Source organism: Papilio polytes, unplaced genomic scaffold (genome assembly GCF_000836215.1).
Source record: "Papilio polytes unplaced genomic scaffold, Ppol_1.0 DF823991.1, whole genome shotgun sequence".
In the NCBI taxonomy this organism is placed as follows: Eukaryota; Metazoa; Arthropoda; class Insecta; order Lepidoptera; family Papilionidae; genus Papilio; species Papilio polytes.
The window spans coordinates 2,449,556-2,653,845 of NW_013525213.1; the positions used below are offsets into that span (position 1 = coordinate 2,449,556).

Sequence of the window (204,290 nt, forward strand, 5' to 3'; positions counted from 1 at the left end):
TTTTTATCTTCATATTGCGTGGACAAACTCGCCGGCAACGGCTAGTTGGAAGCCAGTCGGTTACATTTTGATATTAGGTATACTTAGGCTTAACTTACTAACTTATTTGATTTACTTGGTACATAGATACATAGTCGATATAGGTTGAGAATTTCCTTGTACCTCCATGCCTAAGTTACATCTAAGTGCGCTGTGTAAATTTCAACCTTAAATAATTCGCATCCCAAATTGGACTGATTGCCATTCACCAAACTGTCACTAAAAGCTAATTATAACTTAAAATTGTATTTTATTAACGAGTTCATAAACAATAGGAATAAAAGAATAAGAATTATCTTTATTACACACTAGGTTAATAAATATAACTCCTCTATCTTTAAATTAAATCAAGTCTTCAATTGAAAATGGTAAAAAACAAACATTCATCCATCCAATTCTATTGTACTTATTTATCAGTACAAGATCCGATATTTAACTAAGAAATATTTCCCATTATTATACAAAGTCAAAAACGTATTTACAAGGATTGTATTACTATTAAAAGATACTATCAGAGTCACTTCTACTATACTACTCCTATTTAAATATAAAGCCCGCTACATACGATCAGTTTTACCATTAAAAACGTATGTATCGGACCTAACCTATACACATACTAAGAAAAGAGAACACGCAATATAAAGTCATGGACTATGCATACAATACTCAAGCACTTCCTTAGCTATACCTTTCAATATAATATTTATAATTGAACTAGTTTTGATATCCTTTTAAATTACCCATTGTTAATCTAAATTCTGATCGGATATGTGAACATCCTGTTGGCAAAGCACCAAATTTCTTTACTTTGTACCATACTTTATTCAATTTTTATCATGGTGTGTTTACTTCGTTATAGTGCATATCATCGAAAAAAAGCAACGTTTATTTTTAATAATATAAGGCAATAACTAACATTCGTTTAAAATACACAAAACTGTAAACCGAAGCACAATATAAGCGGAATTAAGACATTGAAATTTGAAATTTAACACTAAGCAATTAGAGTTCATAATTAAGTAACTCGTAAGCTTCCCGAAAACGTCCAACTCTTCGTAATTAGCCGGAACAGGGACATTGTGGTCTTAACTCTGATTCATTGGCCGACGCAGTCGCTTTGTCTTTGTTTCTGCGAATGCTCCATTCTACAAACATCGTATATTTTCATTCCACTAAGAAATACCCATTTTAATTCTATAATTAAACACATTTAAATTTGGTTCCGTTTTCTTTACTAGATTACAATAGTTTCTGGAACTAGAATGAAATTTCAATAATCGTTAGCTCCCACACTCAGAGTAATGAAAGTAGCTACTAAGTAAAACTTTAACTGTACATCATACCAATTATACTAATATTATAAATGCGAAAGTTTAGATGGATGGATGTTTGTTAGAGTTTTTAGCCTAAACGGATGAACTGATTTCGACGAAATTTGGTATAGATGTAGAGGATAGTCTGGAAGCACACATAGGCTACTCACTGTAGTTTTTTTTAAATCCACGCGGACGCAGTCGCGGGTGAAAACTAGTTTAATAATAAATTAACCATTAATTTAAAATTATTAAAAAAAAAACAAAAGCGAGTAGCCTATGTGTTCTTCCAGACTATCCTCTACATCTATGCCAAATATCATCAAGATCCGTTTAGCCGTTTTGGCTAACTCTAACATTAATCCATCCATCCATCTAAACATTCGCATTTATGATATTAATAAGATATCAGTAAATTGCTCTTTATTAAATCAAACTCTACCAAACTAGATATCTATTTTATTAACCTTTCGGATATAATCCACTTACATTGAAATAAATCCTTGAAACATCCCGCGGGGGATTACAGCTAGAGCAGACGGTCTATTCTCAAGTTATAAAGACGCAGGTGCGGGTATGCAGAGAAAGGAAGCGGTAATTGCAACGTTGCATAAATATTATTTACGACTATACCTTGTTCGCATTAGACTAGTCATTTGAGTACTGAATATTTTATTACCTAAAATACTTGTCTATATGATTTGCTAATCTCCACTTTTGTTGCTCAGAAACTTTTGGTTACTAAATTACTTACTAATTCACTAAATTACCATCTTAGTGTAAACTGTTCAGAGCAAGCTATGCATAGTTAAGTCCTTTAATATGTCTAATATTAAAACCAGTTTTAAAAACAACTGTATAGCCTACATAATTTTTAATGTCAAAAAAGGTGAAGAAAGTCAGATTAAATAAAAAATCATTGTAACTTAAAGCTACAATATAGTGCATTTTAAAATATCCATAAAGAAAATTCTTTAAGAATACTTCTGTTTAAGAAAAATCTTGTTTTAAAGTCAAACGAGAGTACGCACACAAGCATAGCTAGGCACAAAGAAGTACAATAAGCGAGGCCGGACATTTTGCATCTCCAGACTGGAATGTATATTTTATACTTGTTAGCCGCATTGTCGGTAACAAGCCATTCACGAGCATATCGAGTATTCGAGAAGTTTTTAAGAAATATGAAAGAAAATTCTTGTATAACCAGACAACGCATTTTGCTTTAACTGCATCAAGAAACCGAGAAAACTAAAGCATTTAATTATACACATACATTCGCAAGTAATAAAGTTCAAAGTCGTATTACGTTAATATTATTGCAACAGTAAAGTTGTAGAATTCACATGTGGCGATACATTATTTTAAATCTTTACTCAGTGCATTGTGTCTGGCAAATAAACTAAAATTTTGATAAAAGATTTCTTACAAAGTCTAAAATAAGATACTAAATTAAAAACTAAAACACTCTATTAAAAAAAAAACATACAGACGAATTGAGTACCTCCTTCTTTTGGGAAGTCGGTCAAAAAAAGGGTTCGCATTCGATTCGACCATTCGACTATCGTCATGAACCATGTTCTAGCACAAGCCTTGAGCTTAGTTGGAATGGTTAAAATTAGTAAATTAACAAAATCTACTCATATTTTAAAAAATGTAGAGACGGCCGTCCACATATTCAGTTAGTTAGATGTGTATTTTTGAGTACTAATCGTTAACCTTGTAGGGGAATTGCTCGTATGTTCCGTGCATCGCGTGTCCCGACCTGTCGCCGGGTTTTTACGTGCTATCGCTTTATCGCCTGTAATTAACACATTCCACGTCCCATTAATATTTCCAGTGTACAATTATAAATCAAATTGTTCGACATTTCGAAACAAAAAAAACATATCGAACTTAATAAAGGAATGGAGATTACGTGTGGACATTAGAAAGAGCGTTTGTTAGGCCAAACGGCAATTTGGTGAATCAAAGAAATTATTATAAAAAATTTAATTTAAGAGAAAGTATAAAACATTAAACGAAATCTCCATTTTATCCATAACATAAAATAATGAACCAAGTAAAAAAGGTTCCATTGAAACTTATTGAGCAAAATAGAAACAAGTGACACTTTCTATTGAAATTTAATTTTACAAATGTGTCAAGTGTAAATGTAGGCTGTGGACCCGAGTTGATACTCGAAAGCATTGAAAGCGAGTTAGTTCTCAGCTTTCAATGGAATCTGTTACAGCGCACCCAATTTACTAAAGTGCTGAGACTTTTTAAGCATCCGCCATCACACTTACGTCGAATATAAAAGGATTATATTTTCCAGACTGATTATTTTAAGGAGATTCAATTACTTAGTATTTTAGTGTGTCCTAGGGTTTATTTTAGTCTAACATTTTTATGTAGCTGACTAATTATCCTTTACCAGAATACGGCAAAATGTAGTCTATATCTCTCCGAGCAATTTCCAAAAATTCGAATGTAACAATATTCCAACCAAGAGGTCATCACTATTTACACTACACGGTAAGCCTACCTCACTAACCAACAATGCAAACTGTATTCGTAAATCAAACGAGAAGCCAACATAAAACCAACATCCGGTCGCCCGACAGACACCGCGACACATAAATCAGGATAAATATGAATGTAAGGATGTGACGGCAAGCGATAGTTAATATGCCTACATTCCTTACCTTGAAAACTTAACTGTGGTATCTTGGCTTAATTACTCTGACATAATCTAGAACTGGTTTTATAACAGAACAAAACACATTAAATATCCAATTTAAAAGAGGACTAAAGTTTGTGTAAAGTAAAATAACTTGAACGTTGGGAATCAAAGTAAAAATGACGATACTTTTTGTTCTGACATTAAATTGTATAAGCAACCATAAGTATGCTTTTAAAATCTTTAGCTTTTCATTTAAGCTTAATTAAAGTAACGTATACAAGTCAACAATAGAGGAACCGGTAGCGCTGAATCACGCTGAGGTAATGCATCTAATGGCGGGAATCCATTAACTACCTTTTCATACATTTACGTAAACAAGGTAATGTAAAATATTAATTAACTTTGTTATTATAATGGAAGAGTAAAGAGAACAAATTCATCTAAGTGACCAATACAAATCATAACAAAGAAATACATCAAAGGAAAAGATTATCGGTTGCAAATAGATTATGAAATAGCTAGTTGTCGCTCGCAACTTAGCCCGCGAAAATATAATAAATAAAAAGCCTTTAGCCTTACTCACAGATAAATTACCTTTCTGATGGTGAAAGGATTTTTAAAATAAGCCCAGTAGTTTTTGAGTTATTCCAATACATATAAAAATACCAATCTTTAAGCGTTATAATATTAGTATAAATAACAATAATGAACAGGATTACATTAATACTTGATTAATTGCGTAGGTAAAGGCTTTTTATTTTCGATTTCGCGAAATCTTCTAAAGCTATTTTATAACGACCAGACTCCAGTTAGAGCTGTCGATATCGCTAGTACGTTTCTTATCGGATGTCCATTACTCACTTTGATTGCATAATAAATGTCACCGACTTGCACTTCAGTGTATTTATTGAATCGGATCGAATTTTACTTAAAGTTTATTTAAAACCTTTTTATATTGCGTCTGTATAATTTTGAATATAGAGTAATAACTATAAAAGATGTAGGTATTTCTGTAGTTTTCATCTATACTAATATTATAAACAGAAAAAAATTGTATTTTCGGATTTTCGTATGTATTCGATTTACATAAAAACTACTGGGCCGATTTAAAAAACTCTTTCACTATTAGAAAGGTAATTTGTCTATAACTAACATAGGCTATGTTTTTTATTATATTTTAATATCACGCAGACGAAGTCTCGAGCAACAGCTAGTATAACATAAGACACGTAGCCACAAATACACTTCAATCACAAACGATTCTTCCTGTGGCAGATGAGATGGCAATATCTAATTTCAATACGTTCGAAAAGGAGACAAGACGTCACAATGGCAACCTTACTGATACCCTGCAACGATGGAAGACACGATTCACGGGTTTTACATCCCGTTTTTTCTATAAATTCTCATTGACATCGGCGGATGTTTTAGATCAGATAACTTAGTCAAATTACATAGATGTAACACGAGAGATAGATTTTTTCCTTATCCCTTTCGAATACTAGCGTATTAACGTTAAAGAAGTTTATTCTTATTTCTGTTTCCTAATTAATAATCACAGTTGCTCACCAAATTATAGCTTCAAAAGGTATTTAAATACTAAAACTGGTATTTATTCTAGTCAGTGGAGAACATAAAAAGTTAAGTAAAACTTAACACTACCTTGAACTCGCTTAGCATTGTACGAACAAAAGGGTCGTAAGTTAAATAAGAAATCTAGAAATATAAAGCTTGCGCGTGAAAAAACCTTGCATCTTGGAAGATGGAGGCAGTCTTTGTGCTACACTGGACACAATACATTGTATTCTCAATGATGTTTATTTACTTTACGATACTATATATACAATATTATATCGATTTAGCATTTTTTTAACAAAGCTTATGTTAAACACGTACCGTAATTGTTGAACAAATATGGATTTTAAGCTGTATATTTATTAACAATCATTGCAATTTAAAATCTTATATTTAAGACACTTGTTAACGTAAATTACTTTAATTAGCGTTGTATTTCAATACAAAGGTATAATTAACATTTGTACTAACAAAAGTAAATTCTACGAAGACTTTAATGGAAAAAAAGGATGTCATGTCTCGAGGGCACCTGAGCAGAAATCCAGTCAGCACTTCATTTAGCGTAAAAACATGCCGATGCTTGTAATTACCGAGAGCGCTCAGTACTTGCAATAATAATCACGCCAACCTCGCAGACCGCGCCCGACTGGCCCACATCGACGCCGACGCCATCTTTCAATCATGGCGGCGAAGTTTGCGCGGGAACTTTCTGTTGGCTGTTATTTTTCCATCTTTAGAAAGCATTGTAGTGGCCAGTAAGGGAGAATTTTAATAGCTAAGCATAATGGGCTCCTCTGCTTTGTTTTAAACAGAAAAAGGTACGCTCCCATTCCTAACATTCATAACTGTTTTTTTCAACAAATAGACTATTTGTTTGAAGGAAATAATCTTACTGTTGGATAGTGCATAAGTTGCGGAAATAAAATAAAGTTAGCTTGAGTATCTTCCTTTGATAACCTAAAGAGGTTTACTTATCAAGAAAGACATCGTGGCGCCGCAGATGCCGGTAACCTATGTTGATCTTAACACGGCAAGTCGATTATAAACTTTTTTCCATTATTATTTAGTTACTTAAAAATGTATGAAATGTTTTTGTACATTTGTAAATTACTTTCTGGCAGATGTGCTTACGGAAGTAAGAGAGTAGTAATAATTTGTTTCCTACATAAACATGACACAAAATGTAACGTAATTAAAAAACACATTACCAACAATGGCGATACAGACAAAGCTTGTTTCGCAGCTAATTACCCTAATGGAGAGTAATCCGTCGGACAATGTCGAGTTACTGTGCCGTACATAATACCTATCTATATGTATGTATGCATAATGCCTTGTATACATACCTTGTAAACACACACTTCTTTATTATGTAGAATGTTAGCGATCAAAGAATATTTTTGAATTTTTTTATATAAAACCTTACACAAACAACATTTTAAGGCTACATATTTTCTTGCTATTATGATTAGGGGAACTATAAAAATGCTTTACGAGAAAGGGACTAATAGTACCAAAGAAGCAAGGTTTCTAGGCCAAATTCTCAACCGATGGGAAGGACTTTTATTGTCTTTTGATTTACGACATTTGGAATTGAAAGTTTTACAGAATATATATAAAAAATTAAAAAAAGCTTTTAAAATGTCTGCAAACAATCTACGCTCTATTAGGGCTACTTATAAATGACTAAAATTTCAGTATAGGTTTAGGAATCTTAAAGGACGTGACTGGAGCATTACCTGGATCTTCGCAACGTATTTATCATTAAAAATATAACTGACATCGTACTACGTATAAATTACAGTAGACACAAAAAAATCTAATATATTATAATGGTCTTAAATCGATCCATACATACTAGTAATATGTTAGTTATTGAGGGTAGAATTGAATGCGTGGCTTAGTCCGGTCAAGTCGTGTGTACGTGCGACGAGGATTAGCGGATACGTGTTAGAGGCAAGTGAAAATGTGCAGCGGCATTTTTTATATGGGCATTAACATTACAAAAAAGTCATTGCTGTATCAAAAGGAAGTCGGAAATCACGTCTTTTTTTGCACAAGCCATATCGACCTTTTTTTCGACAAATTTCTTATACACATCATTACATACCTCATACTAATATTATAAATGTGAAAGTTTGGATGGATGGATGGATGTTTGTTAGAGTTTGTAGCCTAAATGGCTGAACGGATCTGGATGAAATTTGGCATAGATGTAGAGGATAGTCTGGAAGAACACATACATAGGCTACTTTTGTTTTTATTAACACCACGCGGACGGAGTCGCGGGCGGTAGCTAGTTAGAAATAATTACAAACAGTTTGAATAGTTCAAAAGAACTAAGAACCCCAAAACACTGAGAAAACATACTTTTCACAAATTGATTAACTACTCGAAAATAGTGGACACTTTACACAAACATTTTACTTTGATGAAAGTTCAGACGATATTAAAACATCTCGACAAATAAAAGGGGTCGTAAAAAAATACAAAAGCTTATAAAAACATGTCAAAGATGTATAATTAGGGACTATATTACATGTAAGTCAGAGTACGTACGCACTATTCCAACAACAATTCGCCTCGGGCTGAGTTGAGGGTGCAACTCGTTTGAAGATACTCAATTAAATTGGTAGCGAGGAACGCCGGGATCAATAGCTAGTTTGGATTTAGGGAGAAGAGCCTACTGTGTAGCATAAAAATTCTAGTTTTTACATAAAAATGTATGTAACATTCGTGGACCATTTTAGTTACATTATAGTATACCATAATCAATCTCTATCAGTATTTTAAAAAGAGAAAAGATTTGTACTTTTGTATGTATTGAAATAACTCAAAAACTACTGGGCCGATTTTTGGTCATTTATTTATGAGTAATATAAGCCACATTTTTTTCACTATTTTAAAGTTCCCGCGGGCGAAGTAGTACCTTACAATTCACAATGATATTACGTAGTCACACGAAGATTATCAAATCTCGCAGAGTACACCAAAAAGTAAACACTGCTATCTAGGTTCTAACATTTTACTTTCCTAACCTTCTATCGCAAAATAAACAATATAAATATGTATGAACCTTATTATACCGAAAATAGGAACACAAGGGTCGAAAAACGCTTTCCCTAAAAGCATATCTGAAATATAACCAACACAAACGATAACGTAAAATAACAAATTTATTCAGAACGTCCAATGAACTAGTAAACAGATTTGAAGAAAGGTCAAATATTTTGCTATTTTCCAATATGACACGCAATGTAGATCAGATTCCTGAATTTTACTCTATATTTACCTATTTTACTAATATTTTAAAGTCTTCGTTTTCAAATCTTCGAGATAAATCAAATTGCCATCTTCTCCCGCGGCTTATAAAATAGATTTCGTAATATTAGCGTTATAAAGTAATATATAATTATTACCAATCTGATCAAGTCGTTTAAGTTGTCCCTTAGCGTTGATTTATCGTACTAAAACTGAGGTGCATCCTTTTGTGACTACTTAACCACTCTCTTAAGTGAACTCATAATAAATTTAGATTTATCAGAATATAATCGAAAGGAATCCAGTATCGGTAAAAAAAACCATAGGTAAACAATATAAAAACTACCCACCGACTAATGAGGGTAGTTGCGAGTGCAGCTTTTAATTATTTACTACTCTCCTGTACACGCTGCGGACTGAGCTGTTTTGATATTAATTTTACATCGCAACCGATATTAAAATCTACAACCGGTACCAAGTATGCGTTTGTGCGATGCAAATAATTCAATAAAAATAAAATTCATAAATATATTCTCACTAATTGACACATTATGGACGTAGTTGATTCAACCAAACTCCATCGTACCTGCAACAAAGGAAATCATATTCAGTACAAAAAGATATTTGTTGTTATAAATAACAATGTAAAATACGACAATTATAATTATGCCAGTTTGTCTCAAACAAGAATAAAACCATAGACACTAAATATTGGCACAATCCGCTAAGGGAATGCCATACACAAGAAACAGAACTGAACTGAAATACTATAATTATGTCAAAAGAACATGAACTATTATCTTTATTAGTAGCTCTAAACACATTAATTTCTATACAACATAACTCTATGTATCCAAAAGCGTTTTCCAATTTCATTAATCTGTACGTTACGATCGGATCGCACGCGACACGTCGCTCATGATTTATGACGTCATTGTGAACTCGAGCACAGATAATATACGATTTACGATGCCTTTTTGCAATCGCTTATGAGTTAGAAAGGTGGAGAAGAATTTAATCCCAAATAACGCTAATGTATTACCATTATAGAACACATCATCAACTAGCCTTATCCCTTATGGAGGGTCGGCACAGTATGTGCTGCTCCATACATCTCTATCAGCCGTCATATCTGAATCCATTCCTTTTTTTAGCATATCCTCTTTCACACAATCCATCCATACTTTCTTCGGTCTTCCTCTTCCTTTGTAGCCATACACATTCATTCTTAACACTTTCTGTTTTATCTATGTGATAGAACCCGTAATATTAAAATTAAGTAAACTCAACCTGAAGAAGGACGGGTCTAAAACTAGTCGATAAGGGACTGGATTTACGGGAACCATTTTCTAATAAGTTTTTACTTGGAATGTCTTATACCCGACTGAAATAATTAAAAAGATTCACAATTAACGACAAGAAATTTAAATTGTCCAATAAAATGTAAAAACCTCAATAAACATAAATCATATTTACAACCAGTATGAGCTCATCGTCGGCGGAACAAACATGCATATTTGCGATAAAGTGTCCTAATAAATGTGGGCGTACAGCGTTGGAAAGTGCCAGCCTTATTTGATTTTTCAATTTGGTCAAAAGCGTATAGAAATGAATTTATGACAAAAAAAAATCTACTTTATTTAACGATATTTAAAATTATAGTCTATACTATTATAATAAAGCGTAAACACACACTTCTTTGTTGCCTAAGATGTCAGCAATTACGGCATATTTTTGAATAATTCTTTTTTAAATAAAAATCCCTACACTTACGTCACGCTTTAGGCTATATATGTATTTTCAAGCCATTAAACATAGGGGGAAAATATTTTGGATAAAAACCTTAATGTGGGAAAGAAACCATAAGTTGCTGCCAACATCAAGGAAGCAAGATTGCCAAGGTTTGTAATTTCATGTCATTTTGACATTTGCTATTGATTATTTGACAAATGTAAACAATAAAATAAAATTTTCATAATTTCGTGCGGATGAAACCGCACGGAAACAGCTAGTTATTTATACGTTAATAAATTTCTTTATTTAAAAGTTAATTAACCCTCGAATTTTAATTATCAAAACTCTTTCAAATGTACATTAAATTCTAAAAATATGTGTATTTAATATGATTATTAATTCAACTTGCAGATAATTTGCATTTCCTTTAGCACATAACATATTTACTTTATTACCGGTCGCTTTAAATATTCGCCATATTTTAACATTACTGTTGCATATAATATTTGATATTTGACATTAACATGTGAGACAGGGCCCCTAAAGTGGATCCAAACGTAAAAGGACACAATAAAATTTCAAAACGGTACTTTACCGTCAATATTTGAACAATTTTGCGGTTTCCATTTGGTGTTATCCAATCTGTCGTTTCTTTACTAAATACATTAGCTGTGTGTTGTCGATTACTTTATTTTATTCACTTTATTGCATATAAATATTCATACCTTTTCAGACAAATATAGTAGACAGATATGGACATCGATAGTCAAATTTAAGTTTGTTTTTTTAATAATGTGATAGTGGTATTATTTAGAGTATAAATTATTTCGATAGTACAACTTAAGTAGAAAGACTCTTTTCCTAGCTAGTAACCAGGAGGTGAAACCATGGTTCTGCATTAGTCGCCTCTACTTTTGTACTACTGATCTGTCTTGATCTGTCTTAAATGTATTATTGTGTAATAAAAAAGTAAAGAAGATAGGATAACAAAATTCAATTTAAATATAACCTAATTTTTGATTCTCTCTACCTATATATAAGCATTGTAATATGATTTATTTTTCTATATCGGTGACACCCTCGCCGGGTGTCGGTTATCCCAAAGTTTCCGCGCGACGTTTCCACTTCTAAGCACAAATTTACCTTAAAAAGGTTATAAATCAAAGATCAAAGTTATTTCGCATCACTTCAGATTGGCCAGTCGTTTATAGAAGAATGAATATAGAACCTACGTAGGTATATATTTGCACTTCTACTTTGTAGTCTCTTGGTCATACATAACAGAAATATTATTTCAAATTTAAATAAACATGAATGTATTTAATTTTAATTTAATTTAATAAATTGTATGAATATCACAGGACTTTTTTTATTTCAAAAAATGTAACAATATGAATGGTTCTTTTGTCTGATATATACAATAAAAACTTGAAACCGCATTGTAAAATCAGAAATCGAAACACAGAGGTATTGTGGCGACACGTAGCATCTATTATTTCTACGATTCTCGTAGCATACCGCGTAGCTCTCGTAGCACTTTACGTGACTATCACGTAAAGCTAACGTCACATCGTAGATATAACTGTCTACGTCTCGTCACTCAAGCTTTTTGGATTTATTTTATTTTCGTTCATTTTTACGTGTTATACGGATATGTTTAATTTCATACTAACATATGTAACCTCAAATACAAATGTATTTAAAAATTAAGTTAAAACTTTGAATAACGGTACTGGTAGCAGAAAATTACTTATTCACATATTTTCTAATATTGTAGTTATTTTACAAACCCATCACCTACATCTATGTACATCTTACTAATATTATAAATGCAAAAGTGAGGATTATTAGATGGATTGATGGATGTTTGTTACCTAAGCTAAACGGATCTCGATAAAATTTGTCTATCTAAAAGATAGTCTGGAAATCACATAGGATCACATAGGAATCTGGAATCATCACTATTTTAATTCAATGTGGAGGAAGTCGCAGGCTAAATCTAGTACTTACGTAAAACATTTATACATATAACACAATCTTAATATTCCAAATGTAACGACGTGGCGTGCGCGGCGCGAGCCTTCAGTCGGTTTGCTTTATGGCGACATATCCAGGACAATAACTTCATCGAGACCCCGCATTTCATACGTGGAAATAAAAATTGTAATAAAGGGTTCTCCGCGGATTTTTTATTCCGGTTTGTCTGGTCTGATTTTATTATATTTCTAGAACATGTAAGCTACATACAGTCTTCGCTTCGTTGTTTATTTTGGTTACACCCGTGACTGAGATATAAAGTTTAAAATCCATTATTTAGGCTATACTAGCTTTCGCCCGCGACTCCGCCCGCTTGTATTTTAAAAAATCTAAAGTAAGTAGCCTATGTGTTCTTCCAGACTATCCTGTACAACTAAAGCAAGTTTCATCGAGATCCGTTCAGCCGTTTAGGCTACAAACTCTAACAAACATCCATCCATCCATCTAAACTTTTGCATTAATAATATTAGTATGAAGTATGACTATCAGCACAAATATTGTGGTACCAAAAAATGGTAATTTTATTACTAAATGCACATCAAAATACTGCAATTATTAACTAAATATATTCCACAGAGAACCCTAAGTTAACAGCATTGCTACATTATAAGTTAAAGTTATAGTCGAACAGCGAGCACGCGACTGTCACAAGATTGCTTCCAAACAATATTTATGTTTTACTTTGAAATTACTTTTAACATGCTTAATATTACACTGTTAAAACACAAACGGAAGAATACTGAAACTACATTTAAAGAACTATCCATTAAAATTTTTACCTCTCTCTGTGTGAGCTTACGAAGTAGTGTTTAAAATTCGTTTCAATAATCGACCGTAATACAAACGGAATATATTTTATGACCATACTAGTAATGCTCAATTTCCCACAGAACCCAGTTAAGAAGTTTGCTCTGTAACTATAACAAGTCCTCAATCATTACTCATCGCAAAAATTACTTGGCCGATTTTGAATTTTTTTCACCATTTGTAAGGTATTTTATCTGTGAGTAACATACACAATCAATTACACGTGGGCGAAGTCGCGAGCAACAATTAGTCATACATAATGATGTACCATTAGAAAATCAGTATCACAATTTATTAGAAGGGAAGTTTACTTACTACTAGACTACACATTTGTAATGTAAAACATACAATAAAAATGAAAAGAACAAATTAAACGCTGGCCTATCTAACTAGAAATCAATTATAACGGGAACTATAACTCTAATCTCACGTCACATCTGTATAATTACACAGTAAAACCATATCGTGGGTAACTAGGGCTGTCAACATTCAATAAACGTGAACAACAGTAATGAAACTTCTCGAAACAATATCTTTTTTTTTTATATAACATAAGGTGGCAAACGAGCAAGCGGCCACCTGAAATCGCCAAAATGGCGAAGCGATCGCTGCCCATAGACATCCGCAATTGCAGATGCGTTACCTACCCTTATACGACGGAGGAGGAGACGCACATAAAGAGGATATTTCCCCTTCCTATGCATCTCCTCCACTGTCAAATCCACTTCCTCTTCCAAACCTCTCCTTATAAGAAAAGGGTGATAAAGAGAAAGGGACTTTAATTAGGCCTCCGGCACCACACTCATCAGACGAAACAAGGAATTGCTTCCATTTCACGCCTGTCTTCTGTGCGGTCGTGGTATTACACCGGGCGTGCCGGCCTATTCGTGCTAAGATGTTAAAGCGGGCACTACCACTGCTACTTTACGCTACCTGAAGAAATAATTAAACTTATAAAATTTTGATGAATATCAAAAAGTTTACAAGCCTACACTAGTGACCAATTCCATGTCGAAAAACATTGGTCCTAAACGATCAAGAGTTGAAGGAATAAAAATTCAAATCGAGGTGTCAACCCTAGTCTGACTTTCTGCAGATCACATCTGCGATTAACAAGCTAATGTAAACTATAACCAATTAACATAAAACTTAAAATAGAGCGGATGTAAAACAAGAACCCGAAACCTGAGATAGGGCTGTCTTTATGACGTTTGTGTAACATTTCACATGGACATTACATGCTTAATTAAAGTTAATGATAAATAAAATGTTACATCAACGATAAAGTTCTCAGAAGATGTACCAATGGTCTTGTAAACTGTCGTATAAAATTACCTGTAAATGCAATAAAAAATAGTATGAGAAAAAACAACGAGACACGTAACCGACAGGATAAAAACAGACAAGTTTACCGTGAAATGCCGAACCACTAAATTTTAACCGCGACTTTATCCACATAGAATTTAAAAAAAAAACAAAACTAGTGTTCATTGCAGAACAAAGGAATAAAAATATTTTTTGGTATTATAAAAAACTTGTAATTTTAGTATAGAAAAAATATGGCACAATTGTAAATTTCACACATTTGGTTGCGCGTCGTTCCGAGCTATAAAAGGTCAGCGAAAGCGTCACCATAAATTACAATATATCTGTCAGAGAGTAAAAATGCTGGAGTAGCACAGATAAATGTCTCTGTTCCAACACTATCCTATATATTCTTCTAGACTATGTCTAAGACAAATTTGGGCAAGATTGGTTGAACCGTTCCGGAGACATCTTCTAACAAATATCCACCATTCAACTAAACTTTGGCATTTGTGATAGAAGAATGTTGACTCTACTTTTTAAAGAAGAATAAGAGGATAAACAATACACTTGTACTCTAGTATTTCGAAATAGGAAACCCATAAAGTAAACTATGTCAATTCCTCTGAATATTAAAGCTTGCTTTTCTGGACTGCTATAGTAATCTTTTTGGTTTATTACTATTTCAAGCTATTTTACGGCACAATTTTACTAGCGCAACCAACCACCTTTAGAAAGGCTATTTCGGTAGTCAAATATAAAGCTTCGATCGTAAACAATTACGTGGGACCACTAATTGAACAGACGGTTTTAGAACGCGTCACACTATCCGTTAATTGCTCGACTTCCATTTAACTAAAAATAAATTACAGCCCGAATAGCTTCATCAGTGAACCAACAAACGACATGTCTGCATAGATAAAACTTAATTTAATTAACTCATTTATTTTAAACTAACTGTTGCCCGCGACTTCGTCCGCGTGGTACTAGAAAACACACGAACTATATAGATAACAAAAACCTACGTATCCCTCGGGAACCGCACATTTCTCGGAGATGAACCTTATTTCATGTGTACTTCAGACTTTGTTTTATATCTGTGCTAAATTTCAATAAGATATGTTGAACTGTTTCAGAATGATAGAGTAAACATTAAAAAACTAAATTAATGAATACCGCGGGAACCGTAACTATTCCCGGGATAAAAAGTAGCGTATGTGTTCTTCTAGACTATGCTCTAAACCTGTGACAAATGTCATGGAGATCCATTCAGCCGTTTAGGCTACAAACGCTAACAAACATCCATCGATACATCGTAACTTTCGCATTTATAATATTAATATAATATAATATATGATTTAGGATTACAAAACTTTAAATAAAACAACAATCACTTTTGCTAAAGTATAAAACTTTAGTTTTTCTAAATATTTACTTTACTAGACGTAACTTAGAATCAAAAGGTCTACGTTTTTAATAACATTGAAAATTTAATTGGTATTTGTATACCTTTTTGCCCTATGCATTGCAACCCTACCTTACGTCGTGCATTCCCCTAAATCGTCTACAGTACTTACATCCCCAAAATTCCATAGTTCACAAAGGTTTTCTCGAACGAATACCTCGAGTTTCCCTCTCTAATTAGAAGGAAGTGAACAATTTAAAATATTTATAGAATTAGGTACTCTAAATGGTTGACGACTATAATTTTACTAATATTATAAACTAGCTGTTCCCATGCGACTTTATATGCATAAAATTATAAAAAAAATTATTTTAAAGTTTACATGTGTCAAATAATCAATTCCAAATGTCAAAATACCAATTACCTTACTATGGCAATTTTGCTTTCTTGATGTTGGCAGCAACTTATGGTCTCTTTCCCACATTAGGGTTTTTATCAAAAATATTTACCCCCTAAGTTTAATGGCGTGAAAACATATAGCATATAGCATAACCTAAAGCGTGACTTAAGTAGGGCTTTTTATTAAAAAAGAAGTATTATTCAAAAATATGCTGTAATTGCTGATATCTTAGGCAACAAAGAAGTGTGTTTACGCTTTATTATAATAGTATAGATAAGAAGATTGATAACAAAATAATGATATTTAACACCAAATGCCTATAACTCTGCATCCAAGGTTTTCTAATATAACCAAAACATAACAAAAAAACATTAATGACGTGGAATGGAGAATAGTAATCTTCTTCCACACAACTTGGTGTTCAATTTTTCCCTTTCACCATCTTTTCTTTCCCACTTTCTTGAGAGGAAAGAATGGGAAAGACAAGTGCATTTAAAGTGTACATGTCCTCTTTATGTGCGTCTACTCCTCCTCCGATTAAGGGTAGGCAACGCATTTGCAATTAAGGATAGCGATGGGTAGCGGTCACTTCGCTATTTCAGCGCATTCTGGTGGTCACTTTCTTGTTTGCCACCTTATCAGATAAAAAGAAATGGCGATGTGACAAGGGATGCCACCAGAGTGGAGACTTCCTAACGGGGTAGAGTACGTCACAAAGCTAAGGCCGTTACAAATTCATGAGCAATTAGCGTGGATGTTGCGTCGGCGGGCGCACCTGAAATACGAGAGAAATATTGTTAGCATACCTGAAACAGCTTTAATTTGAACCTAAATAGAAACATTAGTAAAATAGTAAACGAGAAGGTTGATTTGTAGGATAAATATTGAAATACTCTCTTCTGCACGACAATATACACTATAGAGGTGAAACTAGATAGATTATCTCTTCTTTCCTTTCATAAGATTACTAGCTGTTCCCATGCGACTTCATCCGCTTAAAATTATGAAAATTTTATTTTATTGTTTACATGTTAGATGTCAAAATGACAGGACACGACAAACCTTGACAATCTTGATTCCTTGATGTTGGCAGCTTATGGTCTCTTTCCCACATTAGGATTTTATCCAAAATATTTACCCACAACGTGAAAATATATAGCCTAAAGCGTGACGTAAGTATAGGGCTTTTAATTAAAGAAAGCATTATTCAAAAATCTGCTGTAATTGCTGACATCTTAGGCAACAAAGAAGTGTGTGTTTACGCTTTATTATAATAGTATAGATATAGTATAGATCTGTAGGGTACATAAACAGTTTAGAGATACATTTTATTTATTTACAATTAAATTCATGCCTCGTAAACTACCCAACAGTTTCACACGATAATTACAATTTAAATACAACATAATATCATTTAAAAAGGGTACAAAAAGCGGTGCATACAATTTTATAGCGATATAACGAGATGCAGCCCATAAAGATCTTCCTCGAACACCGGACTCTTCAAATGCTACATAAATAAACTACTGCACATAATTAAGATCACCCGGGGCCGTTTACTCCATTAGCAAGCGTGACCGGCTTATTCCGGCTCAATCCGGTTCAATCCGGATAACGTCAACATTTATGACGCTAATTAAAAACCAGTATTAGTGCAGTGAGACGGGATATATCGGGTTGGGTATTCGTTTTGAATAAATTTAATTATTATAATGTGACATACCGGTAGATAGTATTTTTTATTGGAAGGGAAAAAGCAACTGGTATGTCTGATGTTAACTAGCCTGTGGTGAATTGAAGAAATGTTTTACTAACAAGATTTTTTCTTAATAGGGAATATTTTACTAATCTTATGATACTAATATTATAAATGTGACAGTTTAGATGGATGGAGGGATGGATTGATGGATGTTTCTTAGAGCTTGTATTATCAACAGCTGAACGGATCTCGCTAAAATTTGGGCATAGATGTAGAGAATAGTTTGGAAGAACACATAGACTACTTACTTTTGTTTTCTTTTAAATTCCACGCGGACGGAGTCGCGGGTGAAAACTAGTATGATGAACAGTTGTATTCTACATTAACTTTCTGTTATTTCCTTGTTAAATTTTGAAAAATGCAATAAAATTTTACATGCTTGAACAAAATTTCATATTTCAAGTTACGTAACGAAATGACAATACCCTAGCATAGGGGACCTTGGTAAAATAATAAAAACAACAAAAGCTGCATCTTTGTCATATGTAGCGAGTGGAATGTGTCCACATTGAGTTGTATTGTTATTAGAAATGCCATAACATTTCATACTACCCGCAGTACGTGTGCAGAAAGACAAGAGGCCCGGAGGGACTGAATAACGTTATTTTATCGAGCCATATCTTTCTACCGATATACTATATTAGCTTTTATCCGCAACTTCCTCCGTGAAGAATTAAAAAAATACTATGTGTTCTCTCATACCATGCTCTACATCGATGCCAAATTTCGATCCGTTTAGCAGTTTAGGCTTCAAATTCTAACATCCATCCATCCATCTATCTACACTTTTGCATTTATAACATTAGTAAGATTTCATGCGGTATTATTATAAGATGGTTTTGTTCGTTTTGAATTGTTAAAAAAAATTAACTCAGATAACTGACAGTTTCAAGTTTTACTTTCGAATACTACATTATCCCCGAGTAAATATACTACATTTCATAATGTTCTTAAACGTGTTAAAAATATTTCACAAGCCCGTAGAACTACAGACACTGAAAAAAGTTTACTTATCAGTAAAATAAAAGTTGAACAAAACACTATTGCCATAGGCGGAAGAATATCTCAACTAATGAGCAGTACGAATCTGCAAGACCAAACTTAGTTACAAATCTCGTAACCACATTGAATAATAACATCCCTACAAGATATAAAAACAAGCTGGAACGAGCAAAAAAAGGCATCCACACGCCTAGGAACTTGTATCCAACGCTTATTGTGATAGCCGTGAGAGCCTGCCTCGTTATCTCGTGCCTCTAAAAGAATTTCATTACCATTAAATGAGCTAATTAACTTAAGCCTTTGGTATTTTTTTCTATCTACCCTTATAGCTTTGGGTATGTTTTGCAGAACATTCGCTTCGCGTAAAAGGATACTAAACAGTGGAGAATCGAATGCAAAACGTATAGAATTTCACAAAACATGCTTTGCAATTGTTTAATTAAAATATCTTACCTTTTAAAGCGATTATAATAAGAACTTTATACAGCAGTGTCTGTCTGTTTTGATTAATAGCATCTCTCTTATTCCGCTCATCAAAATAAGATAATTTTATTTTATATAGACATTACGATTTACGAAACTATCATCTTCCTTAGTCAGTCTGGTAAATAACTAACAAAGAAGACCGTTATTGATATTAAACTCTTATCCATACTAATATTATAAAAAAAAAGATTTGTATTTTTAGATTTTTGTATGTATTGAAATAACTCAAAAACTACTGGGCCCATTTTAAAAAAATCTCTCACCGTTGGAAAGGTAATTTATCTGTGAGTAACATATCATAGGCGAGCAACAACGAGTGTGTTTAGATATTTCGTTTTACAAAACACCATTATTTTCCCCTGTCAGTCTGGTAAATAACTAACAAAGAGGACTGTTATTGACATTAAATTTTTATCATAAGATAAACATTGCTGTGATAACAGTAAATAGGTCAATATAAAAGTCCCTACTACCAAAAACAATTACAATATCAGAGCAGTCAATATATTTTGGTCCACTGATCTTTCTAAATATATATATATTTTTATAATATAAGGTGGCAAACGAGCAAGCGGCCTGAATCCACCGAAATGGAGAGCGACCGTTGCCCATAAACATCCGCAATTGCAGATGCGTTGCCTACCATTAATCGACGGAGGAGACGCACATAAAGAATTCCCCTTCCTATGCGTCTCCTCCACCGTCAAATCCACTTTTCCTTCCCATCCTCTACAAGAAAAGGATGGAAAGGGAAAGGGACTATAGGTCATTGCTTGGAAATGACTGGTATCTGACCCGGCGTGCATTAGTAAAACCAGCGGCTGTTTGCTTTTATCACCTTACGATATAAAAATACGATAGATTGATCTAGAAGACAGAAAACTAGGTTTAAAACCCAAAAAATGGGATCTTCTTAACTTACTTCAGCTTTGAATCTAAAACAAAATCTAACTATGTGTTCTTATCTAGCAAATATTATAGTTAGTAGGCAAACAACTCTGTCGGTGAGGGGCCGTAGCGTGGGGGAACAATAACGGACTCAAGCACTAACAGCCATTGCCGACACTTGCATCTATAATTTTGCATCATAAACTCTAAAGTGGGGAGGCATTAAAAATAATAAAGTTGTAAAGTTAACTGTAACCGTCGAATATTTCTACACCATAATCACCGAGATACCAAAACCCAATAAGAGGGGTGGCGAGGAACCAAGCTCCATGGGATTGTAAGACCTAAAAAAAAATCAATTGTATTACTTCAAATTATATCTACTTTAAAACCAACTATAATTATATAGAATAACCTAAACTATTTGTGCTGGGTTGCTAAAGTTTCCATTTAATTAATAATTACCTAATGATTCGTTATCGTTAGATTCACATTTCAACGGGGTAAAACTCAAGTTACGTAATTCGGAAACGCATTTCATGAGTTTATTGAACCAAAAGCACAACTGAAAAGTTAAAAGTAGCTGGGAAACCAGCCCATAAGGAGTTAACACGTTAAATGCCCCGGAATTCACATTCGTAAACTCAACATTCAACGTGTTAACGTCTCTACAAACTCTAGCTAGCCTAAGCAACGGACCTTGTCGAAAGCATTGGAATGAAGTCCTGGTATTAGAGAACATTTGACGCCCACAGCCGTGTGGGAGACCTCATCAAGTTTAAAACCTGCGTTTACCTGCAATCTGGTTTCACGATTTATACGAATAAAGTTATTATCATCGACTTTTATACATTTTGTGCTTGAAATCGTTATCAGAAGGACGACACATGTTACAAAACTTAATATTCATAGTTAGAGAAAACTTAAGAACACTAATTACAGTGTTAAAATGTAACATATTTTCGGCGAAAGACATCATTTTATCTAAATTGTTTTTTATCAAAAGGGATAGAAATTCCTGTATGATTTTCAATAAGATTTACTGACCGATTTCTGCAACGAAGCATAAGATCTGATAGACGTCAAAAAATTAATGGAATTTCGGCCTTCGGAATGGAACACGTGGCCTTATTAAGACGAGACATATTTAAATTTAGTTTTAATATTTGCCATTACGAGCTTCTCCCACCACTAGCTGATATAGGCTCAGATAGCTTAAAAGTGACGTCACTGTCAGATAGACTGTAAACTCCGATATTTCCATCAAATATTTTATACGTTAGATTTTTAAGTGACAATTTACAAGAATTGTGGGTCAGACTCTTAATCAGCCAAATGTACAAGAGGATCACCAAGTATTGGACCAAACAAATCCATTATAAACATATACAGAACATAGCTATTAATTAAACCTGACTGATCTTAATCTGGAAACTAATCCACTATGCCAGTAACAAATAATAAACGCCATAACAAATACAGCATAAAATCGACAACATTGTAACAAAGCACGAAGCCACAAACTTGTTTGCATGTACATTTCTATGTTAGGTTTCGCAACAGCGCAGCTGCAATACGCTAATGTGATGAAATGAACAACCATTACTGCGGGATAAATACTACGATACCAATATTTCAATGAAAACAAAACTTAGTATATAAATTCAGCGCACAGTACGTTTATCTACGTAAAAATATAAACAGATAAAACTAATTCAAAACATCCAAACAAAGGCCGAGGAAACAGATAAAAGCCGCGGAATAACATTAAAAAATAAACTACATTTTAAAAATAATCGATTTCGTCAGTCGATACAATGGGCGCACCTAATTTATTTGTTTACTGCGCGCGCGCATCACTAATGCACTCTATCTCTTCTCTCTGTTCTTCCTACCTACACCGTCTTCTGTCTCCCTCGCACTTGAACGCCGACGCATCGAATATGTACGTGATTCATCGATAATTGCGAACGGAAAAATATAAACAACTAAAATCAAATACTGTTTCAACAAAAAGCGGGAAAAGATGCCACGAAGATGAAAAGACTATGAGAATGTATGTAGAAAAGAAAACAGAGAAATGCAGTACTATTCAAATCTTCTTAGAAGAACTTGAATTATAAAAATGTAAAATGAAAAGAAATTAATTAAAACATTTTGTAAACACGTTCCACATTAATTGTCACGATTTATTTTGGTAAATAGCTAAAAATGGAGTCAAACAGTAGACAAGATAAATTTTGAAGAATTCGGAATAAAAAGATAATTTTTAAACAACAAATTAAAACATTATTCATGTGCATTTTATTGTCTATGGTTATAAGTTTTACATTTAAAAAATAATAAGGAATGTAACACAATAAACAGGTCAAAAGGACCGTTAAAATTTTATTATGAATCGGTGCCAAAACTCAACTTGCCACAAAGGAAAAATTTTAATGAATTTCTCACACAAGTGTTTGCATGATTAAAACGTACATACGAAACTAATTAGCAAACGTAAGCTTTCACACGGAAGTAACTCCAAACTGACACAATTAAAAAATACCTTTTAAAAAAAACCTTACACACATATACTTCTTTATTTAAATTTAGGTATCCCACTCAAAGTCTTTATGTAATCACTAAGAACGTCTTTCAATCTGTGCTAAGCGATTTTTAGTAATCACTAGCTGTTACCGTGCGGCTTTATCCGCATGAAATTATGAAAAAAATATTTTATTATTTACATGTGTCAAATTATCAATAGCAAATGTAAAAATGACATGACATGACAAACCTTGGCAATCTTACTTGATGTCGACAGGAACTTATGGTCTCTTTCCCACATTAGGGTTTTTATCCAAAATATTTACCCCCTTAGTTTAATGGCGTAAAAATCTATAGTCTAAAGCGTGACGTAAGTGTAGGGTTTTTAATTAAAAAAAGAATTATTCAAAAATATACTGTAATTGCTGACATCTTAGGCAACATAAAGTGTGTGTTTACGCTTTATTATAATAGTATAGATTAAGATTCTGAGTGGGGTAGTAAAATTCCTTGAACCTACAATCTTTTAACAAGGACCATATTTTATAGTAAAGTTGAAAAAATCAAAGACTCATATATTAATTGTTAAAAGCGGGAGTTGTACAAGAATGCGCTCCCACTAACACCCCCGAGGAGGGAGGGGGTGTACGCTGCGGTATATTCAGTTAATTAACGAGCCTCTTTCGATTAATTAATGGCGCTAATTACTAGGACTTCATCAGGACGCCGCTTGTTACTAGGCGTTACATAAATCTTTTCATATATAAATTTTATATCAAAGCTTATAAAACCTTCATCGCACAATTTTGTTTGACGTCTATTTAAAAAACAACAGTTTCACAAACGATCTTACAATATTAAGTTACTTATCATCAACAAGCTCGAAGCTTACACTTAGGGGTGACTAGGCCATAGTCAACTACTTGCCCACTGCGGATAGAATTCACACATTTTGAATTTCTTCGCACATCTGTAATTGCATCACGATGTTTACCTTCACCGTAATAACAGAGAGTACGTAGAAAATCGAAAAATCAAAAAAACAAATACAGGAAACAATACAACCAAGGTATTGTAGATTAAAGTAGCACCTGAATCAGTGAATCTCGTCAGCAAACGTCATATAAATTTAATCTTCGTTTAAAAATACATACGAATAACTGGATACGTGTAGAAAAGTAACAAAAAAACACGCACCGCAGTAATCAGCGTTACATTAAGGTGAATAAAAATGCAAATCAACGCTCCACGGAATCGAACTCGGGACTGATTTACGACGGGTACGTGACCCGGTGAATGCACCGCCCAGCCTATAGGCCCACGGGTAATAGTGGATCGGGAATAAATCCAAGGGGGAGGGGGTGTCGTAAAAAGCCCGTCGACAGAAATGGCGGAAAGACGGCAGTAAAGTATTTTTAAGAGCATTATAAAATGGCAAATCGATGTTCGAGAAATAACATTTCTGATGAAGACATACGAAGTCTCGATTTTGATTTGATTTTAATACAAAATTTAATACATTTCATACTTTCATCTAGAACTTTTTTAATTAGTAGAATCGTAAAGAAAATTATTTAGAAATTCACATACATAAATATCTACAGATATTAAATTGATTGTGTCAAAAATTACAAAAAAAAAGTTAATCACGGCAGAAAATCTAATTTTCTTTTCGTAACAATCTCTTTATTCATTAATTCTAAAACGTACGTATGTCAACGTTATAAGATCTGACCATACATAATTATTATAACAAAACACAATTATCTATCTACTTGATATAAAAAAACAAACTACCCCTTGAAACATTAACATTACACCGTTAGTAAAATACATTTAAAACATTGTACAGTATAATTAAAACATTGCTTTAAAAAAAACAATTAAAATAAAAAGAATTTAATCCTTGTTCCATTGTTTAAAGTGATTATACAGAAACACACACATCGAATCACCGCGCATGTGTTGCCGACACACCAACACGCAGCTTAATCCGACAAGCTTTCTAAAGCCATGGATTCTTTAAGCTCGCAGTACAAAGCTGTGCAGCGTGCTTTGGCTTCACCGACACACTAATGTTGGGTTATTTCCAGCTTAGCATTACGAAAGCTTTTAATTCGAAGCTAAGATGCTGTGCTTGTCTTTGCAGTGTTGTATACACATAATATAATTGGAGTGTCTATTTGTTTCAAAAGAAAAATTCCAGATTTCGGGAAGAGGATGTGTTTGCGTTGCTGATAACGAAAATCGCATTTAAAAAAAATTGTCATGGTAATTTCCGAAACGGCTGGGCCGTTTACGACCGGACTTTCACTGAAGGGTAGCTGACATAGACGGGCATATTAGAGGCTACTTTTTTAACCTTAATGCATGGACGAAGTCGCGGGCGACAGCTAGTATTAATCCGCTTACACGAAGAAAATTCTCCACGTAACTTTGTGCTTAATGTGCAAAGATTATGAAATTCCACTATCGTATACTTATCTCGCTTTCAATATATTTAACAGTTATAAATTGTTTACTTTACTATCTAATAAGTCCAATTTATTTATACATTTACACTATTCTTTACATTAGCGACGTTTCAAAACGTTGAGTCAGCTTTGGAGTCCAATTATGAGGCTAAGACAAGTACTTTGCAACTTTTGTCAGGCCTCAAGTAAAATAAACTAGAATTTTAGATAAATAAATAAAAAAAGCCTTTTATTCCATGCCCTTTAAAGTTTACAAAAAAATAGAAGATTACATAGATATAGAATTTTAGATAGAAACATTATAAAACTTAGAATAAATACATTCGAAACAATAACATAGGTACATTGTAACTTAGTTCTATAGTATACTTGTGAAGCATGTAATAAGCTTAGATTAAGTTGTATTTGATTCGTTAGCATCGTAGCGTAATAATAGACAACTGGAGCCTTTATAACATCCCTTTTTAAAACGAGATTATATCCAGATTTTGTACTTCAATAAATAACCAATTAAACTACTAATTTACCTATTTTTCTACCAACAAAGTTATAATTGTCAACAATTTCCTTCGTATTTGTCTTTCAAACAATAAATTTCCGCATAATGTTACGATTTAATGTTACAACTATGTTTTCGATTTACTTATGACTAAATTAAAGCTGACAACAAATTATTTGACAACCGTGACATTTCCTCTCGTTTTGTTAAAGTAGTAATATTTAAAAAAATTGATATGACGGCTTATTAATCCCGTATAAAACTGCTCGTTTATCAGCTACCTCACACTCCAAGGCTATAAACAGTTACAAAGTAACGACGTTAAACATTTATTTATAAACCCACCGAAGGAATAAAACTTTTAATCACTCCCAAAGCGCTCAATAACCATGAATTAAACTCAACGGAGCGTCATTACAGCGTCTTACTGCCGGCCGCGGAGCCGTCGGAGGAGCCCTAAAGCACAATAAATACGCACCCAGGCCGTGCCCGTCCATCATTTGGACATTAACACCCGCTCGTAATCAACTACACCTATAAACCATTACTCTAACTTAAATAAACTACTGGTGCAACCGCGACAACAAAAACATATTTTAACTCTGCATTTAATAATAATTAAAGCTTTTAAATAGTAATTGTAGAATAAAATTATTTTAATTAAATAGAACCGTTTAACACGCGGACACGATTGCCGATCGATAATAAACGGCAATATTTAGAAGAAAGGGACTTACCTTTGGCACATGTAAACAAATGGATGCAGGCCAACAAGAAAATCCAGTTACCGACTCCAAAGCGATACATCCCTGTCCGACACATGATTCAGTACACTACAACAACACTACACTATAATTTTTAATTCATAGTTATCACATTTTCACTTAAAATTCCACAAATATTGTATAATTCGTTGATCGAAACAACGCAGATATCAAACCGAATAATCCGCCATGTTCAGGCAGGCACTGCTCACTGCTGCGTTCGAAAACCCGGCTCAAACTCAATATCGAAAGGTCAACGTTCGTGAGGGATTGAAGTGAAGTTGTCCCTTCTGCAACGCAAGTTAGGGATGCTGAGGACAAAAAAAAATATCTATGGATGTTACTAAATATAGACACCTTTAAAATCTGTGTCACCAATTTCAATGAAATATCGTGAATGTTTTTTGTTGTTTTTTTATCATTTTCTTACATTTTGAACTTCCGTTAAGAATTTTATTTAAATTTACCCTAATAAATGTTTTGTTATCACTACAATATAGGAATAATAAAAAAATTCATTGTTAATTAAAAATCTTTTTTATAATTAAAATCCAAATTAAACATTTTCGCTTGTTTTTGTTTTCTCAAGGAAATTAAGAATGCATTCTTGTTTTCTTGACAATGACAGTGACCTGACATGACACTGACATTTATGTGACACCGATGTAAAGCTCGTAACCACAACTAGTGTTGCCAATGCTATGGGAATTGCCGTGTTTTTCGGCTTTCCGGCCATCAAATTACAAATCTACGGAGTACGGCCCACCGTAGCTGATACTGTGGCTTTTCGAAAATTTACAATGATTCATTGATTTTCTTTAATTAGCTCATTTTTAAATAGCTTTTAAATTAAAAATAAAAAGGTATCGATCATTAACAATGATTTGTACCAGAGAAAATGAAATTTAAACAAGTTGTTTTCGATTCCATAAAACAAACAAAGGATCATTTTAACACAGTTTATTGATATTAACGACTTTAAAGTAGCTAATGCTGAATAGTTTTCCTTTTTTACTGGTGTACAAATGCGACTTTTTTATACGATGTACATGGCTGGGTAAAAAATATTCATTGGCAACATTTTACAGCAAATGTTAAAATGTTTATAAAATCATTAAATATTGAATTAAACTAAATTCGAGTTTCATTTTTATTTAAAATGGAACTCATATATTCGATGAGTCGGCCGCCTTTAAGATACGAACCGCCACATTACGAGAAGTATGTTAGATTACAAAACAAGTAATATATTGTAGGCAGTGAATTAAAGTGTAGTATTTTCCAGTCATGCAGATCCAGACACAGTGAAGCCGATTTGCACGATATCATCGTGTAATATTATTGCTTTTTCATCAGCAACAGAGGTACTAGACGTGTGTGGTAGCACGTGGAGTGGTCACGTCTATGTTTGTGACATAGACACACCATGGGAAAGTTATAAAGTGGCCAACACTACTCATCCTGTAAGCATTTCAAACAGTTACTTGTGTGTGATCATCCAAATGATATATATATAAATAATGCCCGAGTGTGAGAATATTATTTTATTATGGATTTCCAGGTGACCGCTCTGGAATGGGACGCAGAAGGGAAGCTGTTGCTTGTAGGGACAGTAGTTGGTGATGTGTCTGTTTTTGCTCAGTATGATTATTTGCTTAATCATTGGACTCCTCTCTATTCTGCCAGCTTTCCAGGTGTTTATTCTTAACTAACTTCTGTTGGTCCAAATTAAAAAAAATAGCTATTGGCTGTATTACTGTATTGATGTAGCATTTCAATGCTGAAAGAATTGTAACTGTCCCATAGTTTTTGAGTTTATTCATTACTATCTTTTGCCCAAGTGACTCCATCTGTGTAGAATTAAAAAAAATACTACGAAACATGGCCTATGTTACTCACTGACAACATAGCTTTTTAATAGAGAAAGAATTGTTAAAAACGGCCCAGTTTTTGAGTTGTTTCATTACAAACAAACAAATATTTCTACTTTATTATATTAGTATGAATAATTTATACTATTTGATACATTTCTAACTAAATTAATTTTTTTATTTGAATCTATAACCTGCAGTTTATAAGTAATGTGCTTAACCACTGGGCCAAGTGTATAAACCTAGTAAGAGGCTTTCATTCTGTTATTGAATTCTCAGGTGAAAACATAATAAAAGCTGTATTTTTCCACAATGGTAGAAAAGTTATTGCACTTGAGAAGAAACCTGATACACCAATCAGTGATAGAATACAAATGATACGATCGGTACCAACTCTGAAAGGCTTCGGGTGAGTCAAAATCACTAGAAATTACTAGAAATTTATGCGGAGAAACACAATGGCCTATGTTAATGACACTGTTTTAATATAAATATCTTGATGCCTTCACATATTGGTAAAGATATTCAAAGCTATGTGTGAAGTCAACAAACCAGCACTTGGCCAGTTTGGTTGTCTATGGCCTAGCCACCCCTTATAAGGATAGGCTCCGAGTCCCTCAGTGGAGATAGATATCTCACATAGATATGTGCAGTGGTCTCTTCCATGGCCTATTCTGATGACCATTTGTTTGTAACCTTACATTATTATAAAGAAATTTATTTACACCAGTGGTATAGCATGCGAAGGAGCTTGTATAATAACGGCTACGGGGTTAGTGGGTGCGTTGACCCCCGCCCCGGATTCCAACATGGCCCTCGTCGCTTCAGACTGCCTCCGCTCACCCAGGGATCACATCGCTACTGCCTCATTTGCACATAAGAGTAAGTGTTACTCAAACTGTCGCCGGTGACTGTCCGCGATGTTAACAATTAAATAGGAAATACCCTTAGTCTTATAAAAGTTAATTATAATATTTAGGGCCACAATTCTTGTAAATTGTCAGATAACAATCCAATGTAGAAAATATCGGATTTTGGTACTCTCTGACAGTGACGTCACTTTTAAGCAATCTGAGCCTCTATCAGTCAGTGGTGGGACAGGCATTTAGAGTGTATATGATCTTGTGTTAGACGGCAGTATCCTGATAGCGGCGGCGTGGCGCGGCAACGGGAAGCGCGGGGTGCGGTGCGCGGCGTGCGCTGTATTCCGCCCCCCCGGCGCACGCGCAGTCCCCGTACAAATCACCTTACAACCCCTACCTACGGTATATCTACTCGACAGTGATTCTGGTTTGTATACATTTTCATACAGTGTTAACTAAATGTGCTTGTAAATTGTTTTTTTTTGTACTGTACTATCTACGTCTGTTTGGTAGGGAAGGGGAATGACGACGAGCTGTCCTCCCCTAGCTTAGATCATTGACTGACGATGCCATGACCTCTTCATTCTATAATACAGAAAAAGCTAGCAATGAAAAATGTATTAACAAAAGTATTTAAAAATTGAGTAATCGAAAAGTGGTTTCAGTTAGAGCGCCAATAGCCTAATGGTTTGTGGTATGGACTACTATCTTGCGGTCGAGTGTTCAAATTCCGCCATTCGACTGTTGTAAACTATATCCTAGCACAAGCCTAGAGCTTAGTTGGAATGGTTAAAGGAAATATTAGTAAATTAACACAAATCTACTAATAATTAAAAAAAAGGTTTAATTATTTTATTAAATTGATTTATTTGAGTCTTTTACAATGTTGGTATTATTTCAGTGTCCATAACATGGTGTCTCCGGGAGGATACAGATTCGTTACTGATCGCTGGCTCAACTCTCACCTTGTGGAAGTTGACAGAGCGCTCCTATCCTGTACATAAATTGCTCTGTAAAGGTAACTAGCTTTTATCCGCGACGCCGTCCGCGTGGAAAGCAAAAGTGAGTAGCCCATGTGTTCTTCCAGACTGTCCTCTACATGTATGCCAAATTTCATAAATTTCCGTTCAGCAGTTTAGGCTACAAACAAACATCCATCTAAACTTACGTATTTATAATATTAGTAAGAGAAGGTAGACCCTGACTAGGAATATAGAAAATCTGTACAGGTGTACATCTTCATACGTGAATTAAAACTAAATCTAGGACTTTAGATTGTATTTTAAATGCTAAATTTTTTCTTCATTGCTTTTTAGGTCCTGTCCAAGGTAACACTACACCCGGCGGAGGTCCTAAAGCACCAACAGACTGTTTTAACACTGTGGTAAGAATTATTCTTATTTTTTCGACAAAAAAAGACCAATTTTTAAGAAATTTGTCTGTTATTTCTACTTTAATGTCTACTAAAACTACTAAGCCTAAAGGATAGGAAGAAGTAAATTTGAGGGAAGGGGAAAACCTGGGTCTGGGCGTCCCTCCGTCTATTAAAAAAGAATTATCTGCTTTTCTGTCAGCTGTTGCTTTACTATTCATGTATTCAAGCGATTATTTTGCCACTTTATATGAAAAATAATAACTGTTGGCAGGTGTGGCAGCAGACGGCGGTGTGGGGGGCGGAGGGCGGGGCGAGGCACGTGGCCAGCGCGCGGCTGCCGCTGGCCACGCCCCACGTGCTGCTGGCCACGCCCACCTCGCTGCACCTCCTCAACAGGGACAACCAGCACTACGTCAGTCACCTAACAATATACTACCTGTTTGTAACCTAAGAAACATAAAATAATCAAATATAGCCTATGTTACTTGCAGATATATTACCTTTCTAATGGTGAAAGAATTTTTAAAATCGGTCCAGTGGTTTTTACGTGAATCAAATACATACAAAAATGCAAAAATACAAATCTTTCCTCTTTATAATATTAGTATAGATAGGCCTAATTTTAGTCCCTTTCCCTTTCCACTCTTTTCTTAAAAGGAAAGGATGTAAAAGAAAAGTGTACTTGACGGTGGAGGAGACGCATATGAAGGGGAAATGTCCTCTTTATGTGCGTCTCCTCCGTCAATGAAGGGTAGGCAGCGCTGCAATTGCGGATGTTTATGGGCAGCGGTCGCTTGCCATTTCGGTGGATTCAGGCCACTTGTTCATTTAACACCTTATATTATTAAAAAAACTATATTTTACTAAGTAGCTGTTCTCATGCGGCTTTATCCGCAAAACATAAAAACTTTAATTTATTTAAATTTGCCAAATTCTCTCTAATGTTGGCAGCCCTTTCCCACTTGAAGGTTTCTTTGCAATGTATTTACCCCCTAATTTTAATAGCATCAATATATGTTCGGTACAGATCGTATGCGGTCATACGAACATAATTTTGTATTTCGCGCTCCGGGTTTAGTGCGGGTAAGCGCGCTTATTTTATTTTTCTCGCACGGGCGGGTAGAAGAATAAACCCTCTCCACTACGGACGGGCGCGGGGCCTGCGGAGAGGGGTGCGAGAAAAAGGTCGGAATCGAGCAGCCAAGCGGAACGGTCGCGAACACTTGTGCGGATTAGAGTTGCTCTTCTGATAACGCGGAGACACAACAGGTGTGTCGATTTCGGTAGCGAACGGGGTCGCTAAATTCGGTTTCGCGTTCGAAATTGCTGATACATCTTCAGGCAGCATCGCTGGGCCTATAGACTTGACTGAACCAGACTGACTCGATTGACATTGACTGAGACAAGGCACCTGCAGGAGGTGACGCAAATTCATCGAGCTGGTGAGTACCATTTCCCCATTACGTTTACAATATTATGCCCTCCGGTGCAATCGTAGTTCAAGGGTAGGTTGTGCCGCGGGACCCGAACCCGTTTGTACGGCACAATATATATAGGCTATAAAGCGTGTCCGAAGTGTAGGGCTTTTTATAAAAAAAATATTCAAAATATGCTGTGATTGTTGACATCCTACATAACAGAATTGTGTTTACGTTTTATAATATTAAAATCGGTTTTAATAAGGGAAATAAAAAAAATCATTAAAAAAACGACTATTACGTAGATTATAATGTTTTTTTTTTTCAGATGTGTACTCGTGTTGTCGACACCGGTCTCGATTCGGACAGCTCAACACCGGCTAAGAAAACTAAATACGGAGAATTTGTGGTAAGTTTAAAACAACTATTCTGGTCCTTTTCAAGCATGATAATAAAATCAATATGAATACGTAGCTTGTGTGTACTAGGATTTTTTTGCACCATTTTTCAATGAATCCAGAAACAGAACACGGAGTTTTACAGACTAGAGAAATAAAAAATCATGTACTTAATATTATACTCGGTCACAACTAAAAAACTTAATCTAGATCTAAAACTAGGATGAAATATAAAAAAAAACACAAATATCATTAGTTAGCCATCTGATTCCAGCTAGCAGGACTACTGCTTAATGCATGTCTTCTATGTGGTCTTGGTATTGACGGCGAGCCCCACAGTACGAGTATGTTAAAGCGGGCTCTACCATTGTTAAATTGACTTTTTCAGAATCTTTTTTTAAGTGTTCTCATACATTTACTTTGTCATTATTCCTCTGTACATCATCATCATCATCACCAGCTCACTATATGTCCCCAGAGGGGCTCGAAGCTTTTTTTTTCTCACTAGGAAATGCTTTTACGCATCCCCCCCCCCCCGTTGCCAGGGGGTATGTTAGACTCGTCGGCCAAGAAAGAAGACGTGGCTGGAATACCCACTAAAAACCCAGCGATGTTCCTCCTGTCTGCCGATGGCTGGGTCACGGTAACACTCTTCCACGACCCAGCCTGCGCCGTCCGCAATAGCGGATCCACTTTAAGGGGGGAATGGGCCCCCATCCTTCTTGCAAGGGGCTCGAAGCCTTCCAACCACGCTGGCGAAGTGCGGGTTCCTCTATGCGAGGTGTTTTTTTTGTCCAGTCGTGGGAGGGCTCTGTGCGCGCGAGCCTGTCGTGCGTGGACGTGTCGCAGCTGGGCGCGGTGTGCGCCGCAATCGACACGCACTCGCAGCTCTACCTATTCAAACTGTCGCCCGCCGCTGATATACGTATGTACCATTTTTTTATATTATAAACGAACAAAAGGCCTAATTTACAGCAAATTTACAGCATTAGTTGATCTTTCAACTTGCAATGTACCTGCAACTTCTTTGTTAGGTTTTTTGTTATAATATAAAGTGGCAAACGAGCAAGCGGCCTGAATCCACCGAAATGGAAAGCGACCACTGCCCATAAACATCCGAAATTGCTGATGCGTTCCCTACCCTGCATTGACGGAATACGCACATAAAAAGGACATTTCCCCTTCCTATGCGTCTCTACCGTCAAATCCACTTTTCCTTCCCATCCTTTTCTCTTAAGAAAAGGGTGGATAGAGAAAGGGACTAAAATTAGGCCTCCGGCACCACATTCATCAGACTGTACGCGGAATTGCTCCCACTTCACTCCTGTCTTCTCTGTGGTCGCGGTATCGGTGGGGGCGAGTCGACCCATGTGCGAATATGTTAAAGCAGGCTCTACCACTGTCAATATATACGCTTATATTTATACTAGTAATTCCCGTACGGCATCATCCGTATAATAAAAAATGTGTTCTCGTCTACAATTGTGATATTTCCAATTGCTGTCAAAATTCAAATGAACAATTGGCAAGGAAAGGCATCCTTTAATGCTGTTAGCTTGAAGTTTTTTCCAAATTATTTACACCCTAAGTTTAATAAGAGAATTATAAAGAGGTGTGTGTTTACGCTTTATTATATTAGTAGCTAAAAGCTATTTCACCTCCAGCCACTACCCTGTCGGTGCAGCACACTACCCTGCTGCTGGAATACGCGATGGTGTCAGGGTACGATTGCAGCGACGTGCTGATGACTTTGAAAAGCAACATAGTGGAAGCTGTATATGACAGGTAAATTACAAAATTACTACATATCAAAATGTCTACATTTTAAGCTACACTAATATTGAGAATAACGAAATATGTACAAATATAAATCAAGACAAACCTTGGACTATAAGAATCTAAATTAACATAGAACAAGTAATAATGTTATTTGTAGATAATGTAAATATATTTGTGTTACAGACTGACGGAGAACTTCCAGCGCCAGCCGCAGACATTCCAGCAGTATTACTACCACAGCTGGCTCAAGCTGAGAATAGCGCTCTGCGGGTCGGTATCGTCATCATATGTTGCCACCGCCACAATTATAAAGTGTTCACCACAATACAGTTATAAAGTGTTCACCATAAAACCATTATAAATGTTCACCACAACACAGTTATAAAGTGCTCCCACAATAGAATTATAAAGTGTTCACCACAATACAGTTATAAAGTGATCACCACAACATAGTTGTAAAGTAATAACCACAACACAGTTATAAAGTAGTCACCACAACACAATTATAAAGTAGTAACCACAAGACATTTAAAAAGTAATCACCACAAGACATTTATAAAGTAATAACCACAATACATTTACAAAGTAGTCACCACAATAAAATTATAAAGTGTTCACCACAACACAGTTATAAAGTGCTCACCACAATGCAATTATAAAGTAATCACCACGATATATAAAGTATTTATAAAGTAGTAAGCACAATACAGTTGTAAATTAGTCATCAGAACAATTTTTATCTACTCAAGTAGTGATATAATGTGTGTGTGAGTGCGTGAGTGCAGGCTGGTGAGCGGGCTGTGCGGCAGCGGCGCGGCGCTGTGCTCGCAGCAGCTGGCGCTGGCGGGCTGGGCGGCGGTGTGCGCGGCGCTGCGCCCCGACGACAAGACGGAGCCCGCGCTCGCCTCGCTCGCCGTGCACACCGCGCTCGCCTACATGCCTGACGAACATGACGAAAAGGTACACATCTATACAAATGATCACTTTTATGAATACACCGATTGTTTGGATAATAGGCAATATGCATATGTCGCCAAATTGGATTTTTTTTAAGTAAAGAAGTTTAAGTAAAGATTTTTTTTTAAGTAATTCCGCGTTTCATCTATGAGTTTGAAGCCAGAGGCCCAACGTTAATCCCTTTTCCGTCCGCACGTATCCGTTAATGCGAATGTCTATGGGCAGAGGTCGCTTCGCCATTTCGGTGCCGCTTGCTCGTTTGCCACCTTATAATAAAACTAGCTGTTCCCTTGCGGCTTCATCCGCATGAAATTGTGAAAATTTTATTTTAATGTTTACATTTGCCAAATAGCAAATGTCAAAATGACATGACATGACAAACCTTAGAAATCTTGCTTCCTTGATGTTGGCAGCAACTTATGGTCTCTTTCCCACATTAGGGTTTTTATCCAAAATATTTACCCCCTAAGTTTAATGGCGTAAAAATATATAGCCTAAAGCATGACGTAAGTGTAGGGCTTTTTATTAAAAAAAAGAATTATTCAAAAATATGGTGTAATTGCTGACATCTTAGGCAACAAAGAAGTGTGTGTTTATGCTTTATCATTAGTATAGGTAAGTACATTAAGATTTATTGATAATTTCAGAACCTGGTAGCCCTGGAGGCGAAGGCGGAGTCGCTGTGGGAGGGCGTGGTGGGCGCGGCGGGGCCCAACAGCACGTGGAGCATGCTGTGCGGCGTGCAGCCGCTGGGCCGCCCCATGCTGCGCGCGCAGCACGCCGGGCTCACCGCGCTCGCCGCGTTCGCCGCGCTGCCCGCGCCGCACCACCTGCACCACGCCTACAGGTCAACTATACATATTCGATTTTTTTGCTTTAACTACCCGTTATCCCTTTTTTATAACTCACACGAGAAGTAAAAAAAAATTGGAACATTTTAGCTGTAACAATTTTTACACCAACATTTTCCTACATGTTTTTTCAAAAACTGTAGAATAAAAAAAACTTTTCACCTTTCATTTGTTTTTCATGTAAAAAGAACGATTCGAAATAGTCGAGGTCGACGATCTCTAGTAACTTTCATACATAATATACGAATTAAGCGACCGTTACGTGGTACGTTTACTTGTAACTGGAATGAGAAACACAAAAAAGATAATATTTCCCATATGTACCCTTATTTTCGTTAAATCCACACACACACACACATACACACTAAAATGCGACATGTTAATATATTTAGTTCGGATGTATGGTGTGAGGCGGCGGGCGTGGCGGTGCTGCGCAAGTTACTAGTGATATCGCGCGCGTGCGGCCGCGGCGGGGACGCCGTCAGCCGCCTGCTGGCGCGCCTCGCCGCGCTCGGGGGAGCGGCCCCCAAGCCCGACTTCATCGGTGAGAGACACTTCCACTTCACATCGACTTAAAACACTATTCTTGTCAATAAAGTTGCACCCATCGCTATAATGAATCATTGCAACACTGATATTTAATCTACTTTTAAAATTTAATGATTGTAACAATTACTCGAGCGTTTAAGCAGGTTTAAACAGTTGATTTGTCTGACAGTTCGTGGGTTCGAATCCCGCGATATCAATATTCTATTTTTCGATTTTATGTACATAGTTTATTCGACCTTCTTACGGTGAAACATCGTAATGCCTGCACATATCGAAAAAATTAAAAAATATGTGTGAAGTCAACCCGCAGTAGACCATCGTTCCGTTCAGTGGAGATGTATAGTGAACTGGTGATGAACAATTACTATGGAAGCTCACTTCTGACCCTTAAAAGACTGATTTTTCCATAAAATTACAAAATGTGTAAGAGCACCCTTTCCTGTTTTTTATTAAAGGGAAAAATCGTCAAAAAAAAATCAATAAGATGTTTATATTTTTGTGATATGCTCCTTTTTGTTTTCTGACTAGAATCAGCCCAGAATAACATGTAAACAGCCATATTGAAATAAAATCGATAGTTGGTTCCCAAGCGGTTTAAAACCCTGGTATCAAATTTGAAACTTTAGTTATTTAAGTGTTAATATTGTCAAAACTATGTGCCTTAAATAAAGACACTATAGCATCATATTTTGGGTTACCAAATGCTGAATATTGTGTTCGAATGTGTACATTGTATAGAGGAGTGCGCGACGCTGACGGCGCTGCAGCCGGCACGCGTGTGGGACTCACTGCCGCGCTGCGCAGTCAGCGCACCACACGGACAGCCCTGGCCGCTACTAGTCAGTATAACTCCATATCAAAACTATCAACAGCTCGTGACTTATTCTAATATAATAAAGCGTAAACAAACAGTTCTTTGTTATGTAATATATCAGCAATCACAGTATATTACTGAATTACACTTTTTCAACAAAAATCCCTACAATATATGTACAGTATCCAGATAATGTTTGTGCAGTTGGAGTACAGCACAGTGCCGGAGACGCTGCGCTACGTTCCGGAGCCGCCGGCGTATGCGCAGTGCGACGGCACGCCTTCGCTCGCTATGGACTCTATAAGGTGAAAACACTTACCAGTTATCTATTTATCTAAAATAACTCCCATCTTCCTTTAAGGTTCCTTTCATTATGGTTACACTGCATGCATCTCAATCCATTTACACAGTCACACTTAAATTGAATTCTGCGATTTTTGAATAATTGTATTTAATCTCCATTCTCTTATAAATAAATCGTTTTTCCGTTAAAAATTACTCATTTTGATATTTGACAATTGTTAAATGTCAAACTGAATTAATTAGGGATGCGAGTAATTGAATCGGAGTAAATTATCCGATTAAAAAAATCGATTTAAATATTTTGCAACGATGTTAGCGATTTAATGTAATAAATATAATACGTGATATTTTAAAATAAAGCTTCTTTTTTTGCTAGTGATAAGATGTAAATTTAGGACAGTAATGTGGTATTTGAACGTGTGATGTTTGGAAGGTATATGTACCTGGGCGGGGGACGGCACGCGGCGCGCTGGCGGCACTGCGGGCGCTGCGGCGCGCGATCTTTGCCCGCTATGCTGCCCGCGCCGCTGCCCGCAAGGAATTCCCAGCAACGTGCCTACGACGGACGATATCTTGCCGCTTGCCGGTCAGAAAAATAAAAACAATATTTGAAATTGTAAAACTTCAGAAAATTAAACTCCAAAACAGTTTCCTCTAGACTTCGCTAATATCCCAGAATTCGAAATCGTTTAAATATTTTGAATTTTCGTTGTGTGAAAATGTTCCTGAAATAAATTTTTTTTTTTTTCAGATGTGGTGGGAAGTGGACGCTGTACTCGAATACTTGACGTTTCTTTTTTTTCGTTAATACATCTATATCTTCTCTACCATAATGTTGCGGAAATGCACCATACTTAGTTGTATAGGATGTCAACAATCACATGTTTTTGAATAATTCCCTTTTTAATAAAAAGCCCTAAACTTATGACTCGCTTTACGCTATATCTTTTCACGCTATCAAACTTAGGATTTTCTAAAATTGGAAAAACGATCATGCTGGAAAGGGACAGAAAAACGCCAATAGCAGCAGAGAAGCAAGGCAGCCATGGTTACTCAGGACAAAATTGTAGTCAATGTCAAGGACCTTCGCTGTCATTCACGCATTTGAATTTATACATTTGCAAGTGAAATTTTTACGAAATGTAAACAATAAAATACAGTTTTTAAAATGTAATGCGGATGAAGCCGCAAGAACACAGTTAGTTGTATATATATTTAAATATGTTAGTCATAAGTACTTAGCCTTTATTCAGTGTTGCCAAATAAATCGATTCAGTGAATATGTTTGCTAAGAAAATGAATGTGGAGTCTTGTTATTAAATGTTTTGAATTCAGTTTTGTGTTTTTATTTAAAATAACCCGTAACAGCCGTAGCAGAGGTCTGAAATCTAAATGTTAACAATACTAATTTTAAAAATGCTATCAATAATAGGAAACAACACAAGACCATGAAACCATCAGTTACAGCCACTATACATACAACTAAATAAGTGATAGAAATAAGAAAACTACTAGAATAAAATTTGCATTTAAGAATGTAAATTCTGTAAAAGCGGTTTTTACTTTGACCTATTTCTGATATATGAGTTGTTACAGCTGTACGATTTAATCAACTTGAATTATTCAATCTTATTTAATTTCTCACTTTTATAATGTTTTATATAAAAAACATTTTATAATGTTTTGTCGTTTCATTTTTCGACATTCCAAAAATGCATTTACATTTTTTAATATCTGTGCATCGGTTCCACAGGTATCGATTAAATCAACTTTTGCCCTGCGCAGCACAACCGTTTTCTCAACTCGACGTTGCATCACTAGTGTCGTTGCGAGAACATCGAAGAAGCGTTTGGTTGCGACTGCGTTGTTATATTTTATTGAATTTTTAAATATCATCTCGCAACGATCCTTTAGTTGTGTTATACAATTTAATAAATACTTTATTGTTATTAAAATGGCAGACAAGAAAGGTATTTATGAATTTTGATTACATTTTCTCTTTGTTCTTGCTATTACTTCGAAGGTTGACATATGTAACGTCATGGGGCCTTGAAATGCAAGTTTTTTTTACAACAATAAGTTGTTTTGTTGCCCGTAAAATATCAACATTATGTATAAAACCGGGGAATTGATTGTAGGATTGTTGCACATTTTATTTCAAGTTCATTTTACTTCAGTGATGAGATCAATAGTTGTAAATCCAAGATGGATGACATTCTTTTGGTCTTACAAGGGGGGTTTAGAGGAATGTTCTATATTTAGGGTCTTTCTTCATCTTAAAGATGCTTAAGACGTTATATTTAATACTTTAACAATATTAATAATCAATTGAAAGTTCTTAAAACTCAGTTAACCTCCTATGATACAATTTATCTTAAAATTGTAATTTTTGATCACAGATGGTCATCTTTGAAAATATTCACAAAGTATCTCGAGTAAAATAACTAATAACTATTCTGCATATTTGATTTTATATGCAGTACACTAGTTTGCAAAAGTATTATATATTTTTAACTAATAAAGTAAGTAGTACTAAGTAACAAAAACTAGAAAGTACATTCATAATCATTAATTGTCTTAGTAATGTGTTAAAATTCGATATTTTTATCGTAAAAGCTTTAATATGCAATCAATAAGTATCAAAAAAGAATTATATTGTTGTTAAATGAAGGTATTTCAACAATTTCTAAGTATTTAAACTGAAATCCAGGAACTGCTAATCATAATTGTATTTAAAAAATCTAGGCCTTTTTCATTGTATCACTTTAAGATGTTAAAGCAATTTGTGCTTGTGGCAGTCAACATTTTCAAAAAGACAACAGTTTGATTAGAATTTGCTGTACATTTTCTGTATTCCACATTAATAGACAGAAAAAATTGGACTTTTTTTATGAATCTGTTGTCCCTACAGAGTCATCAAGTATTAAATGATTTTCTATACATATCTGATTTTTTTATGATGTTTAAATCAGCGCTGGACCATGATCCCACCTGTAAAGTGTTGATAAGGTCAAAGGGTGATAAGTGCAAATTAAATACCAACCATTCACCCTTCTCTTGACGGCACCCACATTATAATTGGATGAAAACACTGACGCCAGCAGCTCAATATTCACTACCTTAATTATATCCTCTTAAAACAAACTCTTCTAGATTTATATTAAATATAACAATGTGGCCTTTATAATGTTACATGTGTCAAATTCTTTTAAATTTATCATAAGCTTGTTAGTTAATGAGAAACAGCCTTGTCTTGCTTGGAAAAATCCAACCATAGACATCGGTCAAAATGGTACTAGAGGACAGTATATTTTTTTACAAGGGATACTAAGGACATGCTGTCCAGGAATATTATTTAGACTTAATGATAATATGATTCCTGCTCCCCTCCACCCTTGGCCCCTACCCTTCCCCACCAGAGCCCCTTCAACAGGAGGCGCTAGAGGTGCGCCGGCAACGACGCGCGGCCGTCGACTAATCGCTACCATGTAATGACACCATATAGACTTTTTCTTTCTTTTTTCTTTTTTTTTGGAAATAGTTAAAGAGAGACCAATATATGATATGTGCGTATCGGCGTGTGGACGATCGTATGTTTAAATTTAATGTAACCCTAATGATAGCTTGATTGTTTAATTCCTTACATTTAATTAAAAAAAAATAATATGAAATATTAAATTACAAGTTTTGTATATCTTTTTAAAGTATAAAAGATAAAGTATAAAGTAACAATCAAGTTGTTATTGAAAAATTGGCAATTGAACATGTTTGAAACCAAAAAAAATATTAGTTTTTTGTTTTTTAAGTAATATTGTATGTAACTTTTCTGGTAGGACTTGGTGTATTTGACTTGAAGCTAAATGGTTGGCTGTATAGTAGATGTTTTTGGCTTGGAATTTTTTGTATAGTATGAAAGTCCTTTCGGATAAGTGAACAAGATTTATCAAACATGTGCTTTTGTCTGTTTTATTAGTTAAAACTAACCGTAAAGGAATAAGTTGTGTAAGTTATAATGTGAATTGTAGTTTTGGTATTGTAAAAAAAATATTTTTTAGAGCATAATAGTTCAGACTTTTGTGTAGCAAAGTTATAGCAAATTTAAATTTAGAGAAAAAGCTACAAGTCACATGTTTAAATAATTTTTTTAATTGTTTTTATGTGTTTTGCTCTTTATGTTCATTATTTTCTATAAATATTTAGTTCACAGCTTATTTTTTTACAATTTCTTTTACACTAATTTTTATTAGTAATATTGACCTTCAAAGACAGTTTTTTTTAAATTATGGTCGGTCAATATTATATTTAAGCTTTTTTGTGCACCAACATTGCAGTAAATATTTTTTTAATTATAATAAAGTTACTGCTATGTTTTCAAGGATACCTATTTCTTTTTTTTTTTTGTTGTAATAGGATCTTTGTTTTTGTTTTGTTCCAGTTATTTAAGATATAATTAAGTGATAAGTAAAAATATGTGGACAAACTTAATTTAGTAGTTTTAAAAAAAAGATAGAGTTACATTTTTTACCATAGGTATAGAAGTTGAGTTGTCCACAACTTTTACTAAAAAATCTAACAATCACGTTTTTGGTTCCATAAATTAGCACAAAATAAATAAATATATGCTGTTATAATCATTATTTATCTATTTTTTACTATGGAATCAATCAGAATTTACAATATTAATATTAAGATCGAGTGTTCTACTAACTAAGAGAATAAAGCAAATGTAGATAAATACTACACCTGGTTTGTTCTGGAAAACCACAACAATCTTTAATTAAAAAAAAAAAAAACTTGTTCCAATTTTTTTTTTTACAAATTGTTTTTGTTTCACAAGTAGATTTTTGTGGTGCATTTTGTGTAATTTAATTTGAGGTGATGGTCAAACAGGTATAGTTTTTATTTTCAAAAACATTGCAAATGAAAACTTTACCGTTTAGTTGTATTTTTAACACAAGTAAGTTACAATTAACATAACAGATTACACAACATGAATGTTTTGTGGTCTGATGCTGACCATTTTACCCTTTCTCTTCATTATTGGATCATTTACTAGCTTTTACTCCCGACTTTCGTGCGGAATTAACTACAAAAATATTTTAATCCTATCTTTAATTACATCAAGGATAGTGTAGCTTCACAATATTGGGTTTTTCAAATGATTTCAGTAGTTTTATGGAATATTCAATAGAAATAAATCCTATATCTTTACAACATAAAGGGTCCATTGGTCATTACTGAGTGTTGCGGGAATGTCATATTTGTTAGTGTGATAGCATAAGGAAGCAATGGTTATTACTTGCATATACAAGTAATCTCCACTGTTATTATCTATTGCTAAACAGAGGCAAGAGATAATTGCATGCATAAGCTTATTTCAAGGACAGGGAAGTATGCAAGTTTATGAGTGACATCAACACAAATAATTCCATCAAACACTTAGTTTTAGGATCACTGAGTTCGAAAAAAATGTTTTTTTTAATAATGCTCGATCAAAAGATTTCTTTTACAGGGATCCTGATTAATTCTAACTTTGTTTAGTTAATATGAAAGTTTGATGTTGTATTAAATTAAAGGAAATATGACAACAAACTGGCCGGTTGCAATATGATAGTTTTTTTTCTATGTGTTTGAATAGAAAAGGATTCCATATTTAAATGGGATACTTTTTTTAAAGTTTAGTTCTTAATGTTTAATGGTGACGGAAGCTACCAGGATTTTTGTGTTCTGTTTGCAACTTCTGAAATGCTGTAATCCATTGTAAGCTATTTTAATTTTGCTGTTAGTGTTTTGTTTTGTCTTTGTCTCTCATACTTGTTTTTAGAGTAATATTTGTTTATGACTAAGGTATGCGAACTGCTGTAGTATATGTTTTGTTTTGTTTGTTTGCACGTTTCTGCGTCCTTCACGCACCCATCATAGATATTTTTCTTTGACTCGCTTTTTGCATAAACGCTTTTCACTTTTACCGCAAAATGTGGATACATCAGGCATATGTGAATATTGATTTTACGAAAAATAAAAACCATAAAATCTTGGTACGAAGTTATTCTTGCTAGCTATTTTAATATAGATACAAATAATGTTTATTTTATTTTTCGATCGATGTTATCAACGTGTAAGACACGATAAGCGACCATTTTTGTGACGGGTCTTTTGAAACTAGCCGGGGCAACATCAAAATAACAAAAAAAAAAAAATTTGTAAAACTTTATTTGAAAAAAATTGTTGCGCCCGTCTAGTGACTCATATGCAGGTTCTATGTGAGATTTTTGTATATTATTGCATGACGTTCCGCTTATGGTTTTCATGCCAAATCAGTAGATTATAATTTATTTAAATGTTACAGTGAACCTGCTTGTGAGAATGAGCTCGAGTTCCATTTATAGTGAGGGGCCTGTCGTTTAATTAATCCGTTCCTCTCCTGACGTGACACGCCCTAACTACGACTGGAACACGATCGCTGACTATAATAGTCTAGATATAACTAATGTCTTTTTTTAAGGTTCCTTTTCGTGTGATGATTGTTTTGTTACCTATGATGTTCAATGAGAAATGATCACACACGACCCGCACCGCACATCGCTTCACTAATCCCGTCTTGTTTTCTCTGTTAGAGAGGCGCGGCCGGGCTGTGTGGTCATTAGTGTAAGGAATGCATTGTAAATAACATTTGGTAGGCGATCAGCACTCGCACACCGTGTTGACTTCGAACCTAACCTACCAAATTAACGTTGCAAGCTGTCGGACCAGTTTAGCACTTTTTAAATCTGTGCCGATGGTAGTGGTCACTGCAGAGGGTTTTTTCAATGTTTTTGGTATATTTAAAGATTTTTTTTTTTTGGAAAAACTCGAGCGGTTCTGTAACGCGTTGTATGGGCATCGCTTGTCGTTAACACCGGCGTTGGCGAAATGTGTAGGACGCGAACTGTCTATGATATTTAACATCAAACGCCTACACTGTGGTAGCGATTTAAAAATGGCGGGTATTTTAAAATTGTTTACAGCTGTCAATGTGTAGTCTATGGTTCCGCCATTTTTGTTCTCTGCCACACCGCTACGTCTAGCGTGAATGAACGGGCTTGGGTTGAGGCGCGCCGCGGCGCTCGCATCGTCAGACAGTCCAGCGCAACCATATCTCGTTATTTCATAAATAAAGAAATAATCAGTACTGTCTAATATTTGATATATGTCTTTTACGAGGGCAACTAAATTACTAAGTAATAAATATTACGTTTAAATATCAAAATCGTTAAATAAATGTGTAAAATAAGCATATAAACATTTGGATGTAATGATAATATTGATAATTATTACTTAGATCATATCTAGCACTGTTAGGAAAACACAGCGGCCCCATTTTACAAACTGCCACTTAGATTCTATTCACTAAACTGTACAATGGCGTAATTGTCGTGTAGTGTTTGCTGTGACTTATTGCTACGAAGCCGGTGCAAGCATTTAAGAATTAAACTTGCACATGTTTCATGGTGATAAATGTTGCCCTCGTAAGAGTGAGATGTGGTTGCGGGGCGTGTCAGGCGGGGTTGGGGGTTGTTCCGGCGTGACTCGGCAAATTGTTGCAGTGACCCCGCCTCTGGGAGCCTACCCGCAGCCTCAGCCACCGCAGGGACCGTTCCTGCCGGCGCCCCCGCATCAGGCCGCACCGCAGTACGGTGGTAAGATAACATTTTAATACCCCATTTAAGATCACTGCAGACTGCGATTTCTGTGATGTAATTTTTATCGTGTAACTATAGCCTGTAAAATTACGTAATCATTACGAAACTATTGTCTCAATCAGGAAGTAGGAAAAAATTATAAATTCTGTCCACTCTAAACTAGATTAGCTTTGAATATCTACTAGTTATACAGTAGAACCTCGATAACTCAAACCTCAGTAACTTAAAAACCTCTATAACTTCAAAAAGTAATATGTTCCCTTCCCATCAGAGCTCAAAACCTCTACAACATAGACCCTTGATAACTTAAAATTTTTCGTGTTTCCCTTAGACTTTAACTTATCGAGGTTCGACTGTAATATAAATGCACTTACTGGCATAGAAACCCGATGTAAGTTTTTTATAATCTCATTTGTAAGAAAACCTTAAGACTGGCTATTCTTGAAGCATAAATCACATTATGCTGTGTCACGGAGTTTCAAGCCGCTCTCAATTGTGATAACCTTACCTTTGTTCTTATAAACCCAATAGTTTAAGACTATTATGTAATTTAAAAATGTTTGCCAACGTTGCCTAGGAAATCCAGTTAGTTGACAAATATATTATACATGCGAAAGTTTAGATGGATGGATGGATGGATGAATGTTTGTTAGAGTTTGTAGCCTTATCGGCTGAACGGATCTGGATGAAATTTGGCATAGATGTAGTGCAGAGTATGGAAGAACACATAGGCTACTCACTTTTTTTTTTTTTAATACCACGCGGACGGAGTCGCGGGCGAAAGCTAGTATATAAGAAAAAATCTTTTCTTACATTCATCCCGAACAAAAGATAAGCGATTGATAATGTTTTACTCTCATAAGGCAATCATAGGTAAATTATTGCTAAAATGGGATATAGATATTAGAAAAGTTCAGAAAAATACAAAAGGCAATCCTCATAGTTATATTTTCATTTAGTACTAATTTCGAAATTTACGTCAAAGGACGTTTGTAGACTAACCTGGTTTACAGTAATCGATTGCTGCGACCTGTTCCGTTTGACCTACATTACTACCATGTAGGTACGCGAGCAACTTTGACCTCTATTTGACATCCAGTCTCGTACCGGTTTGCGTATATTGTTTCCTGGAAGCAGTTTGTCTAGGTTTCCCCGTCTTTAATTTTTATCCTTATCTAAGCCGTGAACACTTAATAATTGCATCTCTTTTCATTCAGTTGTCCTTCTCTGATATTCGTCTTTTGTTTAATTCAACAGGGCGTTTATTCTACTGTTTGAAAGTAATCTTATATTTCATGCTAATATTATAAATGCGAAAGTTTAGATGGATGGATGTTTGTTAGAGTTTGTAGCCTAAACGGATGATCGGATTTTAATGAAATTTTGGATAGATGTAGATGATAGTTTGGACGAACTCATAGGCTACTCGGCTTTTTTTTTAATTCCACGCGAACGGAGTCGCGGGCGAAGGCTAGTTTTTAATAATTACGGCATATTTTTGCGGTCTTATTGATTTAATTATTGGGCTCAGAGATTCTCTCTGCATTGTATTTGACATGTGTGGAATAAGAATAAGAATACTCTTCTCTCCAACGTGCCAACTTAAAACAGCACCGGTTGTAGAACCGCCTTGAGATTTCTACGTCCCCTTTTTACCAGCTTTTTAGTGGAGGCCTAGCACGCTTATCTGGGACTAGTGATCTTTCTGTCTAGCGCTCTTGGTTGCCTAATGCCAGCATACGGGGTAACATGTTTATTATTTTATTCCAGTGGCAGGCGGTGCTCCGTACAGCGTAGCGTTCGGTGGCGCGGGCGCAGGCGCAGGGGGAGTGTACGCGCCGCCCCCATATGACCAGCTCCAGCATCATCAGGCGATACCTGCCCTCAGCCAGCAGTTACCCGTGAGTATTGAATCAAATGACAGATGTGTCACTTCTTCCGTCTCCTCAGTCTTACACCGAACTCAATCGATCTGAGGATCGCTGTCCCTTAAATACATGGTATTTAGATTGTTTAAATTTTATTATTAACTTAACTATTAGTTTTGTATCTTCCCTGGCGTTAGGGTTATCTATATTATAAAGGGGAAAGTGTATTTTTGTATCGAAATAACTCAAAAACTACTGGGCCAATTAAAAAAAACTCACCATTATAAAGCTATGTACTGAGCAACATAGACTATAATTTTTTTTAATTTCACGTTGGCGTAGTTGCGAGTAATACTCTACTAGCTGTTTCTGGATATTTTATCTCCGTGAAATAAATAAAAAAACAGCCTATGTTATTAACTGATAATGTAGCGTTTTAATAGTGAAGGAAATCGGTCCAGTAGTTTTTGAGTTATTTCAATACATACAAAAATACAAATTTTTCCTCTTTATAATATCAGTATAACTAACATCAACTGAAACAATGAGATGCGTTACAAATGCACTGTATTCCATGTTATAACATTATTTGCAAAACAATATAATTTATACTTGCTTTGTTATGCTAATTGTAAGTTTTTTTACGTGACGTCAACTGACTGTATAACCTCCAATCTTGTATAAGTAAATTAAACCGCGTGTTCCAATAATTAACACGACAATAATGTAAGATGCAATTATTTCCATCAATCGAATCGGGATTTTTTTGCCACCGAATTACGCGTGTAGCGGTGTACTTTTGAATCTCTCGAAAGTTTTGTTTTTATAGAAAAATCGCAGTAAACAGAAAACTACTGTTCCACCACAAATCTACTAAATACGTACTTTACGTGACTCCAGTGGCAGATTGCAAAAAACGTAAAAATTCGTTGCCAGCATGCCGAGTGTTAAATAGTATGCAGTTCTTAAAGCAACATTATTGTCTGATAAATTTACGATTTTATTTGAAATATCGTTTCTGAATAAAGTCAAAGCATAAAGGCCAAAGATCAAAACCGTTGAAGGTTAAGATTAAATTTGCAATTTAATAAATACAAAATGACTCGAATAAAAATTTAGGTTTAATTTGTTTGACAAATGCACATTGTAATGTGTATCTTCTATAAAGAAGTAAGAAATAATCTCTTAAAAATCGGTAAATGCATCATGAACCTTTAGAATTTAGGTTTTTCTGATATTTTTAAGCGTCGGTGGCTCAGTGGTTTAAGCACTTGACTTGCAATCCAATGGTCTTGGGTTCGAATCCCGTTGTACCAATGTGATTTTAGATTTTTCATATGTACATAATTTACCCGACGTTCTTACGGTGAAGGAAAACATCGTGATGCAACCTGCACATATCAGCGAAGAAATTCAAAGATATGTGTGAAGTCAACCCGCAGTGGGCCAGCGTGGTTGACTATGGTCTAGTCACCCCTAACTTAGGGTAGGCTCCGAGCCCCTCGGTGGGGACATAGTGAGCTGGTGATGATGATGATATTTTTAGTCATTCATTCAAATTGTTTTAGTATTGTAAAATAGCTTTAATGTTTCTCTCAGATGTACAGTCCAGCGGCGGCGATGTACGCGGCGGCGGCCGGCTACCCCGGGTACATCGGCTACCCCGTGCAGTACTACCCCTACTACCCCGCCGCCATGCAGCCCTCCATACAACCCCTCAGGCCCACCATCATGATACCGGTTAGTCAATATATCTTTAATAGTAAAAAAAAATATATAGAAACAATCTATAATTTATAAACGTTAATAACAATAGAGATATTAGGCATCGAACGTTGTAACACGAAAGTTATTGTTTATTTCTGCTTCTAGAGTCTTTTGTAACAATATTGTAGGTTAGGATTATTTTTGAAGACAAAAATGGCCACCAACTATAAATTACTTTAGGTTTGCAATATTTGAGCACCCATCTAGGAGGAAATCTTGTTAACATTATAAATGCGAATTTTGGTTTTCTAGGTATCTCAAGGATTGTTCTTAAATTTGATGAAAGGTGGAACATAGTCTGGAAGAACACATAGGCTTCTTTTACAAAATAGTGTGTAGTTTAAAAGTTATATGTGAGTTGTGGTCCGCAGAATGGGTTCGAGGCGAGCGGCAGGTTCGAGGGTCTGGCGCAGACGCTGCTGCCGCCCGCGCCGCCCGGCGTGCCGCCCTCGCCCGCGCACCTCGCCGCCCTGCAGCCGCACCAAGTGCTGTCAGTACACGCCTTTATAGCCCCCCCCCCCCACACTTACATACACCTAGCATACAGACTCCAATCACTTAAATAGGCTCCGCCCAAAGCCCCAAACTCTTACCCATACATACCCCTTACATCATTACTAAGTGGTTTTAGTACCTGTAACCCCACGAAGTGCTGTTGCACACGCCCCCACCCGTCCCGCTTATAAAGCCCCGCCCCTTAACATCGGCTCCGCCTCTTTTGTAAAACCAGGTCCAAGTCACCACATCCCGTAGCATAGATTTAAAAGTTGTAGATGCGTTGCCTACCTTTAATTGACAGGGAAGGTCTACAGAATTAAGGAATACATAATAGGGAAAATACTTCTTTTTCCCCATCTTGTTTTTTAAAAAATGGTGGGAATTGAAGCCACGCCCCCTTAAAATACGCTAGTTAAACATGTCACTTGTAAATAAGCTGTGTTTGCTATTCTATTAATTTGTCATGTTTTTTTTATAGGTGGCGTTAAAGTAGTCCCTCAACGAGCAGCGCCGACGGCAGCAGACAAGCGAACAAGCAAACAGCCAGACAACTTGGCTCTAAAGTTATTTATTATATCAAAATGTTTACGGTATGCTTTAAAATTGTATTTAATGATCTAAAAAAAAACTTTTCGATATTTTGACGAATTTAGTCACAAAATAAGTATTAACGTCACAAATTAAATGTATTTCTTAGTGAATAAGTTTTCCAATGCTTCTCTTTAATAGAAAAGCGATTTGTTTTGGATAAAACCTTTAAAGTATTGTAAAGAATTTTATAATGAAAACGGTTACATCGTAGATGTCACAGATGTAACTGTTTTCGTAGTTATTTTAAATGTCTGTTTGTTCGTCGGCGTTAGCCTGATAAATTTAACTGTGATGTCTTGTTAGGGTCCGTTTTCGCAGATTTGAGAGCAGTTTATTAGCTAATTAAATGACCTTATATTGGAAGGTTTAATTTTACTACACAATTATATTGCTTTATTGTGCAAAGTAAAAATAAACCTCATATCAATGGAATAGAGTTAATTTTGTGAAAACTGCACTTAGTCTGTGAGAAGTGACTCTTACTGGTTTTTGTGTTTGCCACTTTGACTGTTTAATATTTAATCTATCGCTCTCTATTTTAGATTTCTCAAAATAATTATATGTCTAATTTGAAATTTAGCATTTTGTTAGCTGAATTTTTTTCATTATTGTTAGTTGTAGTGTGAATTTAAAATAATAAACCGCAGTAATTATAACTACCACACTTAAGCAGTCGCTTAGTGTAGATTAAAACCCAATCAGCACTAAGGACTAGCAGTACATGCATGTTGATGGAAATCCAATACCTGGTTATTAGTCAAATGGTATTTTTGATACTTATATAAATAATTTGCATATCAATGTAAAATTCATCTTTAAAAGAAACTAAATATTAGTAGATTCCACATTTTTTATTAATAAAATAACTCATAGTAAAATAACCTGGTAAATACGATCACAATACGAATTCCCGAAAAATAGGCATTTTTACATTTGTCATATTAACTGTTCTATTTAGATTTTTTACTGTTTTGTACTAAGTTACGTATTGAACATTTTTATAGAATTTTTTTCAAGTTTCAATTTAAATTTATTTATAATTTTGTCATTAATTAAAAGTAATTTTTTTAACTAAGCTATAATACATTCAATCATATAAGTATTGCCTTTTCTGTTATTTAAATGTAGCAAATTATATTAATAGGTGGGCAGAGGTTACAAAAATGTGGCAAACATGAAAACTTTAAATGTATATCGTCAGAATGGTCGATAACTATAGTATTATGCGGCGTGTCCGCTCTACGTTTAGACTACGTTACTCTGTGCTGTCCGGACTGTCTGAAATATAATCTCTGGTCCATAGAACGAGGTCCATATATCTTTATATTACAATTTTAGTAGTTTATTTTCGTTTAAACATTTCAGAGTAGTTTTTTAATATTTAGCTATGATATTGTCTATAATAAAAATCTTGCAATTCAAAGTTTTAAATCTGAATTATTTTTACAAATCTTTTTAATAAAAAGCATAGTTAGTCAGGTCAGTACAGAATAACAAATTTAGTTATGTAATTGAAAATTTAAACAATGAGGTTGTGCGTGACGTGCGAGTGAGAATGTCCGTGCGAGTGAGAGGGAATGTTGGTATTAGATTTTTTTCCAATGATTAGACACGAAAATAGATTACGTCTTTATTTTAAAATGTTGAAATCATAAAGGGAATAGTGAAATTACGATATATGTTTTTTTATCATATATTATTAAAATGAGACGTAATTTTTTTCGTGTTTTCGAACAAAGATATATTTTGTTTGGGAGGTTGGTTGTATATTAGATCTGATAATCTAGACAGATGGGTATCAAAGAATCTCAAATGTGCTTTATATATTTAGTTAATTGCCTAATATCATGTTATATACTCTGTAGACAATCACTTTATGTCAATGTGTAATTAAAAACAAAACTCGTAGCATTTTGTGATATATTTTTAAAGAGGAATAAAAGCATAATCAACTTAATGGACTGATTTAATATACATATTTATAAAAGCTATTTTTTTTATTAAAAAAAATGTGTCGTAAAAAAATATAAGCAACGGAAGAAAAATTAGAAAAATCTAAAATTATTTTCCAAAAAAAAAAATTAGTCAAATCAGGAATCTGGTAGTTTTTAGTAGTTTTCTCTAAAGATACTTTGGTAGACATTTTAATGGTTATTGTTTGTTTGTATTGTTATATATACATTTGTTTGTGATGTGTGTCAGAATATATGACATGTAGTTAGGCCGGACATATGTGTGTGTATGACTGATCTATGTACATGATTGTTCTAACTTAATACAATAGTCAAAATAACCATTTACCGTTCAATTTCAAATAATTTCACAAATTATAATATTCATTTCTTTAATATGGCAGCTGGTTTGCATTTATGATCGTAAACAATTTGAGGTTACGTTGTGTCAAAAATCCCGCCATTTTACTGACAGATAATTGCATTTTCGAATCTTAGTTCTTTGTATTAGAATGAACTGGCATGTTTTTTCTAACTGGTGCGAACCTAGTCACAGTAGATTAGGTAAAACGCGTTGTTGCCGCCTGTGACGTACGGTCTGAGTTGCCATGTACACGATACTAGATTATATATACGATTTTTTTTTAATTTATCGCATTTTTGTTTGTTCAATTCAATCATGTTAAGACTGGAAATGAGAGTTCTGTGGATTATTCTTTGTAACACTCTGGTGTTGCGGTAAGCTGACATTGTTGACGAAAAATTGAAAAAAAAGCTCGATAACCAATTTAGATTTTTTTGTATAGTAAAAAGCAACTTTTAAGGAGAAATACGCACAATAATGAACTAATGAATGTTCCAGGAAGTTGCAAGTTGCATTTTATTGTTCAACTAACAAAGGCCGGTGTTGCCATATTTAATGTTATGTGTCAGTTTACCCACACACGAGTTTAGGGACTGTAGTGTAAGTGAATTTCCGTTGTGTTCAAAACCCCAGCCGCTACAATGTCGCCTTATTTATTTAAAATCAAAATAAATAACATTTTTTATCTGTAGAAGTGTTTTGACAGAAGTTTGACATTTGGAAATTTATAGAATCTCATCTTTAAAGCAGCAAACTTCTGTTTTGACTCTACTACGATGTAAAAATAACTCAAGTATAATGAGATTGTTTATTTGAGTCCGAGATCTAGTTTGTATAATTGTGCAAGATTTCTTAGTCAACAGTATACATTTCTTGTTTTTATATCCAATCAATTTATCACTCGGATGTTGTGACATTTCGATGCACAAGAGGCGTATAGCAGTACGATAGTTTCACACGAGGGTAGCATGACGCAGAGCAGCAGAAATTGCAGTATTGATATCACTATCAAAACAGTACTGTTCAGACAATAGTAATGTACTCTCAACTGCTCTGTCTCTGCTGTATCTTCACGGCAGCGCTGAGTGAGGTGGGCAGGCGTGCTGCTTTCAGTTACAGCATATTGTAAGTGTAAGTGGGTTTTGCTCAAACGCGTGTGAATCTGGCGACTTCGAGTCACGTGCAATATATAGCATAATTATTATTTTGTTTCCAATAAAATCATATAAAATTCCATTGTTTTCTTTTTATTTCACTTTATAATAGTCTAAAGTCCGATCAAACCCTTAAATGTATTCATACATCAGTATTTTCTTCCTTACACAATATACTATTTTGAAAATAACTTTTTTTACATTTTTCTCTTGACTACAGCTATGTTCAATTTACTACCCGTTTCAATTAATGGCATTTAAAAAAATGGAGTTGTAGGTCTAGGAAAAGAATTATCACGAATATTAGTGTTTGGGTGCGATCTCAGGCAAAAATAATCAAGTATTAAATATTTTGAAGTATAATTGAAAGAGACAAGATCTGCCAAAAAAATTCCGCATTCTGTTCGATTTAGTGACACGTTTACGAGAAAGTATTCGTATCGACTCCTATTTGTATATGTCCCCGTACATTTCAGGGCGACGCACAATTCTTGAAACCAGTACCTCTGTACTAGTCTGAAATAAGTTATTTCGTAAAATTATAAGGCGACATCTACGTAGTGAAATAGTTTTAGACGACTATGGCGCCCTCTATACACATGAATTGATATCCCCGTAAGTATTGCAGAAGCAAAATGTTTCTGAATGTGTTGATAAGAGGAACATTCTTGCACTGTTTATTGATTTATGCGCTAGGGTTTTTTAATAAAACGTACACGAAGCTAACAACAATACCATTTATTTGGTTATACAGGTTTTTACATGTAGCAACAATTACGATTATAGGATTATATTGGCTAAATTCACATATGTAAGTGATCGAAAATGTTTCACGTTAATACATCTAAGACTAAAATTTCCCGAACGCTCTAATATTCAATAAATTTTAATAACATTCAGTGAACACAAATTCAACTACAACACGAGTTATACATGGAAGACATTGAAAGACGTTTTACATCAATAATTTAAATTTTAAAACGACATTGATAATGCAAGTGTATTTTTTTATTCTCTCTATATAAATTTAATTTAATAAAATGCATAAAGCACAATAGTAATAAAAATGTAGCAACACTTAATTCGTTGTGCACGACGCCATCTATTATTGCAACTATGACAACAATAAATGGCAACGTTGACGCATTTTTACAAGCTTTTTAAAGCTTTAATTGTATACTCAAATATTTAAAATCACAATAAATCTGTGCAAACTACAAAACTAAATAATATCTAAATTAAATAAACTACATATTTACAGTTTAACGTTTATAATTTGACAGATAGTTTCATTCGAATTTTGAAATTATTATAGTTAGCTACTTCGATATTCAATAGTTACTTAAATATACCAAATTCTACATAAATTAGTTAAAGTTAGTTAAATTATAAATTACAATATGCAACTTACTGCCAACAATATATCTCAAGCTGTAAACAGTACCCACACGCACATTCTTAAATCTACATTTTCTATCATCATTTTCACATTTTGTATTAAATATACAGAAAACTTAACAAATACCTTAATTTACATTTAAATAATAAAAAATTAAATCGCCTAAAAATACTATGAACAAGAAAAATAGATACTAACATGTGAAGATCACATCAAAGCACAACATTGCAAAAAAACAATTCTAGCGTTAACATACCTTTATATTTGGATATTTTAACATTTTATAAATATTTTTATATTACGAGTCAGGAATACTTTTTCACCTTCTAACATTTCTATATATTTCCACTGTTTATGCAATTATTAACAAATAGATTCTACAATAAATTAATTCCATTCTACCATTCATACGTCTTATGCTTCCTAAAAGTGACAGATGAAAAAAAATCAAACTCTATTCGTACTTAAATTAGATAATTTCAAATACTCCAATCTATTAAGATACAGAACTTTATTTATTTGTGTATTTTATTACATAATAATCATAGATCGTCTATACTTAAATTATTAACGACACTAACTAACATTTAAACACGATTAGAACGTTCATATTGTACGTTTAACAAAGTTCAGTTGTTCTGAACTTTGAAAAATGTACTTCGAAAATACACTTTCATAATCAATGTAGACTACGATAATAAATATAACATCAACTTTATAAAAGACGGCTGCTCTCTTGCGGACAACTGACTACGTCAATATTAGACATCTAGAAATAAATTATAATTAAATGTAACAAAAATAATACAATAGTCAACACAAATGTAATATTTAACAAGGAAGTAATAGCAGTGATCGTAAATGTTTAATATTCTAGCAATTAGAATCTAACTATATGAGTGAATAAATGGGATACATTATAAATCTAAATAAAGCCTAGTATGAAAATACCGCGTTGAGTTTCGAAAATATTGCTTCATATGATCTCGCTAAACAGTGTAAATTTTCTAATTAAATATGGTCTAAAGTTATTATAAAATGGGTAAATAATATCGACTTTTCGTACAGGAAGAATACGATTGAGCATCTCAAACGATTTAACAGGTTCTAAATTTAAAAAAAAAATCCTTGACATAAACTATAGTTGTTTATTATACAGACACGACTTTCATTAGAGAGTTAATCCAAGAAATAATAAAAGGAAGCATAGACTAGATTTATCTTTTACGGCCTTTTTCGTTTATAAATAATGAAGGGATCACGATAGACAAAAGTCACAGATTAAAAATAAAGAATAAAAAACCGGTAACGATATAGATAATAAATATAGTGATGTGTCTAATCGACAACGATGTCCTGTCCGAGGCGATCCATCTCAGAGAGCAGGAAGTCGACATCGCGCTCAGTGACGGCGGCGGAGGAGATGATGTTGCGGAAGAAGTTGGGACGTCTGTCGTCAGGTTGGTAGCCCACCATCAGCGTGCCGGACTGCATCATGCGGCCCTTCAGCTTTGCGCACACCTGGAAAAAAAAATATTGCTTGAAATATTTACTAACCTGAGATTAAAATATAGACTATAATTAAAATATACCACTATAGAAATCGAAAATAATGTAATTCTGTCAGTCAGGGAACATTTTATTTAACAAAAGAATATAAAACATTCAAAGCGAAAACTGCATTCATCAGATTCCGTAAAGCATAGTTCTTCGTATCTCACCTTGCCTAGCTTGATCTCCTTGTCGCGGTTGTGGGGGAGACCACGGAGCTGCTTGGGCAGGTACCAGAAGGAGACGTTAACCATCTCCGGCTCCAGGATGAGGTGGAACTTGTCCGGCTGCTCGCGGATGCGACGCACCATGTACTCCGACAGTTCCATGAGACGGTCCATCAGGCGCTCAAAACCGGACGTACCCTGGACATATAGAACTTTTGTAAATTGTGCTTATTTATTCATAACTACGGTGACTTGAATTTCTATTCGAACAACACTATAGAAGACAGTTATAAGCCACAAGTATTCGTATAGGTCGCACTATTTTGTGTCTATTGTCTATGATGTATTTTTGGACAGAACTATAAATATGATAGTACATCACTATACACCTTTCTATTTCTATCAATACCTTGCCCCTCCACTGCAGCCAAAGCTTGAAGATGTCATTATGCCTGCCGCACTGGATGACCTTGTCCCCGGTGTCATAGCGAGGGTCATAGATCTTGTCCGTCATAAACAAGTATTCCGCCGCCATCTCGTTGCAGCTCAGCAAAATGCCCTACAAACATGGAGATAAGAAAATCTTCTTAATTTCTTTCAAATGAAATCGTTTCGATATACTATACTAATATTTTAAACAGGAAATATTTTTGTTTTTGTATTTTATATCCTATGTATTGAAATAACTCCAAAATTTCTCGTAATGGGCTATTTTTTTTAAATATCGCGTGAACGAAGTCGCATAACTAGTGCATAAAGCTTAAATTCAATGTAAATATTTTGTTGCAGAACAAACATCTGCCGGAGACGATAGCGACACCCTTTACTAAAAATATGAATTGCAAATTGTATGTTTGTTTGAAAAGATTGATATTAAATTAATATGATCATAGACAAAATTTATGAAGTTTGATACACGTCGAATAATTTTGTAAACTATTGTCTATAGTATTATTAGTTGTAATTTTTTTTGTCAAATATTTCAGTTTGCTTTTACGATTACATTTTTATTTTGTTTGCATGTGAGGCATCTTTTAGACTATAACTATATTTGTTTTAAATCATTTATGTTTCGTTTTAAATCATTCAGGAAGTCATCCAGTTTGTTGTATACTGAAATGTAACTTATAAGCCACTGTTAAGTCAAAATTGCGTTACACAGAAGTGGCTTATCCTAACAGCTAAACAATTGTAGAATTTATTCTGCTTGTAATAAGGTAAATATTTACTCGGTTTCGTATAAGTTATTCTGACAACATTATGCCTTGTAAATGTCAGTTCAATATGCGGAGCAATAAATTTGCAGACCCCGCCTTCTCGGTTGAATTTGGCCGTAGTGTTGTACTTTGATTTATCGATAACTATAACAATTCATTTTATTTTATTGTATGTTTACTCTGTTGAGTTTAAATAACTTTTAGAAGGGGGTTTACCAATTATCTTTTTAAATTTAGGGCATCAAATAAGAATAGCTTATTAAACAACAAAGATTTTGGGTTGCCTTAAAAAATATACTGAAGCATATTTGGTTTTATAGGAGATTTTTTAACTGCTATATTATAACTACAATGTTCATTCTTTTTTCTTTAATTTTAAACAATATTTCTTACGTAAAAGATAAGTAAAATGCAAGTATTACTATAAGAATAAATCAATGATTTTTAACTCTAAAGTGTAATTTTGAACATTTTTCGTAAATATCGATATGTTATGTGACATCACTAAAGCCAACTGACATCGGCACGCGGCACTTTTAATTAAATTCCTCCCGACACTTACAAACATATGTTGCCAATTTCAGCCCCAACCTTCTTTCAATATAGAATACAAAAACGACTCTATCTTTAGTTAGTAAGGTTTAAAATACCTTTTGCTATCAGAGGTTCTGTAAATAATATTTCGTATCGTTAAACGCAGGGTTTGCTTTTGTAGCTTGCGGGAGCTTTCGCTTCCAACAATTAGCTTTTAATAAAAAGCAACTCAAAACATTAAAGACAGGATTCACAGTACTGTGCTAATATGTTTTTTATTGTTTAAGGTGACAAACGAACGCGGCCACTGGAATTCGCCAAAATAGCGAAGCATTTTCGATTTTGTCTACCTTTAATCACTAGATGATCCTATGCTAAATTCTCTTCCTTTTACGCACGTAAAGGGGTGAAAAGGAAAAGGAAGCTAAAATTAGGCCTTCTACAAACTTACTTTAGGTTTTTTTCATTCCACGCGGACTAAGTTGCGGGCAAAAGCTTTTTCACTTCCTTTAGGCATAGATGCTTGTCATGTTAATCGCTGATAGGTTTAGGACGAAATACCGATGCCTCGACCATACTACGAGAAGGACTAGGATAAGATAGTGAAGAGATGAACTTGTCTCACTAACCTCATGGCGGAAGTGCACGGTAGAGCACTGCAGCAGCGTGCCCATCAGCTTGTGTGGGTTCCAAGTCACCGAGTTCGCTCTGTATAAAAAAATCTAATTAAGTAAGCAAATTAATTAACGGCTTTCAACTAAGTAATAACATCATATCTAGTCATAAGTTAGTGATTTACCATGTATTTAATTATAATATTTAAATTAAGCTAAATCGATAGTTTTTTTTTTATTTAAGAACTCTTTTCTTATGTAACTTCTAGTTATCGTATCTAAATAAACAATTAAAGACGAGACTCCGAATAAAGGAGAAAATAATTGTAATTTTGTCACTCGGTTTCAAAATAGACCCTCATCTTTCACAAATGTCTACAATTTGTGAGTTGCGAGTGAATTTAAGTAAAACAGTGTTTTATCTTCTATTGACACAGTTGCTCCGTTCTGCATACGTTTTAGGATAATCTCCACTTTTCAATGTTTAAGGGTCGGTGTGTGAATGCCGCCTATCACACCGTAGTGTAACACAAATCGTGTTTAGGTATTTTTTGTACATTCAGTAAATTAATAGGAATATCTAACACTTTGAAAAATATTCATTTATCTTATTATAAATGTTTGTGCTTATTATCGTTTGATTAAAATAATTAAAAATTAATAAATAGTCAACATTTCAAAATCTGTTATTAAACGTCGAAACCGAACGTATTCGTTTTAATCTCAAGGGCTTTGTATCTTAAAATGTTTTAGGAAACTACTAAAATAATATTAATAATTACGTTACGGTGTGACAGTCAGCCTGTTTAAAACACACCCGGATGATAAACGAGCGCAGCCGAGAGCGCAGCTATGTCGCTCGGTCTTTTTTGTTTTTTTGCTAAGAGGGTGCGAGTTTTAATTGATTGTTGGAGTTTATGGCTGATAAGGGTGGCTTAGATTGACGGATATACTGTGTGGGGCTCGCATCTGAGGATATAGTAAGAAGTAATTCTTTTATTTTTAATTAAAAAGTCAAAAATAATAGTAAATTATCAAAATTCGCTTTCACTTTTGTTTACTAATGATTAATATTTAACGGTTTCACGCATCTTTAATCTTAATGTTAATAAAACCATTTTAATATCAAATGAATTCAATAAAAATATTCATGGTACAAATATAACAAATACAAAAGGATAAATAAAACATTTGTTAATATGAGGAAAATAAAGCTAAGAGAGTGCTACATTCGTAGCGTCGTCTACGTCTTGTAGCCATGACATGGAGTGACGTGCGAACTTTCAGGCTGCGCAGCACTGCGCCAGATGAGAGCTTTTTAATCCCTTGTATAGGGCTGCCACAAAATTACATGTTTTTTTCTGTTCTCAAATCTTGCTTTAAGAACTTTTATGTTAGTTACTACGAATTTTGTTGATTCTTTTCGAGTGTTATATAATAAGTTTTAGTTACTTTATTAATAGCTTAACATTCGTAGAACATTTTCTAAAAATAAATCTTTTTACATAAATAATATCATTGCCACTTAAGAAGCAGAGAAGCAGTAGTGTAGAGATAAGATAGATTAATTATTCAGCAATCGCATGGTAAAGATTTTTTGTAATAAGAGATGCCAGCCCTATCGTACATGTGATACGGTCGGCGCGCAAGGCTGTGCGAACGGATTTCCCTCCCCCTTACCTCCCGCCGCGCGCAGAGCATCGGCATTTAGCAGCCATGATTGATGGCGGCTAATGGCGGGAATGGAGGATTAATTTGCTGAGCGGATTTAGATGTACTTCAGTCTCTATGGCATATAGCTCGAATAGGGCAATTATTATTTTCTATATTCAAGCCTAAGAATAGCTACAAAGGAAGAGGAAGACCGAAGAAAGTATTGATGGATTAAGAAAGGAGTGGATTCAGATATGACGGCTGATAGAGATGTATGGAAGAGCAGCACATACTGTACCGACCCTCCATAAGGGATAAGAGCAAGTTAATAATGATTCAAGCCTAAGACTGAATGAAATGAAAAAAATGCTTCTGAATACTTACCGCTCGATACCAGTAAGACGAGGGTGACGGTACTTCTTAGAGAACAGGAGACCTCCTCCCCAAGCGGCCTGTGAAGAAACTTCTTGTTATATACGTCTTATAAAACAAATACTCTACAACTATTGAGTTAACTTACATCAACGTGCATCCACATGTCATATTTCTGGCAGATATCTGCGATCTCGACGAGGGGGTCAAAAGCTCCCAGCACGGTTGTGCCCGAGGTCGCATTGACGAAGAATGGCACCTGTATTGGCAACACCATTAGCCATCTCAAAGAGTTTTGAACTCCCGAATATCCGACTCCAAGGACCATGATAAATGGAATTGGAAAAAGAACGCCGATATTATAATTACCGTACCGCTCTTTTCATTGACTTCGCTATATCATCAAGAGCAGGCACACAACTTTGCCTAAACTATTTTTAGGTTTGTGGACGCTCATACAGAGACTACGTTCAAATACCACACGAATATTGACATCATCAGTCGTGATAATCAATTATTTTGACCCTAAATACTTACGTTGCCGCGATCCTTGTGGTAGCGTACCAGGCGCTCCAGTTCCGTCGGCAGCATGCGACCGCGCTCATCGGACGGCACGCACACGCAGTAGTCGGTGCCCAGACCGCATACCGAGGCGCACGACTTCACAGAATAGTGGCACTGCATAAGAGAACATTTTCGTTAGTTGAACAAGAATTTGATCTTAGGAGAACTTATCGGTTGTAATTTCACAGTAGAATATGTGACCTGATCGGAAGTAAACATGACGAGGTGTCCAGGAATGCTGGAGAGTCCCTTCTCCTTGTACTGCGGGAACTTGTGGTGCCGCGCCGCTAAGAACGCGTACAGGTTCGACACCGAACCCCCTACATTAGATAAAGTTGCATTATTTTCTTTTCTCTTTCTCCATTTATACCTTATGATGGGCATTGGCACAGGGACAGTTGCTTCATCCTCTAAATGTGATGTGAATCGAAAAAATGTGGAAAATATATAAAATACTTCAAATACCAATATAGGGTATATTGGTAGCTGTCCCTTCCCCTAGATTAAGTCTACATCATCTTCTGATGATGCCCTTGCACCATATTTTATCTATCAATTCCAGTTTCTCACCCGGTGCCAGGATAGAGTCACCGCACTTCCAGCCGATCATGGAGCGCATCTTCTCGAGCACGACATTCTCCATGAGGATGAAGACGGGCGCGATCTCGTAGGTGAACATATTGGTGTTCGCGGCAGCGGTCAGCCACTCGCCCGCCAAAGAGATGATGTCCAGCCCGCACGACAGCTGGTTGAAAAAGTGCGGGTGACCTGACACAAACGTCAACATTACTTTCAGGATTTTTCTTAATAAATCGATACTAAGATACTAACTTAGTGTCCATTGCATAACAAGCAGGCCACAATCTTTTAGTATTTGCAGCGATGTAATTTGACTTTCCATCATACTTATTTTTTTTTTGAGTTTGTTGTCTGCATAACTGAACGGCTCTGGATGAAATTTGGAAAAGATGTTATACAGTCTGGAAGAACACATAGGCCACTTGTTTCTGTTTTTTTTTTTTAAACCACGCGGTCTGAGACACGGATAAAAGCTAGTCGTTTATAAAAAGCATAGACATTTATAATGTCCTCAATAAGGTGGGTTTATGTTCGACCACAATTTTAGTGGTTAATACAATAAATAGAAGGATTTGATTTGTTCAAAAATCTCTCTTATAGTTTGATCTGGCTATAAACAGTTTGTTGTTTGTATTAAATGTCCACCGCGCCGTAACCGGAAGTAATAACGCGCGTCGTTGCTCTGCACGATTGTGGAACATCCGGCGGGAAATGATTTCACCGCTAACATTACATGTTGAAAGCAACATTTTTTCACTTTACCCGTTTTGTTACAAGTATAAAGTTTTGAAGCAAAATGCTCTTAATATTTCTTTTATTTAATCGATATCTTCAATTTTCGTAATCATTTAATTATTACGTGTTTAGTTATCCACAAAAAGACCCTTCTCTTTTTAAATGTCCCCGGAGGACACGTCTCTATATTATTTATGTGTCAATCTTCCCGCCTTTTCCGGCACAGATAATATTTTGTAATATTTCGTTTTCAGATAACAGCAAGGGTGATGGAGTATAAAATTGGGGCTTGTTTATGTATTTTTTACTTAATACGGATCTTCATGTTTATATATTTAATAAATATATCTTTTGAAAAGATTTTAGTAATATTAGTTAATTATTTACCAAATCATTAAACCTAAAATTAAATCACACTTTTGTTAATTTATTTTCTTAATAAAAAGAACAATGCGCACTTAAATTGATAATTTCTATAACTAAAGATGGCAAAGTTATTAATAAAATCGCTTAAGGCATAATATAATAAGTTATCTTTGACAGATACAAAGTAAAAAAAACTACAAAATGTCTAAATGCAAAGGAATCGTTTGACTATGTGGTTAGTAATCCCTGTTTACCCTTCTAAACGACGGGACGATAGTATTTGTTTTTTTATAATGTAATAATGAAGTGCTAACACAGAGGCGGTTGCGACGGTCCCCAGGGGCGAACTATCACGCTGCGCAGCCCGGGGTGGGTAAACAGAATTAAATCAAAACTGACGGGAATTTAAATAATCTGCATTATCCTCTAAAATGTTATCAATAAAGGAAATTTGTTACAAAAGTTAAAACGTATTTATCAAAACAAAAGGTCAATATCTCTTTTAACAATAAGTAATAAAATAGTACTGGAATAAAGACAATGAAAGAACTAATAAATAAAAAAGATATTTTCCGTTCTCATAACATTCTTGAATTAAAAACTATTCGAGTAAACAAACATCCGAAACAAATTCTATAGACTACGGATGAAATATAATGTTTGAATTATAAACTCTATATAAATCAGAGTAAAGTTTAAATTCATTTCATTCAGTTATAGATGGGGCTGCCACAACAAAAATAATATTAATTCGTCAAGAGGAATTTAATATAATCCCCTCGGTGCGCGGCCAGATGGGGCCGCAATTAATTCGGGTTCGCCAAGTCAGGTGTTGCTATAATTCCCATTTAATCTGCATTTTAGAGGGCAGCACTGGTGTAGGGAGATTTTTAGTGTAATGTGTGTTTGTACTAAAATTGGTTGTTTAATTTTTATTTACATATGATTAGTTTTAGTTAAATTTAACTTAATGTAGTTATTAAAAAATGTCTGATATTTAGTCATGATTTTGTTTGTAGAAAATATGGTTTTTATGTTTTGTCTTTGAGTATTGATACCAAAATTATAGTAAAGGATAGCGTTATATTATCTCGCCAGCGTGCTATTTAACTTCTTAGTTTCAATGCGAAAGTTTGGATGGATGGATGTATTACCATGTAACACCGTAACCACTGCATGGATCTAGAAGAAAGGTATAGATGTAGAACTTAGTCTGGAAGAAGTCATATAAGCCACGACAACGACGCCGGGGACGACAGCTAGTCTTACTAACGTAATCTTTATTGAAAAAAACATAGTCTTAGTATAAACCTTTTATGACATATCTTAACGGCACGTCATAAACAGAAAATATATCGGAACAGATAGCCCTTGACACAAGCACTCTTCGAGTCAATACAACAACTTTTCAAGCCCACTTATCTCGCACCGCAACCATCCCACGGGAACGTCCCCTCTGTGCCAGATACATTTCCTTCCTATCCACAGATAAACAAAAATAACGAATCATTTCAAACTCTATTTGAAAAGCCATAAGAGTTAATAATCACAATGATGTTTAACACGTGGCGCGCTGTCAAACTGACAGCAATCAGTCGCCATTGTGGCTGCGTTCCGTTTATGCAGAATTTAAATTGAATTATAAAAAACGCAAGAAGTAAAGGCAAGAATTGCAATACCAGTTGCATACAAATTATAGTGTGTCTAAATAATTTAGATTAGTTTGACAATTCACTTCAAATTGTTCGCTGCGTATTTTTGTTGTCACTACGATACCTGTCTATTAAGTACGGCTTTGTCTTCATACAAATTGAATTCCATACTTCATATGCGTCATTTATCAAACTTATATCGACTTTTTAAATTTACCTTTTGAATATTTTCTCACAGCCTTTAAATTTCTTTTAAACTCTAGACTTATAAATTTATAATTTTGCTAATATATTACGTTTATAAATATCAAACTATAGTTGAACATCTCCTCCATTGTAAACTTCATCCCACAAAGCCAGGGACTCCATAAAAATCAATCCATAACTCCAAATCCTAATCTATATTCAACAATGGACGGACGGACAAGGGGATGATCTATCAAACTATGTTAATACGGGTTTCAATAGGACGGGAGATTGGCTAGGAGGCGTGCGGGTAGGGTGACCATGTGAAAGAGAAAAAAATAATAAGAATCCTCGTTTTAATTAAAAATCTTGCCCATATTTCATTACTGTACCGGAACCGATGTTTGCTTTTTAGCTTTTATCTGCAAATATTAATGAGAGCAGGCGCACACCTTTGACTATACGTCGTTGTTCGATTGTCGATTGTTTCGCAGCCAATTCAACTGTTTAGTTGAACAACTAAAAATCGAGTAGTGTGCCCACCTCCATATAAGGTCATGGGAATCAAAACGAGACTAAACATTTGTGCTATAGTTTAGTTTAAAATGTGCGCGCTCTCTGAATGTCAATAAATTACAGTTTAGCACTAATTTTAAAGAGCCAAAAACACAGAGCGTAAAGTTGTGGTTTGATTTTTTTCAAAAATGATCGTATCAATGATACAGCTACTGATACTGATCTGATGATACTACTAAAAATGTGGTCACCCTACAGCGGTGGCTTAATCCAATGATTTGCGTGGCATTAGGGCCGCAGAGCCTCTTGTAAATCAAGGCGGGTGCTGTATCGGCGCGTTATGGCGCACTTATTGTTTTTACTGCTTAGGGTCTCTGCATATAAATGGCTAGATAGATTTTATACACACGAACGTAATAAAAAAGTAAAGCTACGATTTTTTATTGATCCTCGTAGCAAAGCCTACGAAGAGCACAATTCGTAGATTGTTTACGAAAATTGCTACGTTGCTAATATTCTTATTTGACATTTAATTCCGCAACTAAACAAAATAATGTCTAAACTTCAGCATTATTCTTGAACTTTCTAAGTTTAAAATATACACAAAAAATATACAACTTTGGAGTTGTTTTTATCTTGTAATGATTTATGAAGTCAAAGCCAAAATGAGACACAAATAAAAGTCTAGATATAAATATTAAAAAAGCATCGCGTTTTTTGCTTTCCTTTGTATTTCGAATCATCATTTCGCTCTCAGCATCCGGAGATTGTCTCTGAATGGGAAGATCGATGCCCCACCGGCGTCGCCCGCAGCCGGCAGCGATTACATACGCGCGGCCGAGCGTGTGATGCGACCCGCGGCCCGCGCCACTCTACACGCACCCTAATCTCGCACATCACAGATCTTTGACGGACGGATCATTCGGAATGCTTTTGTTTTAATAGATCTTTGATATAATAGCTGTGCGCTTTGTCGATGACTCTACCTCCCATTAGCACCGACCACTTCCCGCGCTTGTCTTCTCTGCAGTTAGTTAACATGACGTCATAATGCCATCGGCAAAGTTTCTGTGCATTAGTATAAAAAATGTTCGACTTTTAATTAAGGTTGACGTATAGGTATAACTGTGCTGGATTATATTTATAACCCAAAAAACGTTTTAATGTTTCTTTACGTAATTATGTATTCACAAATAACTCTTCTCTTGTTGTTGGTAATTAGATCGTTGGTGTTATAATTTAAGAAAACAAGAAAGGTCCGCTAGAAAATGGTAACAAGTTGGATCAATTTTAACTGGCTATATGCCTTAAGATACTTACATACATATAACAAAAATATAATTAGAACAATTATATAAATTGGATGTTATTCATGTTACTAAATGTAACAAAACATGAAATTAGTATCCTAACTTAAGTTTCTGAGCACGTAGCCAACAATATTTGCAACTAGTGCTCGCAGGAGCCGAGGGATGCGGGGGTAGGGCAATCAGGGTGTATTGTATCCGAGCCCCGGAACCGGCATCAAACAATTCAATTATGTCCACAAATGGTCCGCGATGATCGCGCGCCGTTACTTACACTTGCCCGAGCAGAATACAACCTGTTTGAGGGTTACTGCATCCCGCTACTGTTTTACTACTAAGTTTTGTTGCTATTTGAAATGGAATCTCTCCACTAATACGAAGTATTTTGTCTGAAACTCCTCAAGTCTAAAATTAGCTGGTATTTTGTTTGATATTTTTATGCAGCAAAATGTTAACGAAGTTGTTCACAAAATCATAGTCTGTAGACCGTGGGTAGGCTCGAGTCAGCTTTCCAGTGAGGAAATAAAACTGACATGAAATGTGGTAAGGAAGAAATGTTAACGCCAACTCACCAGTCTTCACCTGATTCTTGAGCGTGATCTTACAGTCCTCTAGCAGTTGCTTGAGCGGCAGCGGGTGCTCCGGCAGCTGCAAGTCCAACATCTTCTCCATCTCCTGTGGCATCTTGAACTCCAAGATCTAAGACAACAAGAAGGATATTCAATAATTAAAGAGAAGAATAAAGTTAAGTGTCAATACTTGTACTGGTAACAAAAAAATTTTTTTAACCATACCAATATTGTTCTCCTTTCAGATAGTAATGAAAACTAATAAGTCCCACCTTCTCGTTCCTATCGTTGACCTGCTGCACATAGTCCAGAAGGACATCGACGACGCGCGCCAGGAACTCCCGCGTTTGCGCGTTCGCGTCTTCGCGGTACGGTAGGATGGCTACGAAAAAGGTTTACAATAAGAAATTTGAACTTCAAAGAATATACCGCATCTTCGCTAGGTTCAGATTTCAATAATTGAAAACTTTATAGCAACACGTAGAACATAATGCTACGGAGAGCTAAGCGTTTAAAATAAAGATAAAAAATTGATTTTAAACTGCTTTTTCGGTGTCCCGAGTTTTTTTTTTCGTGATCTAAAGATGTATAAATAAATGTTTAAATGCTCAAACAAAATGTCTTATTGTAAAAATCTTTTTAGAGATTCGTAGACATCGCTACGTGCTTTCAAAAGTTTGAATTCATTGTCGAAGCTCATCCAGGCTTGTTCCGTAAGCTTTGTCAGTGCTTATTCCTTTTGTTGGGGAAGCAAGGTCTAATGTCAGTGTTAACCCCTCGCCCGCTGCTCCGAAAGGCCTTGATTAAAAAGTCGCTGCTTTCAATAACAACCCCTACTATGTTCAACAATTTGAAATGCTAGGGTGACTATGTAATAAAAACGTAAGTATTATAAAAAGATATCAATATGTATTTTAAATTACTTTGGAATTTTATTGCTTAGGGTAACTCGTAGCTGTAGTATGAAGGCGTATATTGTTAGTAATTAAAAATTAATATGAAAAAAAAATGGTGTAGTCTTTACATGACATGATTAAACAATACAAACTTTAGGACGATTTTTTTTTCATACCAAAATTATGGCCACCGAAGTTTAGACACAGTTTTCATCTACGTCATATTGTAATAACAGTCAGTCCACAGATGTCTTTGATTTGTTATTCGGACACACGAAGGGGATATCGTAATCAATTCTAGTATTTGTACAAATATAATCTAGATAAATATGATATTAAATTCTATAAAAATAGCTTTCATAAGTATTAAAGTACCAAGGATAAAACAAGCATTTTATATTTCTTTTTGTTACAAAATTTACCAGCGACCTTTGACTAAACTATCGCACATCTGTTTCATCACGCTTTCATTTCTATGACCTTATATGTACACTATTCGATTTTTAGTTGTGCAACTAAACAGTTGGATTGGCTGCAAAACAATCGACGATCGCACAACAGTTGTTAGTGAAAATTATGCGCCCGTTCTAAGACTTATTTTAGTATTGTAATTCGTACTTAATGTGGAAAACAACAAAATCACTTTACATAATCCGACTTACTAAGTGCTTTGCCCTAAATCTGTAACCCTTGCGCCGCCGACGTATGGCGTCATAAGCCCAGCTAACATTACCTCCACTGTCAGATGCAATAACCCCTCATGAATCTGTCTATATCTATACTAATATAAAAAGGAAAGATTTGTATTTTTGTATGTATTGAAATAACTCATAAACGACTGGGCTGATTTTTAAAATTCCTTCAACGTTAAAAAGGTAATTTATCTGTTAGTAACATAGGCTATATTTTTGTTATGTTATTACGAAAATCCTGAGATCGAGTGCAGATTTATTTTTAATGTTTTTACAAGAATATGCAAAAACATAAGCACTAAGCCTTTTTAAGAAAACATTTCATAGTGATATTTGAAAAAAAGGCGCAATTCTAACAGCTTTTCTCTGAACAAATATTGAGTGCCCCATTCGAAGGGTATTTAATTGTGAAGCATTACATCACATTCCAGATGTTGCTCTCAACTCCCGACATTTTAAATACATACAAGCGACATTGAATCTTATTAGGATTTATTAAGGTTAATTTTTTGTTGTTTTAGTGAAAAGTAAAATGTAGGGAGAAAGATTTGTGTGAACTTGTGTTTCTGACATCGTAAGCCGATTGTCATCTCGATGTGCTTTTTGAGAATATACCCTAAAAGAAAAATATTCTTATAATACCATGTTTTGGAATATAAACATCTCATAACGAGGTATGTTAGAATTACTATATACTTTATCTATTGCAAAATGTCCAAGTAAACTGAAATTTTGTTAACAAATTACTACAGTTTTCCATAGTTAAGGCTACTAACTAGTTAGTCTTTTTGGAATACAAAACATTACCTTTTCGGTAAATTTCACGTTTTTTTTGTTATCGTCAACTTTTGAGATTATTTTTTTAATTAAAACAAAGCACCTTCTACTATCCTTGCAAAAATTAAATATCCATATATTAAATCCCTTATTTAGCATTTTAACCATTCGTACATTCCTTTACAGGCATCGCTACATTTGAGGAATGCGTGGAATTTCACTTAAAGCATCCCGGGGGCATTACCGCGCACTACAATGCAAAAAGCAATAACACAGCTGCGCGAGGGTTGATGGCATTCTGTAACGATTGATTAAAAATTGAAGAAGAATATTTTAGTTATTTTAACGGATAAATACACCGTGATGTTAATTTTACACATAATAAAAAAAAATACACTTAGGAGAAACGATTGATAGAGCAGATCTTGTGGGCTTAAAGCGGACACACATATTTGACTAAACAATCACACGAGAGTTGTGCGATTGTCGATTGTTTCGCAGCCAATTCAACTGTTTAGTTGCACAACTAAAAATCGAGTAGTGTGCGCATCTTCATATAAGCTTATAGGAATCAAAGCGAGTCTAAACTGTTGTTCGATACCAGTTGAAGGTGTGCCCGCTCTTAAGCTAGCGTTGGATAACGCTTAGCATAACTGTTACTGTAATAACAGCTACTAGATAATAATCAGATAGGAAGTATAAACTTTAATATTTACATTTAACTACTTGTCTATTAAAGAAAGAAAGAGAGAAATCCGTTAATTAAAAAAAAAGAAAAGAGATTCATTCGGCTTGTGCTGCGGTGTACACCGAAGCGCCGGTTTTTAATGAATCCTAAAACACAAAACGCAGTTTTACAGAATAGTAAAAGAAATATATATTTACTAAAATGAATTAATTTGTTTAGCAAGGGCAGTACCAAAACAGTGCTAACGTCCTTGTTATCTTCTAATAAAAATAAGATGTCTATACTCCGCTGTACCATTGAGATCCTTTTAAATAAGGGATTTGGAGTAAAACCGGGCTCATTACCGCGGAAGAGGACGGATCAAGTTGTCCCGAGTGCGGGCTATTTATGACCCCAGCGGCGGTCGGAGGGTTGGCGCTAAACTTGACTAATTATTTTATAGTAACTTTACTACGTATATATGTTTTACGTAATATTTTAATAGTTTAATCATAATAATATTATAAATTCGAAAGTTTAGACAGATGTTTGTTAGAGTTTGTAGCCTGAACGCCTGAACGGATTTTGATGAAATTTGGTATAAATATAGAAGATAGTCTGGAGTCTGGAAGAACACGTAGGCTATTCACTTTTCTCTTTTAATTCCACGCGGTCGGAGTCGCGGGTAAAAGCTAGTTATAAATAAAATAAAACGCTTTATGCTATGAAATGATTAAAAATAGTTAACCTTGACTGTGATATTTAATAATTATTAGAGTATTTAACAATAGAACTGAATTCGTTAAATGATGTTTATATTTTAACTAGTTTTCGCCCGCGACATCGTCCGCGCGTGATTAAAAAAAAACAAAAACAAGTAATCTCTGTGTTCTTCCAGACTACTCTCTACAACCATGCCAAATTCCATCGAGATCCGTTCAGAGGTTTAGGCTACAAACTCTAACAAACATCCATCTATCCATCCATCTAAACTTTCGCATTTATAATATTAGTATGATAAGAAGTAAGATTTTTTCTTTAATACGTGAAAATCGATTTAAATTTGCTTAAACTTATCAATTAACAAAAAACATGGAAGATCACTTCCCCGACACTAATCCTCACACCCTTCTGTTAAGGGTGAGTTTTACCCCCGCGTGTGGCGCAGTATACTAAGTTATTTTCGAACTTTCAATGCGGGTATGTTTAAACATGACATACCAAACTTAGAATGATATTTAAACACTGTTAAACATATTTTTTTATAAAAGCTAGGAAATAACTATAAAATCCGATACAAGTTACGATATATGATTGGTTACTTTAAGAGCGCACGCACATATTTAACTATCGCATATTATTTAGTCTTGCTTTGATTCCTAACCTTAAGTGGAGGTGCACACTGTAATTGATTTTTAGTTATGCAACTAAACAGTTGAATTGGCTGCGAAACAATCGACAATCGCACAACAGTTGTGCGATAGTTTACTCAAAGTGTACGCACGCTCTTATAAATTATTCTCGTTGTATCATTCAAAGTAAATAATCATAAAACGTAAATCCACCCCTAAAGCCAGAGACAAATAACCGCAATCTCTTTAGTCTATAGTCGTAAATAAAAGAAAACAATCAGTGTCTATGGGCTATGAGGCGGGCGACTCCCAGTGGCAGCGGTAAGCCCCGGAAATAAATTATGCCGCGCGGTTCAAAGCAAAACAAGATAAACTGCAAATGTTAGCACTTTTATATTATAGTTTAAATACGTAGTACATTTTAGTTAAATTTTAAATACTATAGACAATACATTATAACTAAAATATGCCGTCGAGAAGTCAAAAATAATGCAGCGATCGATTTTTCATCTAGCGTTCCTAGCTTCTACTCCTGGTTATGTACACAAACACAGCTTAGTTCATACTGCAAACAGTTTCTACATAACTGTTATTTAATAAACTTTCAATATTGAATCCGGTTCTTTTAAAATATTAAAATTTTAGTGCATCCATCTGCCACAAAACATCACATTACGGGTCAAAAAAGTACAGTGATTAATCACTGTTCATTCCGCTGTAGCACTTAAAACTGTCACCAAGTCGCAATTAATTATTCTGGTTATACAAGCGACAGAAATCAAAGCGAATTTGCCACAATATAACATTTTGATTCAATTAATAATGTTGAAGGCAATAACTTTAGCTCAATAAAAAAACTCACGAAACTTATTATAAATTTATTTCCGATATAACTACTAGGTTTTATAGAGTGATGCTACAAGATTTCATGTAAATTTCCTTCAAAATAAAAGATTTCGACAGCACAGAATTACAAAATACAAAAATATTTTCTATAGGACTACATCTATACCAAATTTCATCGAAATCCATTTAGCCGTTTAGGCTACAAACTCTAACAAACATCGATCCAACTAAACTTTCGCATTTATAATATAATTATGAAGTAAGAAATAAAATTGATAAATACATTCGTGCAGTAAAGTGTCATATTACACAATAATCCTTATCTCTCTTCCTCTAGATGGCGTTACGTCCGCGTGTGGTCAGGAAATGACGCGCGCGAGCGTATAATGTCGCAATCATGGGGCGGATTGAAATCCGATACGCATATATGTTACTTCAGATGTAATCGTTTTAATAGAAAAGAAACAGAAGATTTATGTTTAATAATTATTATGTGTGAAAGGGATTTAATTACATTTGTATTTTATGTCCTTGTAACTTGCTGTAATTAATTTATTGTTAATTATATATTTAATGTTATCATACCAATATTATAAATTCGAAAGTTTAGACAGATGGATGTTTGTTAGAGTTTGTAGCCTAAACGGCTGAACGGATTGCGATGATATTTAGAATAGATGTAGAGGATAGTCTAGAAGAACACATAGGCTACTTACTTTTGTTTTTTTTTTATTCCATGCAGGCGGAATCGCGCGCCAAAGCTAGTGTATGTAATAAAATATAGACGAATAATACAATAAGATTTTTATTTTTAATTTATTATTGTTATTTATACTTACAATCGTAGTACAAGTTGCCGACGGCCGATGTCAGCTTAGGAGTGCTCTGACCGGAAAGGGACGCCATCCTTTCTCCCTGCACACAATAATACATTATATTAGTTTTATGCATTAAAATATTAAATTGCATCTCTTTACAATAATTTGAAAAGCGATCAGTGTGAGAGTGGGCGCACCTTTGAGTATCGACCAATTCAACTGTTTAGTTGCACAACTAAAAATCTAGTTAAGGACCTAAATATAATTTTATAGGAATTAAAGCGAAACTAAACAGTTTTGCGATAGTTTTGTCAAAGATGGGCGCGCGCTCTTACTAGTTATATTGCATTATATTCGGCGTGTTGATGAAGCAACTTTTTTTTTTAATTCATTTGAAAGTAGTCGATATTAGTTTATTAATTTTATTTTTGAATAGATTATTAAAATACAGATATTGCTTCTTTTTATAAATGTAATCGGTAGAGTTTATTTATATTTTTATGGTGATAATTGTCTGAATTAAAAACCTAGTTAATAATAGTTAAAGCCAAATGATTTATTTCGCGTCACATTAAGTACCATAATAGGTGTGGAATTGTTGTTAATTTAAAGTTAGCAAACTAATACATAAGCAATGGTTAATAAATAAAATCTCTATTCTACAGCATTGAATATTAAGCAAATTAACCGATCGTGCTGAACAAAGAAGTATGAAGCGAAAAATCAAAATGGCAGCCAAGATGGCGACTGAAAATGGCGACTATAATGGATTTGTGAACGAACCAACTGGATATGTTCAGCTATTTGCTTGCAGTACGAAAAAAAGCCGTCCAAAGTTAGCTTTGACATTTCGCTAACTTCTAGTTTTGATATTTCTAGTCTGTAAACAGAAAAAAAAATATCGTTAATTGAAAATTTACTTTGATTCCGAACGGCTTAATAAAATCGATTTTATATCTTTAATGTATTTTAAAATATAAAAAATTATAATGACTTTCGTGCGCGGATGTACTGCGCATGTGCTAAAAAATCCATATTGTTACGTCAAACATACAGATAAAAACATTAAATATATGCAATCTAAATATTTCAAAGTATTATAAAATGAATATAAACGTGAATAGCGTATTCTAAATCTAATAAACTCTACATATACTACAAAATACATAAAATACATATATACAAACCTTAGTGGAACTGTTGCTAAACGATGTACTTTTAATATATATATTGTAAGTTTTTTTAGTTATATAACCACTACTTGTAGGATATATTTTTAGTTGAGAAACAGATTACTATATGAGAGAAAGGGTCGTTGAATAAACAATTTAAGAACGAACTGGGTTCGCGAGATTTATACTTTTCGTATATGTTTAACATATATATAAGGATTTTTAAGGAATTATTATATGTTGAACAGCTGCTGCCTCTTCTGGGGCAGGTTTGGAGCTAGACTGAAAATCCAGCGAAGGCTTTCAGGGGCTGTGCTCGGCGCACGCGCGCTGAAAAGGTCGTAAGGTGAGCGGGTTGTGTGGAGGCCGGTGGGGGGCTGGTCAATAACGGGAAACAGGTCACCCCCATCCCCAAACCCCGGGCTTAATGCATTTATGGTTCAGTACATAGATATCCATGTAGCGCAAGTTCTATCTCATCGCTAATAATTAATTTAACTTTGTAGCGCATAGACATTTCAATAGAACGTCTCGTTGTTAATGCTGTTTTATTAAAAAAAACTTAAGGTATTGATTAGAATATTTATTTAATTCTTTCATCTTAATAAATAGTTTAAAAGCACACATTTATTTATTAAATGGGAATAAAACCATAAGCTAAACTAGATTTGTATAAATTACTAGCTGTTCCCATGCGATTTTAGCCGCATAAAATTATGAAAATTTTAATTTTATTGTTTCTTGTATTTCAAATTAATTATCCCCCAAGATTAATAGCGTAAAACGTGTCGTAGGAGTAGGGCTTTTTATTAAAGAAAGAATTATTCAAAAATATGGTGTGGTTGCTGAGATCCTACGCCACAAAGTAGTGTAGGTTTACGCTTTATTATTATATTATTTATTTATAGACATATATATTTATATTATTATAGATTAATAAATTTTCGTATGAAAAAAATATAAATAAACTAACACATATCTTTGAACACTATTGTTAGCCATCAAGAGTCGACAGAATTGAAAATGACAGAACATAACTATGCAATTTTATTTAATGCCTACGTCAGGAACAAAGGCAGTGGTCCTCGCCCACGCAACACCCGCCCGCCCACGCAACCTTCGCCCACGTAAGCGAGGACTGCAAATAATACTACTACCTTAAATTACGACATTAGTTTTACATAAGTAAGAAATTGTAAAAATAAAGGTACACACGATATAAAAATGTTAATAACGAATATTTATTCTGATTTTTTTTTTAATGTGGAAGAAAAACAGGAAATTTCCTAACTTACTACAGCCACTTTATTGTGAATTGGCAAAAATTTACTGTGAATTGAACTATTTAGTTAAATTATTACCCAGTTTTAACAGTTTGGCCTTCAGTGAAATATGTCTGTTAGAACTGAGAGTATGTAGCTGGTTTTACGTGTTGTAACTGACATTCGCTACAGTTTTAACTGACGTCAGAAGAGAGCGTCTATCGCGAGCTATACTGCTATGAATTTAATCCTAAGTCTTCTTTTACTGACTAAATTCGATCGACATAGATATATAAGTTTAAAAAGCTATATTATTAAAACCACTAACAGAAATTCTCACAATTCAAGAAGCTTGATTCAATTATGATATGAGCAAATTGCAAAATTCTTAAGCCGCCACACTGCAAATAACTTAAAACTTATCATATTTCCAGAATATTATCAGCGGCAGCGGCATTTGCTTTCAACAATGTCACCCCCTACTCATACCCTGGGGGTTCCCCCCATTCCGCCCAACGTCGTCCATTTTGGTAGGGCGTATGACGTCCGTGGGCGTCGGCACGCCCCTGCCGATCGATACAGCCAGGCTTACGGTTGCTCGTAATTATATCGTTAATGTCATATTACAAATTTACGATTTATATTACATATTATATATTATTATATATTCATAGGGACATTACATTTGTTTTATTCTTAGTTTTTTAACGACACAGTTTCTTTAAATCTAAGAAGTTTCCATCTTTAAAACTAAAAATAAAATGCTTTAGTTATACGTATTTTGTAGCAATGTTTGTCTGTTATTAACATTTTGCGATTAATTGCCGTTGTGTAACAAAATGAAATAAAACAGTAGTTAACTATAATAATGATAATATTCATTTGATTTCAAATATCAAAGATTCAATATAGTACAGTAGTAGTATATACTCGTATTAGTAGTAATTATTTTTACATGGCTGGCCGGGAAAAATTTTAAATTAAAAATACTTAGAGTGGACGCATAGCTTTGATTAAAGTATCGCACCACTGTTGTGCGATTGTCGATTGTTTCGTAGTCAATTCAACTGTTTAGTTGCACAACTAACAATCTAATAGAGTGCCCCACCATATAAGCTAATAGGAATCAAAGCGCAACTAAATAGTTGTTCGATAGTTTAGTCACAGATGTGCTAAGACAATATTAATTACTTGAGAATATTCTGGTTACTTCAACTCAAGTTACATACGCATTTACTTTTATCTCCTTTGTCGTAATATTGAAAAAATAATCAACACCAAAGGTAATCTTCCGGTGGCTAGAAAATCAGCACCAGGTGTCATTTGATAAACGTTATCAGGTAAAAGCTTGTGGAAAGCTCGTGTTGTGCGCTATCTCGAGTGCACGATTTACTTGCACAGAGTAAGAAAAACATTAAATGAATTCTATTAATAAATTTTTGAAGCTACTTTTAAAGTGTGGTAGAACAGACGGCAGAGAATTTAATGCCACAAAGTTCTTGTAAACACACACTATTTCGTGGCGAAGGATGTCAGAAATCACACCATATTTTTGAATGATTCTTTTCTTAATAAAAAGCCCTACTTACGACACGTAGCACTTTCTAGTATTTTTTCCACTCTTTGTTATAACCATAAGGGATAGGAAGAGGAAAAAAATTCGATGGAGATGGAGAAAAGGAACAGTGCATTTTTTTGTTTTTCTGAAATCTGTTCATTACAAATTCATTTTTAAGACATAACTTGAATCGCGAATTATGTTGTTGCAAGTTTTACTTATCATAGTATATTTTAGTATCTTTACTCTATAAAAATAAACTCTCTGGTATACAATACTCTATATGTAATGGTGTTTTATCAATGTATAGTTTATTGCCAGTGAGGTGAGTGCGCGGCCGAAGCGCAGTCTATAGACGTAAGTACTGGATTAAATAATCTTTTTACTAATATTATAAACACGAAATTTGATGTATAGATGTTTGTAAGTTGCCCTAATGATCGACATAGTTCGAAAGAAAATGGTATTTAAAGATGGATGTTCCTTACTAAATAACTCCAGAACGTCTCTACGCATATAGAACATAGTCTGAAAACAGTGGCTACTAATTATTTTTTATTATAGTTAAAATACAGTAATGGAGGAGCATAATACATTGATATATGAAGACACTAGTTAAGACGCTCTGGTAATGAATTGCGTAACTTTGAAACCTTGGAACAGGACTTCTAAAAAGATTAGATTCGTGATATTTTAGTATGTGTAACTTCAGTCCTTTAACTTTTAAATCGAAGTATAGACTCTCTTAGGTTAACTTTAGAGTACATTTTAGTGTCACAAATAATAACACGTTTGAATTCTACTGAAGAAAACCTTACATTAAAACATAATTGTATCTGAATTGCAAATAGATTGTGAATGAAATGAGAGCATGTTTCAATACAAGTATTTTGACAATGGAAATAGATATCAAATGCTCACAGAAGTAAACAGTTAAAAAGGAACCTGGCGAATCATTTCTAAGACAACGCATCTTCAGTTCTTATGTCAGGGGTAGCGAACCTTTGAGCATAAAGTGCCATTTTGAAGAAATATTTTATGTGGTCTTAGACGTGCTATCAAATAAGTTTAACTGATTATTTCAATTCCATAATCACACTCACATCACTCACTTCCTACTTTTAATTTTTTTATGATCATCGATGGGCTAATATTGTCGTGTGCCATTTAGACGTGACAGTGGTTCGCCATCCCTGTCTTATGGTATTGCTGACGTCGATGATGACGTCAGAATTCCTATAGCTCGTTTGTTTCTTCTCTTAAGAAAAACAATTGATGCGAATTTTTTTCACTTTTACAACCTATATATGTACCTATAACGTTTAGTTTATTTATTTTACCAGAATTCTAGATCCAATTTTGGATTACTTAACTGATATTTAAGCGTGGAATTTAAAAAAAAACAAAAGTAGTCTATGTGTTACGACTATCCTCTATATCTGTGCTAAATTTTATCGAGATCCGTTCAGCAGTTTAGACTACAAGCTCTAACAAACATCCATCTAAACTTTCGTATTTATAATATAACTTTCGCTCGCGACTCCATCCATTTGGAATAAAAAAGCAGAAGTACCCTATGTGTTCTTCCTGACTATGCTCTACATTTACGCCAAATTTAATCGAGATCCTTAGGCTACAAACTCTAATAAACGTCCGTCTAAACTTTTGCATTTACAATAGTAAGATATACTAGAGATCTAGACTAAGAGAGGCTTTACATATTTCAAATCAAATCAGAACAAATTCAATCATCCCCAAATACATAACGCTCGCAGGATCTGTGGAGGCACATACAAGTTTGTACATAACAAGAGTATATAAACGCGACCGATCAATACTCGGGATGTCCCTTTCCTTTTCTTTCATATAGCGACGTCTCTTTCAAACCAATAGAGCCTTCTCTCAACATGGAAAAGCTATAGCAACTCCTGTAAATGTGAACTTTGTTTTTGAGTACGATATCGATATGATGTAGTAATCAAATTGCTTATTTCTTACTTATGACTAGCTATTGCTCGCGACTTCGTCCGCGTGACATTAGAAATAGTAAAAATTTATATCCTACGAGCTGTTGCCTGCGACTTTGTACGCGTGGTATTAGAAAACATACAAACTATATAAATAACAAAAAGCTAAGTATCCCTCGGGAACCGGACATTTCTCGGGGATAAAGATTATCCCATGTGTACTCCAGACTTTGTTTTATATCTGTGACAAATTTCAATAAGATATGTTGAACCGTTGCAGGATGATTGAGTAAACATTAAAAAACTAAATTAATGAATCCCACGGGAACCGTAACTATTCCAGGGATAAAAAGTTGCCTATGTGTTCTTCCAGACTATGCTCTAAACCTGTGCCAAATTTCATGGAGATCCGTTCAGCCGGCTACAAACGCTTACAAACATCCATCCATCCATCCATCCATCCATCCATCTAAACTTTCGCATTTATAATATTAGTAAGTGTAAGATGTTACTCACAGATAAATTACCTTTCTAACAATGAAAGAATTTTATAAATCGGCCCAGTAGTTTTTGAGTTACTTCAATACATACAAAAACAAAAAAATCTGTCCTCTTTATAATATTAGTATAGATTTATGATTATTCTTATAATCAAATCTTATTATAATATAATGTTTAGTATTATGTAAGATCCCCGTTTTAGCTCTTTACAGTATAGTATAACGAAAGTAAGGATACTAATTTAAAATAGTTTAAAATCATTATTTTGATTAAGAAGAAAACAGGTCTATACGTATTAGTAATATTATAAATGCGAAAATATGGATGGATGTATAGATATACGGCTTAAAGGATCTTAATGAAACATAGGTTACTTTACTATGTTTTGTTTTTAATTCAGAGTGAAGTCGCCAGTAATAGCTACTCATAGTATGTTTTTTTTTAATAGTCACAATTCAAAGAACGTCTATTCTTTTTTCTGTTTCCAAATTAATATAATGTAAATGTAAAAGAAGACAATCTTGTCAAAACATGACATCAAATTAAGGTTACTACTATTTTTATTATTTTTATATTGTACTCCAACAACACTCCTTATGTGCGGAATCAAAAAAAAACAAAAGCGAATAGCCTATGTGTTCTTCCTGACCATCCTCTACATCTATACCAAATTTAATCAAAATCTGTTAAGCCGTTTAAGCTATAAACTCTAACAAACATCCATCCATCTAAACTTTCGCATTTATAATATTAGTATGATTAAATTAAATGTAATAACTATAGAAGGCAAACTTTGACGTAAGCGTAAAGTTTTGAATCTAGGGCGAATCGTGACGCACAACGCCCAACTCGAGTACAATCAGTAACACAAATAATTTTTAATCTGTGATAAAAAAATCACAAATATAAATTATCTTAATATCTGCAAAAAGAGGCATGTTTAAACTAATAAAATATTTAAATATGCTGTTTGTATTATGTGTTTCCACTAATGCCATAAACTCGTATTCAAATAATAAAAATATTAAAGTTTGTGTTAGCGATTGTACATACTCGTTTCTTTCCAAGCCCGGGGCTACAATAGCTCTGTTTGCTCCAGTTTGCACTTTGTCTTGGAAATGCGGAGTTCTACAAGAAACGGAAATAACTAAAACGAACTGGAAATATTCCAGTCGTCATTGCATTTATTCCGTCACGTAGAAATACATTATAAAAATAACTTATTATTTTTCTATATATACTGTAGCTAAATGAGAAATGAATAGTTATCGATAAACGATGTCTATTTAGTAAGGTTTTTAGGTTATATTTATATCAAATTGAAAAAAAAAAATAAAAAATCACTATAATACAGACTAAAGTAATTGGTATGATATTGGTAAAAATTACTACTTAACTTGACTAATTTGTAATACGTATTTTTTAAGATTAGTTATATCAATAAATCGTTAAGTAAAATTATATTAATAAATCGATTTTCATCGTTTTGCATTTTTGACCGACTTCCCAAAAGAAGGAGGTACTCAATTCGTCTGTATGTTTTTTTTTAGTTTTTTTTATGTGTGTTACGGCATAACTCCGCCGCTAGTGGACCGATTTTGTTAATTCCTTTTTTTCCCCCATTTGGGTCCCATTTTTTTGATTGATTTTTTTATATTCAGGAATCAGTATACAGGAGATTTTCAGACGAGAGTCAAAACTTTTCATGACTGACTGTCTTTTAGCGTCAAATTACATATCTGATTTTAAAATAGGAATAATCACGTATTTCTAGTTAATAGAGTAAAAAAAAAAGAAAAGTGAAACTACAAAAGCTTTCTGCTTCCCGTTAACAAAGCTCAATCTTTCCTTTGTGCAACATAGAACGGAAAAACAATAAAATCTAACTAAACAAAGACTTTTATTTTTAATCTAAGCTTTTGTTTCATAGATGAAGGCAAAAACGATTCTCACCCTTGTGGGCGTGTGTTGTTTTACGTTCGCCCTCTGCAGCCCCGAGGGCGGGGTGTCCGATGGGGTGGCAGAGGAACCAATGGCGCTGGAGGCTGCCGGGGAGGGAAAGAGAGAGGTTCAGAGGCCGGAAGTGGTCCTTCAGCTGAAATATGACGGTGGGGCGTTGAATAGAATATACCTCGCGCAGTTCAGACAGGGCCAGAGGGTGCCCTCAGTGCCGGCCCGGACCGATCTCTGTGCGGACCTTTGTCACGCAGGTTTTAGTTTTTTTTTTATTTCTTTTTTGTTTGTCTTATGTTGCGTGTTTAGCCAGCTCTTGTTCATTTGGCGCTAACATCTGTAGATCGGTAAGTTATATTTTAGTCTTTTTTCGTATGATCTATAAAAATTAAATAAGGACATTTTCTAGTTTTTTTTCTAGTGTTTTTATAACTGTAACTTTGCTTTTGATTTTTTTTTGGCGTTTAAAGCATTATCCTAAAACGAGAACTTACAATCTGGCAGAAAAAGCTTTTTATTATTAATTTGTTAAATTAAAACAAAAGAAAAATAAATAATTATCGTTAAGCTATAACTTTTTAGTTTTTAACTACATATTTTTATTTAAAAGACAAAATATTTCATTTATTTCTTCCAAGTAAGTTGAGATGCCGGCGGCGGGCCGTAAAAAAACCAGAAAGTAAAGCTTATAAAACGTAAGCGGTGAACAGGAATCTTAATATTAATAATTTTCTATTTCATTGCAAATTTGTAGTACTCTCTGCTTAACAGACTTTGAAAAAGACCATTCGATTATTATTTTTCCACGGAACATCACAGAGCTATAGTATGTTTTATTATATTTATTACTATTAGTTAAAAAACACTTGAACAAAAACAGTAAACCATTATTTTTTTAATACAAAATGTTTTTAGCATTTTTAAACGAGCGGTGGAAACACCTTTTTTTATCTTGTAGCTGAACTTTTTATGCTTTGTCCAGGTCTGGGCGGCACCGCATGCGGCTCCAGCTGCCCCCAGCTGATGCCAGTGGGGCTACAGAACGCGCTGTCAGACGGTAACAGCACCGATGTCGTATACGGCGAGCCCAGGGTCTACGTTTGTCCCACTCTTTGTGAGAACCATCTCGGTAAGCTACTTGTTAATTTATGAATATGTCTCTCTAAATACATTTAGCCTATTTCATAATATTAGGTCCTACGAAATTGCCGTTCTGCAGTACTGGTCACTTCAAAACAAAACAATTTTTATTTGGCTAAAGGTTCTAATTTTAAATTTATTTCATTTTAAAAACAGATTTCTTTTTCCAAAAGTAGTTAGTCATTTTTTTCGTCTTATCTCCATTCAAAATATACGTTTAGAAATATTTTATTAAAATTGACATTATGAATTTTATTAAATACAATTGTTAATTCCTAAAAAAAATGAAGATCATACGGTTTTACATGATTTTTAATTGGCACCAAAGTTTAAACAAGGATATTGTGAATGCTTTTGGTGTTAATTAATTTAGATTTAATAAAATGAGTCGTATGTAGGCGAGCCGCTGTGCAGCTGCGGTAGTAGAGGCGAGCGAGTAGCGCGGAAGGAGGTCGACTGGAATGGAATATGCGACACTTTCTGTATCAAAGATAGATACGTACTGGCGGGTAAGTGTTCACTATTTCCTTACAGAATACCATCATACTAGCAACATACATTTGACAGCCGTATACAGGCGTGCTGCAATACAAGGCGGTAAAAAGTAACCGCGTATGGCTTCCTTTCATCGTAGGTAGTTATCCTATTCCCGTAGAGTCAGCGCACCAGGTTTTCGTCCTCCAAATAACTCTATCATCCGTCACCTCAGTTACTCCCTTCTTGATTATACTTTCACGTAATCCATCCATCTTTCTAAGTCTACCTCTACCGGTGTACCACACTCATAACTATCGTCATTCTTATTGCATTTATCCCTACTCATAACCTTTTACTTCTTAATTTTTCGTAAAATAAATCAATCTGTAACGCTAGGTCATTTTTGTATTAAATTTAGTGGTGACAAATGAATCCTTATGCATATTATACTAGTGTTAACTTCATCAGGTTGTCCAGCATGTCGGGAGAACTATCAGTCTTCATTAACACCGGAAAACGTCGTGGTAAGTCGACTGAACACCGCCGAAAGCTGGTCTTCCTGGTGCAACGTGCAATGCCGCCAGGGGCAGGGTGGAGCCGCGTGCAACTGCGACCGCGCCCCGTTCCAATAGCCCACATCACACCAATAGGTCATGTAACACCAATTGGGATATCACACCAATAGGCCACGGAACGCCAGAATAACAACGATCACTTTTATACACGGGTAAATGCATTATTGGTTTAAAAGTATATTTTTTATATTTTAAATAGCTTCTTAGATTGTTTTTTTTTTCTTATTTTTTTAAATATATTCGACATATCAAAGTCTTAAATCATACTGTATATAAATAATAACTAATGTTGTTTAATATAATAAAGCGGACAGCTTGCTTATTTAATAATTAATAATACGAATTGTTAATAATTGCATTCCCTTTAAAACTGTTTAAATAATATGTATTTTTAAAATTGTAAATTCCAACTTTTTTATAGAGTGACAGTACTTTTTGTTTGTATTTCTTTTCTTTAGTATTTTATTAAACATTATTTTCATTATTTTTTTTTTTATTTTTTTCCTTTCATACCTACCAGTCAATTATAATCATCGGCTGATTTATTGAGATTTTGTAGCGCAAGGAAACATTGCAAAAGGAAATCGCGATAATTAAAATTGGCCGTTGATATAAAAATTTGTTTCGACTCCCTAAATTTTTCAATTCAAAAAATCGTATTACAGTAGTTAGTGTTGGTAGCCAGTATTATGGTTAAAAAAATACTATTATTTTTTTTTGTTTGATTGTAAATAAATTGTAAAATAGAGACCACTCTTTGAGGTTGACATAATTAGATCAATTAAGTCTATAAATTTAAGTCTTAAATTTCATCTAATTAAATAAAAAACAAAAGCTTTTGTTAATTTTGCACAGATATTATTCATTTTTATTTTATAAAAAGTAAAATTAAAAAGTTGCTTACCTAAAACAATCCATAAAATTAACAACACAAACTTTGGACTTGCATCTTTTAAAAAACCAACCATAGACTACATACGGTTTCCCGCCTTTAAGGAGACTTAATTAATCAGAACCTATGATATCACAAGTCCTTGATAAAATAATTTTCGTGTTAATTGACTACACAGAGTTAATAAACTAAAGACATCTCTTTTATTTTATTTTTTATTATTATTTATCTTTAACAGTTTAATTTTCAATAATTTTACAAAAGTTGTATTTTTTGTTTATTCTCATTATGTAAAATAATTATGTTTTTTCTCGTAGATTATAAATAATACTAACTTAAGTATATTTAAGAAGTGTAATCGTATTAATAATGGAATGAAAGAGAGAGAATGAAACTGTTTTTTATTTGTTTTATTTACGTGTGTGTGTAAGTGTAAGTGAAAATGATAAAACAATTATGGATGAACAGAGAATGATATTATGAGAGTGTCAAAATGAGATAGTTGTTTGTGTTTAGTGAGTTTGTGTGTAAGATAGTTTTGACTTAACTTTTTTTAAAACCTGTCATCTGTTATTTTTCACGTATTAGTTATTCGTTGAGTGAATTAAACCTTATACTAATATTGCTTTTATTGCTGACAAATAAAATTATTAAAATAATGTCCCTTCTATGCATTTTATATGGTTTAACCTGATACAATCAAAGTCATGACCTTGACTTTAATAGTTTATGTCGCAAATATTAATTCAGATTCAACGATTCTATTCTCAAATATATATTTAAAAAAATGTAATAGTTAAAAACCTTCTTTATTTCAATTTTCTATTCGTTGTATTTTTATTTGAATGTATGTGTGTGCGCGAATGAATAAGCAAAGGTTACTGTAACAAAATATGATAGTATGTCATGTTTAAACCGATGGGGAGATTTATTTAGTCGTTTAACAATTACATTAGCAGTCCCTGTGTGTAGTATTTTTATACTTTTCGACTGTCAGCATGTAGCAACTTGACATTAACAGGAAGTTTGGGTAAATATAAATAAAAATCTTGCCTTTGTTTTTCTTTTTTTAATTTTGCGCAAAGTTTCGGGTGGCTCGTGAGAGACTAAAGCCGGTTACAATCATATTTTGTTACAATAACCTCTTTAGTGTTAGAAATCAACCAAGAATTATCATAACAAACAATATCACAAAAGTCTTCCAATAAATATAAGTATAATATATTTATTAGTGTTAATATTATCTACAACTATTTAATATAAAAATAATACAGAGTAAGTATAAATTGACATAGATTAAAAAACGTAACATATTATTAATTGTTAAAAATATGTATCAAATTCTTAGATTTAATTGAAATAACAATTTTAATGACTTTTCTAATGCTATTTAGACAAAAATTTAACCCAATGTTTGAATAAAATTATAGTAAAATAGTTTTCATATCGCGCGCTTTATCTACGTATTTGAAATTTAAACGCACAAACATTTAGATTAGTATGTTTTGTCTCCCTTTTTAAATATACATTTTTCATCGAATATCAGATATATAAGCATTTATTAAATTAATAATAATGTATATTGAGGCTTTCTTTTCTTTAATGGTAATTCTTATAAAAAAGTAATAAAATAAAATATTAGCACATCATATTGTTAGTGAAATAAAAGAATAAGAAATTAGATAATAATATTTTAACCGTATTTTAATGTTTCTCATGTAAAAAACAAATTTGAATATAGTAATTTTAAGTATTGTTTATGTATAATAGATAATATATACGACATAGTTTCATATTCTTATCATTAAATATTGAATAATTATTCTTAGGTAAGGAAAAATCTGTTGTGCAGACAATAATATTGATAGATTACTTAAAATAATAAGTTAAAAATAATACGTATTTAAGGCTATTTTAAACTACAATAAAGTATGTCTATATAAGTAATTGTTCTTATACATTTAAGAGGAAAACAAATATTTCGAGAGAATGAAAAACCTAGTCATAAAAGTGAAAATGTCGGAAATCTTTTGCTTTTACTAAATATTAACTAACCACAAAGGCAGTCATAGAGTATTGTACGTTTTTCTTGATAATATTTCCCAAGGTCCATTTCTACACCTTTTTCTACCATTGATTTATATAAATAGATAGGTAATTGTTTAGAAATAACATCTTTTGTTTCGTTACGACGCGCCTTTTGATGTTAATGACGATTAGTGAATTCTCTTCACCGCGACCAACCGCAACTATCAGCACCAAAATGGCGAAAGTTAGTCACAAAACACCGCTGTTTATTGCCTATCCATATATAAAATTAGTTTACTACCTTTTTCGAATAAAGAAATTGTATACGTTCATCGTGTTCTTTGTCTTCCAAAGTTATAATTAGTATATTGTGGTTGTCTATGGATCCATACCAAAATACCGCTTCTATAATAGAAAAATATCTTGATAAGTTCGTAACCATGTTGAAAATGTTATTCGTAGTTATTGAAAAAAAAATTTGTTTCATAACATTACTTCTACGGTTTTCCCTTATTGTTAAATGTACAAAAATATTAACATCGTAATATCGATCGAGAGGCAAAAGAGACGTTACATCACTAGCTGTTATTAACTAATTCTTTTATTAAAAAAATAACTAACAGTTAAAACTTCACTTTGTGCGTAGTATAGTTCAGTTTGTATAAGACTTCATAGTTTTCAATGTAACTAAAAATTGTTCTACGTGTTTTAGCAATGTCTTTGTAAATATGTTGTAATTGTAAACTGCGTTGTAATTGTGTTTTAAATGTTATGTCCGCATTTATGTATGTATAGCTTATCTTCGAAATGGTTATTAAATGTCTTTTAATGCCTGTGATAAACTCTTCAATGTAGCTTAATTCCAAGAGTGTTACGCATTGCTTCGATCATTCAAATTAATAAAATTCTTTTACTGTATATATTCTTTTTAAATGTTTACACGTACCCAGAACAAAACTGCGACGATGGTACATCATCACCATCGCCAGCTCACTGCACGTCCCCACCTAGGGGCTCGGAGCCTACACTAATAGGGGGTGACTAGGCCATAGTCAAACACACTGGCCCAGTGCGGGTTAGTTGACTTCACACATATCTTTGAATTTCTTCGCCGATATGTGCAGGTTGCATCACGATGTTTTCCTTCGCCATAAGAACGTCGGCTTAATTATGTAATAATCGAAAATTACATTGGTACATGGCGGTTTCGAACCCAAGACGTGAAGATTACAAATTACAAAAGTGTTTAAACCACTGCGCCACTGACGCTCTAATCGATCGACATCTCTTATCGACGATGGTACATCTAACCTAAATCGTGATTCCTTTGAATATCGCCAAAAAACAAAAGCTGCTACTTGTAGCTGACAGTCAAGGGTAAGTACAATATAAGAGAATACTGTTAGAAGGAGTATTTAATAAATAGATTAAGGAGACAGTTGAACTAAGAATCTAAAATTTATGTTAGAAAGCTAATCTTAACAATGAATTAAAAAGAAATTGATCTTAATAAGTATGACCGAGAGACCATTTAGGCCTGATATTATAAAAAAAATATTTTATCGATTAGGAATAAAATTAGAATCAGGACAAGTACTACTTAATCGTAATATTAAATTACCATCTAAGTTGTACGTTATTATAAAATCTTATAAAGACGAAAGAATAGGGTACAGTTTTAACCGCAGTCGCACGCGGCATGGTGCTGTTAACTGTTGCTTCCGTTTTCGTAGAACAAAGGCAGAATAAAACGCGGTTCACACTTGGCTAGTATAGTTGGTCCGTAGCTCTGAGTGACTGGATTATCAATTAACTGACACCAGTAAATATATACAATTTATGACCTGACTGTCTATCTGTACTGGCCAAGTGTGAACCGGGCATTACGTGTAGTTGTAAAATATTTACAGATGATGGGGTCAAACGCAAAATATCCCGAATAAAAAAATCGGACTGAAAAAATACAACATAACTTGCTGAGGTATCATCAGGTAACCTTTTCATTTAAGCATTACTGTATCAGAAAATCTCACTGGGGTTGGCTTCTGTAATATCACTGCGTAAAATGGAATGGAACATAACTCTATAAAAAAGAAAAGCTTATGGTTTGTTGTGTTTGACAATTTGACAAGTTAATTAATCTTGACTTTACTGAAACTGTGGTATTTTATCATTAGTAAAACAAAATAATAATGTATTTGTAAATGTATAATGGCAGATATAGATCAAACTCATTGTAGATTCTGTGCCGAAACAAAAGCATCCAACAAACTGATAAATCTCATTAAAGATAGAGAAAAGTACGAAGAAATATTGCATAAATTGACCGCCTTGAATGCAGTTTATGTCGATTTTTCCAATAACAACAACTTATTACCCAAGAGTATTTGCTTCGTGTGTTACGATTCATTAAATAAAGCAATTGATTTTCTGGAAAAGGTGAAACGATCGCAGGAAGTATTGTTAAATTTATACATAACCAATGACTGTACAAAGACAGATTTGTCCGACGATGATAGAATGGGTTTCGACGATTACGGCTTACCAGAATCAGTTGAGGAAAATTCACCATTAATTAAGGAGGAGGCCAGTTATCCAGAGAATGCTAAAGTAGTTTTAAATTTGGACAATATTACTTATACTGTGGAAGTGAAAGAAGAATTGAAAGTGGAAGAATCAGATAAGGCTCCTGAGAGTAGTGTAAGTCCGTCCAATATAGAATTTGACAATACTCTGAATGTTCAAGATCTGCTTGGGGCGACCATATGCAATGTGCCATATGAATCTAATGTTACAATATATGCTAAAGAGGTGACAGATACAAGAAAAAGGATAGTACCTTTATGGAAAGATTATCCGTGGATTTGTGCACACTGTAACATGGAGTTCCTTGATTTACCAACATTAAGATCTCACTCCAAATTAACTCATGGGAAATGTAATGCTTTTGTATGTTTTGATTGTAAAAGTTATGTAAAAAGTGATTTTGAATCATTTTTAAAGCATGTTCGCAGGCATCGTAGAAGATTAAGGTAATGTTTATTTATGATTTTTCTATATTCATAAATAATAAACATTGATTAAATTGGTTTATCTTGTAAGATGTAAATAAGAACATTGAATAGTCTACATCTCAATTTTTTATCAGATTAACATCAACCTGCACTTGTTCCTACGTAAGGTTCGCAGAACATGTTCTTCCCAAATTTTTTATGATTTAAAACATAAGTAAATACATGTATTTCTTGAGATTTGATAAGTCAAGGGTATATTTCTTTGATCAAAGGTTAAATGACTTATGCAACATTATTCCAAAAGTACTAATTTATTCAACTAGCTTTTGTTCATAACTCCTTCTGTCCGAAATTTAAAATAAAGATGAAAAAATTTGCCTATGTGTTCTTCCAAACTATATTTCATCTGTGATAAATTTCATTGAGATCTGTTATGCTGTTCTTGAGATTGTAACAAACATCCATCCATCTAAACATTTATATAGACATTATAATTTAATTAATATTGTGATTTATTTTTATTCCAGAAAAAGATGCCACTATTGTGATGCATATATTTCTGAAGACTTACTAAGTACACATGTAGCGCAGCATCTTGTTAAGTTACAGGTCCCTTGTGACCTTTGTGGAGAGATATTAAAAAACGAAGAGGCACTACAAAAGCATTTAGGTGATTACAATTCTATAAAACCGAAACGAAAACCACGCAGGAAACGAGGTACACCAATCACAGTGGCCGAACTTACTTGCGAGTTGTGTAAAAAAGTGTACAAAAATCCAAACAGTCTAAGGGACCATATGAAACTACATACGAACAACCGCACAAGGAATTATACTTGTGACAGATGTGGTAAAATGTTCTATAACAAAGGCACCCTTACTTCCCATATCATGTCTCACGATCAAATTCGCCCCCACATCTGTAAAATCTGCAACAAATCGTTCTTATTTCCAAACATGTTGCGTAGACATGTTGACATGCATTCGGGAATAAAACCCTTCTCATGTGAAGAATGTGGACGCGGTTTTAGACTTCTATATCAGCTGAATGCACATAAAATAATTCACACGGACGCAATGCCGTATGTTTGCGAATATTGTAATAAAGCTTTCCGTTTTAGACAGATACTTAAAAACCATGAGCGACAGCATACAGGAGCTAAACCGTATGCGTGTCAGATTTGCGGTATGGAGTTCACTAATTGGTCAAACTACAATAAACATATGAAACGACGACACAACACTGATACATCTAAGAAAAAAATCACACCTGAAGGTGTGTTCCCGATTAACCCGCAGACTGGGCAAATTGTACAATTCACGGACCCTGATACTGAAGAATGGAAAAACAAAATAATGAAGCCAGGGAAGAGAGGGAAGAAAAAAATAATAAAGGAAGAGAGTGGAAGTTAATCAAGACATAGTGTAGAGGCTTATACCATTTAAAAAATTGTAGTTTATGATTTAGAGATGGCCCATTTTAAATTTACTTTAGAATATAACAAATTCTGATTGATTGCAAAACATCAAACAATCACCATTAAGAATGTGGACCCATTTCCAAGTACAAATTCCAAAAATGGTCAACTGGAAGAATTAAAATGGTTTATACAAATGATAGGAAAATGCTTTAAAATTGTATATTGCTAGGGAATTTTATATACAGTGCTAGAAACAGAAAACAATGCACTTAAACCAACAATTCTTGAATAAAAAAAAAACAATATGTGCATGTATATGAGCAGTGGTCACTCAGGTATTTTGTCGATATCCAGTGGCAGCTTGCTCAATTATCGCCTTATACTAAAAAAAAAACATCAAGAATCTATGAATCAATTCTATCTATGTTCAATTATTATAAATATTGTTTGTTTTATATTTTTATTTACTCTTCGATTATTTGTTAAGATTCAATAAACTACATTAATTTTTTGTAATGTTATTTGGGTACTTTAAGTATATGCAGACCACTTTCTTCACACCTGACTGTTACAGTTAGTAGCCCAGGCCTGGCTGATACTGTATTGGCGATGATGCTTACACTATGCCAGTCCACTGTAAGCTTTACAGTCGCAGTGTTGCCTGTGCTACGGCAATTGCTGCATCATAAGCAAACACATTTAAATAATTAGATAAGTCATAATGAACAAAAAATCTTCAGCGGTACTTTCTCTGAAAGGTAGTAGTAATACATCAGTTGTCAAATTAAATACGCCACCTAGTGTTCTTGTGATTACATGTAATAAAACATTTTACAAATTTATAATAACCTCCGCATTTTGTTACAAAACTAATTAAACATATCAAAATTGAATGTAAACATCATTAAATTCCTCTACATAATTGAATGTCTTTGGTACAAAGGCTTGCAGGCCAAAAAATTACAAAATATACTGCTTAAGGCCATTACTAATAATTCGATTTTGTGTTTAAACCGAATATCGATAGTTTACAGATGATCGATAGACGCTCATGTGCGTCACTATGATACCCGTCTATTAAGTACGACATTTATTTATACAAAATGCGATACTTCTTATGTGTCATTGATCAAATCAAGTGTCTTAAAAATAAATAAACAAATTATGTTTTGTTGTGGTAAGAATAAATGTAATCTATTCTATCTTTATTTTATTATTTGGAGTTGTTGAATATAGTTGAAGTTATCATCGTAAGAAATAAATACCTAATAATTAATTTTCCAATTACACACTACAGTAAAGTTTTGAATGTGATGCGAATATAATAATGAAAATGGACAAGAAGAGTGAATCTTACTACCATTGTATATTATGCGCCCAGCTAGAATGTACCAGTAAATTAATCCCATTGCAAGCAGACGAAGAGGTGTTTCACAAAGCTATTGTAAAATTGTCCCGTTTGAATATTTTGTACGATTACGACGAAACACTTCCAAAGAACGTTTGCGAATCGTGTAACTATAATCTTGAGAAAGCATTTGCATTCGTAGCAAAAGTTGAGAAAGCCCATAATATTCTATCTGATCTTTATAAAAACAAAAGTAACTTAAAAGAGCAAGAATCTGATATTTCGGATGATGATGATTTTTTAAATAACAAACATTATAGTATTTTTAAAGACCAACAGAGCTGTGTTTTGGAAAACATAAAGGTTGAATTTTCTGATGATCGCCAGAATCATGATTTGGAACAGAATGATAATATGCAACATAAACAGAGTGACATTTCAGAACATCTGGATTCTTCAAGATATAAATCTGAATGCAATGCTAGCTTAGACTTCGAAATTTACTCTCAATCTTCTAACAACTGCTCTGATATCTCAGAAGTAAACACAAGTGACCATATTCACAACAACAAAACTAAGAGTAGTGGGAGCACAGACTTGACATTAACCTGGAACAATTACCTCTGGACTTGTTCCGTCTGTGAAACTCAGTTTTCTAACAATGAAGAACTAAAACTACATTCAATGCAATACCACCAAATATGTAATGCATTAAAATGTTATGAATGTAAAAAAAAGAAATTGCATTTGAATGCATTCATTGTACATGTTCAAAGGCATAACACTCATCTCAAATTTATGTGCTACAAATGTAATTGTAAATTTACATGTACCCGTGCATTAAATAGTCACACAAGATCAGCTCACGGGCCTAAAACAAAATATGTATGTCCCGGTTGCAATGTTGATTTTGAAAGTTCAGAAGAATTAAAAGTGCATATGGATACATTCTATAGAGGAAAAAGGTCCATACATGTACCAGTTGAGTTGGTCTCTAATCAGAATAGCTTGTCTTGTGATATTTGTAAAAAGTCTTTTAAAAAAAAGCAATTGCTTCACAATCATTTACTCATACATACTGATAGAAAGAAGGAGCATATCTGTGATAAATGTGGTAAAGGTTTTGTTAATAATAATCAATTAAAATCCCATTTAATATCACATAAAGACAAGCGATCCCATGAGTGCAAAATATGCAAAAGTAGTTTTAAATCATTACGACATTTAAAAAATCATATAGCCACTCACAGTGGTGAGAAGCCTCATAAATGTGATCTATGTGGCAAAGGGTTCCGTTTGAAGAAATATCTCAACTCTCATATAATTATACACACCAACTCTCTGCCATATGATTGTTCATATTGCGATAAAAAGTTTAGGTTTAAAACTATTCGGGACCAACATACTAGACAGCACACTGGATTCAAACCATATTCATGTGAAATCTGTTCTAGAGATTTTACAAATTGGCCTAATTATAACAAACATATGAAAAGGCGTCATGATTTGAATATGGCTAAGAGAAAAACAACACCAGAAGGTGTGTATCCAATTAACCCATCTACTGGTAAAATAATAAAATATGATGTTCATGAAACTCTGGATTCAAAGAATCAGAATATCAATGGAAAAGTCAAGAGGATATCATCAACCCATAAAAAACTACAAATTAATGATTTTGATGGTGCCCAAAATGAAAAATCTGAAACAAAATGATTTCTAGTGAACTCTAATGATTATTTAACTAAAGTTTAGTATTCCAATTGCAATTCTATCTAAACTTCAAATAATAAAACTTAAACATTTTAAAAGGTGATTTCAATATGTGCTGTATGCTATATGTAAAAATTAAACAAATAAATCAAAAGTTTTATATGCTTGGCAAAGGAAAGTCTCTGTACTGCCGATATCATGTTTTTTCTTTTTTGTAATTATCTATTCCTGATTATATTTTATTTGAAAGTGGTAGTGCCCGCTTTAACACCTTAGCACGAATAGGCTGGCACGCCCGGTGTAATACCACGACCACACAGAAGACAGGCGTGAAATGGAAGCAATTCCGTGTTTCGTCTGATGAGTGTGGTGCCGGAGGCCTAATTTAAGTCCCTTTCTCTTTACCACCCTTTTCTTATAAGGAGAGGATGGGAAGAGGAAGTGGATTTAACGGAGGAGGAGATACATAGGAAGGGGAGATATCCTCTTTATGTGCGTCTCCTCCTCTGTCGGATAAGGGTAGGCAACGCATCTGCAATTGCGGATGTCTATGGGCAGCGGTCGCTTCGCCATTTTGCCGGATTCAGGTGGCCGCTTGCTCGTTTGCCACCTTATGTTATAAAAAAAAATATACATTTTATTTTAGATTTGTGTTTAGAATTAACAATAACGATTAATAGTAAGTTAGCATCAACTTGCTTATGGCCCTAATATCAGCAATAAAAAACATGTTACATCGCCAAATTATATTTTTTCTTGTGTTTCGAAATTATAGAAATGGCAACATTCACCCGTACAATCAGTGCCGGATTAAGCCATCGCGGGCCCTGTAGCATATTCTGTCAAGTCAAGGGGCTCTTGGATTGCTTGAGGTTCTCAAGTTTAGGGTATTAAATTAAAACAAAACTTGATTTTCATTAAACATTAGAATATTAGCGAAAAAAATAATCGTAATATACCTACTTACCTAAAGTATTAACTTAGTAGTAATCTACGTAATAACAGTAATTTTCTGAAGCAATATTCCAAATTTCCAAGTCCAGTAGAATGTGAGCTGATTTTTCGGTTACGCTTATTGTTTGTGTTCGCGAAATGTAAACTATTTGTACAATTTAAATACTGTAAGAGAACGTTGGTTGCTTAGTGGTTTAAGCACTTGACTTGTTATCTACAGGTCTTGGGTACGAATCCCGCCTTGTACCAATGTGATTTTCGATTTTTCGAATTTTCATATGTACATAATTTACCCAACGTTCTTACGGCGAAGGAAAACATCGTGATGCCTGCACATATCGGCGAAAAAAATCGAAGATATGTGTATGAAGTCAACCAACTCGCACTTGGCCAGTGTGGTTGACTATGTCCTAGTCACCCCTTATTAGGGTAGGCTCCGAGCCTCTCGGCGGGGACGTATAGTGAGCTGGTGACATAAATACTTACTATAAAGTGTAAAGAGCAAATTTGACAACAAACGCATTTACTTGAATAAAGAATAATATTAAAACCAATAAAACAACGACAAAAATAGCACGCGTTTTTTAATTCACTTTATAAACAAAAAAATTGGTTATTTAAGAAAACCATTAAAGATAGATATATGCTATCGCGGACTTTTCTGTAGAACTTTTTGAGATCTACAACTCATTCATACATAATTTTTATATTCCTCTAGTGTTTTATGCAGCGTAAGCCTAGAAAGTTAATATTTAGAATTTTTTAACGCCGGAATCTCGAAATACTGCTTGTTTGTTCTATAACTTTCGTTCAATAATTTGGAAAAAGATATTGAATCTTTAAATTAATTAATCAAAATCATTCCAATGGTGATACAAGCTTGAAGAATTTAATCTGCGCTCTATCTGTTCTGTACAGATTTAGGAGAAAAATGAAAATTTTGAAATTTGATAATTTGAAAAGATATATCAAAACCCACGTAACTTCGTTATAAATAAAGATAGAACGTTGAATATGCGACATCATATACCTCGTTATACAACCAAAATATTTTATAATTATAGTCTGTGGTTTACGAAATATCGATAATTCATCTTCACATTTTACTTGTACTTCTAGCAATCCCACAAACTTGAATTTTGAATATAGATAGAAGTCGACATATAATTAAAGAGAAAAATCTAAATCCAGTTTTTTATTACCTTTTAGCATAAGATGAAATAATATAAAAAATATTAACCATTAAAACTTGACTCCTGGAATGGAGTATTTTCAGTTATGGAAAGGTTCGAACTAAAGTGGTATTCACGACCATAATTTTAGTAGTATAACCTACAAAAAGTAGTGTGATTCCATGAAAAATATAAAAATGCCGAGTTTCGCTTCCCCTACAAAAATTTGATATGTCATGTAAAATTTTGTCATTTTAGTGTCTATTATGAAACCTTGGCAATTAATATTCAAAGAATATGTTAAATTCTTGAGTGCTTTGCTTTGGTTAACGTAAAAATAGGATAAACAGCAAGCAGTATTTCTTCAAAATAACAGCACCGTGTAATTACTAATCCTTCATAATAGACACTTACTAATATATCTAGGTTTTACATGTACATTTAACACAATTTTGTAGGGGAAACAAGACAGCATTCTTAATTTTTTTATATTTTTCATGGGATATAACTATTTCAGTTTCAACAATCATTTTACTAAAATGAAACATATGTCAGCAACAATTTTTTTTTTACTAATTAGTTTTTGCCTCCTTTGTCATCCTCAAAAGTTTTTTTTTTGGTTCCTCTTTATTTTCAATTACTTTTATTGGTATTTTCTTCGTGGCCCTATTTGTTTTGTGCATTCTTTTCATATGAACATTATAATTAGGCCAATTTGTAAATTTCCGAACACATATATCACATGAGTATGGCTTTTCTCCTGTATGCTGTCGCAGATGATTTTTAAGTGTCGCTCTAAGTCTAAAACTTTTAAAACAATATGTGCATTCATGTGGTCTGGAGTCACTGTGCCTTTTAATGTGTGCAGTCAATTGATTCTTCAGACGGAAAGAGTGTCCACATTCATCACATTTAAATGGTTTCTCTGCACTATGGATAGCTACATGCTGCTTCAAGATATATTTAGTTTTAAATTTCATCAGACATACTTTACATTGATGCCTGCGTTCTTCGTCATGCACAATTGTGTGCGCAACTAAATGCCGTTTCCTGAAGAAACAAAAGCCACATATCTCACAGATGTGCTCTCTTGTTCTTTCAATATGAGTTAATAAATGTTTATGGAGTGATTCCTTTGATGCATAAGATTTTTTACAAGTAATGCAAAATAAGTCATTTGTATTAGATTTTATGCCTAATGGTATATTGTATTTTCTTCGTTTATTTTTATAGAATGCCTGTCTATGAGTACTTAGTTCTTCTTTACTTTCAAAGTTAACATCACATCCCGGACACACAAAGGGCGATTTTGAAGCATGTGCACTACTTAAGTGTATATGTACATGATGTGCACACAAAAATTTCTTATTACACTTATGACACATTATTTTAAGATACTTCTTATGTCTTTTGACATGAATTATGAAATCTTTTAAATTCATCCTCCATACTTTACAATCATAGCATTTGTATGCATTACAACATTGGTGATATTGCATTGAATGTGTTTGAAGTTCTGCAAGGTCAGTAAACTGTGTTTCACAGTATGCACATGTCCATATGTAATCATGCCAACTTAACTCTTTTGAAGATACATCTGAATTATTTTCCACTTCATCACTGTGAGACATTTCATCAGAAGAGTCATGCTTATTAGCTGTAGAATTATAACTGGCTTCTGAGTCTGAAGATTCTGCATCTTCTTGTTTAAAATGTACACTGTATTCGGATATAATATTTTGTACATCACTTTCTTGATTTTCCGAAGAGCTACCTTCAGTCTTTAATTTCTTTTGATATAGCTCTTTCAACCTCTCCAATGCTTTGTCGACTTCATGAACGAATTCGAAAGCTTTGTCCAATTTTTCCATACAAGAAATGCAAATCATTCTCGGTAACTTATCAGCGTCAAGATCATCGTAAGAAATATGCAAACGGGTCAATTTTAATGCAGTTCTATGTAAAATTCCCTTGGTATGCAAATTTATTAACTTGCTGAAACATTTTATTTGAGCGCATAAAAGACAATAAGTTACGTCCTCCTTTTCCATGATGAGAGATATTTGCCATATAAAGAATAACACAGAAAATTGTCACATATAGGATTTATATGCTTTTACTTGGTTTTGCTTTTCTTCCTTTTTCTTTGATTCGCTTCGAGAAAGTTTTGACGCTGCTGTTGCAGTGTTGCCAGATTATATCAGACTAGCTTTTTCCCGCGATTTCATCCGCGTGAAATTTGAAAGTTCAATACTTACGTTTTTTTCGGTAACTTAAAAACCTGTATAACTTCAAAAAATCACATGTTTCCTTCCCATCAGAGCCTAAAACCTTCATAACATAAAACCTCCATAACTTCAAATATTGGTGTTTCCCTTGGACTTTAACTTTTCGAGGTTCTACTGTATATGGATAAAGAGTCTCTTGTATTTAAAATATAAATCGAGTCTTGAGAAACTTCTTTTTATTTAAATTGTTAAGATAGCAGTAGCTATATAGCTTTCTTACTAGAAACTTCTGAATATGTTGAAATAACCTAACTTTAATTTAAGAAAATAAAAACCCGACTAATCCTTATTCAGACAATTCTTCAGAGGAAGGGAAGCGGGACTAGTGAGAATAATAATCTTCCTAATAGAAGATATGGTGTGTAGTGTGAGCGTGCACATATTGGTTCGATACCTTTTACATTTCTATTGGTGTTGGAGAATGTTAAGAGGTTGTAAGTACAAGGTATTGAACGTTTTTCATATTTTTCAAGTGTTCATTTTGACGTGTTCCTTTATTGATATTTCAATTATAAAAATGTGAACAGACAAGAAAATATATTTTCCCTTCGTAAACACATACTGGTCGTTTCTATTCACCCCCCACCCCCCATCATCTATTGGTTTCCTTTTAGAACAAAATTTTTACAATATTCCAATATTATAAAACCGTAATGTTACGTGTTGCATCCTTTTTGTCATGTATCATAAGGTGACAAAAGTGCAGGCGGCCAGCTGAATCCGCCAAAATTGCGAAGCGACCGTTGCCCATAGATATCAGCAATTGCGGATGCGTTGCTACCTTTAATTGACAGAGGAGATGCATAGGAAGGGCAAATATACTCTTTATCTTTATAAAGAGTTATTTCCCCTTTTTATCGCGTCTCCTCTAAGCCTATTTAATGGTGGGTCAATACAAAGATTTTTACCATGAAACTTAATTTTTTTTTAAACAATGTTACATGCAACTTACATAAATATTTCACTGAAAATATTAAATATAATTTATAATTTAAACTATATAAGATAGAATTTGAATTGACTTAATTTGAATACTAACACTTTATCTAAATAAAATCCACTAGAAATTATTTTGTTTCAGATTTGTCATTTTGGGCACCATCCAAATCATTAATTTGTGGATTTTTATGGAATGATGTCATCCTCTTGACTCTCCCTTTGATATTCTGATTCTTTGATTCCAGAGTTTCATTAACATCATATTTTATTATTTTACCAGTAGATGGGTTAATTGGATACACACCTTCTGGTGTCGTTTTTCTCTTAGCCATATTCAAATCATGACGCCTTTTCATATGTTTGTTATAATTAGACCAATTTGTAAAATCTCTTGAACAAATTTCACATGAATATGGTTTGAGCCCAGTGTGCTGTCTTATGTGTTGGTCACGAATAGATTTAAATCTAAACTTTTTGTCACAATAGATGCAGTCAAATGGCAGAGAGTTTGTGTGAATTATTAAATGTGATTTGAGATAACTTTTCAAACGGAACCCCTTTCCACATTGATCACATTTATGGGGCTTCTCATTACTATGAATGGCTTTATGCTTTTTCAAATGTGTCAATGTTTTGAAACTACTCTTACAAATATTGCACTCATGGGATCGGTTGTCTTTATGTGACATTGTGTGGCATTTCAATTGATTTTTACTAACAAAACCTTTACCACATATATCACAAATATGCTCCTTTTTTCTATCAGTATGTATAAATAAATGACTGTGGAGTAATCGTTTGTTGTTAAATGACTTTTGACAAATATCACAGGTTAGGCTATTCTGATTAGAGACCAACTCAACTGGTACATGTATGAACCGTTTTCCTCTATAGAATGTATCCATATGCACTTTTAATTCTTCTGAACTTTCAAAATCAACATTGCAACCGGGACATACATATTTTGTTTTAGGCCCGTGTGCTGATCTTGTGTGACTATTTAGTGCACGGGTACATGTAAATTTACAATTACATTTGTAGCACATAAATTTGAGATGAGTGTTATGCCTTTGAACATGTACAATGAATGCATTTAAATACAATTTCCTTATGTTACATTCATGACATTTTAATGGATTACAAATTTGGTGGTATTGCATTGAATGTAGTTTTAGTTCTTCATTGTTAGAAAACTGAGTTTCACAAATGGAACAAGTCCAGAGGTAATCATTCCAGGTTAATATCAAGTCTGTGCTCCCACTACTCTTTTTGATTTTATTATTGCGAACACATTCAGAACTTGATTCAGCTTCTGATATATCAGAACTATCGTTGGAAGATTGAGAGTAAATTTCGAAGTCTAAACCAGCATTGCAATCAGATTTATTTCCTGAAGAAACTTCACTATGTTGGTATTCCACAATAACATTCTGTTGTTGTTCCACAATATCATTCTGTTGTTCCACAATATTATTTTGTTGTTCCTCTAAATCATTGTTCTGTTGTTGTTCTAAAATAACACCCTGATCCAAAACATGGTTCGGTTGATAATCAGAAAATTCTACTTTTACATTTTCCAAAACACAGCTCTGTTGATTTTTTAAATAGTCACAATATTCACCTTTTAAACAATCATTATCTGAAATATCAGAGTCTTGTTCTTTTAAGTAGTTATTTTTGTTTTTATAAATATCAGATAGAATATTTCGAGCTTTATCAACTTTTACTACGAATGCAAATGCTTTCTCAAGATTATCGTTACATGATTCGCAAATGTTCTTCGGAAGTGTTTCGTCGTAATCGTACAAAATATTTAAACGTGACAATTTTACAATAGTTTTGTGAAACACCTCATCGTCTGATTGCAATGAGATTAATTTACTGGTACATTCTAGCTGGGCGCATAATATACAATGGTAGTAAGTTTCACTTTTCTCGTCCATTTTCATTATTATATTCGCACCACATTCAAAACTTTACTGTCGTGTGTAATTCCAAATGTAATGAATAGGTACACGACTCTTACAAGGATAACTTCAATATTTAAGACAATCTGTTCTGTTTTGAAATTATACTACTGTTCGACATGGTTAAAAAAGAATCTTGTAGTTGATGTCGGAATATAAATATAGTTCGACATCGATTACAGATATGCTGAGCAATGTCATCTTGACAGTCGCTGCCTCGCTGCAGCAGAGTCATTTTTGATCAATAAGGACAAGCAAAGGCGAAGAAAGGGTGGCGGTGCATTGATAAATGTATCCATTTTTAACATTTTTGAGTTTCTACAAAAAATATCATTTGTGAAAATCTATCTTTGTTGTTCTCTTTAAATTAAAATGATCGCCGAACTTCGAAAGAAAATGGCACTTTAAGAATAAGATTAATAGAATAGTTTAAATAATAAGCGAATACTACTGGTACTCAGCTGGTTGCTTACAGTTTGTATTTGTAATAGACATAATTTTGGAAGGGCTTTCTGGCAATCCCAAAAAAATTATAATACATCAATCAATGTCATAACTACCAAATAAAACTAAACTTTGTCGGAGATTTATAACTTTATCGTTTGCTTTAATAAAATTAAATGTACTTTATGCAAACAACGAACGTATGTGAAAAAAATATTTCTATTACATCATGGAAAAAGAGGGCATAACTTATTGTATTTTATGCGCTCAGATAAAATGTTTCAGCAAGTTAATAAATTTGCACACCAATGGAATGTTACTTAAAACTGCAATTAAATTGTCTCTTTTGAATATTTCTTACGATGATCTCGACGCTGAAAAATTACCGAGAATGATATGCATTTCTTGTATGGAAAAATTAGATGAAGCATTCGAATTCGTTTCAGAAGTTGACAAAGCATTGGTGATGTTGAAAGAACTATACGAAAAGAAATTAAAAACTGAAGGTAGCTCCACAGAAAATCAAGAAAGTGTTGTGCAAGATAGTATATCCGAATACATTGTACATATTAAACCAGATGTTGCGGAATCTTCAGATTCAGAAGCCAGTTATAATTCTACAGGTAAGAAGCGTGACTCTTCTGGTGAAAGATCTCACAGTGATGAAGTGAAAAAAAAATTTAGATGTATCTTCAAAAGAGTTAAGTTGGCATGACTACATATGGACGTGTGCATACTGTGAAACACAGTTTACTGCCCTTGCAGAACTTCAAACACATTCAATGCAATATCACCACTGTTGTAATGCATACAAATGCTATGATTGTAAAATATGGAGGATGAATTTAAAAGATTTCATAATTCATGTCAAAAGTCATAAAAAATATCTTAAAACAATATGTCATAAGTGTAATAAGAAATTTGTGTTCGCACGTCATGTACATATACACATAAGTAGTGCACATGCTTCAAAATCGCCCTTTGTTTGTCTGGGATGTGATGTTGACTTTAAAAGTCAAGAAGAATTGAGTAATCATAGACAAGCATTCTATAAAAATAAACAAAGGATACACAATATACCATCAAACATAAGATCTAATACAAATGACTTATTTTGCATTACTTGTAAAAAATCTTATGCATCAAAGGTATCACTCCGTGCTCACTTATTAACTCATACCGAAAGAAAAAGAGCACATCTGTGAGAAGTGTGGCAAGTGTTTTTTTAGGAAACGGGATTTAGTAGAGCACACCATAGTGCATGATGAAGAACGCAGGCATCAATGTAAAGTATGTCTGATGAAATTTAAAACTAAATATATCTTGAAGCAGCATGTAGCTGTCCATAGTTCCGAAAAACCATTTAAATGTAATGAATGTGGACACAATTTCCGTCTGAAGAATCAATTGACTGCACACAGTAAAAGTCACAGTGACTCCAGACCACACGAATGCACATATTGTGGTAAAAGTTTTAGACTTAGAGGGACACTTTATATTCATCTGCGACAGCATACAGGAGAAAAGCCATATTCATGTGATATTTGTGTGCGGAAGTTTACAAATTGGCCTAATTATAATGTTCATATGAAAAGAATGCACAAAATAAATATGTCAAAGAAGAAATTACCAATAAAAAGTACATCTAAGACGTAAAGTGTGTATTAAACGAATGAAAACAGAGGGACCATGTTTTAAAATGGTTTTGACAAAAGAGGCTAAAAACTAGTAATTAAACATTTCTTGCTGGCAATGTGCCTTATTAATATAATGATTTTATTGTTGAGAATGAAATATCTATGTTATTAAGACTAAAAATATTAATTTTCTGATTATACACAAATTGAAAACATTTTACGATTGTTCAAGAAAAGAAAACAGAAAATTAACAGTAATAATTGCATGAATGTAGATTTACATTCATGCAATTATTACAGGATCTCATGTTTAAGTAGAAAAACATTTATAGCTTTGTTTCTTTTATTAAACACTAGCTGATCCCATGCGGCTTCGTCTTCTTGAAATTATAAACACTCTTCATTGTTTACGTTTGTATAACTTACAAATGTCAAAATCGTAAATGACAACTGAGGCTGTTGACATTGGCCAACAATTACTGTTACCATGGCAATTGCTTCTTGATGTAACTGGTTTATATAGTGCCGCAAGGCCAGTGGCATAGTGTGAACACTAAATTGCGCCAGTGAGTCTAAACATGACTGGTCGACGCAACAACCAACCGGCCAAATGTGACCGGGCATTAGGATTTTTTTGCGTTCTGGTAACAAAATCTTATCTATTAAAAGTCTCTGTCAATGTCAAAAACCTGCCATATGATACGATCTTTATCGGAGGTTTATATCGTTATTATTGACTTTCATAAAATTAAATGTCCTTTGTAGAAACACAAACTTGAAATAATATCTCTATTATATCATGGAAAAAGAGGGCATAACTTATTGTCTTTTCTGCGCCGAGATAAAATGTTTCAGCAAGTTAATTAATTTGCACACCAATGGAATGTTACACAAAACTGCAATTAAATTGTCTCGTTTGAATATTTCTTACGATGATCTTGACGCTGAAAAATTACCGAGAATGATATGCATTTCTTGTATGGAAAAATTAGATAAAGCATTCGAATTCGTTTCTGAAGTCGACAAAGCATTGGTGATGTTGAAAGAACTGTACGAAAAGAAATTAAAAACCGAAGGTAGCTCCACAGAAAATCAAGAAAGTGATGTGCACGATAGTATATCCGAATACAGCGTAAATATTAAACCAGATGTTGCGGAATCTTCAGACTCAGAAGCAAGTTATAATTCTACAGGTAAGAAGCGCGACTCTTCTGGTGAAAGATCTCACAGTGATGAAGTGAAAATTAATTTAGATGTATCTTCAAAAGAGTTAAGTTGGCATGACTACATATGGACATGTGCATACTGTGAAACACAGTTTACTGCCCTTGCAGAACTTCAAACACATTCAATGCAATATCACCAATGTTGTAATGCATACAAATGCTATGATTGTAAAATATGGAAGATGAATTTGAAACAATTCATAATACATGTCAAAAGTCATAAGAAATATCTGAAATTAGTCTGTCATAAGTGTAACAAGAAATTTATGTTTGCATGTCATGTCCATATGCATATGAAGACTGCACATGCTACAAAAACACCCTTTGTTTGTCTGGGATGTGATGTTGATTTTCAAAATCAAGAAGAACTGAGTAATCATAGCAGAGCATTTTATAAAAATAAGAGAAGGAAATATATCCCATTACGAATAAAGTCTAATACAAATGATTTATTTTGTATTACATGCAAAAAATCTTATAAAACAAAAGGAACACTCCATGCGCATTTATTAACTCACACTGAAAGAAAAAGAGAGCACATTTGTGAGAAATGTGGCAAGGGTTTCTTGAGAAAACGGGATTTAGCAGAACATACTTCAATACATGATGAACGTATACATCAATGTAAAATATGTCAGATGAAATTCAAAACATTAAGGATTTTGAAACAACATGAAAGCATTCACAGTACGGATAAGCCATTTAAATGTAACGAATGTGGTAGAGACTTCCGTCTGAAGAATCAACTCACTACGCACAGCATTATTCACACTGACTCCAGACCGCATGAATGCAATTATTGTGACAAAAAATTTAGATTTAGAAGTGTACTTCATCTCCATTTACGACAGCATACTGGAGAAAAGCCATACTCATGTGATATATGTGTGCGGAAGTTTACAAATTGGCCTAATTATAATGTTCATATGAAAAGAATGCACAAAATAAATATGGCAAAGAAGAAATTACCTGCAAGTGATACATCAAACACCATCATAAACAATTTAGAAAGTAATGATACACTTGGATGATGGAATCAGATTTGTTTAGGAACAGAAAGTAACAGCCTAGCTGAACGCTAGTCATGTCAAAGTATAAAAGTTATACTTAGTCATGTCAAAGTAATTTAAAAGTTTAAAACATTTTAACATCTAGATTTTAGGTACTAACTATCAAGGACAGGATCCTTATAAAAAGGAATCTATCCAATCCTTTAGTAGTTGATCTACGCTATTCAAAAGGAAGATTTAAATAATTTTTACTTTTGGGTACAGCAAAGTTTTGAACTAAGTTGGCAGCATTCATTTTATTCCGTCCAAGTATGGATTGTCTTTGTGAGGGGGCTAACATAGCCAGCATGTACCATATTAAGCAACATCCTTTACCATCAGAGGTTGTAATTAAGCACTGGTTTGTTCATTGTAAAGAAAAAAATGTCCAGTGATATAGGGTAAAGACAGACATGTTAACATACAAACTTTAATCTTTGTTCAAAGCAGAAATTCAATTAACCAGATTTATTTTTCTTCTCTTTGAGATGTTAGATGTGTATGAAAGCATTTTTGTTTATTTGAGACAATATTAATTATGTAAAAAAATTTTTTCACTGAGCTAATATAAGATTATAATCAGTGGAATTATGAATAAAAGAGATTGTGTAAATATATTTATTTATGTGCAAACAAAGCTAAACATCTAGGCGATATATTAGCATTAACAATCTTTCTACAAGTTGTATTTAATAAGCCATTTTCCCTTAAATAAACAATCCTGTCTAGTAAAATAAAGTTTTCAATAATAGGTTGCAACTGGTTTTGTAATAAAATAAATATGGCGGCCTTTTTAAATGTCACTGGTGGTAAATCACGCCAAATTGTAATTAATTCCTCGACAGCAGCTTTTGCATTAAACGATTTATTATAAAAAATTGATGATTCATTAAAACTGTCTATTTCTAAATTTTCTTCTATAAATAAGAATCCGTCAGTACAGGCATCTTTTGCGTAACTTTCAAAATTGTTTTGCACCGTCTTGACTCTTACGGCTTTACGTTTTTTTCTTTTTATCTTGTAGTTATCTGAAAAAGAAAACATTTAAATAAAAATGTATTGGTCTTTATAATACTAAATAAATTTTCCTTTCAAAACAATGAAAAACAAAATAACCTTTAAGCTACTTTACGTTTACATTATGCCAGTAAAATAGGCCAGTAGCATTCAAAGTTAGTGCTGGCATAATATGAACACAATCGCGCCAGTAAACCAATAAAGACCAAACCCGCCTGGTTTCTAAATATAAACCAGGCATTATCTAAAAGCTGGTTTACATTTTGACGAAACAAACCCCGGGTGTCGTTAAATTTTCGTTAGTTCATCCCACTAAAAGATAAAGCAAAATTCGTATCTAGTCAATTTGTTAACTTACATTTGGACGCGTATACTTGTAAAACGGCTCTGGCGACTAAGTTAAAAACTAAACTTCTTAAGTTATTTTGACCAATAAGCTGCGGTTGTGCTGCTAATCTTAAAAATGGTGTTTTCATGTATTCATAACCACTTCTTTTAAAATAAATTTCTTTCAGACAATTACTAAGAGGAAAATTAGAGAATTTGCTGTCCGACAAATGTTCAATTCGCATTTTATGGTAGCAGCACGGCATTAAGATCATAGCTCTGGCGTTTTCCATTTTTAAAAATATATTCATAGCGTCAATTGTTAAATCTGCACATGCGTGGAGACCTGTTATACAAAAATTGTTGCAATTTTGAAATTTATCTTTTAGAAAATACTCCAAGTTTATATGAGATTGCTCGGTAATTCTATGTTTGATATACTTCACGCTGCTAGTAGAGTCAATGTGGTATTTATTTTGTCGTTGCTTTGCAGCAACATAATGCCTTTCATTGCACTCTAAGCCCAATACATTGTAATGACTCATATCGAAAATTACTTGATCCAAATATCCCTGAAAAAAATATCATCACTTTTATAAAAATCAATGATACAATTTGCTTGTATATTTCCAGTATTGTAATTAAATGCAAACTCCAAATTTACCCTAATATTTGCCAAGCGTAAATTTTCATAAAATAATTTCCTTCGAACGTCAGTTACTAATGGTTGCAAGTTTATAAATTAAATGCTTTCGAATGATTTAGACGTTGATAATAGTGTGGTAAAATATCAATAAAAAGGGGGATTTATTACCAATCCTGATCCAAAATCAACGACGGTATCACATCCAATATTATCGCAAAGTCTTCTTATTTCCTTCGCTAAGCAAATAATTTCATGTCTCTTCTTCGGTCCTAGTGGTGCATTAATTTCATACTCAGTATTAGCTTCTACATTATTATAATTAGCTCGAAGCTTATCCAATTTATTAAAAAAATCATTATATACTGCAACATCTTCAGTTTCGCTTCGAAGATCAAAATCATGTTCAAAAACATCAATGTCTTCAAAATTATCGATGCATATGTCGTCTATGACCCCTTTAACAAGAACGTCAGTATTTGCAAAGTTATACAAGTTTTGATACTCTCCGAAGAATTGAGTGCACGCTTCAAAGTAGCCTTCGTAACTCTCAAAGTGTACCGGCAGAGACATTTTTAGAGAAACTGTAATTAAAACATTTAAACGTAATTATTAATACAAAAACTGCAGAACCCAAAAAAGCGCCAATAGCCAAAGGTTAGGGGTACGAATGTCCGAACACGTGGTCGAGGGGTCGAAACCCGGCATTCGACTACTGTCGTAGGTAAATAACCTAGCAAAAACCTAGAGCTTAATTGGAATTGTAAAATATAAGTGAATTGACAAAAATACACTAATATAAAAAAAATATATAAACTTAGCTTAAAGCATTAACAATTCATAAACGAAATTGATTCTTCATAAAACAAGTAATGTCAACTAATAAATTGCACTAATGGCATCGACATATCACGTTATCGTGGGTTCGAGTCTCGCTTTGCTCTATTGTCGAGTACCAAATGCTGGCACTAGCTTTGTATCTTTGGTAAGAGAAGTTAGGTTATTTTATTTTAAATTTAAAACTTAGGCAGCTAGGTTTAAGTGTAGTATATACACGTCGCATATTAAGAAGATAGTAGTGTGTTAGAGGACTGGAAAGATCTGTTTTGTAGAAAAAAAGGGTACAAGTCAGTAAGTACTAGACAAAAACAGGATCAATATTAAAACAGTCTGAACAAGAAAAGATGTTGGGGCATCTGATACGACATGACGACCTTATGACCACACAAAAGAATTTGTTTAATTCCAAAAACAGCATTCGACAGATAAAAAAGGTGGCATCATGTCGTATTAAGAGGTCAAAAGGTTAATACAAGAGAATTTCTTTACCCATAATATGACACGTCAAAATAATAACACAACTTATTATTACATTTAAGTTTATTTTTAAACAGTCTTAACATGTCTTTACTAAGCAAATAATAACATAAACCATCGAAACACACTACTTAATTTATATAATTCAACAAGCAAAGAAAGGACAGTAATCCTAAATGCCAAAACTAAAGCATATCCCGTTAAAATAATCTGGGATTTACATAAATTTATATCTGAAATATTACATCCATGCAATTCTAATTAGAATAAGACATTAGCATTTCGACAAATTTAAAAATCATATGTATTAATCAAATAATAAATATTTTAACAAAAACAGATAAAGCTAGACTTTTCAATTGTTGACCCTCCTCAATTAATAACCATAGAATAAACAATATACATTTCTAAGTACACTTTTAAGTGCCATAAACTTGCTTTGGAAAAAGTTTACTGCTGGGGTCCACTTATCTTTTTCCAAAACTCACCATCCTTCTGTATTTCTTGTGATGCACCTTCACCAATAACACATTTTCCTGCCCATATTTCAGGAGCTAAATATTTATGGCACGCTTCTATCAGATCTTCCTTTGTGACCGCCAGCACTCTCTCACGTTGTGTTTGCCAAATGTCAAACGATAATCCATAGAGAAACAGATCAATACCCTTCATGTATTCCGCTACAGGTTGATCCATCTGCTGCAATATTGAAAGTTTCGCTTCAAAAAGATTTTGATCATCCAAAAGATTACTGTTATTTTCCATCCATGTTGTGGTATTATCAAAAACATCCAATGTTTTACGTGAGTTCGGATCTCTGTATGAATAGAAGTTGAAAACACCATCCAAAGTTAATGCTGCTCCTCCTCCGTAAGCGCCATTTTGTTCCCTGACAATAGGATGAAGGTATTTAGATGTCAAAAACCTGGACAACACACGGAGTTTCGGATAATCTGGGTCGGTATATGGCACTGCTTGAACAACTTTGGCACAGTAATTGATTGGTATGTTCATCGAAACATGAATACCTCGGTTCTGTTTAGGCATTTGTTTTGAATCAACCCAGTTAATGCGGTTTATATCTTTGTTCTCCTCATTGTGGCTCAGACTCTTACAGAACTCATCGAGGCACTCTAATACATCAACATTAGTATTTGAGAAATGGAAAGCCCCTCTTAGATTGTATCCATTCAAAGTTTGTGTTGAAATAGAATCAACTATTGTTTGTATATCGCTGATTGTGTATTGTTTTTGTATACCCTGCATGTTTATCACATGTTGTATTCCTAACAAATTCTCTTTGCATTCATCAACAGATGATATTAGGGAGCGAGCTGATTGCATTGCGTATGTGTGACCATTGTCTATAATGCCACTGGTTAAAGATGAACAATAATTGTTTAAAAGCATTTTCATTCTCTCCTCATTCTCAAAATTTGGCTTACTGAAGATTTCAGACCAAATATTAAGCATTTTGGGTATATTATCTTCGAGACAGTGGCTCCCAATCAGCAAACCTTGTTCGTATTGTCCATGCTGATCTATATGTTCCGTCACATGAGTTAAGAAACTCAACCCAGATGTACTCATGCTAACATATTTGTCAAAGTCTCGAAAATTGTAAGATACTGTATCAAACTTGTCAATAACATAATTAAAGAATGGCAGCAACCGCTGTTGCTCTTCATTTAAACTTTCAGTTCCAAGAACTCCTTTAAAATATATTACTCCATTGGTATTGGCCTCACAGAGCTGTAGAGGAATTGAGCCAGATACTGTATGCTTCAGGGGAGGGGCAGTTTTATTAAGAGTTATCTCTTCTAGTTTTAAACAAGGCAACACATCCAGGTTTTGTTGCTTCTTTTGTGCTTTGGAAAGTTCCAATCCATCGTAATAAACTTGTTTTCTGTCTTCCTCACATAGTTCTTCCACTTTTTTCTGTAGTAATTCTTGTTCTGCTGTATTAAATACATCATCGAATTTGGGATCAGGTTGCATAGTCATTATTAATTTGTGTGTGTTACATATGAAGTATTTTTCAATCACAGCTTTCACGTAATGTTGATCTTTAAGATTCACTTTAAGTTTATCAAGCAATTTATTTATTTTTAATGCATTCAAAAGTGGTCCATTATGTATCCATAACGGCATTATATTGAAGAGTAAATTGAGACCAAATTTAGGTGATTGATGTTTTATAGCTAATTCAAATCCATGTAAAACACTTTCAATGTGATCCTGGTCGAAACCTTTTGTGAATATTCTGTGTATAGTTTCATATGCTATCTTTTCAATTGTTGCAAAGTTCTTTTCTTCAACATCTCTAAGTCCTACAGCAAACAGCGTATCTCTTATCTGATTGTCATAACCAGTTAAAGAATTATAGCCACCTGATATATTTTTCTCAATGAGACTCTTATAAAATGCTGAATTCGGACCAATTATCATGAGCTCGGAGAGTGCGGTCAGCATAAATGTCTCATAAATGTTGGTAATATCTGACATAACATAACCAATAGCTATCTGATTTTGTTTCTCTACAGGTCCACCATATTGATCCACTCTACAAGAAATTGACACCCTCTTTTCTTCTTTCCACCTTTCTTGTGGTGTCACAACAGTATTTTTAGGATCTAAGTATTCATAATGACTTAAATATGAATCATTTACAAATTTAAGGTTAGCTTCTAATGGGAAGTTGCCATAAGAATAAATTCTTGCATTACTAGGGTGGTAATGAGTAGCATGGAATCTTTTTAAATGACTGTGAGTTAACTCTGGAATACATAAGGGGTCACCTCCAGACACATAACCGTAAGTGCCCTGTGGTAATATTTGGTTAATAAATTTCTGACCAAATAAAGAGCTTGTTTCCGAGAAAGCACCCTTCATTTCATTGTAAACTACACCCTTGAATACTAAATTGGATGTTTTGTTTTGTAAATCTGAGTGTTCTAATCTCCAGCCTTCTTGTAAAAAGTCAAGTCTAGCTAAATTAGGCTTGAAAACTGCATCAAGATATACTTTTTGGAGATTCCTGTAATCAATTTCATTTTGAGAGGAATATGGATAGAAAGTGTAATCGGGGCCAGTCAGGGCGTTCATAAATGTCGCTAGAGACCTGTTAAGCATTTTAAAAAAGGGATCTCTTACTGGATATTTTTCTGAACCACAAAGAACAGTGTGCTCTAGTATGTGTGGGGTGCCCATGGAGTCAAGTGGAGTGGTACGGAAGCCTACAGAGAATACATTGTTAGAATCATCTCTTTCCAAATGTAGGTATTCAGTTTTAGTTTTTTCATGTGTAAGGAAGTATGCTGTCATGTTGTATTCCTTGATATGTTCAACTTCAGAGCAAATGAAGCCATGACTAACTTTTCCAGGCTGCAAAGCCAGTGATTCTTTTTTCTTTAAGATACTGCCACTGTACTTTCTATTGGCTAGCAGTAACCGATTCTGCACAATTCCAAATTGGTTGAGTCTCGAATACATATTGCTTGATATATTTTTCCTGCAATGTAACACAGCACTCACTGTATAAGTAAATAACAGTATTTATGAGTTAAGCAGGATTAATCACTTGGCATGTAAATAAGTTATGGCAAGACACTGGTTTTTTATCTTTTTTTTTATCAGTCGTACTTTCAGACACTCTCATAAATTAACGTTTTACACTTGTTTGTTCTAAAGTTTATAGTAACGAAGGTTAATCGATTTGTCAACGAAATTTTAACGTAATTAACCTCTTTACAATGCGATAAATCAAGAGAGTAAAATTTAGAATGCCGGAATAATTTGCAATGTCTGTATTTTTGGAATTTAATAAAGCCGGACAAGAAAAACAAAAGCGTAATGATGCAATATAACTACTTACAGAAGTCAAGTTATATCCGGTTAGAACAGGTGAATGTATTAATAATTCACTTTAAATAGTGCATAATGCAGATAATTCTTAATCTCAGTGAAATAAACTCTTCTGCGACCAAGTGAATTATATTACGAAAATGAAATAAGATTTGGGAAATGATATTTGACAATTAATGACATGTACAGCGTGCAGCAGAATTACTAATTTTCAAAGAGTAAATAAGACCAATTGTTAAAAATTAAAGAATTTCTAAACAAAAATTTTATCCTTCTCGATAATTTATTAAGATTATAGTTACTGATAACAGTTAGAAATTAATCAATCAATCAACAAGCTCGTAATTTGCTTTTAACTTTTTTGGTGTTTTCATAACAAGAATTATTTGTTTTATTGCTCTTTGATTTCGTTTGTTTTGACATTGACGTTAATCTTACGTCCTTTTTAATTTGCAGATCTGCACGTGTTTACGTGTGGACTCTGCAAGTCTTTATTTTAAACAAAAGTAGGATTAAAATAGATCAAAATGAGTTTATACAACTTCAAGAAGATTGCTGTAGTTCCTACAGCTAAGGTAAGTGCAATAAAATGATGTAGTAAAAAACTGTAAACTTTTGGATGATAACCTTAAATATTTATTAATTTTATTTTCAGGACTTTATTGATATAATATTATCAAAAACACAACGTAAAACGCCAACAGTTGTGCATAAACATTATAAAATAACACGCATACGTGCATTTTATATAAGGAAAGTAAAATTCACACAACAAAACTTTCATGATCGTCTGTCGAGGATTATTCAGGTAAGTTTATTTTTGTTAAAGCAATTAAATAATTACAACTGCAATTGATTTCAATATTCTCAATAATTTATCCAAATAGTGTCATCGAAATAACTTTTGACCAAAACAAACAAACAATCCCTTTTGAGATTCATGTTATATATACATTTCATTATCAGGCAAAAGTCTCCAATCTTTCAGACGTAATGTTTAAGGAAATTTTATTTTGGTAATTTAAACATATAAAAAATATTTTGGAAATTCGTATTCATACATATTATTATTTAAAATTATTGCACAATCAAATGACATAGATCTTCTATATATTGAAATCCAAAAGTTGCGATAATGAACAGCATTTTTGTATGCATTTCAGGAATTTCCAAAACTCGATGATGTTCACCCTTTTTATGCTGATCTAATGAATGTTCTCTATGACAAAGACCACTACAAACTTGGCTTAGGCCAGCTAAACACTGCAAGACATCTAATTGACAAGTAAGAATATTTTTATTGATATACTAGCTTTCCCTATGACTCTGTCCATCTATACTAATATTATAAAGAGGAAAACTTTTATTGTAATGAATAGGCTCAAAAACCACTGGACCAGTTTCAAAAATTCTTACACCATTAAAAAGATACATTATCAGTGTACTCACTGTTACTACATATTTATTATTTTTTAATATTACAAAAACAAGGTTGGGGGCAAAAGTTAGTGTGGTATAAAATAAAACAAAAGATAGTAGCATTGTCTTCCAGACTATGCCTCATTGAGATCTGTTCAGCCATTTAGGCTATGAACTCAAAACTATCCATCTATCTAAACTTTCACATTTATAATTTTGATAAAACAAAAACACCATAAGTAATCCTCCCAGAAAAATTTAAATATGCCTTAAAACAAAAAGGTTTGTTATATGAACAGTTCATTATTCGACTAATTGATTTATTTACAGTGTTGCAAAAGATTATGTAAGGCTGCTCAAATATGGAGACTCCCTATACCGTTGCAAACAACTGAAAAGAGCTGCCTTAGGTCGGATGGCCACTATTATGAAGAGGCAAGGTGCTAATCTTACATACTTGGAACAGGTACAGATTTTATGATTTTTTTAATAAAGTGAGTTATTAAAAAAAACAATGGGCCTATTGTTTTGGAAAAAATATATTTTTTTTTACTTTAAACACTGTTAAATGATTGTTTTCTCTCCTATAATTTACTCCAAAGCAATTGTATTCTAATTCATTTGTATGTTTAAATTCATTTTTATTATATAAAGTGAATTATGAGTGTATAAAATGTATTTTTGTGTAGGTGCGGCAACACTTGGCGAGGTTACCCTCTATAGATCCATACACACGGACAATCATCATTTGTGGCTTCCCTAATGTTGGCAAATCCAGTTTTATCAACAAGGTATAATTTTTATCTAATCACATTATAAACTGTCAAATTTCCTTTTGTCTAAATGTTACTCAAATGGTTATTCTTTGCATTATATGTTATGGTTTCTTGTTTGAAAGCTTGTTGAAAAAAATCACTTTTCACCCTTTTCTTATAAGGAAATGATAATAAGTGGGTTTGAGGATGGGAAACATCACCTGTCTCTGTGATCCTCTATCAATTAAAAGTAGACAATGCATCTTTGCATGATATGTGCAACAATCATTTGACTATTTTAGTAAAGCAAGGCGTGTCTACCACCTTAACTATAAAAATATTTGAATAATATGTTTGTGTTTTCAGATCACAAGAGCAGATGTCGAAGTGCAACCATATGCATTTACCACAAAGAGCTTGTATGTAGGACACACTGACTACAAGTATCTAAGGTGGCAGGTATGTTATACTTCATACTAATAAAAACGTGAAATGTATAGATGTAAGGATGTTACTATATATTTTTACAATAGTTTAATGCATTTTGATCACTGATATAGGAAAGTCTGGAACACCTAGACTTCCTAAGTTTTGTTTTTAATTCAATGCAGATGTGGTCTTATCGGAGACATTTTAAACGCCACGATATTCTGACCCTAGAAAGTAGATAGAAAATAGAGGCTACCTTCTAACTTACACTGTAAAACAGCACAACAAATCTGCTTACAGTTTGTCCCAAATTGATTGTACATCTAACCAAAAAATAAATCTATATGGATTAAGTCAAATATATTTTTAATCATGAGTCAAACTTCTAATGCTGTCTGGTTCCTATTTTTATCTAGTTTTGTTAATAACTAAACAAAAACATAGAGCGTCAGGTGCTTAAGGTTTAAGCATTTGACTTGTAATCAACAGCTCCTAGCTTCAAATCCCATTATCTACTAAATTAATTTTTGAATTTCATATGTACCTTTATCCGATACATTGACAGAATCTTAATGTGTGTATTAACTTCAAAGATATAAGTAAAGTCAACCAGTGAGCGTCCATTAACTTGGTGTTCCGAGCTCATTGGGGTCTGAGCTGATGTGAGGATGTGTCGCAGGTAATAGACACGCCCGGTATCCTGGACCACCCGCTGGAGGAGCGCAACGTGATAGAGATGCAGGCGGTGACCGCGCTGGCGCACTTGCGCGCAGCCGTGCTCTACTTCCTGGACCCCTCCGAGCAGTGCGGACACACCATTGAGGAACAGGTATACAATACATACTATTTATATATATACTATTATAATGAAATGTGCACACATCTTTGTTATGTCTCTTTAATTGTTATTTTAGTCCCTACCCAACCATTTCTTATAAGAAAGGAAGGGAAATTGGATTTAATGGCGGAGGAGACACAAATGTATGGACAGTAGTGTCTCCGTCTTTTGAATTAAGTTGGCTTGCTCGTTTGCCATTTTATAATAATAAAATAAGAAGAATGTAAAAAAATCCAATCCCAAATTTTCGAATTATTCTCTTAAGCTATACATTTTCCAGATATTATTAGATAGATAGATAGATAGTTTTCATAATTTCATGTGGATGAAGCCGCACAGGAACACTTAGTTACTAAAGTACTGTATTCCAGATATCACTGTTCGAGAGCATAAAGCCGTTGTTCAGCAACAAGCCGCTGATAGTGGTGCTCAACAAGATGGATGTGGTGAAGCCTGAGGAGCTGGCGGAGGGGAAGAGGCAGCTCATACAGCAGCTGGAGGAGGTCTGCGCTAAGGGAAACCTCGTCAAGTGAGTATTACACTTTGACATACAGCTAATATCTTTTTTTATTACGTTATTCTTGTTACACATAACATATTATCATACTAAATATAAAAGTTTAGATGGATGGATGTTCGTTAGAGCTTGTAGCCTAATTGGCTGAACTGATTTCGATTAAATTTGGTAAAGATGTAGAGGATACTCTGAAAGAACACGTAGGCTACTTACTTTTTTTTTGTTTTTTTTAATTCCACGCGGACGGAGTCGTGGGCGAAAGCTAGTATTGATATAAATCGATTTAATAGATATACAGTCGAATACTAAAACAAAATTTAAACTTTCCACTTCATAAGTGCTGTTTACAATCTGACGGACGTCAAAATGTTATTGTAGTTCAGAGTAATCTTATACTTGTTTCGATAGGAAAGATTTGTATTTATGTATGCATTGAAAAAATTCAAAATCTACTGAGCCGATTTAAAAAAAATCTTTCACCATTTAATTTCACGGGGATGAAGTCGCGAACAGTAATTTGAGAGTATTGTATAATATAATATTGTCGTCTTCGTCTAAAATAAAATAAAAGCCTAGTATATGTTCTTCCAAACTATGTTTTATTGCAAATTCGAGTTTTAGACTGACGCAGTAATAAACATCCATCCAAAAATGATTAATATTAGTATGATTGTTGAAATTGCAGCGTGGATTCCACTTCCGAGCTGCGCACGGTGCCTGTGATGCGCATGTCGACGCTGACGGAGGAGGGTGTGCAGGAAGTGAAGCTGGAGGCCTGCGAGCGGCTGCTCTCACACCGCGTCACCGAGAAGATGAGGACTAAGAAGGTCAGGGAAACTTGGAAATATACCAATTACAGTTTTATTGGCATGGATTACTTAGACTAGTAAAATCATTAATTGTATGGATTTACTAGTGCAAGTTAGTCTCCATATGTCATTTTAATGCCATTCCAGTTAGTACTACCGTCTAACTGTACTAGCTAAATGTGGACCAGGAACCATTCTATTTGTTGTTTCTTTATGTGATAATTAGCTTTCGCCTGCGGCTCCGTCCGCCTGAAATTAAAAAAGTAGCCTATGTTATTCCAGACCATACTTTACATTTGAGCCAATTTTCATTGAGATCCATCCAGCCGTTTAGGCTACAAACTCTAACATCCATCCATCTAAACTTTCGCTTTTATAATATTACTAAGATGTAAACAGTGGTCATTTGAATTCGCGGGAAAACGACAGCAAATTTAAGATGCGTTTGAGACACATAAAGAGAATATTTACCTTTTATCATCAAATCTATCAATCCCCCTTCCAATCCTAATAAGAAAAAAGTGGGAAGAAAAAGGGACTAAAATAATATAAACGTGGTCTAGTCTGAAGATATTAAAGCATGCTTTACCACTGTTAAAATGTATTTATAGGTGGATGGTATTCTAAACCGGCTTCACGTGGCGGTGCCGACAGCCCGCGACGGCAAGGCGCGGCCCCCGGTCATACCGCCCGCGGTCGCTGAACGTCTGCAGCAGCGCGCCGCCAGGGAGACAAGGAAACGGAAACTGGAGAGAGACATCGAATTAGAACAGGGAGATGACTATGTACTCGGTATGTACCCACACTATTGTTACAAATAATGCATCCGCGTGGCAAATTCTTAATTCTAAATGTCAAAATTACCGTTATCATAATATTCTTGCTTTTTTAATGTTAGCAACTTGTAGTTTATGATCCCTTTCCCCCATGGTTTTTTTTTTCAATTCATTTACCCCCTAAGTTAAATAGCATGAACATATATAGCCTAAAGAGTGTCATAAGTTTAAGGGCTTTTTATTGAAGAAATAATTATTCAAAACATATGAATGCTCTATTTCTGTCTTATTTTCTATCCATCTTTTTCTTTATTAAAAGGTTAAAATTCTTACTGGCCAGTATGTCACCTCTTTAGCAGAATATTTAATCTTTGTCTACCAAAGAGTATGGATATGTCATTTTTTACTCAATGCGTTCCCATTTAATGAGCCATTATAATAAATATTTACCCCTGAAAGTTTAAAAAAACCTCGTATTTTGAGTATGTGATATTGACGTTATTGTTCACGTTTCAGATCTACAGAAGAACTACTCCGAGATCCCGGAGGAGGAGCGACACGACGCCATACCAGAGTTCTGGGAGGGACACAACATCGCTGATTACATCGACCCTGAAATATTCGAAGTTAGTAACTATATACTATTCTATATACTTCTGTATTAATATTTATTATGTCCCACATTTATGATTCTTCACACTTGTTAATTTATATTAATCAAATAACATTAGTTAAGCAAAATACCATAAATATATATTTTTCAACTCTAGTAACTTTGTAAAACTTTCTTATTGTTTTATTTATTTTTGCTGAGAATATTGTCTATATCTTGATCTTCTGTTTCCAAAGCATTTTTTTTTGTGAGGAATCAATGTCTACATAAATTCAAGGATTAAAATCGATACTAACCTCATGTGTGTTACAGAAACTGTCCGAGCTGGAGAAGGAGGAGGAGGTGCGCGAGGCGGGCGGCCTGTACGCGGTGCCGAAGATAGAGCTGGACGAGACCATGCGCGAGATACGACAACTGGCTGTACAAATACGGTATTTATCTTATTTGCTAAGGTTTTTGATGTTTTCAACTACGTTTAATCAAAGCTTTGGTTATGCGAAATTTTAGGTTATGTTTTAATTGAAAAGAAAGGCTTTTGGATATTATTAATTTGTAGCTAGGATACAATTTCATCAACTTGTGAGTAGTAATTTTTTTACATGAGATGGCGTGTTTTTAACATGTATGTCTATTTATACTAATGTTATAAAGAGGAAAAATTTGTAATTTTGATTTTTGTGGATCTAAAGATTGTATTTGTATTTCAAAGTAGTTTTACATTTTTTTTTTTTCGATATTCTAAGAGGAAGCTATCATATTAAATTTGTTATATTCCAGCAACAAGAAGGCGATCCTGAAGGACGAGTCTCGTCTGACGAAGCAGTCGACGAAGCCGGTGATGCCGCGCACCAGCCGCGCGCGCGCCCGCGACCGCAGCACCACCAGGCTCAGGGATGAGATGGAGAAACTCGGTCAGTACACAACACAGCCGTCAACCGGGAGAAATTCCACGTACACTTTGATGAATATGAGGCCAGAGACCTAATTTTAGTCCCTTTCCATTCCCACCATATCTACATGTATACACGACAGTTAATGGACTATTGATTGACTGTTATTGACCGTTACTGGCCAACTGTCCTGGCCAAGTGGCCGCGCATAAATTCAAAAATTCAATAGGAAAACAATGTGTGGTGTGTCAAGAATGGATAAAGTTAAGAATGTGTATATTAGAGGAAGTTTAGGTGAAGGTTAGCGTGGTAAGGACATGTTATGCGTGACGATGGAGACATAAACCTGAAAGTGGATTGGATGGATTGAATGTGGATGGCTACAGAGGTAGAGGAAGACCGAAGAAAGTATGGATGGATTGTGTGAAAGATATGCTTAAGAAAGTAGTGGATTCAGATATGATAGCTAATAGAGATGTGTGGAGCAGCACATACTGTGCCGACCCTCCGTAAGGGATAAGGGCAAGTTGATGATGAATAGGAAAACAATGTGTTTTAAATTCAGTTGTTTATAATGAATGTTTACAGGTGTGGACATGTCGGAGACGCAAGAGGCGCACTTCACGCGCACGCAGTCGCGGTCGCGTTCCCGCTCGCTGTCGGCGCCGGCCGCCAAGCGCGCCCGCACAGACCGCACCGTGTCCCGCCCGCCCCGGGACACGCAGGGCGTCAAGGATGTCGCTGTATGTATTTACTAACACTACACCAAACAAGTTCAAAAACATACACCAATGTTTCACACTTCACTACCGCGCTACCTGGTGTCCCATAGTCACAGTCACAATTCAAACTGAGATACGTTTTGGCGGCAAAATTGAGATGTCATCGTATATAGTATCGGTGGAAAAATGTTGTTCCCTATATATTTCATGCTGCAGGCACAGGCTACATACACTAATACCACACTTTCTTAAATAACTAAGAAACACTTTCTACGTATTTTGGGTTTAAATCAATATTAAAAACTACGAAAAATTGTACATAACTGTATGACGATTGTTCAGTGGCTCAGAAGTATAGGACTTATTACCGGATCCTCGATTCGAATCCCGCCATGTACCAATTTGATTGATTTATCGAACTTTCTTATAGTCGAAGAAAACATCGTGATGTCTACACATATTTGAAAAAGTGTGAAATCAACCCACAGTTGTTAAAAAAAACTTAAAGGAAACTCAGTAGGAGCATTTGAATTAATAATTATAATGATTGAATTAACTTTTTACACTTTACATCATTCGGAATTACAACATAATTAGGTAATTCATTTATAACAAGATACAACTAATTTTCAAAACAAAGACGACATTTCATAACATGATAATTTAAAACATGCATTTATTTTTAAATATTCATTGTTTAGATGCAAAAGAGGGCAAAGAAGATGGCGCACGTCGCGATTGCGAAGAAAACGAAGCGAATGGGGCTGAAGGGAGAAGCGGATCGCTTCATCGGCACCAAGATGCCAAAACATCTGTTCGCGGGAAAACGCGGCGTCGGAAAAACGGACAGGCGGTAACATGCCTCGCTGCTGCCATATTACTGTTGTATCGCATTTTATATATCAATAAAGTTAACACAAAAAGAATATCTGTTTCTTTTTATAATAAAGTATTTCAACGATCGTACAAACAGAATGTGTAAAAACTACTTTGCAAGGACTACAGTGTGTTATTATTGAAATAAAGTTGAACAAAACATTTTGTTTTCTTTACTTACCATACTTTTTTTGGACTTGAATTACTTAAAAACTTGTCTGGGAAAGACGATTTCTAGGTCCCAATAATGACTAGTTGACCCAACTTACCTCTGTCCAAAGTTGCATCGTTTGGGCGCTAGAGGGCTTTAAAGTTTGCTAATCCTTTTTTCATTTTAAAGTTTTTACTTTTATTCAAATATCTCGTAAAGGCTACAAATTTTATTGGTATTTAAACCATAGCTATCATTTGTTAAATTTCATCTTTTTGTGACACATTCCTCTGTCAACTAATCATTAGGTGGCAAGAAAACTCGAACATCAAAACATATTAAATTTTTGCAACCGCCTATATTGTTTTTTTCTTAGATAGATGTTAATTTAAAAGATTTTTGGTGTCTACTTAATTTTAATTTGACTAACGTTCTTGGCACAAAACAGCATTTTCTTAGTATGTTCACTACAGGACGAATAACGTTTTTTGCTTTGCAATATTTTGTTGCGTTTAAGGTACCTAAGCATAAGATAAGGTTATGTAATGCACGATTATTTTAATTGCATTTAAACCCGGAGTACGGTGAAAATGGCATTTGCACCACGTTTCATAGGACATAACCAAATTTTGAAAAAAAAAATATGATTGTATTGTAATACCTCAAAACTTCTAGGCGGATTTGAAAATTTCTTTTCTATTATAAAGCTACGTCATCAGTGAGAAACGTAGGTTATATTTATTACTATTTTTTTTAGTTCTGCGTGAATGAAGTCTTAAGAAGCAGCTAGTAATGATTATAGTTGGGCATTTTTGAATCTTTTTGTAATTACAGTACGGCCTATGGCGCTACTAGTAACAATTTTTAAAATAGTTATAAACAGGATACTGTGAGTTATTCGTAGAATGTGACGGCCCTTGTTAGTGCCCTGGGAGTCGTCCAACCCCGCCCTACCGTGATCCCTTCCCTGGTGATTTATGAGGTCGAAATAAAACACATAAGTAGCAAAATGAATGGCACATTTATATTTAATTAATATTATTCATTTTTATAATTAGAGCTTTCTTGTTTAATTACATCATTTTAAACTATGCATTTGAACAGAGGGGGCGCCGGTGGCAGCGGACAAACAGAGAAGAATAAACAAAAATTAACAAATAAGCCTCGTTTTGTACACAATCTCCAGGATCAATGCAACAGAACAGAAAAAAATACCTTCGGTTTCTTAAAAATCTGAGCTTCAATATTGCGAATAAATTACACGTTCACATGTACCGATTAATTGTCGCATCGTGCGTTCAAACAAATCATTATAATTATATAAAAAAAAAACTTAAATTAAAATCTAGATGGAAGAGAAAGTCAACTAAGCTAAACTAAAGAGTCGCAAGTAATTAAGTGGCTTACAAACTACAATACGAAATACTAAAAAAATATTTTGAACTTTCAATAAGAATTTTTTTTAAAATTTATAACGAAAAGTACAAAAGGGGGAGTTCACCCCCGCTCCGGGGGTTGTTGGCCGGAGCACGTCGCAGTCAACTTACGCTATATAATACAGTTCTCCAACACGAAACAACTAGCAATATTGTACTTTCCTCATAATCTTAGCGATTACTTATCTAGTACATATTGTAATTGTTTCTATATACTTTGAAACAAATTTCGCGCCACAACAGTACTGTAAACACAAATTAAATACCTACGAAAATATGTGCATTCCAACATTGAGCTTCAGAGAAATTAATAACCTTGAGTGCGCTTCGTTCGTAATATAATCAAATTTAATAGCAATAAGAAAGCGCACATTTTGAAATCGAAAATAATCAAAACTGTCTTTTTGATTTTTAACATATGAAAAAAATTAAATAACCACATGCGTCATAAACTGTGAGATTAGGCCAAAAAGCACCCGATTATTTTTATAAACTCACATTTCATAAAAGACATGAGGAAAAATAATTTCTTTCAAATCAGCATATATATAAATATATGTAAATAAGTAAATATTCAATTAGGCGATTGTCATGGAAATACAGTAATAAATATAAATTCATGATCGAATTATGAACATGAAAATTATTTTGTCGAAATAACTTCATTGCGACAACATTTACTACACAAAAAACAATACATTCAAAATCAAAAATCTAACGTATATAAAATTTAATTTCCGTGTAGTAAATATTGTGGGCGTCGATCACAGTTACATAAGTACTTGATAAAACAAATAGCTACCGAATTAAAAATAAAAGTATATAAAAATAAAAAATAAAACTACGTCCGAGCGTAGAAACTAAGTCAAACCAATAAAGTTTCACTGGAGTTTCGGTACAAAGAGAACAATCTCTTAAGTACATTCTTAAGTTAGCAGCCGTTGTTTGGTCGTTCTTTATAAATGCATGTAATAAATAATATGGCCGCTCGCGAACACGCATTTATATAACGACCGGACGCAAATTACCACACGATTCACTTCAATAAACTCAGTTTTATGACGTCATTTGTCAAGTTGTTTTCTTCGCTAGTCGAATATTTTAAAATCGCAAATCGTGTGGAATTTCGCCGAGATAAACGCGTCCATAATTTAAAAACTCGTATAATAATTGAATAAAATGAAACTCCCGCAATATTGTCGAGGAACAGTACAGATGTCGGCGTCACCAATAAAACCCACTAACAGACTCACCTATGCATATGGCAGCGAAACGAAACATTTTTAAATCGTAATTAAAAATATCTTTTTTTCTTATATATTTATCAATTACACTATAATACCTATACATACGTCCTAGGCTAGTAATTTACAATTCCGTTTCGATTCTCTCTTATCCCGGGCCGGGGCATACAAAACTATCTCTACCTCTAATAATATACACACTTATAGCTACAGAGTCCGACACTGCTTAGCTGCGCACTGCTTAACTGCGCACTTCTTAGCTGCGCACTGCTTCACCACACTCTTTGGGAGGATCGCCTCGCCGAGGCGTGGTCGGGGGCGTGGCCGAGGCGGCAGGGGGCGGGGCATCTTGCAGACGCCGCCCCTTAATTTTAACCACAGCACATTTCGCACTTATCTACCTCACACAATCACTGGGGTGTCAGTCAAGTCGAGGTAAATTTCACACAAACGATTAGGTAGCTAACAAAGATAGTACGATATAAAAGATTTCGAATAGAAACGAAGTTTTGATAAATATTTACATCAAAGAACCGAAAAATTTGGAAACAAATCGTTCGTGAAAAATTTACCTCGAGATAAAGGATTTTAATTTTACATACTCCAAACATACATGAGTACAATTTAGATCGTTTTAGACAGATAAATAGGAAATTTTGATGACTGTAGCATTTTTCGTGAGGTAGCCAGTGTGGGCGCGGTGTGGGCGTGTGTGGGCGGTCCCGAGGGCGCGGTGGGCGATCACTTGTGTCAGTGCGGGGCGCAGGGGCGGGCGCAGGGGCGGGCGACGCGTCGCTATTGCGGGGGCGCGCCGCTGGGGGGCTGCCCGCCGAGTGGACCCATGCCCTGGTGACAACATTACATAATCATTTCCTGTTCACATGTAGCAAGTATCAAAGTGTTTGTGGGTGTGTGTGTACCGGCATGGGCTGGTAGTGGTGCAGGGGGGCGGGCAGCAGCTTGGGCGCCTCCTCCGCCTTCTCCTCCTCGCGCCGCTTCAGACACGCCGCCTTCGGGTTCAGGTTGCGTTCTGCAATACAACACAAACATCTCACATGTCATTTTTTAATGAACTAACTTGAAAAAATTTGAAGTGAATAAATTTTAAACTCTATTACAAAGTTCAAAAGGTTCCGTGTTCCTTGTGACTCACCTCTGACTTGCTGCTCGAGTGTCATGATGACCTCAACAGCCATATTGAGTATGCCCAGCTTGGTCTGCGGCTTGTCACTCTTCAGGTGTGTCATGCACATGCGGCCCAGCTCCTTCAGCGCCTCGTTTATATCACGTATCCTTATCCTATGCATTTACACATATAATCACATTATAAAATTACAAAATGCACAGCTCCTGAAAATATTGTAATTTTGCAGTTTCAAAAGAGTAAATTCTATATTACTCAACAAATTGAATCTCTAAAAATGAACAACAGTGTTTCTTGTCGGACGCACCATGCTGTATTAAAAAAGTAAAACATACAATATTTTAAACAGTTTGGGCCAATCACCGCTTTTCAAACAATTTGAGTCATAGTATGTAGCTGTACATGTGGGAGCGGTACCGCGTGAGAACGGGGCGTGGTCTCGTAATAAAAGTGGAAGGTCCACGTACTAAAAGGGGCAGGTCCACGTACTAAAAGGGGCAGGTCCCCGTAATGAAAAGCACGGGGCCGCTTTTCATAACGTATGAAAGGGGTGGGGGCGTGTACGGGGCGGGGCTCACCTCTCCCGCGCGTTGTTGGCCTGCCGACGCTCCTTCTCGCGCAGTGCCTTGGCGTGCGGGTCCGCGTCCTCCTCGCCTTCGTCCGCTGACGAGCAGCTATTGCATAATGCAATCGTTACAACTATTTTTAGTTTTTAGTATGTTTATTTGATTATTTTTATTGTTACATTGATATTTGAAATTGGTATTGTGGCTACGCAGTGCTCTAGCTTTTTAGATAACGCCATTTTTCTATCGAAAAATACATACGAGTTGAGAACGTTTCTTTTCGCAAAAATACATTCGAGTTGAGAACGTTTCTTTTCGCAAAAATACATTCGAGTTGAGAACGCTTATATGGAATAATCAATTTGCATACGTTAATTTGGTTACTATATTTTGATAATGGCGTATTCAGTAACGTATTGTTACGTCATCAATGTGACGTTATAGGAGGCTTACCTGTAAGGCGGTGCGCGAGAGAGAGACAGCCTACTTTCTGTTTCCCCGAAACTAAACCCGATACCTTCAGTTAGTAAAAAGCGTATGACCGTTAATGCGAACGAATGAATATCTACAAACGCGACCGAAATGAATGATACCGAACGAATGAATTTAAAAAAGAAATTTCTTCGCGATATGTATTTCTTTTTCATAACTTGAGTACTTACCTTGTACCTATAATACATAACATAATGAAGACATACAGTACAGTACATACTATGACCCTGTTAGCGGTTTAGCGGTGAGGAGGCAAGGCTGAAACTTTTCAATACACATGGTGGTTAGTGCGACAAGTTATGTAACATTATTGAAGTAAAAATGAAGTGTAAAAAACATTTGTAACATAGTTTGTCTTTTAATTTCATAGATTATTTACCAACAAGATCATTTCACACCCACGATACTATCATGGGCAGGAATCAAAAATGCTTTATAAATTAAAATACTGCAGTTCTAAATATGTAGATATAATGAAAAAATAAACGGATTTTTGGATCACCTTATAGAAAGATATGACTCTATCTGGCGAATGTGTGAATTTCAGGTTATGTGACATTTAAATTTAGTTAACGTTTCAATACATTCAATTGTTAGAAACATCAGTATTATAATATTGAAATCTCGGAATCATAACAAACATATCGAAATATGGAGAAGTCACTAAACAACAATTTTTTGACCTTTAGTAATCACCTATGTTGCAGTTCATATTGTTGTGAAAAGTGTTTGAATAATTTTAAAAATGATATTATGATCGGATGATTATATGTTGAACGTTTTGTCGTTAATATGTATGTTGTGTATGGTGTATGTTGTGTATGGTGTATGTTGTGTATGGTGTATGTTGTGTGTATGTTGTGTGTATGTTGTGTGCATGTTGTATGTCGCACCTCTCGCGCACGTTGTTGGCCTGCCTGCGCTCTCTCTCGCGCGCCGCCTTCGTGTCGGGGTCCACGTCCTCCTCGTCCGCGGAGGAGCAGCTGCGCGCCACAACACCGCTAGCAACACTACACACGTCTTACACCACACCACAACAACAACAACAAACACACCACAACTGATACAGTCAGACTCGCTAAGGACACAAACTTTGAATGATAAAATTATGATAATATTTCAACTCAATAAATTTTTTTTTGGTTGTTATCTTTCATGTGGTTCAAGGTAGGTTGAAGTTTGTAACATCACGATAATTTTACTACTTTCTAAGTTGTAAATTATTATTTTATTTATAGAAATGTAAATAATTCAATTTACTAAAGTAAACAGCTTAGATAACATCGTAATTAAAATGTTAATTATGTAAGAAAAAAATTAATTTTTTTATAGTTAATTGAATTTATAATTAAAGGAATCGTGATGTTAAAATAGAACGAATTCAGTTTTCACAAGAGATACTATGATATTTTCTCATATAAATGTATATATGGGTGTGTATGAGAGGTTAGGTACTCACTATCTGCGGGAGCGCTTGTTGGGTGGCTTGGCGAGGTCTGCCGCTGCTGCTGAAGAGGAAGAGGGTTTGGCCTCCAGCACCGCGTCCGGCGGCTCCTTGCGCTTCTCTGGAATATCACATCACCTTTCTTATTACATTTATACAGATGCTTGTGGAAATAAGTTTTAGTGGACAGAAAAATGTGTATTTCAGTGCTGATTGAAAAATATAGGAAACAAATGAGGCTTGCAATCAGACAGATAACCATTTTAATATCTGTATTGTTATTGTAGGACGTACTTGTGTTGGGCAGCAGATGTCGCTCCAGCTTGACGGGGGGCTCCGCCGCGTGCCCCACGCCCACGCCCCCCACTCTACTCGCTGCAACACATATTGCAACATTTTACCTACTTTATCTTACACTTGCTGTTTCCTTACAATTTCATCCGCATGAAATTATAAAAATTTTATTGTTTACATTTGTCAAATTCTTAATAGCAAATGTCAAAATTACCGTTACCATAATAACCTTGCTTCCTTAATGTTAGCAGCTTGTAGTTTGTGGTCCCTTTCCCACGTGAAGGTTTTTTTTTTCAATTTACTTAAGCCTCTAGGTTTAGTAGCTTGAACATATATACCGTAAAGCGGGTTGTGCTTTTTTTAAAGAAAGGATTATTTCAAAAATTGCTGTGATTGCTGACATCCTACGCCACGAAGTAATGTGTTTACGCTTTATTATATAAGTATAGATTATGTTAAAGGAATTTGCAACAATATCGTGTAATGAGTGGTATATGGTGAGTGGTGATGGTGGTAATGAGTTTGTGGTCAATTGGTTGTTACCTGTCGTTGTCTGGTGGTGTACATCGTGCGGGTACATGTCCGGTGCCTCCGCGTGGTTGCGCAGCACATTAATAGCATCATCTAGCCTCTCCTCCATCCTCGCACCCTGTCACAACATGTAACTCTTAGATAGATACCAAAGCTTCCTGTTTTGAAATTTAAAATCATACTCAGTCAGGAATCGAACCCATGAGTCTTTAAACTATAGCAAATACAACACAGAATAACAAGCTCCATGCCACAACAACTACGAGCGACAGGTCCAAAAACACATGCATTCATAATGTATTTACACTAATATTCAGTAATAATTCCAATTGAAAGACAAAACTAAAAAGGAAAGGGACATCAGAGTTATTTAAGAATCGATAAATTAAATGTATTCTTGTTGGTTGTGGTAAGAAAGTGTTATGTATAGTGCGGGTGCTGTACTCACTACGATGTCGGAGTGGTCGCGGAGGAACACCATCGCCTCGTCGAGCTGCCGCTGCTCCGCCGGCGCGGACACGCCCTACCGCACGCACGCACGCTCAGCGACACGCGCACTACCCCACACCCCGCACCCCCACACATCCCCCACACTCCCTCCCACTCCCACACTCCCTTCCACTCACTCTCACTTCCACTTCACTCAACTACAACATTACTCAACTGTTATGTTTGATCAAAAGATTTTTTTCTAGAAAATCCCATAGGATTCTTATATACTAGCTGATGCTTGTGACTTTGTCCGCATAAATTAAGAAAATAATAAAAAATCCCATAGCCTATGTTACTCAATAACGCAGTTTTTTAATAGTGAAAGCATTTTTGAAATCGGCCTTATAGTTTTTGAGTTATTTCATTACAAACAAAAATACAAATATTTCTTTTTTACAATATTAGTATAGATTTATTGAAATTTATTTACAAACACACTAACTATATACGGAATACTTCTATAGCACAGTACAAAATCTATATTTCTATCTACAAACCAAACTATGAAAAAAATCACTAACATTTTAAAAACAAAATTTGTAAAATATGTCGAGCGTTAGGATGGGGGTTCTACGCAAGTCGCTGATATTAAAACAAAAACACAACAAACATAAAAAACAACAGCAAAACACAAATAATATTAAAACACTAGCAAAATATGGTTTGATATTCCAAAGACAATAACTGTGTTTAGAATTATAATTTACATAAAAAGTTATCAGACATATTCATACCATATTTTTCATAGTTAATTAAAAAAAAAATATTTAAAGCTGTAAGAAACTATACAGATACGACTTGTGTGTAAAAATATACAGGTAAAGTACATTTATGAATAAATTTATCGTATCTACAAAGTACACAAGTCGTATATTCCAAGATATTACATAAAACGTAAATATTTACAATGTAGTTGATCCACATTTTACTTTTTTTAAAGTGGAACTACTCTAGGAAAAAAACAATTAACTTTATTTAGTTAGAGATCATGCTTTAAAATCATGCCAAATCACGAAATTAATATTTTAAAAATAAACATTAGATCATCCTGTATATATTGAAATAAATATATACCATAACATTGTGCGGAAACACGGCGACGTGGTGTGGGTGACCGTTGGGCAGCACGCTGGGCACGCTGCCCACGCCGCCCACTGCGCCCACGCCGCCCACCGCGCCCACGCCGCTCACACTGCCCACGCCCGCGCCCGGCGGTGACGACACGCCCGCCCACCCCGCGGTCTGTTGCTGGAATACATTAACAATAGCATTTTAACATAAGAGTTAACAGCACACTTCTACAGGTTACTTCAAAGTCTATAATTTTCTTCTTTCCCTTACGTTAATATCAATTTTGTTTCTTCAATATAGAGTCTTTTGTGGTACACGATATAGCATCTAAAACTCTGTTTTTACCCTGAAGTGTAGAAATGGCCCTTTAAGATTGGAACATACGTCATAAAGGGAAATACAAAGCTTGTTCTTGCGTGAGTCGAGATGGTGGTGAATGTTGCAATAGTGTACCTGTCCATTGTGATGGTGCATATGGTGTGGGTGGTGTGGCGGGTGTGGCGAGTGCTTGAGGGGGTAGAGGCGCGCGTGCAGCGGCGGTGGCGAGTGCACCGGCGTGGAAGGTGACGAGCCGTAGGAAGACAGGCTGCCCGCCTCCGCCCCGCCTCCCGCCCCGCCCCCTACGCTCGGCGCCGCACCCGCTACGCTTGTCGCCGCACCGCCGTACATCTAAAGTGCAAGTATGATTTTTAAAGGATTGTAAGTGCGTTTTGTTCAATTAATTCTATTGATAAGTTCTTGTGCTTTAACTTATGTAGCGGTTGTACTAACGGGCTGTAGTGGCGGCTTTGTGAGTAGCATTGTGTCTGTGGGCGAGTGCACGGGCGCGGCGGCCCGGAACGAGGACATGGGCGGCAGCGGTAGCTCGGCACCGCCTGCCGCCCCGGCGCCCTCGGCCCCACCCCCGCCCGCACCGGACCCCGCCCCTGCCCCACCGCTACCCGCTATGCCTGAAAACACCAAAACTATCGGTCAATACACAACAGTAGACACTAAATTGGTAGAAATTGTATTCCAATTGAAGCTATCAAAGTCACAGAGACAAGTGTTGTGTGCGAGTCTGTAATAGTGGTGTGCTTACCTGGCGATGTGGCATAGGGGTCGTGGTGGTAGGGCGGGGGCGGCTGATAGTAGCCGGCTCCCCACTCCCCGGCCGCGTAGTACGGCTCCTGGTACGCGGCGCCAGCGCCTGCGCCCTTCGGCGACGCGTACCGGCTCGGAGAGTCGTGCCCGAACTCATCGCTGCCATACTGGAATTATAACAAAGCAATTATTAAATACATTCTCACCATTTACTATAAGTTAGAAGAATCGAATATCTGTACTAAACTAGAACACTAGCTGTATAAATAAGTGAGGTGTGGCCAGGACCACGTCGAAAGGAAATCCTCAATGCCTACCTCCGTGGGTTACTGACTTGAAGTTGCGTTGTTTATCTAAATGATAATCTCTAAACAATGAATACATTAATTATATTGTATTGTATTACAAAATGTAAATAAATCAAAGCAGTAATTCTGCATTGTTTGAGTTGACGATTGAAATCATTGATCGTGTAGTGAAGATATCAGAACACGGAACATTATTCAATATTTGGTATCCTTTAATACAATTTATCTATTCGTATACAATAGCTTTAATTGATAGAAACTTCAAGCTTTGTCCCGAATATAATCATACTAATATTATAAATGCAAAAGTTTACATGGATGGATGTTTGTTAGAGCCTAAACCGTTGAACGAATTTCAAGATGATAAAGATGTAGTCTGGAAGAACACATGCATTACTTTTGATTTTTTTTCAATACCACACGGACGGAGTCACAGGCGGACGCTAGTTTTAAATAATTTATCAAAGGTTATTATAGACATTTAAGTTTCGCGGTTAAATCATTCTTTAAACAGTATAAGTTACCGTTTGAGGTGAAGAAATATTTCAAGGAATACAATAAGACTTCTTTAAAAAACTTTTATTTTAAGGCATACTTAAATTAGCTGAAGTTTTGAACGCGAATTCATTCCAACGTTAGCCGCAGAGACCGAAACAAATGAACAATAACTTAATATAGATTCATTTCTGGAAAAGATTTTGCAATCGTCTAACAATTAGTCACTGGTTTGAGGAATTCTATCCTTGTATTGTACTGGTACAGTCAGAGTCTTGGTAGGCAACACCAAATATAGCATTGAACAAAACATATAAATAGTTTTTTCATTACAATTATAACATCGACTACCTACACTACCAGTTACAGAATTAAATTAACTTCCCACTTACGGTCGAATCTCGTACAGTAATCACTACCCTACGTAAATACTATGATTTCGACCTAATTACAATAACCGTGATTTTCCCTATTTCAAGGCGGGTAGGAAATTCCACGACTATATGTGCAATGTTTATAGCAACATTTATCTTACAGTCTGCCCTTTAGTCAAAGTATGAGTCAATCCTCTTGAAAGGGAAGTTATTGTGGAGAATTTCACAACGCAGGCCCCGCGCCCCTCACCCCCGCGGCGAGTGCAGGTCGAGTGTAAGCCCGAGGTCCATACAGGTCCACAGAATTGCGACACGCCGCGGCCAGCGAAAGCGAGCAATTAGGCTTATTGTCACCAGTACAGTCGCCGACAACGCGTATTAACAGCGGTGTTAAAAATAATGTAATTCAATCTATACTTAACATTATAAAGAGAAAAGATTTGTAATTTTCGCATTTTAGTATGTAGTTTTAATAATTCTAAAAAATACGGGGCCAATTCCAAAAAGTTTGTCACCATTTTCATCCGTGACTAACATAGGCTATTTTTATTATTTTTCATTTCATGCAGACGAAGTCGTTAGCAACAGCTAGAATACTCATAAAATTAGACCGTTTAAATATATTTGTTCTGTCAAAAATACTAAACTAAAAGTAGTTTTTAAATTAATGAAACAACTGCAGTATTGTTTGAACATTAATCAACTTGGAATGCTTATTACGAGTGAAATATTTAAATTTATAAAATAAAGATACAGAGATAAAGGAAACACAAATATAATTGTAAAATTAAGCAATTATTTTGGGTTTCAATTTAATTAAACTAGCCGTTAAGGGAACAACCGCAACAATATCAATAATTTCAGAGAAAATATCAACACTTCTCGTATCGACTGTACTTTCGCATTAACATTACTTTGTCCGGTGGTCCATTGTGCGCTGTATTAGGTGACAGCTTAGCAATCAGCTTTGCCGAAATTAGCGCAACTCGATGCCTAATCTAGGATTGAGGTACCAACGGGAAAAATATTCAATAATTGAGTGCAGTACTTACACACTTAGAATATAAACAAAGAAAATTAAATTAAAAAGCATCCATACGTATCGCACAATTAAAATGTCTTTGTGTAATACTAGCTATCGCCCGCGACTCCGCGTGGAATTAATAAAATAAAAGTGGGCAGCCTATGTGTTCTTCCAGACTATCCTCTACATCTATACCAAATTTCAACGAAATCAGTTCATTCGTTTAGGCTTCAAACTCTAACATCCATCCATCCATCCATCTAAACTTTCGCATTTATAATATTAGTATGAATTATGATTGCAATGAAAAATTTACGTTCCTGATAAAATAGCTGATGTTTTAAATTTATGTATGTCTTTCTGTCTGAACTAGAACGGGAAGGTATCTGATGCACATGGGAGTATTACTGGCTACTATTTATTCTGTACTGACAAAGTCGCAGGCGACCGCTAGTCACATCTAAAAATGAAGATAATAAAACTAAAAATTGTGACGTCATCTGGTTATCATCAATGATAGCTCAGTTGACATCTACGCATCTTTACATAATTAATTTCACAATAAAACTATATCCGCTTGCGTCCCGCGTTATCCCGGCGTTTATGCAGGAAACGCGTCATAGCGTCGGAGCGTCCCTCCCGCCGGGATGACTCATAGCGATCCCGGATCACTCCTAAGTATTACTGTAAAATTGTGTAGCCGATCTTATAGCTTTGTATTGTTTTTCTTTGTTAACTTGTGAATCAGAATGCAAACTATATAATGTATTTAATATAGTACAGTCAGCTACAAAAATAAAATTAAAGCTATACAGACTTATGTACGTCTTCAGTTCTAAAATATGCATATCTGCCATATACTTTTAACCGTGAATTATTTATACCAAAGTTAACGTAAATAAAAAATGCTGTTCCCGTGCGACTTCATCCGCATAAAATTATGAAAAGTTTATTTTATTGTTTACATGTTGCAAATTATCAATTGTAAATGACAAACCATGGCAACCTCGCTTCCTTGATGTTGGCAGCAACTTATGGTCTCTTTCCCACATTAGGGTTTTTATCAAAAATTTACTCCCTAAGTTTAATGGCGTGAAAATATATAGCCTAAAGCATGACGTAAGTGTAGGACTTTTTATTAAAAGAATTATTCAACAACATGCTGTAATTGCTGACATCTTAGGCAACAAAGAAGTGTGTGTTTACGCTTTATTATAATAGTATAGATACTGCAAATTCTATACTAACTAAAAAGCCTATCATAGTATAAACAATCAAAAACCTTATACTTTTTCTAAATTCATCACAAACTTTGCAAATTATGTAAACATTTTCCACAACGTATCTCAGATGGCTACTCTGACGTCACAATGATGTATATTAGATATTTTTATTACAAAATAACGAGGGAGATTTATAGTGGAGCTCACAATGAGCTGATTTGAATGTTAATACCGCAATCTTTATTTTGAGGGTCTTTACGAGCGGCGGGAGTGAGCTCATCGCTTCATTAAACACGAATTAATTACACCGCACTATTTAATATTCCTATACTACATTAATACATTATTATACAAACTTAAAACTTTTAATAATCTTACTAATATTATAAATGCGAAGTATAGACCGATGGATGTTTGTTAGAGTTTGAAACCTAAACGGCTGAACGGATTTTGATGAAATTTCGCATAAATTTAGTGTATACATAGTCTGGAAAAACACATAGGCTACTCACTTTTGTTTTTACTTAAAATCCACCCGGACAGAGTCGCGGGCGAAAGCTAGTATTACAAACGCGAATGTTTAGATGGATGGACGTTTGTTAGAGTTTGTAGCCTAAACTGCTGAACGGATTTTGATGAAATTTGGCATAGATGTAGATCATGGGTGGGAAGAACACGTGGAAATAAATAAAGTAGTTACATTTGCTTTTTTATTTCCATGTGGACGGAGTCGCGGTCGAAAGGTAGTTAAATCATATTTTCATAATGGATACATTTGATGTTGATCGCAATCAAGTTTGTTGTTAATTTGATAGACTAGCTTTTGCTCGCGACTTTACTAACGCGTAATAAATAAAATACTCTATATTACTCAGTGATCGCGTTCGCATGGTCATTGGTTATTTTTATTAAAATATTATTTTCCATTAATAACATTAGTATAGAAAGAATTGAAACTGGAAACATTTGAAATCACTTTGAATCTCATTCTAAAGTTTCTTTTCCTACATACTTAAAAGTTTGTCCAGTTAAAATGCGCACAACCAGACGCAATCTTTACGAGAATGTTTTCAAAAACTAATTTGATAACCAAATGAACAAAATACATTAGAATCCTTGAAACTGTTTCACTATAAACAATATAATGCGATAATGTTATCTATTATAACGTTTTATTATAATAATAGGAGGTATGTTTTATAAATGTGTAGGAAATATAATAACAAAGCAGCGCAGCTTATCGCACAGGTAGAGTTGACGAGCTTTGAGCTGATTGAACACGTATGGGTAGACCAAAATGCAATACGTGAGCTGGGACTCTCGTTAATAAATTACTTTAACAATCTATATCTATATTAAAAGGAAAGATTTGTATAATATTTGAAATAAATTAATAACTAACAGGCCGATTTCGAAAATTCTTTCACCATTAAAAAGCTATGTTACATACTTATACTTATATGTATGTAAGCTGAGTAAAATAGGTCATATTTTTATAATATTTTTTTAATTTCACGCGACTTAAGCGCGTATTAAGAATATTGAAGAAAAGTACAATATACACACTACAACGCGAATTCCCCTAAAAGACGAATATTCCCTACCTTTAAAAGAAGCCACCTCTATAATGCGATTTATGTCTGTGCCCTTTTGAAAAACGTGTTATACAGGGGTTTCTTACACCGCGAAAACAACCGCGATATAGGAGGGTTTATACTACTTGAATTTATCACTGACAAACTCTATCAGACAACAGAGACGTACATTGACATTCGAGGCACTTGTATACAATCCTTGTCATTTTCTTTAGAGAAAAGAGACAGATATATGACAATACAAGTATCACAACAGTGGAAATTCACGGTTATCCCTAACATCATCATTAGAGAAAGTTATTAGAAAATACAACAGTACTATTGTTATCCTCTTCAGTCACCCTAGTTGTACCAGAAATCTTACACCAGTGTGTCAATAACAATCGAACCCGATGCCCTCAGGCGTCAATTACCAGACTATCAAGTTACAAATCCATTAGGCACCGTCGTTTCCGACCTGATTTTAAATCGACGAGTAGGCGACAGCTTTTCCAATATTTTTTATAAATATTTGTCATATTGATGTCATGACATTCTTCTTACCAGCATTAAAAAAGTTATCAATTCCTTATACATTTACTTTTAATAATCGATTTAAATTACAAAACTCGATACAGATTTTCAGGAGCCACGATTTATTGTCAGAAATTTTCAGTCTAAAGTCAGACCTAAACTAAACTGAAGCTTCACTAAGCAAAAATTACATCCTACAATTTAAGGTAACAAACTTACCTGTTACCCTACTAGATCATAGATTTGTGGGTTCGTAGGATCGGTTTCCGGTGGGTTTTTGTCGCGTCACATCCGGCGGCGTGTGAAAGGCTCACAGCGCCATCTCGCGCGGTAATAACAAATTACATTCATTATATCTATTTTAAGAACACGCTTGAAGAGGGAGATTGTTAGATTTCAAAACTACTGAGAGTAGAGAATGTTATATTTTCATAGGATTTTATAGATTCATTTTAAATATCGTGGATTAATAAACAATTTTAGATTACACGCTTCATCCTGAAAATCTTTAGAAACATTAAAATTTACTATTAAAATTACAGTTCCTAATTTCATACCAATATAACAGAACAAAACATAATACATTATCTAAAAACGTTTATAATATAATTTGTATAGTTACATAACACGGAAGTGTTATTTATATCAGTGCTTACGTTAGTGCATCTAATACGGTATTAGCACAGATTGTCATCATTTGCCCTAAACAATGTCCAGGAACGTAACCGTTGCTATAAATACGTATAGCCCTGCGCCCACCGCGGCTCGCCCACGCCCACGCCGGACAGAATTACTTCTACTAATTGCACCCAGAGAGCACGAAAGAGCGGTGCTTTCACACGAGGGCGAAAAGAACTTCAGAGCATATTAACAGTCAAAATAGTACCTATCTTGACTTGTGTATAAACAATATCAATACTGTAGTATCCACTGCTCTGGTTTATTAGTCTTCGTGTGAAAGTAGCATAAATCAAATACGCGAGCGCATCGGCCGACCGTCATTCCCGACTGCCCCACGTGAATTACTGCCCGTAAACTTGTAGCGATCGTAAAACAATTAGCTCATAGGCGGGAAAGTGGGCGAAATGTACCGCATTTCCTCTTGTAATACCAACATAATAACAAAATACACCGCAGATTATTAACATCTGTGTATAATCTCATTTTTTTCAAAGGAAATCATTAGTTTTACTAGTTTTAAAAAATACAATAATAAGTGAAATCTGTTGGCAAATGCCCGGATAAAATATATAACTACATTCGATCGCCGGACAGATGGGCCTATTTGAAATTGTCTCATAGATAGAGTACAGAAATAAAGCTTCGCTCATCTCAATGTTTTCATAGTTTTTTACTTGCTAGAGTGCAATAATTTATCGATGTAAACATTGCCCGTAGAGCACTGTATAGTTACGTGATGTATGTCTCGGCAACGGACGGACGGTACTATTTATTTATGCACGTTTGCATCGCTTATACAAAACTCTAACACGACGATTTATATTCATTTTGCTGCTAACTTCGCGAAATAGGTTTACAGATATGTCGACACTAGACAGTATACTATTAAAACGACATGTTCAGAAGATAATTAGAGGTCTGTTGTTGCTTTGTGGAGACTCACCCCGCTCTCGTGGCTGGTGGCGGGCGGCGGCGCATGGCCCGCCTCCTCGTGGTACCGTCGGCGTGCTCGCTGTCGTAGCAGCGCGGACGCATCCGGCTGTCCGAACTGGAACGTCTCCTTTGCACCACACAACTCCGCGAACTCATTCCGCGCCTGTTTCGCTCTATCATTTAGAAAGTCCGTGCTGATGAACTCGCCGTGTCCACCGTCGAGGATTTGCGTGGTGAGTCGTAATGAATCGGAGGTCTGGCGGAGGTTGGCCTCCGACTCGGGCCGGTATGTGTCGCATATCTGGCTGAAGGTATTGAAGTATTCTGTGGCGAGATCTGAGCGCGGCTGGTAGCCGAGGTCGGCGAGCGGCGGCGGAGGCGGATCCGCCGGCAGGAAGCTTGGCTCCATCGCGTCATGTCGCATCGCCATGACGTTCGCATTTGAACTTGCACTTATATTTGCACATCACTATCACTGGCATCCATGACGCAGTCGCTACACTGGTGATTTGCTAACTAAGGGATATGCACTGTGTTTACGTTCCGCAACAGATGCGCCACCTAACCGCTAACATAAACAATTGGGATCAATCAAAGAGACCGGCAGCAAAAAATGGTGTCGGAGCGGGAACACCTTGCGTGCGGCGGCCGCGGGGCCTGGGATGCGACTGTACCGGCCTGGGAATCCAGCGCTGGCACAAAGAGAGCAGGTAAATTTTGTAAAACATTAAATGTTAAGGTGAATAATTTAAAAGTAACAGTTTTCTATAATCTGTATTGACGTATCTAGTTATAAAATCAAGAAAGTTTCATAGTTTCGTCTAGGTAGAAATGTCACAACAATTTTTAAGCACGATTTAATCAAAATTCTTCCACTAATCCAATATGAAGTTTCATCAGTTTAGAGAAGACACTGGAATCTAAACGCGTTGTCGTTTTCTATACGTGTTTTCAATTACCTATCTCTCAAAAATTTTTAATTAAAATACTAAAAAAAAACACAATAGTGCGAAAAAGTGCAAACTGCGTTAATCTCAAGAAAGAGACAAGGCGTAAATCATCTTTTTCTTTTGAACAATACAACGGACAGAGATGCATCTTGCAAACACCTTTAAAGTATCTATTGTGTACAAATAATACTCCAAATCGCATACCGCGTGTACTGCGCAGGTAAGAAAGTTGCTATTAATAACATGAAATACGGAAAGTGTTCAAACATGGCAATACTCGGCTGATATAGTCCGATTGCAAGATATCGCCGTGTAGCCGTCAACAGTAAAATTATTACAAATTATTACTCTACATAGATTAATAGTTGCGGTAAGAGAATTAAACTGCATAACTGCTTGTTAACTCTAATAAGGGCACAAATTAACTATTTCTCTTACAGCAGAATAGTGAAACATAAATATATAACAGCGTCTTAAATAATAAGGCCACACAAACTCCAAATTCCATTGCTATTTTGACGCTGTCAGATTGTAAGCAGCGCTTACAAAGAGAGAGAGAGAGAGAGTATTTAAGCTTCGTTTCAGTATTCAGCTGTTAAACCACTATTACAATGCTAAAGAAAGATACATAAATAAAAAGTGCATCCATAAAAATAATATTGTAAGTAAATTTGGAAATATCGCAATCAGAGCTTTAAAAGATATCTTTACGCCAGATAACCGATAACGCCTACATTTATTTAAATAAATGTCACTTAAAAGTCGACTTGGCTTCTAAAGATTTTACTACAAACATCCGCATAGTAACATTTATTAGCGTAGGGTTACATTGCCCACGTGCTCATAGTATTATTGTCACAACTGAAATAAGCAACATGTATAACTAGATAAGAGAATGATTAATTATAGTATATGTAAATGTACTGGAAGTGAGAAACCTTCCAAATGAGAGTCCATATGACACGAGCGAGAACAGTGAAAACATAACTTAACCCTTAGTTCAATAGTGTCCAGTGTTAACAACTAATAAAAAAAACTACTTAACTAGTCTTAAGAAAATTACGTTTAATTTTGATTTTAGTATGTTGGTAACAAATATTTTTTTTACAAAAAACTTCGTCGTATTAAGAGTCAAGAAACGCGTTCTATATAATAATGGTAGACCATGACCTCGATATTAACTACAAATTATTGTTAAGCTCAACTTGAAGCTGTCGCCACGCGCGCTGCACACCTACGACAGGTGACAGGTGGTCGACGTTCAAAACAAAATCAAACCCGGATCCACCTGCCTTTTTATAATTTACTAATATTCCGCTATTGTCAAACAATCTATTAGTACTTTATTTTGATGTAATGTTTGACTAGAATATCGCAAAACTATTTTGTCTCGCTTTGATTCGTATGAGCTTATATGGAGGTGCGCACGCTCGATATTTAGTTGTGCAACTAAACAGTTGAATTCACTGCAAAACCATCAGACAATCGCACAACAGTTGTGCGATAGTTTAGTCAAAGGTGTGCTCCCGTTCTAACTATTGCAAAAGATAGTGCATTTATCTTATTTTATTTAAAAGGGATGGAAATGATAAACATGCCTTTAATGTACTTAAAGACCTACGTTTATAGCCTACCTAATTTAATAAGAGTTATTGACAAAAAACACATCCACCAATCCTTAGGTAATAATTGTAAATCTAAATAATACAACAAAAACTAAAAATTAATAAACTAAACCTAAAAAAACACTACCACCTGTCGAATTTCGCAAACAATAACAAAAAATAAATTCCCATTGGGGCTTCCCTTAAACTTCGCGCAGTATTGATTAGACACAATTTTTAGCTCGTATGGCCCTACAGAGCCTTAGCTCGTATGGCCTCCCTCAACCTAACGGAGTCAGTGTGCCGACAGGATTCAGTTACATCCCAGACTTAGAGGTCATTAACCGGCTTCTTTCACCTGCGCATCTTATTTGCATACAAAAAAACGTCATCAAGAATGCAGTTATTGCTCCTATAAAGTTCACTCTGATCAAGTATTATATTACTCGCGTGAATGTCAAAACAATACATTTTTTTAATAAAACATGGGTGGTCTGTGCCTTAAATTTGGTGATACTGATTCCTGGACATTGTGTCGCAATTATTTTGAAACAGACAATTTAAAATGAATATTATTTAATCCACAAATTATAAGGAATCTTGCAACTTGTGCACCCTTTATTGTATTATATATAGTCAACAATCGAATACTTCATTCTGAGAAGTGGAAGCGTTACATGATCGACAAGAAGAACTAATGTTTCTCTACACGCAGCACAGCGTAGCGCTTCTGTGTCCACAGCACAGCGCTTCTGTGTCCGCAGCACAACGCTTGCGTGAGAATCAGCTGAGCACGGTATAGCGGTGTCGGGTGTCAGCGCCGGTGGTCCGCCGCGTACCGTGCGCAATCTCGCTCACTGATACGCTCCAACATGTGGGCGCGTCGCATTGTTAGCACGACATTGCTCTTTGCATCGTATTGAGAGGGCATTGTAGTTTACTTGAGTGTATTGTTTACTTACTGATATTAATTTAAAAAAGAAAGAAAAGTAAGTTTAAGTAACGTAAACAAAACCGAATTGAACAATATTTTGATCTAATGTTGTATACCTATACAAAAGTGCAAGTAGTAGGGTTGTTTGTTTACCGCGAGGCGAGGCGTTGGAGTTGCGACCAGGTGGCGGGGTTGGGGGCTGGGGTTCAAGGTTGCCGCACTATGCCGCACGCCACAATCTCCGCCACCCTACGCTACGCCTGTTGCAGTAATAGGATTTCCTTCACACTTCACTACACACGGAATGGAGATAATCGTACGTAGACATAACCGGATAAAAAATTTAAAATTGCAACGCAATTTTACCACATTTTAGCTTAGAGACAAAGTTCCAACTATTTGTATCCTCTAAAATATGTCAAGACTGCAAAAGACGCCATCCACGATACAAATAAATTCATTACTGTGTTGAGGTCCAAAAAATCGGGGTCAGACGAAGCCCGCGTCGCGCCGGGATAGGACCGGTCTGGCGCAGCTGTCGGCAGGTGGCGTTGACGAGACCACGGCCACTATCCGACATTCGGAGAAAGCCTTATCCCAAACACAAGCTTTGATAAACATTGTATTTGTAACGTAAATAATCTTAAAGAACATTGATAAGAATTTTCAGCTAATTTGCCGTAAAGACTGAAATATTTTTATTTCTAGAGATCATAGAAAGACATAGCTTTGTTTATCCTAAATTTGTACCGGGTTGATTTAGAAAACAATATTTGTTGCGATATACGTTCGTTCTTTGATACTAAGTGTATATAACGACATGAATAGAATTACAAAATAATTTCATGCGTCATGCATATCAACACTGTAATGTTCTAATACAAGACAGTAACAGACCATTCTCCGTCAACTGGAACAAACAGTAGTCGTTGTACACAATGTCTTCATATATGGGTATCATTGATTAATCTAAAAGTAATTGTATCATTAAAATCAAGTTTTAATTTTAAACCTTACATATTACTAACATTTTAAAAGTTTCATGGATGGATGTTTGATAGAAGGTATCTCCTAGACTGTTGAACAGATCTCGACAGTTTTTTTTATGATGTGACCAGCGCTTGACCACGATCCCACCTAGACCAAAGTGAAGATGTGGTCGAAGGATAGGTCGCTAGTTCAGTAAGTACCGATTCATCCGATTTGGCACACTCTAAAAGAACACATAAGCTGCTCAACTATTTACTCCGTGGGGATTCGTGTGCGACAGCTAATTTTGCTTCAAGTCATTAATTTTTATTGATTAAAACTAGCTGTTCCCATGCGGCGTCATCCGCAGGTATTTATAAAAACTTCATTTTATCGTTTACATTTGTCAATTTATCAATTGCAAACGTCAAAATGACATCACATGATGACAATCCATGGCAATCTTGATTCTTTGATGTTGGGAGTAACTTATGGTCTCTTTCTCACATTAGGATTTTTATCCAATTTATTTACCAACTAAGTTTAATAGCGTAAAAATATATAGCCTAAAGCGTGTCGTAAGTATAGGGCTTTTTATTAAAGAGAGTATTATTCAAAAATATGCTGTGATTGCTGACATTCTGGGCCACAATGTAGTGTGTGTTTACGCTTTATTATAATAGTATAGATTACGCAATAAACCTTATATAGGTTAGATAGATATAGATGCATCAATCGGTATGTAGGTGAGTTGATTCTACAAAGGATGTTATTTCCCTATTCTAGGTAGCTCTCTGCATTCCTCGGAGTTGCAGATTCCGTATTACTGATGCAGGAATGCTGCCCGTGCACACTGACCACTTTTATAAGACCTCTGACTGTAAGCGATAGATGAACGTGGATAATCTAAACAAATGAACAAATTAATTGCTTTTAAATCTTATTAACAGACGAAATAACTGCCGAAATAGTAGACTATACTTATATTATAAAGAGGAAAGATTTGGATGTTTGTATGTATTGAAATAACTCAAAAACTACTGGACCGATTTCAATAGTTCTTGCACCATTAAAAGGCTACGTAACCACTAACACAGGCTGCTTTTTCACGTTTTTTTCAAGAGCATCGACTAGTTAAAACTATAGCTTCCTTTTTTATAATAAAGATAAAAATATATCTGTACAGGTACTTCGTCTAATATCTAAACACTTCTTATTATCACCAGTGGTAGTTAACTTAATCGATTTATCATAAGTATAATGTAATTAGAGGTAAATAGAGATGGCGATGGCTCGCAGGTCCGGCATGACGTCACGTCGGCGGCCCGCTGTCTCGTACGATTATACACAAGTATTCTAGTTTCACACGAGGGCGGAATAGTGAGGGAGAATTGTACAGTGCAGTGATATTATTTAACATAGACGGATCAGTAGCGTTTGAACGTTGCGTTTAATGGTAGTACTGCAGTGTATCTGCATTGTCGTACGATTATACCAAGAGTATTCTATTTTCACACGAGGGCGGAATAGTGAGGGGAAATAGTAAAGTGCAGTCATTTTAACATACAGATCAGTACCGTTTTAATAGTGGTAGTACTGCAGTGTATCAGCACTGCCTCTTTGTTGTACCTCTATGTGAAACTAGCTTACAATACTAAACCTAACTTCATTTAAAACAATCGTTATATAAATTAGATGTGTGGATATAAATCCAAGGATTATTATTTATGCAGTCGTGATTAATTACAAAAGTCAAAAAACTCGAACTTTTTAAGAATAAACGACTTGTTCAATAAATCATGACTTCCTGCATCATTTAAATATACATAAAACAAACCGGAATTATTGTTTACAATATAAATAAATCAATTTGATTTAAAACAAATGAGAACGTATATAATTTAAGCATTAAAGATGACAAGAAGAGATGTAATAGTTGTGTTTTAATTTTCATCAAATATTTAAATCAAACCTCTAAAGAAAACAACTTAATACTTAGTATTGACCATAAGCTGATATTGCTATCAATTTAATATCTTAACTAGCTGTTCCCGTGCGGCTTAATCTGCTTGAAATTATAATAACTTTATTGCTTATATTTGTCAAATATCAAAATTCAAATGACAACCTTGCTTCCTTGATGTTGGCAGCTTGTAGTTTATGGTCCCTTTTCCACTAGAAGGTTTTTTCCAAATAATTTACCCTCTAAGTTTTATAGCGTGAATATATATAGCCTAAAGCGTGTCAAAGTGTAGGACTTTTTATTGAAGGAAGTATAATTCAAAAATATGCTGTGATTGCTGACATCTTACGGCACAAAGTAGTGTTTGTTTACGCTTTATTATAATAGCATAGAAAATAAAAGTTAACTTTTTTTTTCAATCACGTGCAATCACAAACAAAATTATCTTAGTGTAATCGTGTCGCAAATTACTTATGCATTAAGCTACCAAGTTGAAAGGCCGGATGCTAAGTGAGCGGAAGTGTATCGAGGCTCGTGGGTCGGGTTACCGGTCGAACCCGACACCTCTGAGAGCTTTGCCCTACTAAAAGCATAAAGCAGTGCATCTTATTGTACATCCGATGGGAAACCGGAAGGTGTTAGGACGGGTTAATCGATCATGTGACATTCGGTATTTGAATGCGGTGATCAATTTGACGGCGGATTTAGATAAAACTAGCTGTTGCTCGCGACTTCTGATTGGAATTAAAAAAAACAATGAAGAAACATAGTCTGTGTTACTCAGTCATAACGTTGCTGTTTAATGGTGTAAGAATTTTTGAAATACGGCCAAGTAGTTTTTGAGTTATTTCAATACATACAAAAATACAAACCTTTCTTCTTTATAATAAGATGGAGTGATAACTTACGATGGGTCAATAACATCAAACTAAGTCTCAATTTTAAATTAAAAAATTACTGGCATACATTTAGATTTTATAGGTATATTTACAAATTCTCTGATTATTATTATAACAGAGAACAGATGGCAGTTAAAAGTCAAATATTAATATTACTTTCGATACTTCTATAGACACTGCAAAACTTTAGCCATGTTTTTTAATGATCATTAAACTAGCTTTCGTTTGCGACTCCGTCCGCGTGAAATAAACAAAAATAACCTGTGTGTTTTTCCAGACTATCCTCTGCATCTATGCTAAATTTCATTGAGATTCGTTCAGCAGTATACTACAAACTCTAACAAACATCCATCCCCAAACTTTTGTATTTACAATAGTAAGATAATTATCCTAAAAACTGGTAACTCGTTCCTCCTTGAAAGAATAATTTAAACTTTGATTAAACAATCATACATTGAAGTTGGGTTTAAAGTATCCCATATTGTTTGTCTATCGGCTGTAGACGCAGCGTCGTCGACGGACACGCGAATGGAATATTTATTTACTACTTAATGTCGTATAAGTAACAGCACAAAGTATAGCCAATTAGGTCAAAGGTTCAAATTCGGACTAAGACTTTGTATCAATAATCAAAAAACATAATCTTACTTTTTTTTTTTATAATATAAAGTGGCAAACGAGCAAGCGGCCACCAGAAACCACCAAAATGGCGAAGGGACCGCTGCCCATAGACATCCACAATTGCAGATGCGTTGCCTACCCTTATACGACGGAGGAGAAGACATAAAGAGAATATTTCCCCTTCCTATGCATCTCCTCCACCGTCAAATCCACTTCCTCTTCCCAACCTCTCCTTAAAAGAAAAGGGTGGTAAAGAGAAAGGGACTTAAATTAGGCCTCCGGCACCACACTCATCAGACGAAACACGGAATTGCTTCCATTTCACGCCTGTCTTCTGTGTGGTCGTGGTATTACACCGGGCGTGCCGGCCCATTCGTGCTAAGATGTTAAAGCGGGCACTACCACTGTTACTAATATAAATGCGACAGTTTAGATGGATTGATGGATAGACGGATGGATGGATGTTTGTTAGAGTGTGTAGCCTAAACGGTTAAACGGATTTTGATTAAATTTGTTATAGATATAGAGGATAGTCTGGAAGAACACATAGGCTACTCACTTTTGTTTTTTTTTAATTCCACGCGAATTCGCGGGCGAAATCTAGTTTTTAATAGTTTCTATGTCGATTGATGAAACATTTCAGGACAAAAACGTCAAGTTATGACTTAGTGCAAGTCTACAATGGTGGGATATAAAGTTGCGGATTCCCAAGAAGATGCAAGAAGTTCATACAAACAGTTAAAATATCAGATTCAAACTTATTTAAATAATACTAAAAAGGTTTTAATTAAGTCATCGCGCTGTCGATTCGTGTCTTACAATGCTGAGGAAGTACCATCGTTACTAGTACTATATTCAAGTCACGTTATCAAGAACAAAATGTCATTTAATATTCAATCCAAGTTTGGTTATAATGTTTATATGAACGTCTAATGCTTTTAAATTTCAATTCAAACATACATTCGATATTTATTATACATATTTAAGACGTTAGTTTTATCAACAGTATTTTGTGAGACAGATAATATTATAGAAAGGTATTATTTGCTGTCCAATTGAATACCGACTGTACCCTGACTTTAAAGGAAGACTTACGTTCAGTAAGCAGTCCGTAGACCTAATCTACGGTATTCCTTCCGATCCCACATCACCACAACTTTAATAAAACAAGACATAAAAGACACATGCAAATCGAAGGTTAGATTGCTTGCTACATCATTAATTGCTTAAGATCGATTTAATTCGCAACATATATAAAGTATTCAACAAAGAAACGGTGTAACTGACGTGGGTTAACGCTGGGCCACCGCTGGGCTGTAGGACGCGCCCACTCATTGATTACGTACGTGGACTTCTGCAATACGCGATGCCTTACAACTGTTACTATTGCAAAATTCCCTTCTCTCATATAAGTTACGGTAATTGCCCTACCTACTCATATAAAGTAGCATTAACTAGTAATGAGATCGATTAAAAACCTATTTGATTTTCAAAAGTCTAAGCTTAGTTTTCGCGAAATACAAAACCTTTTTTTTAATCCCTAAATTTATTTGAATTTGGATAAAGTTCACAGTTATTAAGTGGTAGACCCTATGGTCATGGGTTACTCCAACCAATAATCTACTTCATAGGATGATTCTTGTAGTAATTCACGTGATTTAGAGTCTGTCCCACTGGCTGATAGAGGCTCAGATAGTTCAAAACTGACACTGACAGATGAGTTACATTTAAACTCCAAATTCCACTAAAATGGTCTTCCAAATTGTGGTCTCAGTATTTGTAAGTGTTAATTGTGAGAATAAAATAAAAGGGTTCAAATGTAATAATTAATGGATTTATCTTCCCCTTGCACAATCAAACATCTTAAACGAGCATCATTTGACTGCCAGCGACCGTAAGAAGGCAATTAAACCATCTCAAAGTACGCAACTTTTCACGGACAAAGTTTGACGGGGGAGAGGCGGGGGCGTGGCAGTGGGGGGGGTTAATGTCACTTTGAGTACTTTAAGGAAAAATGCTCCTTTTTTAATTTGCTTTTATTTTTCGATCGATAGACGGAGCAGGAGAAAATTATTTCAACACTAGCTTTCGCTTGCGACTCAGTCCGCGTGAAATTAAAAAAAAAAACAAAAGCAAGAAGCCTATATGTTCTTCCAGAATATCGTCTACATCTATACCAAATTTCGCCGAAATCCGTTCAGCCGTTTAGGCTACAAACTCTAACAAACATCCATCCATCTAAACTTTCGCATTTATAATATTAGTGTGAAAGTATGATAAAATAACGAAAATGTGTATTTTAAAAGGGAATGATTAATTTCTTTCCTGTCATATGGAAAAGAACATTGTTTACGATTAAAAACCTACACATATGGTTACTACAAGGGCATGCAAATTTTCCGCAACTGATTACAGTTAACTATGCCGGCTCACGGATTTGTTTACATTAATATAAACACGTATAAGATGTTTAAAAAGACAGCCAGAAGGTTTAGATGGATGGATAGCCTAGATGTAGAGGATAGCCTGGAAGATCACATAGGTTGCTCACTTTCGTTTTTCTTAATTCAACGCGGACGGTGTTGTGGGTGAAAACTAGTCGTGATAATTGTGATAATTGCCGCTTATAATCTGGCATACGTCAAAATGATAATGAAATTTGGAGTTTAAGAAAAATATTATAATTCAAGACGTTATTACATAACTAAATGTCGTTTCAACAGTCGGCCGTCAGTTGACGTCTTTATCGTGATTGTCCAGTTAACTAGACAAAGGCAATTCTGTCAAACATTACGTACGCAGTACACATATCTTTATACACATTTTAATATTTCTAGATACTATTCAACCACTACACGGCTCAGTGGTTAGTGTCTATTTAAAAAGTTCCGCGTTCAATTCTACGACTAGCTTTTGTTTAATATGTTTGGCTGAAGTTCTCTATCTTAATAAGCCCAATTAAGCATTTCTTCTCGCTAATTTATTCATTTAATTGTACTTTACATTTAGCTGTTACAATAAGATGAATTTAAATAATTTCTTGTTTAAAGTATACTTCTAAATGACACAAGAAAAACTTAACTATCGCCTACAATGATACAAAGAAATTATTATCGCCCGGTTTCTTGGAAAACGGCAAGGAAAATTCTTATGAAACTTTCGTAAAAGTAAGTTATAGCTTACACTTCGACTTTTGAAAAGTTTTCCAACTCAAAGTCAAAACTTGTTCAAGTTACTTTTAAATACAATAATAGGTATTAAATCTATTGTTGTTCTCCTTCCATTCAAAATTACATTTAAATTAAATATAGTTTGTAATAGAATCTTGTATAGAAATCCATTCAAATAATACTAATGCTATGGTAAGCCAGTGTACTTACATCTAGCGATTCATAGAACCGCATAGGAAAACTTTTTATTCAAAACAAAGATCGGTACTTCGTTGTGCCGATCTGAGTTAATCGCAACGTTCGCGGAACAATCGTTGAACGAAACGTAAACACAGCGAGACAATGCCTCAGTTGTATCAACACTATCCTGATACTAAACACTGCACTTCTCTTACATCAGACACTAACTTCGCGATATTTTCTCCCGCCTCCGATAGTACTGTGCATGCGCTCAACGGGCGGCGAGCGACTGGCGCGCCGCGCCATGGCCGACCGCCGTTCACTCAACGCATGGGGTTACCATTCTCAACACAAACTCCCTACAACACAAATAATGTAATAGAATCTTAGTGTATTCATAGAACGACAATAGTATACAGAAACTGATAAAAATTGTTTTACGATTATTTTAATTAATAACGTGAAAATAATAAACATAAAATTGTTTTTCTAGATTATAACAGTCAATTCTAAAAGTAACATTCAAATTTCCATTGTTATTAATAGACGTAAAAAATGTTCTACAGAACTTTTTAATTAATAGTAATTATAAAAATCTTGTTTAGAACTAATTACCCTAAAACGTTGCTTATGAAAGCTCTATAATGACTGGCAACATTACCAACGTAAGCGACGTTGCCAATTCTCGTTGCGCGTCGAGCGTTGCGCGTACACGAACGTTACAATAATGAGGTTAAAGTTTCTGTACACAACTTTTTTTTTTCGTTTTAATTTTCAGCTGAACGAGCTCGAACGGTTAGGTGGTCTCATCCTAAACGCTAATTAATGGTCGGCATAAAGCTCTCCGTTATTAATGATCTACTCCGGCGGAGTTTCCCTAAAGAAATATAAAATGAATTAGGTTAAAACTTTCTTGACGTATCTATATACTTGATGTAGTCAGGTTAAAATAAAATCTTATTATGTAATAATATATACGTATAAAATAATATACCTAATTTTATTGTAAAATAAAAAATAACATCGCATTTTTGTCACAAACTTAGGCAACATTTAAATCATAACAAAACAATGCAGTGGGCGTTTTAATGAAACTAGAATAAGGTTATAACTTTAGATAAATTAGTTGTGATAAACAATCACAATTTTCAAATGATTCAGTTCATTTATTAACACAAATGTAATATCATCATACTTAATATTATAAATGCGAAAGTTTCGATGGATGAATGTTTGTTAGAGTTTGTAGCCTAAACGGCTGAAGGGATATCGATAAAATTTGGTATAGATGTAGACGATTGTCTGGAAGAACACATAGGGTACTCCCTTTTGTTTTTTTTTATTCCACGCGGGCGAAAGCTAATTTCATATAAATTCAACAAAACTCGAATTATTACTGTGAAAATTCGTTGTAGAATTTTTCAATTTTCAAGCAGATTGGTGATTTTATTTCACTATGTCGGTGATATTTGCAATAATTTATCATTAACGATAGAAATAATCATCTAATTAAGTTGACTTAACAACAGGAATCTTATCTAAAAGGTGGTGCGATACAATGTTGTAGATAGAGACCAAGTGACAACGCATAGGCCTGTCATCGTGTCTCAACATACGTTATCATTACATAAACTTTCCTTTACTAATATATCGATATCAAATTAAAAATACATTAAAACATGTCATTTCGTATGGTCATAATTTGAAATGGAGTATACCAAATATCCAACATCAATAATTCGGCCCGATTTAGACGTAGGCAGTAAGAAATTTAAAATTACTATAACATACATAACACAATATCAATTTATTAAAAAAAAAAAAACACCACAAACATCACACTGTACAATATTTGAGTTAATCTAAACTAATGGTATTATATAAAGAGGAAATTGTGTTTTTGGATTTTTTTATGTATTCGATTAACGTAAAATCTACTGGGCCGATTTTAAAAATTCTTTCACCGTTAGAAAGGTAATTTATCTCAGAGTAACATGGGCTTTTCTATTACTTTTTAATTTCTCGCGGAGGATGTGAAGAGAAACAGATAGAAGTACATAAAGTGCTTGTAATTAATAAAGCTATTCAATTATTACTTTTAGGCAACGTATTTTAAAACTAGAAATATCTAGTTAACTAACTAATTCTCTAAAAGTTGAACCCCCGATGGATTCAATTACTCGGTGACGTTACCAAAATATATAACGTCAGTTGAGCCATCTTTAATTCTCTTAATATCTAGGACGATTGACCAATATTACTAACATTATAATCTTTCTTTCAATCAGTTACGATACGATTAGAAACTAAGATAAGAAAGGAAAATATTTAGCTTTAGAACAATAGGGAAATATTAAAACAACATCGGTGAGCTACACAATGCTACAAAGTACTAAGTACTAAGTACTAAGTATACCATTAGCAAGTTAATAAATACTTATATTCTACTAAGCATAACTTATAATCAATTATTGCTACGTGAAATGCGAAATAGAACACAATGTCAGAAATCCTACAAATAATTCCAAACGCAGAAAAAATTAACGTAGAAATATAAATTTAGCAAACAAGAGATATAACAAACAGTATACAGATATCGAAATAAATCGAATGTAAAACTATTAGATGTAAAAGGCTTTAGGGAAGCACCTTTAAAGTTCGCTATTTTTTTGTAACTAAAAATCCTTAGATCTCTTTAATAAAGACATTATTTTTTTATTAAATAAGATTAGCAACATTGTAAATGAATTCCTTTGATATTTTTCAAATTATCTAACCTTGAATTGTAAGGTCGAACTGACTAACCAATAACAATATTCAGCGCGCGCAATTATTACCGATATCAAATTCGGGGTGACCACACGTGGTGAGAATTTGTAATTACATGTAATAGACAGATACAACTATGGCTGCAGAGGAAGACCGAAGAAAGTATGAATTGTGTGTGGATATGCTTAAGAAGAGCGATAATTCAAATATTCGGCAGAGATTTATGAAAGAGCACATACTGGGACCCTCTCTGGGATAAAGATATCCTGGGACCCTCTCTGGGATAAAGGATACGTTGCTGGTGATATTCAGGGACAACTAGAGGTAATTACAAATATCAAATAAATAAAGTAGTACTGTAAAAATTGACGTAGTTTATCAAGTTTGTTGACTATTATTACCGCCCCTACTTCAACTTAAGTTTTAAGATTTCCCTTCGGAAACTTATTTACTGTTCCTTTATCCAGATAATCCCAACAGTCTTATGAGTATATTGTATTTCAACATTGTGATATTTAACCTATTTTAAAAAAAATCGTTCAAATCGTTTTAAATTTCAATGACTCATTAAAAACACCTAATTGTATTATACGTCATTTATTGACACAAGTGGAAATCTTCAGATAAACATCGATTTTTATACGATAAGGCGACTACACAAGTAAAAACATTTTCAATCCGAAATTGAACTGAAAAAAAAATGCATTTTGTTATCAAGGATGTCAAGAAAAAATGACTCTTACGCAATTAAGTACGAAATTAAACAATAACGCGCGTTTCTACATTCACAATTGTTAGAAACTACAGATTGAATATATCTCAAAATAGTCAATAGAAATTTGAACAAACTACTAAATAGAGAATAAGGAACAAATAAAGGCAAAGTGGCGCGCATTTTGTAATATCACAGAACACAAAACTTATCAGTAGTGCGCGCGACGTTGCCACACTTCTCCCCCACTATCGCGCGAGCGAGAAGGAAAGACAAGGGATCGAGTTCTGGACTTGAGATGTGAAAGAGACAAGTGGTAGGGAGCGATTGCGCTTTTCATCCGATGTCCTGTAAATATGGCGCCGGAGCATAACGTTTTCATGGATCGAGAAATTTGTTCATTTTTATCTTCACCATATATCAATGGGAAAATACTTAATAGGATTATAGAAATTACGAATAATTACAATAAAAATGTTACATTATTATGAAAATAAAAAAAACAAATTAACTTTAAATTTAATTCATTAGCTACACAAGTCTAAATAAAAAGAAAAAAAATAATAGAACTCAACTCACAGAAATCATACTCAACGTAAAAAAAATTGTTTGATATTTAGCTAACTTTGATCTATGTCAAAGTTATCAAAATCAAGTAGCATTGTAGGGCAGTAGGTTTGTTGTGTAGTTCAGTGCAAGTGGGGATTCATCACGCGGAGGGGGGATCGCCCTCAGGGATGACTGTGGTATATAAAACTGCGATACGGCTACGAAATAGTGATAAAAATTAAAACACTAAAATTCAAATTGACATGCTGTACTTAACATTAGTGTAGTTAATTTAACTACAAAATAAATTTATTTCAGAAAACAATATACGGACAACTATTGTTTTGTCATTTTAGTAAACATTCACGTTTATAAATACATTTTATTAAAATCTCTTTCAGTAAGCTATAACAAGCATATTATGCACTTATAAATATCGCAGACCAGTTTACAAACAACGCAACATTGGACCTCATTTAAACGATCGCAGTGGACAATAGCGTGGACATGACAATTATCATCCCTTCACAAAGCGTTCGTCCGCTTCACTGTCAAGGTAAATAAGTCGCTCCCCTTCCCGCAGTCCGAAACCCGATGGGGATAACTCACCCCCGTCCAAGACCCCATACACGTCGCGAACAGGGGTGCGCACTTTCGCGATTTATTGCCCTTCTTTATTACCGACTTAATGTATTAAAAATTACGCGAAGATAATAAAAAAAATCACTTATATGCACCATCACGACCCTACCGTGCGGGTGCATGTTCAAAAATTTAACATTCAAATTGTTAATGCTACAAGTTACAAACTTTTATCTTAATCTTTTAGTAGAACAAACTTTTTGTGTAATTTCTCAACTTGAGAGGAACTTTAGCATTCACTAAAGCTGTACAGTACGAGTGTATTAAAGTAAATGCGATACAAATATATTCAAATTCCGTCAGCGTGGATTTTAAAAAGAACAATAGCTTATATGTTCCTCTAGACTATCCTCTACTATGCCAAATATCATCAAGATTGTTCAGCCGTTTAGGCTACAAACTCTAACAAACATCCATCCATCTAAACTTTTGCATTTATAATATTAAATAAGTAAGAAGTAGATGAACTGAGGCGGTGGCGGTGTCCGGTGGCGCAGTGGTTTGAACACTTGACTTGTAATCTACAGGTCTTGGGTTCGAATCCCGCCATGTACCCATGTGATTTTCTATTTTTCAAATTTTCATATGTACATAATTAACCCGACGTTCTTACGGTGAAGGAAAACATAGTGATGCAACCTGCACATAACGGAGAAGAAATTCAAAGATATGAGTGAAGTCGACCAACCCGCACTTGGCCAGCGTGGTTGACTATGGCCTAGTCACCCCGTATTAGAGTAGGCTCCGAGCCCCTCGGTGGGGACGTATAGTGAGCTGGTGATGATGAAGAAGTAAGTTAATTTACACCAAGCACTCTCGAGATGTTGGGTTCAGCCCTTAACAAAGACTTACGTTTTACTTTTAGTGTCGTACGGTTCAAGAAATATATAATTAAACATTGCCAACGAAGAATTTTAATTAATTGCCAATAATTAATATTATTTGACAAGTACCACAGGTGGTAATTTGACAATCTAACATGTAATGTTTGGCATTGCTGCTGTACCAGTAAAGACAACGGCGTGATGTTAATTGGCAAGAGATATGAAGACTTTATGTGTCAACTAATGCACTAGACATGCGCTATGTTTAGACAAATGGTATATTATAATTAGTTTAAATTTTTACTAGCAATAATTGTTATACAACAGCTGTTGTACCTTTGTAGCATTTCAACTAAGATGTTAGAGCGGGTGTACCTTTGACTAGACAATCGGACACCAGTTCTGCGATTGTCGATTGTTTCGCAGCCAATTCAACTGTTTAGTTGCACAACTATTCGAATAGTGTGCACATATAAGTTCATAGAAATCAAAGCGAGATCAAACAGTTGTGCGATAGTTTCGTTATGCCTTTCCTATTGTTTAACAATTCACAAAATAATTACAAGTTGGTAGTTCCTAATCCGTACTAAGTAATTGATTGTCCATTACCGCGGTCTATAGCTACATTAAACTTGCACTAACTTATTTGGGCCAATTGATTTGTTTGTCTGCTCTACTTCCTGAAAAGATATGATTTTGCTATTTATATTCAATGAGATATTGAATTAGATTTCTTATTAATTCAAGGGATAGGTAGAAAATATGAATTTGTACCTGAACATATTTATGCAATATAGCTTTTGCTTACGACTTCGCCTCAAAAGATAATAAAAGACATAGCCAAGTTACTCACTGGTAACGTAGCTTTTTGATGGTGAAAGAATTTTTGAAATCAGCCCAGTAGTTTTTGAGTTATTTCAATACATACAAAAATACAATTCTCTTTATAATATTAGTATAGAAGTATAGATTTCTCTCTAGTAACAAGATTACACATCTCTTTGAACAGATTAATATCCGGTTTCCCAACTACTATTAACTATTCGTTAGTTAGTTCAAAAACTATGAAACCTAGCATAAATGAAAATTTAGCCATAATTTTTAGATCAATTTGCTTTGAAAACTGTTAATTCTGTACCTTATTAAATTTGTTTTAATACATAGTTAGAAATATTAATCAAATGGAATAATATAGTTTTGAAGCGGGCCACGTCGCTCGCTGTGTAGTTAGAATACGGCCGTGCCCTGTAATTTCTATGTTACGTTGGAAACTGCGCCCAGGGGCTTATTTGCATCGATTGTTAGTGACCGTAAACAGTTGCAAGGGAAAATGTAAAACAATATTTCTTAGGAATTACTTTGACATATACCAGTCTGTAATGTAATTTGACTCCTATTCTCAAAAGCTAAGCGAAACATTAGGTTCAATTTGACAATTTTTATCGAGTACAGCGGGTGTATGCTTTACCATATATAGCGCAAACCTTCTTTTACAATCTATACTAATATTATAAAGAGGAAAGATTTGTATTTTTGTATGTTTTGAAGAAATCAAAAACTACTGGATCGATTTCTTGGAAAAATTCTTGCACTATTAAAAACCTACGTTAGCAGTGAGTAATATAGGCTGCATTTTTACATTTTTTTTAATTCTAGACGAAGTCTCGAGCAAAAGCTATTTGTTAGTAAAGGATATATAGGGAAAATTTTTTCCTCAACAATAATAATATTAACTTCAAACAAATTACATTGGAGGAATAGTAAACGTTTAGCCAAAAAGGATGCTACGGTAAATTGCAAAAAAGCAGTTCTCAGTTCGATTAACTTTTAATCTTCCTAATAAGCTAATAACTTAAATGACTGTCGATCAGTCGGCACCTACTTAAAGCATCCGTGCTCTGCTACCAACTGACACCTCCACCTGTGTAGTGAAAACTCAGAAATAACTTCAATATTTACAAAGGCACTACAGTGGGGCATCGAACAGGGGGCACTTAACGCATCGCCTCGCGGAATGACCACCTGCGCAAACTATAACATAGTACACATATACGTCATAATCTCAAATTAATCGCATGAAATTCTTTTAATATCGATTAAAATCGCTTTATTTGCGAAGAGAGCTTCATCACATACGTGTTTTTGTTTCAGTTTTATCCAACGACGTTTAACGTTACCAACATAAGCAAATAACATACAATTTTTAAATTTTTGATATCAGTACCTAACAAAAGCTAAAACCTCTAATATAAAAATAAAAATAGTTTACCCTACTAGTTAAGACGAGAAGTAATGGTGTTAAGTTATATTGTAAAAACGTAATAAAGACATGAATAGACTACTGTTTTTTTTATTGTTGATCAAGGAAAAACTGGTGACCGGAGTGCCCAGACCTAGGTGCTCGGTCATCGACACGCGGACAAACAAGACGTCCTATCTACCCTCTCACCCCGAAGGAGCCGAACACACCTGCACAAATCCAAGCATACATTTAGGGTGACCATCATGATAATGATGAGGACTCGAATGACTTTAGGAATTTTCCTTTAAACATGACACAATAATGTTAACTTTCGATATGCAACAGTAACCAAACGTAATTTTCTTTTTTGCTTATGAAGTAATATGAAAAGATAACTAAGCTAGTGAATTTATTCGCTTGAAAATACAAAGATACTGTAAGATTACAATATCTTGATGTTTCCTACAACTGTGTCTATCATGGTCACCCTACAAATATTGGTTGTAAGGCAGGTCCGTAGGTAATAATATCGTTACGGGGCCGGCGCACGCGCCGCGACAGATGTTCGCGCTCGGCTATCTCCGGAAGACTTCGGCTCGTAGAGGCCCGGGGGTAGATTCGCCCGAAGAACTTTTGTCCGGAGATATTGAAAGGTTCCTACTTTTTAATTACATGTAACTTGAGAATTCAGTTTTATAAATACGACTAAAGTGCGCCGAAACGTGATTCGATAATAATAGAAGTAAATTATGTACAATAAGATCAATTGAACTTAAATAAAACATACCTAAAATAAGCCTGACAATCGTGCTTCGGGAATCGGTTTCCGCATACTTTACTTATCTGAGTTTTATATTTAGTTTACTATAAAATGTAATAAATAACTGTATATGCGTTGCCGTGCGCCCGCGCATCTTTATACTTCCATGCGCACAATACGTGGAGAGTGTACAGCGAGAGGGGGGAGCCTCCTCACTATAGCAGCGGCTCGCGTGAAAAGAGATCGCCATTCAATTGCCGCTCCCCCAGCCCCAACGTTTTAGCCTTTTTTTTATACCACGGTCGTTCAACTTGTCTTTTTGATGGGATAAAAATGACTATTGAAAGTTTTAGCGTTCCGTATTCATTCGTAACAAAGGGTTTTAATTAACTTTATGTAACCAAGTAACATTTCATAAGTAAATGTACATATTTCTTATCGCTGTATTATCACTAAGGGAGACCCTTTTACAGATGTAGGATGTAATATCACTAGTAAACTGCTTAATTGAGAACTAAATGTAAACCCTAGGTAGACTATATTGACACATTTTTGCACGCATATCTTGTTACATAAATTCTGTTAAATCAAATTTAAACATGGAAAACATTCGCACACAAATTTGGCAAATTCGAAACTAAAAAACATAAGGAACCCTTTGGTTTAATTTGAACTTAAGTTTATTATATGCGCTTACGACTTTCCTTACTTAGCGGACGTATTATAAAAGGGTGGCGGTACCCGTACATAAGCTGTCATATTCAAATTTTAATTCTAACCGCCACGTTTTAAGATCGATTTTAATATAGCAGTAGGTTTTTAATTTTACATTTTAATACGTTATTGTGCGTGAATTTCAATATAGTGCATGCAGTGTGGTTATAGTTGACAGTAATCCTGCCGTTCTGGGATTGGGGAGGCCGAGCAATGGGACCGTGTGGTCCACGACTTTGCTCATAGTATGCTAAATTAACCTCATGAACCACAATCAAAGGAAAATTCTGGATAAAGTACTAAAACTCTAAAACTAATTGGATACATACAGAACATAAAGAAACTAGCTTTAGCCCGCGACTTCATCTCTGTAGAATAAAAAAAAGTGAGTAGCATATGTGTTCTTTCAGACTGTCGTCTACATATATAACTTTCATCGAAATCCGTTCTACGAAATCCGCTACAAACTCTAACATCCATCCATCCATCTATAATAACTTTCGCATTTATAACATTAGTAAATATGATTAGAAAGTATTTGAGTTGCCGTTTCGATGAATCAATATCTTAGAAAAACATAGATATTATAACTTCCTGTAAGATTACTTTATCTATAAATTTCTTTGATAAAACATTAGATTAATTCGTATCGTATTAACGTAGGATAAGTAAAAAGTACTGTGATTGGAATGAAATATCATTTATTTAAAGTTAAGTTTAAAGTTAATGCTTTAAAAAAGTTAAAACATACTGAGTTATCTCCAATGTTAAACTAAAACCTTATAAATAGTACTACATCTATACTATTATAATAAAGCGTAAACACACACTTTTTTGTTGCCTAAGATGTCAGCAATCACAGCATATTTTTTAATAATTCTTTTTAAAATAAAAAGCCCTACACTTCCGTCACGCTTTAGGCTATATATTTTCACGTTATTAACTTAGGGGGTAAACGAATTGGTAAAAACCGTGATGTGGTAAAGAGACCTTACAGTTTAAGCTGCCAACATCAGAAGCAAGATTACCATCGTATGGTAATTTGTATTTTAACATTTGTAACTGAGAATTTGACAATTGTAAACAATAAAATAAAATGTCATAATTTCATGCGGATAAAGCCGCATGGGAACAGCTAGTAGTTTAATATAGATAATATACTCGCGAGCGCATTTATACCTGAGCAAAACTGGCCGGAGCGCACCTGCCGGGGCCCGCGTTCGATGCCCGCCCCGCACCAACATACACTTTGTATGTGCACATACATTATTCACACATCACATAAGGAAGTAACTCTTAGGTGATTAAGATTACTGAAGCGGTAAAAACATCATAAAGTGTATAGAAAGAAGTTACGAAGATATGCTAATGTCTAATGGTTTCCGATTTAAGCGACATTTAACTGTTATTATATCAGTTACAGTAAATGACTAATACACCAGTCAAAGGCACCCTTGAATCGGATTGCTAAACGCATATTGAGTGACAGCCCAAGCCGAGGTCCCCCTCTCGGGGGCCCTTGTACCTAGTCACTCACCGAAGCGATCTAACGCTCGGTGGCCTTCCAATCCGGTAATAATAAGGAACTAACGGCTCGTGCCGACACTCCTGAGGGAGCCCTCGAGCTTAGTTACTCATAAACGAGGTTTAGGCTAAGCGTCATGCGCTCGTCCACCTCAAGCCCGGTGAATCTGTAAATACATCTTCAAGGCAAACAGTGGCAACACAGTTAACATAGTCTTTGTTAAACAGAATTTGTTATTCCGAACACTTAGTGCTATACGTCAACATTACAAATTGTAAGATACGATATAAATAGTTGGTTCAGCATCAGCTGATTAACCGCAAGTGTTCAGTGACCCCTGAACTAGTCACCACCTGGTGACTGCACTTGTGGCGCCACCAGATGCGTGTTACTGATTGTAAACATGTGGACACCTGATCTGACATTACATTTATGTTATATTTTGACCTTGAAATGGTAGGAATATCCTACAATTATTATTACTTAGTACATTAACACATTTTTCTGCAAACTGACGTCTTTAAAAATCATATCTTAACAGAAAGATCCTGTTTGTTGGAAGGAAATATCAATTTGAAAGCAGTTTTCTTAAATAGGGTGTGATATAGTTGATTGCTAAAGGGGTTTCTTGTTTGGTTTGTGTTTTTTTATCTAAATAGGATTAACGTTAAATCTATGATCCTAATATAATGTTTGCAAACATGAAATGTTTATTGTTCATAAGGAAACCAGTTGGGGCGAAACTTTCGAGATGTACGGTGTCATCTCGCCATTTAGCGTGAGCCATGGGGGACCGGTCCGCGGGGCCCGGCGGGGGTCAGCCGCACTGAACACCTGGTCAACGCATTTGCATATACCTGACACACCTACTAATGTTAACTGCGAGTTCTATGCGAGTTCTGATCGAGTTAACCGGAAAAAGTACAATTGAGAAAGAAAACAGATTACCAACGTTACATCAAATTGTATTCAAAAATACCTCAATAACGTAGTAATTCTTCATTGAATAAAATAACCATCTCACTTTACTTTGTGATTATTAGCAATTTTTTTCCATTCTCAACCGACATCAAAATCGTACGTATTAGAAAATCACAGAAAGAATTTACAATCACGAAATAGTTTTCGAGAACCGATAGTACGGACTAGGTGTCAATCCATCAATAATTATGCGAGTTTTGTTATAATTGGGACATTTGTATGCGCGTCGCGGTGCGGTGTCGGGTTACAGCCGACAGCGTAGGCTACACATTTCCCGACATAAAAAAATAACAATTAATAACCGCGTAGTGATCAAAGGTGACACATGACTTACGTCGGACAAAGGTGACAGAGATCAAAGCGCTAGAGGCTGGCCGGTAGAGCACGCGGCACCCGTGTGACCTATACGATCCAGTTTTGGTCTAGACTCATAAATAAATATAAGGTTTTATTATTTACAGTGCATCATAAATGCCTCAACATTATTTTAAATTACGTATTGGCACCTCTTTCACCTTCGTACTCGATCCCTAATAATCGATTACGGACATCACTAGCTTCAGCGTCACACGAAATCCCTATTAGACATTCTCTCTCTCTTGCACTTCGTCTGTCACTCTGCGCGACCACGCATCAAATCTCGCGCTAATCAAGTATTTAACAACCTTAAGCTAAGTACCAGATATTATTTAACAATAAAAATATTTGTCGTATCTAGATAGAGAGTTGAAGTTGCGTTTTTGGGATTATTTCGAGCGTGGTTGTTGAATATACGGGAGAAACTTCATGCCCGATCATATACTCCCAGCACGCATAGAACTAAAGGGGCAAGGTTTTTGGGGCATCCTATATACATTAGGTAAAAATTAGAAGAAGTATCTATACATTAGTTTATGTATTATAAAGGTAATAAGCAAATGATATATATTTATAAAAATGTATGACCTTTGATATGTTTGCTTTATACATCGATTTTATGCAGAATGAGTCACTAAAGAAATGCAGCTGCTATTCAGGTATCTTTACTATCTATTTGATGATTGAAATATCTTAAGATAGTGTAATTATCAAATAATATTCCAAGTTATTCGGAAGTCAGACTTAGTAATACAAATTAAGGTTACCCATATCAGAAAAAACTTAAAAATGATAGCATAAAGAACCTTTTTTTTCACAAGTATCTGTTTAGTTTATCCAGTTGTGGCGCTAGTGTTGCATTAAGAGATTATTTACAATCAGGAATTCAACATTCATACAAAATAATGCCATCTAAAAATAACATTTACTGCTTTCTCATAAGTATAAAGCGCATTCGTAATGAAGAAGGCAAACAAAATTTAATGAAATCATTAAAAAAATGACTTATTTGACCCAATTAAAAAATCCTTTAAATTCGATATCTCTTGCATATTCCTTATACAATAATTTCCTGGTATACTTAAGAGCGCATGTTTAGGGACAGGTAGGGAGCACTGGCCACGGGCATGTATTGTAAATTTTTCGCGGGTGCTTGACCGCGCTATTTCCGACCGAGAATCGAACCGCCACTTTATCGCCCGGGGGAACGACATCGCTGGTGGTACAAGGTAGTAGCGAAACGCGTATACAAATTGTAGTTATTGAAAGCGAAATCGTTTGTATGTTTTTTTGACAAAATCAGTCTTAGTATACAGTAATGTTTCTACTAAAATGATTGAAAGTCTGAATCAGTAAGAAAACCATAATCATGACTGTAAAACTAGAGTGGAATTGTCTAGACCACGAAGGATAATACCTTTATGGTGAATTTCCAGCTCTGTTTTCTTTATAAAACATAAAGTGAATACGTGCAAGTAGAATTAGTTTACTAACAAAATGTGTTGCCTTAACCGCGTTAAAAAAAGATAAGTTCATTAATGAATAGGTGTATTGTGTGAAAATCATGCACGCTTATCAATAGTACATCGCTATCGCTCCCGCTGTCGCTATTGAATTGTGGCAAGTGAGCGGATGCGTTTATTGCAGCGTCGCGAACCGCGGGATGAACCGGGAGCGTATTGTTACCTCAGCGGCCAGTGGCGCCTCACACAGCCACATGCTACTCTACCACTCACCTGTGGGACAAACAGACATAATGTTAGACTATTACACACACTTCATACTTAAACCATTATTAAGACAATTTAGAAAACATATACATTGTTCTTGAATGTCATTCATAAAAAGAACTTAAAACGTTGATATTGCAAGCTACCCAACGATGCAAACACATTTATTGCAACAAGATTATCTTTAAACAGAGATACTGGCAGTTTAAGAACTTATACCTATCTACATGCAAGTACACATATAAAATCTAGCACTAATTACATTATTTAGCTACAAAAGAGGTCAAACAGACAAACAAATCGTCAAACAGAGATAGTGCTAAAGTCTCATACTATAATCGCATAATCACTGGAACCATAGTAATTTAGTAAAAGAGACCGTTTCGAGAAATTCGCGATATCATAATGTACTTTTGTAGACTTCGGTACCTGTGCACATCACCATATGTCCCGGACGGGATCTTTCAAGCTTAAGCCCATTGTTCGGGACCGAATCGAAACGAGAGAAAAAAAGAAGCATCGACGAAACATCTGGCGCTACACCCCCGGCGACCCACCCCCGTTAAGCGAGAGGCATTTATGTAAAGCCTGCTTGAGGGAAAGAGAAAGGTAGGTAACAAAGCACCCTCGCACGAGCAAAAAATCAAAATTGTGTGCGCGCACGCATCGCCAACGCCGGCGGGTTCCGTTTCCGAATACATCTTGTATTGTTTCATGCCGAATTGCCGTTTTGATTCTTTGCCTTATTTTAATACTAGTAAACATAATGTCACAGTAATGAAACATTCTCTGGCATTTCTAATTTCACCACAATTTATCCTATATTTTAATATACTTGTTAATTTAATTTACTCTATTATGTAACCTTTAATTATCATGTTACTGAACTTTATCCAAAAACATAAGGTGATAATATAAATCTGTAATAAAAATGTACATAAACCGAGTCACTGGGTCAAGTATTTACATGAAATCTTACATTAATCCACAAAATGTAAGGGCAGCTGTTAGCTCAAGCTTTCACAATTTCAACAGAACTAAAGCTCACACGAAACATTAATAAGGAAATATTAATTTACTAACTGTTGCCAGCGACTTCGTGCGCGTAGCATTAAGAAACATACGAACTATATAAATAACAGAAAGCCACGTAACCCACGGTAACCGTAACTATTCCCGGGATAAAAAGTAGCCTTCTTCCAGACTGCTCTAAACCTGTGACAAATTTCATGGAGATTCGTTCAGCCGTTTAGGCTACAAACGCTAACAAACATCCATCCATCGTAACCTTCGCATTTATAATATTTATATATTATTATATGGTTTATACGTCCAATATTAATAATTTAATATTCTCATAGTATTCACTTCTGGAATTTCAAACGTGACATAACGGAAACGACGACCATAAACAATACAACTTTTTTAAATTCCAATAATCGGTTACTCGTACCTGTAACATTTACCGAAAAAAGGTGAGAAATAATAAACAATTGATGCAGAAGCAATTAGCACCAACGTACACGCTCAACATCTGTTCGGGAACATTCCAGTAACTACCTATATTTTATTATTTCTCTTAAACAAATAACATAATTGTATTTGTCACTAAGACGTTATTAGTGTTGTAAAACATCTGCTTGGTCAGCTAGATATCGGCTCTAGGGCGATCGTTTTCACATAAACGACGTATTCCCACGCGCTCCGGAAGCGGACAATAAACTGCGATTGTAGGGTGACCAGCTATACAAATTATTAAAAATAATTCCTGTAAATGATGATGTGTCTAAAATTCGACACACAGACGCACTAACTAGTGTTAAAAGTATTCACTATTTGTTTATAAAAGGGGACCGAGGTTTTTTTTTTATAACATAAGGTGGCAAACGAGCAAGCGGCCACCTGAAACCGCCAAAATGGCGAAGCGACCGCTGCCCATAGACATCCGCAATTGCAGATGCGTTGCCTACCCTTATACGACGGAGGAGGAGACGCACATAAAGAGGATATTTTCCCTTCCTATGCATCTCCTCCGCCGTCAAATCCACTTCCTCTTCCCAACCTTTTCTTATAAGAAAAGGGTGGTAAAGAGAGAGGGACTTAAATTAGGCCTCCGGCACCACACTCATCAGACGAAACACGGAATTGCTTCCATTTCACGCCTGTCTTCTGTGTGGTCGTGGTATTACACCGGGCGTGCCGGCCCTGCAGTGCTAAGATGTTAAAGCGGGCACTACCACTCACGGACGTTCGCAATACCTGAGGAACTGCAGCAGCGTTGCCGGCGTTTGAGAAGGTGTACGCTGGCCTTTTCAAAGAGCCTACTAGATTTAAAGTAGGATAAAAGGAAATCAAAGCGGTATGAACTAAGATGATATGGTTAAGTATAGAGGGGCGTACGAAATATCGCATAGTCGTGTTTAGGGTTTGAATTAATTTCTAGTTCGATAATCACAAATTTTCAGTATTTACGTTTGAAAATATATGTGTTAGTTTAGCGTACTTTGGAAATACAGTACGCAGAGTTTATTTTAAAACAACTGTTATTTTACGACCGCAGTCGGGAGGAATGACATTTTTAAAGCACGATATAATTAATGCAGTCTGAACACATAAATGTATCTTTTGTGCATTAAAACATTTATTACCTTTTCAATTTAATTGAAATATTGTTTTCTAAATTATGATGATACTAGCTTTCGCCCGCAACTCCGTTCGCGTGGAATTAAAAAAAAAAAAACAAAAGTGTTTAGCCTATGTGTCCTTCCAAACTATCCTCTATATCCATACCAAATTACATAGAAATCCGTTCAGCGGTTTTGACTACAAACTTTAACAAACATCCATCCATCCATCCATCCATCCATCCATCTAAACTTTCGCATTTATAATATTAGTATGAAGTATGATTGTGGAACAAAACGATACTCTTTTTGGACTACAAAAGAAGCGTGAATAGTACAATATTATTATCACCTAGACATGTGAATTATTCTTAAAAAAACTATTCAAACTAGGAAATACCTTGTCATCCTAGTCCTAAGTTACCTTCGTAATTTAAAAAAAAACGCCCGCATAATACTCTGCATACTTTCGTATTCGAACATCTGTCCCTCGATGTGCGGCATCTCTTTCACACAAGTATAATAACATACACTCGTCCTGCTCGCACGCGGTCGGCAGGTACGACTTGTCGCGGTGCGCAAGTGTGCATGCGAAGTAGAACTATATCTAGGGTCCATGTCATTTTACTAGGAAATAACCTCTTAAACAAAAGAAAATTAACAACTAAGTTAAGATTGATTAACAAAATTTGAAGCAAAGATTTTAAACTTTTTCAATTTTTCTATCAAAGAAATTCTGAATCTAACTTTTCAATTCTTTGCAATTTCAATATAAGCGCAGCGATATAATATTTAGCGGATACTAATCCTTGCATATACATTTATTCTTTACCAGCTTTCGACTGCAACTAAAAAACTGAAATTAAAAAAAATCAAAAGTAGCCTATGTGTTCGATTCCTTCTCCATCTATGTTAAATTTCATCAAAATCCGTTCAGCAGTTTAGGCTACAAACACTAACCCATGCAAATAAACTTTCGCATTTATAATAATAGTAAGATTTTAAACCGATGATTTGTTGTGATATAGAAGTTTGTATACTTATAGGATACTTTACGAACTTGAGTAAGATATTCAAGTATTAAGTAAAACAAAAAAAAAATATGTTTCAACTTGGTAAGATTGAAAATTGAATTCTACAGTTTGAAATTAAAATGTATTTTAATAAAAACTGGTACATATTAAATAAATCTATAGTTACAATATTGTCCCTTTGGAATTCATTTGAATGCCACCCCTTTGGGTTCAGTGAAGCGTCCCTCGGGAGTAGAGTAGGGGCGCCTGCGCACCCTAACCATTACATATAACCCTCTCCCTCGCACTTCGACTGACAGACTCGTGTCGTCTCACTTACACGTTACGCGGGTGGATTCGGGGTCATTCGGGGACTTTAGCGTTACCACGGGTAGTAAAAAGTTTTTTTCACTTCATGAATGAGAAATTTAATTAATTTGTAGTTGATTGTGGTGGATAGAATATTTATTGAATATATGCGGTATCCTTTATTGTTTAGTTCACACGGATATAATTAACGATACTGCAGTAAATTGTATTTAAATAAGTTGCCAGACATAGGAACTTACTTAGATGTGGAAGAATTTAAAGATACGTTTGATAATCCTCAAATACAACCAACGTTTTATTCTTTATACTGTTAGTTTAATTTCGTTTTGGTAAGTGATTTGATTGAGTCTTATTTTACTGTGCTAAATAAGGTAGAGGAGTAGAGTCTTGATATCGATTTAAGGGTTAAAATTTCAAATGAAGTTACAATTAATTCATAAAGAGTAATGATTGGCGAAACAAAAAGGTTTCTTAATCATTTATTTCATTAGTCAAAAGTGAAATTGGCAACAAAATCACGTGTCAGGGGTAGCGGCGTGTGGCGCAGTGTACGGCGGGCGGCGGGCGCGCGCGCCGGCGCCTGATTGGCCGCAAACGACAGCTGCTCGCCCCCGCCCCACACATCAAAACGACCGCGCAAAAGGTTTGCCTTAGAACTTGTAACGCGATTGTCTATCTATAACTTTGTTATTAAAATTATGTGACAATTATAAAACAAAAAGAGTTTACAGACAAAAAGATAAGAATCGCAAATAAACGACATTAAGTATCTACTCGCTTCTAAAGACAACACCTTAAAGTTTAGTTTACTTAATCGTAACCGAATTACGCATACAGCACAACCTCGATAAGTCCAAGGGTAACACAAAATATTTTAAGTTATAGAGGTTTTGAGTTATCAAGGGTCTATGTTATACAGGTTTTGGGCTCTGATGGGAAGGGAACACATTATTTTTTGAATTTATAGAGGTTTTAAAGTTACCGAGGTTTGAGTTATCGAGGTTCTAATGTATTCAAATTGGTGTACAACGAAAAATTTAGGACCGTTAATGTTTATCGAATTTAACATTTCTAGTACCATTGAAATATGCATAAATAAAGCAGCTATAATAAATACACCATCAAACTGACACGTAGACGTTTGCATAATTTGTAGTGCGTTGCTACGAGACGTGGTGCAGCCCTTTGCATATCGCCGTAGTGCACCGTTACACGATAATTGCTCTCAGATACCACTATCTCGATACTATCTGATAGTGAACCATTCCCAAACTAAACTCTCTAATTGCCTGATTTAGACACGGCTTAATTATCTTTAGATAGACAGATATCGACAAGATTTATGTAAACAGGAATGTAGTTAGTAAATCATTCGGTGTTCGGATAGAATGTACATTCCTTGTAGAAATCGATGGCTATCATTCTAGTTTAGAGCATACTTCTTTTCCTGGGTGGTATTCTTGTAAAAGATAAGTAGACTATTTAACCATGACTTACCTTCTAGTAATAGCCTAAACTTAATGCGGTAGTCCAACTAACTCCTAACAAAGAAGTTCCGATGTCAGAGGCCTGATGTTAGTCCCTTTCCCTTTTCACCCTTTTCTTAAGAGCAGAGGATGGGAAGGAAAAGTGGAATTGACGATGGCGGAGACGCATAGGAAGCGGAAATGTCCTCTTGATGTGCGTATCCTCCTCCGTCAATTAAGGGTAGGCAACGCATCAGCAATTGCGGATGTTTATGGGCAGCGTTCGTTATCCATTTCGGTGGATTCAGGCCGCTTGCTCTTAACAAAGAAACAAAAAACTTAACAAAGAAGTTGCGGGTACATTGCAAGTTGAAAGTTCAACTAATGCTATAAATTTGCTTATCTAGCATCCATACATGTGACATCGAGACTTCAACATATCCGAAAAGGATTCAACATTGACCACAAACAAATTGAATCGTTTAAGGACTTCCGCGACAACAACGGAGCAGTCGATAGCGGGACGAGTTCGCATACAGCACGTGTTGGTGTTCCGCAACACGTCCGTCACGCTGATACAGCACGTCACGTCACGGCGCAGCGATACGATATCGTCGGTGTCCTAAAGGGCAAGGCACTAACGTGACCCGATCTAGTTGCATCGATCCATTGTATTGCGGATAATGATTGGCGACGTACGCCCGATTACCGTTTATATGAATCGAATTGTCTATTGCGAAATATTTATTATTATACTCTATTTAAAAAAAATAATTGATTTACTAAATCATTAAATTATTAGAAATAAAATTTAGTAATTAATATGTTTTAATGTTAAGGATTTTATAAACGGAATGCAGTAACCAAAACGTCGTCAGAGCAAGGAGTAAGTAATATTTTGTCAGTGATTGCGACAGTTTGTATGTGGCGAGTCCGCGTGTGGTCCGGCCGTGGGACGCGTTATATGATCGCGATTGCATTTTAACACACGGTTTGCGGAAAAACGACAACACAAATTAAACGAGACCCATGTTTGTCACGAAATTCGGTGTGCCAACGATCAGTACTGTTCGGGATAATCTGCTGCGATTCTTTAAAGCGAGTTCCGGATATCCTTTATTCAATTGATTACGAATTAAAAACCATAATTTTTCTTCGTATCGTTTCTTTACTTACCTTTAATATTTTTGTAAGTAGAACTATTTAAAAAATCTCCAAAGTACATACTACAAAAATTTTAACTATAAAAACAAATCTACTGATCTTCAAAGAGACCAAATAATTTACTCACAGCACATAAAACCAAATAACAACAACAGGAACAACAAAAACAAGTGCACAACAAACAAAACAAACGTGGACAAAAGCAACACGTAGCAACATGAAACAAAAACACAAGAACTACGAGTGCATGAACAAGGTGAGGTGAGGTGAGATCTAGACAGTCTACAGTGGTGAGAATGACAATGTGGCGAGCGCGGCCTCACCCATTGCGGCGGCACGTCGGCGTGCTGGTGGTGGTGGTGGTTGTGGTGATGGTGGTGCCGACGGTCGGGCTGGTGGTGCCCGTTGGCCGCGCACGACGTCGCCGCCACGCCGTACTGCCCACACACACAGTTATACAATGTACACATATACACATTTACAGGACAGTGTAACAATTAGGTAAAACATGGTACAAGGTTCTAAAATTGATGAAATATTACCTACTGTTTTTTAATTTTAATAAACTTTAATTTTGCCCAATTACTCAAAAGCTATAGTATATGAATCCAACGTACTTCTAACTCGATGTAATTTAGTACACAATTAGTTGTCTTTACAACTACGATGTTCCTATCTCAACGAACGCTATAAACCAAAACCCAAGGAACATAAAGAGCGGAGTAAAATGGCCAACATTGGCGAGTAGTCATAAATGACAGTTAAGTGCGTCTTCCCCTGGGATCGACCCGACAGCGGGAGGGCCGGCTAATGTATAGAGATCTCTAAACACGAGTACTTAGGACAGTTCTAAAGAAATGAACAGATATACAGATACAAGAAGTTAGGAGCCAAAAAAGGGATCGGAACAAATTATAGTATCGGTGATTCGACAACAGTGAAAGATTATACATTTCTAAAACATTCATTATCTTTACAGAATTTCGATAAATTAAGTAACAACATAAAATGGCAAAGACATTGACGTTTTTAATAATGGCATAATTGATTTGTTGCGGATAAATTTCTTCCATAAATATTGGCCAAAATAAAGCTTAACTAAACTTATTTTTAACCTCAATAGTAACATAAGAAGTACAAATTCATCTTTTATATATTTGTTCAAGTGAATAAGGTTTCAGGAGCGTTAAAAGCAATGGAGAGAGACGTAAGTTTGTCGGGGTCGGGGTGCGGGGGTGCGGGGCGCGGGTGCGGGGCTACGGTACACGTTAGCCACTCCACTGCTCTCTGCTACTTCAGCTTTACGACCGGTGGAACATCTTCGGACAATCGCCGACAAAAGTGTTTCAACATAAATTATTTTTTATTGCATATTTGTCTCAAAATTTTAAAAATCTTTACTGTACGAGACTGTTAACGACAGGAAGCATTAAATTTTAATATAATACATGATAATATTGGTAAATAAAACACATTTGATGTTCGTAGTAGTCTGAACTCATGACCTCAACAGAATTAATTACCATTAACATAAAATATGAGAAGTAAATTACAAATCATTATGTTTGGTCAAGGTTATTAATTTGATTAATATTGATTCTTTATATGTTTCTTTAATTTTATTTCAGATTCAATCATTAAAAATACAATATGTTACATCATTTAGAACCTTTTCTCCGCAACTGTACGTCTGCCCCGACTAAGGGAAGAGCTCGAATTAAAAGAAAGTTATCCCCCTATTTCCCATCCCTTGCGCTCGACGCGATTTAACCTTTACTTGACACAACACATATAACTTGTACATATCATTGCTGGACCTAACATAAAGTACACTTTTATTGTTATGTTATAGCAATGAATTTAGCAACTATTCCTTACTTAATACATCGAGGCATACGAAAAAATACTTTTCTTAGAGGAACCCGTAACTGAACTTTTTTGTCGATATATTTACTTTTAAAAAATTTATTTGATACTATCGTTTTAAATTCAGAGCAACACTTCTATCATCTAATATCAATCCTCATAATGACATTGACAGCTGTCAGTTAGAGATCTGACGTTTATGAAAATAATATTTGCGCCAATTCTATAGCGCGGTAATATTTTTCTTCTTCACAGTACAAACGCAAATAAAGAAAAACAATCCATTTATTTGAAGGTATCTGCAAATATGTAAGTTGTAACGCAGTTTTAATAGAAATTTGTTTATACATTAGCGGTCATCAAACTTGAACTAAACAGGGAAGAACACGACCAAGTGATTGATGTGCTCCGCTAATAAACTAACAAATCTCTGTCTAATTAACGTCAAAATTATAAATACCGTTATATTTTAAACAATTCTATTAGGCAAGGTAAAAATCGTTACCGAAGCGCTCGCAATAGACGCTAAAGAGCGGCCGCTGGCCGGCCACAAGCCCGGATAGGGTGACCACGAAGCATTTCCAAAAGAAAGGATAAACATTTCTATAAAACATATTAACAAAAAAATCAGAGTTTTTGGTATATCAATCAATTTATTATTACTTTTAAAGTATTTTGTATGTACGATCGATGTGCAATAGAAAATCATTATGCGCGACTACTAACTAAGACGGGGGATTATTTATATATAATGATTTCCCTAAGTTATTAATATCTATGTGGGACTGTCCTGGATTCAACGGAGCATGGTCACTCTATCGCACCTCAATTAATCTGGGTCCGTTAAATTTTAACTTTATGATTAATCTGAATGTAGCGGCGAGCGCGAGGCAGTCTCCCAGCTGCCGGCGATTGCCCAAACTGACCGATATTTACATATTTATGTAGAGAGCAGTGGTAAACACTACAACAGGTGCCTTCAAGCATCAACGACATCATATTCTCTTATAATATTAACCATTAGCTTTCGTCCGCGACTCCGTTCGTGTGGCCGGATTAGTAAGTGGCCTATATGTTCATCCAGACTATGCCTTACATCTGGGCCAAATTTCATCCAGATCCGTTAAGCCTTTTAGGTTACAAACTCTAACAAACATCCATTCATCTAAACTTTCGCATTTATAATGTTTTACAATATTAACCATTTTACAAGTATTCTGGCTACAAATAAGACTACATTGATCAGTTCTACTGGTATACATGATAATAACAATCGTAATTATGCGTATTTACATATTAATGTTGCACCTTGTATTAAAACATGATCAATTCTACTAGTAAAAGTAAAATAGTATAACTATGCCAAATGACAAAAGATTTTATTCTAAAGGTTAGCCGACTCTTGTCATTTAACTTGTAACTGATATGTTAGTTAAATTTCACTCAGCTACTATTTTCCCGTAAATATTGGCTTTGGCTTCATCAAAATTAAACCTAATACACTTGAAGATGTTGCGTGTCGTCTAACACTTAAGAATAAGGCAAGATCCCGTTGGGGCATCGCATCACGCGGTGTTCCCGCACTACACATAGAAACTTGTCCGGTTGTCCGTCCGCGGAATGCCGCCCGACCAGCAGATGTTCGCCGAGACAATTCCAGCGGCCGCTAACAGGTCCGGGCGCCTCCGGACTAGCGGAGCATTAGGCCGCTCTAAGACCTTCCCAGGAATGCCGTTTTTGGTGCATCGCAATCTAAGGTATGGAATTTATCGCACGTTTATGCCATTGCTACACATAGATGATACGATTTACAAAATTCTGCATTAACATAACAATTTACATCGCCTAGTTGATTTCTAAGAGATAAGACTACAATGTTTAAAACATCGGGTCATTCGTAACTAACGCAGGGTACATGGAAGGGAACAATTTCTATTGTCCACTGATACTGGGTACTGACATAATGAAGAAGTAATCTCTGTATCAAATTTTGTTACAATTAACTATTGACAAACTCGTGCGCGCGGCAGATGTCACGTAACAAAATCATTGCTTGTCGCGGGCGGCAGGTGCCCTCCGGCGCGGCCGTTTTGCGTACGCGCTCGAATTAATTAGTGGTAACCGCGGAGGGCCGCTGTTGCGCCAGATTCCGCATGAAAGCGAACTCACCGTTGACAGGTGTACACTGGACCATGCAGACCCAACACACGATCTACTATTGAAATATAAAGACTCTCAGTAGTAGAGTATATGTGTTTTGATTTTTTCCTAGTTACCTTATTATTATACGACCATAAGATTTCATACATTTTTACTAAGCTATTTAGATCTTAATTAAAAGAATCGGACCTGTAAATACATCCACGCATTGGATAAAACACGTTTCTAAAACAGGAGTGAATTTTATTTATAGATTAACATTAAAACATAATTGTAACTCTATCATATGATAAAGTGTAGCTTAATTAAAAGAAGCGTTGCCTTCATAAGGAAAATGTAATTATTGATAATAGGAACATATTTATAATTACTGCTATTATTGGAGCAATTAGGTTTGCCCCCTCCCCTCAGTCCCGTCTCGGTACTGTTCGTAGAGGAATTGATTGGGCCTCGGTAATTAACTGGGAGCGGGGCAAAAAGGCAAGCTGACTACACCTGTCCGGTGGCCACTGGCCGACATGGCCACTATGGCCATGCATAATTACACGTGTTGACATATTTACGGTATCTATTGATATATTTAATTTACCACGATGTTGGATTAAACTCGGACACAAATCTAAATAACCCATCATCAACTTCAAAAGAATAAAATTACATAAAAGTATAACAAGCCCTTAAATTACTATAACATATATACTGTATTCAAATAGGGGAAGAAATCGCGTTATATCGTGTTTTTAGTGGATGTGAAGAAATATTGGTTGTTTGATTTATGTACAGAAGTGAACCTTTTTGCGAAGAACGCTGACGCCTGACCCTTCGTCTCGACTTTTTCACTAACATCGCTCCATGTTTAAAAACAAATACATAAATTTAGATACAATATTTTTCCAAAAGACGATACACGCATAAATTCATATAAATATCACTTTTACACATATCTGCTAATGTTATTCTAAATATAGTATTAAAAACTCACCATTCCATTGTCCATTCCTCCATATGGCGACTGGTATCCTGCTTTTTCAGTGGCTGCAAAATAATCACAATTAAATAACTTGCACAATAAACACAATTCCAATACACAACGCGTTCCTCAAACCTATTGCTACAAGTGTACGTGCTATGCCATCCAGTTTTAGCAACAATGTAAAACCGTATAAATATTTCAATTTCAAATGACAGTTTCTTTTATACTTTAAAAAGACAGAAGATGAATTGATAATTACCCACTCTTTATTTAAAAACTGTAATCAATAAAGTCGTAATTAAGCATGACTTTTAATTCAAGAATGTTGTCGATCAGTTAAGTTTTTAATCGATTAATTTATTTATATTTGATATCCGTAAGCCAAAATAAGTTACAATATTGTGTTTTAAGATGAAGAAAAGAACAAATAAACCGAAATCGCCAAGTACAGTCACACTCGAAAGTATATCGTTAATATTATAATGGGAGGAGGAGATAAGCAGATTCCGTTTGTCTAAGCGTTTGAGGACACTTTAAAATCCAGAGCAAGGCCGGTGCCGGCGTCGCGGCGGAGGCGGAGGCGGAGGCTAAACGGCCATTAAAGGGCTCCGCGCTTTTTGTATAAATAAAGCCGCGGAACAATGGCTGCCTAACTTGTCTCTATTGCGAAACATTTGCATTACTTGCAGGGGTAAACTCAACCGCAAATAACCGCCATCCGAAGGAAATAAGAAAATAATATAACAATAACAAATAAGAACCGATCTCTATAACAATTGAGATTATGTAGACTACCTATGTATTCTGCTATTCCATACAAAAAAAAAACAATTTAGACAAAATTATTTTCGCTCAAACTATTCAATTCTAAGCAAAAAAATAATCAAATCAATCTATTTTAATATTATAGAGGAAATATATATATTGTTGTATGCATTGAAATAACATAAAAACTACTAGGCCGATTTCAAACATTCTTTCACCATTAAAGCTAGTTTGCAGAGATCAACATAGTCTATATATTTTCTTGATTTTTAATTACACGTGGACGAAGTCGCGAGCAATAGTAAGTCCTAAATAATTACGTCATTTTTAGCCTTAAAAACATACGCCTGAAGACGATTGTACCTCCTTAGTCTCGTCAGACAATCAAGTGAAGACTTGCTTAATTACAGCTGTAGGGTAGGGGGGTTGTGGGCGACGCCAGGGGTGCTTCACAGTTACGCTCGTTGTGTCGCACAAATTACCTCGGTAAACAATTAATTGCCACCTCTCTACACATACTTTTGAATATAATTCACTTCATTATTTAGCGTTTGGAACAACTGTATCTAACACAAATTCTCGTCTTTCTGTACGAAAAATTAAAAGCTACATAATTATTTGTATTTGTACTGACACAATAGTTACAGATTATTTTGAGTATTTCCCATTGGTTGATTGGCCTACGGATCAATGGTAAACCAATAGGCAATAATTTCATAAACTATCGTATTTTGCAGTACCATTTCTTATCTATACTAATATTAGAAAGGGGAAAGATTTGTATTTTTATATGTAATGAAATAACTCAAAAACTGGGCCGATATCAAAATTTCTTTCGCCATTAAAAATCTACCAGTGTTTAACGTAGGCGACAATTTTAACTACTTTTTTATTTATTTTCTTATTTCATTCAAACAAAGTCGGGAGCAACAGCTAGTAATTATATGCAAGAACTGGTACAAAATTTACAGATTTATTTAGAAAATAAAATCACGTAAGTAAAACAAAAGTTTATTACATGTGTATTTTAAACTACACGAAGACAAAATGCGCTACGCAGCGAGTAAATTTCAATTAGTTGTCAGAGTGAGGGCCCTTGCGTCGCAGCGACATTCGATGAGGTCGACTGTACACAACTGCGAGTGCTGTCGTGTCGTATGCTGACTGTACATCATACATGTCACATGACGTATTGATAAAACAGACTGCAAATTATTGTATTTAAATGATTTTAAATTGGTTACAAGACCAAGTTTTAGCATAATTTTACATATATTTGTACTACCTACAACTTACAATAATCGATGTCAGTTAAAATGCGATTTAAAAATATACAGTAGACAAAACAAACAATTAGTATAAAAAAAAATATCACGTGATCAAAAAGCTCATAACCGTAACTTGAGTAACAATTTGACGTCGATGTACACTTGAAGTAATCAGTAAAGTGGGGCGCTAAGGGCGGTAAGGGCGCAGGGACCCCGAGCTCGTACCTCCCCCATGAGGCCCGGACCCTCCGCTGCATTGTTTGGGATAATCCAAATTACATGCTACCACTCCACGCTCAGACGTCGTCCTACTTTGTCGACACGCCAATCACTCGGTGCTATGATTTGCCGACTTAATTCGACACCTATATATTTTTATGCAATATTTATATACTATGTATATCGTATTATAGTAAATAAGAATAGATACATATGTACTATCTAAGACTTTAGATTGAGATTTTTTGAGAGATATCAAAGGCATGAACTAAAAGAAATTGTCCATTAAATTTTTTTTTTGTATCAAAAAATTAAGACATCCAGTCTTATTTATTTAATACTTTTTACACAAATATAAAAATAATTAAAACCAAGCTACTTTAAGATATGCTCAAGGGCAGTTTTAGGCCTTATTTTAACCGAAAGAATGTGAACCCTGTACATATATTGGTACAATATAAACGGTTACTTTGAAATCACAATAAGTTACAACAATTAAACAAGTTAGTGACAAATTCGTCATCCGTAGCAGATAAAAACATCGCAGAGAGACACGTGGCGGGCGCACGCCGTCCACACCGCAACCCCATCCCATGCCCTGCCTCACTAAACTGTTGCTAATACTGACAGTTTGCTAAATGAATTACGTCAATTGCACGATTTCCAGTAACATAGCTTTAAAAAAATTTTTTCTTTTTTGACTATCATATTAAACACTAAACAACGTCCTCTAAATGTAAAATATTACACCAAATTCTTGAACATACTTAACGGCCGAATATTGACACGAATTTTAAATACTTTGCTTCGTAAGCCTGATAAACAAATTTGTATGAAATATGTAGTTTAAGCATAGCTTTATTATTTAGTAGCTGTTGTTCGCGACTTTGTCCGCGTGAAATTAAAAAAATATAGTCTATGTTACCAACAAATTACCCTTCTCATGGTAGAATAATTATAAAAATTGGCCTAGTATTTATTGCGTAATTAAAATACATTTAATACAAAAATCAAAAACACAATTTTTTCTTCTTTACATTATTATACAGAAGACAGCGTTACAAATTCAAAAAACGTTTCAGTATTTGCCCGTAAATAACACAAATTGGGCGCAATTGTTGACGATCTTTTACTACAGATGGTTAAGAAGGCCGGAGACGGATAACCCTCTAGATTACTTTCATTAAAAAATAAAACATACAAAAAAACTCATTGTACTTGAGTCCTACCAAAAACCATCATGCAGATAAAATAGCATTGACTAAAATAACCCTACAAAAATATTGTTAACAATTAACATTAGATAACCGAACCATAAAAAGCAATAAAATGTAGGGTACTCAGCAATATGTCATGTCGTTTCCCACACCGCGGATAGCCCCAGCAGTGGGCAGACACGCGCACGGCCGGCGCTTCGTGGGCAAAGCCACGAGGCAGTAAATTTTATTTATAGCAAAAAAAAAACAAATATGCTAACTTTAACCAGCTTTAGTGGCTAAATAGGGTAATAAGAGCAGAAAAGCTATTTAATTATTTTTTATCTTACTAATATTATAAATGTGAATGTTTAGATGGATGGATGGATGATTTTGGATGGATGGGTGGATGGATGTTTATTAGAGTTTGTAGCCTAAACGACTGAACCGATTTCGATGAAATTTGGTATAGATACAGAGGATAGTCTGGATGAACACATAGGCTATTCACTTTTGTTTTTTTTTTAATCCCACACAGACGTTGTTGCGGGCGAAAGCTAGTTTCAAATAAATAAATTAACTCTGTTAATCCCATCTACATTTAGAACTGATGCACTTTTCAGACGTTTTTTTCTATAAGTTACATTTTTTAGATTATTTTAATTACATAGACTGTAATCAAAATAGCTGACATGTCAATCGTTTAATCTATGTAGTTGTAATCTCATAGATATATATCTGCTAATCCTGTTTAGTTTAGGAGCGTGATATTCTATGTGCGGCGGGAATCGAACCGCGCTCGCCGGTGCATCGCACCGTAAAACTCGCGAGACTAATCACTGCGCACTCGGATGATAGGGGCTTTATTCATAGTTCGAAATTAATATAGAAAATGCTTTAGGTTCGCTATATTACAGTATTGTATTTCGATTTAAAATAAACATAGTGATCCTCAATGATATTAACGAAAATCACATTTTTTTTTCTCTTTAATTTAATGTTTTGTTCCTAGGATACTTTTCGTCCAGATTATGAAATCTACAAAGTTTAAGCTTTATTTTTACAAGAGAAAAATAAGTCCTTCATCAACGAGAAATTAATGTTATAAGTTTTAATATACTGAAAAGCTTTATGCAATAAACTTAATAAATCATTGTAGAAAGTGTAGATCGCACTATGACTACGGCAGTCCTAACCCTCCTATAATCGCTCTCTCGACAATATTTGTTACATCCCCGTTCCCGTTACCGTCGCACCCTACACAGCTACCATCTCGCTCACACATAACATTACACAAATTAACCAGACAAGGACAGATGTGATATATGATTTTCGTTTTCATTCCACTGGCGTGGAAAATTGTCGTAATACGCGTGATTTTATTGTGTTATTATAAGCCAGTGCCCCGGGGACCATTAATAAAAATATTACTTGACAAATATGAGAAATATAATCTTTATTCTATTTTGATTTTTTACTTTTTGTATTTTCTTTTACTACTGCACGTAATGAGCACCTCTGAACTGTCGCAACATTGCCCTCCGGGACAGTCTGAAAACCAGCTCCGCATGGCTTAGGTCATGCATCAACGCTGAGCATACAGCCCATTGTTGTCGATTTATTCATATTTTTTCTTAGCTTATTAGAAACTGTTCTTGTGACAACAATAAAAATCTTTTTATTTTTTTTTTCATAATTTAAATTTATATTTAATCATAGATTACAAACGCATCAAAACTCACATACAGTCAATTGACTTTTATTTCCTAAGTGAAAACCGTGAATCACATTTCAAATATTAAACTGGAGTCTCTACTTATTTGCTAGCGACGGGTTCGGGTCAATCGTGTTGTCTGTACAAACATCGGTCGCGCTGTAACCTGCGGAGGGTCGTCCGTTTGTTTGTCTATGCTCGAATTACTTTATTACACTGTTTATTCGTATAAATTTATCACATAATACTAATAAAATTTCGTTTAAATGTTAGAAGCTAGAGACGCTAAGTTGATCAGTTAAAACTGTCACTTGCAACTGTATGTCGCGGGCTTAAAACGCGACACATAAAGTACTTTTAAATTTATATTTGAGTTAATTAAATAATGTGAGGCGCCATTTTAGCGCTAAAAGTAACCAGCCTCGCTTTTATACCCATATTGGGATTTAAAAGATTTATTAGCCATTTTTGTGTCAAATAAAAATTCTGCGACTCGTAATTCAATACTCTTGTAGTTAAAGATCTTAACTTAATGTTTCTTTTTAATTTTCATTAAATTGTGATGTTTCAAATTAACATATTAATTGATGTAATTAAAAAATAATTACAAATACGTAAAAAAAAAACTTTGAGAAGATTTATCTTGTGTTAATTACTCAATTATGTTGACATTAATTATGGTTAAATTCAGTACTAATACACCTATCTATACTAATATTATAAAAAAGAAAACTTTGTATTTTTGTATTCGATTCACGTAAAAACTACTGGACCGATTTTAAAAATTCTTTCAGTATTAGAAAGGTAATTTATCTCAGAGTAACATAGGCTATATCTTTTATTAGTTTTTACATTCACAGGGACGAAGTCGCGACAAACTAGTTAAAGATATTTCGTAAATTATGCTTTTGATGAATTAAATACACTTGATGAACATTATCCTCACGGTATATATATTTAATCGATATGAGACTATGAGACTGTGACGTCATAATACTCGCGTAAGCACCGTATTTGTTCAGGTGCGTACGCGCATCGGCCCCCACTGCGTGACACGATTTTTTTCAAAGTGAAAATTTTGTGTAATTCAGATTAACGATATGTTGACTTTCGAATAACTGTGTTTTAGTTATTTTTTCATAACCTATTCAATATTATAAAGAGGTAAAATATATAAAAATTATAATACTTAATATTATAAATGCGAAAGTTTAGATGGATGGATGTTTGTTAGTTTGTAGCCTAATCGGCTGAACGGATTTCGATGAAATTTGGTATAGATGTAGAGGATAGTCTGGAAGAACACATAGGCTACTTACTATTGTATTTTTTTAATTCAAGATGGACGGAGTCGCGAGCGAAAGCTAGTATATTATAACTCAAAAACTACAGCGAAGTTTTTTAAACTTCTTTCACTGTCAGAAATTTTTTTTGTGAATTTCACGACGACGAAGTCGCGAGCAACAGCTAGTCTATTCTATTATAAGATGAAAATATTTGTATTTTTATACGTAGTGAAATAGGTCAAAACGTATTTGGCCGATTATAAAAATTCTTTCACCATTAAAAGGCTACGTTATCGGGAAGTAACATATTTTTATTTATTTATTTAATAGTATATTAAACGGTATCTTCGTCCTATATAACACTTTCTGGGTAAGAGGGCTTGTCAAACGATAGAACAGTAACTTCATGTTATATAAATATCCGCTTATTTAGATCTACATTGTAAACTGAGGATAACCCTAATATTTAATAGTACTTAACATGAACATCCGGGATATTCTGCTTTTACAAGCAAACACTTCTTTGTACTCAAAAGATCTGAAGAGGTTAGAATCTTGTTATCGTAAACTATTTTTATAGTATAACAAAAATTACAAGATATTCAATAAACGAGGTTTTGTTCTATCCAATATTCATCTATTTATATTAATAGCTACATTTTATACGTTTTATATTTGAAGCCTATTTGGACCGTCTCTACGTGGTACGGCCAGTTTTAGTGGCCAGTCAGAAAAACGGCGCACTAAACTGAGCAGTAAATAAATTAACGACGCATTTTATTTGGAACGATCGTAAACAACAGCACTCCATGACTGACTGTCCCTCTTAAAATAATAGACGGGATGAGACCAAAATGTAAAGAAATTTTACTTATATCGTGTTTAAAATTTTAGCTGAACACTACGTAACAATTAGTGTAAGTAGTGTTTACACGGATTTATGTTAGACTAGCTGACGCCCGCGTCTTCGTTCGCGCGGTATAAAAAAATCAATAGCCTTAAGGCCTGTACCACCAAATTGTAAATTGTCTGATAAAAATATATGATGGAAATATCGGATTTTGTTCCCTTATCTGACAGTGACGTCATATTTAAGCTATCTCGGTCTCCATCAGCCTGTAGTGGGACAGGTCCTTAATGTTCTAAGCTATGTACTACATCTATGCCATATTATCTAGAACTGTTGGGCTCTTTTGCAATGTAACTATCCATTTAAAATATTAGTAAGATGGCCGATAATTTCAGTTTTAGCTACTCTTGTATTTTAACCAGTAATTCTGTACTGTGTACATAAAAAATATTCAATCACCGGTTCAAACCACTTCAGTCAGCTATCAGACTAAGGTCAGACTGGGGTCGGAACAATTAATAAAGTTTGAAAACATCGTATCGATGTCGGAAAATCGTCACGGTTGTGGGTAACGCCCGCTATGATAATATTCACCACTATAGTATACATATCTATTACATATCAATTTACAACTGATTTCATTTATTATGCCCATTTTAGATGTGCGTATATTACAATCTATATTAACAACTAGCTGTTGCCCGCGACTTCGTCCGCATGATACTATGAAAATATTATTTTATTGTTTACATTTGTCAAATTATCAATAGCAAATGTCAAAATGACATGACGTGACAAACCTTGGCAATCTTGCTTACTTGATGTTGGCAGCAACTTATAGTCTCTTTCCCACATTAGGGTTTTTAGCCAAAATATTTACCCCCTAAGTTTAATGCCGTGAAAATATATAGCCTAAAGCGTGACTTAAGTGTAGGGCTTTTTATTAAATAAAGAATTATTCAAAAACATGCTGTAATTGCTGACATCTTAGGCAACAAAGAAGTGTGTGTTTACGCTTTATTATATTAGTATATAGTTATAAAGAGGAAAGATTTGAATTTTTCTGTGTATTTGATTCACGTAAAAAAATACTGCGCCGATTTTAATGTTGTGTTTGTGTTTAAATTTTAAAAATTCTTAAAAAACCAGAAAGTAATCGTTCGATACGATTATTTAAATCGATTAATCAAAATTAAAATTAATCGATTAATTAAATCGTTGGATACGAAGTTACTGTTAAAGCCACTGGGGAAAGCCTTTGTCCAGCAGTAGACAGATGATAAGATTTCAAATTTCAAATTTAGACACCGAAATCCAACACTAAGGTGCACAAATAATGACAAAAAATAGTAACTAGAAATGATAGATACAAATGTGTACAATAAAGCACTTTAGTAATTTCAGATTTAATTAAGTATTCCTAGCTTAGAGATGGGAAAGAACTAAATAACTAGTCCAACGATTTAAATACAAACATAACATTAAATTTTGACAGAAAAATTACAAGGCGACCATTTTCCAGTCCAGCATTTAAAACAAACGTAGGAAGGGTGTTATCAAAGTGTGGCAAGGGTTGAAATAATTACTAGTATCGGTAAAAATACGACATATAATAAGTACTTATTGTTTCTCTGTTGTCGAAATTCACGTTTTTTTATCTAGTATATAATTCTATTAGAAAGTAATTATTTATTATTAAAATTTATAGTAAAAGTATACAAACATAAAAGCATAAACATTAAGCAAGCTATTTAAGAAATTATTTACTAAACTATGAGACTTTCTACTGCACCTACACCTATACTAAAAATATAAACAGAAAGATTTGTATTTTCGTATGTATTTAAATAAGTCCAAAACTACTGGATCGATTTCTTTGCATTCTTCCACAATTAGAAAACTATATTATCACTGAGTAACATTGGGAATATTTTTATTTCTATTAAATTTTACGCGGGCGAAGTCGCGAGCAACAGCTAGTGTATATTTTCTCATAGTGTAAGACGTTAATCAAAGATCTATATTTAAATAATTACTATTTTCATTTACATTCATTATCGTCGACTAACACTTGCGGGTACTGAAAACCGAAGTCCTGAAAGATTTGAACAAGTCTATCATATAAAATAACCCTACACTAGAGGGTTTCCTCACAACACATTCCACTAGGTCATAATAATCCATGTCAATTGGCAAACAGCTGACAAGTGTTGGCATGAGCCACAGCCTGTCACTTGGCCACACATATCCACCGGCCTGTCACTGGCCAGCTAAATGTATCCGGTTGTGCAACACCTATCGACAGTTTAAAGCTGTCATCTGATGTTATCATAATGCGCCAATTTCACAATAGAATATTATGCATCAACTTTGTTCTGGTAATAATTAAGTATGGTCCTACACAACTTTCTATTGTAAAAAAAAGTTTAAAATACGTTAGTTATTGTTAAACAGAAAATTAGTACTGCGCTATAGGTGAGAGTCAAAATGGCGGGTGTAGCATAACGAATTAAATTATACTACATACTAAAAAAATGTACTAAAATTATACTATTGAGTCGACGTCAATAGGCCGGTGTAACTTAATTTCGTTATAATTTCGCCCTGTAGAAGGTACTTTTTTACGATGTCCTAAATAGTACAATATAGGTAGATTTTTTAGTAAGTGGTATAATTAAATTCTATGATACACCCGCTGCGTTGACTCTCACCGCTATAGGATTGGCACAACACTGGACTAGCGGCATAGACGTCCCTATCTGACAGCTGTCAAATGTCATTAGACGTATCGGAATAGCGCGCTATCCTGGCGTGATCTCTAGCTCTGAGTGTTTTTATGTTAATAACGCTAGTACAATTATATAAATTGTTTAAAACTATGGAGTTTATTCCAAACAAATAGGTCCGTATATCAGAATAAGGGAAGCTTTCCTCTTTTCATTTTCGGCTTTTCAGCTAATTTTTTTTTACGTAAAGAAATTTAAAACTAATCATGACCTGGAATAGTTTCCTATTTAAACTAGATTAGTACATACTACGAGTAATAAACATAGAGACATTGTTTACAAACATAATTATTAGAAAGATAGTGTTTATATTAGTGTCAAAGTAGTTAGTACTAACAAGTTGTAACTAAGTGCGCAATAAAATTAGATATTGATGAATTATTACGTGGCGATATCAAAACTACGCACTACACTACACGAGTAACACTTAATCTGTACTACGGCTTTGTCTGTCATAATTACATAAAACTAGTTCTACTTTAATAAAGCCAGTATTGTAACAATTACATAATAATACACGGACAGACAACTCTGATATATCGATGTGATTTTATCTATCTATACATATATAACAAAATCAGAGTGTCTGTGATATCAAAAGAAATTTCCGATTTCGGGAAAATGATGTATTTGCGTTGCTAGTAACGAAAATCGCATTTTTTTTTTCGTGTCTGTCCGCAAGCCGCGGTTGGGCCGATTTAGACCGAACTTTCACTGAAGGGTAGCTGCAGTTCAGCCCTATCTAGTCGTTGCTCGCGACTTCATCAACGTGTAATAAAAGTAGTAAAAACATAGCCTATAGGTAACGTAGCTTTTTATTGTAGTAATGTCAAATTGTATTAACAGTATATTAATAGGCGTTTTTATTTTTTTTAATAATTTGAATTGATATATCTAACTAGCTGTATCTCGCGAATTCGCCTACGTAAAATTAAAAATATATACCCTATATTACTCACTGATAACGTAAGTTTTCTAATGGCGAAACATTTTTTTAAATCGGCCAAGCAGTTTTTAAATTATTTCAATGCATACAAAAATACAAATCTTTCCTTTTTAGTCTAGCAATAAACATTGAGTTATTAAATGCATGTCCAGTATCGACCTCCGACCTGCGACCCGAAGCCGCGCATCAGATACGAGATATCTAACACACTCAAAATAATGCAATCAATTATAATTAATGAAAATTAACGTAAACTTATGTTATTACAACTGGATCTGATAACACAAGATACTGTTTCCGTATACAATTTATTCGACTAGCCTTTTACCGCGACTCCCTCCGCTTGGAATTAAAAAAGTAAATAGACTATGTTCTTCCAGGACTATCCTCTACAGCTATGCCAATTAATCGAGATCGGTTCAGCAGTTTAGGCTACAGTCTAACAAACATCCATCTAAACTTTCTAATGGCTAGATTACGTCTACAAGCTTAACGCATATATAGTCTGGATTAGTTAAGCGGTACAAACATACCTCCAATTCTTTGTTAAATTCTAACATATATTCGAATCATTAGATACTGGGAAATACTTTAATTACAGTGTACTTTTATATTTCTGCGATCTATGTAATTAGAGCTAAATGTTTTATATATTTGATGTGTTTCGTGTAATAGTGCCGTGGGCTCAGCGGTTGCAAGTCGGTCGAGGTCGGTAGCTTGTTCGACCGAACGTTACACCAAACACAATGTACTTTAGTTACACATTACTTGACGTTACTTATTGAATTGTTTCCGTGTTCGATATAAATCATTATATTTTAGACCCTTTTCTTAAAATGAAAGGATTGGAAGTCCCTTTAATTGAAAGAAAAGTGGATTTAACGGCGGATGAGACGCATGGGAAGGGGAAATATCCTCTTTATGTGCAACGCATCTGCAATTGTGGATGTCTATGGGTAGTGGTAGCGGTAGTCAAAGCGGTAGTATGATTCCTCTGGGACCATCTATATTGATAGTGTTTATTCAAATATCTAACAGTAGTTGATATCAGAAATGGACAATAAAGTGCTATTTAAAGACCTAGAACGACTAGACTAGATAGTGTTAGTTTGCGAGACACTCGGACGCGGTGAACGTGCCATACTTTGAGTGACACGTCACGTCAGCGGGGTCAAAGTTGTCTCGATACTGGTCCATGATATCTGCACTTTGACCACTGACTCAACTGCAAAACATTCTAGGTTTAACAAGACACGTGTCAAAGATAAACAAGTATTTTGTCATCAAGGAGCTTAAAGCCTATAGAATTTAGGGGTGACTGTAATAATCAACCACGCTGATCTATTGCGGGTTGGTTGACTTTCATATGATTGAATTTCTTCGCTGATATGTGCAGATTGCATCACGTTTTCCTTTACCGTAAGTACATATAATAATAAAGTTTTATAGTATGAATAACTAACTTTCGCCCGCGACTTCGTCCGCGTGGAACTAAAAACAAACGAAAGTTAGTAGTCTATATGTTCTTCTAGATTATCCTCTATATCTGCACCAAATTTCGTCGCAATCTGTTCAGCCGTTTAGGCTACAAACTTTAACAAACATCCACCCATCCATCTAAATATTCACATTTATAATATTAGTATGAAGTCTGTTATTTTAGAGTTTCTGAAATAGGATAAAATGATTGAGTGCAAAATCATAGGACCATTATATAATACCTGGTTATTGATAACCACCAGTTTAGCAAAGAAAAAGTTTAAATAAACGCGACATTTTAAGGTAAACGAGGTTTATAATTAATACGTCAAACATTTACTCATGTATGGTAAAACGTCAAAGATATTTCAATTAATAAATGGTGTCTCAAGCAATAAAATACAAACATCGAGTACAGTTAGATGATAAATAAAAATCGAGATAAATACAAGATTTAAGTAATAGACTTTTACGTTTATAAATCTTACTAATATAAATGGATAGATTTGCCATAAATGTTGAGCGTAGTCTGGACATACAAATTCAACTATTTTTTTTCATTTCGCGCAGACGGAGTCGCCAGCAAAAACTACTTACAATTTAAACCTTATGAAATATGTTTCACTTTCATTGTTATAATTTTTTTAATGTTTAAAGTAAAATGTCTTGTGTAGTTACGAATTTTGCAATTTCTTTTGAATTGCGACTATTTGCCTTAAAACAGACTTAAAAATGTACTGAGTATTTGAGCCCGCCAATCGCTTACATCTTGAGTCATGTCGAGCGAATCAAATTAGAGTGGTCTTCGCCTAACGCGGATCAACGTTCAATCTTGTATTTACGATAATGACCAATTGTTGACCATGTTTGGGAGACGTTCCGACCTCGTTTCATTTGACGAAGTGACTAACTTCATTATAAGATATATCTACCATCAATTTTAAACAAATTCTTATAAAAGGGTAAGCAGTCATGTCATTATTTTTCCATTAAATATTCATATCTTTTGAAAAAATAAATTTTACGTATTGTTATCAATGTATATTTTTTCGAACGTTATTTTAAAATCTTTACAATGAAAAAGAAGTTGTTACATGAACTTTTCTTTTAATTTATCTGAAAAAAAAAAGTGTACATCCTCCACGAAATGATCGTAACATAAAGTGGTTCAGGAAGTGTATCACTTGGGGGATCATTTGAGTCATATTACAAATATTGCGCGCTCCGAAATAGCTTAGAGTCAGCGGCGGTAAACAAAACCGCGCTGCATCGCTTGTTATGAACCACGGTCGTTGCCAGCTACCTGGACATCGAGTTTGGGTCCTTAAGAGTAAAGTTAAATGTAACAAAACTTTAACAACATTGCACAGAAAATCTAATTTAATTTTTTTTTTAATTTTTTAGAGTTTATGCTACTTCGTGTTTAATTGAGCTTGCTTATAAGGCGTTTTAAAAACTGTATAGAAGTATGTAATTTACACAGAGAGTTAACCAATGTATAGTTGCAAATTAATCCATACGTATTTAGTACTAGCTGTTCCCCTGCGACTTCATCCGCATAAACTTATGAAAATGTTATTTTATTGTTTACATGTGTCAAATAATCAATTGCAAATGTCAAAATACCAATTACCTTACTATGGCAATTTTGCTTTCTTGATGTTGGCAGAAACTTATGGTCTCTTTCCCACATTGGGGTTTTTGTCCAAAATATTAACCCCCTATGTTTTATGGCGTGAAAATATATAGCCTAAACCATGACGTAAGTGTAAGGCTTTTTATTACAAAAAATTTTTTTCAAAAATATGCTATAATTGCTGACATCTTAGGCAACAAAGAAGTGTGTGTTTACGCTTTATTATAATAGTATAGAGTAACTATAGAGTATAGATTACAAAAAATCGTTTTAAATAAAATGAAACAAGTGTATACCTAAAATATTCTGGATATACCTAGCTATGTACAAATGATGCATTTAAACAGTTTGCACAAGTGGCACTATATAAAAACACAATAAAGAAACAACATTGATTTAGTCATGGTTAATTTTACTCAGTGTCCCATGGACGTAGCAAATAAAAAAACTTTAATATGACTGTAAATGTAATAAAATATTCACATTGAGACAAGTCAATGACATAGTTATTTTATGGCAGCACATGTCTTTATGTTACAACTAGTAATTTAAAAATACATACTAGAACCATAATAACTTTTTAACATACAACTCTTTTTTCCCTCGAGGGGAATGCTTTATGCATACTGCCATCCCCGGAGGGGGGACAGTTATGTGAAAATCTCCCAGAACCATAATAACCTACCAATCTAATAGTAATTAAATAAAACGAAATTAAAAATCCATCTGATAACACGTATGAGATTTTTTGTCACATGTTTAGTCACAATTTTAGCAAGATTGTTGAGACTAATACAAAGGTAAAATCTATTAAAAAAACTACAAAATAAACTATTGATTCAAATCAAATTGTACATAATTCTAGATACATTTTCCACCTGAAGTTGCCTGAAGGCATAATTAAATAATTCCGTGCAATTGAAAATGAATTACTGTGACATGTACAATCAAAAGGTCCACTGACAGACTAATGAGTGCGGACTAACTGCAGATCCATTGTGTCAATCAATATGAATCCTTGATCTAAATAATAACATGCTAATATCAAAAGCATATGTACTTTAATTGTCATTTTCTGATCAGTACTGCGATAAACAAAGGAGATTGATACAAAAGTTGGTGGCAATCTTGGTTGGGGTTATTCTAGACTGACATCCAAGAATTGAGATGGGTGAGTAAAAGTCTGTGGTCCCTATAAGTATCTGTCATAGATGCAAAGTATGTATGTATGTGGCTAGCAAGTAATAAGACAACAAGAGTATATATGAGGGTAGATTTCTTCAATAAGTAGACATCTATGCCAATAAAAAATCTTAAGTTGGCACAATAACTATTATGTTTATTGACTCAAAAATTATTTATCTACTTTGCAAGTATTTTTACCAAGTAGGAAATAGTATAGTAAACAAACATATAAATTTAATTTTAACTAAAACTTAGATTTTTTTAGGAATAATTGTAATATTACACTAATTTAAATATTCAGTTTATATTTAGTAATTGACTATGTTACATTTTGTCAATAACAAATACAGTCTACCCACAATCTAATTACATCTAAGTGTTTTTTTTTTTTTCAGTACAATCAATAACTTTTTCTTATATGAGTGTACTTATCAGATAAATAAATATTCATTGTAATAGGGAATTAGACAAATTCTATTGATGTAAGTAAATAATTACATAATTTCAAACATAAGTAAGTAATGAAATTATAAATTGCATATTTTAATTATATATTATGTCCTTTGGTAAGTATATAAAAAAGTTTGGCGTCTATAAGTATTAACAGCCGATACCATAAGGCGCTACATCGGCTCCGTGCGACGTACGCGCCGTACTCGCGTAAATAAACAAATTACATTGTAAACATTCAGCGTGAAGAGAACATAAAAACGGCAATTCGCGATCTAAAACGGACAACGCGAGGATAAATTGAGCACAACTTAGTTTGTTATGCCCCATCCAGCGAAATGGACAAAAAATGCAATGGGTCCATCCCGTATAGTCAATGTTGTTTGGTAGTTTTGGCGCAAAATTTCCTCAGCTTTGCACGGTTATAACTTTACCTGGTTTCAGCGATAGAGAGTGAGTGAATGTAAACAAATCCTGAAACAATTCAGCTTCGAGACCAAAATCGTATCACAATGGAGAGCACATTTGACAATCGACTGTGTGATCAAAACATAGCCTTTTGAAGCCCTTGCAATCAAGATAAGGAAGGCTTGGCGATTCTAACACATACATTAGTGATCCAGTAACGATACTGAATGGTTATTGAATGGGAAAATGCTTTTATTCGAATGCTTTTCGCGAGATTATTATTCGGTTTAGACACTGAAAATGGCATAACACGCGAACACTTTGATCGAATTTCACACTGAAACACTTCACCATATCGCGACACTTTGTTTGAGGAACGCGAGACGGGCCTCGGTATGCATTTTTTCACTCACCTTGTTGTTTATTTGCTATTTTATTAAAACAGTTTTGAAAAACTTCATATAAATGCATAGGCTCGTCATCGCTCGTCGCCATTTTGGAATTTACTGTCCAAATAAACCATTGACAATATAGAAAGAACCACTAACAATTAATGCGTTCAAAATTTTTTGACAGGAGTCCCCTGGAACTAGAAATGAATCTCGCACTTCATTAAAAAAAACTTATTTCTCCAAAGTTAAAACTAAGACCACATTTTCTGTTTTAAAATTATAAGCTTCTTTACCTGTAACTTAATTATCTAGGTTCATTGTAATATTTCAAATTACCCAAAGAGGTCATAAAAATTGAGAAGTTCGCCATGTTTTGCTATGAACTGACGTAAGAAAAGCCTATACTTACAAAATTTTGGAGTGCACTTCAAAAAAAGGGAAATAATAACTATCTACATGTAACATGTTTTCATTGAATTCCATTAACACCCAAAACCAGGTACAGTTTAACATAAATTTGCTTAAATCGCGTAAAACATAGATATAAAATTTGTTTGTCATAACCTTTGTTGTTGCAGATTCTTATTAGCTTTAGTCAGCTGTCGTCTCGTTATTCATGTATATTCAAGCAAAAGAAGCACAATAACAGTAAAAATAAACATGTGAAAAGCACAGAAGCCGCTCCTGGGTTCTACAAAGCTGCATTATGTCCTGAAAGTTTAGAAGAAGCAGTAAACAATTTTGATAAAAATGTTTTAAAAGACATGGGTAAAATTAACTTAAGATCTCTTAGAACAGTTTCTACACCTTGTAAAAATTCCGTTAAAAGCTTCGTACAGTTGAGCTCCGCAAAAAAAATTTCTCATATATCAGGACAATCATTTGAGAAAAACAAAAATGGTTGGACGAATGTACCCCATGTTCCAACTGTAACCGTCGATTTTCGCGGTAAAAGTCCGAGATTGACATTCACCGAAAACTTTATTGGACTGTTTGCGAATGGAATACATGATGATGTGTTCAGATACAAAATACAGGTCCGCAATTTTAAAACGGAGCGTAGTATCCATGCAGACTTGAAAAGGAATCCCAACCTCATCAATAGACTGCGTAAGTTATTCGGTCAGTATTATTAGCAATTTTTCTGCAGTGTTAGTTGTTGTTAGTAACAACATACATTTTACATAAACTGTACATTCATATAATAAATTGACTGAAAGATTCACTTTAGGTCATAATTAAGTAATTTCCATTATTGGAAGATAATTAAGTAAATATCAAAAGCTAAAGCAAATAAAGAAAGTCTTAGCTTAAGCTTAATGTTTTATCTTATTCAATGCTACTTTGCTTAGTAAGTTTTATTAATATGTGACATTCAACATGATAACTTAGGAGGAATAACTAAAAAGTAAATATTTTTACTTTTGCCCTGTCTTTATACTTACTGCAATAGCGCAGCAACCCAAAGTGGGTCTCTGACACGAGAGAACGCCAGTCTTTATAAACAACATATATTACATACAGGTACAGCAGTTAGATATCTTAGCTATAAATACTGTGCAAGCTGTTAGGCATAAAAGTATGCAGTTTACTTATTACCTTAGTCTGCCATATTTATAAAGAAATAAGCCTAAAACTGTACCTTAATAAGATATTTTTGTAAACAATTAGGACTAAATGTCAGTGAAGGTACAGAGAAACAGCAGCAAAGCAACATGGGGCCAGAGGTAGCACCACGCTTGGAGAAGCTCCTTACCGAAGACCAGCTTCTCACTAGTCATCAGAAGGATAAGATTAAGATTGCATTTGCTGAAGGATATCTTGCAGGTATATATCCATCACCTTAACAGAACTTGATTGAAATTGATGATCTACCAATCATTGTTCATACATGTGTAGCAGATCAGTGCTTACAGCTTAGCTCATATTTGTATCGGCATAGTTGTGACATGCATTTAGAAAGATCTGTGAGTCATAAGGCTGCTAGCAGTTCATCAGCTCAAATAATTATAGTTCAATATGTGACTTTACACCATTTTAGTTGTTGAGGTGCAGCTCAATGGTTTTATGGCTCAGCTGAAGATTCCAAACAGTTCAGATCTGATTTACACACATAAATTCTGAGCTTTAGGGGTATTATTGAAAAGTGGTAGTGCCAGTTTTAACATCTTAGCACAAATGGGCCGGCACGACTAGTGTAATACCACGACCACACAGAAAACAGGAATGAAATGGAAGCAATTCCGTGTTTCGTCTGATGAGTGTGGTGCCGAAGGCCTAATTTAATCCCTTTACCACCCGTTTCTTATAAGAAAAGGATGGGAAGAGGAAGTGGATTTGACGGTGGAGGAGATGCATAGGAAGGGGAAATATCCTCATTATGTGCGTCTCCTCCTTCGTCGGATAAGGTTAGGCAACGCATCTGCAATTGCCGATGTCTATGGGCAGCGGTCGCTTCGCCATTTTGGCGGATTCAGGTGTCCGCTTGCTTGATTGCCACCTTATGTTATATAAAAAAGAAATATGGATTTTGTACAGGTTTTAAATGACATCTTTAATCTCACATAAAACTGAACCAATCTAGTTATTTGTAAAGCTATTGATAGCCCTGATCTATTGTTTTTATGTAACATCCATTTTTTACATATTAGTGATGGTGTTATTCCAGGCTCTCACCCGGAGAATGCTCGCACTTCCAAAGGCTCCAAGTACCTGAAGCTGGTGCAGCAGTTGCTCACCATTGTGCTGTTCCTTGCCATCTTCGTCAGCCTCATGGCCTCCGTTAGTGGCACTGTATTCCGGTATACATCAACTATTTTAATAGCTTCTAACAAAATAATGTTTTGTAGATTTTTAACACTTAACAACCGAATTCTGAAATGAATCTCGAACAGTTTGTTACATAAGTGCTGTTTACAATGTGACAAGTGTCAAAATGTTGTTTAATTTTACAGTTTAAGTATGGAGTAATATAAAATTTAGTTTCAGTATTCCGTCGTAAGTTTTGCCATACTCACAATAATTGTAATAATAATTTAGCTTGTAAATGTAGTATAAAGGCTTATAAAATTGATTATTGATCTGGTATTTAACAGTTTGGGCTACATTTTGTAATAATATAATCAGCAGGAATGTGACTAACATGCGCAGGATCCAGCTCGGCAACCAGGTGGAGGTGGACCCCGAGGACATCAATGTCACCTTCGATGACGTCAAGGGTGCTGACGAGGCCAAGCAGGAGCTCAAGGATGTGGTCAGTTCAATTATTTTAAAATTATACTTAACAGACTAGCTTTTGCTCGTGATTTCGCCCGCGTGAAAATAAATAGTAATATAAAATATAGCCTATGTTACTCGGTGATAACATAAATTTTTTATTGTGAAAGAATTTTTGAAATCAGCTCAGTAGTTTTTGAGTTATAAAAATGCAAATCCTTCCTTTTTATAATATTAGTACAAAAGGGTATTTTTGTGATCTAAATATCTTATCTTCCAGAAAAGTCTAATTGTAAGCGAATTTATTTTTTTATTAGCTTTCGCCCGCGACTCTGTCTAAGTTAAAAAAAAATACAAGTAGCCTATGTGTTCTTCCAGACTACTCTACATGTGTGCAAAATTTCATCCAGATCCGTTTAGCCGTTTAGGCTACAATCTCTAACAAACATCCATCCATCCATTTATCATATTAGTAAGGTTTATTTGTTTAACGTACAGTTGTGAATTTTCAGGTGGAATTCCTAAAGTCTCCAGAGAAGTTCTCTTCCCTAGGGGGTAAACTGCCGAAGGGTGTGTTGCTGGTGGGTCCGCCGGGCACGGGGAAGACCCTACTGGCGCGTGCGGTGGCAGGCGAGGCTCGTGTGCCCTTCTTCCACGCAGCGGGCCCGGAGTTCGATGAGATACTGGTCGGGCAAGGCGCGAGGAGGGTCCGGGATTTGTTCAGTGAGTCAATACATGTGTTTAAATACCCTTTTAAGATTTTATCAGGTTATTGCTGGATATAGCTTATGTTAAAGATAACCAGAATTGCTAGCGCCATCTATATTAATTTAAATAAAATAAACGACTCTGCCATCTAGCGTGCAATATTCTTTGTAGTCGGTCAACCATATGAATTCGCCAAAATAGCGACACTACTGCTGACCATAGACATTCGCATTTACAAATATTCTACAATTGTTTTTTTTGTATAAGTCTACAGTGGACTTGTTAATAATAGTAATTATTTTACATTATTTCCAGAAGCGGCAAAAGAACGTGCACCTTGCGTTATATTTATTGACGAGATCGACTCTGTCGGCGCCAAGAGGACCAACAGCGTGCTGCATCCGTACGCCAACCAGGTCTGATGGCCATTTAAGCTAATTTCAGAACATATGCAGAGAAGGGGACATGGGAAGAGGAAATATCCCCATACCGTGAATCTCCGTCTATTAAAGCAATGCTACTTGCATTGTGGGGTAAACTTCAATCACGGGTTAAATTAAATCCAAAATTAGGTTTTTATGATTCTTTTTACAGAAAATGAAATAACTTTAGAACTACAAAAAATCTAGAATCATGTTTTAGGCTAATTTTATAGCTATTTAGGTCTTCTACCTTCACAAAACTTTTGATCCTTTCACTATCATCTTGTATAAACTGTATTGACACTGAAAATGTTAGTTCTTTTATTATCTCATATCTTTATTTTCTTATTTAGTATATAATATATAAGTTACATGATAAAAAATAAAATAAAAATGCACGAAACAGACCACCACCGGTTGCAGAATCCGATGAATCAACCAATGGTACAGAGACATTATCATCACTAAGCTTGAGGTTTCTAAAATAACTGTTTTTATTTTTAATTTGTTGCAGACTATCAACCAGCTGTTATCGGAGATGGATGGTTTCCACCAGAACGAGGGTGTGATAGTGCTGGGCGCTACCAACCGCCGCGACGACCTGGACCAGGCGTTACTGCGCCCTGGCCGCTTCGACGTTGAGGTCAATCAGTAAATAATTACAATTTAGAGCCATAAAAACAACGTTTCAGTTCAAATACACGTAGAAATGGTTCCAATTTGTGAAATATGATTTTTTTTTCATACAAACACTGCAATTTTATCACCTACGAGCTGTTCCCATGCGGCTTAATCCGCACGAAATTATAAAAAGTTTATTTAATTATTTACATTTGTGTAATTTCCAATTGAAAATGTCAAAATCAAATGCACAAATGACAAAGAAGGTGTTTAACAATAGATGACAAATACCGTTACCATGGCAACCCTGTCTCTTAGATGTTAGCTTGTAGTTATAGCCCTTTTCCCACATAAGGGTTTTTTCCAAAGTAATTATACCTTTATTTTCATAGCGCGAAAATTTATAGCATAAAACGTGTCGTAAGTGTAGGGATTTTTATTAAAGAAATAATTATTCAAAAATATACTGAAATTGATGACATTCTATGTAACTAAATAGTGTGTGTGTGTTTATGCTTTTTAGTTTAAATATAGATTAGCTTTCGCTAGCGACTTAATCAACGTAGAAATAAAAAAAAAAGTGTTCTTCCATACTATTCTCTACATCGATCCAACTAAAGTTTCGCTAAACATTAGTAAGTTTAGTAAGTAGTAATGTAGTGTGTTGTCCGCAGGTGTCCGTGCCGACCCCCGACTACGGCGGGCGCGTGGAGATCCTGCGGCTGTACGTGGCGCGCGTGGCGGCGCAGCCCGAGGTGGACGTGGAGGCGCTGGCGCGCGGCACCACCGGCTTCACCGGCGCAGACCTCGAGAGCATGGTCAACCAGGCCGCGCTCAAGTATACTAACATGACATAACTATGCACCCTTCACAATTGGTCAGTACAGTTAGCGCTGGAAGACTGGACTGACATTCAACTGGCACAGTGAGTGTACAATCTATGGCTGCTCGGTGCAACTGTACTGACCAAGTGTGAACTGGACATTATGTTGCAAAGTAGCTGTTCCACGTGAAATTATTTTGTTTTTGAACATAGTCTATGTTACTCAGTGATAACGTATATATTGGTGAAAGAATTTTTGAAATCGGAGTTTTTGAGTTATTTCAAATATTTTTATGTGTGAAATAACTCAAAAATATAAATACAATTTTTTTTCTCCTTATATGAAAGTATTGTTATAAAAAGCTACGTTATCGCTTCATAACATAGGCTATGTTTTTTTCTCATTTTTTAAATTTGACTCGGACAAAGTTGCGAGCTATAATAAATACACACAAAATAGTTTTTGACTGTAATGTATTGTGTCGCAGGGCGGCGGTGGAAGGCGCGCAAACAGTGTCGATGGGGCACCTGGAGGAGGCGCGCGACAAGCTGCTGATGGGCCCCGCGCGCCGCTCGCGGCTGCCCGACGACGAGGCCAACGCCATCACCGCCTGCCACGAGGGCGGCCACGCCGTCGTCGCTTACTACACCAAGGTGCACCTCACATATCACACAAACACAAAAACACTAAAAAACACATATACACAAAGCATAGTTGACATTTGAGTCACCTTACGTGACTGACTAGCGCCATCTATTGATTAGGTCCTGAAAACTCGCATGTCGATATAATTAGTTGTATTTAAATAAATTACCAATAGATGTCACTAAATTTAGGTTACAAGTTATAAGACACCCATTCATCTAATCTTTCGCATTTATAATATTAGTAACAATAGCTGTTAACGGCTTAATCTAAATGATATAAAAAAAAAATAAAGTTTGCAAATGACAACGAAAGAATTTGTAAAAAATATGCTAAGATTGCTGATATCTTACATAACAAAATATATGTTTACGCTTTGTTATATTAGTATAGGTTTTATAGTTAGAGTGTATTTGTTCCAGGACGCGCACCCGCTGCACAAGGTGACGATAATACCTCGCGGGCCCTCGCTCGGACACACCGCGTACATACCCGCTAAGGAAAGGTAATCCCTTGTCCTTCCACCCTTTTTAAGAGGATAAATGGGAAGGATTTGACTGTGGAGACGTATAGGAAGGGGAAATATCTTATTTACTTGCGTCTCCTGCAATATCGGAATTTTGGCCTGGATTGGCTCTGTTACAAAGTTATTGATACTGTGCAGATATCACGTGACGAAGCAGCAGCTGCTGGCGATGATGGACACCATGATGGGGGGACGTGCTGCTGAAGAGCTCGTCTTCGGACCTGACAAGATCACATCGGGTAAGCCACTTTTTACCATATAAAAACTATACCTCTATACTTATAATAAAGTAAACACTGCAGGATGTCAGCAATCACAGCATATTTTTGGATTATCCTGTTTTCAATGAAAGCCCTGCACTTATATGTATTAGGCTGTATATTTTTACGCTTAGGGGGTAGGTAAATTAGGAAAAATGCTCTTCGAGAAATAGACAAATATAAGCTTATAGCAAAGAAGCAAGATTGCCATTAACTATTATGGGTTTTCCAAATTTAGTCAGCATGTAGTTTTATAATTTAATATAGATGAAGTCGCGCGGGAACATCCTATTTATTAATAGCTTTCGCCCGCGACTCTGTCCGCGTGGAATTAAAAGTATCTTATGTGTTCTTCCAGACTGTTCTCTAAATCTATGACGAATTTCATCCAGATCTATTCAGCGGTTTACGCTACAAATTGTAATTAACATCCATCCATTTAAATTTTTGCATTTATAGTTTTAATTAGAGTAAGAATGTATGACACCGTGTGTCCAGGGGGGTCGTCAGACCTGAAGCAGGCGACGTCGATCGCGTGCCACATGGTGCGCGAGTGGGGCATGAGCGAGAAGGTGGGGCTGCGCGCGCTGGAGCCCCCGCGCGGCGCCCTCGCCCCCGCGGAGACCATCGGCCCCTACACCAACGAGCTGGTACGGTGCACCATCTTACACAATTTTCTTTTTTCCTCACTAATAATTACGGTATGGAATGCCCTAGAGTATGTTATGTTTGCACAAAATGGCAGTGAAAAATAATTTTTTAAAAAGTCGTTAAAGTTAGTACGAGTTCAGATTTCATTCGTAATTTATTTATTGTTAATTTCTTTGTCGTCGTTTTCCGATTAATTCAAATCAAATTGAAAACGTTGCAATATTAGTTTTAAAACTCAACAATAGATGGCGCTATTTCAAATGTTACTATCAGTCTTAATTTTATTAAATTGGATAATTTAATTTAATTATGCAGTTCCTATGCTTCGCTGATTTTTTATATAAATGTTTTATTGTTATACATTTGCAGGTGGACGGGGAGATAAAGAAGCTGTTGTCGGAGAGCTACGAGCGCGCGAAGGCGATTCTGCGCGCACACGCTAAGGAACATAAGGCGCTTTCTGATGCTTTACTCAAGTAATATTCTTACTCTTCTACAATAAAACTAGAAGGGGAGGGGAGGCAAACAACACTGCGTTGACACAGTGACTCAGACTCTTCACTGGATTTGTATTTTTGTCTGTATTGGAATAACTCGAAAACTACTGGGACGATTTTAAAAATTCACCGTTAGAAAGTTAATTTATCTGCGAGTAACATGGACTATGTTTTTTTGTTATTTTATTATTGTTATTTAAAAAAACGCGGGCGAAGTCACAGTAACAGCTATTTGATAGTATTTTGATGAGAAATTTCTTCATATTGAAGTATAAATTTGCAATATAGATACGAGACTTTAGACGCGGATGACATCAAGGCGATAATGAGCGGAGAGAAGTTGAAACGGGACAGACAGAACCGCCAGCCGGGCAAGGAGCCCGTGCCAGCTCCCGCGTCAGCACCGGGCGCCGCTGGACTGCTGGCTTCACCACCTGCAGCGCCGCAGCCGGCATAGCACGGGTATATTGAGCATTGTTCATCACCAGTAGACGTCCTCACCCCAAGGTGACTCCCCAAGGAGTCTACTCTAAGTTAGGGATGACTAGGCCATAGTCAACTGCAATGCGCGACTTTATACCCTCGTTTGATGTTTTCCTTCACAGTAAGAATGTCGGTTGTTTTTTTTTAATATTTAGAGCCTGTCCCACCACTGGCTGATAGAGGCTCAGATAGCTTGAAAATGACGTCACTGTCAGATACGGTAACAAAATCCGATATTTTCATCATATATTTTACACGTTGGATTGTTATCAGGCAATTTACAGTTTGGTGGGACAGGCCCTTAAATTATTGTTAAAATTATCAGAAACTAATCAATAACAGTTAACTCATGCATCATCATTTAGTGACGGCACCGACTACTTTGCGAGAAAGTCGGTGTCCGTTCACATATAGACACCGACTCTAGTCGGTGCTGATACCGCATCGATCATGAATTAAACCGTTTTAATTATTTGTGTAGAGCATAAAAGGTTTAAAATTAAGTTTTACAGATATATGTGTATTGGTAAAATTATTTGACAAATAATTTGAATTTTCCTTTTTTCTAACTTTTTAAAACTCCTTGAACATTTTTTTTGTTATTTTTACAGGAATATGCGCCGTCCAGTATGACGCTGGGTGCGTGCGGACACCTCGCCTCAATACATACAAATAAGTGTAACAATATATTATTTCATATTCAGTTGATGTTTGCTCTTGTAAGTAGGAATTACAATACGAATGTAAATATTTTTGTTAAACAAGAGATATCTCTTGTGTTAGTTAATTTCAGTTAATATTTCGATATAGGTTGTTTTAAATGTTACATCAACCATTTTTTTTTAATTAATATTTGAATTTATCAATATAATTTTGATTTAAATTGTTTTTTTTTTGCAAATTTATTTAAACATTATCCTTATTAATTATGGATTGTAAAATTTGAAAACTAAAATTTAACTTTTGTTAACGTTAACTTAACAGTTAGAATACTTAGCAGTAACTTGAGAAAGTTGATTGTTTATTATATTCTGTATGAAGTAATTTTGTGTTTTCCCAAAAAATAATGACAGAAACTTATATAACTTAGATCGTACTTAGCGGAGAGTGTTACATCCTGCTTACAAGTTAGCAATGCATTCAAGTTGTGAAGGCGTTAGTGTTATTGTACAACATTAAGCCTTTTAGCGCCTCAAGTGGTAATTATTTTTTAAAATCAAATTAGTAAAAGTACAAATTTGTCTGAAACATGTAAAATTGGAACCCGAAACTTTTAGTTTAAGTTGAATAAATATTTCAACATGCATTAACTTAATAACTTTATGGAATTCGTAAAAAATAGAATCAATTGTTTAAAATTATATGTTAATGTTGGGTTGTATAAAAACATGTTTAACAACTTGTTGTAAAACATGTTTCGTAAAAACCTATATTCAATAGTCATGGGTTTCGAATTTAACTTAAATTATTATTAGTTTAACAAATTGTTTAGTTGATTGAGAATTTATTTCTGCCATTTCTTCCATTTATCTAATTGTCTAACTATTTGATAAAAAAAGAATTAAATTCGATATCTCATGTCTCGATTTAGTTTATTTTCCTTTTTTTTGAAGTGTTACCAAAAACCTTATACGTCAATGATTTTAACAATTAATGATTTGCGCTCGGAATGGCCGCTAACAAAGTTAACTTCAAGTTGAAAGGTTGTGTAGTTAAGTTGCAATGATTTACTTTGGTTTGAATACTTAGAAACTACTGTGTACATTATGGAAAATATTCTTTAGTTTCTGTTTGATCCTGTAACTTAGGACTTGAAAGTTATTTTATTGCATAAATGTGATACAGACGCAGTCAGAATGACCTAAGTATTTATAAAAGTTTTAAATAAATTACCTACAAAATGTATGAAGGCGCAAATCGTATAAGTGGAAAGCAATATTGTAGTTAGATTTCTGAAACTTCATATCTTATGAAAAAGTTAAATACATTATATATTTTATGCAGATCATATGTTTTGAGAAATAAAAATATTGGAAGAAAATCTGTGTTTTATTTTATTGTTTTTTTATATACTCCGTCCAAGTGGAATTTAAAAAATCAAAGTAGCCTATGTGATTTTCCAAAAATATACATTTAAGCCAAATTTTATTGAGTACTGTAACAAACATCCATCCATCTAAATTTTCGCAATTTATATCGTAAGTTGGTAGACGAGTAAGCGGCCACCTGAACCCGCCAAAATAGCGAAGTGACGCAGTGTTTCGCGTTGTATGGGGAGGTTGGCCATAATTATTTATGAACATTTTTTAACTAATTTGGAGATATTTGATTTGTTTTCATTAAAATTGTAATGTAGGTGTGTTAATCAAACGGCGGTTGGTACTGGACTGATTTATTATGTGTCATTCAGACGGTACATTATTATAAGCATACCCACATATACACCACATTATCTCCCCCTTAAAAAAAAGACAAAACATATAAAATTACACATAAAAATACAATAACAACATTACAAACACATTAAATACATTTTAAAAT

General features: G+C 34.8%; 14 protein-coding genes across 24 annotated transcripts; 9 read left to right on the plus strand and 5 right to left on the minus strand.

Annotated features, from left to right (window-relative positions):
• Positions 1 to 28,002: 28,002 nt before the first annotated feature.
• LOC106101388 (mediator of RNA polymerase II transcription subunit 16) lies at positions 28,003 to 39,451 on the plus strand. Its single transcript, XM_013280611.1, has 20 exons — positions 28,003 to 28,160; positions 28,225 to 28,402; positions 28,501 to 28,633; positions 29,090 to 29,219; positions 29,541 to 29,692; positions 29,942 to 30,100; positions 30,575 to 30,691; positions 30,990 to 31,057; positions 31,320 to 31,460; positions 32,795 to 32,875; positions 33,663 to 33,789; positions 34,529 to 34,649; positions 34,827 to 34,913; positions 35,429 to 35,603; positions 36,248 to 36,447; positions 36,844 to 36,995; positions 37,739 to 37,839; positions 38,019 to 38,119; positions 38,551 to 38,703; positions 38,869 to 39,451. The coding sequence occupies exons 1-20, from the start codon at positions 28,099 to 28,101 to the stop codon at positions 38,903 to 38,905; spliced, it is 2,475 nt and encodes an 824-aa protein (XP_013136065.1). The 5' UTR covers positions 28,003 to 28,098; the 3' UTR covers positions 38,906 to 39,451.
• Positions 39,452 to 39,918: 467 nt separating this feature from the next.
• Positions 39,919 to 51,522, plus strand: LOC106101355 (DAZ-associated protein 2-like). 2 transcript variants are annotated; one of them, XM_013280537.1, is made up of 6 exons: positions 39,919 to 40,087; positions 45,704 to 45,796; positions 47,570 to 47,700; positions 49,267 to 49,407; positions 49,806 to 49,924; positions 50,411 to 51,522. In XM_013280537.1, the coding sequence occupies exons 1-6, from the start codon at positions 40,072 to 40,074 to the stop codon at positions 50,418 to 50,420; spliced, it is 510 nt and encodes a 169-aa protein (XP_013135991.1). In that variant the 5' UTR covers positions 39,919 to 40,071; the 3' UTR covers positions 50,421 to 51,522. The 2 variants fall into 2 exon arrangements, with proteins under 2 accessions (XP_013135991.1, XP_013135990.1); XM_013280536.1 differs by lacking the exon at positions 39,919 to 40,087 and having other exon boundaries at positions 42,993 to 45,796.
• A 4,104-nt stretch (positions 51,523 to 55,626) lies between these two features.
• LOC106101286 (glutamate decarboxylase) lies at positions 55,627 to 76,963 on the minus strand. The gene is made up of 13 exons (XM_013280452.1): positions 76,946 to 76,963; positions 74,044 to 74,119; positions 68,247 to 68,356; positions 67,978 to 68,104; positions 62,635 to 62,832; positions 62,266 to 62,384; positions 62,038 to 62,178; positions 61,649 to 61,759; positions 61,513 to 61,580; positions 59,491 to 59,569; positions 57,520 to 57,669; positions 57,114 to 57,308; positions 55,627 to 56,913 (listed from the first exon to the last, which is right to left on the minus strand). The coding sequence occupies exons 1-13, from the start codon at positions 76,961 to 76,963 to the stop codon at positions 56,731 to 56,733; spliced, it is 1,575 nt and encodes a 524-aa protein (XP_013135906.1). The 3' UTR covers positions 55,627 to 56,730.
• A 1,386-nt stretch (positions 76,964 to 78,349) lies between these two features.
• Positions 78,350 to 84,959, plus strand: LOC106101340. Its single transcript, XM_013280521.1, has 5 exons — positions 78,350 to 78,371; positions 82,413 to 82,692; positions 83,418 to 83,564; positions 83,974 to 84,084; positions 84,521 to 84,959. The coding sequence occupies exons 2-5, from the start codon at positions 82,413 to 82,415 to the stop codon at positions 84,682 to 84,684; spliced, it is 702 nt and encodes a 233-aa protein (XP_013135975.1). The 5' UTR covers positions 78,350 to 78,371; the 3' UTR covers positions 84,685 to 84,959.
• A 4,719-nt stretch (positions 84,960 to 89,678) lies between these two features.
• Positions 89,679 to 92,503, plus strand: LOC106101347 (zinc finger protein 737-like). The gene is made up of 2 exons (XM_013280528.1): positions 89,679 to 90,579; positions 91,089 to 92,503. The coding sequence occupies exons 1-2, from the start codon at positions 89,759 to 89,761 to the stop codon at positions 91,972 to 91,974; spliced, it is 1,707 nt and encodes a 568-aa protein (XP_013135982.1). The 5' UTR covers positions 89,679 to 89,758; the 3' UTR covers positions 91,975 to 92,503.
• Positions 92,504 to 92,958: 455 nt separating this feature from the next.
• Positions 92,959 to 95,141, plus strand: LOC106101346 (zinc finger protein 836). Its single transcript, XM_013280527.1, has one exon. It carries the CDS (start codon positions 93,310 to 93,312, stop codon positions 95,044 to 95,046), a length of 1,737 nt encoding a protein of 578 aa, XP_013135981.1. The 5' UTR covers positions 92,959 to 93,309; the 3' UTR covers positions 95,047 to 95,141.
• Positions 95,142 to 97,177: 2,036 nt separating this feature from the next.
• Positions 97,178 to 99,590, minus strand: LOC106101348 (gastrula zinc finger protein XlCGF57.1-like). The gene has a single exon (XM_013280530.1). It carries the CDS (start codon positions 99,218 to 99,220, stop codon positions 97,742 to 97,744), a length of 1,479 nt encoding a protein of 492 aa, XP_013135984.1. The 5' UTR covers positions 99,221 to 99,590; the 3' UTR covers positions 97,178 to 97,741.
• A 630-nt stretch (positions 99,591 to 100,220) lies between these two features.
• LOC106101345 (zinc finger protein-like) lies at positions 100,221 to 102,547 on the minus strand. The gene has a single exon (XM_013280526.1). The coding sequence runs from the start codon at positions 102,343 to 102,345 to the stop codon at positions 100,525 to 100,527; it is 1,821 nt and encodes a 606-aa protein (XP_013135980.1). The 5' UTR covers positions 102,346 to 102,547; the 3' UTR covers positions 100,221 to 100,524.
• A 164-nt stretch (positions 102,548 to 102,711) lies between these two features.
• On the plus strand, positions 102,712 to 104,604 carry LOC106101350 (gastrula zinc finger protein XlCGF64.1-like). The gene is given in 2 exon segments (XM_013280532.1): positions 102,712 to 103,994; positions 103,996 to 104,604. Coding segments are annotated over 2 exon segments (873 nt in total). The 5' UTR covers positions 102,712 to 103,589; the 3' UTR covers positions 104,464 to 104,604.
• A 270-nt stretch (positions 104,605 to 104,874) lies between these two features.
• LOC106101349 (zinc finger protein OZF-like) lies at positions 104,875 to 107,596 on the plus strand. The gene has a single exon (XM_013280531.1). The coding sequence runs from the start codon at positions 105,244 to 105,246 to the stop codon at positions 106,699 to 106,701; it is 1,458 nt and encodes a 485-aa protein (XP_013135985.1). The 5' UTR covers positions 104,875 to 105,243; the 3' UTR covers positions 106,702 to 107,596.
• Positions 107,597 to 110,068: 2,472 nt separating this feature from the next.
• On the minus strand, positions 110,069 to 114,080 carry LOC106101344 (presequence protease, mitochondrial). The gene is made up of 2 exons (XM_013280525.1): positions 113,898 to 114,080; positions 110,069 to 113,534 (listed from the first exon to the last, which is right to left on the minus strand). The coding sequence occupies exon 2, from the start codon at positions 113,513 to 113,515 to the stop codon at positions 110,474 to 110,476; it is 3,042 nt and encodes a 1,013-aa protein (XP_013135979.1). The 5' UTR covers positions 113,516 to 113,534; positions 113,898 to 114,080; the 3' UTR covers positions 110,069 to 110,473.
• A 239-nt stretch (positions 114,081 to 114,319) lies between these two features.
• LOC106101396 (probable nucleolar GTP-binding protein 1) lies at positions 114,320 to 122,687 on the plus strand. The gene is made up of 15 exons (XM_013280625.1): positions 114,320 to 114,462; positions 114,543 to 114,695; positions 115,051 to 115,172; positions 115,637 to 115,772; positions 115,996 to 116,097; positions 116,428 to 116,520; positions 117,170 to 117,319; positions 117,700 to 117,857; positions 118,531 to 118,672; positions 119,266 to 119,446; positions 119,947 to 120,056; positions 120,356 to 120,474; positions 120,821 to 120,954; positions 121,522 to 121,676; positions 122,357 to 122,687. Exons 1-15 carry the CDS (start codon positions 114,415 to 114,417, stop codon positions 122,510 to 122,512), a joined length of 1,959 nt encoding a protein of 652 aa, XP_013136079.1. The 5' UTR covers positions 114,320 to 114,414; the 3' UTR covers positions 122,513 to 122,687.
• Positions 122,688 to 123,684: 997 nt separating this feature from the next.
• LOC106101365 (protein daughterless) lies at positions 123,685 to 193,015 on the minus strand. Of its 8 annotated transcripts, XM_013280561.1 has the most exons (15): positions 192,918 to 193,015; positions 176,326 to 176,378; positions 171,641 to 171,754; positions 132,478 to 132,646; positions 132,168 to 132,346; positions 131,850 to 132,065; positions 131,400 to 131,573; positions 130,282 to 130,356; positions 129,846 to 129,951; positions 129,303 to 129,383; positions 129,024 to 129,129; positions 128,458 to 128,574; positions 126,516 to 126,661; positions 126,283 to 126,392; positions 123,685 to 126,208 (listed from the first exon to the last, which is right to left on the minus strand). In XM_013280561.1, exons 1-15 carry the CDS (start codon positions 192,997 to 192,999, stop codon positions 126,158 to 126,160), a joined length of 1,779 nt encoding a protein of 592 aa, XP_013136015.1. In that variant the 5' UTR covers positions 193,000 to 193,015; the 3' UTR covers positions 123,685 to 126,157. The 8 variants fall into 8 exon arrangements, with proteins under 8 accessions (XP_013136015.1, XP_013136016.1, XP_013136014.1 ...); XM_013280562.1 differs by lacking the exon at positions 171,641 to 171,754; XM_013280560.1 differs by lacking the exons at positions 128,458 to 128,574; positions 171,641 to 171,754; positions 176,326 to 176,378; positions 192,918 to 193,015 and adding exons at positions 127,085 to 127,180; positions 139,636 to 140,193; positions 150,946 to 151,212.
• A 218-nt stretch (positions 193,016 to 193,233) lies between these two features.
• Positions 193,234 to 203,790, plus strand: LOC106101379 (ATP-dependent zinc metalloprotease YME1 homolog). 3 transcript variants are annotated; one of them, XM_013280597.1, is made up of 16 exons: positions 193,234 to 193,395; positions 193,475 to 194,018; positions 194,568 to 194,723; positions 195,565 to 195,697; positions 196,023 to 196,149; positions 196,625 to 196,835; positions 197,136 to 197,236; positions 197,757 to 197,885; positions 198,538 to 198,701; positions 199,175 to 199,340; positions 199,755 to 199,837; positions 199,997 to 200,097; positions 200,617 to 200,768; positions 201,139 to 201,245; positions 201,555 to 201,728; positions 202,361 to 203,790. In XM_013280597.1, the coding sequence occupies exons 1-15, from the start codon at positions 193,360 to 193,362 to the stop codon at positions 201,721 to 201,723; spliced, it is 2,379 nt and encodes a 792-aa protein (XP_013136051.1). In that variant the 5' UTR covers positions 193,234 to 193,359; the 3' UTR covers positions 201,724 to 201,728; positions 202,361 to 203,790. The 3 variants fall into 3 exon arrangements, with proteins under 3 accessions (XP_013136051.1, XP_013136052.1, XP_013136053.1); XM_013280598.1 differs by having other exon boundaries at positions 193,475 to 194,006; XM_013280599.1 differs by having other exon boundaries at positions 193,235 to 193,395; positions 196,047 to 196,149.
• The last annotated feature ends 500 nt before the right edge of the window (positions 203,791 to 204,290 follow it).

Bases quoted from the DNA above. Each gene is read 5' to 3' on its own strand.
- LOC106101346 (XM_013280527.1), top strand. From the start codon at position 93,310: ATGAAAATGGACAAGAAGAGTGAATCTTACTACCATTGTATATTATGC.
- LOC106101365 (XM_013280557.1), bottom strand. From the start codon at position 140,055: ATGGCGATGCGACATGACGCGATGGAGCCAAGCTTCCTGCCGGCGGAT. The intron at 129,952-130,281 runs GTGAGTACAGCA...ATGTTGTGACAG, and splicing joins GCGACCACTCCGACATCGTA to GGTGCGAGGATGGAGGAGAG. The intron at 129,130-129,302 runs GTACGTCCTACA...GTGATATTCCAG, and splicing joins ACATCTGCTGCCCAACACAA to AGAAGCGCAAGGAGCCGCCG.
- LOC106101396 (XM_013280625.1), top strand. From the start codon at position 114,415: ATGAGTTTATACAACTTCAAGAAGATTGCTGTAGTTCCTACAGCTAAG. The intron at 115,773-115,995 runs GTACAGATTTTA...ATTTTTGTGTAG, and splicing joins ATCTTACATACTTGGAACAG to GTGCGGCAACACTTGGCGAG. The intron at 120,475-120,820 runs GTATTTATCTTA...GTTATATTCCAG, and splicing joins CAACTGGCTGTACAAATACG to CAACAAGAAGGCGATCCTGA.
- LOC106101355 (XM_013280536.1), top strand. From the start codon at position 45,598: ATGTTTCATGGTGATAAATGTTGCCCTCGTAAGAGTGAGATGTGGTTG. The intron at 45,797-47,569 runs GTAAGATAACAT...ATTTTATTCCAG, and splicing joins GGCCGCACCGCAGTACGGTG to TGGCAGGCGGTGCTCCGTAC. The intron at 49,408-49,805 runs GTTAGTCAATAT...TGTGGTCCGCAG, and splicing joins GGCCCACCATCATGATACCG to AATGGGTTCGAGGCGAGCGG.
- LOC106101345 (XM_013280526.1), bottom strand. From the start codon at position 102,345: ATGAAAATGGACGAGAAAAGTGAAACTTACTACCATTGTATATTATGC.
- LOC106101286 (XM_013280452.1), bottom strand. The intron at 62,833-67,977 runs GTGAGTTGGCGT...CGTTTGTGTCAG, and splicing joins CAAGAATCAGGTGAAGACTG to GTCACCCGCACTTTTTCAAC. The intron at 62,385-62,634 runs GTGAGAAACTGG...TATCTAATGTAG, and splicing joins TGACTCTATCCTGGCACCGG to GGGGTTCGGTGTCGAACCTG.
- LOC106101388 (XM_013280611.1), top strand. From the start codon at position 28,099: ATGGAACTCATATATTCGATGAGTCGGCCGCCTTTAAGATACGAACCG. The intron at 37,840-38,018 runs GTCAGTATAACT...ATGTTTGTGCAG, and splicing joins GACAGCCCTGGCCGCTACTA to TTGGAGTACAGCACAGTGCC. The intron at 38,120-38,550 runs GTGAAAACACTT...GATGTTTGGAAG, and splicing joins CTCGCTATGGACTCTATAAG to GTATATGTACCTGGGCGGGG.
- LOC106101340 (XM_013280521.1), top strand. From the start codon at position 82,413: ATGAAGGCAAAAACGATTCTCACCCTTGTGGGCGTGTGTTGTTTTACG. The intron at 82,693-83,417 runs GTTTTAGTTTTT...TGCTTTGTCCAG, and splicing joins TGCGGACCTTTGTCACGCAG to GTCTGGGCGGCACCGCATGC. The intron at 83,565-83,973 runs GTAAGCTACTTG...AGTCGTATGTAG, and splicing joins TCTTTGTGAGAACCATCTCG to GCGAGCCGCTGTGCAGCTGC.
- LOC106101349 (XM_013280531.1), top strand. From the start codon at position 105,244: ATGGAAAAAGAGGGCATAACTTATTGTCTTTTCTGCGCCGAGATAAAA.
- LOC106101344 (XM_013280525.1), bottom strand. From the start codon at position 113,515: ATGTATTCGAGACTCAACCAATTTGGAATTGTGCAGAATCGGTTACTG.
- LOC106101347 (XM_013280528.1), top strand. From the start codon at position 89,759: ATGGCAGATATAGATCAAACTCATTGTAGATTCTGTGCCGAAACAAAA. The intron at 90,580-91,088 runs GTAATGTTTATT...TTTTTATTCCAG, and splicing joins AGGCATCGTAGAAGATTAAG to AAAAAGATGCCACTATTGTG.
- LOC106101348 (XM_013280530.1), bottom strand. From the start codon at position 99,220: ATGGAAAAGGAGGACGTAACTTATTGTCTTTTATGCGCTCAAATAAAA.
- LOC106101379 (XM_013280597.1), top strand. From the start codon at position 193,360: ATGTTTTCATTGAATTCCATTAACACCCAAAACCAG. The intron at 195,698-196,022 runs GTATACATCAAC...TAATATAATCAG, and splicing joins GTTAGTGGCACTGTATTCCG to CAGGAATGTGACTAACATGC. The intron at 196,150-196,624 runs GTCAGTTCAATT...GTGAATTTTCAG, and splicing joins AGCAGGAGCTCAAGGATGTG to GTGGAATTCCTAAAGTCTCC.